General features: G+C 43.1%; 5 protein-coding genes and 1 pseudogene across 19 annotated transcripts; 3 read left to right on the top strand and 3 right to left on the bottom strand.

The window, feature by feature from the left end:
* Positions 1-12970: 12970 nt before the first annotated feature.
* On the bottom strand, positions 12971-129267 carry TFDP2 (transcription factor Dp-2). Of its 14 annotated transcripts, XM_084902618.1 has the most exons (14): positions 128963-129266; positions 100111-100213; positions 89547-89613; positions 48310-48413; positions 42694-42815; positions 41093-41140; positions 33097-33259; positions 31496-31642; positions 27979-28047; positions 24772-24923; positions 21827-21993; positions 19119-19224; positions 18739-18943; positions 12971-13400 (listed from the first exon to the last, which is right to left on the bottom strand). In XM_084902618.1, exons 2-13 carry the CDS (start codon positions 100123-100125, stop codon positions 18763-18765), a joined length of 1341 nt encoding a protein of 446 aa, XP_084758744.1. In that variant the 5' UTR covers positions 100126-100213; positions 128963-129266; the 3' UTR covers positions 12971-13400; positions 18739-18762. The 14 variants fall into 14 exon arrangements, with proteins under 14 accessions (XP_084758744.1, XP_084758738.1, XP_084758745.1 ...); XM_084902612.1 differs by having other exon boundaries at positions 12971-18943; XM_084902619.1 differs by having other exon boundaries at positions 12971-18943; positions 31496-31639.
* Positions 104857-235472, top strand: LOC311632140 (protein Hikeshi-like; annotated as a pseudogene). Its single transcript has 4 exons — positions 104857-105050; positions 110160-110172; positions 111356-112094; positions 235439-235472. The product of its transcript is annotated as a protein Hikeshi-like (transcript).
* CHCHD4 (coiled-coil-helix-coiled-coil-helix domain containing 4) lies at positions 147511-163060 on the bottom strand. The gene is made up of 3 exons (XM_084902652.1): positions 162865-163060; positions 153986-154084; positions 147511-148637 (listed from the first exon to the last, which is right to left on the bottom strand). Exons 1-3 carry the CDS (start codon positions 162884-162886, stop codon positions 148327-148329), a joined length of 432 nt encoding a protein of 143 aa, XP_084758778.1. The 5' UTR covers positions 162887-163060; the 3' UTR covers positions 147511-148326.
* TMEM43 (transmembrane protein 43) lies at positions 163181-180676 on the top strand. Its single transcript, XM_084902629.1, has 12 exons — positions 163181-163445; positions 165757-165906; positions 166758-166892; positions 167691-167785; positions 169030-169079; positions 169342-169411; positions 170212-170282; positions 171289-171410; positions 171691-171765; positions 172060-172161; positions 174882-174999; positions 177748-180676. Exons 1-12 carry the CDS (start codon positions 163434-163436, stop codon positions 177948-177950), a joined length of 1203 nt encoding a protein of 400 aa, XP_084758755.1. The 5' UTR covers positions 163181-163433; the 3' UTR covers positions 177951-180676.
* Positions 181832-210497, bottom strand: XPC (XPC complex subunit, DNA damage recognition and repair factor). The gene is made up of 16 exons (XM_084902565.1): positions 210366-210497; positions 204085-204280; positions 202608-202729; positions 199557-199680; positions 197951-198035; positions 195155-195312; positions 194539-194659; positions 193013-193102; positions 191960-192850; positions 190142-190302; positions 188422-188503; positions 185170-185304; positions 184921-185090; positions 184315-184408; positions 183717-183806; positions 181832-182707 (listed from the first exon to the last, which is right to left on the bottom strand). Exons 1-16 carry the CDS (start codon positions 210448-210450, stop codon positions 182498-182500), a joined length of 2814 nt encoding a protein of 937 aa, XP_084758691.1. The 5' UTR covers positions 210451-210497; the 3' UTR covers positions 181832-182497.
* On the top strand, positions 210604-217919 carry LSM3 (LSM3 homolog, U6 small nuclear RNA and mRNA degradation associated). The gene is made up of 4 exons (XM_084902656.1): positions 210604-210743; positions 213735-213845; positions 215426-215521; positions 217515-217919. Exons 1-4 carry the CDS (start codon positions 210723-210725, stop codon positions 217593-217595), a joined length of 309 nt encoding a protein of 102 aa, XP_084758782.1. The 5' UTR covers positions 210604-210722; the 3' UTR covers positions 217596-217919.
* Positions 235473-255553: the final 20081 nt, after the last annotated feature.

The raw sequence follows: 255553 nt of genomic DNA, 5'->3' as shown, positions 1-255553 counted from the left end.
GAGAGAAGGTTGGGAAACACTGAGCTACTGTACCAGACCCTGAATTTATAAAGATGGAAGTCCATGGAAGGTTATCCTCAGAGGATTTCTAATGCCCAGTAAACGAAGGTCTTCACTGGCTGTCCTCCCAGCTGACAGCGAACCTGGAGAATTCCTGACATGTAAGTGACATGGGCGCCAACTCCGTGCCTGAGCCGTGGAGCGCTCCAGCCACCCACAGTGTCTGTGCGGGTACACACACACACACACACACACGCACACGCACACGCAGTCTCACAGGAGGGAGGCTGACGGGCAAAGGTGTGCGAGTACACCCACTCCCTCCTGTTTCCTACCGAGGGTGATGTCTCTAAAAACTGGTCACGAAAGCCATCAACCGCAGTGTGTGTTCTAAAACTGCTTACTGAGCACAAAACCCGACGGGAAAAGTGGGATTTTGGTACAGGATTATGCATAGGAGTTATGTTAGGGTTAGAATGAATATGATTAAATTTCCTCAAACGGCAGCTCATCCACGTTTATCAAATAAGAAGTCGCCCATGTATCGCCAGCAGAACTCCGATTGAACCAGGCACTCCTGGGGGTCAGCTGGTATTTGTGGAGTTTTGCAAACAAAACCTAAACAAGACCCAGCACAAAAGAGGTGGTGCTTCTGGTTACCAGCAGCTGTAGCAGATGCTGGGGTGTGCGTCCTCCGGGCACCTGGAGGGGCCGAGCCGCTGGCGGCCCTCTGGCCTGCAGCGCCCGGGCCCCGGGGCTTCTCCCAGCTTGTCTCCGTCTGCCCCTGTCAGGGTGACGGGGTGGTCCCAGACGCCCCAGCAGGAGCTGGCCTCGGGCAAGCCCCAGCCCTGCAGAGCTCATGCCTTTGCCCCCCAGGCGCTGAGAAACCTTTCAGAGGAGATTCAGCCGGGAGCGGGGATATGGAGCAACCCTCGATCCGGGCATCTGACTCCCCGTCAGGCCTGTCTCTCCGCCACAACCAGGCCCCCTCTATCCGACAAGCGCCCTGTGTGGGCCGGCAGGGAGGTAGCAGCTGCCCCTGAGCCAGCGGTCCGGAGCCTCCTCACGGGAGAGGAGAACTCTCTGGAAGCCCTGGAGCCGGGAGTTACCCGTTGACCAGCACCAGCTCTGAAGACGGACTCCTCTCCGGGCGGGCGGCCTCCGGGATGCAGGTGAGCAGGAGCCGGAGCCCAGGAGTGTGACTCGGACGCCCGGCTCCTCGGGCGGAGGAGGGTGGGGGTGCTGCCGCCTGTAGCAGTGCGGTTGGGGGATCTGGGTCACTTCCGTGCCTCCATCCCACTGCCAGGAGGTCCAATGTGCTCGTGCTGGCTTTTGTTCCTTAACGTAATTTCCAAAAGTGTGCACTGCCCTAGAAGTCCTTGGGCATACTCGTTCCCATCTTTAACTGTTAACTCGATGTTGATAAAACCCGAGGGAAACTGTTCCCTGTTAGGAGCCGGGCAGACGGGCCGGGGCCCTTTCTGCAGGATAATCGCTCTCCCGGCGGCGAAGAGGCCTCACTGCCACGGAGAGAACTCAGATGTTTTTAAAACACATCCTGTAAAGAGCACTTTCTGTCATATTCACAGTCGAGATCCAACACAGTTACATGCATAGCACGTGGGCACAGACAGTGGGTGATGATGGCCTGGGGTGGGGGTGGGGTGGGCTAGAAGGGGTCAGTGGGGGGGGGGGGAGGAAAGGGGGACCTTTATAATACTTTCAACAATAAAAACTTGAAGAAAAAAAAAAAAAGATCCAACACAAACCCTGGAGGCTAAACACCTATTATTTATCAGCAGAAGCTGTGGAGGTTCGGGCTTCAGCTCACGTGCTGCTCGTGAGCTCTCGCTGGCTTCGGGCCCAGAGCCAGGGCTGGGCCGGGGAAGAAGAAAACAATCCTGGGCCGAGCACGGAGGCCCCCCGGGCGGGCGGCGAGGCGGGCGAGAAGGAAGTGGCCGGGAATGTCACTGCCCGGAGCCAGCAGAGTTAGAAAGTGCTTTGCATGCGAGGGAGAAGTGGTTCGGACCAGCCCTGCTCTGCATTAATTGGGTTGGTGCCGCCCACTCTGACCGCCTTCCCTCCCACAGGTGCCTCTCCCGCCGGAGCCCATCGCCTGAGAGCAGGTCCCAGCAGGAGGCGGGCCGGGCCTCCGGGAAGGAGGGAGCTGGCAGCCGGGCCGGGCGTTTGGCGGCGGCTGCAGCGGGAGCAGAGGAGGCCCCTCCTCACAGGTAAGCTGGGAGAGGGGTGCGGGGAGCTGTGTGTCAGGAGCAGTCAGAGGAGCCGGGCTCCGGTGAAGACAGAAGTGGGAGGAGTGCGGCTGCAGCAGCCGCCTGCCCGAAGGAGGGAGAGTAGCTTCGGGGAGCAGGAGCTGAGAGCGGGTGCCCGGGGCTGCCTCCGGGAGGCTCTGCTGGAGGCTGTTTTCTCTTGATGCCGCCTCACCTCCACGCCCAGCCCAGCTCGGGCGCTTCGCTCCAGGAAATCCCTGAGATGAGAGTGTGGGCACGGGCTCCTCACTTCCACACTGCACATGCCCTCCACCACCACCATCACCACCACCACCAACCCCACCATCACCAACACCACCAACCATCACCACCACCAACCCCACCATCACCAACACCACCAACCCCACCACCACCACCAACCCCACCACCACCACCAACCCCACCACCACCACCAACCCCACCACCAACCACCACCACCAACAACCCCACCACCAACCAACACCACCACCAACCCCACCACCATCACCACCACCAACCCCACCACCACCAACAACCCCACCACCACCAACAACCCCACCACCAACCACCACCACCAACAACCCCACCACCAACCACCACCACCAACCCCACCACCATCACCACCACCAACCCCACCACCACCACCACCAACACCACCAACCCCACCACCATCACCACCACCAACCCCACCACCACCACCAACCCCACCACCAACCACCAACACCACCAACCCCACCACCAACCACCAACACCACCAACCCCACCACCATCACCACCACCAACCCCACCACCACCACCAACCCCACCACCAACCACCACCACCACCAACCCCACCACCATCACCACCACCAACCCCACCACCACCACCACCAACACCCCCAACACCAACCCCACCACCAACCCCACCATCATCCCCACCATCATCACCACCACCATCACCAACACCACCAACCCCATCACCAACACCACCAACCCCACCACCATCACCACCACCATCACCAACACCACCAACCCCACCACCATCACCACCACCACCAACAACAACAACACTACCAACACCACCACCTACTGGTCCATCCATCTGTTGAACTCAAGTGAGAGTCTTTATGTGAAAATGCCTTCCTTAGTTATCTCATAGTGTATCTTCAAGACCTGACCTCATTCTGATTCCCAAATTGCTCCAAACCCCTCTGTGCCTTCCTCCTTACGGCCCATGGTCCACGAAGCACCTGCTCAGCGTGTGGGACACAGGAGAGGACAGAGCTTTCGGGGGCGTGCGCCTCTCCCCAGGCGGGCAGAGAGCGAGGGCAGAGGCTGAGGGAGCTCTGATCCCGGAGGCAGGCGGAGCTCTGCCTGGGGCCGGTACTCGCCTCATCGCTGTTCTCTCGGATGCTGGTTTGGTGTAAAAGGGAAGATAAGCAACTTCCCTAAAAATATCTATTCAGGTCAGTGGTTTCTGGAATTGTAAAGGCATTCTTCTTTATGATGTTATCCAGTGTTTCCCAAAGTGTGGCACGCCTGCCCCCAGGGGTACGGGAAGAGTTTGGTGGGGGTCCGCGTTGCACCGGAGTTTGGTGGGGATATGCACTGCACCGTGCTTAGCTGCGCCTAATTCTACGTTCTCATGAGGACGAGGGGTACTCAGCGTTACGAAAATTATAGAAGGGTACACATGTGTCAAAAGTTTGGGAAACACTTATAGTCATAGCTCTCTAACACAGAAAACCTTTTTCCAATTGAAAACTAGACAAGGTGAATTGGTTGATAACATTATATAAACGTCAGCTGTACCGCGTTATAATGCATCTGTGTATTGTTCCTGTGTCCTCGCCACCTGCAGTCTAGGCTCCTCCCATCACCTCTTTGTCCTCCTCCCACTCTCCTTCCCCCTGGAAGCCACCCTTCCGTCGTCTGCATCAGCCAGGCTGGTGGCTGTTTTCTGTTTTATGAGCCACAGGAGTAAAATCACATGGTTCTCGTCCTTTTCTGTCTGACGTATTTCACTTAGCACAGTACTCTCCGTATCCATCCATGTTGTTACAAAAAAAAAAATCTGATTGTGGCTGAGGAGTATTCCATGGCATATACGTACCACGTCTTTGTTAGCCAGCCATCCGTCAAAGCGCACTTAGGTTGTTTGCGTATCTTGGTTATTGTGGACAATCCTGCAATGAACATAGGAGTGCATGTTTGTTTTTTTAGTTTTGATTTTAAACAATTCTTTATTGTTGAAAGTATTACATATGTCCCCCTTTTTCCACCATTGACCGCTCTGAGACCTCCCCGACCCCCACCCTAGGCCTTCCCCACCCTATTGTCTGTGTCCGTGGGTTATGCATGTATACATACAAGGTCTTTGGTTGATTACCTTCCACCCACCCTTCCCGCCTTCCCTCACTCTGTTCCGTGCCTCCATGTCTCTGGATCCACTCCGTTCATCAGTTTATTTTGTTAACTAGATTCCACACATGAGTGAGATCATGCGATACTTGTCTTTCTCTGCCTGACTTATTTCACTTAGCATAATATTCTCCAGGTCCCTCCCTGCTGTTTCAAAGGGTAAAAGATATGTCTTTATTTTTTTACAGCTGCATAGTATTCCGCGGTGTAAATGTACCACAGCTTTTTTACCCACTCATCTGCTGATGGGCACGTGGGCTGTATCCAGAGCTTAGCTATTGTAAATTGTGCTGCTGTGAACATAGGGGTGCAGACATTCTTTGTGATTGGTGTTTCTGATTTGTTAGGCTATGTACTTAGAAATGGGATCACTGGGGCAAATGGCAGTTCCATATGTAATTTTTTGAGGAAACTCCTTACTGTTTTCCATAATGACTGCACCAGTCCCACCAGCAGTGTTACTAGGGTTCCCTCTCCTCCACATCCTCGCCAGCACTTGTCATTTGTTGATTTGTTGATGGTAGCCGTTCTGACAGGTGTGAGATGGTACCTCACTGTTGTTTTAATTTGCATCTCTCTGATGATGAGTGACTTTGAGCATGTTTTCATCTGTCCCTTGGCCATCTGTATGTCCCCTTTGGGGAAGTCTCTATTTAGGTCCTTTGCCCATTTTTTAATTGGATTGTCTTCCTTTTGTTAAATTGTATAAGTTCCTTATATATTTTGGATATTAGCCCTCTATCAGCTGTATCATTGCCAAATATGTTCTCCCATACAGTGGGCTCCGTGTTTGTTTTGTTGATGGTTCTTTTTGCTGTGCGGGAGCTTTTTATTTTGATACGGTCCCATTTGTTTATTTTCTGCTTAGTTTCCTTTGCCCTAGGACAGTGCTCGGCAAACTCATTAGTCAGCAGAGCCAAATATCAACAGGACAACGACTGAAATTTCTTTTGAGAGCCAAGTTTTTTAAACCTCTTCTAACGCCACTTCTTCAAAATAGACTCACCCAGGCCATAGTATTTGTGGAAGAGCCACACTCAAGGGGCCAAAGAGCTGCATGTGGCTCTCGAGCCACAGTTTGCTGACCACGGTCCTAGGAGATGTGTCTATAAACATATTGTCACCAGAGATGTCTGAGATTTTGCTGCCTATGGTTTCTTCTACAATAGGATTTTTATGGTTTGCCAACATATATTTAAGTCTTTTATCCATTTTTATTTTATTCTTGTGTATGGTGCAAGTTGATGGTCTAATTTCTTTTCTTTTCTTTTTTTCTGACTGTATCTGTCCAATTTCCCAAGCACCATTTATTGAAGAGACTGTCTTGACTCCATTATATACTTTTGCCCTCTTTATCAAATACTATTGAGCATAATGGCTTGGGTCGATTTCTGGGGTTTCTGTACTGTTCCATTGATCTAAATGCTTGTTCTTGTGCCGATACCAAGCTGTGAGTACAGTGGCTTTGTAGTATAACTTGATATCTGGTATTATGGTTTCTCCAACTTTGTTCTTTCTCAAGTTTACTGCAGCTATTTGGGGTCATTTTTGGTTCCGTATAAATTTTTGGAGTATTTGTTCTTGATCTGTGAAATATGCTGTCGGTATTTTAATAGGGCTTGCATTGAATCTGTAGATTGCCTTGGGTAGTATGGGCATTTTAATGATGTTAATTCTACCAATCCATGAACAGGGTATGTTCTTCCACTTGTTTATATGTTCCTCTATCTCTTTCTTCAATGTTCTGTCATTGGGATTAACTGGTCTTAGGATAATGCTGGCCTTCAAAGTCTTTTACCTTATTGGTTAAGTTTATTCCTATGTATCTTAATTTTTTTGTTGCAATGGTAAATGGGATTGTTTATTTTCTCTTTTTGAGAATTCATTATTGGTGTATAAAAAAGCCATTCATTTTTGGGTATTGATTTTGTATCCTGCTTCATTGCAAAATTCATTTATTAAATCTAGTAGTATTTTTGTGTGGAGTCTCTAGGGTTTTCTATGTATAATATCCTGTCGTCTGTGAATAATGGGAGTTTTATTTCCTCATTTCCAGTTTGGATGCCTTTTATTTCTTCTTGTCTGATCACTGTGGTGGTGAAAGTGGACATCCCTCTTATTCCTGTTCTTTAGTTTTTGCCCATTGAGTATGATGTTGGCTGTAGGTTTGTCATATATGGCTTTTATCATGTTGAGGTATACTCCCTCTATTCCCACTTTGCTGAGAGTTTTTATTAAAAAAAAATGCGTGTTAGTGGAGGTGTTTCTCTCTTTTCCGCGTCCAGCACGGAAAAGGAGCAGGTCTAGTTCCTGAGTAGAGGAGCTGGGGATAAAGAGATAAAAGAAAGAGACCAGACAGGAAGATAGAAAAAGCTGGGAGCCGGATGGGACCACCATCCTCTCTGATGGAGGGACAGGGACCCAGAACCAACTCAGCAAATTTATTTTCTACCCTCAAATACCAGGGGGTTTCACCAGAACTTAGGATCAAAGGAGCTTATTTGCATTCTTGAGTAGGCCCACACTCCCCGACACCTGGTCTGAAATGAAGGCCAAGCTGATAACACTCTTGCCTTTTTGGCAAAGTGTGTTCCCAGGGCTTGGCTCTGCCTGTCTCCCTGAGTTCAGCTGACAATAATTAAAGAAATGCCCATGTGCCTCCCAGGGGGCCCTCTACATGTTGGATTTTTTGTTGAATGCTTTTTCAGTGTCTATTGATATGGTCATTTGATTTTTGTCTTCCAATTTGTTTAGGTGATGTATCATGTTTACTGATTTGCAAATATTGTACCAGCCTTGCATCCCTGGAATAAATCCCATTTGGTCATGGTGTATGATCTTTTTAATATATTGCTAGATACAATTTCATAATATCTTGTTAAGGATTTTAGCATCTATGTTCATTAGGGATATTGGTCTGTAATTCTTTGTTGGTAGTGTCCTTGTCTGGTTTTGGAATTAGGATAATACTGGCCTCAAAAAGAGCTTGAAAGTGTGGCTGTCTCTTTAATTTTTTGGAATAACTTGAAGAGTATAGGTGTTACTTCTTTAAATGTTTGGTAAAACTCCCCTGTGAAGCCATCCAGACCTGGGCTTTTGTTTGCTGGTAGTGTTTTGTTTGTTTGGGGTTTTTTTTGGTGTTTTTTTTTTTGTTTGTTTGTTTTTTATTGCTTCTATTTCCTCAGTTGTTATTGGCTTGTTCAGGTTTTCTTTAATTTTTATTATTATTTCTTATTCAGTTTTGTGAGATTGTATTGTTCTAGGAATTTGTCCATTTTATCCACATTGTCCAGCTTGTTGGCATATAGCTGTTCATAGTATTTCTGTGGTGTCAATGGTTAGTTCTCTGCTTTTGTTTCAGTTTCATTTATTTGGGTCCCCTCTGTTTCTTGATGAGTGTGGGTAATAATAGCTCATCAGTTTTGTCTGGAGGCTAATAGCTCATGAGTGTGGGTAATAGGTTTCACAGAATCAGCTTCATTGATTTTTTGTATTATTTTTTAGTGTCTATGCCCCTGATTCTATTATATTCACCAGTTTATTCTGTTCCTCAGATTTTTAATTCACTTGACTTTTAGATTCACTTGTTGATAGATATGTATTTTTTGTTTATAATTTTCGTCTTTACTTTTTTCTTCTTTTTCCTCTTTTTAAAGAACACCTTTTAGCATTTCATATAATACTGGTTTGGTGGTGATGAACTCCTTTAGCTTTTTCTGATCTGTGAAGCTTTTTATCTGCCCTTCAATTCTGAATGAGATCTTTGCTGGGTAGAGTAATCTTGGTTGTAGGTTCTTGCTGTTCATCACTTGGAATATTTCTTGCCATTCCTGTCTGGCCTGCATGGTTTCTGTTGAGAAATCAGCTGACAATCATATGGATGCTCCCTTGTAGGTAACTAACTGTTTTTCTCTTGCTGCTTTCAATATTCTCTCTTTGTCTTTTGCTCTTGGCATTTTAATTATGATGTTTCTTGATGTGGTCCTCTTTGGATTCCTCTTGTTTGGGGTTCTGTGCGCTTCTTGGATGTGTAAGTCTATTTCTTTCACCAGGTGGGGGAAGTTTTCTGTCATTATTTCTTCAAATAGGTTTTCAGTGTCTTGCTCTCTCTCTTCTTCTGGCACCCCCATAATTCTGATGTTATTACACTTGAAATTGTCCCAAAGGCTTCTTACACTATCTTCAGCTTTCTGGATTCTCTTCTCTTCTTGCTTCTGCAGAGGAGTGCCCCTTTCCTCTTTGTTTTCCAGCTCTTTGACTTGTTTCTTGAGTTCTTCTAGTCTGCTGATGGGTCTCTGTATTTTTTATTTCAGTCAGTGTATGTTTAATTTCTAGTTGGTCCTTTTTCATATCCTCAAGGGTCTCGTTAAATTTATCGGCCTTTTCTAGGAAATTCTTGAAAAAACTTTTAACAGTGGTTTTGAACTCTATATCCAGTCTTTGTTCTCCTCCATTTCTTTTGAGATCTGTTTCCTTTCCTTGGCATTTTTGCTGTTTCCCTGAGTTGGTAGAGTCGCTTTGTGGGCCTGGGTGTTCTATATGGTTCAGTGGGTCAGCCTCACAGTTGCCTGATATGGACACTCTTGGTGCTCCCCTTTGTGGACTGTGTGTACAGCCTTGTTGTAGTTAAGTCTTGATTGTTGTTAGTGTCACTGAGAGGAATTGACCTCCAGGCCAATTGGCTGTGGGGACCCGCTGAGTCTATAATGGAAGAATTGCTGTGCTGGAGACACGTTTATGGGGGAGGACTTGTTCCGGTGGGGCTTTGGTGCTCACTGAGTCTGTCTCTTGAACGTGTCCCTTATGAGAGTAGTTGAAATCTGGTGTCGTCTCACACCAACCACTAGATACACTGGTTTCTGGATCTCCAATGAGGTGCAGTTCAGCTACCGTCTGAGGCCACCCAGCAGGAGCTGCCACAAGAACTACGGTTTTATCCTCTTTGCTTGGGACTTGGCGGTTTTGTTGCTGGAGCTGCAATTTATTTCGTTAAGCTGCCACAATACGGGCCATTTATATGCAAAAGTATCTGTGTGGTGCCTAGGCGGGTCTGTAGAATGTGTGGGGTGGAGCCTCAGGGCGGGTCCTCAGGGTGGGGCGGGATCTCAGGACATCAGGAGGCTGGGGTGTGGCAAACAGCGATGGCTGCCTTCAGCCTGCTCTGCCCTTCTGTGTTTCCAAATCCTTGCATTTTCAAATCCCCGCATCCCTGCGACCCTGTGCATTAAACAATGATTGCTGGGCGCACCTCTGCAAGAGTCACCCTTACTTTCGGACCCGATGGCCGACAGATCAGCTTCTCCCTGTAGGCGTCTGGGTCTCCTGTGTGACCCCAGAAACTGGATTTCAAAGTGATGGGGAGCTTGTTTCCCTTCGGGCTGAAAAAAAAGCCTCGCGCCCAGTCGCCCCCACCAGCCCGCTTCGCGTGCCTCCGTATCGAGGCTCCTTTCTCTCTCAGCCAGCTTTCCCGAGTTTTTGGGTGATAGACGTCCTGTATATTAGTTGTAGTTTTGAAATTGTTGTGTGAGGCGGCAGAGCAGTTGTTCACCTATGTCACTGTCTTGGTTTCTCTGTATCTGCTTTTTGAACTTTAACCCCAAAGCCCCCAGCCCTGGCTTCTGCTCACAGAGCTCCAGTCCACTCTGCTCTTCCTCTGCCAGAGCCCAGGATGAGTGGCTGCACATGGAATTTTGTGCATTGGCCTTTTAAGAGGGTGCCTGCATTTCCAGCTCTTTCCCAGAGAGACAGTAAGCCTGCTGCTTTTGACAGCCAGATGTTATGTGGACAACTTTCTCAGTTCTGGTGCTTTCTGCTGGGGGACCCAGCTTGGGAATTAGACCCAGAGTTCTCAGTGGCAACCCCCCGCAGCTGAGATATCTCTCTGGAACTTCAGCTGCTGTCTGTGAGCCTGTTCAGTCCTTTTGCACTTCTGCCCTCCCTGCCAGTCTCTATGCGGTCTCCACTTTTGGTCCTTATTATCAGGGTTCTCTCCAGATAGTCTTCAGTTGACTGTTCCGGAATTTCTTTGTATTTTAGTTGTAATTCCAGTTTGGTCATGGGAGCATGTCTATGTGGCATCCACTTACTCTGCCACAATTTTTAATCTCAGGGATTTTAATAATTTTTTTTTTTTTTAATTTTAGAGAAAAAGGAAGGGAGAGGGAGAGAAAGAGAAACATTGACTTGCTGTTCCAGTTATTTATGCATTCACTGGTTGATTGTTGTATGTGCCCTGACTAGGAATTTCACCGGAAAACTTGGTGTGTCTGGATGGCACTCTAACCACTTGCATGTCTTTTTTTAATTTTTTTAATTTTTAATTTTTTTGATTTTTTACAGAGAGGAAGGGAGAGGGATAGAGAGTTAGAAACATCGATAAGAGAGAAACATTGATCAGCTGCCTCCTGCACACTCCCTACTGGGTATGTGCTTGCAACCAAGGTACATACCCTTGACCAGAATTGAACCTGGGACCCTTTAGTCTGCAGGTGGGTACTCCAACCACTGAGCAAAACTGTTTAGGGCTACTTGCATGTCTTTAAAAAAAAAAAAAAAAAAAAAAAAAATATATATATATATATATATATATATATATATATATATACACACACACACACACACACACACACACACACACACACTAGAGGCCTGATGCACAAAATTCGTGCATGGGGACAGGGGGGAGGGTTGTCCCTCAGCCCAGCCTGCACCCTCTCCAATCTGGGACCCCTCCAGGCACATCTCTCTCACAATCCAGGACTGCTGGATCCCAACTGCTCACCTGCCTGCCTTCCTGATTGCCCCTAACCACTTCTGCCTGCCAGCCTGATCACCCCCTAACCACTCCCATGCCAACCTGATTGATGTCTAACTGCTCCCCTGCCAGCCTGTTTGCCCCCAACTTCCCTTCTCTGCCAGCTTGGTCACCCCCAACTGCCCTCCCCTGCAGGGTTGATCACCCCCAACTGCCCTCCCTTGCAGGCCTAGTCCCTCTCAACTGCCCCCCTTGTAGGCCTAGTGCCTCCCAACTGCCCTTCCTTACTTGCCTAATCACCCACAACTGACCTCCCTTGCAGGCCTGCTCCCTCCCATCTGCCCTCCCCTGCTGGCCATCTTGTGGCCACATAGGGACAGGATCTTTGACCACATGGGGGCAGCCATATTGTGTGTTGAAGTGGTTAATCTGCTTATTACTCTTTTATTAGATAGGATAGAGGCCTGGTGCACAGGTGGGGGCCAGCTGGTTTGCTCTGAAGGGTGCTGGATCAGAGTGGGTGTTCCCTTGGGGTGTGGGGCAGCCTGAGTGAGGGGCCTGTGGTGGTTTGCAGGCCAGCCACATCCCCCAGCCACTCAAGCGGAGGCCCTGGTATCTGGGATTTATTTACTTTCTACAATTGAAACTTTATAGTAGCCGGCAAAGGCAGGCAGAAAACTTGGCTTCCTCTGTTGCCTGGGAAACTCCTCCCTCCTACTCTCTGTGGCTGTAGCCATCTTGGTTGGGTTTATTTGCATACTTGCTCTGATTGGCTAGTGGGAGTGGTTTTGTGGAATGGAGTGATGGTTAATTTGCATATTGCTTTTATTAGGTAGGATATAAGTACATATATATTTATTTTTATTGATTTCAGAGAGGAAAGTAGGAGAGATAGAAACACCCATGATGAGAAAGAATAATTGATCAGCTGCCTCCTGCCTGCCCCCTACTGGGGAGTGAGCTCAAAACCCAGGCTTGTTTCCTGACTGGGACTTGAACTGTGACCTGCTTCATAGGTCGATGCTCAACCTCTGAGCAACACCTGCCGGGCAGGAGTGCATGTCTTTTTGAGTAGATGTAGAAAACCGTTTAGATGTCTGAGTATTTCCGTCATAGGTGGTGTCCATGTACTATAAAGTAGTGAGGGAAGCAGGATGGGGCAGAGCAGGAAGCTGAAACATGATACAGTTGCCAGAGAAACCGCAGTTATTCCATGAGTAACTCTGAAGTTGGGGTGACCCTTCAGATACCCCTAGTTGGGGCAAAAAGTTTTGGCTTCATTCCCCTCACTGGCTGCAATCCCTGGGGGAGGTTCTCAGCAATTGGGGAGAATCTCGATCTGAATGTAGGGGAGCTGGACAATGGACCACAATATCCACTAACCCCCCATCCACCAATAATGAGGCCAGCGTTATTTTAAATATTTATTTTTTCTATAGTGCATCTCATTCAAATCATACAACAGTCTGATACATATTTTTCCTTTCAAGCACAACTGACCCTCATTTCAGATGCTTTTTCTCTTTCCTTCTTTTAACCTTATAGGATGGACAAAGACACTCACACTTAATGGACAAAAACATCACTTGGAGTTTATTAAAGGTACAGCTTACCAAGCCTCAGTCCGGAGCGTCTTGAGTGTCGGGGGTGGGAGGGGAATGCAACATTTTAACGCCCACCCCACCCGGTCACTTCTCCTGCGGGTGGTCCTCGAACCATCTTTAAGGAACACTGCTTAGGACTCGTCTGTTATCCACCAGAAGCAATTTCAGAAAATCCAGGAATAATTACGTATACAGAAATAGCTCTTCTATAAAATTTCCATATAAAAATAACGGCATTTATTTACAAAGTTTGAGATGCTACAAAATAATACATCCTTATCAGGTTAGGTCCTCCCATCTAAGAAAGTCTGCATCAGGCAAGTCAGATGTGGTGTGTGCGTGTCCCCCTTGTTTCGCTGTTAAACTGCTTAGAGCATGTGGCACCATGATGTTTCCTTCATGCAGGAAAAAAAAACAAAAAACAAATAAACACAGAACTCTGTTTTCTGGAGCACATGATCAGAGCACAGTATCTCCAAATGGAAGGTGAACAAGTGGGTGATTGGGGCTCACAGCCTTTCTTTTTCACCTGCAAGTCAAATGTGACGGTGGAAAACAAAGCAGCTCGAGGACCTCCGTATTGAACTGTGCCCCGAGCTCGGGCCTGCTGAGCGGCCCGGGCGGTGGCTGGTTGGAAGGTCCTTTACAGGACACTGGAGGGCTGGGACTGCCATGTACTAATGGAGAAAGAGAGGCAACGGCTAAGAAGGCTTTTTTTTTTTTTTTTTTTAGCAGAAAAGTATCTGGGTCCTCGGAGACCTTTAGTAAGAAAAAAAAATCTGACTTTGGTCATGAACTAGAAAACCAGGCCATTTGCCATCAGATGATGCCTGACACATGAAGATGACACACGGGGACAAAAGAATTGGTGGCGACACCCAAGAATTGGTGGCGACATCTGGGGAAGTGCATCCTTGTTGTGTTGGGATAAACAGAAACAAGCTGATGTGCCAGAGAAGGGTGGTGGGTAACTTCACTCAAGCCCCTTCCCCGTGGGGCTGTGTGCGCCAGTCTTTGCCCATGGGGGCATTTCTTCCCAGACGTGTCCAGACCTGGGTCTTCCGAGCCGAGAGGCCCAAAGCTGACCCCACAGCCTCCCGGGCAAAGGCCCACTCCCCCTCCTGGCTGCAGTGCTTGCTGTGACAGGGCTGAGGCTAACCCCAGGCCCCCTGGGAGGAGCGTGGGGAGGCGAGGTTTTCAGGCCATGTGGTCCTCCCGGAGGGAGGAATTCTGGTTGGCAGAGCTCTGCACACGGCCTGAGGGGCGGTAGACAAGCGATGCCTTACTGAGCGGGGGGAGAGAGGTTCTCTCCTGTTCGGAGGCCCTTGGTGAAGGGGTGTCCTGTCCTGTGTCTCAGCCACATCAACCCCCAAAGCCACTGAGGACGAGGCGGCCCCGGACCGGCCTGCTGGAGCAGCAGATGGGCCTTTGTAAAGCAAAGGCTCTGGGAGGACGAGACAAGGTACCTCGGCCGAGAGAGGACAGCACAGAACACACTAACTGTGCACCCCTCCTCCGGCCTCGACACCGCATGCCTGGACGGACATCTGTGCTGGTCAGTGTGTGTCCCCCACTTCTTCTTCCTTAGCCCTGTGTGCGTGGAGAGGTCTGTGGGAAACTGGATCCCAAAGGTGATCTAAGCATCCCTGTCTAGAGCTGTCTAGGTTGTGGAAAGGGGCTATTTCCTGAGAAACATTACAATTTGTGTGAATAGCTCAATTTTTTTAAAGGTAAATTTCTAAGCAAATATCAGACTTGTTTTCCTTTTGAGTGGAATTTAAAGAAACAGGCACATTTCTGAGGGTCCCTCACACGCATGGCGTGCTGTGGGCCTTCGATATGGTCATCAGCGCTGTGGGCACATGCAAGTGAGGAACCTGTTTGGGAGAGTGGTCCTTACATGGTCTTTGGCTCCACCAATGCCAGTGTATATGCAGAAAAAAGATGACCTTTTATATGTCCAACCTAAAAAGACTTTATGTACCCAACAATTTGTAAAACTAGAAGAAACACCCAGAAAAGCAGTTACTTTTCCACCTTTTAACCGGACGGTGAAGCTAATGAGAACTTCGTGGGTTAGGGTCTTCTCTTGGTTTATGGGTACTGCTGGTAGGTAAGTTTGAGTTTTCTTTTATATACTAGCAATTATTTAACAGACTCCAGGGTGGATGCGTATGCCTGCTGAGGTGGCTCAGTGGGGAGCATAGGCCCGTGAACGGAGGTCACTGGTTTGATTCCCGATCGGAGCATATGCCCGGGTTGTGGGCTTGATCCCCAGTAGGGAGCACGCAGGAGGCAGCCCATCAATGTGATGCTTGTGTCTCATTAGTGTTTCTCTTGCTCTCTCCCTCTCCTGCCTCTAAAATCAGTAAAACAACAAAATGTAAGCTTAGAACTGGAGCGGTGTGGCCGCTGGAATTCAGTGGACTCCAGGCGCATGTTACGGGACGGTGTATCATGGGGCGAAGGCATGGAGGGGCCTGCCTCAGCGGTCTGACTCAGGACCAATGGCCACCCCCTACCAAAGCAGCCTTCCCCCAGGCCCATTGCCCCTTTTTCTCCTCAGCACTAACCGGCCCTAATGCTTTCTGTTCAGTGAGCTCAAATGCTTACTGAAGGGTTAAATCTTTACAGTCACTGCTAAGGCAGCAGTCTCAATGTCCACCTCTCAGAATGCTGGGGGTGGGACACCTCTTTCCTATGCCGGAGGGGAGCGAACAGGTAGGAAAGGCCCTCGAGGGGAATTGCTGGTGAAGCTCAGCAGGGTGCGGTGTGGCTATGGCAGGCGGCCGAGGCCGTTCCTTCCTTTGCTGGCCTTGCCCCGTGCACACCTGGTGCCTGCTGTGTCCTGCCTGCCCCAGGCGCCTGTCCCAACTGTGCTTGAAGCAGCTTGGTTGCCTCAGGACCCCAGTGGCCGAGACCTGTGGTTTAGCAGAGAGCTGTGGCGGTCTGCCGGCTAACCTGAGCCCTCCTCTGAGTGCCTCCCTGACGGATCGGACGGGCTAGCTGGAGGTGGAGGGCTGAGCTGGCATCATTTCCAGTTCAGCAGAGGACAGTTGGCTGAGGGGAGTTACCCTCTTTTATCCTGTTAAGTGGAGGAAACCACCGTTTCACCCCGCAGCTTCCACAGTTAAGTTGAAGGAAACGAAACACATGGTCATTATGTCAAGTTTTCCAGGGGCCACTGGTGGGCTTGTTGAGGTGAGAGGTCACCGTTAGCTCACTGAGGCCTCCGCGGTCCTAAGGCACAGTGTGCGTCTGTCTTCCTGAAGGTGACTGGATGCACAGTGGGGGAGGGGAGGGGAGCCTGGGCAGGCACCAGGGGCCTTACGCCCTGCCCTTCCCACGACCTAAGGTCCCAGGCCGGCCAGGAGCCCACAGTGATCCTGGAGCAAGAATGAGCAGACCGATACTACACACTTGAAAGAATAACAGTAAACGGACCCCCGAGGGAAAGGCCTCTTAAACTCCCCCGAATCAGAGGGGCCGCCCCCCGGCAGAGCTGTCCACGTGTGCACATGCATGTGCACACACAACCCGGGTGCAGCTCCCAGGAAGGCGCCTGATGTTCCAACCACTATTTCTAACGGCTTTTTCCACTTTGATTTCTATTCGACATTGTGCCTGAGCGTGGAGTTCTAGACCAGGACAACGTGTTAGGGGATTTATGGAGCGAAACAGGATTTATCTCAGCCTAGCTTCTGCAGGGAAGGCTGTGCACCAGCCTGTACTGATGCCCTCAGGAGGGCTGTTAGATGTCCTCAGCAGAGACCCCAGGTACCGAGGACCATTTCTGGCCAAACGCCACACCTACGGCTGGACAGCCAAGGATGGGGCACCAAGCGTAGTGAGTCTTTGGTTGCTTTTTCTTTTAAACCCATATTTTGTCCATTTAAAGCACTGTAGCAGCAGGAGAGAGAGGATTTTGCTATTTGGTAGAGACCAGACTACGACTGATGGGCTGCCATGAATGCAGACGTACAGGTCTTGGGACCTGCAGCACAACACAGGACTGAAAAGCTAGCTGTGGCCCTGGGTCTCTCCAGGTCCCAGCGGGGCCCCTCCCACAAAGAAAGGAGAAAGGGAGGGGCTGCTGGAGGCGGTGTCCTCTTTAGGGACCACGGGGAGGGAGCCTGGTGTTACCTGCCTGCAGCTGACGACCTCCTGGTCAGTGCCTCCTCCTGGTCAGCTTCCTGGAGGCCGTGGGGACCTGGTGCTCTGGGCACCTCCCCACTCTGCCCAGCTGAGACGTGCCTGGAACTCAGGCTGAGGCTGAATTCTGTACACTGCCTCTATCTCTGCGCTCTGCGTATGCACTCCAGCTTATTTCTGACAGAATGAGATTTGTCTGAGAGAAACTTAAGTTCGAGTTGTATGTTCTTGTGTGTTCGCTCCTATGGCCTAACCAGCTCCAGGCCAGCCAGGTCTCCACCCGCTCAGTGAGCACAGGGCAGCCTGTGGGAGGCAGCACGAGGCACCTGCACTCAGCCTGCCCCTCGGGAGTTGGAAAAGGACTGACCTGGGCGGAGCCCAGAGGTGCTCGATGCATAACCCAGGGGCAAATCCGAACGGCCAGGGCAAAGCCGTGGAGTGAATTTTCTCTTGTTATTTGCTCTTTTCCAGGCCTGGCTGGGGTCTCGTGCTCCTGTTCGGAGGAGCAGGACTGGACGCGCCAGCACAGCGGTCCTGCGGCATCTTTGGCTACGAAACACACAGCTACCGCCCAGCCAGGACCCAACCACTCCGCGCTCGCCACTTCCCAGAAGGCGGCATCCGGTGAGTGTGAAGACGGTTTACCCGGGAAGAACTCGGTAAGGCCATTCTGATGAATGGAAATGTAGAAAAGGTGACGTGGACAGGAAAACGGTGCTTTGTGTGCGGGAAATGACACTGGTTCATTTCCACAGACGCACACGGGGGAACTCCCACGCCTGCTGCAGGGAAGGGTAAGCGAGCAGCCTGGCCGGAGGGCTGTGCTCCTTCGTTTCCCATGAAAGCGCTGGGGGGAAGGCGTGGCCACTCTGACTAAAATGACACTCTTCCCTGTGAAGCCGCGACGAGGGTGCTGGCGAAGGCAGTGCTGGCGGAGTGCGATGCGCGGGAAAGGCATTCTACCGTGGCCCCAGAAGTAGCCCTAAGGTTCTAGGCACCAAATGCATTGGCTAAGAGTGATCATTTCCACTTCGCTATAAATTACTCTAAATGTCACTTAGGTATGTAAGAGTGAGCGCGCTCCTTTCTAGAAGCTGTCTAAGGCAGCTGGTGCGTGAAGCACCTCCACTAGGCTTTCAGCTGGCTCAGCAGTGCGGCCCCCCGGCCCGCCCCCCGCACCGCACCGCACCGCTCCCCTGTCCGTGCCTCCCACGGAGAGATGCACGAGGCCTGGCCGCGGAGCAACCCTGGTCCTAAGGAGGGGTACGGGGGGGGGGAGAGGGATGACGACGACGGGGGCACAGATCCCACCTGCGGAAGGGAAATGAGCTTTGTTCATGCGGCCCGGCTCTCCCAGGACTGTCCCCGCTGGCCCCTCAGAAAGCTCGCGCTGAGGGGTGACCTACGACCCTACCGCCGTCCTCACCCGCACATGGCAGCGTTCACCTCACGCGGGTCAGCCTGCGTGTGATCCGCGGGTGGTTTCCCCAGTTCCCGCCGGACACACAGTGCGAACAGAAGCAAGGGCTGAAGCAATCGTTTCAGAAACAAGCGCTCACAGGAAGAACACACATGCGCACCGGGAGGAGAGTGTGGGCCGCCGTCTTTATTCGGGGGCGGAGTCCTCGTCCTCCTCGTCCTCGTCGTCCTCGTTGAGCGAGCAGGGCGTCTCCCCGCGGGACTCGGAGCCGTGGGAGGCCGCGCTGCTGGACCGGTGACTGTTCGGGGCGAGGAGCTGCCCCGTCGCTAAGGCCACTTCGGCATCCAAGCAGAAGCCCTGGTTCACGCTGGCAAACAACCCAAACACACAGCTCGTTAACGTGGCGAACGCTTTCTGCTGCTTCGCACGCGGGAACGGAGCAGGGGGGAGGTGCGCCGAGCTCTGCGGAGCCGGGCAGGGACCTGCCTCCCCCCGGAGGGGCCGGGCTCCGTGCTGGCCTCTGAACCCCGAGTCATACGTACCTGGACTGGGACAAGGTGGCACCAGTGGTCAGGTCTAAACTGGAAGCTGACTGGGTAGAGTTCAAAAGCAGTCCCTGATTTAACCATGACGGTCCCGTGGAGATATCTAAGAGGGAAAACACAGGAGGGTGGGTCCCCGGGCCTGCGGCTGCTGCTCCCGTGGGAAGAAGGCGGACGAGGGAGGGCATCAGCGTGTTCTCAGCCACACCAGCTCCTGCCCTGGGAGAAGCCAGGCTTCTGCAGCTGAGAAAAGACATTTCTAAATCATAGGGGGGCGGGGACAGACAGGAAGGCGTAGTGAGACAGAATTCAAACTAAACCAACTGGGCTCTCGTTCTCTTAAGACCAAGAGGCAGCAGCCACTGGACCTCCATGGCCACCTGTGTCCTCACGATGGAAGACTCGAGACCCTGACGGTGTGGTAACAGCCAAAGCCAGCAGTGGGCAGAGAAAGGCAAGTCGGAAACATCGGAGGCAGGAAGGACAGACACATTTTGCCAAAACCCTCACTGAATCTATCTGTTCAAGTGCCCCCCTGGTGCACTCGGTGCTACCCTGTTTCCCCGAAAATGAGACAGTGTCTTATATTAATTTCCCCCCCCAAAGTTGCGCTAGGTCTTATTTTCAGGGGATGTCTTATCTTTCCATGCTCTAGGTCTTATTTTCGGGGAAACACGGTACTATCATCCAAGACCTATTCTTTCTCCTGGTCCCGTTTGCTTGTAACTCAAACCAGCTCTTCTTTAAAAGGCCACGAGCAGTCATGCTTTCAGTGAGGGTGAGACAGGCACTGCTTTTTCGTTCTGCACAGATGTTAGATCTGTCCTTTCACGCTGCTTTCTATACATACATCGTATTCCTTCTATCTATCCTAACCTTGACCAGTTTTCACTGTAATTCCACTAGTTCAATGTTACCTCCTTATCTAGAGTGTCAGCTCAGAGAAGGCAGTGACAGGACATATAAGATCTAAATGTTAATGAATTGAATAAGTACAGTCCCTTCAATAGTGAGTTTACAAAGAAGGTGATGTACTTATTAAAAATAAATTCTTAGAATTACAAGATCAAATGCACACTCAGAAAAATGTAATTTACCAAAACGAGCGCTTATTATGTTTAATCAAAACAATTTTATAATTCCTGCGCAAAACACAGAAAGCTATGTGCGACGATTGGACACTGTCAGGCAAGCGAGAGGCATCTCCGGAGAAAAAGTAAACGAAGCCTCTACACAAACTTTAGGAGGTTTCTCACAGGCTGACAAGGCAGCTGTGGAAAAAGACCGTCAGCTCTAGGAACAGCAGACTTAATACATTAAATAACAAGTCTGCACACGGTAACATTAAAGCCAGAATCCTGATCCAAACAGTAACTGGCGATTAGCCAACGAGGAAACTTTGTCAGAGCTCAGCTGGCTGCATAACACATCACACTTTCTCGGGGCAACAGCTTGGAAAGCCTGTGCTTCACTCACATTACCCCGACACCACACAGTGACTCTCACCATTGTGCTCACGAGCCCTCTGTCCTTTGCACCGAGGCTCACGTTTGTTCCTTTGAACTAACCAGGAAGTCTGTGTCCCAGGCTGCCAATGAGGTCACGGAGAGAGAAAAGCCAGAGAGCCTGCCGAATCGCCCGCCCGCCCGAGCTTTTCCAGTGAGAATGGACTAAGTAACGTGGTGGTGGGTTACTGAAAAGCCCTTCCTTGGCCGCTGCGGGGCTGCCGATAAAAGAGCAGGGGGAAGGGGCAGGGATGGGGGAGACACCGGCTGAGGGGCAATAAGATGGGGTTCCATTTGCAGGAGAGGGTGATGCCAATTTAAGAACTAAACCCAACAGAAAAAAGACTCATTCTATTACTTTGCTTATATCTGATTTAACCCTTTGCACTCCAAACCATTCTGGACATTGGCTACCAGCTACTTGACGCTGCTTTGCGGCGGACACGTGCGTTGAATTAACTCAATTCCCCGTAATCACTAATAAACTGCAATGTCCCCCCTGAGAGGGGACATCCGAGTGATATGCTAGAATTCCAATGTCCCCTGAGAGGGGGCAGCGGAGTGCAAAGGGTTAATATACCTTAGAACTTAATAAATGCCTTTAAAAACTGACGTGCAGTCTAGGAGGAAAGACTTGTAATGAAGGAACGGCCCAAAGCAGAAGCACTTTTGCTACATCCATTCTCAGTGAGAGTCTTAGGAAGAGCTGTCGGAATCAGTGAAACAAATCGGTATTATATGACATGCAAAACAGTGGTGGTTAGTATATTCAAGTGTACTTTTCTAATTCGTAATAAAAATGACAAAGAACCCAATTTAAAAAAACACGCAAAGAATCTGAATAGACATTCTCCAAGGAAGATTTACAAATGGCCAATAAGCACGTGAAAAGATGTTCGCATCATTAGTCACTGGGGAAATGCAAATCCACAGAGAGATACCACATCTATTAGGACAGCTATAATAAAAAAGGGACAACAAGGTGTAGAAGGGGGTGGAAAACAAACTCCTGCATGGCTGGTACAACTGCTTTGGAAAATAGTATGGCAGTTCCTCAAAACGTTCAAGTAGGAAAGGGTTCAAAATCAAGGGAGAGCATACAATGTACTTGAACTAATTTTCTATGAGAAAAGAAGAAAGGTTTTAACATGTTGGGGTTTGACACACTCAATCAGAGACACGTGAAAGCATCCATTAACACACCTGTGATATAACCTTCTAACGCCTTTGGCACCAGTGACTTAGCACGTTTCAGATCCTCCAGAGAACATCTGCCTGACTCCAGACCAAAGGACATTCCCATCCGCTTCAGTACTTCAATGTCATCGTGGATCTCAAAGGTGTTGTCAAAATTGAAAAGATATTCAAACCTGCATGGGAAACAAAGTTGGTAAGGGGCTTCCATGGTGTTGGGGAGGTCTGGAGAGTTTTATACTCTGTGGGTCCCAGTTTCGATTCCAGTCAAGGGCATGTACTCCAGTAGGGAGTATGCAGGAGGCAGCTGATCGATGTTTTTCTCTCATCAATGTTTCTAACTCTCCCTTTCCTCTCTATAAAAAAATCAATAAAATATATATTTTTTTATTTTTATTTTTTTAATATATTTTTTATTGATTTTGTACAGAGAGGAAGGAAGAGAGAGAGAGAGAGAGCTAGAAACATGGATGGGCTGCCTCTTGCACACCCCCTACTGGGGATGTGCCCGCAACCAAGGTACATGCCCTTGACCAGAATCGAATCCGGGTCCCTTCAGTCCCCAAGCCAACGCTCTATCCATTGAGCCAAACCGGTTTAGGCTATATATATTTTTTTAAAGAGGGAAAGTTCAGCCATAGTACTAGAAATTATCGATGTTTACAGCAAGAAGGGTCATTCTGCTGTATTCAGGAGATGACATCTCAAATACATCACTTTCCCAATTAACCCTTTGCACTCCGCTGTCCCTTCTCAGGGGACATCGGAATTCTAGCATATCACTCAGATGTCCCCTCTCAGGGGACATTGCAGTTTATTAGTGATTACGGGGAATTGAGTTAATTCAACGCACGTTTCCACCGTTAGCGTCGAGTAGCTGGTAGCCAATGTCCAGAATGGTTCAGAGTGCAAAGGGTTAAAATAGCTTCCATGCAACAGACAAAAGAGGTCCATAAACTTTAGCCCTCATTAAAGCTATTGCAAATTGAAGGCAGAAATTCTGGTCTAAATCCAATACTGTTGGTTTTTAAAAAAATATTTTTATTGATTTTAGAGAGGAAGGGAGAGGGATAGAAACATCAATGATGAGAGAGAATCATTGATAGGCTGCCTCCTGCATGCTCCCTACTGGAGGTTGAGCCTGCAACCCAAGCATGTGCCCTTGGCCAGAATGGAACCTGGGACCCTTCAGTCTGCAGGCCAACACTCTATCCACTGAGCCGAACTGGCTAGGGCGGAAATACAATACTTTCCTTACCAGAGTATATTTTTTTCCATTGCTTTTCATGAGACAGAGGAAGGGGGAGAGAGAAAAATATCAATGTAAGAGACACATGGATTGGTTGCCTCTTGAAAGAGCCCTAACGGGAGGTGTGGGGGCACAGGAACCCACAACCCAGGTATGTGCCCTGGACCCGGAATTGAACCTGAGACCCTTCAGTGCACAGGCTGTTGCTCTACCACCACCAGCCAGTGCTAGTTTGGTCAATTTAATGAGCTGCCTGGCTAAGGGGAAAAGATTGCATCACCAGAGTGAGTGAAAGAAAGGCGGTAGGACCTACCTGAACAAACTGCTGCAAGCTTCTAGTCTCCTTCCGTCCAGGGGAAGAGCATGAGTCACACACCACCCAGGAATGGAACCCTTACTAGACCCAGCCAGGGAGGAACAGAAGCCATAAAGCCCTTAGGGCAATGACTCCCAGATTTCCTGCAATTCCTTCATAAAAGCATTTTACATTTTTAAACTGCTTGCTTTGAGTCCAAGCCTTAATTATAGGCATTATCTCATTTAATCCTCTCCACAGGGCTGGGAGGCCCTGGTATCACCCCCATTTGTTTTCCAGAAAACAGAGCTCTGGAGCAGTTAAACAGGAGAACCATCTTCCACATCTGGGTCTGTCTCACTCTGCACCCCATGCCTCAACTGTCTCACGATACTGGTCACAGCCTGAAGAACAATGAATTAACTATTTTCATGAAGGGTAAAATAAATTACACATGAATTTTGTATTATTGATGGATGAATGGACAAAGAAAATGTATATATATAATAAAATATTCAGTCATAAAAAAGAAGGAAACTCTGCCATTTGTACAACATGGATGGACCTTGAGGGCATTATGCTAAGTGAAATAATTCAGAGAAAGACAGATACTGAATGATCTCACTTAATGTGGAACCTAAAAAACTGAACTCAGAGAATAGATTGGTGGTTGCCAGAGATGGGGAGGAGGGAGTGGGGCGAAATACATGAAGGTGGTCAAAAGTATTAACTTTCAATTATAAGATTTTTTTTAAAAAAAGCAGAGATTGCACCTAGCGTTTTCATGTCTATTCATCCATTAGTAGACTGAGGTGGACTGCGGTGGAGTAAAAGAGGCAACTGCTTTTGTGCCACATGTTGATCTAAAATATTTCCACAATAAACTAGGACAGTGAATCACCAGCAAGCCTACCTCTGTCAGACCCTCACTGCAGTTTTTGTTTTTTTTCACAGAGAGGAAGGGAAAGAGAAACATCCATCAGCTACCTCCTTCACACTCCCTACTGCATGTGCCTGCAACCAAGGTACATGCCCTTGACCCGAATTGAACCTGGGACCCCTCAGTCCGCAGGCCAACACTCTATCCACTGAGCAAACCGGTTAGGACCTCACCGCAGTTCTTGCCCAATTACACCACATGCATGTACATATGTGCACATCCTGGTCTGGGTCCAGACACCACCCTGCGCTAACAGGCAGCAGAGGGCAGTCACGTGACGGGGCTGTGGAGGGCGAGTGATGGAGCACAGGCCAGAGGCTGACAACACTCCGTGTAGGAACAGGTACTTCACACGCCCCAAGGAGGCAGCCTTGGCGGTCTCAGAATGGGGTACACCCTTCTTATGTTGGCAAATGACAGGAAATGTGAAGAGAAGGCCGGCCAGCAACCTGTCCCCATTCTGTACTCACTTGTCACTAGAGATGCTGCAGTCTATGACCGTTTTCCTGCTCGTGTTGATGATGATAAATGGCAGCTGAATGGTGGAGTTCAGAGCTGGCGGGCCCTGGTTCTGCTGTTCATTTTGCCGATTCCTCTGTACCAAGTTTTTGAAAGCGATTTGCTGTAATGATCAATAAAAATAAATAAATAAATAATATATATATATATATATATATATATATATATATATATATATATAATTATTTAATATGGATAAGTGAGTTGGAATTAAATGAATAAGAAAATCCACTTATAGTTTAAAATTAGAGAGTTTAAAGAAACCTTCCACCTATAGTGAATTAGACACTTAAGAAAAAAAATTAGAATAACCGAAACCGGTTTGGTTCAGTGGATAGAGTGTCGGTCTGCGGTTTGATTCCGGTCAAGGGCATGTACCTTGGCTGCAGCCACATCCCCAGTGGGGAGTGTGCAGGAGGCAACTGATCAATGTTTCTAACCCTCTATCCCTCTCCCTTCCTCTCTGTAAAAAAAAAAAAAAAAAAGATTAGAATAATCAAACTCAATAAATATATTTCAAGGGTAAAAATTACATTTAAGTGGTGTCTACCATCATTGTAATGTAAGTAATGGGGCCCATGGTTTCTGTTATCCATACAAATCTGAACCAGGGGCACCTGCAGCTCTCCTCAGAGCGAGTGACAGGGAAAATGACACCGAGCGAGCTTTTCCCCTCAGCCACCACAGACGCCCAAGAGTTCAGGGTTGAATATATCACTTAGCCTAGCCCCGTGGTCGGCAAACTGCGGCTGGCGAGCCACATTCGGCTCTTTGACTCTTCCACAAAATACCACGGCCTGGGTGAGTCTATTTTGAAGAAGTGGCGTTAGAAGTTTAAGTTTAAAAAATTTGGCTCTCAAAAAAAATTTCAATCGTCGTACTGTTGATATTTGGCCCTGCTGACTAATGAGTTTGCCGACCACTGGCCTAGCCCAATGATATGCAAAAGTGGCAGTGGCACGCAAGCATAACTCACCTGTGCCATGTGATGGCAGTGCGCTGTGACACTACTAAAAGAGATACTAAGCTAAGTAGGCCATGGCAAGTTGTTATTGTTCAGGCACTTAATTTTCTTTCTAAGACAACTTCATCCCTGTTTTTTTTGGTGAAGGAAAGAACAAAACCCTTAGGAGGAAATAAGATATGAAAGAGCAAGAAGTGGCTGTTTCCTGTTATACTTTGGGTTTCATTTCAATAGAGAGACCTGCTTTTATAAATGTTGACAGCAGGGTGCTCCGGGATGAAATCATCTACAAGTATTTGGTTTGAGAGAGCATAGAGGGGAGAAAATTGAGGACTTAAGAAAATACAAATGAGAGTGATCTTGGCTAGCACCATTCTTTCTGATAAACACATGACAAGTCTATTAAGAAACAGATTTTAAATAGAACATATTCCGAAAATCCAGCTCCAAAATGTCCCATGACCCTCCTGAGGAAACCTGAGGCAGGCTCGGCACGGAGCTGAGGGAACTCCCGCAGCTAACTGTGCGGGACGGGAGCCCAGAGAGGGAGCAAGGGGGAGTAGGTGCAGGGCAGGAGCTAAGGCGTGAGGGCCCGGCCCCCAGGTCTACAAAAAGGCAGGATGCTACAGGGAGCAGCTGCAGGAAAAGGAACCCAGGGTCAGCTTTTTAAAAGCTGCAACCGTCTCTTCAAACAAAATCTTATTTGGACATCCAATATGAAAAACATAAAATGCCTCCTCCAGCGATACGTCCTCTGGGGTGCATTCCGCATGAAAAGCGGACACAGAACACAGTTTCCCGGCTCCCTGTGTTGGGAAAATCTCTGTTCCACCTGCTGCCACGCCCCCGCCCCAGCCCTGCTTCCTGCTCAGAACAGCACAGACCTTCGGAAGGGCGACTGGTCTTCTCCTGACCCTCCCCCTCGGATATATACACGGATGTGAAAGAAAAAAACAAATATAAGCATCTAGAAAGTATAAAACAAAAACCTGAACTATTTAGGAGTACTTAACATTCTATCCTTCAGACAAAGGGCTATTTCAGGGGGAAACCTAGTAACCCCTTGGTATCTTTACTTCTGAAAAGTGAACTTCACCAAAAATCAAATGACTTACAATTGTTCAAATCCAAGTTGATTTTAGGATTGGTTGAAAGCTTTTCAAAGAAAGAAAATTGTAGATAAAAGCGAAGACATAAAGCCGTGCCATTCCTTTCCCCCTCCTTCCCTTTAGGCACGTGTATCTCCTAAACTCAGAGGGAGCCCCTGAGATTTTAATCAGTGGAACCATGGGCAGCGGCAGCTCATCCAGGCTGACCCCGTAAACCTGTGCCCGAGGCCCCCTTTTCTCTGACTTCACAGTGAGCCAAAGCAGTGCAGCCTGGGCTCTCCCCTAGCTTCTCTAGCCCTTCCTGGTCTCACAGTTCTGAGTGTGTGCTTGCTGTGGCTAATAGATTCCCGCTTGCTTTGCTGCAAGGAAAAACAGCAAAGGCATACAGATTCCCTGACTCATTTCACAAGCTTTTGGCTGGATTGAATATAGCTCCACTGTATGGCTCAAGGTGAATTTTTACACCAACTGCAATGATCAAAAGTAGAAAGCCCATCTACCCTGTGATTTTTACCTCCCATAACTGGGGTCTATTATATTTTTTAAAATCATCCAAATTCTAGGCAATTATCCAAAAAAATAGATCCTTATTCCACTATAAATTTTAATTTTCTTTTAAACATAAATGCATTTTAAGGTTGGGTATTTTTACAAAGCTTATTAAGTATTGCATGTTATTCAGGTGGATTATGAGTATTACATGTGGATTTAATTATTTTACTCAATGTGCCCAAAATTTAACTAGCTTTACTTCTTAGTATTCCACATTAGGACTAAAACACACACACACACACACACACACACACACACACACACACTCCTAATAGTTTCTGTTCAGAGTAAAGATAAGTGTCAAAGTGTTGTGTAAAATGCTGCCCGCAGGGCAGGTGAGGGCTGTGGGGCCCTGATGCTGGTGAGAGACGGACCCGCTTAGAAGCAGACCCCGGGATGGCAGTGGGCTCCCTGTGGGAGGCTGCCCTCCCGTGGTCCCAGACAGGCCCTCAAAGGCACCCAGAGTAGGAAACAAGCAAGCAGAGAAGCAGGCACAGGCAGGGAAGGTAACGAGAGGCACCCCAGCATTTTACCTGCAGGAGAAGCTCTTGCAGCTGGGCCCGCTTCTGCTTTATCCGTTCTATCCGCCTCTGCTTCTCTATCTTTAAAACACAGGTCACAAAATAGCGTGAAGATGGGCAGGGTATACAGCACCGCTCATTTTCAGTCCCAATTCTGATACACCAAGAATGTTCTTTAGGGGGGTGCAAACCAACATCGATGAAGGCAAGACACACCTCTTTGGGGGGCAGGGGTTGGGGCAGGCGAGCAGACAGTGCGGCAGAATCGCAGCAGCTGTTGTCAGTATTGAAACCAATACCTGGTGTGCAGGACGCATTGCTATTTACGACTTCAGTTCCAGCAGGGAGAGCGAACACCCAGGACACTTCCTCTGTGTGCGGGCACCCAGCTCAGCACTCCCCACACATTTCCTTAATTCCTCTTCTCAAACCCTCTGTGTGTCCTCAGCCATTTGCAGGTAAGGAAACGGAGGCACAAAGGGTTAAGTAACTGCCCCAGGGCACACTGCTCAGTGCTTGGCAAGGACCCTAGCCACCTGGTTCCAGAGACCCTAAGGTTAATTGCTTTGCTATATTATGCTCACACTCCTCACCCACCAAGAATGAGGTAAGATCTCAGTCTGACTCTTATTTTTACTTTTAATTAACTCGCTTTAAAAAAAATCTCACATGGCTGATTGCCAGGTCAAAGAATACACACAGTCCTCTCCAATTTTTTTTTTTTTTTTACCAATTTGCATTCTCATTAGTAACAGTACTTCCCAATAAGGAAAAACAGCTGTACTAACACTCTCCTTCCGATGGTGCACAGGACCTTCTAATGGTCCATACTTGGTCCTGGTCACATACCTGTGTTTCCCCGAAAATAAGACATCCTCCAAAAATAAGACCTAGCGCATGGAAAGATAAGACATCCCCTGAAAATAAGACCTAGCACAACTTTGGGAGAAAAAATTAATATAAGACACTGTCTTATTTTCAGGGAAACAGGGTAGAAGTTTACTTTTAATCCTATTGTATCTTGTATCATTTCCTGTTTCACATGAATAAATATCACTTTCCTGAAAGAGGAAATTATGTCAGATTTCTCTCTCCTTTTCCTTTTTTCTCCTTCCTTTCTTTTCTTTTATTTATTTTAGTTTATTATTGACGGAAAATTGCTATACTGTATTTTGACTGACTTAAATAAGCACAGTTGGCCTGAGACAGTTTGGCTCAGTGGATAGAGCGTTGACCTGCAGACTCAAGAGTCCCAGGTTCGATTCCTGTCCAGGGCTCATGACCAGGTTGTGGGCTTGATCCCCAGTAGGGGGCATGTAACCAATCAATGATTCTCATCATTGATGTTTCTATCTTGCTCTCCCTTCCTCTCTGAAATCAATAAAAATGTATTTTAAAAAGTATTTTATTGATTTTTTACAGAGAGGAAGGGAGAAGGATAGAGAGTTAGAAACATCGATGAGAGAAACATCGATCAGCTGCCTCCTGTACACTCTCTACTGGGGATGTGCCCACAACCAAGGTACATGCCCTTGACCGGAATCAAACCTGGGATCCTTCAGTCCACAGGCTACACTCTATCCACTGAGCCAAACTGGTTTGGGCTAAAAATGTACTTAAAAAGAAATAAGCACAGCTGCTAATAATACAGGTAGCTTATATATATTCAATATACAATTCAATCTCTGTCTGTGGTAAGAAACATGCTTATGGGATAAATTTGTCCAGCTTCAAAGGACTATTATTTTCCTCACTCTTACGACTACCTGGAAAACAGATCTTAGGATTTGATTTTCCTTGTGACGAGTTCCTAACAGTCTCTTTGGGCAAAAAATCAGTAACATCAAATGAGACATTTTTCTTGTCTACTCCAAGAGAATATTTCTTATTTGCTCCCCATCCACTCTAGTCTGCACCAGGAATTTCCTCTCATCATTCCTCTAACCACCACCACACTTTACTCCTAAATTACTTTAGGCTGACTGTGAAACCAGTGTGGCCCTCAACATTTGAAAAGATGTAGGAGTTGCACCCTGTACCCGAAGCATGCCCCTCCTGCACACACAAGTTGTACCGACTCTACCTCCAGAACACTTCTCCAAACTCATGCCACTGCCGTAACTAGCGCAGGCCACCTCCAATCTGCCCCTCCATTCCCTTCTCATCCCCCTGTCTGTCCAACTGCCAACCCTCTAGTAGAGAGATCCTTCAGAATACATCCCATCAGCCCTCCTCCTTATAATTCAAGAGCTTCCCCTAGTTTATAGGATCAGGTCCCAACAGCTTAGCACTTATTCCCTGCCTGCACTCTGGCCACACCCGCTGAGGGCATGCTTTCGGATGCCTGCCTCTGCCGGTGCAGGCCTCTGCCTGGAAGGCCCTCCCTGCCCTAAACCCCTTGGCAAACGCCTACTCCTCCCTCATGACTGAGCTCAGGGATTTTTTTTTCCTTGTAAAGCCCTTCCTTATCACCCAGAAAATCTGTACCTATTCTTTCATAGTAGTAATCACATTTTTGGTAATACTTTTTACATTTCTCCTCTTAATTAGAATGAAAGCTCCTTAGAGTCAGAGATTTTTGTCTTGTACAATCTTTGGTTAAGCACATAGCTAGCAGATGCTAATAGATTTTTGAATTGGTAAGTGCTAAGCTTAATATTACCGGTAATTAAAATGATGCTCAACTTATACTCTATCGAAAGGAGAAGAGGAGGGCATTTCCACTGCACCATGTAAAGTTATAATTTCTGATAAATGTCTGGTTTCTCCCTCCATCCACAAGTATAATGATACCAAATCATGAGAAAAACATGAAATCAACCACATTTATCTCCATAAGCTACCTGTCATCTCAGTTTATTCCCTTTATGGCCATGACATCAGAAATATGTCAGATTTGGAAACTATGTCAAAGGCACATGTTCAGTTAGGAAAGATTTCCTATAATGATTAAAGTTAACAGAATAAAAATGTTTTTGTACACATCATGCCCAAATTCATGTTACTGCTAAACATTTGATCCATTCTGATAAAGATACGAGTGAAATACCATTCTGCTGCCACTGATTCTAGAGTTAAAGGTAAAAGTTTAAACATAAGAAGCTAACGGACAGCTTCACCCATATTTTGGGGGTCCATAAAGCAAGCATTATATCAAAACTGAGATAATATTTCTGTTACAAGAATCACCAAAAAGTTGTTATTAGATGCTCAGAATTGAACTGGAATAAAATGAAGATCTTCTCTAAGAAACAGTAAAAATCAAGCCATTTATGAAAGAAAAAAAAAAAAAAATCAAGCCATTTAATTTCTATATCCCTCATTTCATCAAAACATCAGTCAGACTACATATCTCTAAAGTTTCTTCCAGTTCTAAAACTCTACGTAGAAGAATCTATTTTTTAAAAAGACACAGTATACATAAATAATCAGGAATATTTTAGTAGTATGTAACCACATTTCTAAATTAAAATGCCTCTGATGTAAAACAAAGCAAACTACTTTGTATAATCAGATCTTCCTTTCTTACCTCCAGGTTTTGACACTCCTGAGCAGAATTCGTAGGCAGGCCAATCCACTTGATTTCTTTTTTTTCTTTTGATATTATGTTCATTGCCATTAGCACATTTAAAGCATCATAAACTCTTCGTCTAATGTTCTTCTGGTCATAAGCCTGCTAAAAGATACATTTATTAAGTGATAAAAGTTAAGGGTTAAGATAACAGTCACAAGATATTAAAATATTTAATAAATAATCTATATATATAAAAGCTTAATATGCTATGTGTCTGACCCATTGGTTGACTGCTCAACCAGTCTATATGACACACACTGACCACTGGGGGACTGATGCTCTGAATGGCAGGTTAGCTTGCTGCTGGGGTCCAGCCGATCGGGACTGGGCAAGATGGGCAGGACATGCCCTAGAGCCCTCCTGCAGTCCCTCCCTGGCAGGCCAGCTTCCCATTGGCCTAAATCAGGACTGGGAGAGATGGCCCCAATTGCTGGCCAGGCCAAGGAACCTCACCCATGCATGAATTCATGCAGCAGGCCTCCAGTATTATTATAACATCTTCAAAGTGCTGAAAACATTCTGTACCCAGTGAAACTATCCTTCAAAAGTAAAGAACAATCTAAAATAAAGATTATGTTACCTAGAGATCTAAATTTAAGAAATGCTAAAGGGCCTTCTTCAGGGAGAAGGATGATGAAACTGAGATAGAGCATGGAAAAGTAGGATGGAATGAAGACCAACAAAAAAGGAAAATCTTAATTAACTATAAAACAAGAATGGCCCGAATAACGTGGCCTGAGTGTTGACCGATGAACCAGGAGGTCATGGTTTGATTCCCAGTCAGGGCATATGCCCAGGTTATGGGCTCAATCCCCAGTGTAGGGCATGCAAGAGCAGCCAATCGATGTTTCTCTCTCATAGATGTTTCTATCTCTCTATCTCCTTTCCTCTCTGAAATCAATAAAAATATAAATTTTAAAAAAGGTGACATTTTCATAAAGATGTAGAGAAGGTGAGAAAGTGAGTTGTGTGGCTATCTGGGGAAAGAGCCACGCAGGCAGAAGACACAGCAAGAGCAAAGATCCTGAGGTTGGAGGATAAGCACAGGCCAAAGTGGCCAGAACTCAGTAAGCAAAGGTGGGAATATTGGAGAAGAATAAGAGAAGTAGCCCTAACTGGTTTGGCTCAGTGGATAGAGTTCATCTGTATGTTGAAATAAATAACAAAAGAATTCTTTATAAAACAAAAAATCAACAACAAAAAATTCCCAACAGCTGAAACCGTTTGGCTTAGTGGATAGAGCGTCGGCCTGCGGACTGAGGGGTCCTGGTCAAGGACATGTATCTTGGTTGCCGGCAGATCTCCAGTGGGGGGTGTGCAGGAGGCAGCTGCTTGATGTTTCTAGCTCTCTATCCCTCTCAATTCCTCTCTGTGTAAAATCAATAAAATAAATAAATAAACGAATTTCCCAACAGACCATATGAAACCTTCAAGTAAAAGAGGAATTGGGAATTCCCTAGCTTGTCTGAGTCCTCATATTGATGATATGGATAACCCAAAGAGGTACACTGTTGCATCACTCATAACAGTCAATGTCAAGTGCATGATCTACCTACCGAATCAGCCGCCAAATGGTTATTTGAATTGGTGAACTCTGATACCAGCTCATCAGCTACTTCATTATATGACGTTGTGCCTTTCCGCTGAACTTTCTCACACACTTTCATTGAAAAATGTCTCAAGCCTTTTCCATTTTTATCTCCTTTTTTGCTTCGTTTACTAAGAGAAGAAAACATTATACTCCATTATACTTAGAGACTTCCTTTACAAAAGTAGAAAATAATGAAAAGACAGTAATTTGATTTTTGTTCCAAGTGGTAAGCTTTAATTGAATTAGACATGAGGAAATGTTTTAAATTTAATTTTTACCTTAAAAGCCTAATAAAATATAAAGCTAGAGTGCTTCTCTTACACACATCATCTAATCAACAAATATTTACTGAGAAGTTATTGACTATTATGTACCAGGCATTGTTCTACATACTGGGAAAAAATCCATAAGAACAGATAAAAACCCTGCCCTCCTAGTTTATATACTGGTCAATACTTATCTAATTATTTCAAGTTTGGGTAATGCCTAGGCCTAAACTTTGATTACTTAATCATTAGATTTTCAGGGATTCAGTTTAGTTCTACTAAACTGAGTGGTTAAATTCTGCTAATCTGTGAGCCAACTATATACCAAGATTATAAAAGACATGTCAATTTAATATTTAATATTCAAACAGACTAAACAAACACACCCCAGTTATGGGGGGAGTCTAGGAAGATAGCAAGACAGCAGCATAGTTTTCAAACTCTCCAAATCCCCAGATAAAAACAGAACAACTAGACAGCAAAATGCAAACCTCATGACAATATTTACAGCAAAACTAGATGACAAGGTATCCTCAACAAACCTCAGAATACAATACCAACAGCCAAAGACCTACACGGTAGTGAGCAGTGTAAGAAATACTCAACGGGGCTGCATTTAATGGGAATCAGAACAGTAATCCCCGAATAGCCAATAGGAACTTACAAGAAAGCACAGCAGACCTGTTTGAGAGCAGCAGTTGAAACCAGGAGTTTAACCCTCTTCAATACCAGCTGTGTGCAAGGGAACCAAAATAAGGACTAAAGAGGTCACAATACTCCATTTTGCATAACTCCCACAACTGATATTCAAGAGGAAATGACTAAATATTGTAGAGAGGCAAAGAATATACTGACAATTAGAGTATCTGAAAATAAATAAATAAATGAATAAATAAATAAATAAATAAATGGAAATAGATTCTAAACACTGAATGCTAATAACTGAAAGAAGTGTTCATAAAAATACAGTCAAACCTCGTTTCTTGAGCATCTCCCATCTCCACTCAGTTGCTCACAGAAAAAATATCTAGGCTGTGGAACCAAACTTGGTTTTCGAACTGACAATCCTTTCAAGCTGATACCTCAGCATGACAAAGAGTCTCTCCGGCAACAAACAAAGGAGAGAATGCTTTTGTTGCTGGGGAAATCACCGAAAAGCACAATTTTAAAACAATTTTAAAACGTAGAGGCCATCAAGAGTGAAAACACACACACACACACTGATCACAGGCAACTAAACTGGCAGAAAAACTTGTTGATTTGGATAAAGGAAAAGCAGTTAATTAGTGACAGCCATTTTGGAGGCAGTGATATGTAAAAACCAGCAAAGATGCTGCATACTGAGCTGAAAGAGATCTGGGAGTGAGTGCTGAAGTGAGTGCTTCAAGGCTAGTAGGGGGTGGTTTTATTTATTTACTTTAAGTCCTTATCCAGTTCTTAACAAGGACCTCATGACTGTCCTAGAGGCGCCCTGGTCCTTCCAGACATGGCCATCACGGTGAACTTCCCACACGAACGGTCATTCTGTTCATGTCACTGTCCTAAGTCATTTCATTTTGGAAAAGAATCCAATTCCCATTTGCTGTGTCCATTTCCACACAAAACCCACTCTAGGCTGATATGCCCTTAGTTTGGTGCGTGGAGATACAAATGGCTAGTCACACATAAGTTAATATCATTCGTACAAGTCAGGCGACAAAAGTAAGTAAGAGTTGCTAAAAATAGGAGCACAGGAGTTATTTTGAAAAAACTATGTTGTGTATGGGATTTTTAATTTATGCTAAGAACTGGATAATGGCTTAAAGTAAATGAAATTCTCGACTCAGTGTTTATATACTTTTTAAAAGCCAGTGATAAAGCATGGTGTTATTTTTCATGCAATTCTATTATTTTTAAAAAGGGAGCAATAAAATAATCATAGGGTAGTTTGGCTAATTTGTTCTCTATAGTCATACATGGGTAGTATTTAAAGAAAAAGCGAAACACAGTCCTTAAATAGGAACAGCTAAACTTTAAGTGCTGATGAACATACTCCTGAAACATAAATACAAGACTACATATAAAACTTTTATAAGATTAGTTCAGTGCATGCATTGATAATAAACTTGAGGAGAACTATGGTTAAATATCAACATTGGTAAACTATCCTATCCTATATAATGAAAGCGTACTATGCAAACCAACCAAACGGTGGAACGACCGGTTGTTATGATACACACTGACCACCAGAGGGCAGATGCTCAGCACAGAGCTGCCCCCTGGTGGTCAGTGCGCTCCCACATGGGGAGCACCACTCAGCCAGAAGCCTGGGCTCATGGCTGGTTGAGTGCACTGGCAGTGGCAGGAGCCTCTTCCACCTCTGCTGCAGGCAGGCGCAAAGGGTCCCGGTTACTGAAAATTCTTTGGTACCAAGCACCATGGTCCTGCCTGGTGTTTGCATCTGCTTCCGGCGCTGGTCCCAGTTGCACCCACTGCTGGTGCCCAGTGCCAGCCCCAATCGCTCAGCGCCATCAGTGGGTGTGAGCGGCGACTACAGGCCCCAAAAGTCTCTCAGGGCTTCTCCACCTCCCTGTGCTCCTGATGGGCAATCAGGCCCAGCAGCTGCTGTTCGCACCCACTGCCAGCACCGGCCCTGCTCACACCTGCTGCTGGCGCCTAGCACCAATCCTGATCGCTTGGTGCCATCAGCGGGTGCATGTGGTGGCTGGCAGCCACCTGATCGCTCCTATAGGCTTCTCCACCTCCCCCCGTTCCTGAGGGGCGATCGGGGCAGCAGCTGCCACTCATACCCACTGGAGGTGTTGGCCTCGCTTGTACCTGCTGCTGGCGCCAGCCTACTTGCTCTGCACAGTCAGCAGGTGTTACCGGGGCCGGCACCATCAGCATATAGGAGCGGGACTGCCAGCAGACAGGGGCCTCGGTAGGAGGTGCAGGGTGGGGGCACAGAGGATGGGCTGAGACTTGCCCCTGTGCCCACCGTAGCTTCGAGGCCCACAATTCCTTTTAAGGTGCACAAATTCATACACTGAGCCCCTAGTCTCATAATACTCTGCCTTTCTTACTATCTCCAAGCCACTCTGCTTCCCCAAACACTCCAACCTGGTTCCTCATTTAGCTTTGCAGTTGCCATTCATTCCCTCTGCCTGAATCTTTGGCTCCCCACCATGATCAGGCTAGCTACATGCTTGACTTCTTTGCATTCAAATGTTATCTCCTTAGAGAGGCCTGCTCTAAGGCAGCCACCATCCTGCCAATAATCCCCTTATTTTTTGTGTGTGCCAACTATCACAGTCTAAAATGATATTTGTTTTTAACTATACAGATTTTTATTCTTATTATTAGTGTAGTATAGTTTAAATTATATTAATTTATTATAAATAAAGAACATTTTAACTGAATTCCAACAGGAAAAAAAAAGATATTAAGAACTTTCCTTCCCCAGTAGAAATCCCAAAGCAAAAGCAGACCTATTTGGAAAAGAGATTTAGGAGACACCATCAGATTCTGTCCAAAGGTAAAAAGAGAAAGTGAACAAACATCTTCTAGGATCAGAACCCCATGCAAGACCAGAAAGAGGGTTTTCATAGCTCCTTCTGCAAGCTCTGTGCAAAGAACTCCAGTGGATGAGAATACAGGGGAAAACTAATGAGTATATTTCAATGCATCCTTCACCCACTAAACAAGATTTCTTCAGAAATGAACTTGCTTATGCAAATGGCCTTAACCAAGACACAGTTGTTAATAAGGTAAGAATAGGAAGCTTGTATAGCTGGCCGGCGTGGCTCAGTGGTTGAGCATCCAACCTAGAGGTCACGTTTCGATTCCTGGTTAGGGCACATGCCTGGGCTGCAGGCTTGATCCCCAGTATGGGGCACGTAGGTGGCGGCCAATCTATGATTCTCTCTCATCACTGATGTTTCCATCTCTCTCTCCCCCTCTGCTTTCCTCTCTGATATCAATAAAAATATATATATTTTAAAAAGAGCTTATATATATCTACATATATTGATGTATAAATTCCTGAGGAAAACCAATAGAAATATTTACATATCATACTAGATCAGCATACCAGACATTGGAGAGATAAAAATTAGTCTATGATTGAGAGCTGGCTTTTTTCACCTAAACACTTGGGGGGGGGGGGGAACAAAACTTTTCACAGCATTACAGAAAAATACAATAAATTTGGAGGAAAAGAAACATTTGTATGAACAGCAATAAAAGCCACATGTAGTAATGCTTGTGGTTATATTTAAAAATAAAAGAGAATAATAAAAAGCACAACCCTCACTCCCCAAAATGCCACTGAACCCAGATGCAGAAAGGGAAAGCTGAATCAATGGTTACACCCACTAATTTAATCTAGCACTTTTAATGTGATCTTCAGAGATCTTTTTCTTATGAAGGAGAATATGGAGAGAATCTTATTGTTTATACTGTTTGTAGTACACAGGTGCCACCAATCATAACTAATAACAAGTCCTATTTTACGGCCTCAAACATTGCCAAATATATCTATATGAACTTACACTGCTACCCTTTCCTAGGATACACACAAAGACAGTATGAGTTTGGAAAGAGAAATTTCCATTAGAGAGAAAAGAACATGTTGCTACATATTTCTACACGATACAGCAGTTCCTCAGGCATGATTTTTGTGTTCAAAAACAGTTAAGAGCCAAGAAGCAAGCAACAAAAGCCACCTAGGAACTAAAGCAAAGCCAGTGTCAATGCAAGAAAGCACACTTTTAGACTATATAGCCCCGAGGTCCTCACTCAGAGCCTATTCACTTTTATTTTAGACAGAATTCTAACACAACTGGCCACCTAGTTGCCTAGCAAGTTGGAGATAACAGGACAAAGGAGACTGAAATACCACTGAAAATGGAAATTACAAAATCTTAAAACCAAAAATAAATTTTAAAAAGTGTAACTGGTCAGGTTTTATTTAAAATAGTAACAATCGGGGAGAATCCAAGATGGCTGCTCGGGTAGGCAACTAGCCGCAGCCGCACACAACAATTTTAATAAAATACAACTAAAATATAAAATGGACATTACCCAGAACTACAGGAAAGTCAACTGACTGGAAATCCTACAACAAGAAGCAAGGAGAAAACCAGAAGGAAGCACGGAGGAGCTGTAAAAGCCTAAGGTACGGAGACACGAGGCGCGCGGAGAGGACGGAGCCGGAGAGGAGGGAGGCCGAGTGCCTGGCGGGCGTTCCCTAGCGGGAAGGAGAGAAAACTCCGACTGTTCTGGGCCCCCGACTGCTCTGAACCCCAGTTCTGGGCCAGACCCCGGGGACTCAGGCTCAGCCATAGGGAGCTGGGCTATAAAGCGGAACCCCGGGGTAGCGGAGAAAGGAGGTCCCGGAGGCGCGCACACTGCCCCCAGAGAAGGGACGGTCGACTGTGCCGCGGGATTGCCCTGACGGGAAGGAGACTGGGGCTCCAGACTGCTGTGAACGCCACCTCCAACTCCACTTCCAACTGAACTGAACCCCAATACCGGGCTCATTGTGGGAGAGCATAGACTGTTTGGCAGCAGGCGAAAATCGAGGGCACCTTTCTCTCAGAGGCGCTGGCAGCGAGCACTGAAGGACCCGCATAGGGCGGGGCTGACGGAAGCCAAAGCTGCAGGCTCCACCCTGAAACCCCGTCCCATCTGTAACTGCGAAATGCGACAACAAAATAGATCACAAACGAAAGAAATGGAGGACAAAAAGCGTCTGGATATAGAGTTCAAATCTACGCTTATAAGGTTTTTCAAGAATTTCCTAGAAAAGATGGATAAGGCCTATGAGGATATGAAAAGAGATCAACTAGAATTAATAAGGAGTCAACAAGAAATGATAAGGGATCAACAAGAAATGAAGAATACATTGTCTGAAATAAAAAATATTCTACAGAGTCCTAAAAACAGAAGGGAAGATCGCAAGAATCAAGTCAAAGATTTGGAACATAAAGAGCCAGAAGACACTCCTCCACAGAAGCTAGAAGGCAAGAGAATCCAGAAAATTGAAGATAATGTAAGAAACCTCTGGGACAACTTAAAGCGAACCAACATCAGAATTATGGGGGTTCCAGAAGATGAGAGAGAGCAAGATATCGAAAACATACTGAAAGAAATAGTGACAGAAAACTTCCCCCACCTGGTGAAAGAATTTGACTTACAAGTCCAGGAAGCGCACAGAACTCCAAACAAAAGGAATCCAAAGAGGACCACACCGAGACACATCATTATTAAAATTCCAAGAGCAAAAGATAAAGAGAGAATATTAAAAGAAGCAAGAGCAAAGAAGGTAGTAACTTATAAAGGAGCACCTATACGATTGTCAGCTGACTTCTCAACAGAAACCATGCAGGCCAGAAGGGAATGGCAAGAAATATTCAAGGTGATGAATAGCAAGAACCTACAGCCAAAAATAAGCTACCCAGCAAAGCTATCATTCAGAATCGAAGGCCAGATAAAGAGCTTCACTAATAAAAAAAAGCTAAAGGAGTTCATCACCACCAAACCAGAATTATATGAATTGCTGAAGGGGGTTCTTTCAGAAGAGAAAGTAAACAAAGATAAAAATTATGAACAACAAATACGTAATTATCAACAAGTGAATCTAAAAACCAAGGAAATTAAAAAAATCTGATGAACAATATTAACTGTTGAATATAATAGAATCAGAGGTATGGAAGGGGAGTGAACCGACGATTCTTGGGGAAAAGGGGAGAGGGGGGCGTGGGAAGAGACTGAACATAAACTGTGCACCTATGGATGAGGACAATGGGGAGAGGGGAAAGGGCAGAGGGTGGGGTGGGAACCTGGTGGAGGAGAGCAATGGTGGGGTGGGGGGGAAGGAACATTTGTAATAATATGAAAAATAAAAACTTATTAAAAAAAAAAAAAAAAAAAGAATAAAAAAAAAAATAAAATAAAATAGTAACAATCGTACAGAATTCAACTAACTCTAAGACTATGCATCCTATTTTAACAGTGCAACATTAATATTCTACCTCGTGTAGTGACTTGCATGGAATATTGAACTTAAGCTCAAATAATGACCGTAAAGTGAGAGTTTCTCCCATCCAAGTACTAACCAGGCCCGACCCTGCTTAGCTTCCGAGATCAGACGAGATCGGGCGCGTTCAGGGTGGTATGGCCGTAGACTAAAGTGAGAGTTTCTAATCCTGGAGTTTCTCACTTGGTAGGCAGGCATCTGTATTTTTCAACAAACCGCAGGGGATTCGGAGGCACATCAAGAACTGAGAACCACTGTCCTAACAGTCTAAAGAAAGGTCACATTATACTCCATGTATTATTTAGAGAAAGAAGTGAGACTTTACTATGATCTTTAAATGTGCTCAATCAAATCTGTTTTTAAAACGTTTGGGCATGCTGAGGTCAGGTGGAGTGTTCACCTTGGTAGAACACTGCACTTCCCAAAAGGAGGGAGGGAGCTAAATGACATATTACCAATAGCCAATCTATTCACTTCTGGAACCATGAAAATAAAAACATAATACTAAATTTATGTAAGACAGCTAAACTACTCAGTGTGTGGTATAGAATAATGGTAGAAACTCAATAAAGTTATTAAATTTGTGTGATTGAACAAATTTCACTAACTTAAGCTAGAGTCTGGGTACCAAAACTTTATGTAATAGCATCTCCCAAACAAAATACACTCATACTCACCTTTCTGAAAAATCAGAGTCTATAAATTCTCTAGCCCGTTTTCTATCACTAAAAAGAAAAAAGCATAAAAAGAACATATAAACACTATTTTATTTCATGAATAATTTATTGTAACTTGTCTAATTCCACAACATATATAGCCAAACACAAAAACTAACAACTATAAAAGGTATGTAAAAAAAAAAAAAAGCTTAAATTTTACCAAAGGACCAAGAAATCACAATAGGATAACCTAGTTTGAAAAGCGTTCAGTGAATCTTTAAGGAGAAAACATTACAGGTTCACAAAAGAAAAGGCACAGAGAAATTTGATTTACTCTGGAATGACTGACTATAAAAACACGACAGTCATACCATCTCCAACATAAAGCACAGCTGAAGCTGGAAATATCCAAACCCTGGTCATCTCCAAACCACTGGCCTAGGCAAGCTTTCATGTTATAACCTCTCAGGGCTGTGCAGAAATCCAAGGTAACTTTTATATCTACCTGAGAATGTTCACAAGAATGTTCAAAAGGCCATGGAATTACAGGTGACTGTCATGTCATCTCATTTGATAATGGGAAAGTATGACTACATATGAAACTCTTCTGTCTCTTGAATATATGTATACAACTTAAAACACTTTGCCAGGGCTGTTATTTCATTAATTCATTTAATATTCGTTTTTAAAATATATTTTTTACTTATTTCAGAGAGAGGGAGATAAAGAAACATCAATGATTAGAAAGAATCATTGGTCAGCTGCCTCCTGCAGGCCCCCCACAACTGGGGATGGAGCCCAAACCCGGACATGCGCCCCGACCGGAAATCAAACCGTGACTTCCTGATTCATAGGCTGAAGCTTCAACCACTGAGCCATACTTGCCAGGCTCACTTAATATTCTTGAATTCTTACTCAATCAAGATTTATTGTCTCCTTGCTAGAACTCAGTTGTAAGTCAAAGATGGAACTACCCATGCAGTATTTAAATAATAATTTAAATAATTTCTAAAGTAACAGAATAAAGTTTTGAGTCATTAATTTTACTATTTCCTTTTATTTTATGGAAAGATGAAATGTTAAAATGATAAGCAAAGGAGAAAGGTTGGATAAGTATTTTAGAAGAAATATTGGTTTAATTGCCCAATGTTTCAAAAGAATCAAGGGAAAACTCAATGAAAATTTTAATTATTTTTCCCTAGTTCCTTTTCTGATTTTTTTTTTTTTTTTAAGGAAACAAGAACTCATAAGGGAAATTCTCAGTATAACCAACACTTAATCTATCTTTCGTTTGTTAACAATATAAAATATAGTTTTGACATCTTTAAAGCACCTAAATGCCATTAATAAAAAGTAGTTCTCTTTCAGAGTTGAAAAAAAGTAAAAAGATTCAGGTACAAGTTATTATTAAAATGTTTTTCTCTGTTTTAAAATGGTTGCTCCATAAATGGTTTATATTTAAGATATGAAGTGAAATAAAATAGGTACTTTTAAAGGAAGTGTATTCGTTTTTAAGGACTAGACTAACATAAAACAAGAACAGAAGACAAGATCCTAAGAAAAAAAGGTCAAAACTTTTTTTAATTTTTAAAAACGGTAACTTGTAACAACACTCTTACCCTGGGGCCCAGCCAGTTGCTTCCGCTATGTGTGTCTGAGTGACCATTGCTGGTGCTGGGGTGTATGGACTCCCAATCAGAACACTTCCTGAACTTGTCAGTCTCTGAGGTGTGCTTATAATCTGTGAAGTGAGGACAAAAAAAATAATATTCTTAGTTATTACGAAAAGCCTACAGGCACAAAATAATGTGGACTGCTAACCTTACAAGGAGGAAACCTTATTGTCTAAAATGCTCAATCATCTAAAAACTTAAGCAATACCTCTGATTCATTTATATCCTACGATCTTATACTGCCATGAGGTCATAATGCAAGTTTCAGCAAGTGAAGAGCAATTTGGAAGGATTAGCTGGCAAGTGACAATGTTTTAAAAACCAGAAAAATGAAAGGCTTTCTTTGCAATTACAGAACCTAATTCCAGTCAAGCTTGATTTACTAGAACTGGATAACAGTAAATCAGATCTTCACAGTCCAAAATATAGGCAAAAACATTACACAATTTGGATTAGTATACAGATGCAACTTAATCTCTTTCTCTCTCTTTTTTTTTTTTTTCCAGAGCATGTTCTCATGTCATTAAATATTTTATAACATATTCTTTAAATATATCAGTAAAACATTCCATCATGTAAATTTATTATTCCCTATTAGATATATGGATATTCAATTATTTACTACTATAAACAATGCTGGGATAAACATTCTTGTACAATGATCTTGGCCTTAATTTCTGTTTGCTAAGGATAGACTTCAGGAAAGAAATTAATGGAACTAAAGATATGGACTTTTTGTCTATTGCTTTTTTTTTTCTTCTTCTTCTAATTCTCACCCAAGGATATTTTTCCATTGATTTTTAGAGAGTGGAAGAGAGAGGGAAAGACAGGAGAAGCTCATGGATTGGTTGCCTCCTGCATGAGCCCTGGCCAGGGAGCAGCCTGTAACTGAATTACATGCCCTTGACTGGAATTGAGCCCAGGACCCTTTGGTCTGCAATCCAACACTTTATCCACTGAGCCAAACTGGCTAGGGTATTTATTGCTTTTTTGAAGCATGTTTTATTGATTTTAGAGAAAGAGGAAGGGATAAGGAGAGAGAGAAACATTGATTGAGAGAGAAATATCGATTGTTGCCTCCGCATGACTGGGGACTGAACCTGCAACCTGGGCATGTACCCTGACCAGAGACCTTTTGGTGCATGGTCCAATGCTCAACCAAGTCACACGGGCCAGGACAGAACATGGTATTTTTAAAAAAGCTCCTTGGGCCCTCGCCAGTGTGACTCAGTTGACTGGAGTTTCATCCCATACACTGCAAGGCCACAGGTTCGATTCCCAGTCAGGACAGACACTCAGGTTGCAGGTTTGCTCCTGGTCAGGGTTCATATGGGAGGCAACTGATTGATGTTTCTCTCTCACATCAATGTTCCTCACTTTCTCCTTATCCCTTCCTCAGTCTTTAAAATCAATAAATAAAAACAAAAGACAATAAACAAGGATAAGATGTCTAGAGAATTCTGATTCTCTACAATAAGCCAATGATGATCAAACAGGGCATTCAGAAATTTGCCTTGTGTGAAAATATAAAATCTAGATAATGTGTTTGGACCTCCTACCCCTCCATGCACCCCATCCCATCTCCACACCTCTAATTCAGGGCAAGATCTTCAAGGACAGAGAAAATGTTTGCAGGGCCTAGCACAGTGCTCACAGGAAAGTACAATAAATACTTAGTGAACTGAGAGGAAAGACCCAGCTTTTAAAATGATGGGGGGAAAGTAGCTTCTTTATTTACTGATGTGCTAGAAAGGACTATATAAAATCCAATAAGAAAAGTACTCTACAATATAAAAGACAGTTTTCACCAATCACTACATCACACATTCAAATATCCTCTATCAAACTGACACTGAGTGTGACAGCTTAAGGAGGAAAATTTGAGTATTTGATCAGTCTCTGGTCTACCCTTTCAAGAACAGGGGAGTCCAAAAAGCAATTCTATGTGTTCCAATCTACCCTTGAAACAGACTGCATTACTTGTGCAGTTTTATTACTAAGGAGTTCTTTCTCTGTATCTGTTATTAATAAAACCTATAGGCTCAGTTTTACTTGATTTAAAGGGCTTTGTAGGGGGGGGGAAAAAAAAAAACCAAGAAGGAAGAGAAACAAGCATAGGAAAACATGGTTATCATTAATGAGAATGACTCTGGAAATTAACTTCTATGTTCTAGTTTATTTTTTTCTCCCTCTGTCGGATTGTCAGATATTTTCTTCTGATCTGAGAGTAATTAGCAATACTCTGTTCCTTTCTCTTAGCAAAGGGCCTGACACACACAGTAAATCCTTAATAAACAATTCCTGAATGAACAAACTGAAGATGATGAACTTGAACTGGAAAGACAAGTTAGAAGTTCATGTGAGATGCAATGCGTTCTTAAACTAGGACAGTGAGTTTTAAGAAACAAAACCAGCCCTAGCCAGCTTGGCTCAGTGGATAGAGCGTCAGCCTGTGGACTGAAAGGTCCCAGGTTCGATTCCGGCCAAGGGCACATGCCTGGGTTGTGGGCTTGATCCCCAGTAGGAGGCATGCAGGAGGCAGCTGATAAACGATTCTCTCTCATTGATATTTCTATCTCTCTTTCCTTCTCCCTTCCTCTCTGAAATCAATAAAGAAATAAAATTTAAAAAAACAAAAAACCAAAGGTAAGTCAACAGAACTGATCAACCATTAAACATAGGAAAACTATGTAGGTGTTGAGTCAAACACACTTGATAAAACTGAAGCTTAATTTTGAAATCCCAAATTAAAATGAAAGATAAGAGGTAACTACTTCTACTATTCAGTTGATCTGATAAGGAAAATGAATATTTAAATTTCACTCCCCCCAAAACCAGAGACAACCTTAATTTAAATGTAATTGTGGTTTCTTTTTACAATAGATTACAGTTACCCAATGGAAATCATACAGCGATTGAATCTCATTCTAGAGATTTTCCACCTTCAATCACTGTGTATCTTATGTACTACTGCCATCTACAGTTAAGAAAGGCCAAGGGAACATATATTTTGAAGGAGAAAAAAAGCTATATAATTACAAAATGTTAAAAGAATTCCATTTTGTTGTTGTTAATCCTCACCCGAGGATATTTTTCCATTGACTTTTAGAGAGTGGAGGGAGAGGGAGAGACAGAGAGAGAGAAACCTGGACTGGGGATGGAGCCTACAAAGTACGTGCCCTTGAACAGAATCGAACTTGCAAATTGAACCTTCAGTCTGCAGGTTGCCACTCTATCCACTGAGCCAAACCAGCCAGGACAAGGATTCCATTATTTTACAAAATCTTAGTTTCAATATAAGAATCATGCAGTGTTAATCACATTAAAAAAGATAATCATAAGAGTATCTTACATATATAAGCAGAAACCTTTAGGAAAAGGGCAAGTATCCCAAAACAAAACAGTTACTGCTAGTTTCTATAAATACAGAACACAACTTTTTTCTCAGGGCCTTTTGAAATTTCTATCTACCATTAAGATTTGGCTTCCAAAAAGACATGACATTTAAATTTGCTGTAATAAGAAATTAAGTTTTATTCACTAATTTCTAACTAAACACTATTTTTAATAATCATGAATGAAATATTGAAGGTGAAAGGACAATGTTCACAAGAAGCAAGCAAGAGGAGAAGAAAGAAATGGCTCTAATTGGAGTTCTACATCAATTAGGAAATCATAACAAAAACTCAGATTCCGGTCCAAGTCCCAAGAACTGCAAAAAGAATTAGGGAGACAAATAAAGGCTTAAAGGAGAGCCCTAGATCTCCTCTCCTTCTGACCTTTTTTTGCTGATTCTACAGTAACTGGGTAAGAAATATGTATACCTGATTACAGTAACCTGATTACTTACCGTCAGAACTGGAGTGTGTAAAGACTTCCATGTACATTGGTAAAAACTAACAATGGAAAGAGAAATTACATGTCTCCAGAAGAGAAACCTGAACTTGAGCCATAGCAGCACACTGAAATACTAATAAAAAATAGTATCTCAAAACCAGAGGAGGACCGTAGGGGGAAAACAACATGCCACTGACTTTTGGCAAACACATAAGAGTTCTGGTATGTTTGTTTAATTTTGGTGCTTATATTATCACCTTTCAAAATACAGACTTTAAAGGCAGGTGTCTTATCTCACTTGTACCTACTGTAGTGGCTGGAGGGGCAAATGCTGAGCAAATGTTGGAAAATATCCCCTGAACTGCCTTGAAACGCCTTGAAACGGGAACATTTACCTGAGCTCAAGTCTCTATGAAGTTTGGAGCTAGATCACATTCTTCACATAGTTATAGTAAATTGTGTAAGGTCTTTGGCTTGGATTCTGTAGATAATTAACAGCCCTCAAGCAATCAGGGAAAATGTCACGTCTAGAATGTCTTAAAAACTGTAAGACTTTCTGGAGCGATTAAGTATGTTAAAAGGTATTTTTGTCTAAATGATTTTGTGTTTAACATACCCCATAGGGCTGTATACTGTGGACAAATCTTATCTTTGTTGCTCTATAGAGAACATGTACAGTAAGCACTGACAATGAAGAGTTATTGTTCAAATGTTTATGCACTTTTGTTAATGGTGCGTGAAGCCATTTAAATTAGGCATGAGTTTTTAAAAAATATGTTTTTATTGATTTTAGAGAAAGGGAGAGGGAGAAAGAGAGAAACATCAATTGGCTTTCCCCTGTAGGTCCCCGTGCTGGGAATTGAGCCTCCAACCTGGGCTTGTGCCCTGATCAGGAATCAAAATTTTGGTGCCCGAGAAAACACCAAACCAACTGAGCCACACTGGCCAGGGCAAATTTGGTATAGTTTTTAGAGTAGTTGTATGAGACTTTGTTTATAAATAAGGCTTTTTAAAAGTGCTATCTAGCCTAACCGGTTTGGCTCAGTGGACTGAAGGGTCCCAAGTTCAATTCCGGTCAAGGGCATGTACCTTTGCTGTGGGCACATCCCCAGTGGAGGGTGTGCAGAAGGCAGCTGATGGATGTTTCTAACTCTTTATCCCTCTCCCTTCCTCTCTGTAAAAATCAATAAAAAATATATATATTTTAAAAAGTGCTATCTACTTCAAGCTCTAATACAATTAATGAACTATTTACAAAGTTAAATATTTTTCATCCATTATTTCTGTTAAAAATTTAAATGAATTGGCATGTCGTTTTCCCCCAAATGTCCTTTACTAAAAGATTTCAAATTAATAGCTCCAGACAGAGATTAACTAATGGGTCATGTTGAATATTTATGAGTACATAGGTTAGGGTGGTAAAAATTATTTTATAAGAAATAATCTGAAGAGAACATAAAACCTAACAGATTTTAAGTCAATTTAACCAAACAATGAGAAGAAAAGCCTCACATAAAGAGCAAACCTAATTACACACCCAGAACCCAGAGTCAAACGTGTAAAAATTAAACACTGAAGAGTGCCTTTCTTTTTCTCAAGATTTAATCAGTTACATTCAGATAAAAATAAATCTTTAAAAAGGTACTGAGATGAGAAATTAACTAGAATATGTGACCATCCATATTTAATCAATTTTCAAATTCTAAGATTTGATGGTTTTCTTACCATTTGGGGTCCAACATTCACATTTATTGGTCCTAGGGTTTTTGGTAAAATCTTTGTTGGTGAGTTGGTGCTGGAAACTGGAAAAGCAACCAATGAAATGTTACCTGAAATAATATCAAAACACTGGGTTAATGTTCTGCAATATCAAGGCCACTTTCAAACCCCATGGTCCTAATCCCAGTTTTGACTAAGTACTTCATAATTTAAATTATAAACAAGAAGGCTTACTGAAAAGCCATATCAACAATTGCTTTGTTGTAGTGAATACATTAGTTCTGCTGAATAAGAAATCTGTAAAATTAACAATTCAGTCTGGCAATTAACTACTGGATGTTTAGTTGGTTTTATGGAGGAAAAAATATTTAGAGAATATATAATGCAAAGCATCCTTTATCTAATAAGAACAATATGCAAATTAACAATCACCCCACTACACCCACGAGCCACGCCCCACCCACCAGCCAATCAGGAGCAATTATACAAATTAACCCAACCAAGATGGCTGCAGCCATGGAGATAGCAGGAGGGAGGCTTGGGTTTCCCTGGCGACAGAAGATGCCAAGCTTTCTGTGCACTCTGGCCAGCCCAGGACTCTGCTTAAGGCTACAAAGTTTCAATTATAGAAGATAAAACCTAACAAAAATTGTGGCAGCCACGGAGTTGGAAAGAACAGGCTAGAGTTGCCCCCAGCAATGGAGAAAGCCAAGCTTTCCACCTGCCCTGGTGGGCCTAGGCCTCCACTCCAGGCTACAAAATTTTAATTATAGAAGATAAGTATATCCCAGATACCAGGGGCTCCACTTGGGTCACCAGGGGGCATGGTCGGCCTGCAAACCATCCCAGGCCCCTCGCCCAGGCTGCCCTATGCCCCAAGGGAACCCCCACCCTGATCTGGGACACCCTTCAGGGCAAACCAGCTGGCACCCACCCATGCACCCGCACCAGGCCTCTATCCTATCTAATAAAAGAGTAATATGCAGATTGACCATCACTCCAACTCACAAGAAGGGCAGTTAGGGGTGACCAGATTGGCAGAGGAGAGAAGTTGGGGAGCAAACAGGCTGGCAGGAGCAGTTGGACATCCATTAGGGTAATCAGACATCCCTCAAGGGTCCCAGATTGGAAAGGGTGCAGGCTAGGCTGAGGGAAATCCCCCCCCCCTCGCCCCGCCATGCACAAATTTCATGCACTGGGACTCTAGTCCTATATAATAAAAGACTAATATGCAAATTGACCAAACATCAGAATGACTGGTTGCTATGATGCACACTGACCACCATGGGGCAGATACCCAACGTAGGTCAGTGCGCTTCCACAGGGAGAGTACTGCTCAGCCAGAAGCTGGGCTCATGACTACCGTGTTTCCCCAAAAATAAGACCTAGCGCATGGAAAGATAAGACATCCCCTGAAAATAAGACCTAGTGCAACTTTGGGAGAAAAAATTAATATAAGACACTGTCTTATTTTCGGGGGAACAGGGTAGCAAGCGAAGCAGTGGTAGCAGGAGCCTCTCCCACCCCCAAGGCAGCACTAAGAATGTCCAACTGACAGCTTAGCAGGCTTAAGCCATCAGTCAGACATCCCCTGAGGGCTCCCGCACTGTGAGAGCATGCAGGATGGGCTGAGGGACCCCACCGAGTGCAGGAGTTTCCTGCCTCTAGTAGTTTATATCAGAGTTGAGAAATTCAGTTGGATCTTTATTAGACATTAAAAAAAAAATAGAAAACATATTAGAATTTCTTTTTAAAAAAATATTTTATTGATTTTTTACAGAGAGGAAGGAAGAGGGATAGAAACACTGATGAGAAAAACCCATCAGCTGCCTCCTGCACCCCACCCCACTGGGGATGTGCCTGCAACCAGGTACATGCCCTTGACTGGAATCGAATCCGGGACCTTTCAGTCCGAAGGCCAATGCTCTATCCACTGAGCCAAACTGGTTTCGGCATATATTAAAAGTTAACATATTTTCAAAATATCCTGTTGTTTTTTTGATGTTTCATTACAATAGAGAAAAAAATATGATGCTACGTAGGTTAAGAATGTTAGAAATTGTGGGATTTTCAAGTGATTTCAACATTTTAAATTTTAAATTATGATATCAAAGCATTAGCCCCTGCCCAAGCTAGCAAGTATGTATGTGAAGGAGAGCCAATCCTGAAACTCTGGGGGAAAATAAACATTTAAGAGCAGGACTACAAAGACAATTTCTTCCTCATTAACCCCTTCCTCAGCTCGCTAAGCTCGTTCATACTCCTTAATCCCCTTCTTTCACCTCCTGACTCATGTCCCCTACAGTAAGGGTAACAGACCATTAGACTGACAGCCCTTCCTCCTCAACCTGTGACCTATCTGTACCCTCACATACTTTTACTTATGTCTCTCTGAGTGGAAATTCTCATATAAATTACTTCCTTCATGTCTGCTCTACACTTCCAGTCTTCTTAAGCATCTTAGTCATCAATTAGGTACTCTCTTCCTCCTGAGGCTCCTCCTCTTCAGTTTCCCTCTCTGCCCATTTGTTGGGTATCATTTCCCCTCGATATCCACATTTTAAAATCACATTATCTTTCTCATGCTCACTAAATAAAGCCTCAGACCCAAATCTGCTTCTCTTTCACATTCTCAGTCTTGGTATACAACTGAGCATGGATCAACATCCACCCAGAGACCCATTCCAGAAATAATCAACCACTTCCTCAATCAGCTGGCCACTATATCAGACTTATCATTCTACCCTGGATCCTTTAATTGGTGGGCACTTCTTTAATTGGGAACTTTATCAAATCTGGTTTTGAATGTAATTACCATAGTTTACAACTCTGGCTGTGCAGTGGAACTGTCTGAAAAGCAATGCCTGGGTCCTACCCCCAGGGCTGCTGATGTAACTGATATAGAGGCAACGCGGCCACCATACCCTTTAAAGTTCTCCAGGTGGTTCCCAGGGCAGCCAGGGCTGAGCACCACTGCTCTCACCCAGAGCCTACTTCAAGCAGCTCCCCTCCCCCTCCACACATCTACAACAAACCAGTCTATCAACTGGTGAAACTGGTCTGGACACCCCCCTTCAACTTCAGACCTTCAAAGACCCCAGGACACTTCCTAAATGCCTCTCGGATTCCTCAACATGGCACAAAGCTCCCAAGTCTCCAAACAGAAGCCTCCCTTCCCAGTTTTATCTTAGCGGCTCATCGCAAGCACCCCGCACTCCAATCATGAAATACGCTGCAGTCCCCAAAAGGCCCAGTTTAATTCCCCCGGCTTTGGTGTACACCATTCCTTCAGCTGGGAAGTCTGTCTCTGATGGGACAACTACCTCTAACACTTCAAAATGGGATTTCACACCATTTCCTGAGTTACTACTGTGTGCCAGCGTCCACTCTAGAGGCTTCCCGTATATACATCACCGCATTAATGCTTAGGACAACCGTGTGAAATACATTGCTACTGATTTTTTTTTTTTTTCTGACTTCCTTTTAAACATGAAGACAATGAGACAGTGTGAGGTTAAATGATTTGTACAAGGTCTCATGGCTGGTGAAGCCCCATCTCTCCAGCCTGTGCTCACCTCCTGCTTAAATGTTGACCCAGCCTCTGTGGTCTAGGGCCTGGATCCCCTTCTTCCAGCTTTTCATAGAGCCTATTATCATTTCCCTAGAGTTCTACTACAATACAAATGGGCCATGTCTCTCAGCTTCGTACCCTAGCATCGGGTTCAGTCCCTGGTACAAAATCACTGTATGAGTCTATAAAAACTGATTAGCATAGACTAGAGCTACTACCTTTTCTAATCTGGATGCCATACTTCCTATAATGTGACCTACATTGTATCTTTTCTTACTTTTTAACAGGTATCATAGCTTACACTAAGCTTGAAGTAAACTTAAATACCCAGTCCTGCCCCACTGGCATGGCTTATATGTTGAGCATCAGCCTATGAATCAGAAAGTCACGGTCCGGCCGAAACCGGTTTGGCTCAGTGGATAGAGCATTGGCCTTCGGACTGAAGGGTCACGGGTTCGATTCCGGTCAAGAGCATGTACCTTGGTTGCGGGCACATCCCCAGGGTGGGGTGTGCAAGAGGCAGCTGATAGATGATTCTCATCGATGTTTCTAACTCTCTATCCCTCTCTGTAAAAAAAATCAATAAAATATATTTTAAAAAAAAAAAAAAAAAAAAAAAGGAAAGAAAAGAAAGTCACGGTCCAAATTCTTGATCAGGACACATGCCCAAGTTGTGGGCTTGATCCTCAACAGGAGGCAGATGATCAATGACTCTCTCATCATTGATGTTTCTCACTCTCACTTTCCCTTCCTCTCTGAAATCAATAAAAAATATTTTAAAAAATAACATCATATTAAGTGCTAAAATTAAGGTTATTATAAAAACTTTCTATTTTAAGTATGGTTATTCAATTGTTTAAGAATCTGCCCAACAGGAGAATAATCTATGATTCTAAGGGAAGAACTATGTAACTGATACATACATGCCATAACTCAGCCCCAGGCAAAAGAACACACCACAGATCCATGTGAAGAAGAACAGCCTGGAAAAGTTGGGCTCTCAGATGGCTTTTTAAAATATATATATATTATTGATTTTAGAGAGGAAAGAAGAGGGGGAAGGGAGAAGAGAGAAGGAAAGAGAAAGAGAGAGAGAGAGAGAGAGAGAGAGAGAGAGAGAGAGAGAGAGAGAGAGAAGAAGAAGAAGAAGGGAGGGAGGGAGAGAGGGAGGGAGGGAGGGAGGGAGGGAGAGAGGGAGAGAGAGAGAGAGAGAGAGAGAGAGAAAGAACACCAATGAGAATCACTGAGGATGGAGCCCACAACCCAGGCATGGGCCCTGATTGGAAATGAACCTGGGACTCTTTAGTCTGCAGGTCGGTGCTCTATCTACTGAGCCAAATCAGCTAGGGCTCAGATAGATTTTTAAAATGATCTTAATGCTGCTAAATGTTTAAGATGAGGTCATCTCTGATACACTACTATCCTGTTTCCCCAAAAATAAGACAGTGTCTTATATTAATTTTTGTTCCCAAAGATGCGCTAGATCTTATTTTCAGGGGATGTCTTATTTTTCCATGCGCTAGGTCTTATTTTCGGAGGATGTCTTATTTTCGGGAAACACGGTAGGAGCAAAAGCAAAAAACTTGCAAAAAACCGTAAAGCAACAAAATAAGATAATTAAGGTTAGGAACCACTTGATCCCAATTTTAACCCTAACACACAAAAAAAAAACAACGAAGAATATAAAACAGTCAAAAACAAAAAGAGAATATCATGTTAATTTAGAGGAAACTTAACAAACGTGATTCTAAAGTAGAAGAGTAAAGGCAGAGAACAGCCAAGAATATTGAAAAAAAGGAATAATGAGGAAGAAGGGAATTTTAGCCTTCCAGATCTTAAAATTATTACTTCGCTAAAGTGACTGAAAGAATGTGACACTTACTAAGAAGCAGACAAATAGATTCACAAAATAGAAATTAAAGTACAGAAAGTACTTCATCTCTATATGAAAATTCTATATATGGTAAAGGTAGCATTTCAAACCAATGAGGAAAGGAAAGAATACCTTAAAAACACTGTTGAAACAAAAAAAAAAACCTGTCCATCTAACTAAACAAAATCTTATAATTCAATTTCTCATCTTGCACAAAAATAAATTCCAGGAAGATAAAATATTTAAGTATGAAAATTAAAACCGTAAAAAAAAAGGAAAAAGAAAATTAAAGCAATAGAACTATTAGAAGAAATGAAACTACATATGAAACTATATATTTTTAAAAATAATTTAGGGATAAGGAAGGCCCATCCAAGCATGTTATGGAACTCAGAAATCTTTATTGGATTGGTTGGCCACTACAGTGCGTGTCATAGCCACCAGTCACTCTGTCATTCCAGTCGCTTGGCTTTTATATATATCGATAATTTACATGTAGTAGAACTACATTGTTAAACACATACACCACCACATCTAAGTCATATTAAAACTTTGTGAAAAGAGACCGACAGATTTGACTATCTAAAACTAAGGATTTTCTAAGTAACAACAAACCAAATATACCTAAAAGAGATCTCAAAGTTGGTAAACAAATCTACAACACATAGGTCATTGGATTACTATCCTCAAGAATTTTTATTTAACTTCCCACTTATAAATCAATAACAATAAGACAATACCCTAACATAAAAATAAGCTGAATACATGAATAGGAATGTCAATGATCATATACAAAAAATGCTTGACTTTAATAATAAAAAATTCAAACTTAAAAAAAGAGAAAAATTTTCATCTACCAGATTGATGAAGATTAAGTAGGTAGATAATGCCCTGAGTTAGCAGAGATGTGCCTGGACAGGGAATCAAACAATGACAGCCTGGTTCATTGGTCAACACTCGACCACTGAACCACATAAGCCAGGCTGCATTGTTTTTTTTTATTTTATATTTTATTGATTTTATACAGAGCAGAAGGGAGGGAGATAGAGAGTTAGAAACATCGATGAGAGAGAGTCATCGATCAGCTGCCTCTTGCACACCCCCTACTGGGGATATGCCCGCAACCAAGGTACATGCCCTTGACTGGAATCGAACCCGGGACCCTTCAGTCCCCAAGCCAACGCTCTATCCATTGAGCCAAACCGGTCCCGGCAGTTTTTTTATTGGTAAAAATAAAATCTGTTTTAGAAGCAATTAAAGGGGCTCCACTGGGATTTCAATAGTTGTAATATTTAATATTCAAAAGTAAAAGCCACGTACATATTTATACAATTTACTTTCACTGAATAAACTAGATCAAAATAATAAATAAGTCAAAAGGACTATTTACATAGGTTACAAACATTCGGTCCCCTGAAATACCTGTCAGGTTAAGATAAGTATAACTAAAACCAAGTCTAAACATTTTTGCAAAATGGCTTGGCGATAATTCCCAGCTTCTTGGCACCAGGGACCCACTACTGTCCAGAAGCCAATTCCTGGCACTTGATGCACTTATTAAAAACAAAAACTTAAAAGACCTGCCTGGGTTTTGGTTCTGGCAATTCCCTGAATTAACTAAATGAGATCAATCACCTTGGGAAATGGCTAGGAAAAAGAGGTAAAACCTTATGCCAAATCTTGGCACAGGCACAAAATTTTGACTCAAAATTTATTTCAATTTGAGTAAAAGAAATCCTTCTGTTTTCCATTAGAATTGTCTAGACAGCAGTGATTTCTTTCACTCATCATTCTTCCAGTTCCAGTTAAACACCTTCAATATGCCCAATTAAAACAAAAAATAAAAAAAGTCAAATAATTGTGGTTTGTCTACATGATGTCAGTGCAAATTATTTTTACACAGCACTGACTTTCTGGAAAAAAAAAAAAAAGTTTTCTTGTCCAAATTAGCTTTTGGAGAAACCTTCCTAACCCAAATTTACACAACCTCCTGGTAGAACCAAATTACCCTGTTTTCCTGAAAATAAGACAGTGTCTTATATTAACTTTTGCTCCCAAAGATGCGCTAGGTCTTATTTTCAGGGGATGTTTTATTTTTCCATGAAGAAGAATACGGTACACATTTATTGTTAAATGAAAATAAAGGAAATTTATTACCTGTATACGGTACGGTAGTACGGTAGTTGTCAACACAAACCAGACAAACTGTGAATCCTACAGTATCAAGAATTTACTCATTTATTCAATGACAATCATGTCAGCATCTTCTGGAACATCATCATAACAATCCAATTCCTGAATTTCCTGGTGAATTTCTTGTGACTCCATTTCTTTCAGAATCAGTGGACCAAATCTCTCATGTTTAGCCTAGGGAGGCCTTATTTTCGGGGGGATGCCTTATATTTTACTCAGAAGGAAACCTGTAAGTAAGTCTTATTTTCGAAGGATGTCTTATTTTCGGGGAAACATGGCAACTTACTGTAGGAAAGAATATTTTATGGGTTTACAAATATGTCAAAGCAGAAATAGTTGTATATCACATATGTACAGGGTCCAACCTCATAAGACAAGCTAGTCTACAGCCTTAAATATAAGTTTTAATATGACCTAGATATGGTGGTATATGTGTTTACCAAATATAATTCCACTACATGTAAATTATCATTATATATAAAAGCCAAGTGACTGGAACAACGGAACGACCAGTCGCTATGACGCACACTGTAGCAGCCAACCAATCCAAACAGGGCCCCGATTAGCCCCACCCAACCATCTTTGGGTCCTCCTCATCCCAACTGGCCTGGCACCCGATCAGCCCCTCCCACTCCAACCAGGGAAGGGGCTGGTCAGCCAACCTCCTTTGTCCCCTCCCCCCGCTGCCGGCCCAGCCCCAATTGGCCCCCATTGTGGTGGGCAGCTTGATCCCACCCATGCACAAATTTGTGCACTGGGCCCTCTAGTACCTTAATTAAAAAAAATGATGGGTTAAAGTGACCTACACAATTTTATATGTATTAGTGAGACTAATTACAGATAATACAATCCTTTTGTTTCTCCTGTTATCTCCATTGGGGCTATTTTTTAAACAGGTAGTTCATGTATTTGTCTAAATGATATTCTTCCAGGTACTGTCTCTTTGAAGTCTCCTGAATCATCACTATCTTTCCCTCTCTGCTAGATCATTCTCATCCACACAGAAACATACCTTATTTCTTTCATCTAAAAAGCAAATAATGCATAAATCTCTGGCTCCCAAGTCATTTCTGTTGCACTCTACAGCAAAATTCACAAAACCCATCAACATTTGCAATCTCCATTTCTCCAGTTTGTTTTTTTAACCCACTCCCACTTCTTCCCAACAACTTCACTGAAATAATTCTTGTCGAGATCATCTTCATGTTGTTAAATCCAATGGTCAACTCTCAGTTTTCAAGTTCCTTCAAACTATTTGATACTTACAAAAAATTCATACCGTCCTTTAAGACACTCTTCATTCGGCATCCAAACCATCACTCCTATTGGTTCTTCTAACTCAATGGTTTCCTCTCAGTTTGGATTGCTGGCTTTTCCTCTAAACACATTCGGAAGCCCCTTGGTTTGGTCCTCCGACTCTTCTCTGTCAATTCTTCCTCCCTAGGTGGTCTGATGTCTCTCACGTATGTTTTTTTCAGATTAAACCTCTCCCCTAAACTTCAGATTTACATATCCAGCTATCATTGCTTGTATCTCCATTTTTATATTAAGTATCTCAAACTTAACACCCCAAATCCAACTCCTGACTGCTCCCCATTTCTCCCGAAGCCTCCTTCTCCCATCTCTCCTTATCTCAGTAAATGCCAACTCTATTCCTCCAAGATCACTGTTGACTTCTCCCTTTCTTTTACATCCTACATTCACTCCAATAATAAATTCCGTCGGCTCTATCTTTAAAATTTATCTTGAATACAACCTCTTCTCACCCACTCCACTGCTATCACTCTGGTCCAAGTCACCATTACTGAATCATCAACCTGCTTCTGCATGCCCACTTCTGCCCCCAACTCTATTCTAATGCTGTCCCGAACAGTAGTCACTAGACACATGTGGCTATTAAGCACTTGAAATGTGCCTAGTGTGACTGAGAACTTGAAATTTTAAATTTATTCAATTTTAATTAAACAAAAACTAAAGCAGTATAAAATATTTTCCCTTTTGATAATACTACATTTCACCTTAACTGTTGAGAAAATTTAACATCTAAATTGAGATCTGATCTAAGTATAAGATACTCATATGATTTTGAGGGCTAAGTATCCCAAACATGTATAATATCTATTGATAATTTGCTTATATTGATTACATGGTGAATATTTCAGATATATTGGGTGAAGTTTACCCGTTTCTTTTTACCTTTTTAAATGTGGCTGCTAGAAAATGTTAAGTTACACAAGTAGCTCACACATTACTCTATGATGAACACTGTCCTACCCCCACCCAGCAGTCAGAGTAATTCTGCTATGTGCAGCAACTATCTTCAAAACATCCCAGCTGGCCTTGCATCTGTCAGTGTACTGTCACAGCTTTACAGAGCCGAACCCTATGCTACCTGTACCGCTCCTTTCTGACCTCATCACCCGTCCATCTCTCCCTACTTCATCCCACTACATTCAGACTTCTTGGCTATTCCTCGAGACATGCCAAGCAAATTTATGGTTTATGACCTCTGTTCTTAGTTTCCTCTGCCTAAAACTTTCTTCCCCCAGATACCTCTACGTGTGCCAAGCTGTGCTGTATTCCCCAGCTTCCTTCAAGTCTCTGCTCAGTCATCACTGCTGCAGAGATTTCTGACCAGCCTGTATCAGCACTTCTTAATTTACTATGATTTTTTCACCAGAGTACAGGCATACCTCAGAGATATTGAGGGCTCATTCCAAATCACCGCAATAGAGTATCATAATAAAGTGAGTCATAACCTTTCTGCTGGTGGAGGGTCTTGCCTTCAATTTGTGAAAAATGCAACATCTGTGAAGCACAATAAAACGAGGTAGGCCTGTACTTATCTCTTATTAACACATTTATACTTACTTGCTTATGAAATTACTAGAGGCCCAGTGCAAGAAATTCATTCAGGGGGAGGACAGTGCCTGCAGCCCAGCCTGCACCCTCTCCAATCTGGGACCCCTCGAGGGATGTCCGACTGCCCATTTAGGCCCGATCCTACAGGGATTTTTAGGTTAATTTTTATGTTAAAAATAGTAGATGCTATTTTACTATTTTGGTTTTATTATTATGAATAAGGCTGACTTGTTTAAAAGCCATCTAAATTTTCCTTCCTGAGAATTATGCCCATCTTTCTATTGGCTGTTAGTGATTTTTTTTTTTTTTTTTTTTACTAATAGACCCTCTTTATATATTGAAGGAATAAGTATATTTTTTGTTACACATGCTGCAATTATTTTTACCAATTTGACCTTTGTCTTTTGCTTTTTTATATATGATTTTCTTTGCACATTTAAAAAATGCAGTTAATTTTATAGCTCGTTCCTTTTATGACTTATAGCATACATAAAGAGGCCTATATTTAAACATAAAAAATAAAGGAAGTCAGAGTAACTACAAAATTTATCATTCCTCTATACCCTAGAGATGTCCATTGTACATGAACATGCTATGCATATTTTACTTGCCTCCAGGTTTGGTATTTCCAGTTGAATATGCTGTTTTTTAAATTAGTTCTCAATAGTTATATGCTAAGATGATATAAAATATTCCCCATGTTTTCTTCTAATATTTAAATGCCTTCATTTAAAATTTCACATGCTTGATCCATCTGAAATTATTTGATGTGAGAAGTGCAAGTTCCGATTTTCTTTTTTCCAGATGGCTACTTTTTGTTGTTGTCAATCCTCACTCGAGGATATTTTTCCATTGATTTTTAGGGAGAGAGGAAAAGAGAGGGAAAGACAGAGAGAAACATCGATGTGAGAGAAACACATCAATTGGTTGCCTCATGCATGAGCCCTGACCAGGGCCCAGGCTGGAGAGAATCCTGCAACTGAGGTACATGCCCTTGACCGGTATCGAACCCAGGATTCTTTGGTCTGCAGGCCGATGCACTATCCACTGAGCCAAACTGGCTAGGGCCAGATGGCTACTTTTAATAATCTATAATGTGATACCAAATGCAACCTTGATCTTTTTACTTATTTGGGTCAATTGATTACCTTTCTATTCTGCTCCACTGATCTGCTGTTTATGTGACAGCACCACATGCTTTATTCACTAGTGATTAACATTTCCACTAGATGAACATTTCCTTTTAACCACTTATGAAACCTGTTTGTAAAGGACTATCGATTCACTTCAAATAGATCAAGTCACAGACTGGTTCTGGAATAGGCTAATTCACTTTGCAGAGAGAAAAGATCCCACAACCTTCAGCCAGCCACCTAGAAGGCAGTATCTGTCACGGAAGACAGTGGACTAGGGAGAAATAACATGGATGGCTCAGGAGATGGCTATCATCTTTATTTAGAAAATACTCAGGCCCCACAGATCAACAGCATTATCTTATAAATGAAACATGTATTAATAACTCATGCTTAATGTAAAAAGATAACATATCTAACTAGAAATACCAGACCTGTAAGTAAAATAGCATATCCATGTATAATGTGGAGGTCAGGATTAAAGGTAAATAAATAAACCTTGTAGTTACTCTGACTGCCTTCATTTTTATAATTAAACATATTCAAATTTTTAAGTTTTTACTCTATTTATAGGTAGCTTTTGGTATAACTATAACGTGCATTACCGATCTGCACATTTTAACCCTGTTATGTTGTATTTTATTGCATTTGTATTCAATCATATTCACCAAACTTCCTAAGAGTAAATCTAAAGGCCATCACCAGTACCAAACTTTTTAACTTCGGGTGACCACAATATTGCTATAAATGAGAGGAGTGAGAAATAGAAGATAAAAGTTCATAACCTCTCTTAAGTATAATGGTTAAATGGGTGACCGACCTCCAGAACATCCCTCTCTGTATTTGGTTCCAAAATAGAGATCAAACATCCTCTAAAACAGTGTTTCCCAAAGTGTGGTACGCGTACCCCCAGGGGTACGGGAAGCGTTTGGTGGGGGTACGCGTTGCACCGGAGTTTGGTGGGGATATGCACTGCACCGTGCTTAGCTGCGCCTAATTCTACGTTCTCATGAGTACGAGGGGTACTCAGCGTTACGAAAATTATAGAAGGGGTACACATATGTCAAAAGTTTGGGAAACACTGCTCTAAAAGGACAGAAGATCTGAACACACATTCCTACAGGTCATAGGCATGGAAGCAAGAGCCTGGCTGTTTCTGCAGCTGTCAGAATGAGGGCTTTTAGGATTCCTCCCAGGCACCACCTAACCGGAATGTTCCCGAAACCAAAGAAAGGATTCTAGAAAGGGCCATAACCAGAAATAGCTCTAGCCCTAAGGGTATACTCCTAAATGAGTACTTTCCCACATACTTTCCCTGGGGGATTAAATCTATTATCGTGGCTTTGATAAGCATTTTGACTTAGAGGACATCTTTTAAGATGATTATTAGCAAGCTCCTTCTTTATCTGCTATACAGAACCATAAATGCTCTGGGTTTTTCCATTTGAAAGGAGAATAAAAATTCTTCCTCCATCTTCCCACAAGCCAGGATTTAAACAGCACCTCTTCATTTCTTAAAGGAACTCCTTAATTCAAGCTCTGGTATCTGGGCTATTTTATTTGCTTTCATTTAATTCATCAAACCTCAAAGCTAAAACATCTTAGAAATCATTCAATCCACTCTCACTAGGTTCCTTTGATGGGACCTTTCCCTTTCAATCTTTTTAAAATGTCCATCCAAAAGCATTTGTCTCATCTACAAATTTGGTCCTACTGTTATTTCACTGGTTTCTTTATCTTTTGTTAAAGCATGTTATTTTGTCCTTATTCTATTAACTTGCTAAGTCAAGGAAACCTTTTAATTCTTAATGTTCTCATTCCTTTTTCACCTGCTTAATTATAATTCCCCATTTTGGAACAATGTATCTTCTTATTAATAATTGACTACATTTACCATATGGCCTCAAACTTGGTTATTCCAATTCATCACAGCAATTCTTCCCAAATGTATCTGGGTATAAAATGCTCCGTGTGTGAGGGAAGTTAGAGAGGGTAGTGACCCTCTTATTCAAAACACACATTCCTGAATTCCACTTGACACCTAAAGAATCTGAAACTAGGTGGGATGTGTTTTATTAACAAATGCCGCAGATGATTCGTATGATCACACAAGATTGGGAAAGACTGTTTTTCAAGTTTTTCTCTTTATTCAGGTGAAGGAAATAATGGAGTATAAGTAGATTCTTTCTACTACACTTATCTCTGTTTTCATGTTAAAAAGAGAGAGGGCTGAGTGACCCTCATTTCTTCCGTCTCTTTTTTGTAAATGTTTTATCTTTGCAATGTCTAACCTGTTTTCAACCACTACTTTTAGCACTGTCACCACAGCGGGTACACCCACCAGATGGCACACAGACACTGTTTGCATGCCCAGTAACTGAGAGTGAGCGGAAAGCAGAGCGTTTTATCTTATACCAACAGCCACTGGGCGGCTGGAGCAGATCAAGGCAGCTGGGTGCAACCACAAGGATCAGAATTTCTGAGTATTAGAATACCCAGGGGCTCTTCATTGGAAAGCCGCACGAAGAAGCCCACAATCCTCTGAAATGGCACCCCGCCCCAGACAGTGCTAACTAAGAAATCATTTTAAATTTACAGTCAAGAGACATATTTTTCTAATATTTATAAAAGGTGCCAAAGACTGCAGACAGATCTAAAATTTAAAAGTTCTGTTCTTAAAATAAATTTAAAACTTTAAGACACAAACTCAGAAAGACCTAAGAACTATGAATTAAGAGTTTTAAAGCAGTTCTTTCTATTCCTTAGCAAATTAAAGAAGGGAATCGTTGCATTCCATAATACTATACTAAGTAGCTCATTCAGAATTGCAGGTTATCAATACTGTTATTTCAACGTGCTCCACTTGAGAGCTATTACTGAAATTACTTTTTTTTTTGTTTTGATAATTCTTGCCTAAGGATATTTTTTAGAAAGGGTTGAAGAGAGGAAGGGAGAGGGAAGGGGAGAGGAGGGGGAAAAGAAAAGAGAGAGGGAGGGGAAGGGGGAAAAGGGCGAGGGGGGGAGGAATAGGAGGGAAGGGAGAGAGGGGGACAGGAAGAGGGAGAGAGAGGGAGGGGGGAGGGAAGGACACCAATCAGGGTTAGGGGACTGAACCTGAAACCCAGGTATTTGCCCTTGATTAGGAATCCAACCCGTTTTCCTTCAGTGCGTGAGTCATACCAGCCAAGTGAAGCAAGAAATCTTAAAGTTAGACATCAATGTCAACAAAATCTTTTGTATTAAAATTTTACCCATTAAAAGATTTTGTAAACCTCTGCTGAGTCTACCTAGCACACAGTAAATGCTCAGGTAACAGTCTCATCGTATTTTTGTCAGATAAATTGCCAAGTTATCAAACTCTGCGACACAAGTGAGCAAAATGCCTAAAACAAAGCCTCCCTGTTGATGATCTCTAGCTTTAGAGTCAAGATCCAAAAAAGTTCATTTCATAAATGGCTGTCTGAAATCTGGTAGAAAAAAATAATTCTATTACATGATAGGTTCTTGGACCCCTTCATACAATGGAGTTAGTATACTTAAACATATACGTAAAGCACAGTACACATACTATTTTACCTGCTCCTGAATAAAAGTTTTCTTTTTTAAAAAAAAAACCATAGGCATCAGACAAATCTTCCCAGAGATTGTTTCTAATTGCACACACATATGTACAGTAGAGAGAATATCTACATCCGTCACTCTCTCGGTATTCTGACTTGGAGACCAATAAGTAGGAAAGGCTCAGATTCCCCAGATCTCAGTTTTGTGCTAAAGAATTCATATATAAGGGAAGAACCACAGGTACACCTTATTCCAGAAACCTTTCAGTACATTCCTCTTAATTTGAAGGGTCAATAGTCTCAGCGATTTCTGCATTATTGTGGCTGATACTGTCTTCCTTGTTAAGTAACTCATGCCTACATTTATAATCATAAGTGACACCCATTTTTTAAAAGTGACATCTGTTTTTTATAACTACAATCTATGATGCTGCCACAGTTTTCAGTCCCATGGAGGGGGCACCAACTTTTTTTTTTTTAAGGCTGTCTATTCCATCAAAGTTATATATATATATATATATATATATATATATATATATATATATATATATTTTTTTTTTTTTTTCATATGTTAGTCAAATCTATAGTTCATACATCCACTTTAAACTCCAAGTAAGTTGTTTTACTTATCTTAAAAAGGAAAAAAAAATCCTCAATTGTTAAATAATGCTATTCCTTTAAAAAGCAAAATGTACTTACATCAATTTTAGAATTTCAATCATTTTTTAAAAATATTTCATAGAATTAAAAAAAATTTTAAGATATCTTTATTGATTTCGGAGAGGAAGGGATAGGGAGAGAGTGATAGAAACATCTATGATGAGAGAAAATCACCCACACCCCCCACTGGGGATTGAGCCCAAAGCCCAGCCATGTGCCCTTGACTGGAAATGGACCCGGGACCCTTGAGTCCACAGGCCAAGGCTCTATCTACTGAGCCAAACCGGCTAGGGCTAGAATCTCAATCTTAATTAAAACAATGACCTGAAAAGCTTCAAAATCTCTAACTTCTGTCATTATCATGTAAAGCAAAGAAAATCTTCAGGGTAGACCACAGGTCCTAGTCAAGAGCAAGAGAAAATTTTAATAATCTCCTTGAATATATTAATATGTTTTCCAGTCTTCTCCTTAGACCAATTAAACATTTAGAAAACCATTTACTATTTGCTCCATACATAAATGGCTCAAATAATTTTTTGGCTATTACTAGTACATATTTTTACTACTTTCAGTGTAGCGTAGTATGTCAAATTTTTAATCAGCGCCTAATACGTGAAAGATCTGGCACGCTCGTTTTACAAGAGGTAACTTTTAAAAAACTGCATAAAGTTGTAATGCGTGTTAAAGCATACTTCCCAGGAGCACAGAACTTCTCTTCATGTCAGTAGTAAAAGGAAAGGTTTTTATGTGACTTGTTATTTATCCCACAAATTCAGGATAGATTTCTTTACAGCTCTCATGGCATGCATACAGCTTCCAAGTTCTTCTTTCCCACTCTTGTGAGCAGAAAAACCGTTCCCTCTTCCACTCTTTCCATTAACAACCAAATCTAAGCTTATGGTCTTTCTTTTTAGAGGCAAACTGGAACTCATCATTTCAAATAAACTTAAAAAATATTTCTCCCACAGAGAAGATTCAAAGACCTTCTGGAATAAGCCTCATGCTTCTTATTGAAGATAAAATGATATACCACTATACACAAATGATGTTTCATACTGCAATTTCATTTTGAGCCTTAGTACCTATTGTGCAATTACAAACTGTTGCAACTTCAGTATTCCTTACATATTTTAGAATGATTTTTCCCTAACATGATTTAATGAACTTTTTATGCACTAAAATTAACTTTCTCACATTTCCATTTATTACACATATAAATGTTTAAGATTTTAAGAAGCCTCTTCAAAAGGTATGTTATTCAGAATATGTTACCCTATACTGATTCTCAAATCCTGAATATAAAAGAATAAATTTAAATAACTAAGTTTTACTTATTCGCTGATTAAGTCAGATTTATGACCTCCCCTCCCCATTTCAGCTACTGTGAATTCTGAATGAAACAGCCTCAATGGTAACAGAAGAAACATCTGTTGCTTTTTTTCTTCACCAGAGCTTTCCTCACTGAAAGAAAGGCTCTCTGCCTGACCTCCTCCCCCTCCTCACTCCCCCTCCCCACCCACACTAAGTTATGCTTAAAACTTTTTTCCAAATAAATGTATTATTCAACATTTTACTGCATCTACTTAAAATGTCATAGTTTGCTCAGAAACACTGATTTCCTTATTAAAGTTCAAAGTATGCTATATACTTCCAAAAACAAGAGATGTGACTGGTAGAATATTAATTGTAACTCAAACGCAGACTTCAAGAGTGTTTTTGAAGTGACCAACTCAATCAAGTTGTCACACATTCCGGGTTCCCTCGGCATTGTTCAGGGTTAAGATTTTCTTCACAGTATCCAGACTCACATAGGATCTTGCATGTTATATATTCTTTGCCAATCCAACACTAACATAATGGCAGTCACTACCCCAAGAGGCAGATAGCAAATGGAGCCACCCACATTTTCACACTGAGCCTCATAATAAACCATAAAGCTGTGGAATGCACCGGCTCCTTTATGTGCAAACAATGCCTGAGCTTCATTAGAATACAGCTGACATTTTCAAAGCACAAATACTTTTTAAGAAAAATGTACTGAGGGGGAAAAAAAAGAGAATGAAACAGCTATAGAAGCTGAAATGTTCTTTCAAGTGTCAGGTTTATTCCAAGGATCCCGAGGAAACATGTTTTACTGTTGACAATTTAAAAGTTTTCATAAATGAAAAAAAGTGCATAGTTGCGGGCAAAGCTTATTTTATTAACTAGTGGAAAGAAATGAAAGTAAAAATTATCATTTGAATAGCATTCACAAGCGATAACCATGAAGTACCTTTAAAAAATTATGTATTTCCTCAACTGCTTCCTTAGTTCCTGAATGAAGAAAACTGAGCTCCGGAATTATTTTCTCATTTTAATTGATTTATTTAAGTAACTGAGTGATAAACTAAGCTGACTCTACCCCTCCCCCTCAACCGCAACCCCCATAGTCTAGTTTTCCTGTCTGCAACAAGCAAGGACGTCTTGAATTCAGCGTGCTCCTGGCTACTTATCAATGTAATTTTGCTGCAGTTGAAAGAATATAAAAAGAGCGCTGTAAAAACTCACCCAGCAGTAAGAAACAAAATGATCTCTCTTACCTGGTCTAAAGAAGCATGCCTCTCACTGCAGTACCCACAACACTCTACAGTCTTTGTTACCATTCACTGGAAACTTGAGACTGTGTCAGACATAAGCAATCGAGCTCAGGAAGCTCAATTTAAAATACTTAGTAAAACTAAAAAGATGCTCAAGAAAACTGGTGAGTTAACTGTCTTTCAGAAGATTAGATAGTATTTATCTAATACAAAAGACACTTCAGAAGAAATTGAAAAGTACAGCTCTTAGAGCAAAAGTAACATTTTAATGTTAAAATCTTGCTGTTTTTTTTTTTTTTTAAAGTAAAGGCTACTTAAAATATACCTAAAATAAAAGTAGTGAAATAAAATGCCTAACTCTGTTTTTCTAAAAAGCACCTGAATTTTAACTAGCTAAAAAATAAGATTAAACTTACTCATGAAACCTGCATAGTTCGAATTGTACATGTCAGGATACTGGCTGGCTCCAAAGCAGTCAAAACGCAGGAGACCTTAACGCATCTTGAAAGCAGAGCAAAAACACCATGAGTTTCGGGTGGGGGGAGGGCAAACTCTTGAAAAATTGGTCAGGGCTTTTCAACCTGTAATAACTGTCCAGCTCTTTGGGGAGGACAAAAAAAGTCCTGGTCCTGCCCCCTGAGATAGGAGGCTATGCTTCAATGCCAAAATGAATGACAGGCCCATTTCTGATATCAACAAAGAGCAGCTTAGTTGTGCTCAATTTTTTTTTTTTCTTTTCACTTTCCCACACAAAGTTCTAACATTTTCAGGTTAGTACCTTTATATCTAGGGTTAAGTACCTTTCTCCATTTTCTCAAGAGAGAACCCAATTATGTTGTCCTAGTTTTTAAATGATTAATTAAAGATACAGACCTAACCATTTTACTCAGTTTTTCCTGGGCAGAAAACCAAACAAAAGATGGATGCCCTCTTAAGGTGCTTTCAAAATCTATCCTTTGCCATATCAGGTTACCATAAGACTAATAATTAATATTAATAATTTTTTTCCTGCTTCCAGATTTCTGGGCACAAGGAGAAAGAAAATGTAGGTAAAAAACATAAAAATAAGGTAACTGAGATTATAAAACTTTCAACTACCTAAATGTAAAAATTTTCACTTAAGTATATGTCTATGATTATACAAATTCAAAACAATAAGCTCTTCAATCAACAATATATGTTTATATTGAATGCTTATTATGAGCAACCACTATTCTGGGCTCTGGGGATAGAGCAGTGAACACAACAGACAAAGCCAAACAAAGACCCTGGCTTTAGTGAGTTTATTAGTTTATATCCAGCTCTCTGTGCATCTCTCCTAGATGACTAAGACACCTCTGCTTAGTTAGTTACCACCTAATTTGAATGATGCCCTCTGACAGTATGCCTTGCCATCTGCTCCAGGAGGATTGTGCCATATTCCCAGAGTCTAAAACAGTGCCTGTTAGACACTCAAACATATATTCAATGAAATAGATCAAAGAGTGGCTTTTCTTAGTCAAACTTTTCTTTGCAAACAGACTATGTACCACAAATTACCCTTACATACCTATAGAAAATGATATCACTTAAGGGTGCAAATTAGATTGGGTTGCAAATATATATATATTCACTTAAAATGGAAGACACAACCTATATATAGCTTTGTATTTTTTTCAGATTCTAAAAATCTGCTTTCACTATCAGATGTGAAATCACTATATGTGAGTAAAGGAATAGGTTAAAATTCTATACACTAAGTTTTTATGGGCTATCAGACTTCAGAGGACATTTGAATAAAAAAAGATGCATGCCTAACCATTTTTTATACAGCACTGAATTAATTTTGTGTATTAAAATCTTACATGTTTACATCCATTTACATACTCGTATGAAAAATGTTTAACTCTCCACCTTGCTTCTAGTCATTTTGATTGCCTTCTAGAAACTACACAAAAAATAAGTGCATGCCTCTAACTTATCAGATCAGCCCGAAGTGCTCAGCATGTTAACCAAGGCCAGGATATCCAGGGGCTATATACCTACTCTGTTACATTCTTTTCTTTTTTTCTTTTCCATCAGGCACTTGTTTTTTCCTTGTTTTTTAAATTTAAATTTATCTTTATTGAAAATATTATAGATGTCCCCTTTCTTTTTTCCCCCTTGACCTCTCTTCTCCCCACTCCAATCTCCTCCCAGGCCTTAACCTACTATTGTCTGTGTCCATGGGTTATGCTTATCCTATTTAATAAGGTATAATATGCAAATTGACAGTCACTCCAAGACACAAGATGGCTGCCCCCATGTGGACACAAGATGGCCACCACAAGATGGCCTGCAGGGGAGGGCAGTTGTGGGCAGTTAGGGGTGACCAGACCAGCAGAAGAGGGCAGTTGGGGGAGATCAGGCCAACAAGGGAGGGCAGTTGGGGACCCAGGCCTGTAGGGGAGGACAGTTGGGGAGGACCAGGCCTGCAGGGGAGGTCAGTTGGGGGGGACCAGGCATGCAGGGGAGGGTAGTTGGGGGGGACCAGGCCTGCAAGGAAGGGCAGTTGTGGGTGATCAGGCAAGCAGGGAGGGCAGTTAGAGGTGACCAGGCTGGCAGAGGAGGGCAGTTGGAGGAGGCCAGGAGAGCAGGGGAGAGCAGTTGGGGGGGGGGGGGGGAACCAGGCCTGCAGGGGGGGGGCAGTTAGGAGCAATCTGGCTAGCCGGTGAGCAGTTAGGCGTCGAACAGGCTGGCAGGGGACTGGTTAGGGGGTGATCAGACTGTTAGGCAGAAGTGGTTAGGGGCAATCAGGCAGGCAGGCAGGTGAGCGGTTGGGAGCCAGCAGTCTTGGATTGTGAGAGGAACGTCCAACCGCCTGTTTAGGCCTGATCCCGGTGGGTGACATCCCTCAAGGGATCCCAGATTGGAAAGGGTGAAGGCTGGGCTGAGGGACACCCCCCCACCACCATGCACAAATTTCATGCACTGGGCCTCTAGTATGCATATAAGTTCTTTGGTTGATCTCATCCCTCCACCCCACCCCCAACACACCACCTTCCATCTGAGGATCCTCAGTCTATTGCATCTGTTACATTCTTAAAACAGAGAAGGAAATTAAACTTTCCAGTACTCAGATACACTCACCTCACTCCGCCCCAACCCTCCCAGAGCTAAACAATGATTACAAGTTTAAATATAATAGTAACACATTTAGTATATATTCTAACAATAACCCCAATAGCAACTCAAGGTCAGGAATACATATGATGGCTGAGCTCAAGTATAGACAAAATAAGGCGGGGCCAAAGTAGGATTCCATAGTTCCTGCAAGAGCAATTCTTCTTTTCCCTAGCTATCATTCATTTTTTCCTTCAACAAACACCAAGCACTGAGCACCAGACACTGAGCTAGACAAACTGACCTGCTCCATGGATCTGACCTTAAGCCTAACTCTAGTCTTTCAAATATTTCCTTCTCCCTCTTTGCCTTCCTTGCCAATAGCCTTTCCCTAGTCCCAATTCTTCACACACACTGCTTTTCACTCTATTCCTAAGCCTTTTTCGGCAGGCAGCATAATCACTACCTTCTGTGTTCTTTTAGACTTGTTCCCCTCATGTGAATGACACACTGTGCGGAAATACAATGCACCTATGTAGATCCTCTCAAATAATATTTCTTTAATCTTACATAGAAAATCCACTTAGGAAAAATTTATTTACAAAGATTGATTAGCTGAAAAACATCAAAGGGGGCTAAACATTCTCCTCCGAAGATTTATATGCTAATTTATTTGGACTAGAGTTTGCTATGCTTCCTGGCAACCTGAACAAATATTAACTACATTTTACAAATACACTTATATTCTATAGACAGAAATGACACTATGATAGCACAATAATAGTTTTTATTTGCTAAACTATCTACCACATCCATATTATGGAAGGAACGGAAATTAGCCATGTTGATTTCCTATACAGATGCACCTTTTCAAGTAAAATGTCTTTCTTGTTTCCCTAAACACACCACTTCCCTGATTGAAAAACGAAACAAAAGAAATAAAAGATACAACTTCTAATGTCCTCACAATGTCTAGAGCTACAATATCAAAAATATTGATAGCCTTAGCCATATGTGGGTATTTAAATTTAAATTGATTAAAGTTAGATTAGAATTTTAATTTCCCAGTTGCACTAGACACGTTAAGACCTCAATAGTCACACATGGCTAACAGTTACTGAATTGGACACTGCAGATACAAAACATTTCCATCATTGCAGAAAGTCCATTAAACAGCTCTGGTCTAAACAATAACAGCTTTAGAGAAGGAATATGGTACATTTGAGAAAGAAAGAACATTGGAGTCAGAACGCTTCATCCAAATTCAGGTATTAATTTAGTTTTAAGGGATAGAAATTCAACTCAAACTACTTTGACTTAAAAGGAAATTTGTTGGCTCAACTGGTTCACAGAATGCAGGAAAGGGTTAGGAAACCATAAAAAAAGAACAAGTCACTGGCCCGCTGGTGTGACTCAGTGGATTGAGCATCGTCCCATGAACCAAGAGGAAACTGGTTCGATTCCTGGGCAAGTAACATGCCAGGGTTGCAGGCTTGATCCTCAGTAGGGCGCCTGCAGGAAGCAGCTGATAGATGTTTCTATCTTTCCCTCCATCTCCCTTCCTCTCTTTCTAAAATCAATAAAAAACATCTTAAAACAAAAAACAAAAAACAACCAGTCAGAAATAAAGAATACACTAACTGAAATGAATAATGCATTAGAAGGAATCAACAGTACCCAATCAGAACAGCAAAAAGAAAAAAGCATTTTTAAAAAATGAGGATAATGTAAGGAGCCTCTGGGACAAATTCAAGTGTACCAACATTCACATCACGGGGATGCCAGAAGGAGAAAGAGAAAATAAGAAATTGAAAATCTATTTGGAAGAATAATGACAGAAAATTTCCCTAACCTGGTAAAGGTAATAGACATATAAGTCCAGGAAGCAGAGTCCCAAACAAGATGAACCCAAAGAGGCCCACACCAAGACACATCATAATTACAAATCCAAAAGGTGAAAGACAAAGAGAGAATCTTAGAAACAGCAACAAAAAAGCAGTTAGTTTTCTACAAGGGTGCTCCCATAAGACTGTCAGCTGATTTCTCAACACAAACTTTGTAGGCCATAAGGGGTTGGCAAGAAATATTCAAAATGATAAAAAGCAAGGTTATTCTATCCAACAAAGTTATCATTTAGAATCAAAGGACATATAAAGAGCTTTCCAGACAAGAAGGAAAAAAAAAAAAGATAAAAATATGAATGAAATCACAATAAACACATATCTATCAATAATTGAATCTAAATAATAAAATAAATGAACAAGCAGAACCGTAAGACTCATAGAGAACATTTTGACAGTTACCAGATGGGAGGGTGGTTGGGGGGATGGGTGAAAGTTAAAGGAATTAAGAAGTACAAATTGATAGCTGCAGAATAGTCATGGGGATGTAAAGTACAGCATAGGAGATATAGTCAATAATATTCTAATAGCATATGTATGGTGTCAGAGGGGTATGAGATTTATTAGGATGATCACTTAGGAAGTTATATAATGTCTAATCAATGGGGTGTACATCTGAAACTAATATAATATTGTGTTAACTATAACAAAAAATTTAAAATAATTTTAAAAACAAGAAAGGGTTAGATAACTAGTAGTAAAGGATGACCTAGTAGTTAGAAAACTACTAGTCAGGGATGCAGGTAGGTCTTAAGAACTCTAGGTGGACAGGACTGTGTCTGTCTGTTGCCTCTGAGTTTCTCTCATGTCAGCATCATTCTCTCTCACTATAATTCAGCATTCTTCACTTGGTGGAAAACGGTGTGTCATTAGTTTTATGTCTTATAGATTTCACTGATCTTCTCTCTTATCCTAAGCCTTAAAATACCAGGAAGACATTCATTAGCTGGCTTGGGAAGGTATGGGAGGCAGCCGATCTATGTTTCTCTCACATCAATGTCTCGCTCTCTCTCCCCTCACTCCCTCTCTCTCTAAAATCAATAAAAACAAATTATTGGGTGAGGATTAAAAATATATAAATATAACATGAAAAGTATTTCAGACAAAAATATGGTTCTTTGACCTACCTATGTAAACATATTATTGTTAATTTATTGATATTAAGTCAACAATTTACTTTCTTGAGACAAATTCTACTTGGTTCAAGGTATATAGTTCTCTTAGTATGTTAATTTTATTGGCTAATACTTAAGTTTTTGCTTCTATAGTGTGAGACTGGTTAATAACTTCCTGTACTGTTGATTTTTATTATTTTTATTATCAGTTTTGCTCCATGTACTTGGAAACCTCTAGTTTTATATTCTGAGTGTTTTATTGCCTGGATTATCTATTCATAGAAACAGGAAAAAAAGCTTGCCCATAAAACTGCAGAATCTCTTTTAAAGTGATGTTTTTTGACATTTTCAATTTCTTTTACATAGAGACTCTTTTAAAGTGATATTTTGGACATTTTCTATTTCTTCCAACACACTTGACTTTTTAAGTTTTCTACTTAAAAACAACCAATCTTAGTAATATATATCCCCCCCTCAATAATTTATTTCAGCAATATTTTCAAACTTAACTGCTATAATCTGATCATTTTAAAAAATTCTCTAATATTCCTCTAATGTTGCTAATATTTCCAACATTTCGCTAAATTACTTCTTAGATTTTGCTTATTACAATCAAACTATCAGCTCTTTCAGTTTTACCATATTTCTATCTTCTGGCTTTATTCAATTTTGTTTTTATTTTTACTTTATTCCTCTTCTTTCTAATTTTTGCCTAACTCTGGAAGGTGAGTTCATTGCATGTTTAGTTCCACTTTAAAATAATAAAGCATGTGCACAATTTTGACTGCATCTCATATGTGCGTGTGTATATAATAATTTGTTATTTTTAAGTCATTACAGTTGAAGTTTCTGCTTTGACTTGATAGCTATTTGGGGAAAGAAGTGATAGGCATACTTTTAGCATGAATTTCACATTTTATTGCAATGTGATCAGATATAAGGACCTACCAAATTTCTGTTTTATGGACAATATTGAAATTTGTCTGTTTTCTATTATGGTTACCTTCTGTAAATGTTCTAGAAAAGCTTGAGAGACATTCTCTATAAGGTACCGAGTGCGGGAGTTGAAGTAATTTGGGCAGAGTGTTCACTTAGGGGGTGGCAGAGATAGGAAATTGGTTATATGTGGGAGATTAATCACATATATAAAGTTTATACATTTATAAGTAAACATATAAATAATGGGAGCCAGAGGACTTCTTTTAGAAGACTGTTTGACTTTACAAGGAACTACCAAACTGTCTTCCAAAGTGCCTGCACCATTTTGCATTCCCACCACCTGTGAATTCTCTGTATGGCAGCCAGCTGTTTGACACTGTCAACTTTTTAGGATTTTAGCCATTCTAAAAGTTGTTAGTGCTATTTCATTGTTTTAATTTGCAATTCCCTAATGACAAATGATAGTGAGTTATCTTTCATATGTTTATTTGCCTTATGTATATATTCTTTGATGAGGTGTCTAAGTCTTTTGCCTACTTCATGTTTTGTTTTGTTTTTTATATTTTTCACAGAGAGGAAGGGAGAGGGAGAGAGTTAGAAACATCAATCTGCTGCCTCTGGAACACCCCGCACTGGGGATGTGCCCGCAACCAAGGTACATGCCCTCGACGTCCACAGGCCGACGCTCTATCCACTGAGCCAAACTGGTCAGGGTCTTCATGGGTTCTTTATATATATATATATATATTGACACACATTTAAGTATTCAAGTAATTTAATTTTACCCAAAGAGAGGTCTGACTTTTGCCCTTAGCTTCCGGGAATTTATCTCTAAACACTTGGAATGCTGTGCCTGGTAAAAAGTGTCTTTGTTTATTTTAACTGGGGGCATTGGGCCAGCCAGATAGTAATAATGTGATTTAGGTTGGAGGCTTTGAGTCACTTCTACAATGAGATTCAGGGTGGGAGCATTTGAGTCCTGGGGTGGTATCAGCTCAACCTCCTGAGGGGTTGGAAATCAACTACAAGAGTACCTGGTCAGGTTTACATGACTGAACCCCAGTAAAGACTCTGGACACCAAAACTCAGGTAAGCTTCTCTGGCTGGCAAAACTCTGCGCAAGCTGTCAAGCATCGGTACTGGGAAAGCAAAGCTATACCTGACTCCATGAGAAAAGAGCAACTAGAAGCTCCACATTTAATACTTGTCTAGATTGTTCTATGTACACACCACCTACTGGAGATTGAGCCTGCAACCCGTGCCCTAACTGGGAATGAAACCCTGACAGCCTGGTTCATAGGTTGATGCTCATCCACAGCGTCATACCAGCTGGGCTAAATATATATATATACACACACATATTTTATAAAGATATATTTTATTGACATGTTACAGAGAGGGACAGAGAGAAACATCAATCAGCTGCCTCCTGCACACCCCCTACTGGGAATGTGCCCGCAACCAAGGTACATGCCCTTGACTGGAATTCAACCTGGGACCTTCAAGTCTGCAGGCCAACGCTCTATCCACTGAGCCAAACCGGTTAGGGCTATAGTATATCTTTTAATTCTCAAAAATTTCAACCTACTATATCCAATATTCTCCATATATCAGTGAAATCCTGTAAGCTACGCTGTTTCCCCGAAAATAAGACAGTGTCTTATATTAATTTTTGCTCCCAAAGATGCGCTAGGTCTTATTTTCAGGGGATGTCTTATTTTTCCATGAAGAAGAATACGGTACACATTTATTGTTAAATGAAAATAAAGGAAATTTATTACCTGTATACGGTACAGTAGTACGGTAGTTGTCAACACAAACCAAACTGGGAATCCTACAGTATCAAGAATTTACTCATTTATTCAATGACAATCATGTCATCATCTTCTGGAACATCATCATAACAATCCAATTCCTGAATTTCCTGGTGAATTTCTTGTGACTCCATTTCTTTCAGAATCAGTGGACCAAATCTCTCATGTTTAGCAATAGCACTGTCTTTAAATGAGTACTTCTTGTCAAGGTAGCCTGCTCGCAGTGCATTTGCAATGCAACTGTCAGTGATTTTCTCCCATGAATTCTTCACCCAAGTCACAATTTCTTGCAGTTTTGGTTTCACAAAGTTTCTGAGACAGAGCCTGGGGGGCCTTATTTTCGGGGGATGCCTTATATTTCACTCAGAAGGAAACTTGTAAGTAGGTCTTATTTTCGGAGGATGTCTTATTTTTGGGGAAACACGGTATAAACTTAGGTTTTCCTTAACCTCAAAGATGTCTTCCATTTTGCCTTTGATTATTGCTTCTCTTCTATTTAATATTCTCCTTTATTCAGGACTACTGTTATCTACATACTAAGTCTTTATTCTCTGTACTTACCATTTTCATCTTTTTTTTAATCCTTTAATTTTCAATCCTGAGTTAGAGAAAAGATAGATTCATATAACTCTTAGACAAATTTCTGGTGTTGAGCAGTCATATTAATATGGTTCCCATTTATTTTGGAGATTAAGGATCTTGTTGGGATCCCATGAAAATTATATACTTTCTCTCCAGAACATTGAATTTTGCTTACCAATTCAGTCTGTCATGGCCTGCAGTCAATTCGTGGATCCCAGATTAAGAATCCCCTCATTTACTATGGCTCTGATAAGCTAAAGAAGGCTCTCCTGATCCCACCGTCTCATTGTGTGATGTATGTGATTGGTTATTTAATCCTGGACACTGTGAACAGAACAGTTTTCTCTAATCAAAAGTAGGGCCAAACCAAGAGGTGTTTAAACTATGTGATTGGTATGAGGGAATTATTAAACTGTTCTCTTTACTCTTATAAATGTATGAAAATTTCCATAATAAAAAGCGTCACTTATGTCTTCATTTGAAGTAGAGCATGAAAAAATACCACACCCCCCAAATTTTCTTCTCTACCCTTTCCGACTCCTAGTCCCTTCACATCTGAAAATGCACCATAACAAGTCCTCTCCCGCCCCTGCCTTTACAGAACTGTGGTCACCAAGAGAAGCAGGGAGGTGATGATAAGAGATGTGGGAGGGAGAAAGAGAGCCCTGGATGCTGCAGATAGTAGTTGCAACATCACAGCAGGTAGCTGCCAAGTTTCTGGTTGGCAAAGAGCCAGCTTCCTTAAACTGTGGGATGCAGTAAAGAGGGGTAGAAAGTCTACTTTTTTTCCTGCCTGCCCCTGCTATTAATTCTCAAGGATTTGTCTTTACTTTTACTTATAGAAAATCCTCAGGTCTAGCATATTTTAATTTATATTTCTAATTTCTGATTCTATTTGCAACTCTGCTTCTCTGTGTATGTTCACCTACTTGAACTATGGGATAACAGAAGAGATGGGTCTCCCTACTCGGCTGCAAGCTAACCCCAGGCTTCCCAGAGTTGAATTACTGAGGCCTCAATCCTTAGTAGGGGGGCATGCAGGAGGCGGCTGTTCAATGATTCTCTCTCATCATTGATCAGCTGCCTTCCACACACTCCATACTGGGGATTGAGCCCACAACCCTGGCATGTACCATGACCAGGAATCAAACCGTGACCTCCTGGTTCATACACTGATGCTCAACCACTGAGCCACGCCAGCTGAGCAGAGGTAGCTGTTTTTGAGGTGAGAAAACTGACATTCTGAAACACAACTAAATAATTTTCCCAAATAGTCACCATTATTATGTGACAAGGCTAAGATTCAAACTCAGAGCTATCTGACTCCATGTCCTTAGCACTACTTAAAGCTTATTACTATAATAGAGGCCCGGTGCACGAAATTTGTGCACGGGTAGAATCCCTAGGCCTGGCCAGCGATCAGAGCTAATCGCGGGGCCTTCTGGCTGCCAGCGGGGGCCTCCCTTCCCCAGCTGCTGGCTGCCAGCTGGGACCTTCCTTCATTCTGTGACTCCCCCTGGTGGTGCACGTCATAGCGAGCAAACTCCCAGTAGGTCTCTGGTTGAACATCCAAGGGGACAATTTTCAGCTACTAGAAAATAATAGGCTTTTTTTTTCTTTTCATGGTTGACAGGAAGGAGGTAGATGTTATCTAAGGTAGGCAGGAAACAGGTATTACGTACCTCCAAAACTTATCTAAAAAGTGATAAAGCAAGTTTTTCAATCCTAGAATTCCTAGCCATTTATCTAGCTACATCAGCATTCCTCTAACATTTATCATGAGCATGATGAAGAAGATGGAGGAAGAGAAAAAGTACATGTAATTATAAGACCAAGTGTTCTCATTCTTTGAATAGCTCACACGTATTTATTGAGTGAGGACTTATAAAGGCCAAGCACAGTGGTTGACACTAGAGATATAACAGTGAATAAAATAAACAAGGCACAGTTCCTACCCAAGGGAAGTTTCATTCTAGTGGGAAAATACTGACAACTAAATAGACAATTAAAACACAGTGCAGTAATGGAGAAATGGGGTAACACAGGGTGCCTAATGAGTACAGACAAGACGAACTAAACCCAGATAGGGTGAAAAAAGGGCTACAGGATGACCAGTTCATTTTTTAAAAATTAATCCTCATGCAAGGGTATTTTTCCCATTGTTTTTTTTTAGAGAGAATGGAGGGAAGTGAGATAAACAGAGAGAAACATCAATGTTAGAGACACATCTCTACTGGTTGTCTCCTGCACCCCCCACAGCAGGGCTGGGGATCAAACCTGCCTTTAACCAGGAATTAAACCCGAGACATCTCACCTTGGTGTGCAGGCTAATGCTCTAACCACAGAACCACGCTGGCCAGGACCGGCCAGTTAATTTTAAATTTTAGCCATGTAAGTGAGCCATCTTGGAAGTAGATCTTCCAGCCCTCAGGTGATTAGTGTTGGCCAACAACTCCATAACAATAGGTGAGAGACCCCCAGGGCTGAATCACTTAGCTAAGCCACTCCTGACCCACAGGAACTATGAGGTAATAAATGTTTGTTGTTTTAAGTGGTTAGGTCTTGGGAATTTTTAATGCATCAATAGATAAATACTACTCTGCCTATTAGAGGAATTCTGCATCCTGTCTGTAAAGATAGCCTATTCCAATGGTTCTCAACCTGTGGGTCGTGACCCCTTTGGAGGTCGAACGACCCTTTCACGGGGTCGCCTAAGACATCTGCATATCAGATATTTACATTACGATTCATAACAGTAGCACAATTACAGTTATGAATTAGCAACGAAAATAATTTTATGGTTGGGGGTCACCACAACATGAGGAACTGTATTAAAGGGTCGTGGCATTAGGAGGTTGAGAACCACTGGCCTATACTATTACCCCATCATGCTCATTGATTGCTGACAGCCGCCATGGGTAGGGTGGGTGGCCTCAGCAAGAATGAGGTGGTGGATCCAGAGGAGCCACAGCTGCAACTGTCAGTTATTATGCCTCTCACCAGCAGGAGATCTAAATGGTGTATTCCCATGGTCGCATAGGACAACAAAAAGTTTATTAATAGCGTATCCTTTCTGAAACAAAATAATTTTTAAAAGATCTTTTCAGAAGAAAATAAAAAAATATTTCTCTGAGTTCTGCTTAATCACTAAGAAAATTCCAAATCTTGGATTTAGCTGTGGTTCTCAGCTTGAGTTCCTGTGTGCTAAGAATTGATATTGCTCTGCCAACCAAGAAATAAATTTGTTCCGGGATTGTTTTAACTCTCCCATTCAGAAAGGAATTTCTGAAACTTAAGGATAATGTGCTATGAACTGTGGTTAATCAACTAATCCAGAATTTTTAAAAGTACTTTGGAGGAACAATTTGAGTATTGTGAATTCCATGTTACTTTCTTCCAGTAGATTAAGTTAGAGTGACTGTATTTGAATTATCTAATATGATCAGAGAAATCTCAGAGAAAGACATTTCCTTCCTTTTCCAAAAATACAGGATGAGTTGGAAGGGAGTGGGTAATAACTGTAAAGTAAATATGGAGGCAGAGAGATGCTAGAAGTTTTATTTGACAACAGCCCCTTGACTATATAATAGTTTTCTATTCAAACCACCTTAGGGTTCAGGCTATTATGACATATTTCCCCCAAAACCAGTTCAATGCCACGTGAGCTTGGTATTTGCTTATGTTGGAATCCTTTAAAGTTTAGGTTCAGATATGTCAGAGGTCACTTTTCTCCTTGTGGCCTATAAAAATAATCACAATTGTCTTACAATATCCCCAATCCAAATTTCATAGGAACTGAGACAAAAACATTGAACTTAAACGGCTTACATCTCCAGGATAGTATAACTGATGTATGTAAAGTCTGATCTAACCCATATTTTCTAGAAATTTTTATGTAAATTAATATTTTAAAGTATCCCATTCTTAAACTAAGCAATTTGTTTAAAAATTACCTTGGTATATTGAGGCTGATGTGGCTCAGCAGTTAAGCATCAACCTATGAACCAGGAAATCACAGTTCGATTCCTGGTCAGGGCACATGCCTGGTTGTAAACGTAATCCTCAGTGTGGGGCATGCAGGAAGTAGCCTATCAGTGATTCACTCTCATCATTGATGTTTCCATCTCTCTCTCCCCTCCCTTCCTCTCTGAAATTAGTAAAAAAAAAAAAAAAAAAAAAAAAAAATTTAAATTACTTTGAGGGGGTGAGGCAGGAGTGGGCTGGAAGAGGTTAATGGGAGGAAAAAAGGGACCTATGTAATATTTTCAACAAGAAAGATTTTTTAAAAAATTACTTTGATATACTGACCCTAGATATTAAAAGATGGAACACAGTGATCAAAACAAAATCTAGAATATCTCTGAATTATTATAGAGTACCTAATATTACGGATTAAAGCAACAGATATCCAGCTATTTTTCTACAGAATCAGGTAGCAGTTTTATATATTTGCTTTAATCAATTATATAGAATTGAAAATCATATTAAACAAATCCTGAACTTCACAACTAAGCTCCGTGCATTTTCTCTATAGCCACTATAACACCTATCATTAAAACTTTCCATTGACTGTATTCAATGTTTCTTAACAATTGGGTTGGTTCATAGTCTAAGAATCTGGAAACAAAAACCAAACAAAGATTTAAAAATTGGCCAACAAAACAATCAACAATTTCTAGAACATTAGCTTTCTTTTCTAACTAAATTATACACTGTAAAATTTTGTGATCCAGATAGACAAGAGTTGAGAAAAAAAATTTCAACACAAAACTTTAATATTATCTGGGATAAACAGATGCTACTAAGACTGGTTCACTGCTCCAAGTCTCTCTGCCTCCAGCTTTCTTTCCTTATATTTGGAACTTCTTTTATTTTCCTCCTCCTAGAGCACTGTGTTTTTTTGTTTTGTTTTGTTTTGTTTTTTAGAGAGAAAGAAACATCGACCCATTGCCTCCCCTGTGTGCCCCAAGTAGGGATCAAACCACAACCTAGGTGTGTGCCCTGACAGGGAATCAATCTTGCAATCTTTTATTTTTTTTTTAGATGTACAACATAATGATTTGGCATATGTATATATTGTGAAATGGTTAATGGATGGGACACACTCCAACCAACCGAGCCATCTGGCCAGGGCTAAGCACCATGTTTTTAATGATTCACTATGTTCATAAAGTAACCTACATAAATAAAATAATTACTGTATATTAAGCATTTTCTATCTTTAAAATGTTCCTCTTCAGCCCTGCTGGCTTGGCTCAGTGGTTGAGTGTCATCTATAAACCAGTGTGGGGCTGGTTTATAGAGTGACACTTAATAGAGTTGGAGCACATGCCTGGGTTGCGGGTTCTATCCCCAGTGTGGGGCATGCAGGAGGCAGCCAATTAATAATTGATGTCTCTCATCATTGATGTTTCTATCTCTTTCTCTCTCTCCTTCCTCTCTGAAATCAATAAAAATATATTTTTAAAAAATAAAATGTTTCGCCGAAACCGGTTTGGCTCAATGGGTAGAGCGTCGGCTTGGGGACTGAAAGGTCCCGGGTTCGATTCTGGTCGAGGGCATGTACCTTGGTTGCGGGCATATCCCCAGTAGGGGGTGTGCAGGAGGCAGCTGATCGATGACTATCTCTCATCAATGTTTCTAACTCTCTATCTCTCTCCCTTCCTCTCTGTACAAAATCAATAAAATATATATTTTTTTAAAAAGTGTAAAAAAATAAATAAATAAAAAATAAAATAAAATGTTTCTCTTTGTAAACAAAATTTGAGTACAAAATTAGCTATCACATACATACATGACCTTAAAATCACCTAGTAATATAATGATAAAATCACCTGCTAATATGATGCTATAAAGAAACAATTAAGAAAGTAAAGAGGAAGAGATTAATATTTTATTGAGCACCTATTACATTGTTAAAAATAAAGACGACTTTATTTAAAATGTAGCTGGGAAGCCGTGAAGGGGGAGCTTTCACACAGTCACCCAGACCCCAAACAGGAAGACATACCACACTAGAAGAAAGAATTTCTCCTTGTCAATCAAAAGACCTCCTCCTTTGTCAATCGTTATCAGAACCTCTATAGTTGGCTGCCTTTAGGTTTGGTTTCCTGGTTACAGCCCAGCCAATGAGTAACTGATACATTCAGTCAATGGAAAGCTATTAACACCCTGAACTTCCATATAATCACTCCCAACCTCTTCTTTCCCACCTATAAATGTAAGCCCCTCTCTTCTGTTTTTTGACTTACCTAAGGTTAGCCACCATTTTCTTCTTTTTAAAAAAATATATTTTTATTGCTTTCAGAGAGGAAGAGAAAGAGAGAAACTTCAATGATGAGAGAAAATCATTGATTGGCTGCCTTCTGCATGCCTCCTACTGGGGATTGAGCCCATAACCCAGGCATGTGCCCTTGACTGGAATCAAACCCGGAGACCCTTCAGTCCACAGGCCTGTGCTCTATCCACTGAGCCAAACCAGCTAGGGCATTAGTAATTTTTAAAGACACATACTTTTAACAAATATTTTAGCTAGCATTTTAATTTTTATTTACGATGTATTTTATAAAGAAGAGGTGAAACCAAATTAAATGTCAGAATAAACAAATTAATCTCTCCTGAATAATAAACATTTGTGATTTAAAATATATTTTATTGATTTTTAACAGAGAGGAAGGGAGAGAGGCAGAGAGCTAGAAACGTCGATGAGAGAGAAACATCAACCAGCTGCCCCCTGCACACCCTCTACCGGGGATGTGCCGCAACCAACGTACATGCCTTGACCGGAATCGAACCTGGGACCTTTCAGTCCACAGACCTATGCTCTACCACTGACCCAAACCGGTTTCGGCAACATTTGTGATTTAAATTGCTTCATTTAGCCCTAGCTGGTTTCACTCAGTGGATAGAGTGTACCAAAGGCCCCTGGTTCAATTCCACATACCTTGGTTACAGGCTCCTTCCCAGCCTGGGCCCTGGCTGGGGTGTGTGCAGGAGGCAACCAATTGATATGTTTCTCTCACATAGATGTTTCTCTCTGTCTTTCCCTTTCTCTTCCACTCTCTTTCTAAAAATCAATGGAAAAATATCCTCTGGTGAGGATTAACAAAAATAAACAAAATAACTAAATAAATAAATTGCTTCATTTAATTTTATTTTGCTTCATTTAATTTTAAAACACTGTTTTGGCAATAAAGCTGTTGAACTTTGTGGCACGCTTTTGGATTTGGCAACTTATGCAAATTTTATGGTCATGACAAGACAAATTTAAATAAAGAAATTCAAAAAAGATAAGATTTAAGAGGTTGATTTTATAATTCCAACTGACGATCAAAATTACCTTCTTCCTTAGTTTGAAATTAACCAGCAAAAATAGTTGTTACCAATAGTAAGCAAGAAACTAGCTAAAGTTAAAGGTGTGGGAAAGGTTTTCTTCCCGAGAAGACATGAACCATAAGAGTATAGGAAATAAAAACAGACAACTAGATGAATTTCACTTCAAAATACTAAGCAAATAAGAAATCACATAAAAACAGACCTTGTAATCTCCAGGATTCTAATCTGCCAACTGAGTTACAAGCTGAGTCACTGAAATGAATTTTGAGTAACAGAGAAACAAGAGTGGAGACATCCTTTCCTCCAAAAAGAAGAAGATTAGTTTACCAACCTTGCTCAGGAAATAGTAACTGGATATTTTAAGAACTATAAAAAAAAAATAGGTATCATCATGTCATACTCTTTATAATAAAGCAACTTAGATGAACAAGAACAAAGAATAAAAATGTATATCAAAAAATGGGGAGGGGGAGCCATTTCATTGTGGCACAGGTATAACATATTACACTGTTAAAACTTTATAAACCTACAGCACGCAATGCAAACACTCAGCAAAGTTATGTAATTCTACCTAACCACAATATACGTTGTGAAAGCAATTACAGGAAGATAAAAGATGTGGTAACTATAGCCTATTTTAAAACATTTTAATTTTTTTCCTTTATTTTCTGTTTAAAATCAGGAATTCCTTAAATTTTATTTCTAAAAGGTAATTCTTATTTAATTCTAGTATTTGGTTATTTAATATGGTAAACTAAACACTTTATTTAAGTAAAACATCTTGTAGATAAAAACAGGAAAAATACAAGAGAAGAGACTCAGATGACACAGGTCCTTCAGGAAAAGCAAGCTACTGGAATGAACAGGTCAATGAAACTATTTGTAGAATGGGATAGTTGTCTATATTCAGATCATTAAGCTATTTTTAAATAGCCTGAAACCAAATCCAGATTCAAAAGACAAAGCCAGAACCATTCACTATGTTTATTAAAATACAATCTCTTACTAAACCTAGCACAGTAACAGAGGCCACACTCACCGGATTATGACTTGAAATTTAGAAAGGTGCCAAAGAAACTTTATAGAATAGCTACAAAATGTTGCTTATACCTATTATTCAAAGTAATATAAAATAAAAGCTTACTAGATGTTTTAGGACTTAAATCTTAAAAGTAAAATCCAGGAGAAAAAAGAATGTGGTCAAATGTTATCAAGCTTTAAAAAAAATTTTTTTTTATTGATTGATTTCAGAAAGAGAGACAGAGGAAGGGATAGGAAGAGAAAAAGAGAGAGAGCATGAGAGAGAGAGGGGGAAAGGGAGGAGAGAGGGGGAGAGGGAGGGAAGGAGGGAGGGAGGGAGGGAGGGAGAGAGGGAAAGAGAAATGCATTCATTGGTTATTTCTTGTATGTGCCCTGACTGGAGATCCAATCTGCAACCTTGGAGTGGAGGGCACTGTAATCAACTGAGCTACCTGGCCAGGCCCAGCCTAATTTTTTTGTCTTTATTGATTTCAGAGAAAGAAAGGGAGAGGGGAAAACATTGATGGGCTGCTTCTAGCACATGCCCTACCACTGATCAAGCCTGCAATATGGGCATGGGCCTTGGCCAGAAATCAAACAGGCGACCTCTCAGTGCATGGGACAACGCTCACCCAACTGAGCCACACTGGCCATGGTGGGCCAGCCTTTTTTTTTTTTTTTTTTTTTTAAATATATCTTATTGATTTTTTTTTTTACAGAGAGGAAGGGAGAGAGATAGAGAGCTAGAAACGTTGATGAGAGAGAAACATCGACCAGCTGCCTCCTGCACACCCCCAACCGGGGATGTGCCCGCAACCAATGTACACGCCCTTGACTGGAATCGAACCTGGGACCTTTCAGTCCGCAAACCGACGCTCTACCACTGAGCCAAACCGGTTTCGGCATGGGCCAGCCTTTTTAATTAAATGCATTACTCTAAAATATATAAGTTGCTGTATATTAAGATTCTGAACACTCAAATAATCTCTACCCTTTCACCTTTCAGCTTCTTTTAAACATTTTCTCATAAAATAATGAAGTTCTCACAAAATAACGCAGAAAAGTCCTACAGGGAGCCATTCCAACAACACTTGTGGTAGAACTCTAAATTCCCTTTGTTCCTACCACCTTGTCCACAAAATGCTTCCTAATTAATGGAAATATTCCACGTTCCTGAATAGGAAGAATCAATACTGTCAAGGTGTTATTTATTCCTAACTTGATGTACAGATTCAATGCAATCTCAATCGAAACCCCAGTCACTTATCTTGTGGATGTCAACAAACTGATTCTAAAATTTTTACAGAAAGGCAAAAAAACTCAGAATAGTCAACACAATATATATATTTTAAATAATATATTTTTATTGATTTCAGAGAGGGAGGGAGAGATAGAAACATCAATAATTAGAGAGAATTATCAACTGGCTGCCTCCTGTACACCCCCTATTGGGAATGAAACCTACAATTTGGGCATGTGCCCCAATCGGGAATTGAAATGTGACCTCCTGGTTCATAGAGTGATGCTCAACTACTGAACCACATTGGCTAGGCTACCAACACAATATTGAAGAAAAGCTGGAAGACTGACACTATTCAATTTTAAGACTTACTATAAATCTACATTGTGGTATCAGCAAAAGAACAGAGAGCCCAGAAATAGACCTACACAAATATATTTAACTCAACTTTGACAAAGGTGCAAAGACAATTCAATGAAGAAAGAAGAGACTTTCCAACAAATGAAACTGGGGACAAACAGACATCCACAAGCAAATAAATAAACAAATAAATCTAGACACAAACCTTAACTCATAAGATTAACTCAAAATGGGAATGTTATGACCAAACAAGCTTTTGCATTTCAATATTTACTGAGTATGTGTAACATCAAGCTAGAGTCTGAGGACAAAAACATGAAAAAAAAAAACCCTGCCTTCAAGAAGCTCAGAGTCCAGTAAATAAAAGGACAATAGTATAAAGAAACACAATATAATGCAATCAGGACAATAATAAAATATGTATAGAGGCCAAAGGTTAACACAAAGGAGGCACAGTAACAAGGAGGTACAGAACAGAAGAAATCTGTAGAAAAAGAAATAAATGAAACGGAAGCAAGTAAACTACCAGATACAGAGATCAAAACAATGGTTCTGAGGATGTTCAAGGAATTTAATGAGAACTTCTACAAAGTTCCTAATTTGGGACATATCCTATGGGACAGATACTCTGAAATACTGTCCTAGAGATACAATGATGAATAAGATCAAGTCTCTGACTTCATGGAATCAGGTAGGGACCAATAAGTATGCCAGTAAAGTACAGTGTGATAAATGCTACAATAAAAATAAGTAGAGCTATTATTAGAGATTTATGGTCCAAGCTGAAATAAGACGAACTAATATGCAAAACACGAACAGAAATTATCCAGGTGAAATCCTATATAATAAAAGGCTAATATGCAAATCAACCGAATGGCAAAATGACCGGTAACTATGATGCGCACTGACCACCAGGGGGCAGATGCTCATGGCTGGTGAGTACAGTGGTGGTAGCAGGAGCCTCTCTTGCCTCCGTGGCAGTGCTAAGGATGTCCAACTGTTGGCGTAGGCCCAGAGGGAGCGGGTCTAAGCTGCCAGTCAGACATCCCCAAGGGCTCCCGGACTACAAGAGGGTGCAGGCCAGGCTAAGGAACCCCTCCCCAAATGCACAAATTTTGTGCACCAGGCCTCTAGAGTGTGAGAGTGTGTGAGAGTGTGTGTGTGTGTGTGTGTGTGTGTGTGTCTGGAGTGAAGTGGAAGATGTTGTAAAGAGGCTTAACATTCCAGGAACAGAGAAGAACATACAGTGAGACAGAGAATGGAGCTCAGTATGCCAGAAGCATAGGTGTCTAAGATAACGCTAAAGTGAAAGCAAGAACCATATCTTTTAAATTGGAGTTTGGACTTCATCTTGAGGGTAATAAGGAACTACTAAATGCTTTTTGCTTTGTTGGGTTTTTTTGTGTTTTTTTTTTTTTTTAACATGAAAAGACTTCTTCCGATTTGTATTTGAGAAGAAAGTATGTACTATATAGTACAATGAATAAAATACAAAGAAATAAATCTGGAAGTAAAGAAAAGAGCTGCACTGACCCAGAAAAATGGTTTATAGTGGTCTGAACTAAGATAGAAGCAATGGAAATAGAGAAAGTGGGTGGGGAGGCTGAGAGATTTAAGAGGTGGAAGAAACAAGACTTTTAACTGATTTGATTGGAAGTAGAGAGAAAGAAAAAGGAGTCAAAGATGATGGATGCCTCAGTTTCTGGTTTGGGCAAATGGTGGGTGGTAGTACTATTCAGTAAGATAAGAAAAATGGGAGAGCATATTTTGAGAGGGTGAAATAATCACTTTCATTTTGGTCAGGCTACTAAGTGACGAAAGGGCAGGGAACATCTACAGTGTGGATACACGGGACAAAGGGATGATTCATGCCCAGGTGGAACAGCATAAAATTTAATTTCAGCACACGATTCAAAACTTATGAATTATTTCTGGAATTTTCCATTTAATATTTTCAGACTGTGGATAACTGAAACCATACTGTGGATAAGGTGGGGAATACTAGGTGGGGTGGGCAAAGTAGTACATAAAAGAGTTTGTTTTTGTATTATTATTTCCCAAACAACTGTAAATGTACTTTTTTCCTACCTCTGTATATACATACAATGGGATATTAAGCCTCCAAAAGGAAGGAAATGCTGACTCGTGCTTCAACATGGATAAACTTTGAGGTCATTATGCTAACTTAAATAAGGCAGTCACACACACAAAAAAAAATACTGTATAATTCTACTTATATGAGGTATCTAGAGTAGTCAGAAGCATAAGGACAAAATAGAATGGTGGTTGCCAAGGGCTGGGGAGAAGGAAATATGGATTTAATTATTCAATGGGTAGAGAGTTTTAGTTTTGCAAGATGAAGAGTTATGGATGTGAATGGTGATGATGGTAGCACAATATGAATGTACTCAATACTACTTAACTGTATATGTAATAATAGTTAAAGTGGTAAATTTTATATGTGCATTTTATCACAGTAAAACTTTGGCGGGAGAGGTGGGGGAGGGAGAGACGGGGACTGAGAAGCATCAAGGGTTGAAGTATCTCTTTTATTGCTTTACAATATATATACATAAACTCTCAGAGTAATTCTACAGATCATTATTATTAAGCCAAACATTTTTATACTGAAATACAGACTTCTCTAGCCTTCTCTTCAGGGTATATTGCTCACCTTAGACATTAACCCCTTGAGGAAGCTGATGTTTCTATTACATTGTAATGGCATGCATTTTGCTCCTACCTTTTATAATGGGAAATTTCAAATATATATAAAGGAAGAGAGAAATAAATAATGAAACACCATATAGCTATCACCCAGTTTAAACAACCAACCCACAGACAATTTTGTTTTATCTATAATTCCACCCACTTTATTCTTCTCCCAGTGGATTATTTTGAAGCCAATCACAGGTATCATATCGTTTCAAGCATAAATATTTCAGTATGTTATCTCTACATACTAAAAGATACTGTTGAAAAATACATATTGAAAGATGACCAGCGTCCTACCTAAGTTCCTGTACTAGTGGGTCAGATTTCTGATATATTCTTCCAATAAGCCATATATTAAACACAGGATAATAACACATTCAATCATTCTACTGTAGTTCCTTACCACTAAGAAGTGCTCTCAAACAAGAAAATCAAGAAGAAAATTACTTAAAAAGTTTCAATTGTAATAGGATCACTGATCAAATATGGTCTTAGAGGCCTCTTAGGAAAGAGGTGGAGAAAGGTAAACACTCTCTACCCCTGTCAGAGGTAACTGATTTTTCATGTTATACAAGTCATTTGGTGAATGATAACAACACAGTAATAGTATATAAATATTATTATACATAAAGTAATGCATGTGCCTTAATGTTTTATAAAGCAAATGCAATAAAATTAGCTCAATGCAGAAAATTTTATTCAACTGTCCTTACCTTTTGTCGGACTGAGGTTCTGATCTGTAAATCCTCTTAATTCTGCATTTGTGGAACTCAAACCAACCTGCATAAAATAGTTTTTTAAAAGTTAAAAAGATCTAAGTATTAGATGACCACTTAAGCCATTTCATACCTTCCACTAGAGGTCCATATTAAATATTAACATAGTCACATAAAACTGAATTACAATTACAGGAGGATTAAAAAGAAAATGTTGCCATATTGCTTGAATGAGGAAAATATGAATTGCCTAGATAAAGTAAAAATTTTTAAATGTTAGTTATGAGGAAACTAAGGTCTATAGATTTTACTACTAACAGTTTTGTAAACACTGTGGCAGCCAAGAAGTTGCCAATAGATATACCAAAATTTCTCACCCTCACTACTTCCCTTCATTTTTACTATTCAGAATCACTGCCTATAATGCTTTTCAACATTATGACATGTAATGGACCAAATAAAGACCATTAATAACACAATGAAACTCTGAAGATGAGTGGGACTTGTTTTAGGATGAGCTGGAAGACTTTTACGGCTTGGATCTCTACAGCTTCATGTGGTGCATGAACTGGTCTGCTGAGCCTCAGACGGTGGCTGTCTGCCTGTGTTTCTATCCTAGGCAGGCCTAGCAACTCCAGTTGCTATGATAATAATTTTTACCCAGAACCTGTCTTCTCAATCCCTCACCTTTCCCCAAGGAATATGTTTTTTCCTCTGTTTAAAAAAGTTACCATGCCCAAACTCCCAGGGATCCCACTTCTAGGAATAGATCCCAAGAAACTAGAAACACCAATCAGAAAGGATATATGTACCTCTATGTTCATAGCAGCACAATTTACAATAGCTAAGATTTGGAAACAGCCTACGCGTCCATCAGCAGATGAGTGGATTAAAAAAAATGTGGTACATCTACACAATGGAATACTATGCTGCTGTAAAAAGGAAGGAACTCCTACCATTTGCAACAGCATGGATGGATCTGGAGAGCATTATGCTAAGCGAAATAAGTCAGTTGGATAAAGATAAATATCACATGATCTCGCTCATTTGTGGAATATAATAAACAACATAAACTGATGAACAAAAACAGATCCAGAGACAGAAAAGCATCAATCAGAACCTCAAACCTCAGAGGGAAGGTAGTGGAGGGTGGAGGTAAGGGAGAGAGATCAACCAAAAGACTTGCATGATTGCATATAAGCCTAATAAGGTGAGGGCATGAGCAGTGTGTATGTGTGTGTGTGTGTGTGTGTGGGGGGGGGGGATGTGGAGGGCAAGATGGGGGTAAGGACTCATATGTAATATCTTAAAGAAAAAAAAGTTACCACGCCCAGCTGGCATGGTTCAGGGGTTGAGCGTCAACCTATGAACCAGGAGGTCATGGTTTGATTCCAAGTTAGGGCACATGCCCAAGTTGTGCCTTGATCCCCAGTGTGGGGTGTGCAGGAGGAAGACAATAAATGATTCCCTCTCATTGATGATGTTTCTATCTCTCTATCCCTCTCCCTTCCTCTCTAAAACCAATAAAAATTTATTTTTTTAAAAAAAAGTTACCAAAAAATATAACAACACAACGCAGAGGTAAAGTCCATTGGCTCAAGTCCAATGCTTAGGTTAACATTCATTATTAGTATGATACTTGAGGGACTACCTATAGCAAGTGTGTTTATAAATTCACATTCAGACAATCTATTTCATTTAGCGAGGTGTCTACTGGACCACTTGGATCAGAACTGAATATGGTGGTATCATCAAACACAGTTTTACAATTTATGATCGAGTCAGGGGTGGGGGGCACGCCATTTTAGAAAATTTGACAAAGCAAGCATCCAAGAAATGGTTCTATTATTCTTAAAAAAAAAAAAAAAAAAAAATATATATATATATATATATTTTTTTTTTTTTTTTTAACAGAGAGGAAGGGAGAGGGATAGAGAGTTAGAAACATCGATAAGAGAGAAGCACTGATTCAGCTGCCTCCTGCACACCCCCTACTGGGGATGTGCCCGCAACCAAGGTACATGCCCTTGACCAGAATCCAACCTGGGACCTTTCAGTCCAAAGGCCAACGCTCAATCCACTGAGCCAAACCAGTTTCAGCTGCTATTACTCTTATATTATTGTTTTAATCCCTGTAGATTTGTAATCATGAAACAGAAATACTAATTTGGTACATCAAATATTCTTTCCAAGTACTATCACACTGAAAGGATATCAAAGCACACAAAGCTTTATAACTTTATATCTGCCCATCTGTCTTACATTGTTAACCTACCCACTGCTTTACATTACATATTCTATATAAGCGCTTGTTTTATATTCTTTTTTTTAAAAAATATATTTTATTGATTTTCCACAGAGAGGAGAGAAAGGGATAGAGAGCTAGAAACGTCGATGAGAGAGAAACATCGACCAGTTGGCTCCTGCACACCCCCTACTGGGGATGCGCCCGCAACCAATATACATGCCCCTGACCGGAATTGAACCTGGGACCTTTCAGTCTGCAGACTGACACTCTATCCACTGAGCCAAACCGGTTTCGGCTTGTTTGATACTTTACAATTTCATGATGTAAGGGCTAGTTATTTCCTTATTTGGTAATTCAAATGCTCTACTAACAACTGTTTCTATTTTTGTCAAGAGATGTTTATCAGGAATATTTCTAAATATTCATATCATGGTAAAGTAATTCTGATGCAAACCTATCTCTAGCATCTAATATTAAATTTTTATGATGCCAGCTGAGCAAAGACATCTAAAACATAGCTTTTTAATTCTATGTAGATAAATGATGTAGAGAGACTTACTTCTGTCTAGCTTCTTACAAGTATTCTGTTAGAAGTAAAGGAAAAATCTTTGCAACTAAATTTGCAAATTACCACTACATACATCTCCACAGTGGCTCACAAGGCATAATATTAAGTGTTCAATTTATAAATGCCAAGAGTTTACTGTGGCATCACTAACATGCCTCTACTTTCAAACTCTTCTGCTATAAAGAGAAAAGAAGGTCAAACTTCTGTTGGTGTTCTACTGTAAAAAGAAAGAAGGCCAAGGCAGCCTTCAACATATTCCATGCTTAGTACAATGTGACTGTTAAGTACATGTATTTCAATAACTGCAAAAGCGTAAGTTTATCCCTTTTTGTTATTATACAAAGTTAACGGTAAAAACCTCAAGTAAAACCACATATTCACAGTCGAAAGTTCAGTTATTGAGTTACTGTTAAGTTTAAACACCTGCTCTTAATGTCCAACTTCTGCAGAGAAGCAGCAAACGAATTTAGAACCTTTTTAAGGAGCTGTACACCTGCACCTTAATAACTAACGAATTATACTCTCAAAGGTCAATTGTGAGTCAATACTGTCTACTAATTTTGCTGTCATAGATGGAGGGAAGGTGATTGTATTCAGAGCTTATATAAATACCACCAAAATTTACTAAAACTTAAAAGTGTATTAATTTCTGCTTTCATAAACACTTTATAAAGACCCAAAGAAAAAGTAGATTGTTTGAGAGTAAAAAGGGTTGCTAGGAAAGGCATTAAAAATGTTAGAACTTGTATGCATGCATATGAGCACAACCAGTAGATGCAAGACAGGGGAGGGAAGCCGAAACTGGTTTGGCTAGTGGATAGAGCGTCGGCCTGTGGACTGAAAGGTCCCGGGTTCGATTCTGGTCAGGGGCATGTACCTTGGCTGCAGGCACATCCCCAGTAGGGGGTGTGCAAGAGGCAGCGGATCGATGATTCTCTCTCATCGATGTTTCTAACTCTCTATCCCTCTCCCTCTCTGTAAAAGTAAATAAATATATATATATATATATATATATATATATATATATATATATACACACACACATATACATAAATACATACAGGGAAGGGAGGATGAGGGGGTTAAGGCACATACCAGGGGTAGGAGAAGCGGGGGGGGGGGGGGGAGTCAATGGGGGGGAAAAAAGGAGACATATGTACTACTATTTGTAATACCTTAAATAATAAAAGTTAAAAAAGAACAAATGTTAGCTATTCTTTCCTTATTTAAAAAGGATCTATAATAATTCTATAATAATAAAAGCATAATATGCTAATTAGACCAGACACCCTTCCGGACAAAGACAGGCTATAAGGGAAGTCCAGGTCCCAAGTGCCTGCCAGTGGCAGGGGGAAGGAAGGTCTACTCTTGCACAAATTCCGTGCATCAGGCCTCTAGTCTTTCTATAATGTTTCACAGAGCAAGAGAAAAAGTGAACTCATTTTATGTAAGTTTTTTCATCTAATAAGGTTCTGAGGAAGTTTTCTATGTGGATATTTAAACACTGTGTTGCATACAATAATCAGTCATAAACTGTTCAATTAAAAATATCCAAGTGAGATTTTAAAAATATATATATTTTATTGATCTTTTACAGAAAGGGAGAGGGATAGAGAGTTAGAAACGTGAATGAGAGAGAAACAACGATCAGCTGCCTCCTGCACACTCCCATCTAGGTATGTGCCCGCAACCAAGATACATGCCCCTGACCGGAATCAAACCTGGGACTCTTCAGTCTGTAGGCCGACGCTCTATCCACTGAGCCAAACTGGCTAGGGGTCCAAGCCAGATTTTTAAGAATGAAAACATATTCCCCAATAACAGCATTATAACAGCACTAATATTTAACATTTCAGATCAACATAACTGAAAGAAAAAAAATCAGAGCTCTACCATTCACAAGTAGGGTGATCTTGAACAGTAGCTGCAAAATGGGGATAATTCATATGTGTACAAAAAACTCGGCTTCTGGATGAAATAAAAAATTATGTGAACATGTTTGTTGATAGCAAAGCAATGTTCAAGTATGGACAATTATTCAAATGACAGTGGCTTTTAACACTTCAATACTAACTCGACAATTTATAAAAGAGAAATGACAATGATGTATAAACATATAGAATACCAGTATAACCTAATTAGCAATGCAATCAGAGAACTTAATAAGTGACATACCATTTTTACTGAATAGATTGGCAAGGATTAAAAAGAAAATAAATGGACGCCGAAACCGGTTTGGCTCAGTGGATAGAGCACCGACCTGAGGACTGAAGGGTCCCGGGTTCGATTCTGGTAAAGGGCATGTGCCTTGGTTGTGGGCACATCCCCAGTGGGGGGTGTGCAGGAGGCAGCTGATCGATGATTCTCTCTCATCGATGTTTCTAACTCTCTATCCCTCTCTCTTTCTCTAAAATGAAAATAAGTGGAAATGTCACTTTAATATTCCACTGGTTTATACATAAATTGATGCAATCTTTTTGAAATGCAATTTAGCAATATGAGTCAAAAGCCTACCCAGAAAGCCCTAGGTGGTTTGGCTCGGTGGATAGATCCATCAGCCTTTAGACTGAAAGGTCCCAGGTTTGATTCTGGTTAAGGCCACATGAGTAGGCTTGATCCCGCGACGTACAGGAGGCAGCCAATCAACTATTCTTTCTCATCATTGATGTTTCTATCTCTCTCCCTTCGTCTCTAAAATCATAAACATATGTTATAAAAAAATTCCCAGAAAGCACACCCTTGGAGACAGTAACTTCCTAAGACTCTGCCTCATGGAAATAATCCAACAAATAAGCAAACTTTTTAAAAAAATTTAATTTAATGGCTGAGACCGGTTTGGCTCAATGGATAGAACGTCAGCTTGGGGACTGAAGGATCCAGGGTTCGATTCCGGTCAAGGGCATGTACCTTGGTTGTGGGCATATCCCCAGTAGGGGGTGTGCAAGAGGCAGCTGATCGATGACTCTCTCATCGATGTTTCTAATTCTCTATCTCTCTCCCTTCCTCTGTACAAAATCAATAAAATATATTTTTAAAAAAAATTAATTTAATGGTCAATATTAGAAAACTGGTATAATGTCCATATAACACAAAACATCCATTTAAAATGATGTTGCAGTCCTACCCAGTTTGGCTCAGTGGATAGAGCATCGGCCTGTGGACTGAAGGGTCCCAGGTTCAATTCCAGTCAAGGGCATGTACCTTGGTTGCGGATACATACCCAGAGGTGGGTGTGCAGGAGGCAGCTGATCGATGTTTCTCTCACTGATGTTTCTAACTATCTATCCCTCTCCCTTCCTCTCTGTAAAAAATCGATAAGATATATATTTAAAATAAATAAAATGGTGTTGCAGAGTTATCAAGACAAGAAAAAACATTCATCAGAGATTAAGCTAACTAGATTACAAAACAGCATGACCTCATTTTTACTAAAAATATGTAACATACAGATGATTTAGAATTGTACACCTGAAACCTATATAATTTTATTAACTAATGTCACCCCAATAAATTCAATAAAGGGGGAAATATTTTTGTATGGATTACATGACAATATTTTGAAGAAACTGAGTTAAATAAAAGATATTAAAATTAATAAAATATGTAACATACATAATTATATATATATATATATGTATATATTTGTATATATACCAGCTAAATTTTTGCTCATAATCTCTAGTTTCTTTTCTTTATCTGTATTTTCTAATTTTTTATGAGCATTATGGCATTCATACTTTTAAAGAAATTCTTGACAAGGCAAATAAACCAAAATACACCTCATGTTAAGTTTCAAATTCTTTACTGTATAATGAATGAGCTTAAGTTAGACACATGTTCATTTTGGGTCTACAACAGTGGTTCTCAACCTTTCTAATGTTATGATTCATAACAGTAGCAAAATTACAGTTATGAAGTAGCAACGAAAATAATTTTATGATTGGGGGTCACCACAACATGAGGAACTATATTAAAGGGTCACGGCATTAGAAAGATTGAGAACCATTGGTCTAGATTCTTAACAGTGTTTCCCAAACTTTTGACATATGTGTACCCTTCTATAATTTTCGTAACGCTGAGTACCCCTCGTACTCATGAGAACGTAGAATTAGGCGCAGCTAAGCATGGTGCAGTGCATATCCCCACCAAACTCTTCCCGTACCCTTGGGGGTACCCATACCACACTTTGGGAAACACTGGTCTAGAAGATTATCACTGGATACTAGATACTACAGGGTAACAATTTATTTTATCTTAGATACAATGAATATATTGCCATCTCAGCAGAGCTTCCTTTTGTAGAGTAGTAATCTGTGCCACAATCCATGAAGTTCTGGTAGGACTCTTCATTTTAGTGCCACAATTGTGCCTTGGTACCATAACAGTAGATCTGGCCATTTATGGTACCAATTTCCTTCTTCACACTCACTTGTCTAAGCAGTAGGCCAAGCAACAAAAGCAACCAAAGCTTCTGCGTGTAATTTGAAATATAAATGCTAAAAAAGAAAACTTCCCTCTCTTCCTCTGAGACAAACATCCTAAGGCCAATGTAGGCTGTTATGCCACCATATAGAGGCAAGAGGTGGAAAAGGAAAACAGAGCTCTGACACCATCATTTGATCCCCTGAATCCAGCGGTGTCTGAAGCCAGAGTACTCCAGACTTTCGTTATATGAACCAGCATGTTCCACTTTTGCCATAAGCTATTTTTTTTAAATAGCATCATTTTATTTTTTTAATATATTTTATTGATTTTCTTACAGAGAGGAAGGGAGAGAGATAGAGAGCTAGAAACATCGATGAGAGAGAAACATCGACCAGCTGCCTCTTGCACACCCCCTACTGGGGATGTGCCTGCAACCAAGGTACATGCCCTTGACCGGAATCGAACCTGGGACCTTTCAGTCCGCAGACTGACGCTCTACCGCTGAGCCAAACCGGTTTCGGCCATAAGCTATTTTGAACAAGGCAAAAAAAAAAAAAAACAAAAAAAAAAACACACCTCATATTCTATTGCTTGCAATCATAAGAGACCAAGTATGGCATGGAAAACGTGCAACTAACTCCTCACAAAAAAAAACTTTTCTCATAAAAGAACTGCAAAATGGAAAACAAAAAAATTAAGACGTAAGTAACTGAATATATGTCTAAGATGCCGCCATAAGACCAGGCAATATCTTCTATATCAGAGTCACTTTTCAGTGACATGTGACATAACTGAGCACTCTCTCTTTCTTGAAACACTTCCTTCGCTGGTGTCCAGATCATCGGGATGACACTGCCTCCTTTTCTGGCAATTCCTTGAGTCTCCTTGGTCCTCATGTATTCTCTAATCACTCATGTACTAAATAATCTCCGATAGTCCCTGCTTTAAAATAATTTAATATGAAATGACTACAAAAATTTCTATACCCAGTCCCAAGCCTTACCCTGAGCTCCAGAGTCACTTACCAAACTGCCTAGCCAATATCTCTACTGTGATGTTATTAGTTCCCTCAACTTTAATATATTCAAAACCATTTTCCAGTATACCCCAAAATCCTACACTACCGCAAGAGTTCCTCTTTACCAAGTCGCACAAGACAAATACGAAAAGTCTTCTTTAATTTATCTTCTGCCCTGTATCCTAATTAGTACCAAATGACATATTGGAGATGGGGAAAAGTGGCTGGATCTAGGATGTATTTCGAGGGACAGCCTCTACCTAGAATGCTCTTTCCCCAGATACACACATGGCTGGCTCCTTGGATTGAGATTCAAGAGCACTGCTCTTACTAAATGTCATTTTCTCTCTTTTTTTCTTTTTTTAAAAAATATATTTTATTGATTTTTTTACAGAGAGTAAGGGAGAGAGATAGAGAGCCAGAAACGTCGATGAGAGAGAAACATCGACCAGCTGCCTCTTGCACACCCCCTACCGGGGATGTGCCCGCAACCAATGTACATGCCCTTGATCGGAATCGAACCTGGGACCTTTCAGTCCGCAGACCGACGCTCTACCACTGAGCCAAACCGCTTTCGGATAAATGTCATTTTCTCTTAAAGAGGACTCCTCTGATCATCTTGAAAGAGCACTTCCTCATCCCTGTCAATCTCTCCTTTTAGCGTTTTTCTTCACAATTATCATTAACTGACACTGTCTTTTTCTCACTACACTATAAGACCCAAGAAGGCAGGAGCCTAGAATAGTAATGTGCATATATACTAGGTGTATCAGTTAATAATGCAGATTTTGTAATAAAAGAAAACACGGTAATTTCAAGAGAAACATGAAAAGTGCTTTATTCAAAGTAATGTCCATCGCTAGCTACACATTTCCCCTATCTTTCAGGTAACCTGTGGATACCATCCCAATAGAACTTTTCTTGTTTTGAGGCAAACCATTCAGAGACCCAATTTTCCACTTCTTTGTATGTTTTGAAGCGCTACTCAGAAAGTGCATGTGCCATCGATCAGAACAAGTGGTAATCTGAAGGAGCAAGGTCTAGTCACGCAGGGGTCTTCAAACTACGGCCCGCGGGCCACATGCGGCCCCCAGGGGAGTCTGATCCGGCCCGCCAGGTTTTTTGGGCAGTGAGCGCAGCCGAGGTGTTACAGTAGGAATTAGTAGTTCGTATAGTCCGGCCCTCCAGCTCTCTGAGGGACCGTGGTCTGGCCCCCACTTTAAAAAGTTTGAGGACCCCTGGGATAGTGGGTATCAAGCTGAGGCACTGCCAGACGTCCTCCCCAACCTGCAGGGCTGCCTCCGGCTCTCCCTTTCACACTTGTCTCTCTCTGAACAGGCTGGCTCTGTAACATGTCAATTGAGATGCTAACGGGAGAACTGAGGAAGATGATAGGCAGAGAGACAGAGTAATGAAGCAGATGCACAGAGACAAGCAGAGATGACATATGGAAACCAAGTATTGCCTCAATTCCTGGTAGATCTCAAGTTCCTGGACCCAGGTCTTTCTGAGGGCCCACTCAATTCCTTGAGACATCTCTGTATCTTTATAATAAATTCCCTTTTTGTTTAAGTCTATGCTGATTTCTGTAACCTGCAATAAAAAATTCCAACACAATAATCTAGGAATAGTAAAGCTATTATAGTAAGTTACTTCCTGAATGCTTAGTATTTCTTTTCTGGCATAATCCTTCATCATAACTGAGAACAAATCTATTGATAATAAAACGTATTATCATTTACATTTTATGACAATAAAATGTAACTTAAAAGAAAGTAGATTCAGAAATGATAGTTTCAAACAAACAAAAATTGAATAATTTCTCCAAAACATCTAAGTCCTAACGTCGCTCCAGGAATCATGCCATGGCAGGCTTTTCTGAACTATACATGAGTATACAAATTTCCCTGAGAAAATCCAAAGAAAAACACCGAACCAAAGAAAATAGTGAGGGTAAGAAAATCTCCAGCAATACCAAAGCAAATTTATTACTGTACCCAACAAAGGAGCAGGGTGGGAAAGTTTCTGGAGACAGCAATTTATAAGAATTTATAAGACAGCAATTTATAAGAATGCTACCATGCCCATTAGCGTACTGTATTCAGTAGCATTCAAATTTACTATCTCATTCGTTGCATGAACAAAAACAATTATAAATTAATGGCAGTAAATTAAATTTGAAGAACCTGAGTGGTGGGGGGAAAAAAATACCAGTACAACTTACTTTAAAAATACTTACTTACTTTAAAAAAGTACAATTTACTTTAAAAATACTTACATTCAAACACTTACAAATACTTACATTTTTTGCCGTCATGTCAAATTGTATTTGGTTTAAAATTCTGTAAAGCCATTAAGAACAAAAATAAAAAAACTTTGTCTTCAGTCATTCCTTAAAAAACATCCTGTCAAAGAAAGGAAAAAGAGAGAATAATGTAATAATAATAATAGGCAACATTTATGTCATATTTACTATGTGCTGTATATATATTGCTCTTTAAGTAAATTATTTAAGTTAATCCTCACAACAAAGCTATAAGATATGTACCATTTTAATCCCCATTTTCCAAATAAAAATTGGGGTTTAAAGAGGTTAAATATTTTGATCAAATCAACTCAGCAAAGAAGTGACAGGGCCGGGGGTTTTGAAATATTATACTACGCTGCTTTAGGCAACCCATTGAAAAAAACAATGTTTCTTGGAGAAATAGCCAATTCCAGGTCTGGGGCAAGATAAACCTAGAACATTTTACTGTGTCTAAAGTAAGGAAGGGCTCAAAAAATGAGCTTACAACCGGACAATGAACACCAAAGTACATATTGCTAGCAACAGGTTGTAACAGATTACAAACCCATTGAATAAAATAATATTCCAGGAGCTCACAGTAATATGAACAAATAATGAGAAAGAAGGGGAAGCTCTTCTTTGTAATACAATGCCAAGTATTCAATAGAGGGTGTGACAAAGCAGGTTTATAGTTGTTCATATGGAAAATACAAGTTCATTAATAGATAACAAGAGGGATCCAAGATGGCGGTGTAGGTAAACACACCTAAACTGCAGCCGTGCACAACAATTTTAAAACTACAACTAAAAGACAAAACGTCTACCACCCAGAACCACAGGAAAGCTGGCTGAAAGAAAGCCCTGTAACTAGACTGAAAGAGAAAGGAGCATTCAAGGGACAAGTGCTGAAAAACTGAGGTAAGGGGGCGCATGTGTGATATAGGCTGGTGGGCGTTGCTTTCTTCAACCCGAAGAGAGACAAGCTCCCAATCTCTCTGAAATCCAGTTTCTGGGGAGAAGCTAGACTGTCTGCCATTGAGTTGGAAAGTGAGGGTGGCTTGCTTGCAGGGCTGCATGCAAGAATAATTGTTTGCTGGTGGGGGCGCGAGACGCAGGGACGCGGTGGGAAAGGCAGAGAGGCTGACAGGCAACCATCGCTGTTGGCCACGCCCTAGACTAGTGATGCCCTGAGACTCCACCCCGCACAACCTACAAACACACCCAAGCTCCAAGCAGTGGCTTTTGCATATGAATGGCCTCTAGTACAGTATAACCTAGCAAACCTGAAGCCTGGTGCAGACAGCCCCAAAGCCTCCAAGCTCCAAGCAGGGAGGAGAGGACTATGGTTCTCGCTGTAGCTCCTGCAGGGTGGCCCCAGACAGTAGCTGAACTGTGCCCCATTGGAGATCCAGAAGCCAGTGTTCCTAGTGGTCAGTTTCAACTCCTCACACCCATAAGCGACACATTCGGGATACGCACTCAGTGAGCACCGAAGTCCCACTGAAACAAGGCACATCTCCAGTGCAGCAGTTCTTCCTTTATAGACACAGTGTTGGCCTGGAGGTCAATTCCTCCCAGTGTACCAACAGCAATCAAGGCTTAATTACACAAAGACTTTGCACTCAGCCCACAACGGGGTATACCAAGAGCGACCACATCAGGTGATTGGGGGAGCTGAGCTACTGACCCCTATAGGTCACCTACCACACAAAGCCACTCCATCAACACAGGAAGGCAGCCAAAATGAGGAGACACAGAAGCATGTCACGAATGGGAGAGATGGAGGAAAGTAAACTACTGGACAACACAGAGTTCAGAACCACATTTATAAGGTTACTCAAGAATGTCCTAAAAACCCTGGAGAAACTTGATGAGACCTCCAAGAAGCTTAGTGAGACCTTCAAGGACCTTAATGAGAATGCCAAAAAAATGGAAAAGGACCAGTCAGAAATTAAGCATACACTGTCTGAAATAAAGAATATACAGAAACTCAATTGTAGATCAACGTACCCTAAGAGTCAAACCAAAGATCTGGAATATGAGGAAACAAAACACACCCAACCAGAGAGGCAGAAAGAAAGAAGAATCCAAAAATGCAAGGATAGTGTAAGGAGCCTCTGGGACAGCTTTAAGCATACCAACATCTGGATTTTTGAGGTGCCAGAAGAAGAGAGCTAGTAAGATATTGAAGGCCTATTGGAAGAAATAATGACAGAAAACTTTCCCTACCTGGTGAAAGAAATACAAGTTCAGGAAGCGCATAGAACCCTAAACAAGAGGAATCCAGAGTGGACCACACCAAGACACACCATAATTAAAATGCCAAGGGCAAAAGACAGAGAATCTTGAAAGCAGCAAGAGAAAAAACAGCTAGTTACCTACAAGGGAGTACCCATACAACTGTTAGCTGATTTCTCGACAGAAACTATGCAGGCCAGAAGGAAGTGTCAAGAAATATTCAAAGTGATGAACAGCAAGAACCTACAACCAAAATTAATCTACCCAGCAAAGCTATCATTCAGAATTGAAGGTCAGATAAAGAGCTTCACAGACAAGAAAAAGGTAAAGGAATTTATCAACACCAAACCAGGATTACATGAAATGCTGAAGGGTATTTTTAAGGAGAGGAAGAAGAAGAAAAAGGTAAAGGTAAAAACTATGAACAACAAAAAGACATCAAATACATGCCTTACCAACAAGTAAATCTAAAAATCAAGTGAATAAAAAATCTGAAGAACAAAATGGACTGGTAAATATAATAGAATCAGGGACATAAAAAGGGAGTGGACTAACAATTTTCAGGGGCTAGGGGGTCTGAAGAGATTGGACAAAAATCTTATACCTATGGATAAAGACAGTGGCGGGGGTAAGGGCATGAGGTGGGGTTGGGGAATCAGGTGGAAGGGAGCTATGGGGAGGGGGGGAGAGGAATACCTGTAATAATCTGAATAAAGATTTATTATAAAAAATAAAGCATAATTTAGTTAAAAAAATAGATATCAATACAAGAATAAACTGTGTTTCATGTACTCAAAACTGTAAACTTATTTTTGTCCCGCCCTGTATAAAGGAGTGATGGAGTTAGAAAAACCCCAATTTGTGGTTTTCTATAAAGGATTGGGCAAGAATCATTGCTAAATACTAAAATTAGCCAATCAGAATTGGTGAGAAGGATATTTACATACTTTTGAAATATCTCCCCACAAAATACACATAATTTCAAATATCACAGTAAAAAAACATGATACACACCATTTTAGCAAAAGTGATCAAAGCTACCAATTGACCACTAACAATGAGAGACAAACCAACATTTGCATCTCCTCAAATGACTGAGATGGGTATAACTTCTGAGGTTTTCCACCCAAAATGCATAATCTAAATCTAATCTTAAGGAAATAGAAAAACTTAAATGGAGAAACATTCTGTAAAAGAAAGGACTGAATTCTTGTAAAATATTGGTGTCACAAGAAACAAAAGAAGCCTGAGAAACATTCCCAAATTAAAAATTGGGAATTCAGAGGAAGAAGGAAAAAGGCAAGAACTAATGAAATAGGAAAAAAATCAAAACAACTGGTTTTAAGTGCCTTGCTTGAAGTACGGGTCTAATAAGTAAAGTAGCATTGTTAGTGGAGGGGAAAGTGCATGGATTTTTTTTTTTTTTTTTTAAAGAATCCCCACTCTTTTTAATATATTTTATTGATTTTTTTTTTTTTTTACAGAGAGGAAGGGAGAGAGATAGAGAGCTAGAAACGTCGATGAGAGAGAAACATCGACCAGCTGCCTCTTGCACACCCCCTTACTGGGGATGTGCCCGCAACCAAGGTACACGCCCTTGACCGGAATCGAACCCGGGACCTTTCAGTCCGCAGACCGAGGCTCTACCACTGAGCCAAACCGGTTTCAGCGGATTTTTTTTTTTTAATCTAGGCTCAGTCTCAGCTCTGAAACTTATTAGTTGTGTGACCTCTTTGAGCTTAAGTATCCTCATCTGAAAAATAGGTATACTGAGTTTTTTAGGGTTATGTTAGGAGTAAATTAGATATAGTTGAAGTGAAAATCATCCAATCCACAAAGGCAATGTGCCAAATGCCCTACAATTTATATATCAACACTGAATACTCCTAATCACAAAAATTTTTAATTTAAATATATTGAAGATTTCCTTATTACTGACTCAAATGTAGTTATGACAAAAATCAAAAAGGTCTTTCCCATCCAAAGTACCTGTTAAATTTTAGAAACCTGCCATATCTATCTAAGGCAGACACTGTTGCCTACCCAATACATTTTCTTCTTCTTCCTTAGAAGTTGAGGGTGGCCATGTGTTCAATTAAAAACACTACACTCTCGGTTTTCCTCTCAGACTGGCTGACCATTTGATGTAATTCTGACAAATTCTGGCCAATCTATACATATAAAAGCCTAAGCAAACGTAACAACCAGATGACCAGCCGGTAGCTATGACACGTACTGACCACCAGGGGGAAGATTCTCAATACAGGAGCTGCTTCCTAGTGGTCAGTGCACTCACACAGCCAACTTCCCATGGCTGGCCAACCTCCCGTGGACCCTCCCCCCGCTGGCTGGCCCTGGCCCTAAGTGGCCAATCAGGACTGGGTGAAGTGGCCCTGAATGGCCCTGATCACCGGCCAGCTGATCAGCCCACCATGCACCAATCTGTGCACTGGGCCTCTAGCCTATATACTAAAACCCAGTGACAATTACGGCGGAACAACTGGAACAGCCAGCCACTATGACATGCCGGCCGCAGGGGCTGCCACCAGCGCCACTGCCGAGCCCAAAGGCCCCAAGGCCAGTTGCGCAGCCACCACCGAGGTGCCAGTAAAGAACAACGCAAAGGTGGCCAGCGTGAGTGTGCAGCTTGAGATGAAGGCTTTGTGGAATGAATTCAATGATCTGGGCACCGAGATTATTGTCACCAAGACTGGCAGGTCAGGGCCCCTCTCCCCGCTGCAACCCTCCCCACGTGGTGCCAGTCTCGGGCAGCAGGCTTTGTCCTGATCCATGCAAGCGAAACTGAGAAGTGGGATGGGAGAGCATGGTCTGGCCTCTGCAGGTCCTTCTCAGTGTGGGCCATCTCCTTTGCTCTCCGAGTCCTAGTTCTAGTAATAGCTGCCTGGCACACCAGTTGAGAGTGGCATTCAGCTGACCTATGGGCGCCAGACGCTGGCCTCATGGCTGGTGAGCACGAGCCTATCCTGCCTACTGAGTGGTGGCGGCAGCAGGCACAGCAGGGCCGGGATAAGCGGGAGCGGAGCAGTGCCCAGCCCAGGCTCGGGCTCCTCCCCAGGCGCCTGCCACTTTGGGCATTACTACATCCCTCGGGGGATGTCGGACTGCCGGTTTTGGCCTGATGGCCTGCAGAGATCAGGCTGAAACCAGCAGTCTGACATCCCCCGAGGGGTCCCAGATTATGAAAAGAAGCTGAGGGACCCCATTGGTGCACAAACCTGTGCACTGGGCTTCTAGTGAAATATAAGCAGACATTGTTGGATTGGGCTACCAGATTTGGCTTGTTTTTTTCCCTTCTCCCCATTTCTTCGTTTTCAGAATACGGTTGTAATAGCCAGAGCTGCTTGTCCCCGTGCATATGCTTCATTACTATATTTAATATTCATTTGTGTATTAAATGTCAAGAACTGTGTTATTCAGCGGCACTGTGCCATTCTCCCAAATCAAAGACATTAAGAGTGTTACTATTTCAGCACACTATAGTGACAGGCTACCAATAAAAATACTGCTTTAGCCCTGGCTGGTAGCTCAGTGGCTAGAGCATTGGCCTGCACACCAAAGGGTCACAGGTTTGATTCCCAACCAAGGGTATGTACTTGGGTTACAATTGGATTTCAGATCGGAGCACATGTGGAGGCAAGCAATCAATGTGTCTTTCACATCAATGCCTCTCTTTCTCTCTGCTCTCCCCTCTCTCTCTCTCTCTCTCTCTCTCTCTCTCTCTCTCTCTCTCTCTCTCTGCTCTCCTCTCCCCCCCCCTCCTCACCCTTCCTTCCCTTCCACTCTCTCTCAAAATCAATGGGAAAAGAATATCCTCAGGTGAGGATTAACAACAACAAAAAATACTGCTTTAGCCACATAATTTTGTTTAGTACTGTATTCCTTTGTATCTTCTCTCCAGAGCTAGTGCAGATTGGAACCTCTAAATCAGTGATTCTCAACCTTCCTATTGCCATGACCCTTTAATACAGTTCCTCATGTTGTGGTGACCCCAACCATAAAATTATTTTCGTTGCTACTTCATAACTGTAATTTTGCTACTGAAATGAATTGTAATAAAAATATCAGCATTTTCCGATGGTCTTAGGCGACCCCTGTGAAAGGGTCGTTGGACCCCCAAAAGGGTCGTGACCCACAGGTTGAGAACCACTGTTACCTAAAAGATAAATATTTGAAAGAGAGCCTGAGTGCATGAATTACTTGAACAAATTTACCTTAATGTCTTTGTGCCTCAATTTTTTAATCTGCAAAACAGTAATAGTTTATCTACAATACTTAATTAAATGAGTCAAGGTATGAAAAATCATTAGGATACTGCCTAGCACAAGGTTAGCACTCAACCCATGTTAGAGGAAAAAGCAGTTCACTGATTTCTCATGACAAATTAAGGTTTCTTCCTCTAAAATAAATAATACACAATTCATACATAGTACAAGTGAAAAATACCACAACATAAATCCAATTTAAAACAGGAAAAATTGTGGTTAAAAAGAAAAATTCTAAAAGTAACAAGATTAGGCAACTTCATTCATTAATTTTTTATTCATCCAGAAATCACTGAACGCCCAGTATGTGTAAGGCACTAATACAGGTACTGGAGATATCCTAGTAAATGAGAGAAACAGCATAAACCTTCAAATGTAATTTAAATTATATAAAATTACAGTAAGATAAATGTTACAAAAGGAAATGGCACTGTGACATATCTGCTTCATTCAATTACTACAAATAAATAAGTATGCTATATTGGCTTTGAGTTAGAGCTTTTAACCTTTTAACTAAAAAGTATACATTTATAAGTATTTTTAAAGCTTTTGACTTTTACACTGTCTTTAAGTTATAAATTATTGGAAATGTGTGACTTAAACCAAGTATCTAGAAAGTAAATAAACATGGCATGGACTGTTTCAAGAAATCGCCATCTTTGGACAGCACTGGTAATCTCAAAGACAAGCTAACGCATTATGTTTTACCCAGACTCAACTATTGTACACTCCTTCCTGTCACCAAGTTTTCTGTTGGTTAAAAAAAATAAATCGGATTTCTTCTTCCACCTTCATGAACACATTATGTCAAGCTCAAAAAGTCAATCTTTGTGACCTCACCATCTGCCGCAATCTCTTGTCAGCTTCAGACAATGTAACTCCCACAGATGGTCTCAAAATGCAAGCCCTTTTCCTTTCCAACCACAATTTAGTAGTTCTGGCCACAAAGCCTTTTAAAATGGTACACCATTAATCAAAATACAACTAAGAAAAAAAGCAAAGTTATAAATACATTTGTAGAATTAACGTCACTTAATCAGAGTTTGTAGACTTTCTAACACTGCTGTTAACAGATGCTACTAAAACTTTAATTTCAGCAAAGGCAGTATATTTATGTGAAAGATTATTAATTTTAAATACAAATTCATGTTTCAAAGTTTGGAAAATATACATACTTAGGCACTCTTTTAAGTGCTTCACATGTAGGATCTCACATAATTCGTACCACAATTCTACCAGGCAAATATACTATTTGCATTTTACAGATGACAAACTGAACTTTACAGTTGAAGTAATTTGACCAGTTAACCAACTGTGTAAATGGCAATGCCAGAAGATCAACCCAAGAACTAGCAAAAAACAAACAAAAAACAAAACAAAACAAAAACAAACAACAACAAAAACCCACAAAGAAAACTAGCAGACATGTTCTTACCTACTACACTAAATTACAAAATATATCTGACTTGAGATACAATAAATATATCCTCAAAATATAGCAAAAAAATATAATTAATATAATAAATCCATATAAAAGAATACCTCACATTACCAAAAGAAGCCTTCAGAATTTCATATAGGACAAGTCATATATCATTAATCACATTTTCACCCTTTTTAGTTCCTTTTATTAATTTCAGTATTAAAATTTTCTTAGTAAATTCCTCATTTCTTTTTATAGTTTTACTAGCGGCCCAGTGCATGAAATTTGTGCACATTAAAAGGGAATTAATTAGAGGAAATATTTTAATATTGCTATTTGCCCTTTCTCTATAATAGGAGTGTCAGAGATGAGAGAACATTAGTAAATGTATATGAAAATCTTCCTCCTGTCAGAGTCTGGGGCATGCCATGGGAATCAGAGTCAAGTCCCCGCCCACCTGCATGCGCCTCGAAATCGTGCGAGACCCAGATCCTGCTGGCCCCACACCCATTGGGTGAGATCCAGACCCAGCTGGCTCCCACCCGTCAAGCCCTGCCAGGCGGGGGGACATAGCCTCACATCCCCTGTGAAGCCCCACTGGGTGGGGGTTGCAGCCTCAGGTTTCCCCAGTGCATGCCGGGCGGGGGGCATAGCCTCAGATCCCCCGGTGCACTCTCACATACCCTGGCCTGGCCTGTGGTCCCTGGGCCCAGCACTGGGGCAAGGGGGCGTGCCTGAGGTCCCCAGTCAAGCCCCACCAAGCAGGGGACCCAACCTGAGGTCAAGCCCTGCCAGGCTGGGGGCACAGCCTGAGGTCCCCTGTCAAGCCCCACTGGGCAGGGAGAGTAGCCTGAGGTCCCTTAGCCTAGTGCTGGGATGGGCAGCGTGAACTGAGGTCCCCTGGCCTGGGCTAGTGGTCACTTCTTGAGGTCCCCATCAATCCCCTCCGGGTGTGTGGTGTGGCCTGAGGTCCCCAGTCAAGCCCTGCTAGGCGGGGGGTGCAGCCTCAGGTTCCCTGCCCCAGCCTGGCTCCACACAGCCTCAAGTCCCTGCTGATCACTCGTTATGGGAACCTCGCCTCTGCTGTGGGTGCAGCCATCTTGTGATGATGTGACAGTTAATTTGCATATAAGCTATTTATTATATAGGAGCCCTTTACATCATTATATCATAACTAGAGGCCTGGTGCACGACTTTCGTGCACTGGGGTGAGGGGTCCTTCAGCCTATCTTGCACCCTTTTGCAGTCCGGGTGCCCTCGGGGGAAGTCCGACTGGCAGCCTAAGCCATCAGTCGGACATCCTTAGTGCTGCTGTGGGAGGTGGGCCGCTGTGCTCGCCAGCCGTCAGCCTGGATTGTGGCTAAGCAGTGCTCTCCCTGCTCCTGGTGGTCAGTGTGCATCATAGCGACCAGTGGTTCTGCCGTTCGGTCTATCTGCATATTACCCTTTTATTATATAGGACTGTTTGAACTAGTCCCTGGCTGATGAACACTTTATAGAATTCCTGTTTCTAAACAGTTAGCAGTAATCACATTTAAAAAATATATATTTTAAAGATTTTTTACAGAGAGGAAGGGAGAGGGATAGAGAGTTAGAAACATCAATGAGAGAGAAACATCAATCAGCCACGTCCTGCACACCCCCTACCAGGGATGTGCCCGCAACCAAGGCACATGCTCTTGACTGAAACCAAACCTGGGACCCCCCAGTCCGCAGACCGACACTCTATCCACTGAGCCAAACCAGTTGGGGCAGTAATCACGTTTTATTTTATTTATTTTTAAAAAATATATTTTATTGATTTTTTTTTTACAGAGAGGAAGGGAGAGGGATAGAGAGCTAAAAACATCGATGAAAGAGAAACATTGACCAGCTGCCTCCTACACAACCCCCACTGGGGATGTGCCCACAACCAAGGTACATGCTCTCGACTGAAACCGAACCTGGGACCCCCCCCCCCCCCCCCGCCCCAGTCCGCAGATGTCACGCTCTATCCACTGAGCCAAACCGGTTTCGGTAGGAGTCACATTTTAATGACTCAATCCTTCATGTTTGATCTGTTCTCGACTACCTCTCCAGGTCTGTGTTAAACCAATTTCCCATACCCTTTTCTGATCTAGTTCCATTGGCCTTGTCAGTTCCTCAGACACATGCTCCTCCTGCCTCAGGGCCTCTGCACATGCTGTTCCCTTCGCCTGGAACTTTCGCCAATGGTTAATTCCTCCTCCTCTGGATCTCTTCTCAAATGTCACTTCCTGAGAGAACTGTTCTTCTCCCACTACCCAGACTAGGTCAGAGGTCTCTATTTAATGCTCTATCCTGCTTTCTCCTTAAGTACACATTGGGTTGTCTTTTGTGTAATTATAAAATGTGGTCTATCTCTGCCAACTAAAATGTTAAGTTCCTTGGGGCAGGGAACCTACCTATTATATCCAGTGTCCGGCACGTGGTTAGAAAACAAGTAATATTTATTTTTTGTTTGTTTTTAAAGAACTATTTAGTAAATTAACTATATACTCAATGTTATGTTTATTTTTACCATTTAGTAACGTATGATAATCCCACTTACTATGACTTGGCAGCAGAAAATGAAAAGAAATGTAAACATTTAACATATTCACACATCTGAAATATCACTAAGCTATACAGCTGAATTTTGAGTATCACTTTCCTATCATGAACAAAAAATGTTTTAGAACTGCCCTGGCCGGTGTGGCTCAGTTGGCTGGGTATCATCCTGTGCTGGTTCGATTCCTGGTCAGGGCACATGCCCAGGTTGTGGGCTCAATTCCTGGTGGGGGGTGTGCAGCAGGCAGTCAATTAATGTTTCTTTCTCTCCCTCTCCCTTTCTCTCTTTCTAAAAATCAATACAACTATATTTTTATATTTTATGGGGGGAAATTTTAATATGGTAAATTTAATTTCGCTAATTTTAAGGTAAAATGAATAGTAGGCAAGAGTAAAATTTTAAAAACACTTTTATGAACTAAAAGCTGAAACCACTGACAGTTCACACTTAAAAAAAAGATAGTTTTCATATTCATTGCTTACTTTAAGTTGAAAAAAATTTTTTCCAGACTCTACAATGATAAAAACTGGTTAATATTATAAACAAGTAATGACAACTTTTAACAGTCTTCTATCCAAGTGCAGTGAAATGATGAATCACGTTGTCTGAGCACTGCTCATTTGTTTATTATTCAATATTACTGCCTACCGCATGTCAAACACCAGGCTGAGCATTGAAGACACAGCAAGAAACAATAACAGTCCCTGCCTCCATGGAGTCTGCATATACTGAGAAGGCAGGCATTAGGCTGCCACCACCACGTTTGGCTGCTTGGTGGAGGGAAGTGGTGCAAACAGCTGCACAGCAAGTGGCAGACGATAAATTAGTTTTTGATTTGCCTGATTATGAAAATATTAACCACGTTGTGGTTTTTATGCTGGGAACAATCCCATTTCCTGAGGGAATGGGAGGATCTGTCTACTTTGCCTATCCTAACTCAAATGGAATGCCAGTATGGCAACTCCCAGGATTTGTCACGAACGGGAAACCAAGTGCCATCTTCAAAACGTCAGGTCTTAAAGTTGGAGAAGGAAGCCGGCACCCATTTGGAGCCACGAACATTGTCTGAACTTCATCTGTTGCTCAGATTGGAATTTCAGTGGAATCACTGGACAGTCCTGTAGGTAATGCTGCTGTATCCTCAATTGACTTATTCACACAATTCACACAAAAGATATTGGACAATGGCTAAAATTTTGTGTCATCATTTGCTATCTCTCAGACCCACATGACACCAAGTCCATCTGGAACGTTCATTCTAGCAAATGTGGTTCTGAAATGGTATGAGAACCTTCTTTCTTTTTTTTCTTTTTTAAAAAAAATATATTTTATTGATTTTTCACAGAGATGAAGAGAAAGGGATAGAGAGTTAGAAACATTGATGAGAGAGAATCATCGATCAGCTGCCTCTTGCACACCCCCTACTGGGGATGTGCCCACAACCAAGGTACATGCCCTTGCCCGAAATCGAACCCGGGACCTTTCAGTCCGCAGGCCGACGTTCTATCCACTGAGCCAAACCGGTCCCAGCTGGTATGAGAACTTTCAAAGATGACTAGAATAGAACCCTCCCTTTTGGAAAATATAATTTGAATAAAATAATTTTTAATGGATTCTGAAATCTGTCATGTTTGAAGATAAAGACTCCTTTTAAAAGCATGAAGTCAAAAGGATCATGAAACCTAAATAAACTGCTTAGTGCCGAAATCGGTTTTGCTCAGTGGACAGAGCATTGATTGCGGACTGAAAGGTCCCAGGTTCGATTCCGGGCAAGGGCATGTACGTTGGTTGTGGGCAGATCCCCGGTGGGGGATGTGTAGGAGGCAGCTGGTCGATGTTTCTCTCTCATCGATGTTTCTAGCTCTCTATCCCTCTCCCTTCTTCTCTGTGAAAAATCAATAAAATATATTTAAAAATAAAAAAATAAAAACTGCTTAGTGACTGTAGCTTAATTAAAAATAAAAATAAATAAAATAAAAACATTGAAAAATGAAAATATGTTCCTCATTAATGACCTTTCCCCTTATCCTTTAAAAATTATTTGGAAGCAAAACATTTTGTTTTGAAAATGATTCATTTTTTACTTAAAAAGAAAGTATTGTCACCAAAAAAGAAGGCAGACATTAGACAATGAATTTCAAAATAAACTCTTAATGACAATTACTACCCTGTTTCCCCAAAAATAAGACAGTGTCTTATATTAATTTTTGCTTCCAAAAATGCACTAGGTCTTATTTTCAGGGGATGTTTTATTTTTCCATGAAGAAGAATACGGTACACATTTATTGTTAAATGAAAATAAAGGAAATTTATTACCTGTATACGGTACGGTAGTACGGTAGTTGTCAACACAAACCAGACAAACTGTGAATCCTACAGTATCAAGAATTTACTCATTTATTCAATGACAATCATGTCATTATCTTCTGGAACATCATCATAACAATCCAATTCCTGAATTTCTTGTGACTCCATTTCTTTCAGAATCAGTGGGCCAAATCTCTCATGTTTAGCAATAGTCTTTAAATGAGTACTTCTTGTCAAGGTAGCCTGCTCGCAGTGCATTTGCAATGCAACTGTCAGTGATTTTCTCCCATGAATTCTTCACCCAAGTCACAACTTCTTGCAGATTAGGTTTCACAAAGTTTCCATGCTGATTTCTCTCCATTCTATTTTCAATGTGGTCATTAATTTCCATGCGCAAATTGTCTTTGAATGGCTTGTTTATTGCAATATCAAGAGTCTGGAGATAGGCCTTATTTTGGGGGGGATGCCTTATATTTCACTCAGAAGGAAACCTGTAAGTAGGTCTTATTTTCGGAGGATATTTTATTTTCGGGAAACATGGTATATGTGCTACTACAGAAACAAAAAGATGCAGAAGAAGAATGTAACATAAGAGACTGGGATTCTGGTGGTTTTAGAGAAGATTTCTCGGAAGAAGTAAGCTTTGAGCTGAGCTCACCAAATAAACAACATAAACCACTGGCAAAGAGAAAGGGGTGCATCACAGCCAGAGGGAGCAGCCAGCACAGGGTTCAGAAGAAAAGCACAAGGGAAATTCCAGGAACTGGAGGAAGATCTATGCACCTGAAAATAAAGGGCAAGAGGGAGGGCTTCTAAGAGATGAGGTTGGATGCCAGGTCAAGCAGGACATTACTTAAAAAAAAAAAAAAAAAAAAAAAAAAAAATCAATGAACAACAAATATGTAACTATCAACAAGTGAATCTAAAAACCAAGGGAATTAAAAAACTTGATGAACAATATTAACTGGTGAATATAATAGAATCAGAGGTACGGAAGGGGAGTGGACTGACAATTCTCGGGGAAAAGAGGAGAGGGGGGTGCGGAAAGAGACTGAACATAAACTGTGCACCTATGGATGAGGACAGTGGGGGGTGGGGAAAGGGCAGAGGGTGGGGTGGGAACTTGGTGGAGGGGAAAAATGAGGAACTTTTGTAATAATATGAACAATAAAGATTTATTTTTAAAAAATCAGATTAGCAGGAAGCCTCAGAAAGATTTTAAATAGAAAGCTGAACATCTAAAGTAGAGAGAGACTAAATTATGTTCACCAAAGATTAAGTAAAAGTATTTACATCCTAATTCTTTAAAAGTCAGCATTATCAGCCATATTCATTTCTCAACTGTTATCAGGTAAGTTTATAGTCACCATCTAGAATCCATTTATCTAAAAAACAACCTTCACCCATTGCAACAACACTCAAAGCTCAGAAATAGGCAAAAAGAATATTCCCCGTTCCTAAATTAGCTTTCACAAAACCCATACACTAGTCAGTCACTTAAGACGTTAGGCCTTCCTTCATCTCACTGATTTTATTTAACCCTAAAAGCCCAGTGAATGGATTCGTGCACATTGAAAGGAAATTAATTAGAAGAAATATTTTAATATCACTATTCATCCTTGCTCTATAATAGAAATGTCAACAAAAACAACCACATTCACAATCGACAATAAAAAAATAAAAATACTAGCACATGCGTGCGATTGGCACCAGTGAGAGCTTTATATGTATCATGCATGCGCAAGTCAATGTTTACTTTTTAAATTGCCAGTGCACGTCTCATCATGTGTACCGGCTGGTCAGTAGGACATACGAACATATGATAGGTCACTTAACCTTTTAAATATATAGAAGATAAATTTTTTTTTAAATTTCTTTATTGATTACTGTGTTACATATGTGTAGAAGATAAATTCTTATTAAATCTACTTGATTTTCAGGAACGAAACAAATTAAACTCAGAAAGGGAGTAAATGGTCCAGGCACAGATGAGTACATTGACAACTGTTAGCTTAATACTAAAGAAAATTAGACACAGAATTATATTTCACCAAGTATATCCACAGAAGTAGAATGCTTCCCTCGTTCCCAGGCAAAACTGGATTAATGACATGTTCCTATATATGCATCTACCATAAAATCTAAGGATACTTCTGTTTCAAACACTGTCATAGATTATAACATTTATTATTTGTTAATTATTGAAAATAAAAGCCTAACAAAGAAAACTTATTTCTACCCTGTCCAAAGACGCAACATTAGAATCTAAGAGATCGCCCAAATTTAGAACAAAATCACACTTCAAGATCCTGCCAAAAACCTAACAAAAGGTTATTTGATCAAACAGTACGAGCCAAATTTTAAGCCATTCATTCACTCACGCACAATGACTGCATAGATTACATCATTTGCTGCACATATGCTCTTTAGCAAAATCTCATTTCCAGATCAACGCAGATTTAGATTAGAACTACAAATGTTAAGATTTACCTTACATGATCTATGATAACAGGATACATGAGTTTTTAAATTATCATTTGGGTGTTAATATAAATTTGCAGACAAAGTACTATACAACGAACTATGCAAGCATAAAATATTCAATTTATCTAAAAGTCCAAGAAGATAAAAATGAAGACAATAAAAAGAATTGTGAAGAAAATAGCGTAATTTCTAATTCTCATTTAGAATACCACCGTACTTATGTAAATATTGGGTCGGCAGCTAAGTAATTGCGGATTTTTTAAAGAAAATCAAAGACAATTTTTTCATGGAACTAAATAACTTTATTCTGTAATGTATTGCCCATTTTGATCAATGACCTTTTGCCATCTTTCAGGCAGCATCATAATCCCACGTTCAAAAAACTTCTGGTTTTTATTAGCAAAAAACTGAATCAGGTACGATTTGACATCATCATCATTATTGAAATTTTTACCATTCAAGGAGTTTTGTAAAGATCGAAACAAAAAGTAATCAGATGGTGCAAGGTCAGGACTATATGGTGGATGTGGCAAAACATCCCAACCAAGCTCCATTAATTTTTGCCGAGTGACCAAAGTTGTGTGTGGCCTTGCATTGTCATGATGGAATACAACACCTTTTCGATTTGTCAATTCGGGCCGCTTTTCTTCAACTGCATTGTTTAATTTCATTAGTTGTTCAATGTAGACATCAGAATTGATCGTTCGGTTGGGTGGTAAGAGTTCAAAGTAGACAATTCCTTTGTAATCCCACCAAACTGATAACAAAACCTTCTTTTGATGAATATCAGCTTTTGATGTTGTTTGAGTTGGTTCACCTGGCCTGCTCCACGATCTTTTCCGCTTGATATTGTTGTAAACAACCCATTTTTCATTGCCAGTTATCAGTCGTTTTAAAAATGGATCATTTTCATTACGTTTCTTTAGCAAATCGCAGCTGCTAATGCGTTGCGTTAACTGTGATTCTTTCAGTTCGTGAGGAACCCATGTATCGAGTTTTTAAACATAGCCAAGTTGTTTTAAGTGATTTTCAATGCATGTATGTGATACATGAAGCTTCTCTGCAATCTCACGTGTTGTACTGTGACAGTCCGAATTGATTATTGCTTTGATTAGGGCGTCATCAACTTCAACTGGACGACCAGAGCGTTTTTCATCTTTGAGTGAAAAATCACCAGAACGAAATTTGGCAAACCAATTTTGACACTGCCGTTCTTTTAAGGCTTCGTCACCATAAACAGCACATAACTTTTTATGAGCTTGCGATGCGTTTTTCCCTTTGAGGAAATAAAAAAGCAAAATATGACGAAAATGTTCCTTTTGATTTTCCATTTTTTAACGAACGCCAAACGAAAACTACAAAACAGATCAAAAAACTTTTTTTACTGATTAACAGCTGAATAGCCAACTATCAAATAACAAAATGTGTTTTACATTTGTACTACGTCTGCAAACCTAAAAATTCAACTGAAGCCATATGTGTGAAACCCGCAATTACTTAGTTGCCGACCCAATATATTGAAATACAACCTGTATTCAAATGAAAATGAAACAATTTTATAATCAGCATCCTCATAAGAGCTATTTACTATGGTAATTCCTCAAATAACCCAATAGATGTTATCCCATTATACAGGAGGGGAAATTGAGTCAAAGAGTTTAAATAACTTGGCCAAGGTCACATATAACCAAAATTTACAATAAAGTTTAAGTAAATCCCACATATAAAAAGATCAGTTCCAATATTGCTGTGGAATTCATTTATTAGTGAAAATTTATATTATTTATAAATGTTGAATATAAATGATTTTATGTGTACTTTAAAATTATCTTAAAAAGACTTCTGGCCCAGCTGGCATGGCTCAGTGGTTGAGCATTGACGTATATTGTGTGTACTTTACATAATAAAATTTTTTTTTAATAGATAGAAAATTAAGTAGGGAATGAGCAAGAAAAAACAAGTTTATCGGGAAAAAAATAAGCAAGAATAGCTATACAAATCCTGAAACATAGATTACGAATTAGTCCCTTCCAATTATTAAAGTAAGTTATAAAGTTATAATAATTAAAATATTGCTCTTGTTAAATGAAAAGGCATATAGCTTGATGAATAGAAAAACAAGTTCAAGAAGAGACCCAAATCCATAATATTTATCAAGTTCAAATCAGTGGGCTTTAATTGGTTTGGATGAATTATTCAGTTTGTAGCACTGAGAACTACAGTGTTTCCCTGAAAATAAGACATCCTCCGAAAATAAGTCCTACTTACAGGTTTCCTTCTGAGTGAAATATAAGGCATCCTCCCGAAAATAAGGCCCCCCTAGGCTCTGTCTCAGAATGCTATTGCTAAACATGAGAGATTTGGTCCACTGATTCTGAAAGAAATGGAGCACAAGAAATTCACCAGGAAATTCAGGAATTGGATTGTTATGATGATGTTCCAGAAGATGATGACGTGATTGTCATTGAATAAATGAGTAAATTCTTGATACTGTAGGATTCAGTTTGTCTGGTTTGTGTTGACAACTACCATACTACCGTACCGTATACAGGTAATACATTTCCTTTATTTTCATTTAACAATAAATGTGTACCGTATTCTTCTTCATGGAAAAATAAGACATCCCCTGAAAATAAGACCTAGCGCATCTTTGGAAGCAAAAATTAATATAAGACACTGTCTTATTTTCGGGGAAACAGGGTAGTAACCATCTGGGGGGGAAAATTAACAGGGGCCATAATTTACCCCCCATTCAAAATAGATTCCAGGTGGATCAAAGAATTCAATGCCATTTTTTAGGTTACTAGAAAAAAAACACGGGAATCAGATTTTTTATCTTTGTGTGTGGAAAACTTTTCTAAATATAAGTATAAACCCAGAAGTATTCAAAGAAAAAAACTGATATAACGTATATATAGATATAGAAGAAAACAACACAATGCAAGTCATAAGAAAAATCTACCGGAAAAAAGTATTTGTAACTCACATTCCCAGATAAAATTCCAGAAACAGTTTTTAAAAAGCCAGAAGGTGGCGATATTACTTCATTACAGCCTCACTGGTACCAATAGCTAAGCCTCTCATCCTGTCAGTAAGGAACCTGTTTTTCCTCTTTGTGTCTCTTGTTGCCCTTCTCCATTCCCTCCTATATTTACCTATCCTTCTGCTCTTCACTGAAGTAAATATTAGTGGAAAGGAAAGATAAAAGAAATCCTGAATTTATAATAATATTTATAATAAGACTACCCTGTTTCCCCAAAAATAAGACAGTGTCTTATATTAATTTTTTCTCCCAAAGTTGCACTAGGTCTTATTTTCAGGGGATGTCTTATCTTTCCACGCGCTAGGTCTTATTTTCGGAGGATGTCTAATTTTCGGGGAAACACGGTATTTTTAAGTGAATATGACATAATTAAAATGTCATATTATTGCCGAAACTGGTTTGGCTCAGTGGATAGAGCGTTTGCCTGCTGACTGAAAGGTCCCAGGTTCGACTCTGGTCAAGGGCAAGTACCTTGGTTGTGGGCACATCCCCAGTAGGGGGTATGAAAGAGGCAGCTGATTGATTATTCTCCCTCATCAATGTTTCTAACTCTGTCCCTCTCTCTTCCTCTCTGTAAAAAATCAATAAAATATATATTTTTTAAAAATTCAGATTATCTTTGTTAAATATCCATCCTCTCCTAAAACTACACTAAAATGATGCTTAAAAAAAAAAAAGGGGGATAAACTCATAAAAAACAAAACAAAAAAAAACCCATATAACATGAAAGGAGACAACAGCTGATGAGAGATCTTATATAATGAAAGCGTAATATACAAATGAATCGAACCACGGAACTACCGGTAGGCAGGGGGCAGGGCTGGCAAGCAGGCAGCACCAGGCCAGCCAAGGCGCAGGCAGAGGGAGGGGCCAGCAATTGGGGGGCAGCGACCAGCAGGCCTTGAAGGGGCAGTGGAGGGGGGATGCGGCTTGCCGCTCACCACCCAACACCATCCTCTGATTGGCCTGCCGGGTCGCCTCCCGCAGAGGGAGACCAGACTGGGAGCAGGCTAAGTCAGTTGGACATCCCCTGAGGGCTCCCAACCTGTAAGAGGGCGCAGGCTGGGCTGAAGGACCCGCCCCCACCACCACTAAGTGCGTGCATTTCGGTCACTGGGCCTCTAGTATAAATACTATAACACTTTGTTGGCTTTGTAAAACAGAATACGCCAACCCCACACATGTGAGAGCAGGTGAGGGTATGAACCAGTAAGAAGCAAGCACAACAGAAAGGCTGAAGGATCTGAAGGTAGGGGTCAAGGTTGGGCTGAAAATAGGAATACTGGCTGCATGTTTGTAAGGAACAGTTTTCACCCTGAAGTCTTACCATGTATCCAAGAAACTGCCTCTCCTGAACCCTAGCGAGAGACAGTGGTTTACTTTCTGAAGACACTAAACCTGATAGAATGTAGAAACCAGGTACACACAGGGGCTGTCTGTCATATCATACTGCACGGAGATTAAAGATTTACATGCTGAACAGTGGACCCCCCCTCTGTTCCTCAAATCAGCTTTCAGGACACAGGCTGCTCAAACAGGGGGCGAGGACACTCTTCCATGGGAAATGTGACCCAAGGGGAAGACCTACAACCACTCCATCACCCTGTGTGAGGATTTGCACTTAAAGAAATAAACGCATAGATACAGAGAACAAAATGATGGTTGTCGGATGGAAGGTGGGTTGGGGGACTGGGTGAAAAGATAAAGAGATTAAGAAGTACAAATTGGCCGAAACCGGTTTGGCTCAGGGGTAGAGCGCCGGTCTGTGAACTGAAAGGTCCCAGGTTCGATTCTGGTCAAGGGCATGTACATTGGTTGCGGGCACATCCCCTGTAGGGGGTGTGCAAGAGGCAGGTGGTCGATGTTTCTCTCTCATTGACATTTCTAACTCTCTTTCTCCCTTCCTCTCTGTAAAAAATCAATAAAATATATTTTTTTAAAAAGTACAAATTGGCAGTCACTAAATAGTCATAGGATGTAAAGTACAGCATAGGGAATGTAATCAATATTGTAATCATTATGCATGGTGTCAGGTGAGTACAGAACTTATTGGGGTTGTCTAACCACTATGTTGTACACCTGAAACTAATACCATATTAAATTTCAAACTGTAATTGAAAAAAAAATGTTAAAAAAAAAAAAAGACTTGCCGTTAACTCCCCATGGACAAAGTTTTACTCAGCTTTTTACTGCCTCACTCTTTAATCTGAACAGATGGCCCAAGTTTACTGAACAACTGAGGAAAGCCTCTCATAGGAAATGAAGAGAACAATGTAACAAAACAGCAGTAAACCAAATTAATAAACAAAATAGAAAGAAAATAAAAAGGAAAGGGGTAAAGGAAGGATTGGAAATTCCCAGAGTAGAACAAAAAGTTTTTTAAAAACTAGAAAAAAAAAATTAGAACACCAATCCAAAAGGTACAACTAAAAGGAAATTTCAGAAAAGGAAGGAAATTATACCAAAAATTGACATTGTTTCTGGAAACATAATGAATAAACTTTTATCTTAACAAACCACTTAGAAATATTAGATAAAGTCAATATTCCCTCAAATGCTGAGGTCACAAGAGAACAAAGCTTTCAGCGGCCATGGGGAAATTTGTCAATATAAATAACCAATATTTTTGGTTTTTAATGATTTAGAGCAGTGGTTGGCAAACTGCGGCTCACGAGCCACATGCAGCTCTTCGGCCCTTTGAGTGTGGCTCTCCCACAAAATGCCACTTGGGAGCAAGCACGTACAGTGCGATTGAAACTTCGTGGCCCATGCGCAAAAGTCGGTTTTTGGCTCTCAAAAGAAATTTCAATCATTGTACTGCTGATATTTGGCTCTGTTGACTGAGTTTGCTGACCACTGGTTTAGAGTGACAAGAGACATGAAGTAGAGTTGGAATTAAGGCTTCTACCTTCTTTCATACATTTTCAATGAAAAAATGGACTAAAGAGGGGGCAGGAGGAAGTTTGCCATCTATAACAATAAAAGCAAAATATGCTAATTAGACCAGACGTCCTTCAGGATGAAGCCCGGGCTTCAAGGGCCCAGGCAAGCTGCCAGGCTATGATGGAAGCCCGAGTCCCAGGTCCCAGGCAGCCATCAACTTAACCAAGAGACAATGATAAACATCACCAATGATTAAAACATAACAACATGATGAACCCCTTGATATGATACCCTGTGAAAAACAGAGACATTATTTTTTTGTGATATTTTTACTAAAAAATGCATAACCACCCTCCAACCAGTGACAGCAACAGACAAACCCAAATAGAGAAAAATTTTGTAAACTTTTTATCAGCACTCTTCAAAAGTGTCAAGGTCATATAACAAAGAAAAATTAAAGGCTGTTAAAGAATAGTGACAACTGCCTGGCCAATATGGTTCAGTGGTTGAGCATTGACCTATGAATTAGGAAGTCACAGTTCAATGCCCGGTTGGGGCACATGCTCACGTTGTGAGCTCGATCCCTGGTGTAGGGTGTGCAGGAGGCAGCCAATTGATGATTGCCTCTCATCATTGCCTCTCATCATTGATGTTTCTGTCTCTCTCTCCCTCTCCCTTCCTCTCTGAAATCAATAAAAATATTTTAAAAAAAGAATAGAGACAACTAAGGAGAGACAGCAATTAAATGTATAATGTGGGATCCTGAATAGAATCCTGTAACAGAAAAATGTCGTTAGTGAAAAAATTTGGTGAAATTCAAATAAGTTGAGTTAACAATACTGTACCAATGTTAATTTCCTGATCTTGATAATTACCCTGTCAACACTAATAAAAGAGAAAAATGTAAATTGACTGTACCTCTGATATGCCCACTAGCCAATCAGAGCGGGTATAGAAATTAACCCACCAAATATGTTGGTTAATTTGCATACACAGGCTTGGAGCCAAGACTGAAGACAGCCTAGAAGGAAACCAAGCTCTGCAGAAAGGAGTGAAGCTGCGGAGAAGGGAGTGAGGTGGGGGAGAAGGGAGTGAGGTGGGGGAGAAGGGAGTGAGGTGGGGGAGAAGGGAGTGAGGTGGGGGAGAAGGGAGTGAGGTGGGGTGGCGGAGGCGGGAGGGAAGTGAGGTGGAGACAGGAGGGAAGCCTGCCACTCCCTTCTCTGCTTTGCTCCAGCCACAGGAAGTCTTATTCTTGCAAGAATCTTCCTTCAACGGGCCTCTAATGGTTATATAAAATATAAACTAACAGTAGGGGAAATGGGCTGAGAAATGTAATTAAACTCTGTACAACTTTTACAAATTTTCTGTAAGTCTAAAATTAGTTCAAAATAAATTTTTAGCCGGGACCGGTTTGGCTCAATGGATAGAGCGTCGGCTTGGGGACTGAAGGGTCCCGGGTTCGATTCCAGTCGGGGGCATGTACCTTGGTTTCGGGCATATCCCCAGTAGGGGTGTGCAAGAGGCAGCTGATCGATGACTCTCATCGATGTTTCTAACTCTCTATCTCTCTCCCTTTCTCTCTGTATAAAAATCAAAGAAATAAAAAATAAAATAAAATAAATTTTTATTTTTTTATTTTTTAATTTTTAAATATATCTTATTGATATTTTTTACAAAGAGGAAGGAAGAGGAACAGAGAGTTAGAAACATCAATGAGAGAGAAAAATCAATCACCTGCCTCCTACACATCCCTGACTGGGGATATGTCCACAACCAAGGTACATGCACTTGACGGGAATCTGGGACCCTTCAGTTTGCAGGCTGATGCTCAACCGCTGAGCCAAACCAACTAGGGCAAAATAAGTTTGTTTTTTCGTATTTTTTTAAAGAAGTGAAGCAACCCTGGCTGGTTGGCTCAGTGGATAGAGCATCAGCCTACGGACTGAAGGGTCCCAGGTTCAATTCTGGTCAAGGGCACACGCCCAGGTTGCGGGCTTGATCCCTAATCAATGATTCTCATCATTAATGTTCCTCCTTCTCCCTCTTCCTTCCTCTCTGAAATCAATAATATATATATATATATATATATATATATATATATATATATATATATTAAAAAGTGAGGCAATATATATATATTTAAAAAGTGAGGCAATAATTATACCATTAAGAGTGATAATCATCAAAAAAAAAAAAGTGATAATCATCAAAAGAACTAAAATAGATACTGTGAAAGGTGGTTTTACCAATTCATGCTGTTAGAAGTCTGAATAGTTCCCTTGGGGAAGAGGGATTCATAACTGGAAAGGGCCAGTTACAGAAATGCTATTTAGTTATTAAAATTTAAGTGCAATTTAAAAACAATATATTTTTTTTATTGATTTCAGAGAGTAAGGAAGAGGGAGAGAGAGATACATCAATGGTGAGAGAGAATCATTAATTGGCTGCCTCCTACATGCCCCGTACAGGGATCTAGCCCACAACCTAGGTATGTGCCCTTACCAGGAAGCGAAGCATGACATCCTAGTTCATAAGTCAAAGCTCAAGCAGGGCTTTAAATAAGCCATTAGTATTATGAGGAGGCTCAAATCAAAACAAACAAACAAAAAAAAAATAGAAGTTAAAGACTGAGAAGATATGTCTAGAAATGGGAAGAGTCAGTGGAATATAAGTATCCTATATAATAAAAGGGTAATACACAAATCAACTGAACGGCAGAACCAACCAACCAATCAAAGCATGATATGCTGATGATATGTTAAGGCTTCTCAAGTGCTCACTATGATGTGCACTGACCACCAGGGGACAGGTCCTCCATCCAGTAGGGTAGCTTGCTACTGGGGTCCAGCCAATCAGGACTGAATGAGATGAACCAGACACGCTTTGGAGCCCTCCCACGGTTCCTCCCCAGCCCCAATTGTGCACCAGTGGGGTCCTTCAGCTTGGCCTGAGCCCTCTTGCAATCTGGGACCCCTCGGGGATGTCAGAGAGCCGGTTTCAGCTGGATCCCGCAGGCCACTCCTCTTGGGAGGGAGCCAGATGCAGTGCTCATGGCTGGCAAGCACTGCTGTGGCAGCGCGAGCCTCTCCAGGTTGGGACTGACTGGGTGTGAGCCCGCAGCATGCACACTGGGGCAGGGCTGGGGGTGGGGGGGGAGCGGAACAACCAACAGGAGCTGCAGGTGGCGCTGCACTGCGGGTTTCACCCGGTTCTTGCAAACCACCCAGAGGGACCCCACCTGTGCACAATTTCACGCACCAGGCTTCTAGTCTTCAAATATTTGAAAATCCACATACAGAAGAGAGTATTAGAACCAGTGAAGATGCAACTTCTAGCTCAGTAAAATAAATAATTTTGTAAAAGCCAGAGTTGTCCAAAACCTTACTTTAGAAAGTATGAAACTATCAATCTTCTCTCCAGGAAAAAAAAATAATGCAAATGCATATAAGTTTGCTTTAAATCTCCCAGGGTAAAAAATCTACTTTTAAATCTACTCATACCACCTCTAGAGCCACGTACCCCAGATTAAAACGAAAAGGTCAAGGATAAAGAGGCAAGTATATTTAATCATCTTTAGCAATTAACGCACGAGTTCACTCCTGCCCACTTGGACATGTTTTGCTTCTCTCAGAGCCATGATCTCTGAGACTTGAAACCAGGGAAGCAGTGCTAGTCACTCCCAAGCGTAGCCCCTTATCCTGTCTCCAGGAACCTGAATCCTGGTTTCTTTCTTTTTCTCTACCTAAATAAAACTTAGTTTCCCTCTCAATAAATAAATCCTATCTAATAAAAAGGGAATTTGCCAATTGACGATCACTGCATCACAAAGATGGCTGCACCCACAGCTGAGGCCAAGTTCCCATAAGGAGCCTTAGCCAGCAATCAGCAGGGACCTGAGGCTATGTCCACCCCCGCCCCCCTGGGGCTTGACAGGGGACCTCAGGCCGTGTCCCCCACCCGGCGGGGCTTGACAGGGGACCTCAAGATGCGCTTCCCGTCCTGGTGCTGGATTAGGGGACCTCAGGCCATGCTCCCCACCCAGCAGGCTTGACAGGAGATCTCAGGCCGTGTCCCCCACCTGGTGGGGCTTCCCAGAGGACCTCAAGGCACAGCCCCTGCCCCTGTCTGGGCTGGGGGACCTCAAGCCACACACCCCCATCCTGGCACAGGGCCAGGGGACCTGAGGCTACACCCCCTGCCCAGCCGGGCTTGACAAGGGTGGGACTGGCCAGGTCTGGATCTAGCCTAGGGGTGTCGAACTCAATCAGAGAAGGGGCCAAAATCTAAAATCCAGCCTAAATCGCGGGCCAAATGGTTTACTGAACAGTCATAAACTGACAATGTCATAAACTGACAGCGGAGTGCAGTGATGACAGCGCGGTGCGGGCCACATTGCAAGGCCTGGCGGGCTGGATTTGGCCCGCGGGCCTTGTGTTTGACACATGTGATCTAGCCCAATGCGAGGGGGCCAGCCGGGTCTGGGTCTCACATGATTTTGAGGTGCATGTGGGTGGGTGGGGACTAGACTCTGGGTCCCATAGTGAGCCCCAGGCTGAGAGGAGGAAGGTTTTCATATACATTTTACTAATTTTCTTTCATCTCTGACACTTATTTAGAGAAAGGGCAAATTATTTCCTCTAATTAATCCCCTTTTAATGTGCACGAATTTCGTGCACCGGGTCACTAGTAAGTAAATAATCTTTAAAACTCATTACAACTTAAAAATTCTATTACCTAAAATAACTATTAACTCTATGCCTTTAATTTCTTCTGAGATCCACTATGATACATATTGTAATAAGAGTTTAAATATGACAGTAAAAAAAAGTCGTTTGCTTAGCGACAATATAAACTATGCTTAAATTCATAGATAGTATGGCTTATTATTCAACCTTTAAAAGATATATGCCCAAGTTTAAAGATAAAAAATAAGATGCTAATGTACAACTCAATATCTAATACTTAATGCCTAAATTAGAAATTCCTTCCCCTGCTTTAAAACTTCTTAAACTCTCCCTTTTCATCCTTTGTTCCTGACTGTTAAGACTGACAGACGAACAAATAATGGACTAGAAGTTAGAACACTTAGGTTCTAATTCACTACCTTTACCATGAATTTAGTTTTGTATTAGTCCATCTCCTTATCCTTGTTCTATAAACTTTCATATACTTAAAAGGGCTTTTTATTTTGTTTTTATTTTTTACAATATATTTTTATTGATTTCAGAGAGGAAGAGATAAAAACATCAATAATAAAAAAGAATCATTGATTGGCTGCTTCCCACACACCCCTTACCGGGATTGAGCCTACAACCCATGCATGTGCCTTGGCAGGAATCAAACCATGATCTCTTGGTTCCTAAGTCAATGCTCAACCACTAAGCCATGCCAACTGGGCCTAACAGGGTTCTTACTTATTTTTTCAAAGTGTTTTTAAACGGTGAAGTGCTATGTCAATATAAATAACTCATGTATTATCAACAGCAAGAAAAGAAAGCCATGTTAAAAGAAAAAGCAAATGTATGTTCACATTTCAATTCCTAATTATAAAAAGCAACCTTTGAATCGAGTGTGTTTTAATGTATGATGTTCATCCATAGACGCTTTGAACATTCAGTGTTAAACTGTATTGAGAGGACATAGCTCAGACAGTTAAGAATTTTGGCAGCAAAGGAAAAACTTGAAGGTGCCAGTGGGCTACACATCTACAAGAGCTGGAGAGAAAGGTACATGATCACAAAATGGTCATACAAATATTCCATGCTTGAAAAATCCGTTTTCTCTCAAACCACTAGAAATAAAGAGAACTAAAAAGTTACGAGTTTAGTAGGTCTTGAGCCTTTATTAGCAAGCCGTAAGTGCCACATTGCTGAAATTGCACCTCTCCTGCCAGAACAGCACTACACACACCATGTCTGCCCTCCGACTAGACTCCAGATACAGGCACAAGATGTTCTAGCAAATAACATGCAGCAAGAGCCAGCACACAAGCATGAGGGAATCCAGGCTCCAGGCATCTGATTTTTCTCCTTGGTCCTACTTGAAAACGGACACTGCTATGAAAAATTTATTATAGTAATGGGATAATGATCAAGGGCTAGCTAAATCATATGCCAACCAATGAAATGGAAAAGCAACGTGTACTATCAGCTCAACTATCTTATTTTATATTTAATTTTGGACAGACAGGTCATGATTACCCTAAATAGAGAACGGCTGAGTAACTTCAACTTATATTTATCACCTGAAGATGACTTCAAGCCATTGGGGGGGAGGGGGGGAGAAGGGGAGACGTGGCCCAGAAAATACTAGGCTGTAGAAGTCAAATGAAAAAACAACAACAACAAAAAACTAGGGTTTGGGAGGAAAGGGGTAAGGAAGAGAAAGAGAACAAATAGCCGCGACCGGTTTGGCTCAGTGGATAGAGCGTCGGCCTGCGGACTGAAAGGTCCCGGGTTCGATTTCGGGCAAGGGCATGTACCTTGGTTGCGGGCACATTTCCAGTGGGGGGTGTGCAAGAGGCAGCTGATCGATGATTCTCTCTCATCGATGTTTCTAACTCTCTATCCCTCTCTCTTCCTCTCTGTGAAAAATCAATAAAATATGAAAAATCAATAAAATATATTAAAGAGAGAGAGAGAGAGAGAGAGAGAGAGAGAGAGAGAGAGAGAGAGAGAGAGAGAACACAAATAAATAGGACAGGGAATGTGAGCCCCCTGAGATAGAATGAGGAAAAAATATTCCAAGGCTTTAAAGGGAGCTTCAGCAGTGACTATGGAAAGGGGCGAGCCTGTTAACTGTTTCAGTAGAAAAAGATAAACCATACAGGGAACCAGCATTCATGGTAGTGGCTCTTATATGTTGTGAGCTTTGTTCCAAAGGCGCCCCACAGATCAGAACCTTTACTCCTCACACCCCCCTGCAGCTAAGAGGCAGCTCCTGCGTCTTGACAGGTGAAGCCCCTGAGACCCGGCAATGCCAGGCCGCCCAGCTGGTTCCAGGGTCTGAGCGCTCATCCGTTAACTCAACCAACTGCCTGCAAGATCAAGACCCTACAACTACTTTCGTATTTCCTGTGGCCGGGGACCACGGCTCTCTGGAATTCCTCAAAGGAGTTTGGGTCCAAAAGAGTGACCCTCGACTTGAGAGAAAAGTTCCTGCAACGGGGGAATAGGAGGCTCTCCTCAGAACACGCACGTCTGGAACTCTGAAACACGCCTAGGGGAGACAGGGAGGGAGGCGGGTGGGCCAGGAAAGGAGGCAAAGTCCGAAAACGAGACTTAGGAGCCATCCTTCTTCCCTGAAAGACAAAGTAGAAAGCGGCCCTTCCTCCCCTCCACGAGGCGTGACTCAGGGACGGGGCCTCCCCCCTAGTTTGCAGAGTGTGTGTGTGTGTGTGTGTGTGTGTGTGTGTGTGTGTTGGGGGTGGGGGATAGGTGTGAGGGGTTCTCCTCCAGACACTCACACTTGACCCGGCCAGGCCTGGACGGATGCGTGGTTCTCAGAGAGGATTGGAGTAACAAGGGCCCCCCACCCCACCCCACCCCCCACACACACCCCGAGGCGCAGGGAGGGAGCCTGGGGCCGGGTCTGGAGGCCCTCGGCCTAGGTGCCCGCGCCGTCGCCCCCCACCTTACCCCGCTTGGCTGTTCTTCCGAGCCTGAGGGACAGCCGTGCGCGGCGGCGGCCCGGTCTCGACGGACTCCCACGCGGGGCAGGGGTGGGAGACGCGCGGCCTGTCCAGTCAGGGCCCCGGAGTTCGAGGTCCCAGGACGCCGGCGGTGCGCGCGCCCCCGAGCCCGCCCGGAAAGGAAGGGTCCGGTCCGAGCGCGCTCCGCGAGCCAAGCCGAGCCGAGCAGCAGCCGCCGCCGCCGCCGCCGCGGGAGAGATCGCCGGCTGCTCCGTCCGCCCGCACCCGGCCCGGCCACTGCCCCGCTTCCCCCGCGCGAGCTTTGGCGGCGGAGCAGCACGGTGCGCGCCGATTGGCCCGCGGGGTGAGTGGCGTAAGGCGCCTCTCCTCGCCGATTGGCCGGGGCGGCGGTGCGTGCGAGGAGTAAACAAACCCCGCCCCCAGGCTTCCCTAAGAGAGGAGGGGGCCGGAGGTGAAGGGGCGGGGCCGCGAGGCCAAGGGATGCGATGCTCCAACCCCTTGGCCGCTCGGCAGAGCTTCCCAGTGGGTCCCCTGCAAAGACCCTGGCCTTGCGGCTCCCCAACCACCTCCCGCGGGGGCTGCAGGCCTGAGGCCTAATGTTTGTAGACACGCCCTTCCTCAGGCTTGACTTTCCCATCCACCCCCATCCCCTAGGCCCTGAAGCTGGAAAACCCCATCCTTGCAGAAAGTTTTTAGAAAGAGGGTAAACAGCCTTTGATGAATCGCCCACGGGGAGAGCAGTGAGCAGGGGGGAATAGGGAGGAGTGACTGTGAGGCCACGTGTGGGGGCAAGTGTAGGGCACCCTGTAATTATTCAGACAGTGGTTTAGAGACCATAGGGATCCTGAATAGGCATCCTAAGATCTCTGTATCAAGTGGGAGCTGAAGATAAAATCGTGACACATCACCCCCAAATACCTGACTCTTTAATTCAATATTAAAACATTTGTCTATTAATGCTGTGCCTGTGTGAAAAATCATTCATGAGCTTACATTCTAGTGGAATGGAGAAGACAAGATGCAAAAGAAATAAGCAAATTATAAACTCTGTTACATGCTGATACGTGCTATAGGTAAAAATATGTAAGCAGAGAAGGCAGAATGGCTTCTGTTAAATAGGGTGTTCAGAGAAGGAGCAGAAAAGGTACCATTTAAGCAAATATTAAAAGGAGGCGAGGGAGGTTAGAGAGTGCCTTTGGCCCTTTCTCTGGGAAGGGGTGGAGAGACAATCCCTGCATCATTGGACACATATAAATTCCTAGGAGTCCAAGCATGCCAAAGGCATCACTCCTCAGACTGATTCTAAAATGCAAAACCCCGATGAAGTGACTGATTACCTTGCATTGTTCAGTAACAAATCAATAGGATTTTTAAAAAATTATTTCGTTTCCACAGACATTTTGTTAAGGTTTCAAGGTAACAAATTCTTTTCACACGCTCTAGGCACAAAGATACAAAAAATGAGCAAGACAGGTAAAACCTCCACCCTGAAGGAACTCAATCTAGCAGGGGAGATGGATTGTAGACCACCTCAACAAACAGTGCAAGGCACTGAAAAACGGCCATAAATAGAAGTAGACAGCCCTTGAGCCAATAGGAGTTGGGAGGGGGGGTTATTAAGGAGTTATAACTCTCTCAGAATCTCTTTGTCTATAAAGAAAATTCAGTACTATATTTAACAGTAAGGCTATGGCTATCAGGGATTCTCTGACCTCTTTATAAGTTTCTAAAGAGATATTCTAAAGATAATATTAGGTTGAACAATATAAAATTGATAATATTTGGCAATTTTCATTTTCCTCAACTTAATCTCTCATAGAGTTAACAAGGATTTTGCTATGTAATGCATGAAGTAAGTGTCCAATAAATGATAGCGATTATGATCATTTGATAATATTTCTTTTAAAAAATGATTTAAAAGTCAATGTCTTATAACACCTTTCAATTCTATGCACAAAGTAAAATGGGCAGTGAATGTTCCAAATTTTCCATTTTGATTTAGCTGTGTTTGATCTAGCTGTTTTCCAGTTTGATCTAGCTGTGAATTTCCATGACCTAATCAGAGTATGCTGTAAAAGACACTAAATGCTGGTTTCACAGCAGGCCAAGAAATTTAGAATAAGAAACAGCTTGGTTTTTGAAAGCTAAAAACTGAAAATTCTCCAGAACAGAATAAATTGTCAAGTTGCTTCAGGGAGGAAAATTCATGTAAATCAATTTTTCATTCCCACTCACAGTTCCAATTTAGCAATTTGTACAACAGTCAGCTTTCTCTCTTCCTTTTCATTTCCCCCTTAAGGGATCTTATTTCCTTTGAATAGAAAAATAAAGCTTCCACCATCTCCAGCGCCAGAGAGCAGATGTTTAAAACATGACAGAACACTTATTGATTCAGCAAACACTTATTGTATGCCAAGAACAGTGCAAGGCATTGGAAATACAAACATAAATGCCCAAAGCACTCCATTCATGGGTGGTGTTCTTTGTGCCTGGAACAACCTCCCAGGTCTCCCACACCTCACCTACCTGTGCCTTCACAAAAGCTTAAACAACACTTTCTGCAGAAATGCTTACTCTGATTCTCCATCTCCAGCTCTTTTCCCATAAAACCCTGTTTGTCTTTCTAACTCTCATCAAACTTGCAACTACTCATTTGGTATCTGTATCCTGTTAAACTGTCAGCTCCTTGAGATCCGGAGCCATATCATCCAATTCACTATCCTCAGCACTTAAGAGAAGTTCTGTACGTTTTTATTGAATGGATGAAAGTGCCACAGCCTAGCACGGTTGGAAAGAGGAGAGAGACATCCTATATACGGTAATAAAATCCTAATATGCAAATTGACTGAATGGCAGGACGACCAGCAGAAGGACCGGTCGCTATGATGTGCACTGACCACCAGGGGGCCAGACATTCAATGTAGGAGCAGCACCCGTCCTGCAACTTGAGGCAGCAGTCAGGGGGCAGGCCGGCGATCATGGATCTGGCCGGCGATCATGGATCTGGCTGGCGATCATGGATCTGGCCAATCCCAGGGATCAGGCCTAAACAGACAGTCAGACATCCCTCAAGGGTGCAAGCTGGGCTGAGGGACACCCCTCCCACCCACATGAATTTCATTCACTGGGCTTCTAAGTAAATATATCAAGTCTCTACTTGTAAATATGCAGGCCACCAAAGAGCAGGCCATGGAAGAAGCAGATCTGTTATCTGAGGAATTTCCACATGCAGCCCCTCTCCTGGTGCTTGGTGCTGCTCTCTGTGGGTGAAGCTGTAGGACTCCTGGACCTCTCAAACTTTAATGTCCACAGCAATCACTTGGAGATCTTTTTAAAATTGACACTCTGAATCAGTAGGTCAGAGGTTGGGGGTAGGGCCTGCATTTCCAACAAGCTCCCAGCTGCTGCTGACGCTGCTTCACCACACTTTGAGTAACAAGGTCCTTAGTGTAGTTCCCCCCCTTCTTTTTAATTGCACACATTGAGTTTTTAAATTAAATTTATTGGGGACACTGTGGTTCATAAAATTACATAGGCTTCGAGTATACAATTCTATAATACATCGTCTGCATATTCTCCCTTCCCTCCAGCCTCCTTCCCCTCTGCTAACCACCATACTGTTGTCAGTGTCCATGTGTTTTTGTCTGTTTGTCTTGTTTGTTCATTTGTTGCTCTCACATATGAATGAAATTATATGATTAATGGTATCTTTTTATTATACAAGCAAAACTATCTGTAGTTATCTGGACAGTTGTATATATGACTTAAAGAAAAGCCTCCAGTTTTCATACTCAATCCATCCAATGACTGATGAAAGAAATAACACTTAAGAGAAAAACATGTTAAGTCAAGGCTTGCCTTTCAGAGACAGCCCTGTTATGGGCAGTTTACTCACATGAATAGGGCAAAGTAGAATCAAAGCCTTGGAATTTCCTCAGCAAGGGACACACCTTCTCCTCAGCTCATTTCTGGAATGACTTGGTTAGGGCAGTGAAAAGATTTCAGTCACCCTTAATAAAAGCAACCTCTTTTATTAATAGATAAAATAGTCTATATTTCCTAAAAATAGAAAGTAAATGTGAGGTGTATAGAATAATGAATAATGAATAAACCCCCATGTATTAGATTAAGAAATAAATATTGCCGAGACTGGTTTGGCTCAATGGATAGAGCGTCAGCTTGGGGACTGAAGGGTCCTGGGTTCAATTTCAGTCAAGGGCATGTACCTTGGTTGCAGGCATATCCCCAGTAGGGGGTGTGCAAGAGGCAGCTGATCGATGATTCTCTCCCATCAATGTTTCTAACTCTCTATCTCTCTCCCTTCCTCTCTGTACAAAATCAATAAAAATATATATTTTTAAAAAGAAATAAAATATTAACATCGCAGGAAACCCTTATGTTCCTCTCCAAGGTGACCCTCTGTCTCTCCCCCCAAAAAATGACCACGTCCTAAGTTATAGTTTCCTTGATTTTCTTTACAATTTTAATACATATGTAGGTAACTTCAAGCAATATATTGCTTAGCTTTATATGTTTTTAACTACATATATTTGGGTTCAAACTTTATTATTCATCTGCAAATTATTATTATTAATTTTTTGTGTGCTCAACATTTTATTTGAGAGAATTATCTGTCTTGAAGCATGATTCTGGTGAGGATTTAAAAAAAAAAAATCCTTCACCTAATCACCAGGTAGTATCAGGCCAACCCATATTGAGGGACATTCTATACAATAACTGCCAGTATTCTTAAAACAATGTCAAGGTCCTAAAAGAAAGACTGAGGAACTGTCACAGATTGGAGAAGACTTAAGGAGACATGAAAATTAAGTGCAATGTGGGATCCTGATTGACTGCTGAACCGGAAAAAGGACCTTAATTAGAAAGCTAACAAAATTCCTACGAAGCCTATAGATTAGTTAGCACTATTGTATAAATGTAAATTTCCTGGTTTTCATCATTGTATTGTGGTGATATAGGATGTTAGTTAGGGGAAGCTGGGTGAAGGGGGGATTCTATTTTCACAGCTTTTCTGTAAGTCCAAAATTATTTCAAAATAAAAAGTTTAAGAACTAAATACTGGGGAATCTTATTAAAACACAGATTCTGATTCAGAAGCTCTGGAATGAGGCCTGAAATTCGGCTTTTCTGAAAAGCACTCTGATGGCAGTAAGGATATTGGTTCCAATAATGTATTTAAGTACTTTTCCCCCTCCCATTGTATTGAGGTGAAATTGACATACAATAAACTAAGCATACTTAAAATTAAAATAAAAAACAACAACTATGAGTTTTGGCATATGTATATATCCATGAAACTACCGCCACAGTCAAGATAATTAATTTACTGTTGGGAGCCCCTCTACCTGGCTCTCTCATTTCTGCTTGTCTTGCCAGGAGAGGCACTGGGGCCTTTGCTATAAAATAGAGAGGGTCTCCCTCCAGAATAGAGAGCAGTTTTCTTTACATCCAGGATAATAAAAATTATTTCCTCTGGAGCAAGCATTCGGCAGGTTTACTGGCAGCTCATTACAGATGACTTGGGTTTCCTAAGCTTGAGATTCCTCAGCTGTGCTGCAGACCCACTGTGTGCACAGCATTTACCTGAACTGCTCTCAGTAGGAGTTGAAAGGTAAGGGGAAGCAACGCAAATATGAAGGTCCTGGTGTTTGCTTTGGCCGGAGTGACAAAGTCTGTAATCTCTGACCCGGGAGTCTCGTGTCTTCTTCCGGTATCCAGGGAGCTGTGAAAGGCTAACTTGTTTCCAAGAAGAGGAAACTTTCAGGCTTTTGTCAGTTCTTGACAGTGTTTGGTGATGAAGCTGGGATGCTGACAGAGCTAGGACTTACTGGGGGAGACAGGATTTACTGGGAGAGACAGGACAAGGGTTGGTTAGACCAAAAGAGAATTCCTTAGGATCTGGTAGATAATATTCTTTGCCCAAGTGATGGGGGAGGAGGGAAATAAGGGATACTTAACAAATCTATTAATAATGTTTTTGGCTTACATTCACCTCTTAATGGGTTCTGTTTCTTTGAATTCCACTATTACTCCATATCATCCTCACTTCTTTTTTCTTACAATTTCTTTTACATAAGCCGGATTCTTTAAAATATTGCTATAAAATAGATACATTTCAGAAAAGTAAGCTTCATATATCACCATAATGCCTCCCCCTTCTTTGTCCTTCTCATTAGACTAATACTTCTTTGAAATAAAATAAAATAAGAACCAAGTCTATCTCTCTTCTAATAACTCAATGCATATCATCCTTCAAATTCCCTGCTATGGAATGATACCATGGACTCAGAAATAGTAATGGATCGAAACCGGTTTGGCTCAGTGGATAGAGCATCGGCCTGCAGACTGAAAGGTCCCAGGTTCGATTCTGGTCAAGGGCATGTACCTTGGTTATGGGCACATCCCCAGTGGGGGGTGTGCAGGAGGCAGCTAATTGATGTTTCTTTCTCATTGATGTTTCTGTCTATCCCTATCCCTTCCTCTCTGTAAAAACTCAATAAAATATATATTAAAAAAGAAAAGAAAAGAAAAGAAATGGTACTGGGCTCCACTATGACCATGGAATAGAATCCCAATTGTCTGACTGAATCCTCCACCACCCAGAGGTCACTACGTAGACAGGCGAGCTCAAAGAATGAGCAGAGAAACACTAACTAAAAATGGCTTCAATGCACAACCTGTATAGATCAATCATTCACTGTTTCATTGTAGTTTCCCAAATAATTTTAGGTGATAATTTTCAGAAGGGATTTTTAACAGCTGTGAGGCTAATCACATCATATTCACATTTGAAATTATCTTTCCTACAGATTCTAAATCTTTCTAAATATTTAAAAATACAGTATATTTTCACAACTAGTTATATAATCTTTTTCCCACTACAAATAATTAACCCTCTTCTCTAATAATTTCCTTTGTGCAAGAATGTGGAATATGGAATAATAAGCCTAAATAGGATCTAAAGAGACATGGTTACATAAAACCTTTCTTCTCTAACCATATTAAGCCCAAATTTATCATGAATCACAACTGTAGTTAGCATATGCTTATTTCTCTCCCTTTTTATTTATTTTTTAAAATATATTTTATTGATTTTGTACAGAGAGGAAGGGAGAGAGATAGAGAGTTAGAAACATCGATGAGAGAGAGTCATCGATCAGCTGCCTCTTGCACATCCCCTACTGGGAATATGCCCGCAACCAAGGTACCTGCCCTTGTCCGGAATCGAACCCAGGACCCTTCAGTCCCCAAGCCGACGCTCTATCCATTGAGCCAAACCAGTCTCGGCATATTTCTCTCCCTTAAAAAAAAAAAATATAATATATATATATATATATATATATATATATATATATATATATATATATAATTGATTTTTTACAGAGAGGAAGAAGTAGGGATAGAGAGTTGGAAACATTGATGAGAGAGAAACATCGATCAGCTACCTCCTGCATACTCCCTATTGGGGATGTGCCCACAACCAAGGTACATGCCCTTGACTGAATTGAACCTGGGACCCTTCAATTCGCAGGCCGACGCTCTGTCCACTGAGCCAAACCAGTCAGGGCTCTCTCCCTTCTTAAAGTGCAGAAAACAAACTGAAAATAGTTTTAAATAAGATTTTCTAGGTAACATTAAAAAGCAAATTCAGAAGTTAAAGTAGACAAAGAGGTAAGGGGAAAATTTGTACACACCTGAAAAATATTTCTATTGCTATGCATCCTAGATTTTATCTATAGATTTTTAGCAGTGGTTTATGAGGTTCTCAAAAATATTTAATAAAACTATAAATTTTGTAAATAACTTCAGAGAAATAAGGTTATCAATTTATTGATGCATATGAATTGGAATCTATACTGTCTTATACAAATAGGAAATTTTCCACAAAATCATTCTGAAACATTTATACAAATTACCTTATTTTAAATAAAAAAGCTTAGAAACATTGGGGTAGTTATGTAATACCTATGCGTGCAGCCCTTTTAAGATTCTAAGTAAAGGTATTTGAAACTTTTTGCTGTCGTACGGTATTAGCAGCGCTCTGAGTACAGAAGAAATATGAGAACTCTTCTGCTCAGCACATTATGTAATCATGTCCAAATGCTATCTATATTTTACCTAGAAGAATTGGAAAATCCTATGCAATGACTTCTTAAGTCACTGGACTGATTATTTTTAAGTTAAAAAAATATTACTTTAAAGATATGGCAGAGAACCCAGTTAGTAAGTGGGCAAAAGAGATGAATAGACATTTCACTGAAGAAGATAAGCAGATGGCAAAAAAAGCACACGAAAAGATGTTCAACAGTGCAGAGAGAGCATTCTATTTCTTTCTGGTGTTATACTATTTTCTGCTTCCTTTATATTTCAAATTTTCGCCGAAACTGATTTGGCTCAGTGGATAGAGCGTCGGCCTGAGGACTCAAGGGTCCCCAGGTTAGATTCCAGTCAAGGACATGTATCTTGGTTGCGGGCACATCCCTAGTAGTGGGTGTGCAGGAGGCAGCTGATCGGTGTTTCTCTCTCATTGATGTTTCTAATTCTCTATCCCTCTCTCTTCTTCTCAGTAAAAAAAAAAAAAAAAAAAAAAAAAAAAAATCAATAAAATATATTTAAAAATATTTTCTCTATATTTCAAATTTTCTATAATGTAAAGTTTAAAAGTTGGTAAAATATTTCATAAACAGTGAAAAACAAGTTGTAAGCTAGGAAAAGATATCTGTAGGACATATAATGGACAAAGGACTAATATTTCAAAAATTATTTTTAAAATATTGTTATTGATTTCAGAGAGGAAGGGTGAGGGAGAGAGACAGAAATATCAATGATGAGAGAGAATCATTGACCAGCTGCCTTCTGCATGTCCCTCCCGCTCCACTGGAGATCAAGCCCATAACCTGGGCATGTGCCCTGACTGGGAATCAAACCCTGACCTCCTGGTTCCTAGATCGATGCTCAACCATTGAGCCATGCTGGCCAGGCTTTAAAAATATTTTTATTGACTTTTAGAGAGAGAGAGGATGAGGGAGAGAGAGAAACATTGATGCAAGAGTAGAACATCAATCACCTGTCCCCTACTGGGGATAGAGCTCACAACCTGGGCGTGTGCCCTGACCAGGAATCAAATCAGCAACTTTTCCGTGACACCCAAACAACTGAGCCAAACCAGCCAAGGCTCCAAAATTTTCTAAAATTCCTAGTTCTCTGCCCAAACCGGATTGGCTCAGTGGATATAGCGTCGGTCTGCGGACTGAAAAGTCCCGGGTTTGATTCCGGTCAAGGGCATGTACCTTGGTGGCAGGCACATCCCCAGTGGGGGGGGGTGTGTGTGTAGGAGGCAGCTGATTGATGACTCTCTCTCATCGATGTTTCTAACTCTCTTTCCCTCATTCTTCCTCTCTGTAAAAAATCAATAAAACTATATATTTAAAAAATAAAAATAAAAATAAAATTCCTAATTCTCAAAGGCATGAGTACCATTTCTCATTATCCCACATAATAATCTTATCCATTTACAGCATGATCTTGGACTAGTTACTTCATGAAGTCAGAAAGATAAGGAAAAAATTTTCTCCTTTTCTGGTTCCCCTCTGAGAATCTAATAGCTGCTCTTAGGTATTGCCAGCCTGTCCGTGTCTAGAAGCTCTGAGCCAAGTCACCCTACTTTGGGTTATTTCTCTGGGCTACATGCCTTAATCTGTGCTCTGGTAGTTTGCAGAAACTGATAACTCACCTATTTCCCTATATTTCTTCCCTACTCGTTCTAAACTAGAGGTCTGGTGCATGAATTCATGCACGGGTGAGGTCCCTGATTCTAAAGCCAATACAGAGGCACTGAGACCTCCAAGCCCACCAAGCCCAACGTTTCAGTAACAGGAAACAGAAGTTCTTCACGGGGACTATAAAGTGTAATTACAAGAGGGGCCCACCTTTTACCTTTGGTTCCTGGATGGGTGCCCTCTGGCTCTGAGGTAAGCGGCTCCATATACTGAATATATAATACTGTGTGTGTGTGGCAGCATCCCAAGCCCACAGGGTTTTGGAAGTTCACAAATGATTGTGCAGGCCAGGGAGATTAAATCCATCCTCAGAGTATATCTGCCCCAGGGACTAAAGCATCACCTTCCCCACAATAAGAAAGGTCAGTATAGTCAACCTGTCAGCATGGAATATTTCTATACCAAAAGTCAACATCAACTTCTGTGGTTCGGAAGGCTGGGCACCTGGAAGAGGTGGTAGCCAGGTCAGCCCTGGTGAGTGGACTGTCATGAAGTTCACTCCATACAGAGCCTTCGTCCCTGCTGCCATGGCCACTTTATGCACGGTCACAATGAATATGAAAGAAGCTGAGTGACATTCACGGGACAGGTCATCACCGTGTCTGCTGATTATGGAGAATTATCTCTGAAGCTGGTGCCTCTGTGGGCAGTTGTGTGGTAATGAATCATCACGTTCTGCCTACTCTGTGAGGTTCACCCTCATTCCTCCCCCAAGGCCTCCTACTCACCAATTTGTTCAAGGCTGTTTTTTTCCAAGGCCTTGATCAGAAAAGACACTACTCTGTCAGAGGCCACCCATGTGACACTGCAGTATGAAAACTGACCGCGTCCAGCTGGTGCTGGCCAACCGTGAAAATCTACATATAAATCAGGCCCTGGACTTTTCCCTTTACTGCTAGCTGGTCATAGGGAACTCCCCTATGAACTGAGGGAGAGAGGGTCAAGCATTATGGATAAGAACCTTGGTTGCCCTAACAGGTTTGGCTCAGTGAATAGAGCGCCGGCCTGCGATCTGAAAGGTCCCAGGTTTGATTCCGGTCAAGGGCATGTTTCTTGGTTGCAGGCACATCCCCAGTAGGGGGTGTGCAGGAGGCAGCTGATCGATGTTTCTCTCTCATCGATGTTTCTAACTCTCTATCCCTCTCCCTTCCTCTCTGTAAAAAAAACAAACAAAAGAACCTTGATTATCTGAGTTCCCAGACCATAAAGGGTGCTTGCTGTGTCTTTCAAAATGGCCTAGGCCCAAACATGGTCACAGTTGCCAAATCAACTTCTGTTTCCTTTACGTGCAATTTTGTGGTTCAGGGGGTCCCATCAAACCCAGTTCATGAGTACATTTTCAGGCCACTTGCTACCCCAGGGTCAGATATCTAGTCACTCCCAGCGTTCACAGGAAGCAGGAGTAACTTCAAATGCAGAAGAGGGGACAGCAAAGACAAGCTCATCACTGTGATCCTACTGCAGGATTGGCCGGAGGAATCCTACAGCACAAACACCGCTCGTGCAGCTCAGCCTGCTGGCACAACTTGCTCCTATTGCAGAGAACTTTCTTGCTCTGAGTCCCATTCCAAACTGGATTACCCAGTAACTAGGTCAGCACTGCATGTCCCCAAGTGAAATAAATATGCTGCCGCTAAAACCCCGAGAGGCCCACCAAGATTACGCCTCTTTCTTTGCTACAGATAGCAGGAAATGCAGCAACGTACCTCTCACTTTCCAATGAATATCCCACAAGCTCCAGGATTTTGGACTCGATATTCCAATCACTTTGACAATGCCACTGAACTTTTGCAGGATTTATCTCCCGCCATCTGCCACGCTTGTTTTTCTTAATAAGGTGTCTAGAGTGTTTCCTAATGCCGGCTCAGCAGATCCCATTAGCGAGGTGTCATGAACCAACATGATGATCTGGGGCATAAAAAGATGAACAAGTTCACCCAGACTTTATTACGATAGAGAGGAAAAGTGGATACAGCGCCAGGGCCAGGTTGTAAAGGTGATTGTTAACCCTGCCACCTAAAGACAAACTTTAAAACAATGTTATTAATAGCCCTAACTGGTTTGGCTCAGTGGATAGAGCGTCGGCCTGCGGACTGAAAGGTCCCAGGTTCGATCCCAGTCAAGGGCATGTACCTTGGTTTACGGGCACATCCCCAGTAGGAGGTGTGCAGGAGGCAGCTGATAGATGTTTCTCTCTCATCGGTGTTTCTAATTCTCTAACCCTCTCCCTTACTCTGTGTAAAAAAACAATAAAATATATATTTTAAATGTTATTAATAGAGCATATGCCAAAAAATACAGCACGTGCCTGGATCAAATGCCCTCATACCCCAGTCTTCAGCTGCCCCTGGTGCACTGGCTGTCACCTGCATGTAAGCCCCTAGTGCCTGGACCCACAGTTACAAATTTCATCACCGCATGATTACATTTGTAATAACCTTGTCATTCTCCATTACCCGCTGTCAAGCACTCCCTCAGCAGCGGCATTGTGGCTCTCAGGGTCATAGGGATCCCTTTCGGGGCTGCAAGGTGAGTCAGCTTATGAGGATGCAATAAGCCCAAAAGGATTCAGGCCAGATCAGCACACTGTCAGGTCCCCACACGCCTAGTCCCATATGATGACATGAACTGCAGGGAGCATAGGACAGGCTGCCCAGTTGGTGGTGATTTGATCTGCCATTAAAAAGCGAACTCTAAACTAGAGCCAGGAAGTTTTACAGACTTACACAGGCGCTTAGAAGCTGCTCCTGACTAAATGAACTTTTCTTTTTGGAAAAAAAAAATCCCTTTAAAATTTCTTTTTAGTTGAAACCGGTTTGGCTCAGTGGATAGAGCATCGGCCTGCGGACTCAAGGGTCCCAGGTTCGATTCCGGTCAAGGGCATGTATGTTGGTTGCGGGCACATCCCCGGTGGGGGTGTGTGCAAGAAGCAGCTGATCAATGTTTCTTCTCTCATCGATGTTTCTAACTCTCTATCCCTCTCTGTGGAAAATCAATAAAATATATTTAAAAATTTTTTCTTTTTAAAATTTCCAACAAGCTCTATACGTAGTAAGATTTCATATTATTTGTATATTTGGAAATATTCCTGTGCTTTCTGTCCCTAGAAGTTTAATTGTATATATTATAGGTTCTAATGGGAACTACCACATATTATGATACCTCTGCATTTTGAAGTCATTACTCAATATATTTCCTGTCATCTGTTTTCCACTGTCATTTTTATTGTAACGAAATGAGACACATTCATTTTAGAAAAGTTGTTTCTTTTCCTGGTAGGTAGATATATAAGATTTTTTTTTTGCGTTATCTTTGATTTTTCTGTAGCTTTACTGTGTGCAACTTCTACCTAATGACAAGTTCTTTCAGTAATTGTGTATTTCCCTTTATTATTTCTTTTCTAATTTCTTTCAGGTCTACATTAAACTTATTTTTTTTAAAAATATATTTTATTGATTTTTTTACAGAGAGGGAGAGAGATAGAGAGCTAGAAATGTCAATGAGAGAGAAACATCGACCAGTTGCCTCTTGCACACCCCCTACCGGGGATGCGCCCGCAACCAACGTACGTGCCCTTGACCAGAATCGAACCTGGGACCCTTCAGTTCGCAGACCGACGCTCTACCACTGAGCCAAACCGGTTTCGGCTACATTAAACTTATTTTGAAATTGCCCAATATATTTTCAATATCTAATACTTGTTCTTTAAAAAATATATATCTGTAAATAGACTATGCTGCATTTTGGTAAAGTACTATCTTCAAATTAATTTTAATTGCAAACTGTTTAAAAAAAAAAACTTACTCATTAATTTACTAGAGGTCTGGTGCATGGATTTTCGTGCTCTGGTGGGGTCCCTTGGCATGTCCTGCGCCCTTTTATAATCTGGGACCCCTTGGGGGATGTTGGATAGCCAATCTCGGCCTAATTCCCACAGGCCTGATCCAGAGCAGGAGGGAGCTGATCCTGTGCGTTGAGCTTCTGTCCCCTGGTGGCCAGTGCACATAATAGCGATCAGTTGTTCGGTCACTTAGGCTTTTATATACAGTATATATACCGTAGATTATAAAGTATATGTTTTCATTATAAATGATACTTTCTTGCTGAGTCAGATGAACAGCCAGATGAAGAGGTGCATAGGGCAAGAGTCCCAAATGCTTTAGCCTCCATGGAGCTGGCAGAGCCACCCTCCTGGCACCAGTTTAGGAGCTCCCAAATTCCATTGTTTGGGGATTTTATGGAGGTCCCAGTATGCAGGCATAACCGATTAAATCATTGGCCAATGGTGATGTGACCAGTTTAAACCTAATCTCAAACTTTTGAGTTTTTCTTTTCAGTTATCTGCTCATATTTCTAAGTGTTCTATTCGTTTATTTATTTTAAAGAATAGTTTATTTTTTAGAGAGAAACATCGATGTGAAAGCACCCTATCAATTGGCTGCCTCTTAGATGCCCCTGATGGGGATCAAACCCCACAACCTGGGTATGTGCCCTGACTGGGAATTGAACTCACCTCCTTTTGGTGCATGGATCGATGCAAATACTCTGACTCATCTAGGGACCTTAGGAAAGTTAGATTCCTAGCACCCATACCAGCCCTACTGAATACATTTTTAGGGTGAGGTCCAGGCACAGTTTTTAAAGCTCCCCATAGCTACCAGTTTTAAAAGCTCCCCATACAGTTTATAGCTACCAGTTTATAGGAAATACAAAGGACAGAGGAACATGTGAAATGACACAATGGGATGCAATCAGCAAATTCCAAAACAAAAGGACAAAGGATGTGATTTTTTTTTTCACGAAAAAATTGCAAAGAAAAACTTTCATCAAGACAGCAGAGTAGGTAAACGCTATGCTCACCTCCTCCCAATACTATGGTACTTCAAAATTACAAGTAAACTACAGAACACCCCCCCCCCCCCCCCCCCCCCCGCAACAGCCTGAAGACTAGCTAAACAGAAGTCCTATATAATTAAGGATATTCAGAGGCCACATTGGTTCTGAAAAGAGGGTTGGAGGTGCAGAAGGGGCGGGCCCCACAATCAGTGTGGCACTTAAGAAATGGAGGGGGAAGGAACCCTCGATGGTGGGGGGTGGGGGTATCAGGGCTGCAGGTGCAGGAGGGAGAGGTGCCAGTATCAGGACAAGAAATCACCATAACTTTAAAAAAATATATATATTTTATTGATTTTTCACAGAAAGGGAGATAGTTAGAAACATCAATGAGAAACATTGATTAGCCGCCTTCTGCACGACCCCTACTGGGGATGTGCCCATAACCAAGGTACATGCCCTTGACCAGAATTGATCCAGGGACCTTTCAGTCCGCAGGCCTATGCTCTATCCACGGAGCCAAAACGGTTTTGGCTCCCCATAACTTCTGGCTGTAAAAACCGGCAGGGATTGTAGCTGAGAGGGCTGCTTGCTGGAATCCCAGGTCCTTCTTAAGGGGCTGGTGCAGATTTACAGACTCACCTGCTCTGAATAGAAAATTTGTTAACCTTCTTCCCACCCAGCTTGCATACCTATCAATAACTGCTTTAAATGTAAATGGTTTAAACACTCTAATCAAAAGATTAGTTTCCATTGATATACAAGTGGATAAAGAAAACATGGTCAGCACTAACTGGTTTGGCTCAGTGGTTGGAGCCTTAGACTAAAGGGTCCTGGGTTCAATTCCAATCAAGGGCACATACTTTGCTTGCAGGCTCCATCTCCGGCCCTAGTTGGGAAGCAGGAGTTGGAAGTGCAGGAGGCAATCAGTTGTTGTTTCTTTCTCCCTGCCATCCTGTCTAAAAATCTATAGAGGTCGACTGGTGTGGCTCAGTGGTTGAGTGTCAACGTATGGACCAGGAGATCACGGTTCGATTCCCAGTCAGGCCATATGCCTGGGTTGCGAGCTCGATCCCCAGTTTGGGGCATGCAGGAGGCAGCCAATCAATGATTCTCTCTCATCATTAAAGTTTCTATCTCTCTCCCTCTCCCTTCCTCTCTAAAATCAATACAAATATTTTTTTTAAAAATCAATGGACTAAGTGACTGATTTACTATCTGAAAGGGATTTACTGTCGGGGAAAGGGAGGGAGGAAGAGACTGAACATAGGCTGTGTACCTATGGATGAGGACAATGGGGGAGGGGAAGAGGGGCGGAGGGTGGGGTGGGAGCCTGGTGGAGGGGGGAAAGAGGTGGGGAACCTTTGTAATAGTATGAACCACATGTGTCAAACACAAGGCCCGCGGGCCAAATCCAGCCCACCAGGCCTTGCAATGTGGCCCGCACCGCGCTGTCATCACTGCACTCCGCTGTCAGTTTATGACATTGTCAGTTTATGACTGTTCAGTAAACCATTCGGCCCGCGATTTAGGCTGGATTTTAGATTTTGGCCCCTTCTCTGATTGAGTTCGACACCCCTAGGAACAATAAAGATTGATTTAAAAAAAAATTAATAAATAAAAATAAAAAATCAATGGAAAAAGCCGAAACCGGTTTGGCTCAGTGGCTAGAGCATTGGCCTGCGGACTGAGGGGTCCCAGGTTCGATTCTGGTCAAGGGCATGTGCCTGGGTTGCGGGCTCATCCCCGGGGGGGGAGGGTGTGTGTGTGTGCAGGAGGCAGCTTGTCGATGTTTCTCTCTCATCGATGTTTCTAGCTCTCTATTCCTCTCCCTTCCTCTCTGTAAAAAAATCAATAAAATATGGGAAAAAAATAAAAAAAAATCAATGGAAAAAATATCCTTGGGTCAGGATTAAAAAAAAAAAGGTACATGATACAATGGAGTATTACCCAGCTATAAAATAATGAAATCTTGCCATTTGTGATAACATAATGGACCTAGAAGGTATTATGCTAAGTGACACAAGTCAATCAAGAGAAAGACAAGTACCATATAATTTCACTTATATGTGAAATCTAATAAACGAACAGTCACAGGTAGAGGGAATATTATAACTAGAGTTACCTACTCTGCCGTCTTGATGAAAAGTTTTTCCTTGCAATTTATTCATGAAAAAAAATCACACCCTTTGTTCTTTAGTTTTGTTTTGGAATTTGCTGATCGAATCCCATTGTGTCATTTCACATGTTCCTCTGTCCCTTGTTTTTCCTATAACAACTTGGGAATTAGTTATTACAACCTTGTAATAACTATGGTGTTAGATGCCTACTAGACTTATTGGGGTGATCCTTCTAAGTTATATAAATGTCTAATCACTATGTTGAACATTTGAAACTAATATAATAATGCATGTCATTTGCAATTAAAAATTCTACTCTCATTGCTTATGCAGGGGGCACCTCTTATTGCCAAGTTGTTTTTCTACTGAAAAATGGGGGAAATGGAATCTTTTGTCTAACCAAGTGGACTAGGCAAAGTCAGCCTGAGAGTCTGTTGTAAATGACCATTGCTAGAAGAAAACAATCTACCTTGAGAATCTAGTGCCATCACGCACTACCCATCCATTCCTTCTTTCTGGTGAACGCTGACTTCACGCAGGCAGGCAGGCACCATAGGACTCATTTTCCCATGTCCGAGGACTTGGAACTGTAGAGGTTTCTTGAATGCATCAAATGAGTGGGATCCATGACATGTCCCCAAATCAGTAACATCTGGGTGGTGACCAACACCTTAACTGAGAAGTATGTTTGTTAAACGTGTAAGGCCCTTTATGAGCCTAACACACAGGACTGTCATAGCTGCCAAACTCGAGCAACTCCACGTTCTTGATTTTTGACAAGTTCTGACTACGGACAGCACAGTTCTTTACCTCCCTAACACCTCCCACCCACAACTCCTCACGTCTAACTGTGCTTCCAGCTTCAATGTGCCGTTACCTTGTTTTCTGGTGTGCAGGCAGCCTCCTGGTTCTCGTGCCCTGTGTCTTTTCTCTTGAGTGTGGACTGTGACTGGCTTCTAACAAAACAGAGTATGGTAAAGTGGGGGAATGTCATTTGAGATTAATTTAGGAAAGGCTCTGGCTTCCATCTTGCTCTCTGATGGAAGCCACCTGCCACGCTGAGGCCCACAGGCCGAGGAACGGAGGGCGGGCTCTGACCAATAGCCAGTGGGGAACTGAGGCCTCCATCCAACACGCCACAGGAACCGAGTCCTGCCCCGAACCGGCCGAGCGGTTTGGAAAGCCTGTCGAGCCCTGAGATGACTGCACCCCGATCTCAGGGCGAGAGGCTGAGCCCGAGGAGCCAGCAGAGTCAAAGCCATCATCGCAACTGGCAGAAACTCTGAGATTGAAAACGTTTGTTTCAAGCTGCTCCGTTTTAAGGTAATTTTTTTAAACACAGCGATAGAGAGCCAATGCACCAGGGACCAATGAGGCATTACTGCATCACAGCCTGAAAACTGTCTAGCAGTTACACCTTGGGCAAGTTACTTAACCTACGAGGGCTTTAGTTTAAGGTGACCAGACGTCCCGATTTCCAACAATTTGTCCCGCGGCGTTTTAAAAAATCGAGGATCGGGGGACAAATTGTTAAAAATCGGGACTGTCCCGCCAAAAGTGGGATGTCTGGTCACCTTACTTTAGTTCCTTATCTTCAAATGGGAAGAGCCCGCCCCACCTAATGGATTAGGAAGGCATCTGTTCACAGACAAAAACTGCTTGATATGAATACCAACATATAAAATTTGGTTAAGGAGCAGTTTCAATTGAACTTTTCATAATTTATATTTCCCTACATCAAAAACATGTTCAACCAGGAAAAAAAAACGACATATTAAAAATCAGGTAAAACCGTGCTCTCCTTTTAATTCATGTTTCCTTCTTGGTCGCTACTTTGGTAACAAGTAGGTCCCCACCTCTCAAGAATATTGCATCTGAACAGGCCAAGCCAGAGCCAGTGCGAACACAGGCCCCAACCAGTGCTTCTGGAATAACAAGAACAGCAAAACCAGCTTCTTCTTTTTAGAAAGAGTCTGTGAGTTGGAGGGTCCAAAGCTCCACTCTCTAGAAAGAAAACCTGGGGCTCAATATAAAAAAGGAAAACCAAAATGTCTTAGAAATGAAGCATCATACCTCCTATACACAAGGTCAAGATGGTTCTTGAGAAATAAGCATCTGATTATCTGGCCTCTTGTATCAGGAATGGCCCCATTCCAGCATGTTTAAAGGAAGATTTTTTTTTTATTTCTATTTCATTTCCCAAATGGGTGTAAAATCTACCAAAAGGGAGATAATGAATCAGAATAAATCAGCTCACTCGCAAGAGACACTCCTAGGTAATGATTTTTAGTTGCTGAGAGTATCCAGCACATTATTTCAAAGTGGCAAACTTAGAGGTAATCTCAGAGGAGAATTCGAAAGCAGTAGCCACAGTCACTGGTAGAGTTATGTGAGAAACACAGACATATTACCCCATGTTTTTCAGTGTATATGTCAAGGGGCCCAAACCCCCGATCATCAAAATAAGTTATTTTGTACATTACAGTGCACAGAACCATAGAGGGAAAGACTCATGGAGAGTGACCGAAAGGCGTTTGCAAAAGGTTCACGTCACTCTGAGCGGAAGGCCCGGAGCCAGGGCTGCGGCATGGCCTTCATTAGCTTGACCCCTTCTCTTCTTTGGCTGCGGTGGCCTCGGCGGGAGCTGCCTTTTCTAAACGTTCTGCTGGCTTCTTCTCTTCCTCCTCCTCCTCCTCCTCCTCCTCATCCTGGGGATAGAGGTCTGGGTACTTCTGCATGCATTCCTGCATGGCCCGGAACTGGTCTACACAGTCTGATCCCTTGAGATCCTCCGTGCTGTAGTGGAAGCAGGAAAAGGCTGACTTGAACTGTTCCCCACAGGGGCCACTAGCCATGCCCCCAAGGCACGGGCAGTTCCAGTTAATTTCTCCGTTGGGCAGGATCAATCCTGGAACAGGAAGGCGGGTAAGGAGAAGGTGAGAGATGCTCTTGAAGGTTTCAGAACAAGTAAAACCAAGTCCTGTCCTCCCAGGCCACTTAAGAGCTGAACAGTATGAACGGTTGCCTGGCAGGCACTTGCCTGTGGACCTACCTCTTATATCGGGTGCAAATGCCTGGGGCAAATCCAGCCATCCTGGCTCAGCTGGAAAAAAGCCACCATTGGCTATATTCTCCACATGTAACCCTAACCTATATTCTAAGCCCCGCCCCATACTGTGGCTGTGCTCTAAGAACTGCCGACTGGAATCCATTTAGTCCAAAGTAGAAGCCATCACCCGATGGTTAACGGGGACCTTTGGAAACATACACACTTTAACACGCTGAGCCCAAAGCTGACCTCCTCCTTCCAATCTCTGCTCCCCGCCCACCGGCGCTGCTCCTCCAGCCCCCCTGGCTCTGTGGCAGCTCTCGGAAGTCACACACAGCGTGGGGACTGGTAAAAACCGGAAGTCTGATCCTTCTGTGCTGACTGGGAAGATGTCCAAGACATGTTTTACAAGGAAAAGGCTAGTGGCATACCAAAGAGGTGTGACTCCATTCTTATAAAAACGAGAAGCTTAGAGGGAGAGTAACTACATTAACCAAATTATTGCATTGTATATGTGTTGGGGAGAGTTTGAGGTTTCAGACAGATTTTCACTTAACTTTTTAACTTTACATTTTTTCTTGTCTTTGAACTTTGTCACATCTAAATAGTATTTTCTAGTTTTCCAAAATGTTTTCAAGATGATGGCTTAACTTCAGCTTTGTGACAGACATGGACAGAAATATAATTCATATAGAATTCTCTTAGATAAGTTGACTACAGAGACTGAGAGCACTCTTTAAGAAAGACTTGCTCAGCTGGGGTGGCTCAATGGTTAAGCGTTGACCTATGAACCAGGAGGTCACAGTTCGATTCCCTGTCAGGGCACATGCCAGTTTGTGTGCTCAATCCCCAGTAGGAGGTGTGTGGGAGGCAGCTGATCGATGATTCTCTCTCATCATTGATATATCTATCTGTCTCCGCTTCTCTAAAATTAATAAAGATATATTATTATTAAAAAAAAAAAAAAGACTAAGTACCCAGTGAAATCACCCATGATTTTTCACTCCAGGGAAATACTCAGGTCTGATACCACTAGCTGGTGCTCTGAGCTAGTGTCCGAAGTCCTAGGCCCAAGCTGGACCCTGTCTCTTAATTCTACCTTAGAAACTTCAGTGATCAACAAATCTGCTGCAGTGGCTCCTCACTACCCTGTTTCCCCGAAAATAAGACAGTGTCTTATATTAATTTTTTCTCCTAAAGTTGCGCTAGGTCTTATTTTCGGAGGATGTCTTATTTTCGGGGAAACAGTAGTAAACAGGCTAACAGTAGGGATGGCAATGAGACTGGCAGGCAGTTCACCACTGGCACTAATGACAGCTGCAATGCACATTTTTGTGCATGAAGTTGTATGTGGTAAATCACTTAATCCTTTGGTAGGTGTTTATAATTCTAGTTTACACATGAGGTTTATGGGGTTCAGTGGAGTCTAAATCAGGACTACAACAAGGGCCCTTAGAGTCCCAGAGCCCATGCTCTTTGCTCCACATGTCAGCGCTGGAAGCATATACAAATGCTGCCCCCTGGATGCTCAACAATGCTAACACACCTGCACAAACAGTTTGCAAAAGAAATATATCATAATGCTAACATTAAAAGTAATAGTTCAGCCAAAACCAGTTTGGCTCAGTGGATAGAGCATCGATCTGCAAACTGAGGGGTCCCAGGTTCGATTCCGGTCGGGGGTATGTACATTGGTTGTGAGCACATCCCCAGTGGGAGGTGTGCAGGGGGCAACTGGTCGATGTTTCTCTCTCATTGATGTTTCCAGCTCTCTGTCCCTCTCCCTTTCTCTCTGTAAAAAATCAATAAGAAATATATAAAAAAAACAACCCAAAACCAAAAAAACCCCCACAAGTAATAGTTCAGCTGAAGCCGGTTTGGTTCAGTGGATGGAGTGTCGGCCTGCGGACTGGGGGGGTCCCGGGTTCGATTCCGGTCAAGGGCATGTATCTTGGTTGCGGCGCATCCCCAGTGGGGGGTGTGCAGAAGGCAGCTGATCGATGTTTCTCTCTCATTGATGTTTCTTTCTTTTTTTTTTTAATTTTTTTAAATTTCTTTTTATTTTATTTTATTTTATTTTATTTATTTTGTACAGAGAGGAAGGGAGAGAGACAGAGAGTTAGAAACATTGATGAGTCATCGATCAGCTGCCTCTTGCACACCCCCTACTGGGGATATCCCCACAACCAAGGTACATGTCCTTGACCGGAATCGAACCCGGGACCCTTCAGTCCCCAAGCCGATGCTCTATCCATTGAGCCAAACTGGTTTTGGCTCATTGATGTTTCTAACTCTCTATTCCTCTCTGTAAAAAATCAATAAAATATATTTTAAAAAAAAAGTAATAGGTCAGCCCCGCTGGTATAGCTCAATGGTTAAGCGTCAACCTATGAACCAGGTCAGGGTTTGATTCCTGTTCAGGGCACATGCCCGGGTTGTAGGCTCGATCCCGTGTGAGTGTGCAGGAGGCAGCTGATCGATGATTTTCTTTCATCATTGGTGTTTCTCTCTCTCTCCCTCTCTGATATCAATAAAAATATATTAAAAAAAAAAAAAAAAGTAACAGTTCAGGCCCTGGCTGGTTAGCTCGTTTGGTTAGGGTGTCGTCTCGATATGCCATGACTGTGGGTTTGATCCCTGGTCAGGGCACATACAAGAAACAACCAATGAATGCATAGATAAATGGTACAACAAATTGATATTTCTCTGTCTCCTTTCCTCTCTTTCTCTCTAGTTAACTTAAAAAAGGACTATTATTATTCTTTAAAAAAAATAAGTAATAATGAGGTCTGAGCAGCCCTTGTACCACTGTTTATCAGAGGATTGAGCTAGAACGCATTAGTTCTTCACAGAGGGCACTATGAAGCCAATATGCACTTTAGGGAAACACTGTAAAAACATCACTGGTAGCTTCAGCATGTTAAATTAAGCGCAGATGCAGCATGTTTTAAAAGTAGTAATTTTGCAACTGAGAACTCAGAATCTGGGTCCCAGAGTGCTGTTTTATATACCGCCTCACACAATTATTCACAAGGGGTTGCAAAGGCAAATACCTATAGTGTTCAAGCAGGTATACTGTACATGACAAGCAGGTAGGAGGAAAAAAAACAAGTGTAATGGTGAAGAAATATATCATAATGCTAACATTAAAAGTAATAGTTCAGGAAATAGGGGAATGCACAATCTAAAGACAGACACATTCTGTTTTTATAAAAACACTATGAGGCAGACAAAACAAAACCTGATTTATCATCCTGCAGGCCTCACAGAGTCTCAATCAATTAAAGAAACATACTTAATATGGATCTAAAGTAGGGGTGTCGAACTCAATCAGAGAAGGGGCCAAAATCTAAAATCCAGCCTAAATCGCGGGCTGAATGGTTTACTGAACAGTCATAAACTGACAATGTCATAAACTGACAGCGGAGTGCAGTGATGACAGCGCGGTGCGGGCCACATTGCAAGGCCTGGCGGGCTGGATTTGGCCCGCGGGCCTTGTGTTTGACACATGTGATCTAAAGATAGGCAAAGGACTAGAATTTATGTGTGATTTACTTTTCTTTGAAAGAGTACTAGTGACCCGGTGCATGAAATTTGTGCACATTAAAAGGGAATTAATTAGAGGAAATATTTTAATAGTGCTATTTGGTCCCATTCTCTATAACAGAAGTGTCAGAGATGAAAGAAAATTAGTAAAATGTATATTAAAATCTTCCTTATGTCAGCGTCTGGGGTGAACCACGGGAACCAGAGCCAAGTCCCTGCCCACCCACATGAGCTTCGAAATCATGTGAGACTCAGATTCGGCCTGTCTCACTCACATTGGGCTAGATCCAGACCCAGCTGGCTCCACCCCCATCAAGCCCCACTGGGTGGGGGTGTGGCCTCAGGGGTCACCTGGCCGCACGCCAGGTCAGGGGGCATAGCCTGAGGTCCCCCAGCCTGGGCCAGGGGCACGCCTTGAGGTCCCTGTCAAACCCTGCTGGGTGGGAGGTGTAGCCTCAGGTCCCCCATCAAGCCCTGCTGGACAGGGGTAGGCTGCAGCCTAAGGTCCCCTATCAAGCCCACCAGCCCGGGGAGTGATGGGGAGGTGGGTAGGGCAGCGGCACAGCCATCTTGTTTATGGAATCCCTGTCTCTGCTGTTGGTGCAGCCATTTGTTATGGTGTGATGGTCAATTTGCATATCCCCGCTTTATTATATAGGATGATTTAAGATTACTCCTATAGCTGAGATTCTCAGAAATCTAACACTTTGTATAATGTTTGCACTTCCCACTGTCCCCTTAAGGTGCCAGATAACTTACTGAGCTTTCCTCTAATCCCTAGGAGCAGCCAGGGTAGTAAACAGTGTCCTACCTAAGAACATACACTTTATTCTTAGCATCTGAAAAACTCCAACTAGGAGCCCATACCCTACAGGCAGCTCCTTCAAGCTCTTTCAACCATATGTATCACCAATCAACACTAAAGGCTTGTTTGTTATCACCCGGGATGTCAGAAAAGGCTTTAGATTGGTGGAGTGAGTACTGTTTATGAAACTTGGACCATGTAGGAATATTGCAACTACACAGCTGCCTTACACAGGCTGGCTAAGTCCTAGAGAGTCTTTGGAGTGATGCCCAAGTGACCATTAACTGAGTTGCGTGTAACTAGTTAGCTGAGTCCTGCTGCTAGAACACTGCCCCTCTATCTCAAGTGAGCTGTTCTGGCAAGGTGCTTGCTGGGGAACCCACAAGGAGAAAGTACCTCACAGAACAAGGTGTGTGGCTATTACCGGTAGGTACCTGCTTGCTAATAGTCTGCAGATGTGGCAGAATTCAGCGTGGTAACTTGTTTGAGCAGGGGGATTCCTATCACCTTAACCTACCTGGAACTGCTAAAACCCACTGACACCCTTCCCCCAAACACAGTCACTGGGAAGCATCCAACTAGCAGCTTAAGCCAATGCAAAAACTAAGAAAAAAAGGCAGAAGACTTCAGTAAGGAGAAAAATCTTAGATTTTAGCCTAATGGCCAGGGAAGTGCATCAGAACAAGGGCCCGAACAGCCTCTTACAATTCTGAGGGAGATGAACCCACTGTCCTGAGATGGTCCATGGCTGAGATGCGTATCTGCCGTGGCTGGGGCAAAATGGGAGAACATTTTTGAACAGTGAACTTTCCCCTCAGTACACGTCCCTGGGTCCCAGGGGGCCCACGCCACTCACCATGCTCCTCGTATGGATCATTGGGGTCGTCAGCCACCAGCTCTGCATTGCTTGGCGTTTCATGGTCTTCTTTGGTCACAAATATAATTCGATCCTTCCCTAGTGTTCGGAGGGCAGAGAAGAAACTTTCACTCAAGAGCAGGGAAATCAGCCCTACAGCCAAAACAGGCAAGCACACCACGTTTGAAGAATGTCCCAAGTGAAACCCCAAAGTCAGGTGACCATCCAACTGCCTCCCTGGGCTGAGTCACCGGCTGCATGATGCCGGTTTAGCAGCTGCTTTTACTGAGTACCAGAGGCTGGAATGAAAACTCCACCAAGGTCTTGGGGGTGAGGATGACGATAGCAAACCCTGCCCACCAGAGGTATCCTCCACGTGGGAAAGGAGATGCCCCAATCCTACCAAATGCAGCTGCTTTTAGTCCCCAAATTGGCTGACATTCCAGTGATGCAACACATCTTTCTTCTTCCCGTCAAGAAAGGAGCAGTCCAACTGTCCATGTTATTTCCCATCAGCCTGTGAGCCCTCCTCTACTTCAATGTTGTCCACATCTAAATAGCATTTCCCTCTCCTCCCAGACCGTGCAGGGACCTGTGAGCAGTCGGGGCTCAGATAATACTGCAGCATGATGACGGCTTACTAGCCCAGGGATGCTGGGAGTGCCTGTTGCTGGGCACCCCCACCTGACACACAAGCTGCTGTCTCTGTGCTGGGTGTGAGGTGCGAGTGGGTGGAGCACGAGAAAAAGAAGAGGGTTCAAGATGATGATATAGAGCAGGGGTCCTAAAACTTTTTAAAGTGGGGGCCAGATCACGGTCCCTCAGAGAGCTGGAGGGCCGGACTATATGAACTACTAATTCCTACTGTAACACCTCGGCTGCGCTCACTGCCCAAAAAACCTGGCGGGCCGGATCAGACTCCTCTGCGGGCCGCATGTGGCCCGCGGGCCGTAGTTTGAAGACCCCTGATATAGAGTCTGAACTCTCCTTCCCCCATGGACAAACTGAATCTACAGGTTCATGTGAAACAATTTCCTTCTTAAAAAACCTAGGCTGGAAAACAAAAATAAACCTAGGCTGGCCTAGCCAGCTTGGCTCAGTAGATAGAGTGTCGGCCTGCGGACTAAAGGCTTGATTCCGGTCAAGGGCACATGCTGGGTTGCGGGCTCGATCCCCAGTAGGGGGTGTGCAGGAGGCAGCTGATCAATGATTTTCTCTCATCATTGACGTTTCTATCTCTCTCTCCCTTCCTCTCTGAAAAAAAAGAAAAAAAAAGAAGAAAAAAAAAAAGAAATGTATTTTCAATAAAAATATACTAAAATAAACACACACCAAAAAACCTAGGCTGGCTGGTGACAACTGCACATTGGGCAAAGAGAAGAAAACTACATCTAAGTGAGCAGGAGAGGCAGAGAGGCCTTGACACAGTCTCGCCATAAGTCCTGCCCCCATCACAGTGACCCACAACAGGGAGAACTCAAAACTCAGAGTTTCTCCTGGAGGAGTGAAGGGATGGAACCCCACTTGAGACACATACTTGAGAGATGAGCCCTCCAACACTTAACTTTGAAAACCAACAGGGCTCACTCATGTCCCGAGACCCTTAAGATTATAGCGATCTGAGAAACTAGTCTTTTAAAAAAAAACTTAGAAAAAAAAAAACATTTTTAATTGATTTCAGAGGAAGGGAGAGGGAGAGACAGAGAGAAAAACATCAACGATGTCAGAGCATCATTGATCAGCTGGCTCCTGTACGCCCCCTACTAGGGATTGAACCTGCAATCTGGGCATGTGCCCTGACCCAGAATGGAACTCTGACCTCCTGGTTCGTGGGTCAATGCTCAACCACTGAGCCACATCTGCCAGGCTGAGGAACTATTTTTAAAGGGCCCGCCCCAGGACTCAGCTTAGAGGCAGGTGATCACACCCAGACTTACAGCGAAGGAGGTTCACCTGCTTATATTAAACTGTTGGGCTGCCGAGACCAGTTTGGCTCAATGGATAGAGCGTTGGCTTGGGGACCGAAAGGTCCCGGGTTCGATTCTGGTCAAGGGCATGTACCTTGGTTGCGGGCACATCCCCAGTAGGGGGTGTGCAAGAGGCAGCTGGTCGATGACTCATCGATGTTTCTAGCTCTCTATCTCTCTCCCTTCCTCTCTGTACAAAATCAATAAAATATATTAAAAAAATAAATAAATAAACTGTTGGGCTGAGGCATCTAATTTACACACACATTTGTGACAACCTGCAACTTGTTGTTTTTTTTTTAGAACAATCACCCAACCCAAACATAACAGGATAGGCAGCAGAGCCAGACTGATCTCTCCAAAAACCAAAAACCAGATCAGGAAGACACCTTAGTCAGAACCCCTAGCCCCATGAACCTGGCTGTCAGAGGGCCTGAGCTTCCAGGAAAGCAAACTGGTAGGAGCCAAATGCATTAAAAGAAAAGAAAAGAAAAGAAAAGAAAAAAAGTTTTTAAAATTGATTTTTAGAGCGAGAAAGGGAGAGGGACACAGGGAGAGAAACATGGATGAGAGAGAAACATCATCGATCGGTTGCCCTCCCCGCACACCCCCCCACAGTGGACTGAGCCCACAATCCGGACATGTGCCCTGACTTCGAACCGGCGGCCTCGTTTCCTGAGTGTAGGCTCAACTGCTGAGCTACACCAGCTGGGTCAAATGCATTTTATATGAGGTTCTCCTCCTGGGAAGCACAGAAAAGGGAATCAGCGTTGAAGGAACCAGGATGGGTGTATTCCATGGCTCACTTCAACTAACCTTTCGGTGAACCTATAAAGTTTTATGGCCCTGATTTTACAGCATAAAAAGCAAAGCCCAGAGAGGTGACTCAAAATCAACCAGCAAGGCAGGGACCTCACCTACTGGACTCCCTCCTCTACGCCTTGTAGCTGCTGGCACTTGGCTTCATTTCCTAAAACCTGTGGCCGTCGGCTAACTACCGTGTTTCCCCGAAAATAAGACATCCTCCGAAAATAAGACCTACTTACAGGTTTCCTTCTGAGTGAAATATACAGCTTCCCCCCGAAAATAAGGCCCCCCTAGGCTCTGTCTCAGAATGCTATTGCTAAACATGAGAGATTTGGTCCACTGATTCTGAAAGAAATGGAGTCACAAGAAATTCACCAGGAAATTCAGGAATTGGATTGTTATGATGATGTTCCAGAAGATGATGACATGATTGTCATTGAATAAATGAGTAAATTCTTGATACTGTAGGATTCAGTTTGTCTGGTTTGTGTTGACAACTACCATACTACCATACCGTATACAGGTAATAAATTTCCTTTATTTTCATTTAACAATAAATGTGTACCATATTCTTCTTCATGGAAAAATAAGACATCCCCTGAAAATAAGACCTAGTGCATCTTTGGGAGCAAAAATTAATATAAGACACTGTCTTATTTACGGGGAGACACGGTACACAGCAGGCCTCTCTCCGATATTCCCACAGCGAGTGGGGAGCACCTTCTCCTTAGAGCCACACACGCTGCATGGTCATCAGCTGGCCCTGCAGTCCCTGGAGGGCTGGCCCCTCTGGGTCTTGCATGTCAGCTAGCTCCTGCCATCTTGTCATTACCCTCACAGGAGACAGCAGAGCCCCATTAAAAAACAAAACAAAACAAAAAACCCCAAAACCAATATATTTTTATTGATTTCAGGGAAGAAGGAAGAGGGAGAGAGAGAAACATCAATGATGAGGGAGAATCATTGATCGGCTGCCTCCAGCATGCCCCCTACTGGGGGCATGTGCCCTTGATCAGAATTATACCTGGACCCTTCAGTCTGTAGGCTGACGCTCTATCCACTGGGCCATACAGGCTAGGGCGGGAGCCCCATTTTACGGTGGGAAGTGATTTGTTCACACAGGGCTGGAATTTGAATCCAGTTCTGAGACTCCAAAGGCCACACGATGGAGATCCTTTCCACACACCTACACTGCCCCCAGAACACACAAACGTAAGAGTAATAAGGACAGCCTGACACTGAGTACTCAGCATCACCTGGATGCTATCCTGAGAGATCTGTGTGCTCAGGGCAAGAATAAATGTTCTGCACAATAAATACTGACCCAATTCCTGACCAAGAAGCTTGGAATTAAGTCAGTGAATGTTTGCTGAGTGCATAAATAAGATTTTTCTAAGCTACTGGTACCCACCTGCTGAAGGAAAAGACAAATTCTATAGCTCTAACTACCCCTGTGACCCAGGAGATCTGGGATAATGGACCCTCAAGGGGTCCCATTATCTCCAGGCACCATCCAAATGTGCCCATGGACAAGCCTCTGTCAGGGCCTGGAGTGAATTAGCTACTGCTGGAGCAGAGGCCAGGCCTGCAGAAATGGGCTCTCTGACTATTTCATGCTTTTATTTGGGGGCGGCGGCATGCTTGGGCCGCCACATTTAAGGAGGAGGCTTGGGGTGACAGCAAGAAGCAGGGCACTTCCAGTGAAAAGGACAGCTGCAGGGACAGAGGGAAGGCACCTGGGTGCGTCCCATCCTTTCCACACGGGTGACCCTCGGCGTGCACACGGACTGGACCTCAGCCTTCCTGAAGTTTCCATGCCCGAGCTGGTCTCCGCCTCCACACCTCACATTTCATCCCAGAGCAGACTTCTCCCACGTGGCCTGGGAAAGGATCTGGGCCAAGCAGCCAGGGCACATTAACTAACGACCCTGGTGCTCCTGTCGTTTCCAAAACACTGGAAAGCAACCTGCAAAAAATGCTGCATGCTAAGCAGAATAAGCTGACGGCGGATTTCTCAGCTCAGCTCTGACAGTTTTGTTTACCAAGACCTCAGCTAGACCCAGACCAATAATGGGGGCCAGAGGCCAGGCCTCACCCATCGAACATTAAATCAAGCTCTCTGGCATGCTCACATCGCTCCCTGGCTCCCAGGCAGCTGTGACACACAGCCAGGGGGGGAGTCCCAGGCCTCGCAGTCCCACCGAGACTGTTCCAGGTCCCTCCCACAGGGCCGAGTCCTCGCAAGCACCTTCTTGGACATCCCTCTTAGAGAGGTTATGCTGGCTGGCTGGATGTGATCCTGTGATTTACATAAGAAATATACATACTCTCAGGCCTTTCGCTTCCTGGAATGTTTAAAAGCGAATGCCAGGACAATGCTTACTTACTCCTAACAGTCCTAACTGTGATAGAAGGAGCCAAGCCTAAGCATGCCAACTTAGAACCAGTCCCAAGAATGCCAACTAGTGGGGTAATCAGGCACCTCCTTGGGGGACTCAGAAAAACAGGCTCTTCACCAGCTCAGCCTACCCACCATGGTAAACAGAGAAAGTGAAACAAGTTTCTGCTCTCAACCGAAATCCTGCTCGAATTTCAAAGATAAAATGGCCAGGAAAAGAGGCAATCAGAGGCGAGAGAGGTCAGTAGTTTTAGTCGTGGACAAGCTGACAGCGCGCTCTCTGGAGCAATGAATGGAGGCGCTAGACCCAAGGCTCACAAGAAGAGGCAGCCAACTAGAAGCAAATCAGTGCCCACTCCAGGACCCTGGGCAGGGCGGGAAGCCAAGGCCCCAGGGGGCTGAGAGCAGGACTTCAGAGAGGGGCTGAGAACGGAAGGACTAGTCGAGCAGCTGGATACCAAGGCACCCTAACTCTGGAGTTGTACTCTGCACAGCCACCCTCACTCCTGTCTTCTCTCACACTTCCATCATCAAATGAGACTGGTTCTAGCTCTAAGTACCAATATGTCTAGGAAGATCTGCATCCATCACATGACCTCATCTTTTTTTTTTTTTTTTAATTTAATATATTTTATTGATTTTTTTTTTTAAAGAGAGGAAGGGAGAGGGAAAGAGAATTAGAAACAGTGATGAGAGAGAACCATCAATCAGCTACCTCTTGTCCAACCTCCTACTGGGGATGTGCCCACAACCAAGGTACATGCCCTTGACCGGAATCGAACCTGGGACCTTTCAGTCTGCAGGCCGACGCTCTATCCACTGAGCCAAACTGGTTAGGGCATGACCTCATCTTCCACTACTTGCTCCCACGTTCCAGCACCTTCTTGCATTTACTTGAAGACGCGGAGCACACACATCCCTCTGGGCCTTTGCACAGGCTGTTCTCTCCTCCACTAGCACTTCCCTCGCATGTCTTCGTACCACCGGCTAGCATGCCACCTTCCCTGACCACTCCGCATCTCTGTTACCCTGCTTTATTTTTCTCCAAAGCACTTTCCCTCCCTAACATGTTATGTATTTACTTACCACCCATCTCCCTCAGTGAAACGTCAGCTCCTTAGGGGCAAGAGTTTGTCTTTCCCGTTCATTGCAGTACCCCAAGAGCCTGGGACAGTGCCCAGAGCATGGTGGGTAATCAATACTTGTTGACGGAGTGAAGTGGAGAAACTGAACTCTGGATTAGGACATGCAGCAGAGGGACAGGAAGACAGAACGATCATCACCATTAAGCACCTAGACAACATTTTTGGGTGGGTGGTCTCATCTTTCCCCGGAAGGGAGCATGGATATGCACTGAATCATTACATCAGAATCTGAGCATATCCAGCCCAGGAGTGTCCACCAGGCCACGGAGGCAGGTTTTGTCACCTGTGCTCACTACTAATGTGAAGTGGATGGCAAGTCACAGGGGTTCAGTGAATGCTTTCTGACTGAACAGGAGAGGGCAGGCTTAGTGTTAGAAAAGAAGCAAACTGACGAAAGGAACAGGCAAGAGTGGGCAGCCCAAGGCCAGGGAGCAAGGCTGAGCCATGCTGTGGATGCCTTGAATGCAAGCTAAGGCCTTTAACTGAGCCTGGGAGGGGAAGTAAAATTGCACAGGCAAGTGATTCAATAAGAACAGAGTGCAGGTATGTGCATGAGTTTATTCGATAAACATTTGAGCACCCCATTTAGAGACCAGGCCAGTGTTTCCCAAAGTGTGGTACGCGTACCCCCAGGGGTACGGGAAGTTTGGTGGGGATATGCACTGCACCGTGCTTAGCTGCGCCTAATTCTACGTTCTCATGAGTACGAAGGGCACTCAGCGTTATGAAAATTATAGAAGGGGTACACATATGTCAAAAGTTTGGGAAACACTGTAGATCTTGGGAATATGGTAAACATAGCCCATCTAATCCTCTTGGCTTTTAAGCCTTTACAGAGCAAGGAGTTTGTGATCATTTTTCTAAGTCCTAGAAGAAGCATTTAAAAAAAAAAAATTGGTGGGTAGAAAAAACCCAGAAAGTTGGGGATTTAGGGACAGTGGGTAGAGATAAGATAAACACTAGATAAGAGTGCTTTTTAATTCTCATTCCTAAACTAAGAGAGATCTCTGAACTCAGGAAAAATGAGAATCAAAGCTTTAACCCTTCCCAGATAACCCGTGATTCCTAGAAATCCTGCAGGGCCAGGAGGGGTTTTAATCTGCACAGCCTCATCATACCCTAAGGCTCCAAATTACTAGAGAGATTCAGAGAAAGAAAATTAAGAAACGGAGACCCACTGTTTAACGAGTGGTGAGGACAGAGGACTTTTATCCACAGCACAATTAAGCACTCGTCTATTTAAAGTGTTCTCATTAGCAACATCAATGACTATCATGGCTTTATGACCCAGGAAAGGAGGAGGAATCTAGAAGCAAGGTGGGGTGAGGAAAAAGGCTTAACATTTTAGACTGTTTCTCTAACTTGATTTATGACCTTGGGTAGGTCATTTCTCTGGGCTCCAGATTCCCCGAATTAAACTGAGGGAGCTGGACTATTTATTCACCAAAGAATTTCTAGGTGAGTTCCAACTCTTTCTGTAGCTTCTCAGGTGTCCACCATCCCCACCACCTGGGATCCAGAAGGTTCTTCATGAATATCTGCTTGAATGAATGAAGACTCACTTCTTTTAACCTCTCATTTTACATGTTTGGAACTCTAACTTTGTGTGTGTGTGTGTGTATGGATGGGGTGTGGGGGGTATCCTTCCAGAAGGCTCCCCGGAATCCACTGGGCACCAGATTGGATGGTGCAGTTCTGGAACCAGACTGCTAGGGCTTAAACCCCAGCTCCAGGCTTACCCATCACGTGGCTTTAGCCAAGTCACTCTCGGTCTAAACTGAGCCTGACTTACAAAGGTCGCTGCGAGATCAATGATAAACCCCATAAAGCTCCTTGAAAAATGCCTGATAAGTAGTTGGGACTCAAAAAAAAAAAAAAAAAAAAAGTTCTTGTCCTAGCTGTATAGCTCAGTGGATAGAGTATCGGCCTGCGGGACTGACAAGGGTCCCGGGTTTGATTCCGCTCAAGGGCACAGGCCGGGTTTCGGGCTCGGTCCCTGGTAGAGGAGTGCAGGAGGCAGAGGATCAATGCTTCTCTCTCATCATTGATGTTTCTATCTCTCTCTCTCTCCCCTTCTCCCTTCCTCTCTGAAATCGATAAAAATGTATATTTTTAAAATGTTCTTGTTGCCGGCACTTCTACCACTCTATCACACCTAACCAGAATGACTTTCCAGGACAGTTACAAGGCGCGTGCAAATGGGAACACGTGGTGTGTGGTAAGAGCGACGATAGTAAGAGTGACAATAAATTCCCAATCGCGAGCCAAGAGGAAACGTGCTCCGCGCTTCCCTTACCCGCTGGGGTCTAGTTTATAAACTCTCCCGCGAGCCGGCACCTCTGAGGTCCGGGTTCGAGCCTCTGTGTGACCTTGGAACAGCCTCGTTCCTCCCGGCCTTGATTTTCTCATCTGCAAAACGGGGGCCGCCCCGCCAGCTCCAAAGGTCCCGAGGAGGATACCCCGGGCAGCCTCGGGGTTGCCCGCACCGGCAATGAGGTCGCAGAGGCAGCAGACCCCGGCGGGCCCTCGTAGGCCGGTCTCCTCGGCAGCTCACCCCCCTACCTTCCTGCCGGCAGTAGGCCATGGCTGCAGCCCAGCGCTCAGACCTCGCGGTGGTAGCGGCGGCGGCAGCGGGAGCGGCGGCTTCACGCCGTGACCTCTTCTCTGGTAGGACCGCAGGCTCCGAGGCCCACGTGAACCCGCCCCCTCCAGGCCTGCCCGCCGCGCGCCTGCCTCCGCGCCTTTCCAGCCCCAGCCTGGGGAGGGGACGCCTCAGCAGGAACTACAATATCCAGCAGGCCGCGCGCCGCCGGGCACTCTCACGGCAGTAGGAACTACACTTCCCAGAAAGCCTTGCGATACACAGGCGTATCAGTGAGATACGATGCATTTTTGCAACTTGGTGGAGAAAGTACCTGACCCCGGACTACGTTTCCCAAAAGTCCTTGCGGCGCGCATGAGCAGAGAGGCTGGAGATCGCGGGGCGGTAACATTGTAGCACATCCCCCCTCTGGTTCTGGGCTTCACGCGCGTTTTCGCAACCCAGGCAGACAGGAGGCCCTCCGCACCCTGGCCGTGAACCCCTTTCCTACCTGAGCAGAGCAAGCCGGGGCGGCGAGCCGGGCCCCACCATGGCCGCGAACGTGAGTGTCCCCTGGCCTGTCGGGACACACCCAAGCTTCCCCGTCACGGGGCCTCTTCCCTCCCGTGGGTCCATTTTGCTTGTCCGACTGACCCTCGTCGGCGCGCCCCGCTGGCTCCCTCTGCATGCTGTTTCTATAACCTTCCGGCAGCTAATCCGTCTGTTCGTTTCTCTTAGCCTGTCCAGACTCCGGACTCCTTTTGTCCGTATTCTCTGGGCGCGCTTTTGCGGGGAGGGAGACCCAGGAGGTGTTGCATTGGCATCTACTCGCGCGCGGCACCTCCCAGCAGCCCCTCCTTCATCCCCCTTACCGCCGGGGCCCTGGCTCCCAGATCGGCGGAGCTGGACGGGACCTCAGAGAGGGGGCCAGGCCGCGGGAAGGGTGGGGACGCAGGTGCCGCCCAGGCGGAGCTGTCCAGCAGGGACAGACAGGGCTTTCTGCGCAGGGGACGAGCTCCCGCCCCAGGGGGGTATGTGGATCGAGGCTGTGATGCTGCAGAGGGGCACAGGTCTTGCTGCGAGCGGAGGAGTTAGGATGGCCGTAGGAGGGCGCACTTCCCTACTGGCTGGCCCCTCATCCTCCTAGCGTGGGTTTGGTTAGAGCGGTCCTGATGGAAGGCGATTCCTTTCCAAAGGCCGCTGGCCTCTTCTCCCCGCAGCCAGCTTTTCTTAAGAGCCAGTCTACTTAAGTCCAACATTCATTCAACAAATCGGGTGGCCCTTTCCACCAGGGTGCTGCCTATGGGAGAAGCTGGTGACTCACCACTCCCTCCCTTCCTCCGTGAGAGTGCTTCTGGAGCCAGCTGGGGAACCCAGCCAGCCCGACACTCCCTCCCTCACTCCACCTCCCTCTGTGGTGGCGTGTCCTCCCCACTCTCTCCTGGCCTGTCACACCCTCTCTCCAGGCCCCTGCTCTGTCTCCAAGGATCCTCTCTGCCTCCCACACCCTCTGTGAGGCAGAGTTTGTGTCACTCACAGCCTAGCCACTCTGCCCCCGTTAGAGCTGTCTTTCAGGCCTAGAGGCCTTGAACGCCGCACCTAGAAAGGCATCGGAGATGGTCCATGAGGCCCAGGGTCTGCCAGTGGAGAGGGCAGTCAGGAAACTCGCTTGCCCCCAAAGGTGGATTCCTATCTGCCCCGAACCCCCACCACCATATTTTACAGATGGGGACCTCCCCCAGCAGGGGAAGGCACTTGCCCAGGTCTCTCAGCCAGCTTGGCAGGTTATGTCAGGGGAAGGTGCTGAAAACGGCCGGCTTTGGAGTCAGACAGACCTGGGGGCAAACCCGCTTTCCTTCTCTCTGTAGTGGGATGCGTTACTGGGAAGTTTATGCTTTCAACAGTGCCTGGTGTGAAGTAGGAACTTAATAAATGAAAAAAATTCTTCACAGTATAAGATGGTCCATCCTGGTGGGCAGAGACCCTCTGGGGTATGTTGGGCCCTGACCCTTGCCAAGGAATGTCGATGAATTTGGGGATCCTCTATTGCCTAGTCTTGGTTGCTTCTAGAGGTCACACAAACTCATCGACATTCCTTGGCAAGGGTCAGGGCCCAACATACCCCAGATGGTCTCTGCCCACCAGGATGGACCATCCTACGCTGTGAAGAATTTTTTGGTAGCCTGGTGTGTCTCTAGGGGAGGAGCCACCACGCCCTGGTGGGGTAGAGCAGGGAGGTGACAAGATTTTTTAATCTGTGTAACCACTGTCCTGTCACAGGTACTGTTTACCATCTCCATTTTATAAACAGGATCAGAGAGGTAGAGTAACTTACCCAGGGTTTCACAGTGATTTCCAGGGCCTGTGTGTTGACTTCTGATCCCACCTCTCATTACTTTTGGGACTGGAAGGGTACGTGTCCCTGAGGATACACATTATGCAGCCAACGTCAAGATGACTTTGAAGGGAAGGAAGAAGGCTCGGGAGGGTGCCCTTCGGTGTAGGGGTGGGTAGTGAGGATGAGCAGAGGACGTCTCCATCATCCTGTTCACAGGGAACTTGATTCAGAATGTGGACTGGGGGTGTCCTGTCTCTACCCACCTCACCAGCAAACAGTAGTTAACTCTGGGAGCTGGAGAGAGGGGAGTATTGGCCAGCAGGGGCCCAAAGAGACTTTCTAGGGTGATTGACATGCTCTGTATCTTGTCCGGGATGTTGGTCAGATGGGGTATGTATATGTCAAAACCCATCAAACTGTACACTTACTTACCATGTATAATATATTAAAATGAAAACTGAGTATAAATATAATAATGAAATTTATTTTAAAAACTAAATTTTATTCTTTTTTCTTTTTCTTTTTCTTTCTCCAGTATTCTAATACGAGTAATAGAAGAGAACATGTCAAGGTTACGACTAACTCCCAACCAGGCTTCCTGGAGCGGCTGAGCGAGACCTCGGGTGGGATGTTTGTGGGGCTCGTGACCTTCCTGCTCTCCTTCTACTTAATTTTTACCAACGAGGTAAGCTGTTCAGGGTCTGTCTGTGCAGAGGGAGGGTCCCCATAGCGTCAGGGGGACCCTTTGCTGAGATCCAGAGGCTGGATTTAGTAATAAGGACTTAACTTTACGCTAGAGAGAGGGGGATGCTGAACTCACCAGGATTCTTTGTGATTTGACACACACATCCCACCCCAACCGAAGTAAGCGAGAAGGGAGGGGATAGGTTACCACACCTGACATGCTGGGAGCAGCACCAGCTTCAGGCATGGTTGCATCCAGGCATTTACGCTGGGTCACTAGGAATCTCCATTTCTTCATCTGCCGCCTGTGTTTCTCTGTTGTGGATTTTTTTTGGCAGGCTCTTCCTTTGTGGTGGCAAAGGAATTCCAGGGTAATATCCAGTCAGCTTAGCAGCCCCAGAGAACAGAGGAACCACCTCCTTCTAAATGATTTTAGCAACAGTTGCAGGGAGATCTCTGAGTCCTGGCTTGGGTCTCTGTTCACTCTGAACCAGTCCCTGAGGCCAATGAACAAATGTTCTGATTGGGTAGGCCTGGGTCACGTGATTTGGACTGACACCCAAGTAAATTACATGGACTGGGTAGCGAAGGGGAGGAGAAAGCAGAGGAAAATGGGGGAAAGGGTACAAGGCAGACAAAACGGCAGCTAGCTCCAGCATGGAGGCCGTGGGGTGGTGGAAGAGGTCTGCCTGGGAAAGCAGGAACCTGGGTTTCAGCCGCCACTTGGTAGACCTCAGTTTTCCAGCTGCACAATGGGAAGGTCGGTCTCAGTGCTCGCTGAGGCCATGCTGCCCTGAGATGCTGCGTCAGGCTACGCCTGAGCTGTTAAAGCTCACTCCCCTTTGCTCACAGGGCCGCGCGTTGAAGACAGCCACCGCCCTGGCTGAGGGGCTCTCACTTGTGGTGTCCCCTGACAGCATCCACAGCGTGGCTCCGGAGAACGAGGGGAGGCTGGTGCACATCATTGGGGCCCTGCGGACATCCAAGGTGCGTTTCACGGCGGTTGCTGACCCCCTGGAGGCGTGCGGCACGTCACTAGATACTGTTCGGTTGAGGATTTTGAAAGCATGGACACACACGGGTGTGATTACTGACCCCGCACTCAGCAGCTGTGTGGACCCATCACTTCTGAGTCTCAACATCTTCATCTGTAAATTGGGGAGAAAAACTGTGACAAAGCGGGGGGCCAGTTTTGAAGATTTGGTGGGATTAAGTAGCTAACGTCCTGCCACAGTGGCTGGCATGTGGCATGAGCTTTAAAATAGGTGCTTTAATGGTTATGATTGGCATGTGTGCCTAGGGCAAGGCTACTTAGGTACTCTGGTTACTGGACCTTTCCAGGGTGTGAGGCACATGTCACAGGCACTGGGTGTCTAGAACGTGGGGAAGGCAGCTTCACTCCATTCTCCTACATCAGTGTTTCCCAAACTTTTGATATATGTGTACCCCTTCTATAATTTTTGTAACGCTGAGTACCCCTCGTCAAAAAAAAAAAAAAAAAAAAAGGATGTATTAGGCGCAGCTAACGGTGCAGTGCCTATCCCCACCAAACTCCGGTGCAACGCGCATCCCCACCAAACTCTTCCCGTACCCCTGGGGGTAGGCGTACCACACTTTGGGAAACACTGTCCTCCGTGAAGCAGCTGCAGAGTTCTCCGTCCTGTCCAGTCCTGGTCCTCTGTCTGTTTCCTTTCTAGTCCAGCTTCCCCTGCGCCAGGCATGCTGGGCCGGTGTGTGTTTTGTTCTTTATGTGTTCATTTTTGGTTTGTTTGCTTCTCTTTGAAGCTCTTGTCTGATCCAAACTACGGGGTCCACATCCCGGCTGTGAAGCTGCGCCGGCACGTGGAGATGTACCAGTGGGTGGAGACCGAGGAGTCCAGGTGAGGCGCCCGCGAGTGAGGGTCAGCGGGGGTAGCGGAGGTGCAGATGGCAGGGTAACATGCAGGTGGCTTTCACTGTGACACTTCTGAAATTTAAAGTATGAAGTCTTCTGTCAGAGAAATGTCAAATTATCCCAAAGTTAATGGTGAGTGATCTTTTGTTTGGAGGTGGCAGAAATCCAGTGCAGAGTGGCCTGAGCTGAAGGCATTACTGGTTTCAGGCCACAAACAATTTTGTGCCATGTGTTAATTCCATCTTCTCTCCCATGAGGGGTCAGAAGTGGCCTCCTGGCTTATGTCCTATAAGTTTAAAAAAATATTATTTTTAATCCTCACCTGAGGATATGTTTTTGTTGATTTTTAGGGAGAGGAAGTCAGGGGTGGGGGAGAGAGGGAGAGAAATATCAATGATGAGAGAGAATCATTGCTTGGCTGTCTTTTACACAGCCCCCTCTGGGGATTGAGCCCACAACTTGGGCATGTGCCATTGGCCAGAATCGAACCTGGGACCCTTCAATCCACAGGCCGATGCTCTATCCACTGAGCCAAACCGGCTAACCCTGTGGTCGGCAAACTGTGGCTTGCGAGCCACATGTGGCTCTTTGGCCCCTTGAGTGTGGCTCTTCCACAAAATACCAGGCCTGAGTGAGTCTATTTTGAAGAAGTGGCGTTAGAAGAAGTTTAAGTTTAAAAAATTTGGCTCTCAAAAGAAATTTCAATCGTTGTTCTGTTGACATTTGGCTCTGCTGACTAATGAGTTTGCCGACCACTCGGCTAGGCCAACATCCTATTAGTTTTAACAGACGTCTTAGGGGAGACCCTCATTGGCCATGGTGGGGGTCAGCCCTACCTGAGCCATTTGGACCATGAGTTGAGGGGTGGAGAGAGGCTGGGTGAGCCTGGTGCAGGGCACCTTTGGAGGGTCTCCATGGGGCTGTCCTGGAGCAGCGGGTACAGCCCGATCTCTGAGTCCAGAGAGAGGAACTGTGACCCTTGGTGTGAGCCAGGCAGAGGCAGATTTCAGCTCCAGATGAGAAAGCACTTTTCTCGGGACAGGAGCTCAAGGGCTGCAGCTGGCTGTCTGCCAGGGAGTGAGCAGCCTGTCTGGGCTGGTGCAGACCAAGCCTGCTCCTTTTGGGCAGTTTGACTAGGTAGTCCCAAGTTGCTTCAGCTGGAGATGCTTAGAGATGGGAATGTCTCAGGAGTGACGGGCTGACTCTGGACCTGCTGTGCTTTCCCCACAGAGATTATACTGAAGACGGGCAGGTGAAAACGGAGAGGAAGTACTCCTACAGTGAGTATAGGCCCCCTTCTCCAGGGCCACATCCCCGGCCTGTGGGCAGACACTGGGCACATCCCCGCAGTGGGGACGGGCACGGAACCAGGTGTCGGGATCCCCGGGTGCTGGTGCTCAGAGCCCTGCTCTCCCATCCGTCCAGCGAGGCTCCAGGAGATGTCCCTTCAGCCCTAGCATGGTCACAGGCTTGGATAAGTGGCCCTCGGACATGTGACCCCTGCTGCCATGGTTGCTGAGCTGTTCCCTCTTCCCACAACAGACCCTGAATGGAGGTCGGAAATCGTCAACAGCAGGAACTTTGACCGAGAGATTGGCCACAAAAACCCCAGGTGAGGTCTGGGCCCCCAGGCCTGAGGGCAGCCTTGGCTGTCACTGGTGTGCCTGCAGTCTTAGCTTCCTCATCCGAGTAATGGGCCTGAGTTACTTCTGCCTCATGAATTGATTAAAGTGTTGGACACGTGGGCCACACTGTGCTCTGGGATGACCACCCACTCCCTGGCACAAGACTGGCTGCTAGGTGGGACAGCTCCTGGGCACCAGGAACAGAGGCGAGACCCAACTTCCCTGACCCCAGACAAGCTACCCTCAAACAGGTCATGAATTTAAGGCCTGGACTGAGTGCCCAAAGGGATTTGCATGTGTTAACCGTTAGCCATGTTAACCACGGGGTAGGAGGACAGTCAGGAAGGGCTTTCAGGAGCAGTGGCATTTGATCTGGGCCTCTGTAGGATTTCGGCAGGGGGAGGTTAGCTCAGGGACGTGGGGGTGGAGCAGGCCTGACGTGAATGTGCACAGTGGGCTTAGATACTACCTGGGGCTGGGGTCAAAGGGGTGAAGTCCATGGAAGGTCCATCTGATGGCTGGGGGTGGGACAGGCTGGTAGGGGGTCTAGGCAAGAGGCTATGAGCTCCGGGAACAGGAGACAGAATGAGGATGTTTCATCCAGGGAAGGGGGACTTGAGATCATCCAGGGGGTGGAGTTGCTGGTAAAGACAAGATGTCTGCATTGCCTGGCTGGTCTGGACTTGCAGGAGTCCCCTGGGTAGGGACCCTCCCCAGCACAACCCAAAGGAACTCAGATACTCCCACCTGGTGTCCTGCTTCACTGATAGCTCCCTCTCTCCCACAGTGCGATGGCTGTGGAATCGTTCACGGCAACAGCCCCCTTCGTCCAGATTGGCAGGTTTTTCCTCTCGGCAGGTAAGTCTGTGGCCCCTTTGGGTGAGCCATCGCCACCAGCCCAGAGGTTCTGTGCTTCCATTTAGCCACTGGTGCTCCAGCACTCAGCCCTTTTGTGGTTAAGGTGGCTCTGCTCCCTGGACATGGGATCAACCAGAACCTTCCCAAGGATCATGTTTTGGGCTGGGGTCAGAGAGAAGGCAAATCTCTAGGAGGCAGGGACTCGTGTAGAACACCCTCACCTCAGGCAGGTTCCTCCGACCCCTGGATTATCCCAGAGAATGACTGCCAGGCCCTGCTGTGGTGCTGGTGCCTGTTCTCACCAGGGGAAGCCAAGAGCCTTTCCTCACCGGGCCCTGAGCCAGCAGTAGAGCCAAGGCTCTCCCTGAGGGCTCCGCCCCTGAGCCCTACCTGGCAACTAGCCCTGTGCCAAGGAGTGCGTGGTTCATCCCCCTCCTCACCAAGTTATTCCAGAGTGGATTTCAAGGGACAAGGCAGTATCACGGCCACAGTAACTCCTGGGGCTCTGTCCCTGAGGTTGACCCAGGAAGGTGTGAGAGAAGACACTGAGGACCCAAATAACCAAAGTGAAGGAGGAGAGGCTGGGATCGAGGGCTTGGCCTGCTGCCATCTGCTCTGTTGCTCAGCTGTCCCCACCAGCCCTGGCCTCCAGTGGTCTCCGTGCAGCTTGGGAGCCAGGCTTGGGCATGGCCACAGTGGAATTGGTGCAGAGCCAAGACCATCCCCAGAGCTGTGGCCACTCTAACTGGACGGAGAGGGGTCAGGGAAGGCTTCCTGGAGGAGAGGGAAAGGCAGTGGGGCTGGCAAGGGGCAGCTGTGGAAGAGCGGGGGCTGGAGAAGCGCACTGTGTGGGGGTCGTGCGCTGAAGGCCCTGAGGAGAATGAGCCAGGAGGGCGCTGGGCAGGGCTGTGCGAGGGTGCGGTGGGAAGGATGTCAGGCTGAGGGGTTTGCAGATCAGGGGTGTTTCAAATTGCACACCATCGTCTCTAACCACCGTTTCTCTCAGGTCTCATTGACAAAGTTGACAACTTCAAGCCACTGAGCCTGTCCAAGCTGGAGGACCCGCACGTGGACATCATTCGCCGGGGAGACTATTTCTACCACAGTGAAAACCCCAAGTACCCAGAGGTGCACAGAGGGACCCGGGCAGTTCAGATAGTACAGATCAGGGCCCCTGAAGTACCTTCTCCCAGGAATGCACAGCAGTCAAGTTCTCGCTTAAGACTGATTCGGTTTGGTGGAATCCACAGCTGCACTTGGCCAAATGGATTGGAGGGGAGGGAGTTCTAGGTGATGGAACCACCTGGGAAAAGCTATAGGGGTGGGAAAAGAGGGTGAGTGTAGGGGCTCGACAGTGCCATGGACCCAGGCCCAGGCCTCACTCACCCCACTTTCTTCCACCCCCCAGGTCGGAGACGTTCGAGTTTCCTTCTCCTATGCCGGGCTGAGCAGTGACGATCCTGACCTGGGTCCAGCTCATGTGGTAATGTAACTTCTCCAGGGCAGACTAAGGCAGGGCTTCCCGGTCTCCCTGGGCATGGCCACAGTGGACAGCGTTGGGAATGTGGCTTTGGACCCTCCCTCTACAGTTAGGCATGCCTCTGAGCAGTTCCAGAGGTCTGTGTCCCCTGAAGCCATCCAAGGATATCCGTTGCCCCCAGTTTAAGAACTGGGATGGCATCGGTCTCACTCACTTCCTGGTAGGCACACAGAGTAGAGGGGTGTGAAGGGGTGGACTGGTCACTGTCTCGGCTCTCACACTAAATTCTCTGACCAGGTCACTGTGATTGCCCGGCAGCGGGGTGACCAGCTAGTCCCATATTCCACCAAGTCTGGGGACACCTTGCTCCTCCTGCACCATGGGGACTTCTCAGCCGAGGTGAGTTGCTGCTGTCTGCCTCTGTGATGGAGGGACTGGTGTTTCCCTCCCTGCCACTTTTAATAAGGTTATTAAATAAGCACCTACTTCTAGAGGTCATGGCCAGTAGTACACTGGGCAAATCAGACTCCTCCACTGGCACGCAGTCTTGTGGGGGAGGGTGACTCATCAGTAAAACCAGTAAGGGAGTATCATGAAGGGGAGGCAGATGCTTGGAGATAAGCGGGCATGATGGGAAATCTGCTTTGACAGTGTCCAGAAAGGCCTCTCTGAGTAACATTTCTGCTGAGTGCCAAGTGAAGGGAGGGGGTCAGTGCTGAAAGTAGTCCGGGCAGGTCAGAGTTCACCTTGTTGGGAACATAAAGAGTGTCCGTGTGGCCAGCACCCAGAGAGAGTGGTCAGGGAGGAAGACTCTGAGCAGGCAGGGCCCCTTGTGAGGGGGTGGATTCGGTGGGCAGGGGAGGGATCTGAGCTGCAGAGTCTCCGGATCAGGTGGGGGCAGCACCCCCCTTCCCCTCTGTAGAAGGAAGAGGGAGAGTCCTGCTTCTCAAGTCCCAAGGAGAAGGGGTACCAAGATGTACCAGTTAGTTCAGTTAGCCACTCTCCTCTAAGCAGGAAATCCTCCTCTTTAACGGAAAGATACAGCTTTTCCATTGTTGAGCATAGTGTATCACTGCACATTTTGTGCTTTGAATAGGATTGCTGGGTTTTGCATCCAGAAGGTCTTGAAAAGGGCAGTGGCAGGTGTCGGCTTAGGCCCTCAGCTGTCATCCCTCTCACTTGAGCACCAGCCCTGGGGTGTTGCATGGGCCCAGCCTTCTCTAGCCAGGACTAGGGTGTGGTTGGGCTGCAGCTCAGGAGCCTGGTTACCAACCTCAGGGTGGAGCTGCCACCTCCCAGCCTGACATGGCATGAGTCACCCTTTCCTCCAGCAACTCTCAGGGCCCCCTGGGTAGTTTCTAATATTAGGGAGCCCTGTCCAGGCCTTTCCCTCTCTCCCAGAGCGCCAGCCCTGTCCCCAGGCTTCCATCCTCCTGCAGGCAGAGGCAGTGTGAGCTGCCCCCAGAGGAGTGGTGGCTCATGGCTTAGATAACTCCCAGGAGGGGAGACGGTGACACTGGAGATGGGCAGGAGCTTCCCAATCACCCTGGGTCTCCAGCTCAGGGTCTGGGGTCTGATAAGCAGGGAGAGAAGGTCCTGAGCCAAGGAGGCGTCCTGGGCCCTTAGAAAGAAACCCTGAGTCAGGCTGCCCAGCCTTCAGTCTGGGGCCAGGAGAGTGCCATGTGGACAGCATGGGCACCGGAGGTGGCCCCACCTCAGGCCCTGCTCTGCCTTCCGCGGCTACAGGACCTTGAGCCAGTTGATTATCCTCTCAGCCTGTTGGCCCCTCTGTAAAATGGAAATTAAGAAAAAAAAATTGCAATTATTCCTATCTTATTTGGTTGTGTGAAGATGATCCATTTTATTGAGCACCAGGGACATAGGGACAAAACAGACATGCCCTCAAGCTCATAGCTTAGCTAACTGCTTCGGTGAGACCCTGGGCATGTCACTTATCCTCACAGATCCTCAGTTTCCTCTTCTGTAAAATAGAGATAGGTGTGCCTACCTCATCAAGTTATTTTAAGGATTAAGCACTTAGGACAGTTGACTGATAAATGGTAAGCAGAAAGAGTTAGCTATCAGTTAGCTATCATAATATTAGTATAGATAATGACTAGGTGGGCTCTCTGAAGAAATGGCATTTCAGCCAAGACTAGAGAAATGTGTAGGAGCCGGCCAGGCACAACTGGGCAAACATGCTCTCAGCAGAGCAACCGCATGTGCAAAGGCCCCAAGGCAGGAGGAGGTTTGACCGGTGCCCCAGTGGGGCTGCATGGAGAAGGTGGTGGTGGTGGCAGAAGCAGGGAGGCCCGTGGGGAGGAGGCTACTGAAGGGGCCCTGGTGAGGGGTTGACGGCGGTGAGAGAGGGTTTGAGGAAATGTGGACCCTGTGTTGACAGGACTTGCTGATGGCCAGAATGAGGGATGGTGAGGGGAGGAACAAGCCAAGTTTGACACCCACGTTTTGGCTTATGCAGGTGGGTGGGTGGTACCATTTGCTGAGATGGAGACGACAAGGAACAGGTTGGGGTGGAAACTCCAGTGTCAGGGTCAGATGTGCCAAGACACGCAGTGGATGTCACATAGGCTGTGGGAGCCATGGGGGTGAGGCCCAGAAAGATACACTCCTGGGAGAGAGTGTGGACTGAAGCAGCCAGGGAATTTCAGCATTTAGAGGATGGTAGGAGGGAAGGAATGGCCCGGCAGACTGAGGAGGGAAACCAGAGAGGCCCCAGATGCCATGAGCAGTGTCTGAGATTAAGTCGGACACCATACACGAAGCATTTCCCATAGCGCCTGCAGGCACACTCACACGTTCCCACTGTCGTGGTTGTGGATAAACGGCCCCAGAAAGGCACTGCTGTCGTAGGAGGGAGGGTCAAGTTTATTCCAGATGCGTCGGCGGGGTGAGGACTCTTGAAGGAGCTGTCCTGTGACCCGAGGGCCCATACCTTCCATAAAGACGTGTGCGTGCACCTTGCTGTGCTGTGCTAGGCGGGGGAGGCCCTTAGACCTGGGGGCGGGATGCGCCCTTACCTTCCTCTGGTCTGTTCAGAAATGGCCAGCGTCTCCTGCTTTGTTATGTCCCCTCGGCCACCTGCCTGCTTTGTCCTACAGGAGGTGTTTCTTAGAGAACAGAAGAGCAACTCCATGAAGACATGGGGCCTGCGGGCAGCTGGCTGGATGGCCATGTTTATGGGCCTTAACCTCATGACGCGGATCCTCTATACCCTGGGTAGGTGGGGGACACGGGGGTGGGAACCTTGCTCGTCCTCCTGTAGCCCTCTGTGCTTCCTCCAGGCTTCTCACACCACCTGTCAGCTTTCCTGGCCTGATGGTGTGCAACTTGGGGCAGGGAGCGGGCATTTGGCCATCTCTGAGTACGTACTCCATAACTTTAGGATGCAGGGCCAGCCTTTGCAGTGAGCGGGACTTGAAGTCTTATGTCAGAGCTCTGGACCTTGGGCCATCCTCTTTCCCGTGTTAGCTGCGGTTCTCTCACACCTCTTCTGTAGTTTTATGAAATATTTGCCAAACAGGAAACACTAAAATATTGTTATACTTTTGGGCTAGATTTGGGATAGCCAGCAGTTATGGGGCATAGGGGAGAGTTTGCTGCTCCCATAGCCTGAGGCTGGCACCAGTGAGCCCAGTAGCTGCCCAAGTGACGCAGCCTGTTCAGGACCGAGTGCCCAGCTGATTGAGTAAGGGCGGGTGTAGACTGTTGCAATCAGAGGAATGGGAGGACGGGACTTCAGAGGACTTTCCATCTGAGCCTTTACCCCAGTGAGTCCCTGTCCAGTCAGATGATTCAGCCTTCTCTGAGCCCCAGCAGAAACCTTTTCCCCACTTACCCATTCCAGTTTGGGAGAGACCTGGCTGCAAATACCCGACTGTCAGAGCAGAGAGGGCCACCTGCCTCATTTTATGGATGGGGAAACAGGTGCAGGGAGGGGAAGGACACTTCTCCAAGGTTTTCTTTGGATAGATGATTTGTGCTCAGAAAGGCACTCAGCCCTGCACCAGGCTGGGCCACTTGGGCTACTGCTGAGCTCCATTCAGGAGAGATCTGCATTTGAACAGAACCCTCCCTCTTTCCTCTGCACTGCGCCCATCGTGGCTGGGTGACCTGGACAGGCCTTTTTTCCTCTCGGAGACTCTGTTGTCCTATCAAGATGAGAAGGTTGGAGTCTCTTTCAAAGGGCCCTTTGAATCTCTGCCTGCCTGTGTTCCTCTGATTCTCTCCATATCTGAAATGCTGACATTCCAGATTCAGAACAGACTTCAGAGGATGGAGAGATCCAAAGTGCGGGGCGAGTGTTTCAGGAGCCTGCAACACAAAAGCATTCATTCAGGAAGAATTTCTGAGCGCCTGGAGTGTGCAAGACACTGGTCTGAGCCTGAACCTACAATGAATAGGGCAGACAAGGTCCCTGTCCTTTAAAGGCTCAGAGCCATGGCTTAGAGCTAAGGCTCAGGACTCAGACATCTTGCGGTTAAGTCCTGGCTCTGGTGCTTTCTAGCTGTAAGACTTATGGCAAGTTAAACTCCCTGGGCCTCGTGACCTTGTAGGTAAAATGAGGTGAGGAATAGTACTGGCCTTCCATTGGCTTGGTGGCCTAGTTGGTTGGAATTTTGTCCTGCACACCCAAAGGTTGGGGGTTTGATTCTCAGGGCATATAACCTAGGTTATGGGGTTGATCCCTGGTTGGGGTACTTATTGGAGGCAACTGATCCATGTTTCTCACATTGATGTTTCTCTCAAATCAATAAAAAATATATCCTTGAATGAGGATTAAAAATAACACAAAAATAATACCAGCCTTACAGGGGTTAGGCCTATGGGTTAGATGAGATGGTACAGGCAGTGCCTGACACATGGTCCACAGTATAAAACGTGAACTGTACATCTTATGAGGGCCAAATAGGGGTGCTACCTGAGAGTAGACAAAGATGAGCCGTGGGGTGGCCTGCAAGATCTGGTAGTCAAGGCAGGGCACCAGGGCTTCCTCTGCAAACCAGTGGCACCAAACCACTGGGCCTCCTGGGAACTCAGTGGAGATTCCCCCAGTGGATAGCAGCCATGGGATGCTGGACAGGCCAGGAACAGGGTAGTTCCAGATGGATTTAGCCGGATCCTAGACTTCATACTGGGCCTGTGAGAGCCTTGAGGCAGGGGCCAGCTGAGGCTAATTTGTTTCCCTCAGTCCATGCAGAGCTGGGCATGGAGATAATTGGTAACAATCTGGTGCCTGAATGAACAAACATCTCTAGGAGTGGCTGAAGGGCCCAAATAGGCACCCACAGAAAAGTCTGCCCAGTCTCCCTTGTGTGTACAGTAAATTTTGTGTGTACAGCAAAATTTGCCACTGTTACAGTCAAATGTCTTTTTGTTGTTAATCTCACCCAGAATTTTTTCCATTGATTTTTAGAGAGGAGTGGTGGTGGTGGTGGTGGTGGTGGTGGGGGGGGGGGGGGGAGGAAACATTGATGTGAAAGAGATACATTGACTGTTTGCCTCACATATGTGTCCACTGGGGCCAGGAATTGAACCTGCAACCCAGGTACATCCTTTGACCAAGAATCAAACTTGTGACCCTTTGGTGTGTGTGTGTGGGGGGTGGGGGGAACCGTGACAAATATTGTAACCATTGAGCACACCATCCAGTCTTCATATTGGCTTTGGATTGATTTCAACATGTAGTTTAAAGTTCACAGAGCACTTGTATGTGCCTTCTCCCGGGAGCTGTGTGCAGCGGGTGGCTCAGCCTGTGCCCAGCCACGCAGCTCAGGAGGGAGGGCCCCTCTTTTGGATCTTTCAGCCCTCACTAGGAGGTATTTGCCTTCCACCAATGACTCTCTCTTCCCCTCACTCACCTGGCATCAAGGGCTCATCCTTGTCTGGAGACAGGAACCATCTGCTGACTTTTGAGACGTAGAACATGGCGTCCTCGAAGCCTCACTGCCTTTCTTTTCCCCACAGTGGACTGGTTTCCTGTCTTCCGAGACCTGGTCGACATTGGCCTCAAGGCCTTTGCCTTCTGTGTGGCCACCTCACTGACCCTGCTGACCGTGGCTGCTGGCTGGCTCTTCTACCGGCCTCTGTGGGCCCTCTTCATCGCCTGTCTGGCCCTGGTGCCCATCATCATTGCTCGGACACGGGTGCCAGCCAAAAAGCTGGAGTGAAACAGGCCCTGGCACTCAAATTTGAGTTTCAGGATCCAGGTCTTCTCCTGCCCCCTCCTCTGACCCTGCTCCGCACCAGAGCACGAGTCCACACTGGTTTTAGATTCTGCACCTACTCCACTCTTCAAGGGGCCAGACTTGGCAGCATGCACTTACGGCGGGTTTGGTGTTCATCTGTTAACGTCTCTCCACCCCTTTCTTGCCCGTGAGCAGCTTTGATGGGCAGAAGGCAGCTCCTATCTGGCAGCATGACAGGCGTTCTCCCGCTTGTGTCCCCCTTCTCCTGGGACAGCGTGGCTGGGTCACATGCTCCATCCAGCTGGTGTCTTCAGATCCCGAGGTGACACTCAGAGACCTGCTGCCTTACCCGCTTCTGCCTCTGCTCCTTGGAGATGAGTCCAGGCTCTGCCACACCACTAGCTGCTCCCTTGATACTAAAGGGCCACCTTTATCAGCTGTCTAATCGGTGCTGTATTGCCAAGACAGACGAAGCCCATACATACCCTCCAAAGCAGGCACGCTATAAACCCAGTTTGTGGCTAGAACTAGATTTGGTACTTCAAAAAAGCAAACCTACTGGCTATGTCCTGAGGGAAATTGGACATTTGTTGCGCTTCACACTTTTTATGGTTTGGCAGAATCTTCTTGGTGTATAGTATCTCCAAAGGCTCTGAGTTTTTGTTGCTTCACTTCATGTGAACTCTCCTACCCCGAGGGAGTTGTTAAAAACGAGATTTGAAAAGCAAATCAGAAAACCTCCTGAATGACTAATATTTCAGACTGTTACAGAAAAAGACACCCTTTAACCTGTTAAGAGGTTAATTCAGAGCATAGGTGTTAAATGGGGCTGTGACTTATCTGGTTAAAAAAAAAAAAAAAGTTACCGTTGTCAGTATTCTGTGTCACTGGGAAGCTTTAAGATGCTTTTGAAATAAGTGTTACACAATGATTTGTCTCCCCTCTGGGAGGAGGTGGGGAATATCTACAAGGCAAGGCGTTTCCTTTTATCCTGTGGCATCAGACACTTCCTGGGCACTGGAAGAGTTCTGAGCTTTTAGTCAGCTGTTAAAGGAAAAGGTTGGAAGCTTTATTATCCTGCGCTCCTTCATGACCCCATCAGAATCAAGCTCGGAGGCCTCAGGTTTGCTATAGATGTGAGTGCTCTTGCCGGCCTCACTCCTTTCATCATGGAGGACTTCTGATACAGTGGCTGGGCCTCCATGGCTGCTTCTGCTATTCATTTTATCTGTTAAGAGTCTGCCACTCTGTTCCTCCAAAATAAAATCTACCCACACTTAATCAACTTATTTCCCAATTACTCTCACACCCTCTGAAAGATAAAGAAGGTCCTAAAAAATTCTTTGTATAGCTTTTACTTTATCTTTTACTACTTGGAAATTGTTCTACCTTGCCGGGAGTGGTAGCTTTAGCAAATAACTATCTGGTGGTTGAAAAGGGGTCAGAACTTATGAAAATAGTGATCCAATAGTCTCTCCTGTAGTCCTGGTATATCTGTTACAGATTCTTCATGGTAAAGACAGCTGGCCCCACAGACGATTTATCTGGGTTTAAGGACTGAAATAGTTCACTGCAGCTTCATTGAATCTCTAAATCGGGTGGAGAATGCCCTGCCCACAGGCCATATAAGGCTGGAGAAATAATTTGGTCTGGCCCTGCCAAGGCATTAGGGGTGAGTTAATTAAATGTTTGACCAAATATAGCAGGATAATTTTTAAGTTGATAATTTTGTGTGGCCTGCAAATGATGTTAATAAATATTCAAATGGCTCTTGGAAGAAAAAAAGTGTCCCACCCCTGCTCTAAATCCTCAAAGGATGCTTTTGGAAAATACAGTACAGTAAACCCTCGATTTAACGGACTTAAAGTATTTAATGGACAAAATTTCCAGTCTGTATGTCAGGTGAAAATTAACACCCTCTCAATTAAAAAATGCTTTTAACCAAGCGTTGCTTACAATTAACAGGTTATTTTTTTGTCGTTGTTATTCACTGTTATTTTTAATAAATCTTAGTGAATAGGCTTATGCTAGAAAAAAACCAAATAATTTTGATTACGTAAATATTACATATCTACAACTATGATCTACATATTTAAATCTAAGAATCACTGTTTGTAAACAATGTTTGGTGAATGATGAACACGTGATCACACCGCATGGAGCAGTAATTAGTTCTGTTGTCGCACAGTGTCACTTTCTGCAGCAGTTTTAACGCCCGAGTTCTGACATACACTAAGGCAATCCCATCTGTGGAGACTGGTGAATGTACACATTTACTAGATCCATTCAGTATAAATTTTAAAATTACAGTAATACATGTAGGAAACTTCTGTGAAATTAAATTTTTCATATATACTTAATTAAACTTGTCTACCTAAGAGAAAACAGGTAAACTAATTTGTCAGTTTTTTAATATACGTATGCATTAGGGAAACCTATTTTATTATATAAATGGGCTTTCAGCATTAATGAACACACCCTTGCCCAAATTAGTCCTTATATCGAGGTTTTACTGTATATACAAAATTTTGGGGATTTGATCTGTGTTAAGTTTTCCTAGCATAAGATTTTAAATTACTGCCAATTTCAAGTGTTCTTTAGGAGCAAAATAATGTTAAGAAATATTTGATGCCTTGGAAAAAATCATGAAATTTTTATTCTTTGTATTTTTTATAGAAAAATCAAAATAAATTTCTAAGTAACTTTTATAGGACATTGCCATTGTTCCTTTTGTTGTTTCTGTATTCTTTCTGAAACTTCTGTCTTAAAGAATTCAGCCATAAAATTCAGTACAAATCATGATTTTTAGACTCAGTTCTAAGTTGTTTTTAGTGGTTAATATATATATATATATATATATATATATATATATATATATATATATATATATTTTTTTTTTTTAAGGGCAGCTCAATATTTTTAGCACTTAGAAGTCTTAAATATCAAAGCCTACTTTGTTTTGGATGCATTCAAAGTGAAAGATTCATACTTCACCCATCTTCAGAATTGTGCTAGAAGACAGGATGGAGCCACAGTCCAAAAGGCATCATTGGCTTTGGGTGGGCACAGACCTGAATTCCAGTCTCCAGTCTGCCACTGACTGGCTATGTGATGCTGGGAAAATCAATACTTTGAGCCTCAGTTCCCTCATCTATAAAATGGCAACAATGCCATTGTACCCCCACAAGTTTGCTGCGAGGAGTGACAGAAAGACCATGAAATGCCAAACATGTGACATTAACTTTTAATTCTTTTTGCCTCCTGTTCTGAAGCAATGGACTGCTGTTAATTATCCACCCTTAAGTTAACAATTTGAATAGTTCTTTTTAGATATTACAAGATTTGAAGCAGGTGAGCGAAAACTTTCCAAAACCTATTCTTGTATTTCAAAACTGAAAGTTTTATTTGACTTCCATAGTGCCTCCTAGGAGCTGACCTCTGCCTGGAAAACAGGTTGGTTTGGGGAGACAGGATGATGCTCCACTGAATTCCCAGAAACCAAGTCGCTTACCTCTCTCTATGAGAGGAAGGGGTCTGGTGCAGGAATAGTGAGGTTCTGCAGTTTCCATGGCAACCCACTTGTTTCTCAGCAAGTCTTCCTGCCAGGTTTTTTTTTTGCATATGAGTCATGCCTCAAGTGTTTTGTTTGTTTCCCTTGGATAAAACTGATTCAAATTTTTATTGGCTCCGGTCAAAGATTAAATAATACCTCCTTGCTTAAACATAGAAAAAAAAAAATCCATGTATGTAAGCCCCCCAGCCTACAAGAAAACAGAACTTATCTTTAATGTAGTCTTGACATGTACAAATCACAGCATGTTTTCTTAGCTGATGCAAAACCTGAAAGAAAATGTAGAGCTGAGTCTTTTTAGATAAATGCTTTATTTTTTTTTCTCAAAATGTTATTCTAAATACCTACAGTGCCATAGAGCTTTATAAAATTTATCCAGTAATGATTCTAGCCTTCGGCCATCATGAAATGTAACTTCGAAAAGTGGATCCCAACAATACCAGAATCTGAGTTGACCTGTGCTCCCCATGCTATAAAGAGGCAGCATTCGGCAGTATTAGTAAACCTGATTGAGGGGAAATGAGTGGCCTGCAGAGAGAGGGTCTGAAGTCTGTAAGAGAGGCGAGAGCACCAGTGTCGGACAGATGAACAATCTGGAAGACAGGACTGGTCATTCCTAATGTACCATCATCCGAAAATTCCCCAGGGGTCTCTCTAAAAAACGGACTCATGTTTCAAAAGATGGGAAGAAGCTGGTCTAAGTGTACAGGGTCTCCAGGGATGGGTTCCATAGGTCAAAACACAGGGTGTGGGAGCAAGAAACTTTGAAGGCTCTATGCTGAGTGAATCTGAGAAGGGCTGGGGCCACACTAGACCTGCAGCACCACCTCAATTTTTCCGGATCCTTGTCTGCAACCCACGCTGCTCGTTTGCCTTCTCCGTGGAGATACCATGTCCTCGAGGCCTGGGTAGGTGTCGGGCCCCAGGGCCAGATCCTGCCATGAGATGGCCCCTCACATCATGACCTCTCGAACGGAAACAGGTGGGAAGCCTCCGCCTTTCCCCTTCTGGTTCTCTTCGGGCACTTCGGCTTCTGCTCTTCTTGGGCTTCCCGGTTCTGGGGCCAGGAGGCAGCCAGGATCTTGGCTGCTTCTGCTTTCGAGCTGGGTCCTTCCTCTTCATCAGAAGACAGCCCAGCTCCTGCTGGGTGGGGAGTTTCTTCTTCCCTCTGCAGAGGGGGGGGCAGTGCAGGGAAACATAGGCCACGGGTCAGTAAACACCCTCAAGAGGCAGTAAAGCTCCTATCAACAGGCTGCTGGGAGCTGCGAGGCTCGGAGGACAAGGGAACTGCCCGGGGCTGGGGGAGAACTACGGCCTGTCTTCCTGTGTCTTCCTCAGTCTGGGGACTCATCCAAGTAGGTGCTGGTAACTTATAAGCTGAGGAAACACCAAGATGTCCAGGCAGGAAACTACCCTCAGCGAGCGTACAATCAAATCTAGGAGGTCATTACTGACTGGTGCTTTGCATGTATTACTTCAATTCTGAACTAAAGTGCCCAGTGCTCTGAGGAGATATTCCTTGAACTTGGGGCGGCTGGGGCGGGAGCTGGATGCAGAGGGTGAGAGCACAGTGCTAGGAAGGGACCAGTCGGGCATGAAGCCCAGTGAAGAGGTCACTGATGGGATTTGAGGGAGAAGCATGACAAGATTATGTTTTAAAGGCAAATAGACAGCATGTGGGGTAGGAGATGTATGGTCACAGCTGCTCCCAGGGCATTTTTCTGCTGTCTCTGATCCAGTACTGGCCACATCACATGACTGTGTCGGGCCTGCATGTCAAATCCGCACCTGTGTCCACAGGCTGGCCTGCCACAGGGCAGGTGCTGCGAGAGTATTCCTGTCCTGGGGGATGATCGCAGGCACTGAGAGCACACCAGGCTGAATGGTGGCTCACACACAGAGGTACAGGCCTCGTCTCTCAGCACCAGAGCACGCACCTCCTCGCTTGTGCAGATAGGAGCAGAAACGGGGATATTGGGGCAGGGCTGGGGCCAGAAGAGGCAGCTGAGGCTGACTCCAGGGACCCCTTCCCCAACAAGGTAAGGGGACAGGTCTATGGCATCAAACATAAAGCTGACTGATCTGTGATTTGACATCTAGGCAGAATACGGGCCAGTGATTTCCGAGTACCCCTTTCCACCCCAAGCTAGTCTGCTTTACGAAGGCCCCACACTGACCTTGGCCCCATAGCGGAGCTTCAACCTCTCCCTGATGAGCAGCCCCTTAGCCAGCAGCTTCCAGTTCTCGAGCGCCCGCTTCTCCCTTCTCTGCAGCAAAAAAGACGACCCAGGTAAGCATAAAATACTGAGTGCTGCTATTTTCAGAAAAAATAAGATGGAACCTGTGAACACACACACACTTTAGGTTACATCAAGTCTCACTTTTAAGATTTGGAATGATTTATAAAAGGCATGACAGGCATAAAAAAAAAAAAGCCCTTTTAAAAATTATTTTCGACTCCAAAATTTTTCTGGGAGGTTCTTCAGACCTGGACCACAGACAATTCCTTTTGACAGAGGCAGGTGGCAGCAGCAGTCAGGAGCTGGGATCCAGGCACACAGTGGATTCTGAGGTGTAGGAAGGGTTTTTTCTCCAGTGCTGGCTCCCTACGGGGCCCTCCATGGAGGTGGAGCCAGAAAGAGCTTCCGAGTGCACAGACTCTCCTTTACAGCTGCTGTAAGCGAGGCGCTGCCCGCCCAGGGTGCTTGCTTTCCCCTGCCATTGTGCTTCCCCACCCCAAGCCCCGCCCAGGCCAGCCCTGGCCAGACTGCTCACCTCCTTCTCCTTCTTTTCAATGAGTGCCTGCTCGTTTTCCCAGGCGGCCAGGAGCACGTCTCTGTATTCCTCGCAGACTATGTACCCGTCAGTTCTGCGGGGATGCAACACGGGCGGGCTTTCCCGAGCCTGGTTCCTGCTCTCTCCTTCCCGCCTCCCAGTGCGGAGGACAGCAGGCCGCCCCTAAGCTCCGAGGACTTCCTGAGTCAGCGGGTCCACAGTCCTGGCCATAACGGCTAACAGGTGCCGCTCGTGCGGAAGGAGAGCCTGTGGACCTGGTACTGCTTCTTCAGGGCCCTGCCTAAGAGCTGGGGAAAGAGCCCCTGCCCACCCCCACTACGTGCAGGACAGAGGTCACCAACCAGGAAGGACGCTGACCCCATTGGGTGACCTGTGACCAGCCCCAGAAAAAAGTGTTTTAATCTAACATTATGAGGGGCTGGTTTCACTTTTAAGCGTAAAAAGTAAAAGGTGAAGAGTTAAGGCTGAATTTGCAAATTCAGAGCCACTGGACCTCTCCCTCCCCCAGATCCTCACCAATTTCCCACCCACTTCGCCGTGCCCTCCTGCCTTCCTTCCGGTTTCTGTGGAAGGCCCCTCACGCACATGGGATGGGAGTATCCTTTGTGGAAATCGAAGCCGGTGACGGCCGGGACGCAGTCGATGCCCAGCTTACGAGCCACGCGGTTCAGGTTGGGCAGATTCAGCTGAACACAGCCAACAGGCATCATGCTGGGCAGGAAGAGGTACACGTTCCCAAATTCATTCCGGGGCACCTGCGGAGGTTGGCATGCCAGGTCTGGCCAGCTGCAGAATGAAGCGGCCTGGTCCCGACCCACTGAGCACTGCCCTTACCTTGCCGTCCACAGCCACGGGGGGCTGGTACTCCTCTGTCTGCCACTTGCCAAACAGGCCCAGGTCATTCTGGTCCTGCAGCTGGGGCTCGGCAAGGCGGGCTCTGCGGGCCCGGTTGGAATAGCCTTTCACCATCTGCACCAGAGGGAACAGCCAGTTTACAACAAAGGCTACCACTGCCCGAGTGCTTACTGTAGAGCAGGCCCGCGTGCAGTGCTTTGCACCTGTTACAAAATGAACCAGCAAACCTGGGATGGGTGTGCTTTTGATCCCCGTGAGTACCATTAGCACGAGTACCACCAGCTAACTGCTACAGAGTGCTCCCTATAGCAGGCAGTTCTCAGTGCTCTGTGTGTATTTAATATTTTCAGAGTATGACTGATTGCGGGTAACAAACAACAGACAGCAAAACCACAGATAAGGGGAGGATTACTGTACTTTGTTCAATACTTTCATCACTGAAATGGAAACTGGAACTCAAGAAATGAGGTCACTTAATATCCCATGGCCATTAGAAGGACATGGCCAGGATTTAACCCCAGAAAACTAACTGTGCCATGTACCCTGGAAGGCACTGATAGTTTGGGACCCCGAACACACTGCGTTACCGATGTCTAATGGTCAATACCAACATTTTCACTGGGAAGTGAGGGGGTAAAGGGAGCGGAGAACTGGCATGGAGGAAAAGGTTGTGTAACTTCTCTGAGGAGTGGCACAGGCATGGGCGAAGGATGGGCTATTGGGCCTGGGATGCTTTCAGTGCCGGGGCTGGCCAACCTTTTCTGTAAAGGGTCACATACAGCCTTTGTTGCATATCCTTTATTTCTCCCTTTTACAATCCATAAAAAAATGTAAACGCCATTCTGAGACAGGACCTAGGTTGGATGTGATCTGTGAGCTGTGGACTGCTGACTGCTGTTCCAGTGGCCACTGCTGCCAGGGAACCTGGGCACACCACCTGTCACCCTGTGGGAATGACAGTCCCTTTCTCAGGAGCCACTCATCCAATGCTGTTAATTAAGTGGAGATCCAATGAGTATCTGTTACAGACACACGGGGACACCAGTCGTTAGGGGCAGAGAAAGGGCAGTCTTTGTTCTTCAGGAGCACAGGCTCCTGTAGGGAGACAGAGAAGACTGCAATTCAGTGTAAAGAAGAGAAGGCAGAATGGCGCCCACAGGCAGGACCCCTTGCCCAGCCCTGAGGAGGGAGAGGGTCAGACAAGCTGTTCAGAACAGGCCCCCTCTCACTGAGTCTGAAAGGGCAAAAGAGGACTGGTCAAGTGAAAAGGACTGAGAGGAAGGTGTTTGAAACCATGAGTATTTGGGTCTGCCGAAGTAGTCTGGCATGCAGGAGGAAATGTGGCCGGAGAAAAGGCGAATCTAAGAGTAGCACATGTTTTGTGCTTCATGACAGACATGACTCTGAGTAGGGTGAGGGTGGGCTACCCAGGAGGTGTCACATGCAACTCTGTGTTTCAGAAAGATCCCATGACGGTGACATTGACAATGAACTGAAGAGCTGAAGGTGGCTGTGATCCAAGCAAGAGAAGATAGGGGGCTGGACAGTAGGTTTCAGAACAAAAGGAGGACTTGAGATTTGGGATCATGCTAGAACTGAACTATTATAATAGCCATGAACATTTGAAATGAAATAGTCACAATTGAGATGTATTGAAAGTAAAATATTAGATTTCAAAGCCTTATTAAGAAAAAAATGTAAAATATCTCATTAACATTCCAAAACATTACATGTTGAAATGACAAGATTTCAAATATATTTGAAAATATTTAAGTACTAGAAGCCTGGTGCATGAAATTCTTGCATGGGGGTGGGGGTGGGAGTGTGGGTGTGAGGGTCCCTCAGCTCGGCCTACACCCTCTCGCAATCCAGAACCGCTGGCTCCTAACCACTGGCCTGCCTGCCTGATTGCCCTTAACCCCTCTGCCTGCCTGATCACCCCTAACCACTGGCCTGCCTGCCTGGTCACTCCTAACCACTTACCTGCCTGCCTGATCACCCCTAACTGCTCCTTTGCTGGCCTGATCACCCCTAACCACCTCTGTCTCGGTGCCCCCCCCCCCCCCCCCCCAACTTCCCAGCACCCAGGCTTCCCTCCTTCAGCCAGCTGCAGGCACCCAGGATCTGGGTTTCCCTCCCTCTGGCTGGCCTCAGGCACCTGGGACCCAGGCTGGCTTCGCCCTGGCTGACAGGAGGCACCCATGAATGGGGGCGGCTTCACCTGGGCCTGGTTTTGTCAGGGAGGATGTCTGGTCTAATTAGCATATTACTCTTTTATTAGTATAGATGTTAAAATATTAAAATATTTAAGTATGGCTACTAAAAATTTTAAATTTGTGGCTCCCTTTATATTGCAATCAGACAGAGCCATTTTAGAATGAAGAGACTGGTTATTTATATGGAAACCCTAGCGGTCCACGCAGGCAGCATAATGCACTCAAGCCTGCTTTTGGCAGTGACCCGCTCCCAAGGCCTGCAGCTCTTTCCCATCAAATTGAGGCATCTCCGCTCCCTGCCAAGCTCCCTAGTCTCACAACCCAAGGGCTCCTTTTGGGTTCTGACAAAAAGAGAACAGATGTGTCCTGTGACAAGCCTTTGTGGTAGGTACTATTCTGAATCCCTTTCTCACAGGCAGCCTGCCTGACTGAGTGCAGGAACACAGAGGGAGAGAAATGACACTGGAGTGGAGGCAGGGCCTGAGATTGCTGTCTGAGCACCCATCTTCCTAACTGTAAGGCCTTAGACAAGTAATTTCTCCCGTTTCCATTTTCTCACATGTAAAACGGGCATCATAATGCTAACTGCCATGGCCGTCGAGACGCAGTAGAGAACATACACATACAAAATACATGGTAAGTTGCCAAGCGGAAGAACACTGATGACTGGTGAATGTGTCTACATAAAGCAGGGCTTTGGCCTCTTAGAGCAACTCAGTTCCAATCTACACGGCCTTTGAGCACACACACACACCAGGAGTCTGAGGGCTGCCTTTTGGTGTAGATTTCTTGCATGCTCTGGACAATCCATCTCTTACAAATTCCTCATTCAAGTTAGACATCATTTAAATACTTTTCTCCTTCTCAAGCTAGGAAAGCAGGCCTGGGTTCCTATCCTGGGCCTGCACTCAGCAGCCCTCAGTCTTCACTCCTCTGCACTCAGCTGTTCCACTCAGTCTTGGTCCTGAGCCTCCTGATGCCCTCGTCTGGAGGGTGCCCACCCCGCTCCGGTTACCTTGTAGGGCACTTCTCCAAGCCTCACCACTCTTCCTTGTTTCAGCCATGTGTCCCTGGAGTGCAGGGTTTGCACGCAATCCCTGCCGGAGCCAACAGAGGGAGACAAAGGAGAGTCTGTGATGGAGCACAGTATGGAGAGGAACCCTGAGGACCCAGGTGCTAATAGGACCTCCCAGGAGTAAGAGCACAGCCTGTGTACTCTTCTCAGGCTCTGCTCCTGAGGAAGCCAGGGGACCTGCTTCGGGCAAACAGTAAATTGGACTTCCCATCTTGGTAGGTGTGTGAGTCACTTACAAACCCTAAACAATTATACTTCTGTCTTAGGCTTCATGAGGTACCCTGACCTCTCCTCCCATAATGAGAGTCCCTTTGCAGCCTATAGAGGAGAGGCAAAAATCATAGCACTGAAGGCACATTTCCTCACCACTGAGCACATGCCTGCCCAGGATCTGGTCTGTGGCTAATACCTGAAGGACAAGTGTCCAGGGAAGGGGTGGTGAACCCAAAAGACTACATGGAAATTATAATTGCGTTAATAAATTACCATGGAATTAAGACTCATGCACATGGAACAGTCAAATAATTCCTGGCGGCCTGTGATTACGGGGAGAGATCCTCTGGCTTCACTCTCCTTCCAGAGCTCAGAGCTATCCCCCAGCCTTGCAATTCTATTTCCAACACAGTCCCTGAACTGAGGGTCCAGGGTGACTCTCTGCAGGACTGACATGCAGGAAGTGGTCCCCAGTCAGAGGACTCAAACCATCTACTCATCAAGTTTCCCTGTATCTCCTTTTCTCTCTCTCTTTTTTTTGGTCTTGTATTTTAATAATTAAAAAAAATATATATTTTATTGATTTTTTACAGAGAGGAAGATAGAGGGATAGAGAGCTAGAAACGTCGATGAGAGAGAAACATTGACCAGCTGCCTCTTGCACACCCCCTACCGGGGATGTGCCCACAACCAATGTACATGCCCTTGACCGGAATCGAACCTGGGACCTTTCAGTCCGCAGACCGACGACGCTCTACCACTGAGCCAAACCAGTTTTGGCTGTATTTTAATAATTTTAAAAATATTTCTTTTCTATTCTTTCTACTGCTATATCTTAAAAGCTCTAATTCTACTTCTATTTTTTCTTCACCTTTTATTTATATTAAATATTTTTGTTTTAATTTTGTATATATTTTACATTCATTTCCTACTCTTTCTCCCTTCACTTCTTCAGCATTTCTACTATGGGAAAACATACATAACATAAAAATTTACTATTTTTGCCATTTTTAAAGTGTATGGTTCAGTAGCAGTAAGTACATTCACATTGTTGTCAACCATCACCACTCTCTATCTTCAGAACTTTTCATCTTCCAAAACAGCTTTGTACACATTAAAATATCCGATCACTTTAACTTTCATTACCAAATCCTTTATTTCCTTTTGTATATTTTTAATTTATATTTTAGGGGTGTGTTTATATTGCCCTATATAAACCTTACTTGCCCTATTTTTATTTTTCCCCTATAACTTTTTCCCTCCTGTTTATCTTTTATTCCATGTTGTTTTAATTTCCAATCTTTAATCTCTTCTACCCATCCTCACACACATTAGCACATGCACACACTATAAAACTCATCCTGTCTGATAAAATATTATCAGGCCCTTGCCCCAGGAGGCTGATAACCCCAGGCCATCAGGAAGCCCACCCGGCCAGCAGACGTACCTGGAGTAGACAGCTTCTCCACGACAGTACCCAATGATGGCGGCTGTCTCAGGATAGATGGCCTCGTACTTCAGGAGATGCCTCTTCAGGGCGTACAGAGGGTGGTTCTTGTATGTGCCAATGACAGTGGGCAAAGGCTGGTCCAGGTGCTTTGCCTGAAACTGCAAAGGCCAGAGAGATAATGTTGAGCAAGTGGTTTAGAAGAGGAAGTGAGGTTTGATATGGGAAATCCTCAGACCAACTTGTTCACAGACTTGTGAAGCAGAGGTTTCATGAGCACCAACGATTATAACATTGCCTTTGTAGCTGTTGTTAAGGTTTCAGATTAAAAAAACAAACAAAACAAAAAACAAAACAAACTGAAGAATCAAGTAATTCTGTGGCTTACAGCAACTTTGTAAAGTCATCTAACTATTCCTCAGCGAGCCCTAGCTGACGAGTGTCCACTCTACTAAGGAGTTCCAAGGAACAAAAACAGTTTTCTTCAGGAAAGAGGTCCTATCTCAAGTGGCATCATTATTCTGCAACGTGTGTTTCCTTAACTGCTCACAGGAAATCAAAATGAGTTGTTCACACCTTGTGACTTTTCCTAGTCTACTATAAGGAATCTGATTTTTCTTTGTTTTTAATATATTTTTATTGTTTCAGAGAGGAAGGAAGAGGGGGAGAGACACAGAAACATCGATGATGAGAGAGAATCATTGATCGGCTACCTCCTGCACGCCCCCCCACACTGGGGATTGAGCCCACAACTCAGGCATGCGCCCTTGACCAGAATCGAACCTGGGACCCTTCTGTCCGCAGGCTGACGCTCTATCCACTGAGCCAAACCAGCTAGGGCAGGAATTTGATTTTTCAGTGGACAATTTCAATGCTGTAATTCACATCTGATTCACCAAGATTTCGTAGACAGTTCCTTAGCAGTTTTTGAAAACCCCCAAATATATTAGTGAGGACAGGCAATATGGAGTAATAGCCAGGAGTAAGACAGACCCTCCTCCACATAGTTAGCTTCCAGTACAGACTTTATTAGGTTAGCCACAATGCCATCTGCACAATTCCCATCTCCTCTGACATTTTTCAGTAAAATGAACCAGAACACCCCCAGAGGAATCTCTCAATGCAGGATGAACTGTACGATACAGAGAATGCTAAATAAGCCCATGGTTCACCCATCTGAGGAACTGGGAACAATTCGCCAGCAAATCTGGGCATGCTCCCACGTGGAATGCTGAGCTCCGCTCAATGCCACCACTGCTGTGCACAGCGGCACAGGCCTCCTCCTAAAACCAAGCGACACACCCGGTCCCTGCAGTTTAGAGGTCTTCCCAGTGTGCCTTCTCAACAGACTGAAGGCATTCCTCATCTGAGTCCCTTCCTCCCCGGGAGAGGAGTGTTCTAGATCCATGGAGGGTTGTGTGTGTGTTTTGTGAGTGGGTACGGCCTGAAAAGGAGGGCGGTAATCATATTAATGAGTTTCATCTTTTTTTCCCTCAGTATGACTTGCATAAATTATTTTAAAGCTCCAAATTAATAACTGGGCAATAACTACAACTATACAGGCTTCAAAGCCAGAGAGACCTGGGTTCAGATGCCAAGTCAGTCAGTCAATCACTTCAATCCTAAATGCTTAACTGGAAAAAAAAAAAGAAAAAAAAAAAAAAAGGCAGTAATAGCCCCAGCTTTATAGTTGTGATAACTAATGAGATAAACACTAAAAATACCCAACACGGGGCTGGGCATACAAAAGTGCTCAAATACGGGAATGATTTTAATAACGTGACTGAGTCTTTGGGCCCGTGGTAGCCGAGGCCTTACCTCCAAGTCTTCTTTCTTCTCCCTCTCCACCAGAGGGCTCTGGTAGGGCCTCAGGGTTTCAGCCCACCACTTGGCATCAACCCGGCACTTGCGGGTCGCTGTCATCCAGGCTGGGTCATACCTCTGGGTGACATCCCGGACCCAACCATCATTGTCAAAGCCCACCACGTAGGCCGTGGGCTTGGTGGCGTATCTGTAACATGTCACGGCCTGGCCCACCACACCATGCACACAGTCCACACACACCCACTTTTCCTCCCGCTCACAGAACACCTCTAGCCACTGGTCCACACCAGCCGTTTTCCCTTTTTCTGTCCCCTCACCATCACTGGACATTTTCTTGCCTCTCTTATTCTTACTGCTTGAGGAGCTTGTGGATGCCGCTGGAGAGTCAGGATGCTGAGGGTGGCTCCCGTGTCGGGCCCTGGAGTCGCTTTTGGACCCTCCTGCCTTTGTCCTTTGAGGGGCTGGGGCCCTCCTCTGCCTCGAAGGACCAGGCTCAGAATCCTCATCAGATGGATGATGGGCTTCCCCACTGGAGGGCTCGAAGTCAGAGCCACTGTTGGTCTCGTCACTCCCACTCTCCTCTTTGTAAGACACCCTGGAGGCCACCCGTCGCCCCCGGCCACGCGGCTGTCTCTGGGTTTCCTCCCGCTCTTCCGCCTTGCCCTCTTCTCCCCCGCTGGAGGAGGGCTCTCTCCGTTTCTTCCCCATGGCAGCGGCCTTCCTCCTCTTCCCTTGGGCCCTTGGACTGCTGGTGCCTCCGGAAGAAGTGCCCTCTTTTCTGGTTCCTCTGCTGGTCTTTGGTTTGGGGTGGTTTTCTGAGACTTGGCTGGAAGTTTCTGAGGAGCCGTCAGGACCCTCTGAGGAGCTCTCTTTAGGCTTCTTTCCCTTCAACAAAATAGAAATTTTCTTTTTTTGCTAATGATAAGATAGAGACCCTGTAATCTGACCCTTAAAAACAGTCTAATGACCAATTTTTTAAAAAGTATGATAATTTCTCACTTCTCCCTGACCAGCCACCCTTTTCTCTGGAAGCCCCAAGAGCCTCACCTTGGCTGCTGACAACTTCAGCGGAACTGGCTGGAGAGACAATACCAGTCGGGTGGGGAGCTGCAGGGCCCGGAGCATCAGTAAAAACATCTGTAATGAAAAAGGATAGCACATTTATCCTCAGAAAAGATGAAAGGGTTAATTAAATGTGGTGGTGGTGGTGCTCATTTATAATAGGGAAAAGTTAGAAATAACCAAGCCGTCTAACACTAGGAGTCTGGAACCCTCAACATTATTAAAAATGATGTAGCAGAGATCTATCTTTGTAGAAAAATAGGAAAATGTTTACCATATAGTAAAGAAAAAGTTTGTGTTTAAATATATAATGCTAATTTCTCTAAGAATAAATTATACACAAACATAAACATATATGCATATTTTGAAAAGGACCTACCTCTGTATATATTAGGTTATGGCTGTTTATATGTGGTGTTTTTTTTTTTTTTCCAGCTTACCTTTTATATGAATTATTCAGAATGTATAAATCATTAGACAGAATGCACATTGGTGGTTGCCAGGTATATGAGGAGGTGGGAGGAGGTAGAAGTAGTAGTAACAGTTTAATGGGTACAGGATTTCCTTTTGGGGTAACAAAAATGTTTTGGAAACTGAGGTGATTGTCAAACAAAATTCTAAATACACTGAACATCACTAAATTGTTCATCTTTAAAAAACAAACAAACACCCACTATATATTTTTTGCTTTAAAAACACTCTCACATACAAAACCAGTATTCTAGTATATGTACACAAATAACAGAGAAACAAAATTTGGAAGGACAATACTAAAATATTAATGTTTTCCTCACCATTACTGGATATTTTATGGTGGTATTACAGCATAATTACTGGCCATGCCAGGAATCTTAGAGTTTATCAAGCCAAGTCAGAAGAGAGGTAAAGATGACAGGCACTTAGCCTGTAAGATTCAAAAAGTCTGGTCGATTTCCCTAAACAAACAGGGAATTTGAGGCTCAGGCACAAGTGTTATGTATTCACAGGCATCTTCCAGGGATTAAGTTGAATACCTACTTTTGTTTTTGTTTTATTCAGACAGAACATTACCTGAGGGTATTTTCAAGCATGTTGTCAATCCTGTCTCCACATAAGACCTCTTCAGCAGGGCTCCTTTGGTAGATATAACTCCCCTCACTGCATGGCTGCCTGCCAATGCCATCGCCCAAATTGGAAGGTATGAAAACACTTTCTTAAGGATTTCAGCAGCCAATCTGAAACATTTCCTTGGAACTTCCGAACACAATTTCTAAATCGTGTTAAAGGAAACAATTCTAGGGCACCTGACCAAAAATTCACACACGAGGACATCAAGTAATAGAAAGAGTGTAGGCCTTCAAATCACACCCTGGTCCCAACCCTGATTCCAACGCTTGTCAACTGAGTGACCCTAAGAAAGGTACTTAGCCTCTTTGAGCTGCAGTACCTAGTTTTACTTTACATCTGCCACATGACTGCCATTGTCATTTGCTACAGTAATAAAAATAGCGCTGCCAGGGAGAACCACTCACATGGACCAATTCTTCATCATCTCGTGCAGAGTAAATCGCAAATCTCCTTTCCAACGTAGTTTGCAGGCTGTCTTGCTCGCTGACTGAAAGGTCAGAGTTAACTGTAAATGTTCCAATGAACCTGGGGAGAAGCCGGGCATTCTCTTGTGTGAGAAGTCAGAGCAAAGAGGAACTCTGTTCTTTATGGACAAGAAAATCAGAAGGGGCAGTCTGCAAAGGAAAGTGTGAGCCCTGCCTGCTCTTGTTCTACTTTCCCCACCGTTTCGGTAACTCCTCCTCATCATTTAAGACTAAATCCAGACTTTACCTCGCTCTGGAGCCTCCCAGCGCCCCCGCTGAGATCAGTGCCCTGGCTCTGTGTGCCCGCAGTGCCCAGTACACTGCTTGCAGAGCAATGGTCACACTGATCACCTGGGGGCGTATTTATCACCCAGACTCACCTGGGAGCTCTTCGGGGACAGAGATCAAGACTGACAATGCTCTGTCTTCAATGCTGTGCCCACTGCCTGGCGTACAGGGTCACCTCAGGGGGTATCTGTGTTAAGTGACTGTCCCCACCCTCTGAGACACACGAATCCTACACTAAGGCTGTGCGGCACAGGCCGGAGGGCCATACCATTTCACCAGGTTTGACAGGAAGCAGACGTCCACGTCTTGCGGAGCCACTTTGGTAAAGCGGATTGGGATGATGGAGAGGCTGATAGCCTGAAGATCGAGCTGGTTGCAGATGCGATTTCGATAGAAGCCATTTGCTAACAGACACAGAAGGTGAACCTGGAGAGAAAGAGAAAAAGCAAGAGATGAAAGAAAAGCTGAACATTAGAGGGATTTTTGCTGCTGAATTAAAAGACATTTTATAGGCAGGATGTATTTGTTGACTATTTCTGTTTTGAAAAATATGCTTTTATTGATTTCAGAGATGGGGTTGAGGGGGAGAGAAACATCCCATTTCCCAAGATTTTGCTTTTTTTTTTTTTTTTAATATAAAAAAAGCTTTTATTGGGAGAAAATGAGTTTTATTTATTTATTTTTTTTTTAGCAATGGTGTCATTGTGGATAAAAACAACAGGAGCTTGGGAATCAAATTCTTTTGGGGGAGGCTCAAGCTGCCAGAATCCCTTGTCCCTCTCACTTTGGGCACTTGGGGGGGAGGGAGAGAGGGAAGGGAAAGGGCAGGGCATGACTGATAAAGCTGAAGAGTAACAAAATGCACCGGGGGTTACACTGGGGCTGTGCGAGGGAGGATGTGGGCCAGGGGCTCTTCGGCATTCAGGCCTGGCCTCTAGTCTTTCCCTTCCCTCTCTTGGTTTTGGCCTTGGCTTTGGTCTTGGGGGTACAGGGCGTGGTTACGCGGGTGGTTTCCTGGCACTGGGCATTGTACCGTGCCTTCTTCAGGGTGCCTTGGTGGGCTTTGGTGCCCGAGCTCCTATCACATGACCCCCAGCTCTCGAACTTGTAGTTGGCTCCAAACTCCTTCTTCCAGTTGCATGGCACCCTGCTCCGGATGCACCGAGTCTGGGCCCTGCAGTCCTTGCTGCTAGGGGTGCAGGGCCCTCAGGTCCACTCAGCGCATTCGCTCCCCAGGCCACCCTTCTTCACTGTCTTTCTTTCTGGTGCCACGGAGATGGGGAGGAAGGCGAGGAGGAGGAAGGCGAGGAGGAGGAAGCCTCGGTGCTGCAGCTCACTTGCTGCCGGTGATGCTTTGCTCCCTCCAGCGCTGGCCTGTCCCGCTCCCTGAGATTTTGCTTTTCGACCCCTCTTCTTCTGACTACTCAAAATAATCTCAAATCTCAAAGCTCCAAAATACAAACTTTTTTCTTCTTCTAAGAGGCCTTGTCTTTTATTATTTATTTTTTAAATATATTTTTATTGATTTCAGCGGGGAAGGGAGAGGGAGACAGAAACATTAATGATGAGAGTATCATTGATTGGCTACCTCCTGCATGCCCCTTACTGGGGATTGAACCCGCAACCCAGGATATGCCTTGACGGGAATCGAACCCAGGACCCTTCAGTCCCTAGGCTGACATTCCACCCACTGAGCCAAATCAGCTAGGGCAGAGGCCTTGTCTTTTAGATATATACTGAAGGAACTATGGAGGAGATGCTACAACATTTGGAGTTTGCTCAGGAGGAAAAATGGATGGAGGGAAAGAATAGCAAGACTGCTCACGGGCTTGTAACTGTCAAAGCTGGTGGATAGCATGGGCTCACTGTACTGTTGTCTGCATTTCCATGTGTGCTTGAACCCAACCTCCTCCACTTTAGACCTCACACCTGTCCCATATCTGACCTCCAACCCCACCCTTCCTCAACCTACTGAAGTGATCATGTGACTGTCTTTCACAGCTTTGCATCATTTTCACTTCAAAATCCGGCTTCTTTCCTTCTCACTACAGCCTCCCTGTTTCAATAGTGGCACTGCCCTTCTTCCCTCACATCAGCTTCAAATCTCCAACACCAACAGGTAAAAGAAACAGAGCTATCTTACTTATTTCCCAAGGCCGCAGAGAGGTGGGCCTCACTCCAGTTCCTGTATATTCAAAGATGTGGGCAAATTAGTTGTCCTACCATTCCCTCCATAACTCAGAGAGAGCAATCTTTCCAGACTGTCCACTCCCATCTCAACATACTGGCTTTTCTCTTAGACCCAGCTCCCGTCCTTTCTCCTAAATAAAGCCTTCCTCAGCTACTCAAACCCACACTGATCTCTTTAAGTTTTGAGTTTCTTTGTTTTTTGTTTGTATTTAAATATATTTTATTGATCCTTTACAGAGAGGAAGGAAGAAGGACAGAGAGTTAGAAACACTGATGAGAGAGACATCAATCAGCTGCCTTTTGCACACCCCCTACCAGGGGTAGTAATACATGCCTTTGACCGGAATCAAACCTAGGACCTTTCAGTCCGCAGACTGATGCTCTATCCACTGAGCCAAACCAGTTTCGGCAGTTTCTTTGTTTTGAGGTCTTTCATCAGAAACCCTTTAATTGTAGAAAATAAGCTTTATATGAGTCTCTCTCCTACAATGCCAAGAACCTTACTAGGTCCAGAATATGTGTTCAATAGCTATCAGCTGAATAAAAAACCAGCAATTTTAGCTGAGATCAGAATTAATGTTATTAAACTGTGGAAAGAAGAGACTGAGAGTCTGTTTTTTAGCCCCTGCTCCATATCAGGCATTGTACTCTGTACTTCATTTGTGATAGACATTTGATCCTCACAACCACTCTCCGAGAAAGACACTGTTATTAACCCCTACTTCAAAGATGAGGAAACGAAGCCTCAGAGAGAGTAAGAAACTTGCCAAGGTCACAGTGAGTGGGAGAGCCAGGAACAAGACAGGGTTCCCTGACTGCGAACCCCAGCTCTTCCTGCCACCGCACTCTGCCTCCCTCCACTCCCTGCCCTTACCTTGTGGGTGTCCTCATGGACTTCTTTATTGAAACGCTTCATCATTCTCCGAAGAGCCGTCTCAAACTCCATTTGTATTTTTTCACTGTAATGCATATTGAAAAATCCAAGAGTGAACTGGGAAATTGAAACCTGACTTCATTCCCCCAATTTCTTTCTTTCTTTTCTTTTTTTAAAATATATTTTATTGATATTTTACAGAGAGGAAGGGAGAGATAGATAGCTAGAAACGTCGATGAGAGAGAAACATCGACCAGCTGCCTCCTGCACATCCCCCACCGGGGATGTGCCCACAAACAAGGCACATGGCCTTGACCGGAATCGAACCTGGGAACCTTCAGTCCGCAGACCGACGCTCTACCGCTGAGCCAAACCGGTTTTGGCTCACTTTTTAATTGCGTGTGATTTACTCTCCTTGTTTTCCTGCACAAAACTGTGCTACTCAAGTAAAGTTTTAAAAAGCTACCTATTTCCTGCTTCTTCTCACCTACAAAACATAGCTTAGGACAGTCTCTACCCAGACTGACCTCCTCTCAACCTGCACCAAATCATGCCTCATGAACATGAGTCAAAGTTCTCCTCCTCCAGGAAGTCTTCTCTGACTGCCTGACCTTCCAACTACAGATTCCAGCCTTAGCAACCACCACTGCCTTTACATTCAATTAATGTACACTCATTTGTATTTTACTGTTCTGATGTAAAATCTCTTTCATGTCTGCATCCCATGCATTTTTAAGATGCTTCTGAAGCCCTGACAGATTTGGCTCAGTGGTTGGAGAGTCAGCCCAGGGACCAAAGGATGCTGGGTTCGATTCCCTGGCAGGGGCATGTACCTTGATTGCGAATCTGCTCCCCACCCCTGGTGGGGGTGGGGGTGAGAGGCATTTAATCAATGTGTCTCTCTCAGTGTTTCTCTTTCCCCTCCTCCCCCCTTTCTACCTTCCTTCCTTCCACTCTTGTCTGAAAATAGAAAAAATATCCTCAGGTGAGGATTAAAAACACACACAAAACGATGCTTCTTGAATGACTTTTATTATCTTCCTTAGGCATGGCAAATAATGTGCTCATCATACAGAGGAGTTCATGAACCAGTCAACTACCAGGTGTGCTCCATATTTCCAAGCCCCCAGAAGCTACAGAGGTGATGGGTATTTTGGGATGAAATGGGGGCTCCCTACCATGGTGGGGCACTGCTTCCAGACCTGCAGAGTTATGTGGTGGGGGAAAGCATAACTTGCAAGTGAGCCTGACAGGGACTTAGATCTTGGCTCATCCACTTACCGCCTGAGTGACTCCTGAAATGATACTTAACCTCTCTGAGCCTCTGACTCCTCATTCACATCCTATCCTAGACATTAAGTAAGATAACGGACAACAATGGCATACAGAAGTTGGTCAATGTATAGGAGTATTCTCCCCCCATTTCCTGCCCCAGCCAGGATACAGAAGTTTCTCACTCAAGTTTTAAAGTTGAGCCCAAGGTTCTCTCATCCAAGGCTCCTGACCACTTTGATACTCAGCCCTGGTCTCATACATATTTCTCAGAAGTTTTCATTAGCTGCCAATGGCATGTGATAGGAATGTAGGAGCAAATGCCTAATCTTACCTTCTTTGTCTTGCTTTCGCCTGCTCCGGTGTTTCAATCTCTATCTCCACTGGCTTCAGAGGCAGAACAGATTGAGAGAAGGTTGCGTTTTCTGCCGCGTCGCCTGGCACGAGCTCACTAAGTTCTATCAATAGTAATTAGAAAACAACAACCAATTAACAGCAATTATAATAACAGTCACTCTACTGAACAAAATCAAGGTTCTGCTGGGAAGGAGGCAGTGAGAAATGGATGTGAGGTGGAGAACTCACAGAGGTAACTTCTCCTTCCATGCTTTGAATACCTAAAAAGCCAACAACAACAAACAAAACAAAAAAATGAAACACCAGCACTGCGCTGTTTTACATTTATTTGTCTCATTTAACCCACTCAGAAATCCACAGAAGTAGTCCCGGTAGAAGAAGAAAAGGAAACTAAGGCTAAAAGACATTGACTTGAATTAGATACAGATCTTTGCTATGAAGGAGCTGATGCTTATGTGTGTTTTAGTAGATACTTATTCTTTTTAAAAAAAGCCAAATTAGAACAATTTTCTTTTTATTACTACATAATACACAATGCAATTTGCTTTGTATATAGTGATGATTTCAGTGTTTTTCAGTCTTAGTTGTAAACTTTTAATGACAAGAAATGCATCTGTTTCATATCTTTATCCCCTACAAGGCTGGTGAACACCAGCTGAAATAAACAGAATTTTTTGAACTGGATCTAACTGTGAACCTCGTTGGCAAAGGATCTGTTAAAGGAGCTTTAGGCTTAGAAGCAGTAACACCTGCTCAGCAATGAAAACATCTAGTAAGGTGACCAGATCGTCTCGCTTTTGGTGGGACAGTCCCGATTTTCAACAAATTTTTCCAAGTCCTGCGGCGTTTTAAAAAAGTCCCGATTTTTGTAAAGATTGTTCTAATGCCAAGATTTTGGTTTCTATTTACCAGTTCCCATTAAAATGAACCAGGGCTTCTTGGAGAGAAAAAAAATTTGATTCCAGGTCTGGAAAGAATAAAGTGAGCCTGAAACAATTTGTATCAGAAAGCATAAAGTGAGCCTGAAACAATTCTAAAAATCTAAAGGGGTCACCCTGAAAAGACATGGGAGGAGCCTCCAGCAGCCAAATGTGGGACAATCTGAAGCTCAAGTATAATGATGATAACTGGTAATATATGTAATTAAAGAAAAAAATCTCTACGTTCATGGTGATACTCAGAGTAAATTACTAAATAATTGCAATTCCTGAAATGGAGGTAAGCTTAGGCACTTGCTAAATACATACAATTCCTTTACAGATCAGTCAACTAATAAATGTACATAAAATGATAGAATCAAATTATTACCATTGTGCAATCTTCAATATAACAATTTTTGATCCAGTCAATATCATGAATACATGCTAAAACCATTAAGTAAAAAATTATTGCCTTAACCGGTTTGGCTCAGTGGATAAAATGTCGGCCTGTGGACTGAAAGGTCCCAGGTTCGATTCCGGTCAAGGGCATGTACCTTGGTTGCAGGCACATCCCCAGTAGGAGATGTGCAGGAGGCAGCTTATTGATGTTTCTCTCTCATTGACGTTTCTAACTCTCTATCCCTCATCTTTCCTCTCTAAAAAATCAATAAAAAAATATTTTTAAAAAAGTAGAAAATGCACCTTTACATTGGCATAATCGGGCAGTACCAACTTCCATGACCAACCCTGGCATCACTAGAAGGACAACCTGAAAGTAGGTATCTCTTAATGCACTAAAAAGCATCACCTATTAAGTATTTTTGGGTAAAAAATAGTTTCATCTAAATTCAATCAAATCTTTGAACTTAATTTACAACTTATAAGAAATACCTGGGAGCCCTAGCCTGTTTGGCTCAATGGATAGAGCGTAGGCCCGTGGACTGAAGGGTCCTGGGTTTAAGTCTATCAAGGGCACATACCTCGGTTGCAGGCCCCATCCCCAGCCCTGGTCCAGTTGCAACCACAGTTGCAACCAATCTAGATGTCTTTCACTTTGATGTCTGTCTCTCTCTCTCTCTCTCTCTCTCTCTCTCTCTCTCTCTCTCTCTCTCCCCTTCCACTCTCTCTCAAAAAAAATCAATGATGGGGATTAACCAAAAAAAGGGGAAAGAAATACATGGGATACTGAAACAACTATAACAACATCATGAGATGTTTGATTATTTATCAGACAGAACCAGAACCTGAAACATTCTATAAAATAAAGAGGCCAGGGCACTAAAAAAAGGCCTGTGCTATGAAAAACAAAACAATAAAAAATGGTGGGTGGCTGAAACCGGTCTGGCTCAGTGGATAGAGTGTCAGCCTGCGGACTGAAAGGTCCCAGGTTCGATTCCGGTCAAGGGCATGTACCTTGGTTGCGGGCACATTCCCGGTAGGGGGTGTGCAAGAGGCAGCTGATCGATGATTCTCTCATCAATGTTTCTAACTCTCTATTCCTCTCTCTTTCTCTCTGTGAAAAATCAATAAAATATATATATTTAAAAATGCTGGGTGGAGGGTACTGTTATAGACTAAAAGAGACTAATTAGACAACCAATAGAAGGCTTACACCTTGCATAGATCCTGGATTAGAAAAAAAAAAAAGGGGGGGGGGGGACACACACACAGCTATAAAGGGTATTTTTTTTTTTAATTAAAAAAAAAAATTCCACCAGAGAATATTCTCCCCATTGCTCTTGAGAGAATGGAAGGAGGCAGGGAGGGTGAAACTCCAATGACAGCAAAGGAAGAGAATACGGATGTCCCCCAAAATGTATATACACTCAACAGCTGATAGCTATTACATTTTGGAAATATATTTTAATAAGCACTGCCTTCATAACTATTCAAAGTGTGTATACATTTTTTGGGGACACCCTGTATAAACCTGCTCTAATAATCTGGTGTTGAATCTTTCATATCAAAAGCAAGTTACTACTGCAACCTTATCTTTAGTATTATCAGGTTCAAAAGAAAACAACAGGATTGCAAATAAGTGACATGACTCTAAACAGAATCAAACAGAAAAACAGGATCAGACAGTTCTGAAAACAAAGATGCTTTACCTTCTACCTCTTCCCAATCATCTTCACTTTCCTCCTCGTCGTCGTCTCCTTCATGGCTGTCTTTGTCCACAGCAGACTCCCTCTTCGGAGGGGGGGCCTTCTTGCGGGGACTTGTAAAGTCTCTGTGTAAAGGCCACAGGAAGGAAGGTGAAGAAGGCCAGATATCCCAGCGTTACATTTAAACCAAACAGAATTTTAAGGATACCTTCTATTTATTGAAAATTGGTTGCAATTATTTAAAATTTATTTGTGAGCTCTGAGCCTCATTTTCTCCATCAGCATGAGTCTCAAGTTCTCATCAAGATGTGCTCTGATCATTAGTCTAATACTAGATTGTGCTGTCAAACAGAAAGAATACTATAAACCTACAGCCTAGAGCTGTGTGAAGGAAAACAGCGAAGTCAGGAAATGGCATAGAAAAAACTAGAAGAAACCACAATAATAATGTGAGTGCTAGAAGTAAAAGCTGTGACATCTGTGTACATACAGTTGGGCACCGGAAAGAAAAGGGAATTGACATTTGCCGATCCTATGATGGCCCAACTCAGAAGATTCCCAACTCCTGCTCCTTCCCCACTTTAAGAAATAGGATGTGCCCTGGCCAGTATGGCTCAAGGTTTAGAGTGCCAGCCTGCACACTGAAGGGTTGGGGTTTTGATTCCCGGACAAGGGCACATCCCTGGGTTTCAGATTCAAACCCAGCCCTAGTCGGGGTGTGTGAGGGAGGCAACCAATTGATGTGTCTCTCTCACATCAATGTTTCTCTTTCTCCCTCTCCCTCCCTTTCACTCTCTCTAAAAATCAATGGAAAAAAATATCCTTGGGTGAGGATTAACAATAAAAACAAAACCAAAAAAGAAATATGATGTAAGGAGATTAAAGTTGAAGTCTAACTTCAAGGTAAGTGGGAATGTGACTATACAGAACTTCCTCAACTTACGTTGGGGTTATTTCCCAATAAACCCACTCTAAGTTGAAAAGATCTTAAGTCTGTAGATGGCTTCTGATCTGCATCATCAAGGTGGAAGAAAGCATTTTTAGAAGGAGAATATGAGCACAATTCAGAGATAGCAAAGTCTGAGCATATGCCACGTGCAGTCCAGCTGAGCAGGAGTCGTGTGTGCTTGAGGAGAGAAAGCCGGAATGGCAGGTAAATGCTTTTTATATGCAGTATCTTTGTATAGTACAAAGAACACAGGATCAGGAGTCAAAAGATCTAAGTCTTATCCTGGTTTTTGCCATTATTTAGCTGTGTAATCCTGAATAAATCACTTTCTGCAAGCTATCATTGTTCTCACCTGAAAAGTTTGGGAGGTAAGTACATAATCACTAAGATTCTTTCTAGCGCTTACTAGTAATCTGAGCTCTATCTAAAAGAGATTAAAGATCCAGTCTTTTCCATGGATCCTAGTAACAAGCAAAAAGAGCAGGTTTTTTTAATCACATTTCTCTGACAGGAGCAATCAACACCTCTCACCTGAAATCTTCCCCATCACTGAGGACTTCATCCTTTTTAACCTTGAGGTTTGCAGGTTTAACAGTCACCTTGGCCACCTTCTTTTTTGCTGGAGCATCTGGTGAGCCCCCAGGATCACGGCAACCCCTCTTCCTCTTTCCTTGTGAGACTTTTGAGAGCAGACTCTTCTTCGGGGGTTTCTCATCTTCAAAGTCATCTGGATGCCCACATACAACAGGGAAGGGACAATAAAAATGTGGATGCAGAGTGGTTTCAGGGCCATGAAAACTCTTCTTCTGTAACCTCCTTCCAAACCACATCGCCTTCACCAGCTCTTCATGCCACATTTAGTCAACAATCAGCTTTCAGCCTCTGCCCACCTTCAGTCCAGTCTACACTCTGTGCTCACAGTCAAACCATTTCCTTTGTTAGCATTTTATTCAACTCTTCCTAAGACTACAGAGAGGCCATCATATCTAACTTTCAAAGCTTAAGTTTCTGCTTATATCCAGTAAGAAAATCCATTGATCCATTGATTAACCCCTTGCTTATTTACTACCTGCCAAGAAGATTTTTTAGGGATAATCCATTTCTACTATGTGAAATATTATGAGTTGGTAAATATAATTAAGTTTTGTCACAACCTTCTTTCTATTAATGTATTTCCACCATCTTTCAAAATCAAACTCTGCTCAAAACACATACTTTATGAAATCTTTCCAATTTAATCCAAATGGCATTTGGTATACTAACCATCTCAGCAAGCTTAGGGTTAGAATAAGATAATAATAATTATCTTTACTTTCTTAAGATAATTATATTTTTGGTAAAGGGAAATATAAAAATGCATAAGCTGTTGGTTTTAGTTAAATTAGGGTATCTAAAACTATGGTTTATTAACATAGAAATATATCAATATATTAACTTTTAATAATAAAGAATTAATGAATAACTTGGCAAAAGAGGATTTTTATTTTTTTATTTTGCAAAACTATTCATGAAAATAATCTTGAATCTAAAATAAATCACTTTTCTGCCTTTGCATGACTCTGCTTGAACTAATTTTGGAAAACAAAAATACTCTAGCCTGCCGAGACCGGTTTGGCTTAGTGGATAGAGTGGCTTGGGGACTGAGGGGTCCCGGGTTCGATTCCAGTCAAGGGCATGTACCTTGGTTGCGGGCATATCCCCGGTAGGGGGTGTGCAGGAGGCAGCTGATCGATGACCCTCTCTCATCGATGTTTCTAACTATCTCTCTCCCTTCCTCTCTGTACAAAATCAATAAAATATATTTAAAAAAGATTTAATCTTTTAAAAAAAAATACTCTAGCCTATAGTGAGGTTCCAAAGGAGCTGCAATATTAACCTAAAATATCAAATGAATTCATTCCTTTCATTTATGGTTTGTCCTGATGATGCTCTTGGGGTTTTTATATCCTTTAAGAATATACTTTGGCATAGGAAGAAGACTCCCTTCTGATCTAAAATCATAATTTAATTTTAATAAATTTCACATTATGGGGGCATTTATAATAAAAATACACTTTTATTAATGTCAGAGAGGAAGGAAGAGGGAGAGAGAGATAGAAACATTCATGACGAGAGAGAATCATGGATCAGCTGCCTCCTGCAAGTCCCCCACTGGGGATCGAGCTCACAACCTTGACCAGAATTGAACCTTGGACCTTTCAGTTCACAGGCCGATGCTCTATCCACTGAGCCAAACCAGCTACGGCTAGGGGCATTTGTTTTAATGCTTGACAAAAATCAATGGTTTAGTTCGGTTTCTTTCAAATGTTTTATAGAAGGAATTTATGTATTCCCTTGGTTTAAACATTTCAGTGGAAACAAAATATTTCAAAATTATTTAGAATATAGAAACAGATTTCTTATACCAAGGCCAGAAGCTGATTAAAGGTTTGTAACTTGACAGTTTGAGTAGAGTGCCCTTAAAATCAGGATTTCTGTGTCTTACAATGGTGTTTAGCCTTCTACCAATAAGCAAAGATGCAAAATGGTCATTTTTACTGATCTAAAAATGCAGGTGGAAGGATACTTCAGAGGTACCATTTCTTTCTCACCAAATTTATTTGGTTGGTTAAAAGGCACAGCTGTATACTTTTGTGGTTTGAAGAGAGAAGTAGAAGAGTTAAAAAAAAATGAAAAGGGAACAAAAAATTGAATTTAAAAAATGTTCACGGTATTATTATTTACAGTATAAAAAAATTAAAAAATCCAAGTGTCCAACCATGAGATGATCATTAATTCCAGTATAGTAACACAGTAAAATATAATTCAGTTATCTTTTAAGACAAAGGAGAATGATCTAGGATAAAATGTTAAGCATGCAAAGTTGTTTTTACAGTATGGCTTCTACTATACAAAACAAGAGACTGAAAGGAAATATACCATTATTTAGTGGTGGTTATTTCTGCATGGTAGAAATATAGGTGATTTTTTCTTTATTCTTTGCTGTGTTTTTGGTCCTAGAGAAACTAGAGGCCATTTTCCAGGACTTTCCATGATCTAGGGGTATTTAACATGGATAACCAGCCTCCTTGAGTTCAATATAAAATGAATTCAAAATAGTTGTTTAGAAAGAAATCTTGATTGCTCATGCACACCACACAGGTGGTATACAGTGGCTATTTCAGCAGGGCAGGAGTTACCACTGTGGTTTGCATGGCCATCTATTGAGATTAAACAACAACACCTGCTTAATCCACCAGCAGCATCTCAGAGCACTTAGGATAAAATACAAACTCCCTAGCTTGGTCTCTAAACTAAGGGCTCTGCCCACCTCTCTCACCTCAATCCCCCTCACTCACTGTTCCAGCTACCTGGCCAAGCTCATTCTCCCTAAGAGTCTTTCAATGGTCCCTCTGCCTGGATTTTTCCTCCAAGAACTTCCAATGGATGGCTCCTTCAGGACATTCAGTAACTGGCTCAACAAGTCCCCTCCTCACAGAAACCTCCCCTGACCAGTGATTCTGACTTAGCTGCTTCTTCCCAGCCTCATGTCAGTTTTATGACAGTAAGCTGTTTTGCTTTCTTCATAGCTCTTGTCACCATGTGAACTTATATATATTTTTAAATTTATTTTTCGAGAGAGAGAAACATCGAAGTGAGAGCATCAATCAGCTGCCTCCTGCACACCTCCTACCTGGGATTGAGGAATTGAGCTCCAACCCAGGCATGTGCCCTAACAGGAAATTGAACCAGCAACCTAGGGTCCATGCCCAACCAACTGAGCCACACTGGCCAGGGCTTATTTTTATTGTCTGTCTTATCTACCCCTACCCACAGATTATAAGCATCATGAGACAAGAACGTTGCCTGTCTTGTTCATTACTATAATTTCATTGCATGCACCCAGATGCTGTTAAAACCTACACTATTGTACTGTTAGAAACATCAGTCACCACATTACGTCACCTGCAGCCCAAACCACACTTGTTCCTCTACCCAACCACAGACAAGATTCTAGCTCTTCAGATCCTGAAAGCTGCGCTGGAAACTTATTGCTAGCTCGTCTGGCTAAGAGTCTGAGTTAAGCTCGAGTGCATGCTAACCTACATGTAGACTGAATTGATATGAGCTAGGCCAACTGACCACCTAACATGGACCATGCCAGGAACTTTATATGCTATCTCACTGGAAAATCACAACCATCCTGCAAGGCAGTGTTATGTTTCACAGACCAGGTTCAAAAAGGCTAAATTATCTGTCCAAAATAATTTACCCAAGTGAGTGTTGGAGCTATACCAACCTGGTGCCAGGGGAAGAGTTAGCTAGAAGAAACGCTTGTCACATATTCAGAATACGTTCCCTCTGGCTAGGATACCAACACCCTCTCAAGCCTCTTGCTAAAGTATTACCCATCCTTAAAAGCACAGATCAGACAACTTGTTCAGAGAGCATTTCCCAATATCTTCAGTCAAACTTGATTATTCCTTTGGAAGCCACATGGCCCTACACCTACTTCCATGACATCACACTTTGCCTTGGTATTTTTTGTAAATGTCAACACTACTATCCTCTAAGCTCCTCCGAGAAATCTTGATCTCCCATGTCACTTAGCTCCTGTACACCACCCAGTTGGTACTCAGAAAATATTCAAATGTTATTTGAATAAGTAGTACATGAATGAAATGGAACTCATAGCAAATCACCTTTTAAGTTTAGAAACTGTTAGCATTTGCCTACTTCCCAATAGATGGAGAACTTGACAATATATAAAGAATCACAGAATTGTTGAATCTTGTGTCATGGGAGCAGGTTACCTAATCCATTACCCAGTTTTTTCAGGAGTCCTTCATCAGCAGGGGTGGGGAATAGCCAGCCTGCGAAATCATTGGGTCTGGCCCTGCCAAGGCATTAGGGGTGAGTTAATTAAATATCTGACCAAATATAGCAGGCTAATTTTTAGGTTGACAATTCTGTTTGGCCCTCGAATGACGTTATAAATACCCAATGGCCCTTGGCAGAAAAAAGGTTCTCTACCCTTGCTCTATAGCATGCATTTTGCGATTATTAAAACTATTTATTGAATGCCCTGGAGCTGAGTTGGTTGGAGCATCATCATCATAAGCCATGGATGCAGGTTTGATTCCCTAGTCAGGGCATATACAAGAATAAACCAATGGCTGAAACCGGTTTGGCTCAGTGGATAGAGCGTCTGCCTGCAGACTGAAAGGTCCCAGGTTCGATTCCGGTCAAGGGCATGTACCTTGGTTGTGGGCACATCCCCAGTGGGGGGTGTGCAAGAGGTAGCTGATCGATGATTCTCTCTCATCGGTTTCTAACTCTCTATCCCTCTCTCTAACTCTCTGTAAAAAAAAAAAAAAAAATCAATAATATATATACATAAAAAGAATAAACCAATGAATGCATAAATAAGTAGGACAACTAATCAATGTTTTTCAAATCAATGTTTCTCTCTCTCTCCCCTCCTTCCTCTTTCTAAAATCAATTTAAAAAATTAAAAATATATATTTATTGAGCACTTAGTATATGCAGGGAGAGGCAAAAGAGGATACAGCAAAAAATAAAAATGCTTTCATGAAGCTTAAATGTTAGTAAGATGGGCAATCAAAAAGGAAGCAAATAAATGAACAAGATCATTACAGAGTGTGACAGGGAGTATCTGGTAAAGACCACTTTAGGGCATTCGTGAGTATCTGAGTTGAGGATGGAAGAAGAAGAACCAGTCATGGCAAGAGCCACGGAACGACATTCCTGGCAGAAGGAACCTCAAAGGAAAGGTACAGGGTAAGAAATAACATGGCATGTTTGAAACACAACGGAGGCCCGCAAGGAGAGTATCTGTCCAAGAAAAGAGGGGCAGGAGACAACAGGTAGGTTAACAACAGCCAAATCATGTAAGGTCTTGTAAGCCACGACGAGGAATTTTGAATTTTACGCCAAGAGCAATGGAAAGACACAGGGAGTTTGAAATACATCATGTTATGATCTGATTTTTTTTTTTTTTTTTTTTTTTTTTTAAGATCACTTGGGCTTCTGGGTGAACTCTTGCAGGGGGAGGGGAAGGGAAGTAGGGAGACCAGTAAAGGGGCAACTTCAGTCGTTCAACTAAGGAGTGATGGCTTGGGCAGGGTCTGTGGCCATGAGAATGAAGAGAAGTTGGAGAGGACCGAGATAAAGCTCTGAGACTGAACTGACAGGGCTTGCTGAGGGGTTGGATGTTTGCGCTTGAGGAGGAGATGTTTGCGGTAACTAGGGGTGAAGGTATCATTTACTGCGGTGGGAAAAAGTTGGAGAAGAGACAAACTGAAAGAAGAAAACCAAGAGTTTTGCTTTGCCCACGACCAACATTTGCTATCATCGTGAAGTCAGGCTGGACCCGAATCTTGTCCTCTGGGGTGAGATTTCAGCTCACGATATTACTCTGGGAGTCTGCACACTACAGCGTCCTGGGCCACCGGCTTCTGGGGACACAGAATAACTGCAATGCCTTTCCCCTATTTGGCCCTTTGCATCTACCAGGAGGATGGACTTTATCCTGCAGACAAACAGGGAGCTCGTGGGGAGGCTGAGTGTCAGGGGAACCGCTCAGGGCGCATCACTCCTGGCCTGGGGACAAAGGCAGAGGGACGCGTCGGGGAGGACCCAGGCAGCTGCACAACCACTTGCCCCGGGAACGTGGCTCCGTGGCGCAGATGGGCGCGGAGCAGCCTGCGCCCCCCACCTCCAAGGGGCCGGCCTCTCCGCTCCCGCACCCCGGCCTGCTTCCGGATCTCCTTCAGCATCTCCCGCTAAGTCCAGCTTGGCCTCGCTCTCACCTGCCTCCGTCTCCTCGCCCTTGGCTTTTTGGACGCGTCGTTCGCGTCCCCGAGGGTCCTTGCCAGCCGCCCGCTTCCGAGCCATTTCGCTCAGGCAAGACTCGCTCCGCGAGTGACGCACCACGCCGCGGAGAGCAGCACGAGCTCCGGCCGCGCCCCCGGGCGGGAGGCGGCATGGCCACGCCCCTGCCTTTCACAGACCCAGCGCTAGCTGCTTCAGGATGCAGCTCCGCCCCGAAGACAGGGCAAAACAGATTCCTTTTTACTTCCGGTGCCTCGCGTCCTCGAGTTTCCGGGGGCCTGGGCGGGGCTAGCGAGATCTCGCGAGAGGCGGGGAAAGGGCGCAGGGTTTGAAACATGGCGGACGACGTGGACCAGGTGAGTGTCTGCTGAGGCGCTTGCTGCAGAGCAGCAGCTTCCCTGTTTGGCTTTGTGTACCGGGGCTGCTTTCTCCCAGGTAACCGACCATGCCGACTCTCTCGGGGTCTCACGGGCTCAGGCTCTGAAGGCTTTCCTTTTAGAAGTCCGCCGGGAAACTTGGGACTGCGCGCTCTCGCCATTTGTTTTCTCCCCTCGAGTCTCGCTTTTATATCTATGGAATGGGGAAAATGATCCTTGCCTGTCTCACGGGAGCTGTCCGGATTCTGATAGAAAGCGTGACAGTGAGGTTGAGGAATTTTATCATTACTGAGCGCACCAATTATTACTCATTCAACATATGCTTAGGGGACATCAACTCTGGATGGTTAGACGCCGTTCAAAACACCGGGGACACCAGCATTGACATACGTGATCGCCGGTCCCACCTGGAGTTTGTATTGTGTGGGGGAGGACAGATAAAAAGTAAACATGGACGTGTGGGATATATAGGAACTGTGATGTGGTAAGAAGGATACAAGCCAGGAGCGGTATGCAGAACTGATAGTGCTACACAAGCTTTGTCGCCTGCTCTTCCTTTTTCCCAAAATACTTTTGTTCAGGTATCAGTGTGGATCAGGCCACAACTTCTACCCACGTCTCACTTCTCATCAAAGAGGACTTTTTGCCCACCCACATAAAAGAACACTCTGCCAGTCTTTTTATCTACTTCATAGCATGTTATTTGTTCATATTAGTATAGTAAGCTTTGTTTAATGTATCTCCTGCCCCTCACCCCAAAAATGGATCTCTTAATAGCAGGAGTTTTGTTCTGTTCACTATTCTGTCTTCCCAGTTTAGAACAGCACTGGAAACATTTAACACGTTGATTGAATGAGTTGGGAGGTCTCTTTGAAAAGGAAATATTTAAAGCTACAGAATGAAAAGGGTAATCTGCAGGCATCCCAGACTGAGGCTAAAGTAGGCTTCTGCCATGTGTATATTCTTATCTATATCTACATATGTAAAGGCCTAATATGCTCAGTGTCCGACCGATCTGTCAACTGGTTGGTCAACTGCTCCACCAGTTGCTGGGACACACACTGACCGCCAGACGGTGGATGCTCTGTCTGGTAGGGTAGCTTGCTGCTGGAGTCCGACCGATGAGGCCTGGGCAAGATGGGGCTGGACATGCCCTGGAGCCCTTCCACAGTCCCTTCCCGGCTGACGGCCCCCATTGGCCCAAATTGGGACTGGGTGAGACAGGTTGAGGGACCCAGTCTGTGCATAAATCCATGCACCAGGCCTCTAATAGTGTTATAATTATTTATATGCCTCTCTTGACTAGAATGAGCTTCTACAGGGCAGGGACTAACTTCTGGATCATTATAATCTGGATCATTATAATCTAGTTGGTTAGCTGGTTCTAAACAAACACCTGTTGAACTAGGGATGGGGACCAGCTGAGCTCAGGATATTTTTTCTCCCCTCATCTAGCCTTTTCAGACTGTAGAGCCTGTAATGTTCAGTCACCTTCTTCCAGTGGCCTCATGTACTCACTGAAGAAGCTCTCCCTGAATAATTTTATCAACTCTTCTTCAGCCATCCCTTTCACATGGATGATCCAAGTCATCATGGCCCTGATCTCTGAGACCTTTCCCAATGGTTCATTAATAGAAACAATGACAACCATTTATAACTAATTTCTGTTTGCCAACTTCAGTGTTAAATACATTAAGCTAAATTAAAAAAATATTTTTATTGATTTCAGAGAAAAGAGGAGAAAGAGATAGAAACATCAATGAGAGAGAATCATTGGTTGACTGCCTCCTGCACATCCCCCATTGGGGATGGAGCCCACAACCTGTGCATATGCCCTGACCTGAAATCGAACTGTACTTCCTGGTTCATAGGTCGATGCTCAATGAGTGAGCCATGCTGGCTGGGCCATTAGCTCAATTTTTTTAAAATGTGTTTTTATTGATTTTAGAGATTGAGGGAAGAGAGGGGGAGAGAAAGAGAAAGAGAAACATCAGTGTGAGAAACATTGATCAGCTGCACACACCAGGAATCGAACCTACAACCTGGGCATGTACCCTGATGGAATCACACTGGCGACCTTTCAGTGCATGGGATGATGCTCAACCAATTGTGCTATACCTGCTAGGGCTATGCATTAGTTCATTTAATTCTCATAAGAGTTTTATAGACCAGGAAATAGAATTAGAGATGGTATAATTCCTCTCCCCCCCCCCCCCATTTTTATTTATTGACTAGAGAGAGGGGGAGAGAGAGAGACAGACATTTCACTTACTTTTATATTCATTGGTTGATTCTTGTAGTGCCCAGACCCCAGGTCGAACCTTGGCGTATAACCAACTGAGCACCTGGCTAGGGCTGAGATGGCATAATTTTTAATCTCAGTTCATAAGTATCAGAGTCAGGAGTTGAACCCTCCCAAAGCCAGTGTTTTCAGCCAGTATTCTATACTATTGCTGAATGTATTACTCTTATTGGCCATTTGGCACCCAAAAGTCAGCCTACCCTATATGAATTTAGTCTTCTCTCAAACCTTCATCTCTGCCTAGCATTCTGACTAGTGTGCAGTAGTCATTAAGTGAATGTTTTTCACATTACTGTATTAAATGATATTTGAGATAAGGCTAATGTCCCTGATAGTGATTCCTTATTCCCTGAAATTGGGTCAGACAATTTGTACTGTGAAGGAGCAGAGTACAGTCGTGATTAAATTGCCAACTCCTTCCTGTGTATGTACGTTTTCAGACCTCATTTGTATAGCACTTACTTTGTGTCAGGTACTGTTCTGAGTCTTCATATATGTCATGTAATCCTTGGTATTAGGTAGGCACTATTGTTATCCACATTTTACAAATTATGAGACTGAAACATAGAGGAGTTATGTTATTTGCCCACATCACACAGCGTGGCATTGATTTGAGTGCTGCATTCTCTCTAGTAATTGTTACTATAAGCCTGCTTCTTTTTTATCAGCAACAAACTACCAACACTGTCGAAGAGCCCCTCGATCTTATCAGGCTCAGCCTGGATGAGCGAATTTATGTGAAAATGAGAAATGACAGGGAGCTTCGAGGTAGATTACATGTAAGTAATATTATTTTCTTGTCATCCTCTGCTACCCTGACCCCTTGAAATACAAAAACTGCCCACTGTAGAGAAGCCTTTTAATGTAGAGGAGAGTGAGGTGTAAGGCCTCATAAGTCAAATACAACTGTATTTTATTCATATTTTTAACATTTTTTTCCTCTTAACAGAAGTGATGTGTTTATTGAAGATGTTCATTTCTTTCATTTTGTCCCTTTTACATACTTGCAAATAACATTTTTCCATTCTTAAATGTTCTTTTTTTTTTTTTAAAATATATTTTATTGATTTTGTACTGAGATAGAGTCATCGATCAGCTGCCTCCTGCACACCCCCCGCTGGGGATGTGCCCGCAACCAAGGCACACGCTCCTGACCGGAATTGAACCTGGGACCTTTCAGTCCCCAAGCCGACGCTCTATCCATTGAGCCAAACCGGTTTCAGCTTAAATGTTCTTTAAATTACTGACATATACATAAATTTGTGTTTTCTTGTGAAAAAAATTAAAACAACACAAATACATAGAGTAAAAGGCGAAATTCCATTTCTTCTATTGGTAACCACTATTAAAAATTAAAAATTGAGTCTATAGATATTTTTATGTATATCCTATATAGTAAAAGGCTAATATGCAAATCAACTGAATGACTGAATGACCAGTCACTATGATGCGCACTGATCACCAGGGGGCAGACGCTTAACACAGGAGCTGTCCCCTGGTGATCAGTGCGCTCCCATAGGGAGCGGCCCTCAGCTGGCAGTTGGCTATCCCCGGAGGGCTCCTGGACTGCGAGAGGGCTCAGGCGGGGCTGAGGGGACCATCCTCCCTACCCCCAAGTGCACTGGGTCTCTAAATATATGTGTGTGTGTGTGTGTGTGTGTGTGTATGTGTGTATTTGCACTACACACACACACACACCCCATTCCTAAAAAAATAAATGGGATCTTGCTATATAAATTTTTTTAGTACCTTTCTATTTCACTTAATATTTTTGGAAATCATTGATCATGAGTACATATAAATCCCTTATTTTTTTTGTTTGATTTTTTTGTTTCTGTCAACCCTCAACCGAGGATATTTTTTCTATTGATTTTTTTTTTTAGAGAGAGTGAAAGGGAAGGAGGGAGGGAGGGGGAGAGAGAAATGTGGATATGAGAGAGACCCATGGATCCGTTGCCTCCCGAACACACCCTGACCAGGCTGGGAACAAATCTGCAACCCAGGTACGTGCCTTTGACTGGGAATTAAACTCTCTACCCTTTGGTGCGCCAGCTGATATGCTAACCATTGAGCAACACCAACCAAGTCTAGCAAGATTATTTTTTATTTGCATGCTAGAGGCATGGTGCACAAATTCGTGCATGGCCGATTGGCTGGGCTGGCCCCTTGCCCTGGTCACACTCCGGTTGAACTCCAGTCAAGGGGACAATTTACATATTACCCTTTTATTATATAGGAGGATAGAAGTTTGTGTTATAAGTATTAGGTGTTACTTGTATTGAGTCATTTGCATATTGTAAGCCCTGTTCATTGTTTCTTAATTTGTTAAATTTCTTTGTCCCTCACCCTCCCACTTCAGGCTTATGATCAACATTTAAATATGATATTGGGAGATGTGGAAGAGACTGTGACTACCATAGAAATTGATGAGGAAACATATGAAGAGATATATAAAGTAAGTCACACAGTTCTATTCATTGTTTTTAAAATGCCAATTATTCTTAACATTCGACAGCTTAACACTTGTTTATAGCAAGTCTATCATGTTTTGACTCCTACTCATGGGCTCAGTAGAGTATAGCAATTAAAAGTAAAGTCTTTGGGCCGGCACCGGTTTGGCTCAGTGGATAGAGCATCGGCCTGTGGACTGAAAGGTCCCGGTTTCAATTCTGGTCAAGGGCATGTACCTTGGTTGCGGGCACATCCCCAGAAGGGGGTGTGCAGGAGGCAGCTGATCGATGAGACTCTCTCATCGATGTTTCTAACTCTCTATCCCTCTCTCTTCCTCTCTGTAAAAAATCAAAATATATTAAAAAAATAAAAAATAGTAATAAGCTTATCATGTTACTATAAGTAACGTTTTTATGACTATTTTCTAAAATACTACTTAGTGAGAAATATTTTTGTTTCACATTTTTGCAAATGTCTTTATTGCGTGGCTTAATGACATTTAGCTTCTCATAACTTTTTTCTGCATTTAATGTGTTATGATATAATTGAAAAAAATCTGACCTCTCACAGATAGATGGTTGGAAAAGGGAGGGGGTATTTTTTGTGGTTATTTGCCTTTGATGCTATACCCAACTTAAGAATGCTGGATTCTTAAATGTTAGTTGCAGTGTGGACTCTGAAACCATGTTATGAACTTCTCATACTCTTGTTATATGTAACTTAATTGGTCTACCTTGTATTTGGAGTGAATCTTTTACACGTGCATGATTTTATAGCATCAGTCATTGGTAATTTGGAAAATATTAAAAAAATATATTTTATTGATTTTTCACAGAGAGGAAGGGAGAGAGATAGAGAGTTAGAAACATCGATGAGAGCAAGTCATCGATCAGCTGCCTCTTTCACACCCCTTACTGGGGATATGCCCGCAACCAAGGTACATGCCCTTGACCGGAATCGAACCCGGGACCTTTCAGTCTGCAGGCCGACGCTCTACCACTGAGCCAAACCGGTTTTGGTGTGCTGAGTTTGTTTAACTGAGAGGTTTTATTGGGCTTTGTTCCCCAAAGCTTTTTTCCCTACTTATATTTACAGTTTGGGGTCTAAAAACATTGGCTTTTCTAACCCTTTGAATCCTATTATAATCTCTGCTTGAAAACCAGTTCTTTCCTGAGCTCATATCATTTTTATACTCCTTGGTGAGTGCATCAGGTTATCAACAACACCTGCCAACATTTGACTTTTCCAATCTCTTCCCCTAGAACCTATAGGTTTAGATCCTTGGGCTACTTTCCAAATCATTGCAGGCAATCTTACCTTGTGTTTCCCAAGGCATAAGAGGATTTCAGACATTCCATATTTGTTTCATTACTGCCTAAGGCTCGACACGTAGGCAAACAAATACCCCAAGGTATCCATTTTATATATTTGAGTGTGGTAACAACATGTAATGCACAATAGAATTTTATTTCTCCCCTCATAACCATCCTGAGTGAAGTTTTAGGTCAGTACAATAGCTTTCTTCCAGATGCTCAGTCAGGGGCCCAGGCTTCCTTTATCTTAGGGTTCTGCCATCCCATGGATTCTCCAGCAGTGGGAGGAAGACTATAGAAGGAAATTTATGGGAGGTTTATGGATCACTCAATCACTTCTGTTTCCTTCTCATTGGTTAAAACTCAATCTCATGCTATATCTGGTTGCAAGGGAGTATGAGAAATATAGCTGTGTGCCTGGATGTAACTATGTGAGAGAAGAGGAAAATGGATATTGGTAGATAGTGCCATCTCTGTTCCAGTTATTGATATTCAGGAAAAGTAAACAGTAAACAGATAGTTTTTCTTTTGTACTACAAAGGTAAGTAATCAGATTTTTTAATCCATTTGTTATAATGAATCTATGTTTGTTTTTTGTTTTCAAATTTCGTGAAAAACAAATAAACAATACTACTACATATTTGTGTAAATGTGTTCTGTTTTGTTTTGTTTTTCTTCTTTCAGTCAACAAAACGGAATATTCCAATGCTTTTTGTCCGGGGAGATGGTGTTGTCCTAGTTGCCCCTCCATTGAGAGTTGGTTGAAACAAAGAATACAGCCTGTGTGGAAATTAGGAGACTTTATATGATTGCGTCTTTAAAGGTAGAAGATATTCAAAAGAGAAACCTGCGTACATTTTGATATTAATAAATGACAAAGGAATTTTCTGCTCCTGAAATGAGTTTATGTGTACATAACACAAATTCTTAAGCTAAATGGCATTTTTATTTTTCTCCAACTCTTCCAATAAATGTGATCACTAAAATGCAGCCCTATTTTTTAGGCGTTAATTTGCTCCATTGGTTTTTCCAGACAATTTCTGTTTTTTAATTTAAATTAAACTTGATGTTTTTTGTTTTTGTTTTTAATTCAGTCTCCTGTCTTTTGAATTCTTTAAAGTAAGCACATGTCTTATATTCACTGTATTGGTACACATGTATGTTTGAGGTGCCAGGCTGAGTACTATCAATATGCTGCTTTCCCTCCAGTCTTCTGAGACGGCAGTTTAAATCAATAATTGCAGGACAGTGAGATTAGTGCTGATAGAATAATACATATATAGACACAGAGAAGAACTCCCAAACCAGAAGGGGTGAGTGGGGGAGGTGACGTGTCACTAACTGTTAACATTGCAGTGAAGGAGGAGCATGTCACTTCTCTCTGGCCTAATTTATTTTTAGCTTGAGTGTCAGTGGTTTTATGCCTTTGTGGTTCAGTTTGATCATATCTACCAACACTACACATATTTTATGACTCAAACCATATTCCGTTCTTGGATCACAGGCGATTGATGAGAGGGCTAATATAACCTCAGTGGCACAATAAAGCAAAGAGACTAAAAAAGCAAACCTATTTTTATTTCTAGCTCCAGTCAGTTAGCACTTATGCTCAAAAGATAGAGGAAAGTTAATGTATGTGTAACAATTTTGCATACTTAATAAAGACAGGGCTTAAAACCTGACATCTTTAAGTAGGTTGTACCATTTTGAAATAAAATAAAAATTCATATGTAGCTGTTCTGTCTATGAATATGCTCAATGTGTTTAATCCAGTATCAGGCACGATGTGCCAATATGCACAATATTTTAAGCCATGTGCAAGAAAGATGCTTTCGGTAGACATAAGTAGGAAGTTTTCGTGTTCATTATTTATTGCACCTGTCCCTGCAAGTTAATGGAGCAGGGAGAAAAGAACAAGTGTGGGCGAGCTGATGGGTTCTCTCCTATCTGCTACCTCCATACTTTGTCCTTAGGCTCATTCGTCCAGAAGAGGAATGTTCTATTGTGTGAGCATTTGCCAGCTATGAGCAATGCTCACCTACTTCGGACCAGGGAAGTAACTGACAATCCGGGAGTCATCCTGGCAGGATCAAGAGGCTTGATTGATGTTTCTGTAACTCCGCTGTGCTGAACTATGTGGGTCTCATTCTTGCCCAAGCACTACCTGGTAGTAGATTTTACAACCTAACTGCCTGCAAACTTCAGTGGTCTCATTGTCCTCAATTGGTTCATGTGCCAGTTCATGTCTAGTCATGATGGCCATGTGAATGTAGGACTCTTATTGGCCAGGACAGCCACATGCCCACCTGGAGCTAAGAGATTATTTCCATTGAGCCATATGGTCTGTGTTTGGAGAGGGCCATTCCCCCCCCCCCCCCCCCCAAAGGGAACCAGGGGAAATAATGGATGCGAGCTGGAGACAAAGAATGCCTACTATGAAAGGCTAACTTGTAGTCTCCTCTAATTCATAGAAAATAAACCCCTTTGGGATTTGATTATTAGTAACGAGTTTCTTGGAACATGCCTCATAGTGGAAGTTATGATTTAAAGCCATTGCTCTGGAATCTAATAGGAGGCCCTGGAGCACCATGAGGAGGGGATAGAGCTTAGATTTGTTTGATGACTGAGTTTGATGGTAGCTGGTCCTCTAAGGGTGGGGTGGGAGACCTGTAACATAGAAGGGTGATAGGCTGAGAGCAGGTATTGGGGTCTTTAGAGCTCTTGAGGAAGGTAGGATACTTGCATGATGTGAATAACACAACTTCACCAGGTACAGTATTCACAGGGCTTGGCCAAGAGTTTGTCCTCAATGATCTCCCTCATCTAGGGGAAATGGTGAACAACATGGACTGATGAACAAGAACAGACCCAGAGATAAGGAGCCATGGGTCAAACTGTTGGACCTCAAAGGGAGGGTGGGGATAAAAGGGAGAGGTCAACCAAAGGACTTATGTGCATGCACAGGAACCTAACCAGTGGTCAAGGACAATAGGGGGGTGGGGGCATGAGTGGTGGGGGGTGGGGGATTGGAATGGGGGGTTAAGGACATATATGTGATACCTTAATAAAGAAATAAAAAAAAAAAAGTTTGTCCTCAGTAAATGCTGGATGACTGAGTAAGCCTTGAGAAAACCAGCAACAACACTGGATGTAAGGGGCAAATGGTTCTTTTTTCTTTAGCTTTATTGAAGTATAATGAACAACATTGTAATATATTTAAAGTATACTTTGTAGTTATTTGATACACGTTGTGAAAGGATTCTCACCATCTAGTTAATGCATCCAACTAGATTTATCTTTTTTGTGTAAGGATTCTCACCATCTAGTTAATGCATCCAACTAGATTTATCTTTTTTGTGTACGTGAGAGCATTGATGGTCTTGGCAAATGGCAACTATATAAAATAGTGTTGTCAACTAAAGTCACCATATTTTTTACATTAGATCCTCAGGTCTTATAAATATTATACTTGAAGGTTTGTACCCTTTTACTATCCTCTTCCTATCCCCCCTTTTTTACTCTGTTTCTAAGTTTGACTTTAAAAAAAAAAAAAATCAGATTCCACCCTGACTGGTTTGGCTCAGTGGATAGAGTGTCGGCCTATGGACTGAAGGGTCCCAGGTTTGATTCCAGTCAAGGACATGTACCTTGGTTGTGGGCACATCCCCAGTAGTGGGTGTGCAGGAGCAGTGTTTCTCTCTCATGGATGTTTCTAACTCCCTTTCCATTCCTCTCTGTAAAAAAAATCAATAAAACGTATTTAAAAAAAATCAGATTCCACATATAAGTGATACCATACATTGTTTATCTCTGTCTGACTTATTTTACTTAGCATAATGCCCTTAGGGTCCATCTATGTTGTTGAAAATGGCAGGATTTCCTTCTTTCTCATGACTGAATAATACTCTTTTGTGTATATTAGTAACTTCTTTATCCATTCAAGGTAAATGGTTCAGTCAAAGGTGAACTTTGCACATTGTTTTCCAGGTACTTGTAATGTCCTCCCACAACTGGACAATGCTTCCCATATTTTTTGCCTTTCTAACTGTTGTCCTCATTACCGTATATACTTGAGAATAGCAGTATATGCCAAATGTAGATAACTAGTTATCAATACACATAGAAAAGTAACACCAAGAAATGAGGAAGCCAATGTCTTAAGTGTTTTAAATTCCTTTTAGCTCCATTGCTCAATTTTAATACCTGGAGCATGTAGTTCCTTATTTTCTTGGCTGCTTCTAGAGGCTTCCTGGATGTGGAAGCAACATGCCCCTCTGCAGTTTCTGATACTGCTTGCTCTTAGAGCTGTGTTCGGCAAACTGCGGCTCGGGAGCCACATGCGGCTCTTTGGCCCCTTGAGTGTGGTTCTTCCACAAAATACCACAGCCTGAGCGAGTCTATTTTGAAGAAGTGGCGTTAGAAGAAGTTTAAAAATTTGGCTCTCAAAAGAAATTTCCATCGTTGTACTGTTGATATTTGGCTCTCTTGACTAATAAGTTTGCCGTCACTGCTCTAGAGGAACTTTTTTCAACACCTATGGTGCTGTGGGGATCTGAGCTCTGGGTGTTGGCCTTGGGTTGGAAACTGACTATTATATTTTGGAAATGTGGTCAGAAAACCATGGTTTCAAATCCCAGCTGAGCCATGTATCAGCGGGCAAACTACTTATACCCTAAGATCAACTGTAAGGAAACCTAGGACAGTGCCTAGAATGTTACTAACACATCATGAACACTAGGTTCAGAAGTCACAGAAGTGGAGGCAGTATTGGGAGGCCAGCTAAGCTTGCTAAGGTCATTTATTCATCTTATTCCAACTATTTGCATTCAGAGTCTAGAGTGTTAACCATTACACATTGGGGCCGACGTCCAACTATCTGTATTCATTCTCTCCCCAGATAGTTTTCTTGAGGCTCATGAAATAAGTTAATTCAGTCAATTAAAAGTTATTATCAAATGTCTACTAAGTGTAGGGTCCATCAACAGAGGACTGGACAAACAGAACACAAAGCTAAGTGGTATGAAGGACATGGAAGGTATGACAGCAGCTGGAGACGGCACATCAGAGGAGCTCAGTGCAGGTTTGTCTAAACAGCAGGAGGGAGCCAGCCCTGTGGGGATTTGACAAAATGGCATTCATTCATGCAGAGGCTGAGGCAAGAACAGATTGACCTGGCTAAGGGTTAGCAGGGAGGTCAGAGGGCTGGAGGACAGTGAGCCAAAGGAGGGCAGTATTAAATGAAATCAGAGAGGCCACGTCAGGGATTTCAGAGGTTCAGGTGTAATTCAGCACCTTCCTGGCATAGATTGGGAGGAAAAGGCCAAGAGAGTGAAAGAGGCTTGCAAGTTCAAGTTAATCTAATCCAAAATCTAAATTGAAACCATTGTGTCACTCAACTCCAGCTCTCTGCTCACACTGTAGTCCCCAGAGCTATGCAATGTGTATTTGTGCTGTTGCACAGTCCCTTCTGATTGCATGTTAACATTCCCTTCCATTTTTATAGGAAGGGGTCTTCCTTGTGAATACCAGCAGCCATTTGGATCATATATAAACTGGTACTCCGTGTTCATAGGATAATGACCGTCCTCTCTTCTCCTCAGTTGGGTCTCATTAAAAGCACAGAATTGGAAACAAACACTGAAGATTCAGCCCTCTTCCCCTTGGTTTATGAGTTTTGTCAAACTTCTCACCCTTTCTGGGCCTCAATTCTTCAACTGAAGGGAAATGTAGGGAGGAATTTTACCCCTAAGCTGCTTGTGCTTTTGATCCCTGCTTCAGAGAGAGCATGCATAAACTTGTATGTGCTAATTGTCAACACCAGGTGGTGCTGTGCTCTTTGCTTTTCAACTTCAACTTTTGGTTTGCAGTCAACATACAGTATACGTATTAATGTTGGCTGGCAAACTCTGTGTCATTTATTTCATTAAATCCGAACAGTTTGTGAACTCCAACCCAACAATATCTACTGCTGTCAGGAGGAAAGAAGGAAAGAAAGAATAATGGAGCAAATTGTAAGGTAAAACACCCATTTAATTATGCCCATATCCTTTTGAACTAAAATGAGATTGTCAACAAGCCCCATTCCTGATAAGATGGCTTTTGTCAGCACTCTGTTCTGTGCATGTAGTTGACTTTGGTTGGATAGAGCTTTTATCAGGATTTGAGGCCAGATTCCACCATTCCATTGAGCAAATCCTTTTACCTGCCCGTGACCTCAGTGTCTTCATGTGTACAATGTCCTTCCACTGTAAACATTGTGTGATGTAGGGAGAAGGCCTGGGAGCATCCTATTACTGATTAAAAGAGTCTAAATTTTGAGTTCTTGAAAAACTCTTAGTTATAATATATGAAAGCCAATGATTGTATGTACAGAATACAGACATGGAGTCAAAAAGCCACACATTCATATCTCAGCACTGGGGCTTACTCACTGAATAACAGTAAACATATCCATGAGATGAGAATAGTGGCAGTGCCCATCTCATGGAGAAAGGCTCAGGAGTAAATGACGTCCTAAAAGGACCTAGCTCAGGGCCTGGAGTGCAGGAGGAGCTCAGTGTATCTTTGTTTCCCTTAATTAAACCAGCAGCTCCACAGACTGTAATAGCCTCTGTATTTTGTCCTTTGTATGAGAGGCTACTCATAAATATTCATCTGTTTTTATGACAAGGATCAAAGCTGTTCTTTATGAGTTCATAGTTTCTGCCTTGCCGAGACTACGGCAATGCTTAGAGAAATAATCTTATTGATCTCTTCTTGCACTGCTTTTCCTTTAGTATGACTTTTTCAGTCCGAGGACTCCTGGAAACTGGTCAGATAAAAGCTTATCATGATAAGGGTTTGAAAATCAGATGAGGAGGTTCTGGGGGAGCTCCCCTTTACAGAATCTCAACTCTTGCTCTCCTTGATTCTCAGCAATGTTTTTCTCATTTCAACTTAAGGGTACAATAGTAATGAGTGGAAGCAGCTCAGTGAACAAGGTCACCCAGCAGCATCACAAGATGATGACATCACTGTCAGCTCCTGCCCAGGAAAAACCCAGGGCTCAAATAACAGAGAAAGGGAAGGTCATCTTTATGGCAGGTTGACAGATGGTTGCAGGCCACCATCAAATATCATGCCCGGGAGTGTTGCTAAAAATTACCCAGGTGCCACACCTGCCTCTGCTCAGTTTGCCCCAGGCAGCCTAGCAGCCCTCACATGCTCAGAGCAATAGAATATCACCAATGAGGCTTTTCCTCCCCATTTCCTAGAAGAAAGGTTACCAACTGCCAGAATCAAAATAGTATGTGAATCGTGTCACAGGAATCCTGTCCAATCCAAGCACACTCATATTGCGCAATGGCCTTGAGGGGATAGAGCAGATAGCAAAATCTCAGTTACTCACTTTGTTGGATTTGACATTGCCTCCCTTTAGTTGGCCTCCCTTTACAGGCTAGTTGTTTCTGCAGTGTTACATGTCAAGTGAATCATGTTTTCAGTGTCACTGTCACTTAGGCGAACCTGATGCAAAAACCCTCACATAACGTATCCTTTTGTTAGAGTGGTTGTCCCCAACTTTATTCATTTCCCAATTCATGGTTTTATACATTTTTTAATTCTTTGCATAAATCCTTTATTATTATTTTTTTTTACTTTCAAATTATAAGAGAAAGTTTATTTAGAAAGTTACAGTGGTAGTAGAAGTGAGCCAGCTGCGCTGTGTAGGCTCAGAAAACAAGTTACAGAAAGCAAAAGAAGGGCCCTCAGAGCTTAGGAGGGAGGACAAAGGTAACACACCTGAGGAAAGTCATGGGTGTGCTCCAGAGAGGGAGAGTGCGCCCTTTATTTTTCTTAACTAGAGGCCTAGTGCATGAAATTCGTGCACTCAGGGCGGGGAGTGGGGGGGTCCCTCAGCCTGGCTTGTTCCCTCTTGCAGTCCAGGAGACCTTGGGGGAGGTCCAACTGATGGCTTAGGCCTGAGCGGGCTCGATCCTGAGCGGAGGTGGGAGAGGCTTCCACCACTGTGGCTGTGCTCACCAGCGGTGAGCTGGGCTTCTGGCTGAGTGATGCTCCCCCTGCATTGAGCGACTTCCCCTTGGTGGTCAGTGTGTGTCATAGCGACCAGTCATTCTGCCATTCAGCCAATTTGCATATTGGCCTTTTATTATATAGAATCATATAATTTTCCATATGGTAGTAAAATACCCATAGTAACATTCCCGAGGAACAAGTCAAATTTACCAAATTAAAGAATTTAGTGTTTTGCAGATTTGTCATTCATATATATGAATATTATATTTTTAAAAAGTTGTAAAAAACGTAACATAAAATTTACCATCTTAACCTCCTTTAAGTGAACAGTTCAATAGTGTTGCGTATATCAGTGTTCTTAAAGCAAAGCACTCCTGGATGTCTTTATCAATAACTAGAGTCCCCTACCCACCAAGTCCTTTGCCCATGACATAATTCTTTATTACTATGACAAACTTGCTTTTCAAGGATTCCAAGCTTGGAAAGTAATTCTAAACAAAATTTAGAGAAAAAGAGAAGTCAAAGAGACAGATGGCAGAAGGGGAAGTCAGAGAGTCAAAGCATGAGAAGGATTCGAGGTACTAATGCTGGCTTGAAGATGGCGGGGGCCATGTGGAAGGTGTAAAAAGGAAATGAATTCTGCCAACAACCAGTGAGCTTAGAAAGGGACCCAAGCTCTGGATGAGAACTGCAGTCCCAACTGTTTCCTAGATTTTGACCTTATGAGATTCTAAGCAGAGAACCGAGCTGACCTACACTGTGCCCAGGAACTGTGGGGATAATAAATGGCATTATTTTAAGCCAAAAAAATAAAAAAATAAAAAAATTTATACTTAAAACATGGGGAGCACTTGGAGAAGGCTGTGCATTTATTTAATCATTTCTTTATCACAATTCAAACTCATTTGGTAGAAAGCACCTGTATAAGGGAAAGAGTTGGCCTTGAGACTCTTGGGCGAGGGTCATGGGTATGGCATTCAGGTCACTTCATCCTTGCTTAAAGCTGCCAGTGGTTTCCCATCTCACCAGAGGAACCTCTACACACCTGACCCATCTCATTCCCTCGTGATCCCATCTCTGCCCACCACTCTGACCTCACTTCCTTCTGCCCAGCCACACTGGCCTCCTAGCTGGCCCTGGAAAATATCAAGCTCATTTCCTCTTTAAAAAAAAATATATATATATATATATATATATATATATATATATATATATATATATATATATTTCTAATTGATTTTAGAGAGGCAGTGAGAGAGAAAAACAATGATATGAGAACAGAACATTGATCGACTACCTCCTGCACACCCACTACTGGGGATCGAGCCCATAAGCTGGGCATGTGCCCTGACCAGCAACCTTTTGGTGCATCGGATGATTCCCAACTAATTGAGCCATTCCAGCCAGGGCAAGCTCATTCCCTGTTAAAGGTCTTTGTATTTTATACCTATCTCTTCCTAGAACAATCTTCTCAACTTGTGCTGAGCAATAGAACCACTTATGGAGCTCATAACATTCTCAATATCAGGCCACATTTTATACCAATTAAATCATAGATACACACCAGCTGGTATCTAAGACAGACAAAAATCCAAAAAGCTCTTCAAGAGCTCCAATGTGTGGCCATGTTTGAGAAGCCATGTTCTAGCTCAGTGGTTCTTAAGGTGCGGTTCCAGATCAGCAATAGCACCATCACTTGGGAGCTTGTTAGAAATGCACATTCTTAGTCCCTACTTCCTGAATCAGAAACCTTGGGAGAAAACCCTGGAATATGTATCTTACACCTTCCAGGTGATTCCAATGCGTGCCTAAGTTTGAGAACAATTAATCAATGATGCCTAAGTTTGAGTCCTAGATCCTTGGAGCTTAAAATGTGGTTTGCAAAGACCAGTGTCAGCATGGAAGCTTGCTAGAAAAGCAGAGTCTATGACACCATCCTAGCAGGTAAATCTGGCCAACGGAACCAGAATCTGCACTTTAATAGTATCCCCAGTGATGCATAAACACATTAAAGCTTGAGAAACTTTGTAGCTCTGTCCTCTGAAAGAGCCTAGAAGCAATAATACATTGGTAGCAGGACCCCACATGGCACCTAGATCTTGAATTCTAATTTTATTATTATTATTATCATTATTAAATATATATCTTTTATTGATTTCCAAAAGGAAGGGAGAGGGAGAGAAAGATAGAAACATCAATGTTGAGAGAGAATCATTGAACAACTGCCTCCTGCACTCCCCCTGCTGGGGATCAAGCTCACAACCTGGGCATATGCTCTGACAGGAATCAAACCATGATCTTTTGGTTCATAGGTTGATGCTCAACTACTGAGCCACACTAGCCGAGCTAAAATTCTTTGTACAATATATCTGTCTACTTTATGATCTCCTCCCACTAGAATGTAGACTTCATTATCATGGAGATCTTTTTCTGTCTTGATATAGCTCCTATAGTGCCTAACATCTAGAAGGCACCTTTGGTGAATATGTTAAATGAATGAACAAACAGATCTACATATCTGAGTCTCAGTTTTCTTATCTGCAGGACAAGGGGTTCTACAATGTAATACTCAAACTTCTTCCCAGCCCTGGCACTACTTCCCAGTAGCTCTGGAAATATAAGAACTACTGTTTAATGAGCATCTAGAATGTCCAAGGCTTTGATTTGTAATCTCTCATTTAATATTCACAATGATCCTGCAATGCTAGTGATGGTACCATTATTTCATTTATTCATTTAGCAGATATGTACTGAGTGCCTGTTCTAGGCATTAAAGAAAACTAATTAACACAACAGACATAGTTCTTACCCCCATGGAGCTTATCTGTTAGCAACTGACTGAGAAAACCAAGACTCAGAAAGGTTGCTCAGCCTGGCTGGTGTGACTCAGTGGTTGAGCATGGACCTATGAACCAGGAGGTCACAGTTCAATTCCCGGTCAGGGAACATGCTCAGGTTGTGGGCTCAATGCCCAGTAGGGGGCATGCTGGAGGCAGCCAATCAATGATTCTCATCATTGATGGTTCTTTTTTTAAAATTTATTTTTATTTTTATTTTTTTTACATTTTTTAAATTAAATTATTATCTGTGTACATATTTTAACATTGCCCCCCCCCTCCCATACATATCCTCCCTCCCCAGAGTTTTGTGTCCATTGGTTGTACTTATATGCATGTATACAAGTCCTTCGGTTGATCTATTATCTCCTCATCATTGATGTTTCTATCTCTCTCCCTCTTCCTTCCTCTCTGAAATCAATAATTACATTAAAAAAAAAAAAAAAGGAAGTTTGCTGAAATTGCACACCAAGAACATGGCAGAACTGGGAAGCTAGCAATCTCAGTCCAAAGGCCACACTGTCCCACTGCTGGTGACAAGCTGGCTAAAAGGAAGAAAGCTGCTGAGTGGGTCCACTCCTCAGGTGGCTCCCTCAGAGCCAGCACACCACCTGCGCCCTTGACACTAATCCTCACTGTGCCCCTTTCCTCAGCAGAGAAACATAATGTTCTATATTCAGCCATTTCTGATTATGTTTTGATTATTCCATGGCCTTTTGGTCCCATTTACTTCTGATAAGCAAGAGGCTGTTCTGTTTCATTGGGCAAAGGTCAAGTTCAGTTAAGCCTGAGAAATAATCTAAGTTGGAGATGTGATAAATGATGTTGCTAGAAAAATAACAAAAAAGCAAAAACTAAGAAACAAATAAAAACCCACATTAAAAATGCTTAATGAAGAGACTGAGCATGAAGAATTGTAACAATGTAAGGAAGTGGGAAAACTTCCTAAAAGATGTTTAATTTTGCTTCAGCCCATTGATCCTTTCCTCCTTGAAAGCTTTCTCTGCCAATTAATCACTCAACTTATTACCAAGCCCTGTTTCCCTGTTTATAATTTTGAACCTCAAGAATCCCTCTGTAAGGACCACAGTTAATCCCTAGTTAGCAAGACAAACATTTATCTTAGAGGATCAATTACTATGCTGGGAGGTCTTAGATTCCTGGGATTTAGTGCATGTCTTTGCTCTTAATTTGTTGGGTGACCTTCGCTTTTCTGTGTCTCGGATTCTGAAGCTACACAAGGAAAACAATGTTACCCCTGGAGTCCTGTCCTGAAATCGCTCTGGGATCCCTGTTGGAAAGTAGAAGAGAATATTTGGCCGAAGATATGATTTATCTATGCCCATAAAATGCTTCTCTTCCTTCTGGAAGCTAGCTAATTATGTTTAGAATTGTAAATGCATTCTCGTGGGCATCTAAAGTGGATTCCTTACGGGAATGTCTAGTGGGTGGATGAATGAAAGAGACACATTAACAGTTTTGTTATTCTAGAGAAAAATGTCAAATCTTTTTTTTTTTTTTTTGTGGGCACAAAGTTCAGAGCTGGGGAGCAGGTGGACAAGAAAACAGTATTGTTTTTTGGAATCAATGATTCACAGATAGCTTGCCCATTAGAGAAGCTTTTTGTTGCTGTTAAATGACTTTTTTTTTCCAAGCAAGCCAGGCAGCTAACTGGCAACTGGGTGGATGATGAAATGACCCACCTTTGCATTTAGTGAGTTCCTCATCATTGGAGGTAAGAACAGGCTGAATGTACCCTCAGTAGAGGGTGGGGTAGAGAAAGTTCAGGCAACAGAAGAGGACTTCAACTAAATATTACTCATTCCCCTCCAAGGGTAAATAGGGTACTGTGTATTTGAGGACACATCATATGTATTTGAGGACATACCTTTCAACAGGAAGAGTTGCATGGTCCATGGACTCTGTAACCTAAAAGGAATTTGGGCAGCTGCTGACTGCCCTCTGGGTGTGGCTTTCAGCCACAGAAGCCCTGTTAGAGAGGCAGGAGGAACCCCAGTGCCAAAGACCCAGAGAGGGTGAGCACAGCTCAATCAGGCACTTAGTTTAGAGTAAATAACAACCACAATAATAAAAGCTGCCAATTATTGATCATCTACTATGTGCAGGTGTGATGCATGGTTTGCCTCACCTCCACAGTTAAGGTATGTACACATATAATACCTTAAATAAAAAAAATTAGAAGAAAAAAATAAAAAAATAAAAAATAAAATAAAACTTAAAAAGATAAATGCTATCTGCCTATTTCATAAGTGAAGAGAGATTTTTCTTGCAAAATGGCAGAGCCAGTATTTAAACTCAAATCTGTCAGACTAGAGATCCATTGTTCTTTCCATTATGTCAGTAGTCTTATTTAAAGGTAGGGATCATTAACCCCATTTTTACAGATAGAAAAACTATGCTCAGAAAGTGGAGGTAATATTGGGCAAACTGGGGTCTAGTCGACTCCAAATCTCTTCTAGGTATCCTGTGAGAGGCATAGTTGTACTCTGAACAGTGCTAAAGCTTGGGGACTGCCCTTAGGGATGTCTGATCAAATCCTAACAGTCGACAGAGGAGAACCTGGCTCAGAGATGGGAAATGAGCAGCTTGAGGACATGAGGCATGACAGTGGCAGGCTGGGCAAAGAGCTGCTGTCTCTAGACTTCCCCTTGTGCTGAGTGAACCGCTTTTGGGTCGAGTGGGACTAGATCTGTGTTGACCTAGGTACCTTTCAGATGCCTTTGGGCCTGGCAGAGATCCCCTGCCCCAAGGCTGGGATGGAGGCATGTCTGGGATCTTGTAGGAAATCCAGAAGACCAGGGCAGTGGAAGCTGAACTGACAGGGAAGCTGGCTCTCTGTGAGAGCACATGGACTAACAGGCAGGGCTCTGTAGTCAAGGAGTCAGCAACCCAGCAGATGCCAATGCTTCTGGACCTGGGAAAGCTGGGGTATCAAGTGAGAGGCAGAGAACAAAAAACAGAGCTTCATTTGGGGAAGTAAGCCATTGTTCTCTGATGCCCCAGCTCACCCCGCACCTTCTTTAAAGGCTCTGTCTGTAGTGCAAAACCTCCCTGAATCTATCTGAACACCCTTTTCCCCTTGGGCTGCAAGATCCATAATGCTGCCTGCTGTTTCTAGAAGCCACTTAGGCACCAGGCCTTGGGCTTGACACGCTACATGCAAAATCTGGTATTTAGCTTTTCCAACAACCCTGTGAACCTGAGCTAACCAGGCTCAGAGGTTAAGTGACTTGCCCACGCTCATGCAGCTGATAAGTAACAAAGCCAGATGGCAGCTCTGTTAGGACGGGATTTCTGACTCTTTCATTCCCAACATTTGGCACACAGAAGCCACCCAGTACATATTCATCCAGTAAATGTCTGATTCCACTGCTATGCCCATTGTCCCACTCCACTTTGCCTCTTAAAAACTCCCATGACGTGAAAATTCAATTTTGAGTGAACATAGAGGACTTCAGTCAAGAATGAGTCCATGCAGTTCTTTTCTGTGGGTACTTTTTATACTCACCAAAATATGACAGTATACCTCTCTGAACAGAGTGTCAGTTGCACTGGACATGCTTTTTACAATAGTAGTGAGAACTGTTGTGGAATTTCTCCCTGGGCAGGTTCAGTGAGATGCTTGTTAGTTCATTTTGCTTGTTTGTTTTCCTGCAGATGATGTGCACACCCACAGGTCTTTGATTTTGCTCTCTCCAAAAGTTCAAAATCATTTTGATTTTATAACTCAGAGTCTATAAGTCACTTTCCTCAAGCCATGAGTTTCTGACTTTATATTCATCCCAGATTCTGGTGGTATAGAAAGAGTAATCTGTGTGTCCTTGAATCTCCAAAGAGGAAACACATGGCAAGATCAGCTTACAGTATAGCCCCCTCTGTTGTCCAGCATGGTTCAAGTTCATTGATTATTCTGTTTATTGGGTCATTCTCATTCATTCCCACTCATGAACTCATTTTCAGCAACTGGAATTCTATAAATTATAACTGAATTCTATCTAAACTTTACTGACCATAATTATTTTTTTTCTTTCATTAGTTTAGCATCTCACAGAGCCCTAAGTAAAAATAATGAATTTTTTAAAAAATATTTTTTTATTGATTTCAGAGAGGAAGGGAATGGAAGGGAGAAACAGAAACATCAAAGATGAGAGAGAATCATTGATCGAATCGAGCCAGCAACCCAGGCATGTGTCCTGACCGGGAATTGAACTGTGACCTCCTGGTTCATAGGTCAACATTCAACCACTGAGCCACACCAGCCAGGTCCAAATAATGAATTTTTAATTTAAACTCCTCAGAGCTAAAAGGGCTCTTACAGATCTTCTAATCTAACTTTTCCCAAATTCTGTCTTACAGAGCCACTCCCCCAAAATAGTACACCCAGAAAGGTTTTTTTTTTTGTCAAGTAATTTTGGAAACTGCTGTGTGCTGTCTCCCTGTTCAGGAGTTACAATGCACAAGAGCTGACTGAAGTTTCTAAGAAGTCCTGAAATTAAATATACTTTTAACTTTAACTCCTAAAAAGATGCTTATTACAAAGCTTTGGGAAATATCACTCTAGTCAGACACCCTCTCCCACACATATCGATTTTACAGATGTGGAAAGTGAGGTTCAGAAAAGGGGAAAAAGTAGTCTGACATTGTACACAGTTAATGGCAGAGCTTGGCGTGGAATCCTCGCATTTCTTAATTCCTGGGTTCACTATTCTTATCAACTACAATGCCCAGGTAAGATTGGCAAAGGTCTGGAATAGAGATAGCCAGGTAGTATGGTGGGGACTGACCCAGCTTTTATGGTACGAAATCAGCTGGTCCTGAAGCTTACTGTATTGAAGAAGATAACTGTAGATCAAGATAATTTAGTCCATCCCAGGTGACTTTTCTCCATTAGGGACTACAGGACCCTAACATGGCTGCTCCACTTCTTATCCAGCTGTAGGTGACTTCTTATAAAGTACATTTGGAATCGTTGGAAGATGGCGAAGAGCCAGTGACCAGGGATAAGAAGGCCACCACGTCATCCACTTTGCTGGAGTGACTGGTTATTATTGTTAGTAACAACAATCAGCCACTTACTGCGCAGGGACAAGATACTTCAGTGGTGACAGTGAGCCCAGGAGCCACACACCCTGGGTTTGAATCCTGGCCCCATCACAGATTAACTGTGTGATCTTGGGCAAAAAACTTTTATCTCTCAGGGCCTCTGTTTCTCATTGTGAAAAGGGGATAAAAATAGCACCTACATTTTCCTGGCACTGCGCTCTAAAAGGGTTTATGCCATGATTTCTCCATAGTGAGCAATGGTAACAAACACACTAGTTCCTGTCCTAGAAGGAAGAGGTTTTCCAAAGGACGCACAGAGGCTTGCCTGGCAGCTATCCCCCTAAGCCCTGGGGAGTTTGAGCAGATATCCCAGGAGGTGCCTGTGGGCTGGTATACAGTAGTAAGTGGGGAAGGGGTTAGTGATTTGTGCAAAGGTAAGTGAAGAGGCACTCAATTCACACAGAAGATAAAGGGCAGACTTTAAAATGATAATTGAGGCAAAGGGCAGTTATGAAAGATAGATTATATTAATGGGTAATATGTTATTGACAATTGACCCTGATAGTAAAAACAAAACAAAACAAAACAAAAAAACAAAACACACCCAGATTCCAACTGGCTTAAGGGGGAAATTGAGTAGGGAAAGCTGACTGCAGATATGACTGTAGATATGACTGCATCCAAGAGCTCAAGTGATAATCACCAGGAATCTGTCTTGCTCCATCCTTTGCTTCTACTTTACTACACTGATCTCAGCCAAGTGCTTCCTTTATGTGGCAAGATGGCCTCAGCAGCACCGAGTGGACATTCTACAGCTTAGGCATCCTGCCTCCTTCCTGAAATTTCAACCGAAGTCCCAGGATGCTTTATGATGGGCATGGCCGAGGTCATGTGCCCCTTACAATTGGCCAGGCCTAGGTCACTTGCTTCCTCCTGAGATGTAACAGATGCTGGGCCCTCCCTCCTTGCCTGTTTCTTTCCATTCACTGACCTTTGCTTTGTCTTCAGTTGACCCACTGCTGCCCAGGCTTCCCAACCCCACCTCGTTCTGGCCCCAGGTAAGAAATGGCCACATCATCTGGACCAGGGCAGGAGTAAGGTGTCTTCTGGATTGACTTGGGCCTTTCTGTTGCTGATGGCTAAAAAGTAGATTCAGGAGATGCCAGTTCAGGTAGAGGGAGGCTGTGATGCTAGGAACACATTCATCTAGATTATATTAGTGGGAAATATTTTATGGAAATTAACAATAAATGTGTGCACAGTGAACACATTCATTCTAAAGAGCTTCTAAAAGATTCAGTGGAGACAGTGTACATGGATGCTAACCGCACCTATGTGCCTGCAGTCAAGGTACATGCCCTTGTCCGGAATTGAACGTGGGACCTTTCAGTCTGCAGGCTGATGCTCTATCCACTGAGCCAAACCGGTTTTGGCTGTATTCTTGAATCTAAAATGGGTCTTTTGTAGACAGCATATAATCTGATCATTTTATTTATTTATTTATTTATTTATCATTATCCAAGGATATTTTTCCAGTTATTTTTTTAGAGAGAGTAGAAGGGAGAGGGAGAGATACAGAGAGAAAAACACCGAAGTTAGAGAGACACATCAATTGGTTGCCTCCTGCATGCTTCCTGACCTGAGCCCAGGATTGAACCTGCAACCGAGGTACATGCCCTTGCCTGGAATTGAACCCAAGACCTTCAGTCTGCGGGCCAACACTCTATCCACTGAGCCAAACCAGCTAGGGCTATTTTGATCCTTTAAAAAATTCATGCTGCCTATGTCTGTCTTTTATTTAAAAAAAAATATATATATTTTATTGATTTTTTACAGAGAGGAAGGGAGAGGGATAGAGAGCTAGAAACATCGATGAGAGAAATCATCGACCAGCTGCCTCTTGCACACCCCCCACTGGGGATGTGCCCGCAACCAATGCACATGCCCTCGACCGGAATTGAACCTGGGACCTTTCAGTCCGCAGACCAACGCTCTACCACTGAGCCAAACCGGCTTTGGCCCTATGTCTGTCTTTTAACTGTAGTTTAAATCATTTACATTTACTGATTTTAAACTCTAATTTTTGAATTTAAATAATTGATGAGGAAGGCCTTATTTCTACCTTAATACTATTTTTCATATTTTTATAGTCCTGAATTTATCCATTACATTACTGCTTTCATTTGTTACTAGATATTTTCTAGTATATCATTTTGATTCCTTTCCTTTTAAAAAAAAATATATTTGTATTTATTTCAGAAAGGAAGGGAGAGGGAGAGAGAGATAGAAACATCAATGATGAGAAAACAGCATAGATTGGCTGCCTCCTGCAAGCCCCACACTGGAAATTGAGCCTGCAACCAGGCATGTGCCTTGACCGGGAATCAAAGCATAACCTTCTGGTTCATAGGTCGATGCTCAACCACTGAACCACGCCAGCTGGGCTGATTCCTCTCTCTCTCTCTCTCTCTCTCTCTCTCTCTATATATATATATATATATATATACTTTAATTTTAATTTTATTTTATTTTATTTTATTGATTTTACACAGAGAGGAATTGAGAGGGATAGAGAGTTAGAAACGTTGATGAGAGAGAAACATCGGCCAGCTGCCTCTTGCACACCCCTCAATGGGGATGTGCCCACAACCAAGGTACATGCCCTTGACCGGAATCGAACCTGGGACCTTTCAGTCCGCAGTCCGATGCTCTATCCACTGAGCCAAACCGGTTTCGGCTAACTATATGTTTTTTATTTATTGTCTTAATGGTTGCCTGAGAATTACATTAACATCCTATTTTTTAAAAATCTAGTTCAAATTAATACCAACTAATTGCAATAGTATACTAAACATTGCTCCTATATTGTTCTGCTCTCCATAATAACTTATATTGCTATTGTCACAAATTACATCTTTATACATTTTGTGCCCATCAATATATTGATAATTATTGTTTTATGTAGTTGTCCTTCAAACTACATAGGAAAAAAACAGGAGTCATAAAACAAATGCCTTAATACTGACTCTGGGGGGTTAATGGAGGGATGAGGACACATATGTACTTAATCAATAAAGAAATTAAAAAAAATACTTACTCTATAATTACCTTTACTAGTGTTCCTTTTTTCTTCATGTGAATTCAAGTTACTATTTAATATTCTTTTATTTCATCTAGAAATAGCTCCTTTAGCTTTTATCGTATGATTGGTCTACTAGCAATAAACTGTTTTTGTTTATCTAAGAAAGTTTTAATTTCTTTTTTAATTTTGAAGGATAATATTCCTGGATATAGAGTTCTTGGTTGACTTTTATTCTTTCAATACTTTGAATATATCATCCCACTGCCTTCTGAGCTCATGATTTCTTTTTAAAAATATATATTTTATTGATTTTTTACAGAGAGGAAGGGAGAGGGATAGAGAGTTAGAAACATCAATGAGAGAGAAACATCGATCAGCTGCCTCCTGCACACCCCCAACTGAGGATATGCCCGCAACCAAGGTACATGCCTTTGACCGGAATGTAACCTGGGATCCTTGGATCCGCAGGCCAACACTCTATCCACTGAGCCAAACCGGCTAGGGCTGAGCTCATGATTTCTGAAGAGAAATTAGCTGTTAATCTTATCCAGTATTCCTTGTTACTTGATGAATCATCTCTCTCTTGCTGCTTTTAGGATTATGACTTTAACTTTCAGCAGTTTGATTTTAATGCCTCAGTCAAGATCATGAGATTCACTGAGATTCTTGGATATACGTGTTTTATCAAATTTTCAGAAATTTTGGCCATTATTACTTTAAATATTCTTTTTGCTCCTTTCTCCACTCTGCTTCTGGGACTCCCATTATACATATGTTGGTGTGTTTGACACTGGGCCACAGCTCTACATCAGGCCTTTTCATTTTAGCCCAAGCTGCCCTGACTTCTATCTGTCAGCACCTGCATTTTTACCTGAGGGCTTTCTCCAGCTGCTGGAGCCTGCTCTAACCACAAGCATGGCAGTCTAGAACCACCAGCGTATTAATACCTTATCCCCAAAAGCAGCCCTCAACCACTACTCCCCTTGTGTAGGCTATCTCTGAAGATATCAGGGTATCACTGTATTCTATGCTGGCTCCCAGAGTTCCCAGTGGAATTAAGCTCCAGCTGCCCACAGTGGCCACTTGAGTGACAGCACCTGTTTTATTGGCTCCTCCCCTCTGTGTCTTAGTTCCCATTCTCCTGCAAGTGCTTCCTGGCATGAAATAAACTATTTGCATTCCAATCCTTGGCTTGTGATCTGCTTCTTGGGAACCCAGGGTAATTTACACTGTGTCTGTCCTCAAGGCAGTGTAGTGTTTTGCATCTGTGTTCTTGCCCTTTGAAGCATAAAAAATACTGGGCACTTACATGGACATACGGTTTACTCATTGACTGGCTGACCATTGTACTTGGAATGAAAAACAAAAATCCAAAGCCTTTTTTTTTTTTTTTTGTCATGCCCTTGATTGGAATCAAATCTGGGACCCTTTAGTCCATAGATTGACACTCTATCCATTGAGTGAAACCAGCTAGGGCCCAAAACCTTTGTAACAGTCTATAGGACCCTGCAAAATCTGACCCTATCCTCTCTCCATTCTCCTCGTAGGCCCCTGGGCTCCTCATGCACAATACCCTGTCCCACAGCCTTCTTCTAGTTTTACAATGTGATACGCTTTATCGCACCTCAGAAAATTTGCATGTCCTTTTCCATCTGAAAAACTCTTCCCTTTAGTCATCATTTGGTGAATTATTACTCATCCTTCAGATTTTCTTTTTCATTTCAGATTTTAGCTGTAAAGCCTTTTCTTCAGAAAGGCCTTTCCAAGTCCCTTTTTATTTAGTAAGTACATTGTATTATCATGAAGCTGTGCCCCAATAAAATGTTATGCATATTATTATCTCTAAAATAAGTGTTTTTTTAAATTTAGAGTTGAACTTCAAACTTACAGTAGCCTTTACAATAATGTCATGTCAGACATAAATTCATTTGGTGGAATGAATTTCAATGAATTGAATTAAAACATCAGCCCATTCAGTGTGGTTCAATAGTTGAACATTGACCTTTGAACCAGGAGGTCAGGGCACATGCCTGGGTTGTGGGCTCAATCCCCAGTAGGGGGCATGCAGGAGGCAGCTAATCAGTGATGATCTCTCATCATTGATGTTTCTATCTCTTCCTTCCTCTCTGAAATCAAGAAATTATATTGATATTTTACAAAAATCAACATAATTGTAACTAACCAATTTTCTATTTGAATCATGTAATACCATTGATGTAAAACTATCATCATTTAATAGTTAGCAACTTTCTTCTCCTTTGAACCAATACTTATCATTGTCATTTTATTTTTCATATGTACATAAGAAAACCAAAAACAGAAAAAGAGTGAAATTGTTTTATAAAATATGGACATTTGCCCAACCAGCTTGGTTCAAAGTGTTTGAGTGTTGACCTATGAACCAGGAGGTCACTGTTTGATTCCTGGAAAGGGCATATGGCCAGGTTGCAGGCTCAGTCCCCAGTGTGGATTGTGCAAGAGGCAGCTGATCATTGATTCTCTTTCATCATTGATGTTTCTATTTCTGTCTCCCTTTTCCTTCCTCTCTGAAGTAAATATATATATATATATATATATATATATATATATATATATGTTTCATTTCATTTTATTTTTTAATATATTTTATTGATTTTTTACAAAGGGAGAGAGATAGAGAGTTAGAAACATTGATGAGAGAGAAACATCAATCAGCTGCCTCTTGCACACCCCTCACTGGGGATGTGTCCGCAACCAAGGCATGTGCCCTTGACCGGAACTGAACCCAGGACCTTTCAGTCCGCAGGCCAATCTCTATCCACTGAGCCAAACCGGTGTAGGCAAATACAAATATATTTTTTAAAAAGTATGGACATTTGATATAAATGAAAAGCCATGCTTCAACTGGGATTCTAAAGAAATAGCTCATCTCTGACTTCCTACTGACCTCTTTATATGTTTTAAAGGCAGAAAAGCAAAACATTCACAACCTCAGCAATCCTGCTCCTTTTCTTCAAAGCCCATCTCTACTTACAGAGGGCAAAGGGGCCCTTTTTCTCTTCTTGTATACTTGACTCTCAACACTGTCTCCCTGTTGGACTTGGGCAAGTCCTGTCCTTTTACAGAGTCCCACTTTCTTCTCTGAAAAGCCTCTGAGGTCTTCCAGCTCTGGCGTTCTGTGGTTTGTTTCCACCTGGGCAGATGGCTGTGGTCTTGACGTCTGACCTCACCGGGAAAACGTGTCAGATAAGCAGGCCCTGCTATCTCAGCAGCCTTCATCTTCACCTCCGTTCCTTCACGTAAAACCCCACGCCAGAGTTTCTGGGACAGCCTCCCTCATTGATAAAGTGTCCCCTAACATCTCAATGAGCCCACACACTGTAACTGCATTGATAACGAGCTATATCTGGCTGTCCCGGAACCCTGCCCATGCTCAGCACAGTGCTGTGGCTATCACTTATCTACTGAGCATGAATGACCAGAGGCAGAAAAAGCACCAGGAGCGGGTGCTGGTGAGAAGTGGAAGTGATTAATTCATGCCGCCTGCTGCAGTGCTGGGGTCAGCAGTGATAGGCAGAATGTATGTTGACAGCTGCTTTGGAGGTCACACCACACCGTCAGCACTCTGCAGGAAACAGATGACTTCGGGACAGCTCTGAAGCTTGTTGACAGCTTGAGCTTTCTGATAAGGTTGTCAGAAATGAAAAGGACAGTCCTAGGAAGTCAAGAGTTTCTTGGCCCCGGCGGTGTTCTGGTAGCCGATGGATGGGATGTTGGAGAAGAGGTTGCAAACGTGTTGAGTGGGGAGACTGTCTGTCCTGTTCTCCATGACGTATCATCGTAATCTCGCACAGTACCTCTGCTCCCTGCTCAGGGGCTCTGGGCCAAGGCTTACTTACTAGGCACCAGTTAGGGCCATGGGTGACAGTAGAACAAAAGGGAGGTGGGTGAGCAAGGTAGGCCAGGACCCACATGTTAGAAAGGGGCCAAATCCAGAGATAATAAGAAAAAGGGAGGAGTTCATGGCAGGGAGATAAGAATTCAGAATGGGGGGGGGGGGGGATTAGATAAAGTGAAAACAAATCAGGATCAAATAGGATTGGAGGCCAGAGATGCTAAGTGGCCAGGTTTACAAGCCTGACAGCCTGGTGCATTGGCCTGGCTTAACAAATGCCTAAAAGTAGGGCGCTTGTTGCGTCTTGCTGAAAACACTGTGCTGTAGAGCATCAGTGAGCACCTGTTCAGGAAAGCCAGTTCAGAAAAAGGAGAAATGCTTAAGGGTCACCACTTTCTCCCCTCACCATCTCCACCCCCACCCCCAAACCCTGCCCCAACTAAATGAAAATACTTTTAACTCCCATGGGGAAAAAAAAATAGATATTCTTCTAACTTCCATTATCTACTTTACACACCAGTTAGATGACCAGTACCACTTTTAGCCACTTCGATGTTATTTTCTAGGCTTATTTGAGAAGAAGCCATAAAGTGGCAGCTTTCTAATCTTTTATCTCAATATAGCCCAAGCAATAATCTGCATGAGAGAGACCTGTGTGGGCTGTCCGTGGGGTCTTATCTTTGCTGAAGAATTTAACCTAGTTGACTTGCAGCAGAGGAAAAAGCAGTATAAACTATATGGTTGCATGAGGAGTCCACAGCTCTAGTACTACCCACTCTGCTTACTTATTTTCTTGGTAGCTCCACCCCTAATCATTTTAACTTTGCTTTGCATGCAGTTTATTATTATTATTATTATTATTATTATTATTATTATTGAATTTATTAGGGTGGCATTGGTTCGAAAACCATACAGGTTTTGCAACTCAAACTATACACATGTGCAACTCAATGAAGCATTATCTGCATACTCTGTCGTACTCAATATCGTCCCAAGTGAAGTCTCTTTCCATCCCCATGTTCCTCTGCTTTGTCCACCTCCACCTACCCCCACCCCTTCCCTCCTGCTATCACCACACTGTTGTCTGGGTCTATATGTCATATATATGTATTTGGGTTTTTTTTTTTTTGCTTAATTCCTTCACCTTCTTTCATCCAGTCTCCATCTCTCCCCCGCCCCCCCCCCCTCCGCCCGCCCCTCTGTTCACTGTTAGTCGTCCCATGTATCCATGCTTCTGTATCTCTTTTGTTCATCAGTTTATTTTGTTCATTGGATTTCACATATAAGTGAGATCATATGGTATTTACCTTTCTCTGACTAACTTATTTCATTGATTTGCATGTAGTTTTCAGGCCAGAAAGAGCACGGGAAGCTCTATGTTCTACGCACCCCCCCCCCCCAAAAAAAAAAAAAAAAAAAAAGCTCAAGCCCCTTAGGCTTTGGCATCAGTCTATAAAGGTTGTGTTCTCTCTTTCTTCCCAGAGCGTGTCACAGGAGAGAGCCTGACCTGGGTGGGGTGATTTGAGGAAACTGGATGACTTCCCAGCCTCTCATGAGTCAGGTGTTCATGGCCTCACTCTTTTGTTAAAGTGAATTCCTGGAACATAACCCGTTTTCTGATATCAATGCAAAAACACCCTCAGTGCCAAGCCGCGTCCTCCGGGGTCACATCCACGGACCCTCCAGGCAGCCTGCTCTTTAGGACGGGAGATGGGCTGGGAGAGGCAGGCAGGTGTTTGTTTTTGCAGGGCCTTTGGGGCAATGGGGAGGAATTTGGATTTGGAGCAATAAGAAGTTATTGGAGAATTTAAAGCAGTTGCAGGCCATGATCCAACATTCATTTTTCAAAGATACACTGTCAACAGAGTGGCTAATAGGATGGAGGGAATGAGAGGATGAGGAAACTGGTTAGGAGGAGGCTACTGAAGTAGCCATTCACTCATTTATTCATTTATTCTCCAAATATATGCTGCACTCCACCTCTATGGGCATAGGCACAGGAGATGAGCTTCCCTACCCTCCCGGAGCTTAAGGGGGAGGAGCACAATGAAGCATTAAACAAAGAAAAGAGATCAGGTCAAACTCTGATACGTGTTATACAGAAAATAAAACAGGATGCTATGATAACGAGTGGCTAGTGGAGAGGCGATGGTCACAGCAGAGGGGTGAAGGAGTGGCCTTTCTGAGGAAGTGACATTTGCGCTGAGACCTAAAAATGGGAATGAGTGAGTCATGTGAAAATGTGAAGTGGGGATGGGGGAGTGTTCTTGGCTGAGGAAACAGCAGTAAGTGCAGGAATGAACTTGACAGTCACTATGGGGTGGTGAGTGAGGACTGGAGTCCCAAACAAGGGTGGAGAGGTCAGTAGGGCAGGCCTGGAGACCTGGGTTTTATCTGGGGGCATGAGGATCATTGCAAGGTTTTAAACAGAGGGACCAATGAGAGAGGAACAATAGCCAGTGGGCCAAATTCAGCCTGCTTGTTTGAAAATAGAGTTGTTGTGTGTTTTTTTAAATAAAATTTTTATTGATTTTTTTACAGAGAGGAAGAGAGAGGGATAGAGAGTTAGAAACATCAATGAACTGAAACCGGTTTGGCTCAGTGGATAGAGCGTCTGCCTGCAGACTGAAAGGTCCCGGGTTCGATTCCGGTCAAGGGCGTGTACCTGGGTTGAGGGGCACATCCCCAGTAGGGGGTGTGCAAGAGGCAGCTGGTTGATGTTTCTCTCTCATTGATGTTTCTAACTCTCTCATTGATGTTTCTAACTCTCTATCCCTCTCTCTTCCTCTCTGTAAAAAATCAATAAAATATATATAAAATATAAATATATATATTGCAGGGGATGTGCCTGCAACCAAGGTACATGCCCTTGACCCGAATCGAATCTGGGACCTTTCAGTCTGCAGGCTGACGCTCTATTCACTGAGCCAAACCGGTTTTGGTGAAAATAGAGTTTTATTGGAACCCAATCTTGCACATCATTTACACATTGTGTATGGCTACTTTTATGCTACAACAGCAGAAAACCTGGCCCACAAAACCTAAAATACTCTGGCCCTTTACGAGGTAGTTTGCTGACCTCTGATCTAATTGACATTTTCAGAAGGTTATTCAGGCTACCATGTGGTGTAGTGTCATGGAGTAGAGCTAGAGAGCTATTGCAGGACACAGAGGACGGTGAGGCCTTTTCTTAGCATCAGTCCCTGTTGGCTGATGTCTTCTCCAATATCAGAGAGAGGGAGGCGGCCCTCTGGCCAGTGGGCTCATCTCTCGGGGTGTACACTGCTGTAAAGACAGGCACAGAGTATGGGCACGGGAAGTTGCCTGCTGCACTGTGGCCAGCCCAGCACACTCTGCTTCGCCTGGCGAACTTGGCAAGATGAGTTAATCGCTGCTCGTGGGGCCTCCACCCAAACCATGCCTGCCTGTCTTTTGTCTGCGGCACCTCGTCACCAATTTAGAGCTTAGAGACAGTGCAGGCCAAGCAGCTGTTTCCCATTACCTGCTTGTCCCATGTCAGCAGCCCATTGTGACTGCCAAGCATGCCCACATCACTCCCAACAGACAGCAAGAGACACTGTGAGAAAGGAATCTCGTTTCCAAATTTTAGGGCAGATTGGTTTTGTTTTGTTTCTTGAGAAAAACATTAAATAAGTAAAATAGTTGAATATTGTGTTAAAAAAAAAAAACAACTAACCCCAACCATCTGGGTTCTTTGTACCATGGGAGCTTATTTTCATTCCTTTGGTTGTAACTGATAAATATTCACAGAATAATTGAGTTAGTACATTTTTTCAAAAGGAAAACCATTTGTGTTGTGCAAAGAAATGGTGAAGATGAGAGCAGGGACAGGAAGAGAAGATTTGGGTAACAGAGCAGCTGTCCCCACATAGCTCACTATAGTTCAGAGGTCAAAATATACTTCCAATTTATTTCTACTAGCATCAGCTGTGCACCCACTCCAGGCCAACCACTGCAGGGCGCTGGGGAGCCTAAATTGAATAAAATGAAGTCTCTACTGTCCGGGCCTCACAATTTGTTATCAAATATAACAGTGATGATATGACATGGTAACAGAAGCAAAGCACTGCACAAGCTCTTCAATCCCCACCACATCACTCCAGCATAGGTATTATTATTCCAAGTTTATATTGACTTGGAGAGAAAGTGCCAGAATTGGGACTTGAAATCATATCCATTTGCCGTTAGAACTTTTGCTGCCCCTCAGATTGGCAGAACTACACCAATCCGTGTGAATTCCAGGAGGTAGGTTTCAGCTCAGAAACAAAAGGGGCTACTTTGGAAGGTGATGAGCGGTGTGGGTCAAAGGCAGTGTGTAGGTAGAACCATGTGTCTGATTCCAGAGCCTCAAAGAATATTGTCAGAGATTCATTCCTCTCCGTGTCTTGTCTCTACTGTCCCCTAATCTGACATTTGTTATCAAGTAAGTCCTTCCCATGGAGTAGCCAGGGTGCCCCCAGCAGCTGCAGGCTAACGTTCTGCTAGTCACCTCAACACAAAGAGGGCATCTTTTCCAAGTAGTTTCAGCAAAAGTCCCAGGATTTACTCTAACTTGAGTCCCATGCCCATCTCTGAGCCAATCCCTGCAGCAATCAGTGTGGGACTCTCATTGAATAAACCACCCAACTACATAGACGGAGAGCAGTCCTGAGGTTCCTCAGGGCTGCTCCTCTCAATGACACAAAGGCACTGGCCCTTTGGGGTCTTCAATGGGAGGTCATGGTAGCCAGCATAATGGAAGGAGGGTGGATTTGGATTTCAACAGGCTTGCTGGTCACTCACTGTGTGACCTTGAGTAAATACCCTCCTCTCTCCAAGACTCTTTCATAAACTGAGTATTCATAGTACCTTTGTTGCTGGTCACAGCCCTGATTAAACTGGTGCTCACCACTGTACCTGGCCCCAGAAATGATGCCCAACACCCCCAGGAGGGATTTATGTGAGAGGAGATACAGGAGAGGCTGAACTAATCTCGGGGTCAGGGTGCAGGGGTGGGTAAGGTGTGGGTGAGTGGCCAGTGATTTGGCCACACTGATAGCCATGAGACCAGGTTCGGCTGCATGACAGAAGCCGAGTCTCCCTATTGAGCTTCTGGGATAGGTCCTCTCGGACAAGAGCTGTTTGTAAAGGCCCAGCCAAGCCTGTTTCCCTCTCCAGCTTCTCAGGCTCCAGCCAGATCACCAGAAAGCAACATTCCCAGGATGAATTGGCTTCGCTCCTTGCAGAAATGCTGCCAGAAAAGGACAATTAGCTGTGGGCCCTTGGCTTTTGTGGGGATCAGCATTAAACACAGCTGAGTGGGAGGAGATGCAATTTCAGGGTCTTCAGTGTGGCACCATTAGGGGAGAGTTGGGTATTGTGACGGGAAGCATGAGGCTGTGCGGTCAAGCTGCCTGCATTGAGTCCTGGCTCTGCCAGTCACCAGCCACATGACCCTGGACAGGGCCTCACTTCTCTCATCTGTAGAACAGAATTGATGATGATAAAAAAAAAAAAAGTATGTGCCTCAAAGATTTGTTGTAAGGAGTACACAAATCGTACATTAGCTCAAGCCATTGTTATACTATACTAGTAGGTAAAAATGGTTGCTATCAGCAATTTCATAGGCTCAGCCTAAAGTTCCTGACCCCAAGTAAGTGTTAACTTTGACATATGCTATCTGTGGCTCTCAAAACAATCTTAGGGGAAACATGCAATTATACCTGTGCTACAGGCAAGAAAGGAGAAGAGCAGGGCAGCCACCATCACCGAGCACATGCCCTATGCTAACCAGTGGGAAGACAATGCCAGTGAGGCAGATCCTGCCTGGGGGTCACCCAGACACAGAACTGGGCCTGAGACCCAGGTCTGACAACATTTCCTCACTTACACATTTCTGGCTAGCAACAGGGTTTTTCTAGAAGATATGATCCTTTGTTCAAATCAGAATCCCTCCTCTGAGGATCCAGGTGATAAATTGCTCTTAGAAGTCAGTGCCAGGAAAAAACAACTGTTCCTCCTTAAGAATTGGTACATTTCCTTTTATCAGAGAAAACTACGAGGGCAGAGCAAATATGTGGGCTGGGTGTTCTGAGAGAGGTGAATTTTTGTTATCAACCCTAACCCTAACCCTAACCCTAACCCTAACCCTAACCCTAACCCTAACCCTAACCCTAACTCTAACCCTAACCCTAACAGTAACCCTAAGCCTAGCCTACCATTGTGTAGTACTTATTATGTACAAAACATCATGCTGAGTATATCAGTTGAACAATCTCCTTGTTACTCATTGCGGTCCATGGACCAGCAGAAATGGTATCACCTGAGAAATTGTCAGAATTGCAGGGTCCCTAGCTCCTTAGATGTGCTGAACCCAAATCTGCATTCTAACAATATGGTCAGGTGACTTATAGGTACGGTATGTTCAATGATCGAGACCCCCAGCACCCTGGCGTTTAATTCCCTCTACATCCAGTGAGGTCAGGCTATTATCCCCATCCTAAAACAGTTCGTTTAATGAGGTGAGGCCACACAGCCTGGATTCTGACTGATTTCGGAGCCGGCACTCTTACCACTACCCAGCCCTTGGAAAGTAGGAGGAAGCATTGTGAGCAAAGGCCTAGTGGGGGACAAGACTCAGAATCTCGGGGCAGCCAGATTACCAATGATGTTTCCTGGCCAACTTAAAGCTCTGGGCACTTTTCCTAGAGATTCAAGGAACTTAGACCTGGCAAAACTCCTGAGTTCAGGTGACAGTCTACAGCCTTGGAATGAAAGCCTAGTGTAGAGGTAAAGAAGGCAGGCTTTGGGGTCAAATAAAAACCTACAGGCCTATTCATACAATCTCGCTGATGTCAGTTTCCTCATTTGTAGATGGGTCCAAGGGATCCACTGTGTCAAATTACTGGGAAAATAAAAACAATATCATGGCATAAAATTCCTTTATCCAGTGCATAGACAAGCTTAGTATGATAAATGTTAACTAGAATGAATGAATGAATGAATGAATGAGTGAGTGAATAAATGAACACACACACGGAGCCCTCCTTATTCATAGCTTGGAATTCCCAAACTAGACACAAGTAATTTGAAATTGATGTAATATGCTAACTTTCCCCCCGGTAATGGGAACTGGGCAGCCAAATGTCCAGGTGAAAATGATGACCCTGCTCTGGAGACTGCTGGTTGGATGGAGTCAGCTCCACGGGGTTTCTGCTCTTCCCAGGACATTTTTGTATTGCCTTTGTCTGGTTTAAAAATGAATTGGGAATATTTCCTCCTTGTGATGACCCATTTTAAGTGTCAACTAGCTAGGCTGCAATCCCCGTTATTCAGTCAAACACTAGGTATGGCATGAAGGTGCTTTGTATGTGTGATTAACATTCATAATTAGATGACTTTAAGGAGATTATCCCAGATTATGTATGACAGCTTGCTTCAGTCAGTCGAAAGGCCTTAAGAGTGCCTGTGCTTCCTCCCTCGGCCCTTTTCTTCCTTCTCTCTCCTCCCCATCCCCTGAGGTGGTCACCTTTACCTTTCTCACTTTTAAGCTCTAAGGGCCCTTCCTTTGCCTCTATTAGTTGTTTCCTAAGCCCATTTCTTCTATGAACTGCTTCTTCTTGCCTCTGTAACTTTCTAAAGGAATGCTCTCTTATGAAAAAAGAAAAATGCCCAAGAGTCCTGACACTCTGACTGCCCTGCAGATTTCAGACTTGCTTGGACAGCCCTCTCACTTGTGTAATCCAAAGTCTTGCAGTACATCCATATGAGTATACCCCACTGGTTCTGTTTTTTTTTTTTTTTTTAATACAGACTTTGATACCGGAAATGGCTCTGGAGGAACAGAACCTTAAGGAAGAGTTTTCTGAATTGGTCCTGTGTGCTCTGGAATTGATTCTTTGATGTGACCAGATTTAAAGACACAAAAGACACTATTTTCAGTCATAAAGAGAATGCTGGTAGTCCATGGTCTGATGTAGCAATAGAAATATGCAAAATATGGCCATTGGATAAGATAAGGAAAAGTATGTCTGGAATACAAGAAATTCATTAGGCTGTCTTACCATTTCTGCGATTAAGGTAATGGAAAAAGACAACAACTCAATTCAGACAGAACTACTAATGGTCCAGACCCTTCAGGAATGAAAGTTTGGATGACTCCACCAGATAAAGAACCAGGACAGGTTGGGGCAAAGAAAATATAGCAGTAAAAGTAACAACCACATGACCAGTTATAGAAATTAAAACTGTGATAGTTGAGTCTTTCTTCCTTGTTTTATTATGAATATGTTTGTGAATATGTGTGAAGCAAATATTTTTTCCCTTTCATCTCTTACCCCCTTTACCATCAACATAAGATGTATTAATAACAGGTAATTTTATATCACAGTATTTAAATTACAGGGTATCAAAGACTTTGCAATCTCTTCTGGGGAAAGGGTTAGTGTGTTTTCAGTTGTGTACAGAATAGTTATATCACTAGTAGATGGCTATCTGATCTAGCTATTCTGTTTTTGGAGACTGTGTATGGGACCAAGGTGACAGTGGTAACATGTAATGGTCAGTTTTATCTGTCAGCTTGGTTAGGCTTTATTCTTCAATTATTCAATTAAATGCTAAGTGTTGCCATGAAGATATTTTGTAGGTGGATTAACATTCATAACCAGTTGACTTTAAGTAAAAGAGATTATCCTAGATTATCCGGGTGGCCCTAATTCAATCATTTGAAAGGTCTTACAAACAGAACTAAGTTTACCCTGAAATTTTCCTGAAATTCCGCCTTTGGACTGCAGCTTCATGTTAGCCAAGAAATTCAACCTGCCCTTACTGACAGCCTACTCTGTGGGTTTCAGAGTGCCTAGCCAGCCACCACAATAGGCCCATTCCGTGCAATAAATTATTTTGTGCATTTAATATACTGTATATCTCACTAATTCTGTTTCATTGATTAAATCCTGAAATACTCTCCTCTTCTATTTTCTGGAAGAGATTGTGTAGAATTGGTGTTTATTCTTCTTTGAATGTTTGGTAGATTCTCCAGTGAAACATCTGGGCCTGGAGAATTCTTTTTTTGAGAGATTTTTAAATTATAAATTTAATGTTTTTAATAGTTCTCATGCTACTAAGATCTAATATTGAGTAAGTTGTGTTAGTTTATTATTTTTTTTTTGAGAAATCATTCCATTGTCTAATTTATGTACATAGATTGTACTATTCCCTTATTATTCATTTTTTTTTTTAAATAAGAGGACATTTATTTATAAAATCACAAAGGTGGAAGAAGTAATTCGTAGAAGAACTGGTCTTAGAAAATAAGTTTATAAAGGCAAAGGAGAGACCCTTGGAGCTTAGGAGAGAGGAAGGTAATGGTAACATCCTGGGGAGATGAGGAGGGAGCCTGGGAGGGAGAGGGAAAGGCACTGGGGTGCTCCCAGGAGGGTTCTTACTCCTAAAGATTTAAGAGTGGAGGGGAGGTCACAGGGGAGGATCTCAATAGCATATTCAGCAGTTTTCCAGGGGTGTCCTCTGAGGGCCGGGTCTCCACTGATTGATTGGTTGGCGTCAGGGGAGGGGGTGATTATTCAATCCAGCTATGGGGTCACTTGTCTGGTTTTGCTATTTTTCTAGGCCTGGAGCTGAAATACAACTGAGACCTAAATGTTATCTCTAGGGAGGAAAGGGCAGGGGGGTCCAAACTGCATGACCACTGATATGCTAGGGGAGGAAAGATCACCCTGGGATGAGGTCTCATCTACAATTGTCCTTTGCTAGGCACTCAGGGCTTTCCTCTCTGGTGAGCTTCTGCACCTAGCCATCGTCCTTGCTCTGCTCATGTCCATATTATTATTATTATCTTTAATATTTTTATTTATTTCAGAGAGGAAGGGGGAGGGAGAGAGAAATAGAAACATCAATGATAAGAGAGAATCATTGATTGCCTGCCTCCTGCATGCCCCACACTGGGGATCTTAGCCCGCAACTTGAGCATGTGTCCTGACTGGGAATTGAATCCTATCCTCCTGGTTCATAGGTTTGACACTCAACCACTGAGCCATGCTAGCTGGGCTGGCCATTTTATTTCTGATGTGTTCTGGGGGTGGGGGGATATTTAGGGATATTTGAGGCCTAAACAGTATCTTTTGCTTCATTCCTATGTGCTAATTTGTGTCTTCTCCCTTCTACCCACCTCCATCAGTCTTGCCAGAGGTTCAAATTTTTGTTTTTTGTTTTTTCCTGTCTTCCACTTTTTAGAATTCTATTTTGGTTTATCAATAATGTTTCTGAATATATCTCGTTGTATAGGTACTTTTAATGATTGTTCTAAGTATTAAATTATACATATATAACACCAGTCTATTGATGTCATCATTTTACCAGTTGAAGTACAGAAGCCTTAGCACCCTTTATGTTCTTTTACCCTCACCTATTTATAATCTCTTGATCAAAGTGGTATCTTTCAGGTTTCTATGCTGTAAAGTTACTGTTATATCCTTCACAATCAGTAGATAATTTATGGAGTGATACTTTGAGACTATGTCAATTATCTTCTACCTCATCAAATTTTCACCCACAAGTTTCAGCATCCATTGATGGTTCTTGCTTGACCCAATTGTGATTGTGATGATTTAAAAAAAATTAGTTTCTCATTTCAACCATCCATTATACATTAGTAGTTGACATTTTGTTACAAGGATGTGGTTTCTTTTGTGTACTTTTTTACTTAGAAATTCTAATGCCTCTTGTAATATTGCAACATAATTCTGGCGCTAACCACTTAGAATTATTGCAGACTACACAGTTTAATGGTACAGCCCTCAACAAGACTTTTCTTCACTTCTGATGGCAGCCACATTTCAGGGTACCCCAGGTCACCCACTGTTATAACGAAACTGAAGATTTTGGGGTTCTCATCCCCGCCCCCCCCCATGTTTGACAATTTGCTAAAATGACTCATAGAACTCAGGAAAATGCTATACTTGTGATTATAGTTTTCTTATAAAGGATATAGATCAGGACCAGCAAAATAAAGAGAGCATTTCCTCCCTATAAGTTCTCAGTGGCATCTGTTTGGTGCCAGACCCTATCCTAAGCTGGGCAATGGAGGCACAAGTTAGACCTGGGGAGCAGATCCACCACTTCTCACTGATGAGAGGGAGGGAAGACCACCCAGGCAGAGGGAATGGCTTTGCAAAGACACAGAGGCCTAAACAACATTGTGCATGATCGGAACGTTGGCTGGAAGCAAGTGACAACATCATGGAGAATGAGGCTATAGCGTTGGGCTGTGTGCCTGTTTGCACTTCGTTCTGTGGGCCATGAGGGAGCAGAGCCTGTGAAAGTAGGTGAGCCGAGGAGTGACAGGATCATAGTGATGCCCCATAATTAGATTTTTTGTGCATAGAGGAGGCTCAGAGACTGCTGATTTATGTTTGTTTGTTTAAAAGAAAAAGCAAGAGGCGATCAAGATATAAACGAAGGCAGAAGCCATGGTCATGGGGAACGGGTGGTTCAGGGTGAGGAGGGACGTTCCAAGAAAGGCATCAAGGAGACCACACTGAGATGTCTGAACTCCCTTTCCTGGCTCTGGTTCCCACCCATTAGAAGCCCGTCATTGGCATCAGTCTTAGATAGAGATCAATGTGCCTCCTCTTCACCTCTGATCGGGTTGCTAATTGCCCACAACAGGAAAACCCAAAGAAATCCACACAAAACAACATTGTAATTAAACTTCTGAAGACCAAGGACAAAGGAAAATCTTGAAACTAGGTCAGATGCAGTGTAGCTGACTTACAGAGTTAATAATAACTCCGCAAGTGTGTGTAGAGCATCTAGCTCTTCATTAATGTGCTGTTTTTGCCAGGTTTCAGGTATCAAAGTTATACTGGTTTCACGAAAGGAATTTGGAAGCGTTCCTCTTTTCACTGAAATGTTTTAAATAGCATTTGAGTTATTGTTTCTCTAAGGATTTGGTTGAGTTCACTTGTGGGCATGGCGATTTCTTTTTTTTTCTTCCTTTTAGTTTTTACAGCTTTATTCAGATGTTGCCGTGAAACTATTCATTACCATAACCAGTACAGCAGTTCCCAACCCTCCCCAAAGTTTCCTTATGCCCCTAGGCCAGCGTTTTTCAACCGCTATTCCCTGGTGTGCTGTAGGTGCAGACAAGACAAGAATTTTATAATTTTTCACTATTTTGTTTACTTAATATTTCATAATAAAGTAATTATAAAATACTTTCTTTGTGTTTATTTGATTCCTATTCAAGAGAATTACTTTATATATAGTCAATATAGGCACAGAGTTAAATTTTTTAACATTTTCTAATGGTGGTGTGCCTCGTGATTTTTTTCATGAAACAAGTGTGCCTTTGCCCAAAAAAGGTTGAAAAACACTGCCCTAGGCAATCCATCCCTCTTCCACCCAGTCCCTAGGTAAGTCTGACGTGGTTTCTGCTATTATAAATTAGCTTGCAAGTTCTAGAATTTATGTAAATAGAATAAAATAGTATGTACTCTTTCTTTGTGGGGCTTTGTTCACTGCATAATTATTTAAAAATTTTCCCACATTAAGTATATCAATAGTTCATTCATTTTTATTGCCGAGTAGAATTCCATGGTATGAATACACCACCATTTGTCTATACATTCACCAGTTTTGGAACATTTGAGTTTGGGGATATCATGAATAAAACTACAATAAACATTCTTGTACAAATCTTTGTGTGGACATATGTTTTTATTTTCTCTTGGATAAATATTTCAGAGTGGAAGGATCAGGACATACGGTAGATATTTAACTTTTTCAGAAACTACCAAATTGCTTTCCAAAATGACTGTTGCAATTTACGTTCCACAGCAGTGTATGAGAGTTCCAATTGCTCCATTTCCTCACTAACACTAGGGATATGCCAGTCCGCTTATGAGTTTTTGAGCGACTGCAATTTGACAATATCCTCAATTTCTCCTCTTTTTCTTAAGCCATGTTGCCTAGATGACAGAGTTGGATGATATGTCATGGCAGGGTGGGGGTGTGGGAATGCAGTCTGAGGGAAGTGGGAAGTGAGGCCAGGAAGGGGAGAAAGCAAACACAAGGTGGTACATTGCTGAGCTGGTCACAGCTGCACAAGAAAGCACAGTTGGTCACTCAGCCATGCCATGTTCCTCCAGAGAAGCCATGTGAAACTGGAACACCTTGAAAGAGTATGTGGGAGAAGAAGGGAAATATCCATTGACTGTTTTTTATTTTCTGTCTTTGATTGGTCTAAATTTTCTCTATGGAGCTTTAATTCCCCTGAATGTGTTGCGTGGCCCCTTTGGACAGCCGCTGAGGAAGCAATATCCGACACCCCAGGGCACAGCGTGAACACCCTAGGGCACAGAGCTTCATCTGAGTCTAGAAACAAGAGCCTCTCTGTGTCTAGTTGGGTTTGATAAAGACACTGGGGCAGGGTGGTTCCTGTAGTGACGAGTAAAGGGAGGCCATGCTAAAACCCAGACAGGACTCTGTGGGAAGCTGAGCCCATAGTAGTTAGGAGATGAGCTGGCTGTAGAGCCAGGGTTCCCTTAAGCAAGCAAAAGAGGTCGGGGTGGTGGCACAGTTGGTGGAATTGAACAAACCTGGAGAGGTCTGTAGATTGAGTTGGGTACAGCCTACTGATTTGCAATGGTTTACATCCATTAGCTCCTCTGATCTTTAACATGGAACTGGGATGTAGGCAGGGATTTATATCCCTGTGTTTCAAATGAAGGAAGTTAGGTCTTACCAAGTGACTTGCGCAGGATCACACATCACAGTTGGGTCTTTGGACTTTGGGCCCTGTGCTCTCTCCATGCACTATATGAAATCTAAATATTTTCTGATGTATGTGTTGGGGGCTATGTCTGGTTTTAGGGTAACTTCTGGAAGATAGAGCAGAACATTTCACATCTTGTGTTTGTTCTTTTTTCACCCACTTTGGGGAAGTGATGCAGCAGGAGGTCCAGATAATGAGGCTCCCATGGGAAGGAGGTCCGAGATCTGGGCGTCTAGTCCTCTTGTGTGACCTTGGGCTAATGGGCTAATAATCATTGTCCTGGGCTTCTATTTACTCACTCAGCAAATATTTGATAAAAGTATATGCACTGTGTGCCAGACATTGTACTCATAGGTGGATACCAAAGGTGGGTAGTGGTTGGTGGGATAAATGGGTGAAATAGGTAAAAAGAAAAAAAAGTTGAGATTTTAAAGTCACTAATTTTAGGCTATTTTATTACACAGCAACAGCTAACCAATACATCATATAAAATGCTTAGCGCAGTAATCACAGCTTAATTAATGGGAGCCATGATGATGAAGATAATGACAAAGACTGTGTCTATGCTCAGGCCACTGTTGGGAATATAAGAAAAGGTGGTTTCATGAGGTCTATTTATTTTTCAAAATCTTGACCAATTATGAAGACATTAAACCTCTGCTAAGACTTGATATCCTGTCCAGTTTGAAGAGCCATGGATAGGGTCTAAGATGGGAGTGGTGGGATAAGAGCTATTTTAGAAAAATCCTGTAGTTAGCAGGAAGGATCAGAGAGGTGGCCTGGGGGAAGAGAATTATGAAGTCTGCCTCCTTCTTACATCTTCCATAGCTTCCCATGAATAAAACTGCAGACGGCATGGCCACGTGTGACTTGCCCTTCACCCTCTTAAATCACTCTCCCCTATTCTTACTCTGCCTCTCTTAAGTCCTTAGATTTGCCCTGGTTTGTCTCCCCTCAGTGCCTTTGCACATACTGTTGTATTGCCATCCCTCCCTTCCTGTGTCCCCTGTGCTCATACTTCAGATCTCGTAACTCAAATGTTACTAAATCCTTAATCTAAACCAGATCCCCCTGGTATACTCACCTGAAAACTCTGCGATTTTCTTTTGTGGCTGTTAGCATGATTTAGATTTACATATATAATATATGAGTGATGATTTGACGGGCCTATGTCTCCCCCACTAAACTAGGAGCTCTGCTGGTCTGTCTTGTTCATGAGCTGGGCCCAATGTGTACCAGGCGTGACAACCCTTTTGGGCAGACTATCAATGCTCAACCTGGAATCTCTCCTTCCCGAAATGATATAGCGGAGGAGAGAGCCCAATCCATAGAACTCTTCCATGGGTAGACAAATTGGTCTTGCCCTGGGAGTGTTGCCCAGGACTTTGGCACCAGTTTTATAGCCGGAGGATATATTTAATCTGGCCAATAAATAATCCATCCTGCCAGCCCCGTGGCTGAACAGAAGGTCCTTAAGGAGCGATCAGCACTGAGGTGGAACATCGAGTTCCCCAACCTCAAGGACACGGAATTCTCCTGGAGGGTTTTAATCATCTATTTGAACAAGGAATGCTTTCCCCAAGCCTTGATTCATAAAGGAGTCTATAATCAGAGGCAAACAAACAGACCCTGTGTGGACATCTGACATCTGGAAGATTTCATCTGGGCAGCAGCAGGGGAACTTCACAGAGAAACACACAGAGCTGAAGACAGTGAAAACCTTTGTGGCCTTATCCTATTGTCCCCAAATAGGACAGTCACCAACATCTCTCCCTTTTCTCTTCCAGAATCCCTCTCTTCACTTAGATCTCCTGGCTTACATAGAGCTACTAGAGGCCCAGTGCACAAAATTTGTGCAAGGGAAGGGGGGGGGTCCCCTCAGCCCAGCCTGCACCCTCTCCAATCTGGGACCCCTCTGGGGATGTCTGACAGCTGGTTTAGGCCCAATCCTGGGGATTGGGCCTAAACAGCTATTGGACATCCTTCTCACAATTCTGGACCACTGGCTCCTAATTGTTCACCTGCCTGCCTGCCTGATCGCCCCTAACTGCCCCTTTCTGC

The sequence above is a fragment of the Pipistrellus hanaki genome (genome assembly GCF_964339955.1).
Source record: "Pipistrellus hanaki genome assembly, chromosome: 13".
Taxonomy (NCBI): Eukaryota; Metazoa; Chordata; class Mammalia; order Chiroptera; family Vespertilionidae; genus Pipistrellus; species Pipistrellus hanaki.
This window is presented reverse-complemented; position numbering and strand designations above follow the sequence as displayed.

Bases quoted from the DNA above. Each gene is read 5' to 3' on its own strand.
- TMEM43 (XM_084902629.1), top strand. The intron at 167,786-169,029 runs GTGAGGCGCCCG...CTTTCCCCACAG, and splicing joins GTGGAGACCGAGGAGTCCAG to AGATTATACTGAAGACGGGC. The intron at 170,283-171,288 runs GTAAGTCTGTGG...CGTTTCTCTCAG, and splicing joins CAGGTTTTTCCTCTCGGCAG to GTCTCATTGACAAAGTTGAC.
- TFDP2 (XM_084902612.1), bottom strand. The intron at 31,643-33,096 runs GTAGGTAGATCA...TGTATCTTTTAG, and splicing joins ACCATTTGGCGGCTGATTCG to CAGGCTTATGACCAGAAGAA. The intron at 21,994-24,771 runs GTGAGTACAGAA...TTTCCCATGCAG, and splicing joins TGCAGCATCTCTAGTGACAA to GTTTGAATATCTTTTCAATT.
- XPC (XM_084902565.1), bottom strand. From the start codon at position 210,450: ATGGCTCGGAAGCGGGCGGCTGGCAAGGACCCTCGGGGACGCGAACGA. The intron at 192,851-193,012 runs GTGAGGCTCTTG...ATTTTGTTGAAG, and splicing joins TGAAGTTGTCAGCAGCCAAG to GGAAAGAAGCCTAAAGAGAG. The intron at 184,409-184,920 runs GTGCGTGAGGGG...GCATCCCCGCAG, and splicing joins AAAGGATACTCCCATCCCAT to AACTGACGGGTACATAGTCT.
- LSM3 (XM_084902656.1), top strand. From the start codon at position 210,723: ATGGCGGACGACGTGGACCAG. The intron at 210,744-213,734 runs GTGAGTGTCTGC...CTTTTTTATCAG, and splicing joins TGGCGGACGACGTGGACCAG to CAACAAACTACCAACACTGT. The intron at 213,846-215,425 runs GTAAGTAATATT...CTCCCACTTCAG, and splicing joins AGCTTCGAGGTAGATTACAT to GCTTATGATCAACATTTAAA.
- CHCHD4 (XM_084902652.1), bottom strand. From the start codon at position 162,886: ATGGCCTACTGCCGGCAGGAAG. The intron at 154,085-162,864 runs GTAGGGGGGTGA...TCCGAACACTAG, and splicing joins GGCCTACTGCCGGCAGGAAG to GGAAGGATCGAATTATATTT. The intron at 148,638-153,985 runs GTGAGTGGCGTG...TTCCTGTTCCAG, and splicing joins TGATCCATACGAGGAGCATG to GATTGATCCTGCCCAACGGA.